General features: G+C 42.4%; 2 protein-coding genes across 7 annotated transcripts; one reads left to right on the top strand and one right to left on the bottom strand.

Moving 5' to 3' along the window:
* Window positions 1–13,786: 13,786 nt before the first annotated feature.
* LOC140186804 (proline and serine-rich protein 2) lies at window positions 13,787–67,020 on the top strand. The gene is made up of 4 exons (XM_072241389.1): window positions 13,787–14,281; window positions 52,492–52,695; window positions 60,388–60,625; window positions 61,957–67,020. Exons 2-4 carry the CDS (start codon window positions 52,573–52,575, stop codon window positions 62,916–62,918), a joined length of 1,323 nt encoding a protein of 440 aa, XP_072097490.1. The 5' UTR covers window positions 13,787–14,281; window positions 52,492–52,572; the 3' UTR covers window positions 62,919–67,020.
* A 33,347-nt stretch (window positions 67,021–100,367) lies between these two features.
* upf2 (UPF2 regulator of nonsense mediated mRNA decay) lies at window positions 100,368–226,248 on the bottom strand. 6 transcript variants are annotated; one of them, XM_072241573.1, is made up of 24 exons: window positions 226,120–226,248; window positions 219,180–219,237; window positions 217,935–218,002; window positions 214,273–214,650; window positions 209,862–210,641; window positions 200,549–200,709; window positions 198,969–199,166; window positions 196,388–196,558; window positions 195,182–195,285; window positions 192,520–192,605; window positions 189,296–189,404; window positions 188,949–189,062; window positions 186,773–186,889; window positions 182,372–182,557; window positions 181,079–181,282; window positions 178,257–178,532; window positions 175,555–175,738; window positions 161,393–161,556; window positions 158,670–158,768; window positions 157,810–157,908; window positions 147,252–147,422; window positions 123,166–123,307; window positions 120,934–121,054; window positions 100,368–101,679 (listed from the first exon to the last, which is right to left on the bottom strand). In XM_072241573.1, exons 4-24 carry the CDS (start codon window positions 214,617–214,619, stop codon window positions 101,670–101,672), a joined length of 3,843 nt encoding a protein of 1,280 aa, XP_072097674.1. In that variant the 5' UTR covers window positions 214,620–214,650; window positions 217,935–218,002; window positions 219,180–219,237; window positions 226,120–226,248; the 3' UTR covers window positions 100,368–101,669. The 6 variants fall into 6 exon arrangements, with proteins under 6 accessions (XP_072097674.1, XP_072097679.1, XP_072097678.1 ...); XM_072241578.1 differs by having other exon boundaries at window positions 214,273–214,646; XM_072241577.1 differs by having other exon boundaries at window positions 226,129–226,248.
* Window positions 226,249–226,462: the final 214 nt, after the last annotated feature.

Genomic DNA, 226,462 nt, shown 5'->3' with positions numbered 1-226,462 from the left:
ACGTCAACTGTACCTCTTCCAATAGATGCTGCCTGGCCTGCTGCGTTCACCGGCAACTTTTATGTGTGTTGCTTGAATTTCCAGCATCTGCAGATTTCCTCGTGCCCACCACTTCTTGTAGTCTTTTCTAATACAAAACCTATAGAGAGTGGTAAACAGCACTCAGTCCATCACAGGCTCGTCGCTTCCTTCCATCCAGTACATCTTCCTGGTGCATTGTGTGTGGAAGGCTGGCAGTACCTTCAGGGATAGCTGTCACCCTGGCCATCTCCTTTACTGTCTTCTGCCTTTTAGAAGACAAAGGAGCATGAAAATCTGAATAACCATACTCAAGAACAGCTTCTTCCCCTTTGCTAAATCAGACTCCTGAACCAATCACCTCTCTCACATCCCCATGCCCATGGTGCCTCCACATTCTCCAACCCTTATTCTATTCTTTCTGCTATTGTCAGTTTAACATTTCTCTTTGCACAATTTCAGATCATCATCATCATCAGGGTGCTGTGCCCAGTTTGAGCTTTGACTGCCATGGCCCACACACTCCTGTTTCGGGTCAAGTGGATCAATTCATTGGTATTCATTTCCAGTTCTCTGGCTGCTGTCTCCATCATCATTTGTCTTTGTCTTCCTCTTGCTTTCTTCCCTTCAATCTTTCCCATAATTACCGTGCATTCTAACTCCTCTTTCCTAATCACATGTCCAATGAAGTCACGTTGCCTTTTCATGATCTCATACGTTATTTCTCTTTTTGTGCTTGCTCTGCTCATGACATCCTCATTAGTTATTCATTTTGTCCATGATATTCTTTGCATCCTCCTCAAAAACCCACATCTCTGCTGCTTCAATTCATTTCCTCATGTTACAAGATATTGTCCAACATTCTGAGCCATATAACATAACTGGATAAACGTAACATTTCAGTGCTCTGAGGCGGGTTGTCATGCCTAGTTTAGTGTTGGTCAGTATCCTCTTCATTCTCGTAAAGGTGTCAATCATACCACGATCTTCTCAGCACTGCATCCACACCTGTATTTATCATTACCATTTACACAGTTTACTCTGTGAGCTTCACATAAGCGATGAATTTTATTGCTCCCTGGTGTACATGACAATTAACTGATCTGATCTGTTTTCATTTCCCACAACACTTTAACCTTGCCTGGATGACTGGAAGATGTTATTTGACTGTGTGAAATCAAAAAATATTAATAGTGAATTGGATCAGGTGCCAACAGGTAGAAGGTGCAAGAGTCTCAGGACTTGCACCACCAGGTTCAAGAACAGTTTCTACCCCTCAACCATCAGGCTATTGAATTAAAAGGGATAACACACTCACTTTCCCCATCACACTCCCACCACTCTCGGAGTGAAGAAGTTTCCCTTCATATTCCCCTTAAACATTTCACCTTTCACTCTTGACTTATGACCTCTCACCTCTCACCCAACCTCAGTGGAAAAAGCCTGCTTGCATTTGTCCTGTCCATACCCCTACGTTCAGCAATCCCCCGATTTTAATCCTAGCCTAATCATGGGACAATTTACAATGACCAATTAACTGACCAACTTTGGAATGAGGGAGGAACTCAGAGCACCTGGAGGAAACCCACACGGTCACAGGGAGAACATACAAACTCCTTACGGCTAGTGGCAGGAATTGAACCTGGGTGGCCGGTACTGTAAAACATCCTTGCTAACCGCTATGCTACCATGGGAATAAAGTTCTAACCTATTCAATCTTTTCTTATAACTCAGGCCCTCCAGTCCCGGCAACATCCTTGTAAAATTTCTCTGTACCCCTTCAATCTTATTTACATCTTTTCTGCAGGAATAGGTGACCAAAACTGCACACAATACTCCAAATGTCATATACAACTTGAACATAACATCCCAGCAGGCGATATCTATTGAGCGTAACGTTGTCTTAGTTTGTAAATGTAATGTTGAATTTCTTCAGGCTGATTTTGATGTTATCTTTGAAGTGGTTCCTTTGCCTAACTGGGAAATACCAGTTGCTTCAAGTCCTTTGTCTGCAGGATCTCACACAACAGGGTTTCTGAACTTGTTGGCTGCTATTTGATCAGGTTTTATTGCCTGCGCCCTGACATTGGACCAACCTCAAAACAAGTCACCTTTCTGAGTTCTCTGTAGAGACTGAAGGACAAGAATAGCCACTGATTAGCAGCAACAATCATGTATGCCATTACATAGAGCATCAGGCAGCACAGCACAGGCACAAGGCCTTTGGCCTATGAAATCTGCAATGATCATGATGACAAATCAAACTTTCTTCTGCTTGCACACAAACCATACAACTTCATTCCCTGCATATTTGTGCCGTTATCTAACAGCCTCTTAAACATCACTAATGTATTTGCTTCCACCACCACCAGCCTGTGTCAGGCACCCATGACTAGCTCTATAAAAACAAACCTGCCCCACACAGCTCCTTTAAACTTTCCCCCATCAACTTAAATGCCTGACCTCTAGTATTTGATATTTCTAGGCTGGCTACCCTATCGGTGCCTCTCATAGTTTTGCTCACTTCCATCAGGTCTCCTTCCCCTTCGTCTCCCGATACTCCAAGCATATTGTCAAATGTACAAATTCATGTATGCAAGGGCACCGTGGTAAAGGTACTGCACCAGCAGCTGGAAGATGCGGTTCAATTCCCACCTCTGCCTGTAAAGAGTTCGTACATTCTCCCTGTGATCGCATAGGTTTCCTCTGAGTGCTCCGGTTTCCTCCCCCATTCCAAAGACTAGCATACGGGTTAGGGTTAGTAAGTTGGGGCATGCTATGTTGGGGCCGGATACGTGGCGATACTTGTGGGCTGCCCAGCACAATCCTCCCTGATTCGATTTGACACAATCAACACTGTGCGTTTCAATGGACATGAGGCAAATCTTTTCTTTATCTTTAAGATGCAATGAAAGTCATACTTGCAGCAGCACCACGGGCACGTGGCATCAGATAAATATTCACAAGATAAATATGTATTATACATAAATTATGCACCATTTTTACAAGAAAGAATACAATTTGTACAAGAAAAGTCCATTGTAGGGGTAAGCAATCTCAGTGGAGATAGTTTTGCTAAAATGTAACACTATGACGCAGTGCGCGTGGCCTCTCCGGTGATGAATATCTGTAATCTGTTAAGTAGGAGGCCGTGCACAATTCTGATTTGATGGAGGCAGACGTGACAGCATGGAGGAACATCTGGTGAAACTTCTGAAATGCCTGTTTCGCTGCCGCCGCTACTGTGTAATCCAAAATCTCCGGAGGGGAAGGCCCCAAGTCCTCAGCTTTGCCTATTGCTCGGCAGCCGGGGCTGGGGTCAAAGCGCTCAGCGGAGGTGGTGCTCGGTGCTCGGTGTCAGAGGGCTGGTCGGAGGCTCGAAGTTCTCGGATGGACTCAGAGCCAGACTGTGATCGGGTGCTTCCAGGATGCTGCATCAGCAAGTTTGCGGCACTGGAAGTTCATGGCAGGGAGAGTTTCTCCCTTCTACCATCTGCGTGAGATGTTGGGGCTATCGGGACTTTAAGACTTTTTTTAACCATGCCCATGGTCTGCTGTCATCAAATTACGGTATTGCTTTGCACTGTTGTAACTATATGTTATAATTATGTGGTTTTTGTCAGTTTTAGTCTTGGTCTGTCTTGTGTTTCTGTGATATCATACTGGAGGAACATTGTATCATTTTTTAATACATGCATTTCTAAATGACAATAAACGAGGACTGAGTGTCCTCATAATCTAATCTAATCTAATGTAGTGATTAGGGTTGTGCCGGTTGGTTCAAGAACTGAAAGGTTGAAGGGAAGTTGCTGGTGTGGGACCTCAAGGTTCTGACCTCTTACTCGACGGGACCTGCAAGGTATGGTGGAGATCTTTGATGATGGATGTTGCCTCTTTGAGCCAGCACCTCCTCTCGATACTACTGATGGTGAAATATAAGGCAGAATTCTTTACTCTCTGCAGCTTCTGACAATCTTGCACACTTGAATTGCTATACCAGACCAGTCCAGTACATCTGTAGAAGAGTGTTCGCTGACGAGCTGAACCTCCTTAATTTCCTATACCCCTCCATATCGATGTGCCTCTCTGAAAGCCTCTTAAACATCACAGTCATATCTGCATCCACTATTACCCCTGGCAGCCATTCCAGGCATCCAACATTGCAAGTGTAAAAAATAACTTGCCCTCAATGTCTCCTTTAAACTTTTCCTCTCTCATCTTAAATGCATGTCCTCTAATATTCGACATTTTGATCCCAGGTAGGTTCCGTCTGCCTTATCTAAGCCTATCATGATTTTATAAACTTCTATCACGTTTCCCTGAGTCTTCCAACACTTGGGAAACAAGCCAAATTTGTCCAACCTCTCCTTATAACTCAAACCCACTAATCCATGAAGCATCCTGGCAAACCTCTTCTGTACCCCTTCCAAAGCTTCCCCACCCTTCCTGTAGTGGTTGGCCAGAATTCCACCATTGAGGACACAGAGGGATTTATTCATAACAGCAATTCAGAATAAATATGATGTCACAGAATCAAAACACTAACTAGACTGTGGAAGCACCATCATTACACAGACAACACTATTCAGGAAGGCAGCATCTCCTCATCAGTAATGACCATCAGCCTTTCCAGCAACATCACCCGAAATATGATAATTAAAATAAGATGCTTAATATTTTTTTCATCAAAAGAATATTAAGGCTGCAAACAGGTAAATAATTGCACATTAAATCTAAGAGTAGTTACATATTTACTAAGGAGCACAAGAAACTGCAGAGGCTGGTATCTGGAGCAACAAACATTCAGCTGGAGGAACTCAAAGGCTCAAGCAGCATCTGTGGAGGGAAGAGAACTGTCGACATCTCAGGTTGAAAGCCTGCATTCGGACTCTTTCCTTTGCTCCCACAGATGCTGCTCAACCTGCTGAGTTCCTTTCAATTAGGTTTTACGTTTTGGAGTTACAAAGTGTAACATTGAGCACCACACACAAAATTCGGGAGGAGCTCAGGAGGTCAGGCAGAATCTATAGAGGGAGTAGTGTTCTCATGCAGTGTGTTGAAACTCTGACTAAACACCAAGTTAAACTGGAGCCAATGAAGACAGAGTCGTAGTAAGGTTAATCATTTACTGTGCACTCTTCCACATTAACATCGTATGGTGAAAACTGTTGATAAAAAAAAATACAAACATATACAGCAAACATGAGGAATTCTGCAGATGCTGGAAATTCAAGCAACACACATCAAGGTTGCTGGTGAATGCAGCAGGCCAGGCAGCATCTCTAGGAAGAGGTACAGTCGATGTTTCGGGCCGAGACCCTTCATCAGGACTAACTGAAGGAAGAGTTAGTAAGAGATTTGAAAGTGGGAGGGGGAGGGGGGAGATCCGAAATGATGGGAGAAGACAGGAGGGGGACGGATGGAGCCAAGAGCTGGACAGGTGATTGACAAACGGGATATGAGAGGATCATGGGACAGGAGGCCCAGGGAGAAGGAAAAGGGGGAGGGGGGAAAACCCAGAGGATAGGCAAGGGGTATAGTCAGAGGGACAGAGAGAGAAAGAATTTGTGTATATAAATAAATAACGGATGGGGTACGAGGGGGAGGTGGGGCATTAACAGAAGTTAGAGAAGTCAATGTTCATGCCATCAGGTTGGGTGCTACCCAGACGGAATATAAGGTGTTGTTCCTCCAACCTGAGTGTGGCTTCATCTTTACAGTAGAGGAGGCCGTGGATAGACATATCAGAATGGGAATGGGATGTGGAATTAAAATGTGTGGCCACTGGGAGATCCTGCTTTCTCTAGTGGACAGAGCGTAGGTGTTCAGCAAAACGATCTCCCAGTCTGCGTCGGGTCTCGCCAATATATAGAAGGCCACATCAGGAGCACCGGACGCAGTATATCACCCCAGCCGACTCACAGGTGAAGTGTCGCCTCACCTGGAAGGACTGTCTGGGGCCCTGAATGGTGGTAAGGGAGGAAGTGTAAGGGCATGTGTAGCACTTGTTCCGCTTACAAGGATTAGTGCCAGGAGGGAGATCAGTGGGGAGGGATTGGGGGGACGAATGAACAAGGGAGTCACGTAGGGAGCGATCCCTGTGGAAAGCAGAGAGACGGGGGGAGGGAAAGATGTGCTTAGTGGTGGGATCCCGTTGGAGGTGGCGGAAGTTACGGAGAATAATATGTTGGACCCAAAGGCTGGTGGGGTGGTAGGTGAGGACCATGGGAATAAAGTTCTAACATATTCAATCTTTTCTTATAACTCGGGCCCTCCAGTCCCAGCAACATCCTTGTAAAATTTCTCTGTACTCTTTCAACCTTATTTACATCTTTCCCGTATGTAGGTGACCAAAACTGCACACAATACTCCAAATATAGCCTCACTAATGTCTTATACAACTTCAACATAACATCCCATCTCCTGTACTCAATAAGAAACAAGAGAAAATCTGCAGATGCTGGATATCCAAGCAACACCACAAAACGATGGAGGAAACTCAGCAGGCCAGGCAGCACCTATGGAAAAGAGTAGAGTCGATGATTCGGGCTGAAACCCTTTGGTAGGTTTTGGCCCAGGACGTTGACTGTTTACTCCCCTCCACAGATGTTGCCTGGCCTGCTGGTCACCAGGATCCAACAACACTCTTATACAGGACCTTATAAAATATACTATTAGTAATTTCAAATCACTGTCTGAAACACATTTAAGCCCCTGAGGGGCCCACTGATTCTGGAAATCTGTCGTTTTACCCATGGGTGCTGCGTGTTCCCTCTCCAGGTACACCCAGGGATGGACAAAGAGGGGCTACATTTCACCCGCTGGACAAGCTGACATGTTAAAATTGTCAGGCTGCGTCTAATGATTTTTTCTTTTGACCTCAGGCTAACAACTTCAAAGTAAATTTATTCTCTAAGTATGTATATGTTACCATATACAGAGGATTCCAGTTAATTTGACCATTGGTTAACCCAGGCAGCCACTGATTTGGGACAATTCTTGAAGAACAAGAACACATCAAGAAAATACCCTGGATTCCTTTCGTTTATTTGGGACACCGTGCCGCTTTATTGGGGGAGGAGACTGTTACCGAACATTTTCTAACTAGTGTCTGGTGAGCGCATGTCGTGTGGCCATTAGATACTTCATCGTGCTTAGAGTGAACAGTTTTTAAATAGCATCACTTGCGTGTTGGTGTTCAAAAAACAGTGATTTTTGTGACTGATAGTTGGCGAGTAATAAACAGTAAGACAATTCAAAACTGTTTTACTCACTGTGGTTTTAATCGTTCAGGCTTGGAGTTGCCAGAAATGGTTGGGACTGAAAATGAAACTACTTCACTACTTCAACAAGTTAAAAACTATGAAGAATTTGAAGATACCAATAATCATCTCGAATGTTGCAAACAAAGTAATGATTTGGAAGATGCAATTGCTGAAAGCATTGTTTGAAGGCAGTCCATTATCTGCACTAGGTACCTGTGCTGAATTTGTTAACTTACAGTCAATCAACAGAACACAGCAGTGTACGCCGGATGAATTCCTCCCTCGATAACCAGTGTATTAGGAACTCATACATCGTTTTATAGTGCTGTAGTTTTGGTGGTGTTCTAATTCACGCTGTATTTCATTTATATACATAATTAGTTACTCAGTTAAACGGTAGTTCATATCTTTTATATGTTTTAACTATTTCCACGAAACTTCGGCTAAAAGGGGCAGCTGCTTGATTGAGCCAAAATGTACTGGTCCTGAAGTGTCCCAATTAACTAGAATTCACTGCAATACCCTGAGGATTATTTTCTTGCAGACATTCATTGTAGAACAAAGAAATACAATGGACTCAATGAAAAACTACACACAAACAAAGACTGACAAACAGACAATGTGCAAAAGATTGCAAACTGTGCAAATACTTAAAAAAAGCAACATACAAAATGCTGGAGGAAATTAGCAGACCAGGCAGCATCTATGGAAAAGAGTACAGTCAATGCTTCAGCGCAAAACCTCGATTGTACTCTTTTCCTAGATGCTGCCTGGCCTGCTGTGTTCCTCCAGCAGTTTGTGTGTGTTGCTCTGATTTCCAGCACCTTCAGATTTTCTCTTGTTGGTGAACACACACACAAAAACAATTGTCTCCATCTTCCAGATCAAACCAGTTCCATTTCTGAGATGGACTACAACACTCTTACAGCATTGTTTTATGTTCAGATACCAGCAGGAACACAAGTCTTTCCAGCTGACAACAGGATTAAACTGGTTTGTTTGTTTCAGGGCACCTGTCCAAAAGTCAAGACTGGCTGCCTTTGTGCATCAGAGTACCTTGATCTTATCTGCTCAGCTATGGGTGATTGGAAGTGTGAGTGAGGCTGATTCAGAAAATGCAACTGGAGGGTGGGTATGATAATAATGGTTATCAGTCAATGGTTCAGGCTCTCCAGTGACCTCAGCAGCATGGTACTGAGGGGAGACTGCACTACCAAATTACATAGAACACAGAACACTACAACATGGTACGGGCCCTTCAGCCCATGACGACCCTTTAGCAGACATCCCACTTCTCCTGGAAGTTCCGGGAGTCTCTCGCATATTGATAGTGGCTCCCTGATGCCTGCAAATTATATACAATATCACGGAAATCGATTTTTTGAGAGCAAGCGAGAGAAAAGCAAGAGAGAGAGCGAGAGCGAGAGTGAAGGCAAGATAGAGCGTGCAAGTGAGTGAGAGAGGGAGGGAGAGAGAGCGAGTGAGTGAGAGAGAGAGAGAGCGAGTGAGACAGAAAGCAAGCGAGAGCGCTTGAGAGCGCACGAGTGACGAGAGAGAGAGCGAGTGAGAGTCTGCCATTGCAGAGTGTTCCAAAGAAAATATAAAACGTACATCACCCCAGACTACACTAAAGTGTACCCCTGCCTAATAGGGGTCAAAATAATGACAGTGTTGCTCGATGTGCTGTTTGCAACAGTGATTTTTCTATTGCCCATGGTGGGTTAAGACTGTAAAAGACATGTTGAGGTGAGTTTAACAGGTGTCATTCAGTCACTAGCATAGCTAACGTTATTCAAACTAGCTGGCCAGCTGCTAAGGAGCTACTCTATTGCAGACATCCCACCTCTCCCGGAAGTCTCCCGCAAATTGATGGTGCTACTTCCCTGAAATGAGTTTTTGCAAGGTGGGATGTCTGCTTTAACCTACACTAAGATCAATCTAACTCATCCCCAAATGCCTTCTCGGGTAGTTCTGGAAGAGAGCCATAGGGCACTACAACACAGAAACAGGCTCTTCAACCCATCTAGTCTATGCTGACCTGACTTTTGGCCTAGTCCCATCTACCTGCACCTGCATCATACCCCTCCCATGCAAACTTCACGGAAATGTCACAACTGAACCTGCATCTTCCACTTCCACTGGCAGCTCAATTCCACACTCACATCACCATCTGAGCAAAGAAGTTCCCCCTTAGGTTCCCCTTAAGTATTTCACCTTCCACCTTTAACTTATGCATCCAGTTACTGAAAACTTGGTGAACAATTATACATGTACAGGTGATTATATGAAAGTTACAGACATACAGTATAATCAGGATAGGAAAGTTAAACTATAAGAATAGTAACAAGTTTATACTCTAATTAAACAACTTTTTCTCTCACCCAACCTGAGGGCAGGGAAGTGCATGAAAACAAAAATACCCATGGCAATCATGCTGAAAGTAACAGTCATTATATTACCCTTTATACAGTTTTGGTCACCTACCTACTGGAAAGACATCCATAGGATTAAAAGAGTGCAGAAAAAATTTATAAAGATGTTGCTGGGACTTGAGAATCTGAGTTATACAGAAAGGTTGAATAGATCTGGGCTTTATTTCCTGGAGTATAGGAGAATGAGAGGGGATTTGATAGAGGTATATAAGACTATGAAAGGGTATGTATTAGAGAGTAAATACAAGCAGGCCTTTTCAAGCGAGGTTGGGTGAGACTGGAACCAGAGGTCATAGGTTAAGGGTGATAGTTGAAATATACCAGGAGAACTTGGGGGGATCTTCTTCACGCGGGGGTGGGTGGAAGTGTGAAATTAGCTGCCAGGGGAAGTGGTGGATGTGGATTTGGTTGCAACAGTTAAGAGAAGTTTGCATAAGTACATGGATGTGAGGGGGTTGTGATCCAGCTGCTAGGAACTAGGCAGAATCACAGTTCAGCACTAGATGGGCCCAATGGACTGATCTGTGCTGTGGTGCTCTACGATTCTATTTATGGAAGCTGTTCTCAGGTTGAGCTTATTGCCATCTGTACAGGTGCGTTGTATAGGCGGGAGGAGAGAGCAGCGCGCCTGCGCCTGCGCAGCCCTCCGGTGAAAAATGATATCGTATCTGTTAAATAGGGGCCGTGGACAATTCTGATTTGATGGAGAATGGACGTGAAAGCACAGAGGAACATCTGGAGAAATTTCTGAAATGCTCGTTCACTGCTGTCATTACTGCCTGGTTGGGAATCTTTCGGAGGAAGGGCCTCAAAATCCCCGGCTTTGCCTGTTGTTGGCGACCGAAGTTGAGGTCGAATCGTTCGGACAGAGATGGCGCTCAGTACTCGGTGATGGAGAGCTGATCAGAGCTCGAAGTTTTCGGATGACTCAGAGTCGGACTGTGGTCAGCATGGCAGGGAGAGCTTTTCTTCCTTCTCCTGTCTGCGTGAGATGTGGGAGATTTGAGAGACTTTGAACTTTTACTGTGCTCATGGACTTCTTCATCAAGTTATGGTATTGTTGCACTGTTGTAACTATATGTTATAATTATGTGGTTTTGGTAGTTTTTTCAGTCTTGGTCTGTCCTGTATTTTGTGATATCACACCAGAGGAAATATTGTATCATTTCTTAATGCATGCGTTACCAAATGACAATAAAAGAGGACTGCGTGTCTTCATAATCTAAAAGGTGCAATGAAAAACTTAACTTACAGCTGCATCACAGGCACACAGAGCACCAGAGACACGTCATTCACAAGAAAACATAAATTAAACACAATTATACAAGCAAGAACAAAATTAAAACCAAAACAAGGCAAAGTCCATTGCAAAATATTGATACTAGTTTATTGTTGCCACCTTTACTGAGATACAGCGAAAAGCTTGCCTTGCGTACTTTCCATACAGATCAGATCATCTCACAGTGCATTTAGATAGAATAAGGGAAAAGAATAACAATGCCCAATAAAGTGTAAAAGCTACCTAAGAAGTACAGTGCAGGTAAACGATAAAGTGCAAATCATAACAGGGAAGATTCCAAGGCCAAGAGCACATCTTATTGTACAAAACGCCCATTGAAGAACCTTATAACAGTGGGATAGAAGCTGTCCTTGAGCCTGGCTTTACACCTTTTCAGGTTTTTGTATCTTCTGCTGAGTGGATAGGTGAGATGAGATAATGTCTGGGTGGGTGAGGTATTTACTTAATAATGCTGGCTGCTTTACTGAGGTAGTGAGAAGTATAGATAGGGTCCATGGAAAGAAGGCTGGTTTCTATGATGTGCAGTTTCTTGTGTATCTGGGCAGAGTAGTTGGCATACCAAGGGCAATGCACTTAGGTAGGTGTTTTCAGCAATAAGACAGCATGGCTTGTACAATGGGGATATTTGATTATAGATGCAACCTTCTTTTTGAAGGCATCTGCAGGAGCTCATTAGCACAAGAGATTCTGCAGATGCTGGAAATCGAAAGCATACAAAGTGCTGGAGGAAATCTGCAGGTCAGGCAGTACCTGTGAAGAGCCAGTGTTTTGGGCCAAGACCTTTCATCAGGACTGGAAAGGAAGGGGAAGAAGCCAGAATAAGACGGTAAGGGTAGGAGGGGAAGGAGTCCAAGCTGGCAGGTGATAAGTGAAACCAGGTGAGGAAGACTGTGAGTGGGTCAGGAGGAGGGATGAAGTGAGAAGTTTGGAGGTGATAGGAGGGGAAGGAATCTGATAGGAGAGGAGAGTGGACCATGGGGGAAAGGGGAAGAAGAGCTGCTGAGTTTGCTCAATGCCCAGGTCAAATCTCTAATCCACAAACACAAGAGATTCTGCAGATGCTAGAAATCTAGAGTTGCACACACACAAAATGCTGGAGGAACTCAGCAGGTCGGGCAGCACCTATGGAAAGGAATAAAGAATTGACGTTTCAATTCTCTCACCCAAACACTTATGAACCCTTCACTCCATCAGCAACAAGGAGGATTTCCTGGGTGCCGACAATTTTAATTCCACTACCCATCCCCATTCCGGCATATCAGCCCATGGCCTCGTCTGTTACATAGTCATAGTCACACTTTATTGATCCCGGGGGAAATTGGTTTTCTTTACAGTTGCACCATAAATAATAAATAGTAATAAAACCATAAATAGTTAAATAGTAATATGTAAATTATGCCAGTAAATTATTAAATAAGTCCAGGACCAGCCTATTGGCTCAGGGTGTCTGACCCCCCCAAGGGAGGAGTTGTAAAGTTTGATGGCCACAGACAGGAATGACTTCCTATGACGCTCTGTGTTGCATCTCGGTGGAATGAGTCTCTGGCTGAATGTACTCCTGTGCCCACTCAGTACATTATGTAGTGGATGGGAGACATTGTCCAAGATGGCATGCAACTTAGACAGCATCCTCTTTTCAGACACCACCGTGAGGGAGTCCAGTTCCATCCCCACAACATCACTGGCCTTACGAATGGGTTTGTTGATTCTGTTGGGTGCCTGCTGCCCCAGCACACAACAGCAAACATGATCACACTGGCCACCACAGACTCATAGAACATCCTCAGCATCGTCCGGCAGATGTTAAAGGACCTCAGTCTCCTCAGGAAATAGAGACGGCTCTGACCCTTCTTGTAGACAGCCTCAGTGTTCTTTGACCAGTCCAGTTTATTGTCAATTCGTATCCCCAGGTATTTGTAATCCTCCACCATGTCCACACTGACCCCCTGGATGGAAACAGGGGTCACCGGTGCCTTAGCTCTCCTCAGGTCTACCACCAGCTCCTTAGTCTTTTTCACATTAAGCTGCAGATAATTCTGCTCACACCATGTGACAAAGTTTCCTACCGTAGCCCTGTACTCAGCCTCATCTCCCTTGCTGATGCATCCAACTATGGCAGAGTCATCAGAAAACTTCTGAAGATGACAAGACTCTGAAGTCACTACAATGATTTTACTATGATGAAGTCACTCTCAGTTTGGGAGGAGCAACATCTCACATTCCATCCGGGTAGCCTCCAACCTGACAGCATGAACATTGATTTCTCTAACTTGCAGTAACTTCTCTCCCCTCCCCCTCCTCTAGTTTCCCATTCTGGCTCCCATTTTACCCTTTTTCTCACTTCTCTCCGGTACCCTTCCGCCTTCCTTTTCTCCCATGGGCCACTCCCCTCACCTGTCAGATTCCTTCTTTTTCAGCCCTTTACCTCGTCCACCTGTCACCTCCCAGCTTCTTACTTCATTACCCCCCCCCATCACGTACCTTCTCCTTTGCCTAGTCTTACCTATCTCCTGCCAGCTCCTTACCCCCATCTTCTTATTTTGACTTCTACCCCCCTTCCTCATGAAGCTCTCATGAAGGATCTCGGCCCGAAGCGCCGACTGTTTATTTCCCTCCATAGATGCTGCCTGACCTCCAGTATTTTTTGTTTGTTACTCACACAGTCGGAGCCCCCAAGGTTCCTAAACCCAGAGCGGGAGCGTCCAACACAAGGTGGCGCTGTTTCAGCCTCCAAGCGTACCAGCTCCCTATTAAAACGGGGAAGTTTTCTTTTATTTTCAAAGATATTGAAAGGAGTCATGTACTCTGGATGAGAAAAAAACAATTACGCCAACGGGTGGACTTGCATTGATCTACGCATATCCTGCCCAAGCCAGCACAAACGCAGCCAAAGATGATATCATCTCTAATTTATGTTTAAGGGGTGCATTTTGCCTAGAGCATTTGCAGGAGGCACCGCCCTGAACACACACCGTGGAGATCCGTGGAGAGACTGCGGGCTCAGTCGTGCGTTTGTATGTGTTTGTGTTTACAAACATTTCTCCTTTGAGCGCGTCCTGTGGGACAGCAGAACAAACAGAGACCTAAAGCGGTGACCGAACGGTGTGTGGAAATGAGAGGTCGTCCCACCGGGCGAATTGATCAGTAACTCGCCAAGGGAGGGCACTGAGCCCAAAGCACGGCTCACAGAACGGCTTCTGGCTACACCTCAGAGAGAACCAGCTCGCTTCTGGTGCGGAGAGGGAATTGTCGCCAGTTTGCTTCAGGTACACCGGTGGGAATTCTGTAGGGTGCGGGGAGGGTTATTTTTATCCTGGACAGAAAACTTCTAACCTTGCATGCGTTGTTATATGTGAAATGTGGAATTAAGTTAGCATTTTAGATTTTCTCTAGAATTTACTGTACACATGTTCCCCGGTGTAGTACGGAGCCAAGGTGTGTGTTGATTCGATTGGTCTTTAAACTTAGTACTTGGACACTATGCTGGAGGTGTTGGAGAGGAATATAGAGTCGATGTTTCGGGAGGAGACCATTTACAGTATCAGGAAGTCAGCAGGTCGAACAGCATCTATGGTGGGACTCTGATGAAAGGGTTTCGGCCCGAAACGTCGACTATTCTTTCCTTTCTAGATGCGGTCTTACCTGCTGAGTTCCTCTAGCATTTTATTTGGTGTTCTTGTTTCCAAGATCTATGGAATCTCTTTGTGCCCCCGCCTAGGCACAACCGTTTTGTACTGTGTTAATCGCGGGTCAGCACGGGTTATTATGGAAACTCATTAAAAGATTAACGCTCCTAAACCTCCGCGCCAAACGCAGTTCAGACGACGGGAACACCACCAGCGGATGTCTTTAAAGGCGGCAGCAGTTCAGGTGTGTTGGTGTGTCCCGGGAGAGGATGCGGCACGGCGGCTGGATTTAGCCTGCGATTGCTGTTGTGTGCTGACGAATCGTCTGGGGGAACTGTGCTGGTCTACTGTACTTGAATTTTCGCTGAAAGTTCTCGGGGGAGAGTAAGATGCTGATGTGGATCACTCCCCCCACCCCACCCCACCCCACCCCACCGGCCATTAGTTCTGTATCTCTCAATGAGCGTCTCAGAGTTGTCAATATTTTTTTGCTTCGATTTCAGATTCCCAGTATCTGCAGAATTGTGTAGTATATTAGTCAACAGGGTACAGTATTAAGGTAAAGATTTAATGTCATCATCGAAATCGCCGTCAGGGCTACACGTCATCTCCGAAGCTTTCCTGTAGCTATCTAGTTTCTTAAAACTCACTCAGGTGTAATACCCTAACCGACCCAGCACAACATCCGTTAAATGCTCTTTCCCGTTCTCCTCGTTCTGTTGATAATTATTCGGTCTCTTTATATGTCACGTTTATTTAAGTTTGATGGTTGCGCGTGTAATACTAATTGTAGATTGCTCTTGGCTGTCTGCACTATGCCTCGTAAATTGTTGGTTGCTATTGTGTTGTCTGTTATGGTATTGTCCTGTGTTTCATGGTTGGCAGCGAACCACAATCAATTTCACATTCTGGCGATAAAATGATTGTGATATGATTTGGCTTTCTTTGTCACATGTACATCGAAACGTGCAGTGAAATGCGTCGTTTCTGTTTGTTAACAACCAACTCGGTCTGGGGATGTGCTGCTGCCATGCTTCCACTGCCAACGGAGCACGGCCAGAACTCGCCAACCCTACGTGCGCGGCTTTGGAACGGGTGGAAACGGGAACACCCGGAGCAAACCCACATGGTCACAGGGAGAATGGTACAAGCTCCTTACAGACAGCGCGGGAATTGAACCTGGATCCCCAGCGCTATAAAGCATTACTAGCTATCCCAGTTAGAACACAGCAAAGAGTATAGCACGGGAACAGGCGCTTCGGCCCACAGTGTCTGTATCATGCTTCAGCCCTGTGACTTTTCCACCCATCACCTCCCAGCTTCTCACTATATTCCCCCCACCCCTTCCCTCCCCCCTCAATTGGTCTCACCTATCTCCTCAGTCTGATGTTTGGCCTGAATGACAACTGAATCTCTTGACCTTGTCTGCATTGAGTTGGTAAGATGCTTGCATGACCGAACAGGTGTACAGGTGTGACCAATCAAGTGGCCACTCGATAAGCTGAAAATGCCAAAAACACACCAAAAGAACAATGGAACAGAAGTTGGTCATTTGCCACGTCTGTCCACTCCACCATTCCACGCACGCCTGCTCTTACCCCATCCTCGTGCCACCCTACCAGGGATAGGGTTCCTCTTGTCCTCGCCTACCACCCCACCAGCCTCCGCATCCAGCAGATAATTCTCCGAAACTTCCGCCATCTCCAGCGGGATCCCACCACCAAGCACATCCTTCCCTCCTTCCCCCCCGCCCCACTTTCTGCTTTCCGCAGGGATCACTCCCTACACGTCTCCCTTGCCCATTCGTCCCTCCCAACTGATCTCCCTCCTGGTACTTATCCTTGAAAGCGGAATAAGTGCTACACTTGCCCCTACCCACCTTCCTCACTACTGTTCAGGGCCCCAAACAGGCCTTCTAGGTGAGGCAACACTTCACCTGTGAGTCTGTTGGGGTCATATCCTGTGTTCGGTGCTCCCAGTGTGGCCCCCTGTATATCAGTAGTACCCAGCATAGTCTGGGAAACCGCTTTCACCTATCACCTGGTTTCACCTATCACCTGGTGTTTCTCCTTCCCCCTCCCACCACCTTCTAAATCTACTCCTCAGCTTTTTTTCCTCCAGTCCCGCCAAAGGATCTTGGCCCGGAACGTCAACTCTACTCCTTTCCATAGATGCTGCCTGGTCTGCCGAGCTCCTCCAGCATTTTGTGTGTGTGGCTCCGATTTCCAGCACCTGCAGATTTTCTATTGTTTGTGGTTGGGTCATGGTTGATTTCCTTTCCCTCTCAACCCCTATATCGCTGTGTCACTTTCACCTGTGCCAACTAACCATGCTGGTTTCATCGCCATACCTTATGAGGTCACTTATCGCTATGACATTATACATTTATGGCATTGAGTAATGGTGATTCATATTGGTGTGTCATTCTCTTATTGACTGCACTGACCTGATTTGTTAACTCTATTTAAGGTGTGTTCTGTCAACAGGTCTTGTCAGGTTCCGAGCATGCTATTAATACTGGATTACTGTAAATGATTTAATGTAAATCCACCCATCTAGGGTTCTGTGTTGAGCCCTCTGTAACAAAACTATGCCTCACTAGTGAGGCATGATACAAGCATTTTACTGCCTGGGGTGCAGTGCACAATCTGTGTTGGGTATCTCATTATCAGTGGGTGTGGAGGTGGGCCTTTGCTTTGCTGGCCTAAGGAGGAGGGATATTTGAGCTTCACTGGTTTAGTACTCCAGCCTTTGAGACAGGAGGTTGTAGGTTCCATTCTCTCTCCAAATTCTGCAGCCTCTCTCAAGGTTGTGGCTCAGATTTAGTTTTCTTTCAGGCTTGTAGGGATGGTTTTTGGACACAGAGAGGGGAGCTAGGGGTCAGGTTAGGGTTATGGACAGTGATGTGGGGAGTAGGAGTCTAGGCTTCTGCTCCGTGATTGAAGGCCAGCAACAACGTGGATGAAGGACGTCCGTGGATGGATGTCAGGGCAACAAGTGCTGTGGATGAAGATTAGCAAGGTTGAGAGTTAGTCCCCCCAGGTCAATGATTTTCCCCCGTGGTAAATCCAGGCAGGAGACGTGTGGGCCGGTGACCACCCCTAGGAGTGCAAGTCAGCGAGTCCGGAGGTCGAGGCCTGGAGTTTGGGGTCCTGTCACTGGTGAGTCTGGTGCTTCAGGCCTGGATTTCAGGGTTACATCATCGACAGGTCCTGGGGTTGATACTGCAGGGCGAAGCCTGAAAGTGAATCAGGAGTCCTGGAAGTGAGACCAGGTGGCTGAATCCATGGGTCTGTGGGCCCACTGGGAAAGTCAGAGGCCTGATGTCTGTGAGTCCACTGTAGGAGTGAGGGCTGTTTGTGTCCATGGGTGGATGGGAGGGAGGAAGGGGGCTTGTTCTGCTGATCATTCTGGCCATACTATGTATCGTGACATTTGCAGGCTGCTCCCAGCACAACCTTGGGCTGTATTGGTTGCTAACGCAAATGGCACATTTCACTGCATGTTTTGATATCCGTGTAATAAACAAATAAGTCTAAGTCTGATTCTGCAGGATGTACAGTGTAGAAAGTGGAGGAACTGTGGGTCAGGCAGTACTACTTGGAGTGAAATGGATCATTAACATTTTGAGTTGAGAGCCCTCATCTGGACCGAGCTAGTAGAGGGGAAATGACCGGCTCCAGCCCTTCCTCCTTAATTCTGCTTTACCCGACCTGTCTCCCGCTCCTCTCGCCACTACCGTCGGGTGCAGGTGTGGGAGTCCTGGGTTACGTGCCACCAGTTGTTAACTTTCAGCCAGCGGGACCAGCTTCACTCGCCTCAGCGCTGGGCTGACTCCGTGGCCCGTCGGCTCACTTCTGGGGACTTCGTAATTCCTCTTCCACGTATTACTTGTCTTCATTTTTCGCTATACATGCACGATTTGACCTCTTTTGCAGATTGAATGTGTGAGGGTCTATGTGTATGGCTTTTGGTGGATTCTACTGTGCTCCTTTGTTTTGTGGTTGGCTGCAAGAAGATGAATCCCAAGGTTGTTTATGCTGTACATAGTGCAATAATAAATTTACTTTGAACTTTGAATTTTATCTTTCAGTCTTGATGAAGGGTGTGAATCTGAAGTATTGACCTGTCCATTTCCTTCTACTGATGCCTCTTGACCTGCAGAACTTTAGACTTTTTTTTTGCACCATTTTCTAGCTGTTGTAGTCTGCTGTGTCTTTGTGTTTTATTTAGAGATATTGCCCAGATAGAGTGGACATGGATAGGGTGTTTTCAGTAGTGGGGGAGTCAAGAACCAGAGGGCACAGCCTCAAAATATGAGAACATTGCTTTAGAACAGAAATAAGGAGGAATTTCTTTAAGCAATGCACACAAAATGCTGGTGGAAGGCAGCAGGCCAGGCAGCATCTGTAGGAAGAGGTACAGTCAACAACGAAGGGTCTCGGCCCAAAATGTCGACTGTACTTCTTCCTGTAGATGCTGCCTGGCCTGCTGCGTTCCACCAGCATTTTGTGTGTGTTGATTGAATTTCCAGCATCTGCAGACTTTTCTCGTGTTTGAAGAATTTCTTTGGCTAGCGTGTGGTGTATCTGTGGAATTAATTGCCACAGATGGCTGTGGAGGCCCAGGTCATTGGGTGCATTTAAAGTGGAGATTGATGGGTTCTTGATTAGTAAGGGAGTCAAAGGTTATGGGGAGAAGACAAGAGAATGGGGTTGGGAGGGATAATAAATCAGCTATGGTATAATAGTGGAACAGACTTGCTGAGCCAAATGGCCTAATTCTGCTCCAATTTCTTCTATTCTGCTACAGCAGAGTAACCGGCCCTAACGAGCCCACATCTCTTCTATTCTGCTACAGCAGAGTAACCGGCCCTAACGAGCCCACATCTCCCAGTTACACCCTTGTGACCAATTAACCTACTAACCCGTACATCTTTGGAATGTGGGAGGAAACTGGAAACCCACATGGTCACCGGGGCGGTGGTGGGAAATGTACAAACTCTTTACAGGCATCAGTGGGAATTGAACCCTAATCGCGGGTGCTGTAGTAGTGTTATGTTAACTGCTGCGTTGCCGTGCCACCCAGAGTGGCATGCAGAAGCCTGATGCTTCATGCTCTCGAGCTTTTATCTTTTCTGCCCAAATGGGTGGTGAGAGAGGAGAGGGGAATGGAGTGCGAGGGGTTCTTGTTTATGTTGGCTGTTTTCTGGGGGCAGCTGAAAGCAAGGGAGTCAGTGTCAGGGAGGCTGCTTTGTGTGACGGACTGGGCTGTGTCCGCCGCTCTCTGCAGTGTCTGGCTGGCCGAGCTCCTCCAGCAGCTGAATTTCTGCTGAGGTTCCAGTGTCTGCCGTCTCCTCTATCCCTGGCAGTACGTGTTACAAACAGTGAACTTGGTGTGGCTTATTTTGTCCCACAATTGCACTGTTGGCTTCTCTCCCGTATTCAGTGGGATCTCAATTCTGTGAAGCAGATATACTCGTTCTGGAACGAATTTGGATCCTGTCATTTCATTTATGCTGTCTGGTGTAGTGGTGGGCTATTATGAGTGTGCATGAATTCTGCACCTGGGGAGTGTCAACATAGCCTGAGAGGAGCAAAAGGTTGGTCCACTGATGGTTTAAATTAGGACCGCATTGCGCAAATAACTATTTTGGTTTTTAACATGTCTGTTATGCTGTTGGCATAACATAGTAGTGTGTGTATACTAGTGCTAGTAATATACGGTGATATTGCTGTTAGTGTAACGCTTTACAATGCCAGCAACTGGGGTTCAATTCTTGTTGCTGTCTGTAAGGAGTTTTTACTTTCTCCCTGTGACCACGCGGGTTCCCTCAGCGTGCTCCCGTTTCCTCCCAATGCTTTGGGTTAGTAAGCTGCATGTGGGAGGAAATTGTGGGCATGCTGTGTTGGCACCTTAAATGTGGCGATACCTACAGGCACACCTTTGGACTGTGTTGGTAGTTGACGCAAATGATGCATTTCACTGTATGTTCTGATGTAAGTGTGACACGTAAAAATGACCTTTAAAACAAGGATACTAACTTCCACATGCATCTGCTTTCAAGATCTTGAAGTTCTGCTCCATTGATGTTGTAAACATTTTTGCGCCACATAGATCTTAGGTTTAAAGTGCTCTGCTTTTTTGTCATTTGTACTAGATTAGATTAGATTCAACTTTATTGTCATTGTGCCGAGTACAGATACAAAGCCAATGAAATGTAGTTGGCATCTGACCAAAAATGCAAAGAATAGTGTTATTTACGAAATAACTGCGAATAAAAAGCAAGTGCTACAGCACACAAATATAAAAGTACTGAGACAGTATAATATGGGTGCAATACTGCTTAGTGCTGTGATGGGACTAGAACAGCTTATTAGATATTTTTGATCAATAATCAGTCATCAAATGCAGGCTTTAATTACAAAAAGTTTTCTGATGACTCTGCCGTAGTTGGATGCATCAGCAAGGGAGATGAGGCTGAGTACAGGGCTACGGTAGGAAACTTTGTCACATGGTGTGAGCAGAATTATCTGCAGCTTAATGTGAAAAAGACTAAGGAGCTGGTGGTAGACCTGAGGAGAGCTAAGGTACCGGCGACCCCTGTTTCCATCCAGGAGGTCAGTGTGGACATGGTGGAGGATTACAAATACCTGGGGATACGAATTGGCAATAAACTGGACTGGTCAAAGAACACTGAGGCTGTCTACAAGAAGGGTCGGGTCAGAGCCGTCTCTATTTCCTGAGGAGACTGAGGTCCTTTAACATATGCCGGACGATGCTGACGATGTTCTACGAGTCTGTGGTGGCCAGTGCTATCATGTTTGCTGTTGTGTGCTGGGGCGGCAGGCTGAGGGTAGCAGACACCAACAGAATCAACAAACTCATTTGTAAGGCCAGTGATGCTGTGGGGATGGAACTGGACTCTCTCACGGTGGTGTCTGAAAAGAGGATGCTGTCTAAGTTGCATGCCATCTTGGTCAATGTCTCCCATCCACTACATAATGTACTGGGTGGGCACAGGAGTACATTCAGCCAGAGACTCATTCCACCGAGATGCAACACAGAGCATCATAGGAAGTCATTCCTGCCTGTGGCCATCATACTTTACAACTCCTCCCTTGGAGGGTCAGACACCCTGAGCCAATAGGCTGGTTCCTGGCATAATTTACATATTACTATTTAATTATTTATGGCTTTCTTACTATTTAATTATTTATGGTGCAATTGTAATGAAAACCAATTTCCCCCGGGATCAATAAAGTATGACTATGACTAAAAGAATGTACCTCAGTGGCACAGGCTATAAGCCTTTCTGTGGAAATGGGTAGTCTGCTGTCAAACAATGAAATGTGAAAATGTCTGGCATGCAATCCACCCATTTCTAGAAATGCTAGTTGGAACTGGAGGCTGACCTGGTGTGTTATTATGGGACTGGTGTGCATTCGGAGTATTCGGTTTGCAGAAAATTATCATATAGGAAGTTAAAAAGGGATCTTTGTAAATGCAGGTGCTGGAATTTGGGGCAAAAATCAAACTACTAGGGAGGAACTCGATGGATCAGGCAGCATCTGTGGGGGGAAATGGACGAGCTGAGACTCCACTTTGGGACTGAAAGAGTACAGGGAAGGTGACCGGTGTAAAAAGTCTCTCTATCACTCCCCTTTGCCTTTTTTTTATATACTGTCTGTCTGTCACCTCTCCTTCAGTCAAGATGAAGGTTCTCAACTCAAAACGTTGACTGTTTATTTCTCTCCACAGGTAACCTCACAATCTACCTTACTGTAGTTTTGCAACTTGTTTGCCTGCACTGCCCATTCTCAGCTAACTTTACTCTGCATTCTACTATTGTTTAACCTTGTAAAGATTGAGAGGCATAGAGTGGACGGGTAGTGAGTGCCCTTTTCCCAGGGGTGGCAATGAGCAATGCCTTAAGACATCTGTTTGAAGTGACCAGGGGAAGATTTCAGAGACTTTTTATTATACAGAGTGATAAGTCTCTGGAACATATTACCAGGGATGGCGGTAGAGGCCGATAGAATTGGGGGGTTTAAGAGACTCTTAATGGGTACGTAAATGGAGGGCAATAGGCCGTGTAGGAGGGAAGGGTTAGATTGATCGTGGACTGGGCTTATACAGGTTGGCATGATATTGTGGGCCGAAGGGCCTGTGCTGTTTCTTCCACGGTCAATGCACTGATGTAGTAGATTGAACTGTATGAATAGAATGCAAGGGAGTAGTACAGTGAGAAAGCTGTCTGTGACAATAATGAACCAAGCTCCCTGTGGAAGTGGTCGCTACGGGTGCGATTGCAACATTGAAGAGAAGCTAGGGTACATGGATGGGAGTGGCGTGGAAGTCTATGGCCCAGGTGCAGGTCACTGGAACTAGGCAGAATAGCATTTTGGCAATGATATGATAGCTGAAGGATCTGTTTCTGTGCTGTACGACTCTAAATTAGAAGAACAAAATTTTCCAAGGAGAAGTGTAGAATTGGTTAGAGCTTTAGTATGTCACCAGCTCTCTGCAGCCTCTCGTGATCCTGCGCATTGGAACCTCCACACCAGGCCGTGATGTAACCTCTCGGAATGCTCTCCAAATGAGTAGGACTGTTGAAATGAATGCCTTGTTTTAATTTGACTGGTATTTTCCATCTTGCGCCAGCAACGTGTGTTGGAGAAATGGAGTGTACAACACGGAAAAGAGCTCTTGGGTTCATCTGGTTCATGCCAGCCAAGATTCTCATCCAAACTTGTCCCATTTCTCTGCTTTAGGCCCATAAACCTCTAAACCTTTCCTATTAATGTACCTGACCATGCACTCTGTTATTGCTTTTCGTTTGTGCTATCTTAAGAGTACATTGGAGATTGTGGTGTATCACCAAAGACTCTACCAGGTTTCTATAGATGTACCACGGGAAGCATTCTGACAAGGTGGCATCATTGCCTGGTACAGAGGCTCCAATGCACAGGATTGCGAGAGGCTGCAGCCAGTTCCGTCATGGGCAAAAGCCTCCCCACTATCAAGGGCATCTTCAAAGGGCAATGTCTCAGGAAGGTGGGGTTCATCATTAAGGATCCTCACCATCCAGGACATGCTCTCTTCTCGCTACTGCCAGCAGGAAAGAGATACAGGAGTATGAAGACTTGCACTCAATGATTCAGGAACAGCTTCTTACTCTCAAACATCAGATTTCTCAATGATTCATGAACCCATAAACGCTACCACATTGTTGAATGTTTTGTACTATTTATTTATTTTGTAATCTATAATAATTTTATGCATTTGCCCTGTACTGCTGTCACAAAACAGCAAATTTCATGTCATATAATTCAGTGTAAATAAACTTGATTCTAAATGTTGCATAAAAGATTAAGTTCTTTTTAACAGGAAGTCACATAATACTATTTTCAAACAACAAAGGGGAATCTGATTAGAATCTACAGATTGTATACTTTCTGCCAAGTCCGTAGACTTTCTTATTAAAGGTTTAACCTGAAAGCACTTCTGATGGGAACTTGTGAAATGAACAAGCTCCTAAATATCCCGGAGGGAGGGAGGCTGGTGATTCATTTGGAAAAGGAAGGTCAGATTCTACTGCGAATGTCTGTAAGCAAATGGATAATAAATGGTGACATATATGTACTTTTATAATAAATTTACTTTGAACTTTGAGATTTGCATTTCTAAAGCACCTTTCTCAGTGGAGATCCACAAAGATGGAAATTTTCAACAAACCTGATTCTGGCCAGTCTTGATCCCAATCCAGAAACAGTATGTAGCCTTTATTTCAAGAGGAATTGGATACAAGACAAAAGTTTATTAAATTGATTTATTATAGTCACATGTAAGGTGAAAAAGCTTTGTTTCACATGCTATCCAAATAAAATAAATAGTGCAAATGAGAAATAGAGGGTAGTGTTCCTCAACGATTCAGCAATCTGATGGTGGAGCACACAGCCAAGGTCCTGCACCACTTCCTGATGGTAGTTAAAAGAAGAGGGCATGTCCTGGATGGTGAAAGTCCTGAATGATGGTTGCTGCCACCTCTTCAAGGTGTCCTTAATACCCCTTCTGCTGCTTGTCCTTGCCTTCTGTGGGCTCCTAAGGTATTTAGTACCATCCCAAATGCACCGTCTGCATTTTGAACAGTCAGAGGTTAGAGATTTCCAAGAGTCAAAATCTCCAAGGAAGCTTTGAACACGTCCTTGACTATTATTTTCCTTGTCAGCCTGAGGAGTGTGCACAGGAGGTTCACCAGGATGCAGCCAGGGTTAGAGGGTGAACGTTATCAGGAGAGGTTGGACAAACTTGGGTTATTTTCTGTGGAGCAGTGAAGGTTGGGGTGGGTCCTGATAGAAGCTAATAAAATCGTAACAAGTGCAGACAGTCAAGTCCTATTCCACAGGACAGAAATGTAAAATATTAGAGGGCATAGTTTTTGGGTGGGGACTGAGCTCGAGTCCTCCGTCGGTCAGAGTTGTCCATGGATATTGCATCCTAGCTGTCTAGATATGCAGTCCTGGGCACCATGATATGGAGAACAAGCTGTTTCCCATGTAGCAGGCTCCCTCTCTCCACGCATCTGATAAATCCAAAGGAACGGCTGAGACCGTCACAGTTTGGCACCAGCAGCATCGCAGGAGTAGCCAGTCAGCATTTAACGCAATGTAGGACTGCCTTTAGCTCCAGATTCTTCCATCGGGGTTTACTCCCAAAGCCTTCCCCATGAGTGGGTATAGCTGCAATGCAGCGGAGATTCGAGATCAGAGTTTTCCTTCTCCTGGCTGAGCTGCCGTCTGCCCAAAGCGACTGGTTTTAAGGTGCCAGTAACCTGCCGATGTCCCTTCTGTTTCTCCTGGGTAAGATGGTGAATGTTTAAAGGGGCTGAGGATGGCAAGTTTACTTTTGCACAGAGAGTGGTAGGGTTCCAGGGGTAATTGTGGAAGGAAATGCGCTAGTGGAATTTAGAGTGCTGTAAGACAGGGTATGCAGGAATGTGGGCCATTTGCAGGTAGAAGGAGTTAGTTTAATTTGGAATCCTAATCGGCACAGACAGAATGGGCCTATGGATCTGTCCCTGTTCTGTACTGATCTCTGGTCTATGCAGAGCTCAGAACGAAGTTTCTGTTTTGGAAAAATGGCGTCAGGCATGAAAGGGCATGACCTGTCAAGTGTGGGTCTACTAAAAATAGCTGGAATCCAATCCAATCCCAGAAAGGACACCGATGCCAGTTTAAACATAAAACAGTACAGCACAATACAGGCCCTTTGGCCCATGATGTTATGCTGTCCCTTTAACAAATCCAAAATCAATCTAACTGTTCCCTCCTGTATAACCCTCCATTTTTCTTTCATCCATGTGCCTATTTAAGAGTCTCTTAATGTCCCTAATGTATCTATGTCCCTAACGCAGCAGTGTTTTCCATGCACCCATCACTTTTTTTTAAAAAAACCTACAACTGTCCCCTTTCTTCCCCCCCCCCCCATACTTCCTCCAATCATTTAAAAATTATGCACCTTTGTATACACCTTTCCTGCCCTGGGAAAAATTCTCTGATGTCCACTCAATTTATACCCCTTTATCATTTTCTTCACCTCTATCAAATTACAGCTCATCATCGTTCGCTCTAAAGAGAAGAGGCCTAGGTTGCTCAACCTATCCTCATAGGAGACGCTCTCTAATCCAGCAGTGATTTGGAAAGTCTCTACACAAAAAGCATGAAGCAGCATGTCCCTGCGACCTTCAGAACAAAACTTTTACCCACTAAATCCTCTGGTATTGATCACTGTCACCCTTGGGAACGTCTCTGCCCATCCATTCTAGATATGCCTCTTATCATCTTATACACCAAGTTGTCTTCACTCCAAAGAGAATAGCACTTGCTTGTCCTTCAGCAGGTCTAGAGAATTATACGGTGACTGTAACGCAATAGTAAACCCACACCATCCTCAACACTGTAAGCAGAAAGACTGCACTTATTTCATTTGAAGAAGTTTACATGCAAAGTGATCCAGTGCTGCACCGTTTAGAAATGAAAGCAGATCAGATTTCAAGTGCAGGCACGCAAGTGAACATAGCACAGTCTTTGATGGTGCTATTATCGACTAGACGTTAGTTGTGGTTCAGACATTATTGTCTCCAAGTCTGAAGTTGTAGGTTCAAATCGCCACCTACAGACTCAATTCAGGTTGATGTTCCAAAGCTGCAGAGGAATGGATCAAGGCAAATCAAGTCAAGTTCATTGTAAACACAAGAGATTCTGCAGATGCTGGAAATCAATAGTAACACACACAAAATGCAGGAGGAACTCAGCAGGTCAGGCAGCATCTATGGAAAAGAATCAAGGAGGTCTCAGCCCAAAACATCAACTCTTTATTCCTGTCCATAGTTGCTGCCCGACTTGTTGAGGTCTCCCAGCATTTTGTGTGTGTTGCTCAAGTTCATTACTATGTGCATAAGGTAGGGTACAGGTACAACAAAAAAAAACTTGCAGAGTTATTTCGGGTGTGCAGGCACAGAAAACAACACACAGGACATGTTAGACGCAAACTTTACAGGGCAGTGAAGAAACAAAATACAGGTTCTGATTTTCAGATGAGAATTTTAAATAGTAGCTCTAAGTCACCATAACTAAGAAGAAAAACAGAGCTATCTCTGTTGTCCTGAGCAGAATTCCAACCTTTTAATCACCAGTATTAGTGACACCTATTCACTACCATATTGCTTTCTATGGCAGCTGGCTGTACTGAGTTTAGCTGCTATGCTTCCTACAGTGAACTTCCTTCAAAAGTCTTCATTTGTGGGTAGTCTTTCATTGATTCTCTTGTATTTCTTTGTCCTACTCTGAATGTTTGTCAGAAAATGAATCTTGTATGGTACTTTAATAATAAATTTACTTTGACATTTGAACTTAGCACAAATTTAAAATTTGTAATTATTTCATTGGCTGTGAAGTGAGCTGGGACGTCCTGAAGTTGTGAAAAATGCTTTTCATGAACAAACTTCTATTTTAAAGTGCCTGAGGAAAAAGAAGTTGTTAGTGTGACGTTGAAGTGGGAATGTGTTCTTTCCCCCAATTAATTTTCACACAAAAATTCAAATTGAGTTTATTATCATCAGCATAAGTCCAAAACTTACTAGCAACAGCATCGCAGGCACATAGCATCAGAAAAAGACAAGTCACAAAAAAACAAGTATTGTACAAGAATGAACACAATTAGAAAAAAACCTCGCATGCAAAACATCCTGATTACTCAGACGGTGAGATAATGACACTGGGAAGTTGATGAACAATGGAAGGAGCAACTTTTGATTTCATTCATCGCCAGAAAGGGATCATAAACCAATCTTTAATGTAAATAAATTGAACAATTTGGAAACTGAAGCTAAATGCTTAGAACATACTAAGTCAATAATGAGTGGAATTTCTTTGTGATTAAATCACGTTGAATCATTCCCAGTGGAAATGGAAGAATGTTAACTTGCATTCTAGTATTCAAAGGCTTGAGACAAATCACAGGAGATGAAGAGCAAGGTGTAGAAGTGTGCTGCTTGGTGAGATTTAGTTACGGAGTCACAGAACAATACAGGCCCTTTGGCCCAATGAATCCATGCTGACCACTGTGCCCACTCAGCTAGTCCGAACTTCCTGCATTACCCACTGAGAATATTGAAGATGGGGTTCTATTGTAGTAAAGAGTAATTGTGGTAAAAGATCAACCTTGATCTTACTGACTGGTTCAAAAGATCAAAGAGCTGAATTGTCTATCGCTGTTTCCATTCCTTGTGCTCAAACTCACCTTCGGAAACAAAACAACATTTTCGGGGGAATGGAATTGTGTTGGTTTATTATTGTCACGTACCAAATTACAGTGAAAAGCTTATCTTTCATAGTGTTCATACCGATCAAATCATTACACAATGTACTGAGGTAGAACAAACTTAAAAACAATAACATTAAAGTGTAACAGCTACAGAGAAAGTGCAGCACTGGTAAGCAGTAAAGTGCAAAATCATAACCAAGCAGATTGTGAGGTCAAGCGTCCATCTTGTCATGTGAGAGGTCTGTGTAAGAATAGGACAGAAACTATTCTTTAGCCGGGTGGTACCTGCTTTCAGGCTGTTGTATCTTTTGCCAGATGGGAGGGGAAGGAAGGGGAAAATGTCCAGGGTGGGCGGGGTCTTTGATTATGCTGGTTGCTTTACAGAGGCAGCAAGAAATTTCGACTGGGAGGCTGATTTCCATGATGTGCTGAGCTATGTCCCCAACCCTCTTGACATTATGGGCAGAGCAGTTGCCATACCAAGCCATTATGCATCCAGGTAGGATGCTTTCTATGGTGTATCAATTAAACATTGATAAGGATCGATGCTGACTGCCAAATCAAAGTATAACATTTGATTTATCACTGTTACGTAGGATACTCGTAAAATGGAATAAAATAAAAATAATGCAGAGATAAGTGTCACTGTGGTGGCAGCTGCTGGCTTCTCTAGTAAGTATGAGAAAACCACTCCAGTTAGTTTAAGCATAAATTGTGGTAGGGTGGATTGAACAGAATACAGTGAATGACGAAGTTTCCCTGATGTCAGTAGGGTGACACTTTAGATAGTCATTGGTTTAACAAAGTTTGGTGATGTGCTTTTGAATGTTCAACTGAGGGGTGTATGATTACACCCAAAACCTCCAATTTATTTCAACAAGGGAGGAAACCTGTACTGCACAGCTAAAGAGCAAAGTAGGTTAGGAAGGTGTCTTTTTAAAAAAATGAGTATACAGTCGGCTCTCCGTATCTGCGGGTTCCATATCCGCGGATGCAACCAACCATGGATTAAAAATATTCGAAAAAAAAATTCCAGGAAGTTCCAAAATGCAAAACTTGAATTTGCCACATGCCGAGCACTACGCTTAATCCACGCGAATGAAGTGATGTGTAGGCATACCCTGATGTAGCCTCCCGCCATTTCACAGATCCTCAGTCTCTCTCCAGCTCCCGGCCATCCCCAATCACTCTGCTTCGCCAATGATAACATGGAAATGCTGTTCCTACCTCCTAACACTACATCACCGCTGCAGCCACTTGGTCAACATCATCAAGAGCATTAAGGCCACTTAAAGGCCTCACCTTTTGCAGGATTTGTACCTCCCTTGATGCTAACCCTGACTGCAGTATCAAGGATTTATGGAAGAGCTTCACAATTGCAGATGCAATTGTGCTTACTGCAGGGGCTGTAGATGCCCTAAAGCCCAATGTTGGAAGTCATTATCGAGTGAGGTAGTCAATCATTTCAGGGACTTCACCACTATCGATGCAGAAGTCAGGAATATCTTGAATGTTGCAAGGGAAGTTGGTGGGGAAGGCTTCTCTGACATGATCGAGGATGACGTCGGGAACACATAGAACAGCACAGAGAAACCCTTACCAACCAGGAACTCAAAGATCTGCTGAAATCCTCTACAGAAGATGATGAAGATTTAGAGGAGGCAGAGCCATCAATTTGGACACTTGAAAAATTTGCAGCAGTTTTTCAATAGGCGCAAGTGTTAAAGGATATGATCCTCGAGTACGATTCTTCGATGGAATGAAGCCTCCGTGTCACCCGAGGGATAACAACATGCCTATAACCACTGCAAGATTTGTTTGATGATGCAAAGAAAAAGAAGAAACCGCTTCCTATAACAATGTTTCTAGCTAAAGCATCTGCAATTGTGAAGCCTCGACCTTCAACACTTGAAGATCCTCGGCCCTCAACCTCCACAGATCCTGACGTTAATATTATTGAGCCTCCTCCAAAACATCATTATTCCCTAAACAATACAGTATAACAACTATTTACATAGCATTTACATTGTATTAAGTATTATAAGTAATCTAGAGATGATTTAAAGTATACGGGAGGATGTGCGTGGGTTATATGCAAATACTACACCATTTTATATAAGGGACCTGGGTATCCGTGGGGGGTCCTGGAACTAATCCCTGTGGATACTGAAGGACAACTGTATTATAATGTCCTTCTGGATGTATCCAAAAGTGGAAGAGTCGGGGACCAGGGGCACAGCCTGAGAGTACGAGGATGTCCCTTTAGAATAGATGAGGAATTTATTTAGCCAGAAGGAGGTGAATCTGTGGAATTCATTGCCACAGATGGCTGTGACCAAGCTAAGTCGCTGGGTATATTTAAAGTGGAACTTGATAAGTTCTTGATTAGTAAGGGCGTCAGAGTGTACAAGGAGAAGGCAGAAGAATGGGGTTGAGGGGGATAATAAATCAGCCATTATAAAATGGCGGAGGAGACTCGATAGACTGAATGGCCTAATTCTGCTCCTCTGTGTTATGTCTTATTACCTTAATAATGGGGCATCACAGAGCTCAAAAATGCAAAGGGGTTTGAATGCGCCCATGTGTAACGTACAAGAGGCAGATATTCAGGTAAGCAAATAACTCAAAGATGTAATACAGTGAAATTGTTTATTGCAAGGGAAGTGAGTAAAAAGTAGGGAGATTATGCTTCAGTTATACAAGACATTAGTGAGGCCACATCTGGAATGTTGAGTGTAACATTGGAATCCTTATTTTAGGGGGGAATGTTAATAGTTTGGAAACAGTTCAGAGAAGGTTTGTTAGTCGAATACCTCAAATAGCTGATCTGAGCCGGATTAAGTGATTTCTTTGTAATTTTGAAACTAGATAAAAGGATGCTAATAACTCCAATGTTTAGGCAATGCAATAACTAAAGCTATAAATCTACATACTTTTACAAACAGGCTGCCGACATGTAAGTAATCTTTCCCACATTCTGCAGCGTGGGTTGAAAACTATTAACCAGTTTCTTCCAGAGCTAAGCACACAAACTGATGGAGGAACTCAGCAGGGCAGGCAGCATCCATGGAAAGGAATAAAGAGTCGACGTTTCAGGCCGAGACCCTTCACCGGGACCGGAAAGGAAGGGGAAGGAAGCCAGAATGGGGTTGGGGGAGGGAAGGTGATGGGTGAAACCGTGAGGCAGAAGGTAGATGAGTGGAGGTGGGGTGAAGTGAGAAGTTGGGGAGGCGATAGGCGAAAAAGGCAAAGGGCTGAAGAAGGAATTTAATTGGAGAGATGAGTGGATCAGTTTGTTCCAGGTGTTCAGTATAAAAAGTGAACTTAATACCTCTTCAAAGCCAGAAATACCAGCTTGTGCAGGTTGGTGTGTGGTTTACATAGGTGGTGAAGGCTGTTTGTCTTTTTCAGGTAGTCTTAACTCTTCATTGATTAAAGTGGATTTAGTTTAGTTGTCTGTGTCGAAAGATGTTTGTATAGGATGCGCTTAAAAGTGTGTTAGCATTGAAATGGCACGATGTAGTGGAAAGCAACATTTGATCCTAAGGTAAATCATGGCCTTAAACAAAAGATTCAGCAGATGCTGGAGATCATAACCAAGGTACAAAATAACACTGGAAGGTATCAGCAAGCCAGGCAGCAGCAAGGGAGAGGAATAAACAGTCAGTGTTTTGGGCCGAGAGACCCTTCATCAGAACTGGAAAGTGAAGGGGCAGAAGTCAGGATAAGAAGGGAGTGGGGTAGGGGAAGGAGGACTAGCTGGTAAGTGGTAGTTGAGACCAGGTGAGGGGCAAGTGGGTGGGTGGGGGACGGGGATGAAGAGAGAAGAATTTTCTTGGGGATTGGCCTACCTCAGAAGGGCTTCACAGTGGAGCAACAAATCATAGACACGAGAGATTCTGCAGATGCTGGAAATCTTAAGCAACACACACAAGATGCTGGAGGAGCTCAGCAGGCCAGGCAGAATCTATGGAGGGTGAAAACAATCGACGAAAGAAATCTTGTACTCCTTTTCCTCCCCTCGCCCTCTTGTTCTGGCTTCTGCCCTCTTCCTTTTCAGTCCTGATGATGGATCTCAGCCTGAAACGTCGGCTCGTTATTCCATTTCATAGATACTGCCTAACTTGCTGTGTGTGTGTGTGTGTGTGTGTGTGTGAGACCATGTGAAATTTGTTATTTTGTGGCCATAGTGCAATGCAAAAGCATATTTTTAAATACATTACTAAATAAATAAATACTGCATCAAGTGGAAATAACAAGATAGGGTTCATGGTTCATGACACGTCACCAATTTCTATAAAAAGCCTTTCATTTGTGCTTAGATCTTTTTTGAAATGTTTACAGTGCCTGAAGCTCAAACGACCTTTGAGGAATCCAGGTAGATTGGGCATACATATTTTAAAAATGATTGAGACCAGTTTGAAATCAAGTATGCAACAGGTTTTCAATATTGTATACTTCACTGTTACAGACACCAATCATCTTCAGAGTTGGTTAGTGTTTTTTGGTCTGAGATATGGATTTTGAGGCAATGCTACAAGCTAGATTTGTAAGCTGCTCGCCAACAGTGAACCTTCCGTCGGATGTTGACAGGCTGAGTAAGGTCAGCACATTTCCTTCACAGTCGTGTTTAGCCTAATACTTCACAGTGCCAATAATCAGGGTTCAATTCCCCCTACGGTCTTTCAGGAGTTTGTACGTTCTCCCCGTAACTGCGTGGGTTTCCTCCAGGTGCTCTGGTTTCCTCCCACATTCCAAAGACTTACGAGTTGGGGTTAGTGAGTTGTGGGTATGTCATGTTGGCGCCGAAAGTGGGAGGAAATCTGACAGCACAATCAAAGTCCTCACCCACCCTGGACATTCTCTTCTCTCTCCAATCAGGCAGAGATACAAAAGCCTGAAATCACGTACCACCAGGCTCAAGGACAGCTTCCGAAGAGTCTTAAACAGACCTTTTACACAATAACATGGACTCTTCACCTTCCAATCTATCTCGCCATGACCCGTCTACCTTATCGTCTGCCTGCACTGCACTTTCTCTTGCACTTTATTCTGCATTCTGTTATTGTTTTCCCTTGCACTCCCTCAATGTATTGACGTGATGAAATGATCAGTGTGGATGGCATGCAAAATAAAGATTTTCACCGTGCCTCGGTTCATGTGACAATGATAAACCAATAATACTAAAGGCTGTGGTAGGAGAATTTGGGTGTTTTGTTTCTTGTTCATGTTTTTGCAGGCTGATGTCTCCCTGATTACAGATAGGTTTGTCGTAGGTTCGTAGAGATAGACAACACAGAAACAGGCCCTTCGGATGACTCAACCATCCCGACTGGGATGTCTACCCAAGCTAGTCCCATATGCCTGCAGTTCCCATATCCCTCTGAACTTTTCCTATCCACGGACAGTGCGAAGAGAAGACGGAGTTGTAAGAAAGGATTCCGAGGTGATTGATGGTCTGAGGAGAAACGTGAGATGGCAAGCAGGTAGAGGAGGGGAGCGGGGATGAAGCTGAGGGACGGTGGCAGGTGAGTGACCCATGAAGGCAGGAAAAAGGTAGATGGAGTGAGGTGGAGGGCAGTGGAGCGAGGTGTGGAGGTGGAGACAGCTGCCGGAGGGAGATGTGCAGGAGCACAATGAGCTGCCAGTGCTGGATTCTGATCAGTGAAGGAGGTGAGAATGGGAAACCTTAGGGGAGAGGGGAATGGCAGATGGAACCAGAGCCAGAAGGGAATTGGTGGTAGGGGTTAGCTGGGGAGTGAAGTGTGTGCGTGTGTGTATGTGTATAGAACTGGTTGGGGGAGGAGTTAGTGGGATGAAGATAGCGGAGCTGAAGGCATAGTTACATGTTTATGGTTACAAAAACTAGCTTTTTAAATTACTGTTGGTATTAGTTGATTGTTGTCATGTGCTGAGATACAGTGAAAAGCTTATCTTGACTACCGTTCACACAGATCAGATCATTAGACAGTGCAAGGAGGCAATAAGCTAAAACAATAACAATGCAGAATAAACTGTAGCAGCTGCACATCGTGTGGATAGCTAGAAGCTTTCTCCCAGGGCTAAAATGGCTAACAAGAGGGGATATAGTTCTAATATGCTTCGAAGTAGGTACAAGGGGGATGTCAGAGGTAAGTTTTTCACACAGAGTGGTGGGTGCATGGAATGCACTGCAATGACGGTGGTAGAGGTGGATACAATAGGGTCTTTTAAGAGACTCTTAGATAGGTACGTGGAGCTTAGAAAAATCGAGGGCCATGCGGTAGGGAAATTCTAGACAGTTTCTAGAGTAGGTTACATGGTCGGCACAACATTGTGGGCCGAAGGGCCTGTAATGTGCTGTAGGTTTCTATGTTCTATGTACGGATAAAGTGCAGTGTAGGTAAATAAAACAGTTTTATGTTTGACAGTCCTGACAAAGGGTCTTAGCTTGAAATATCAACTGTTTATTCCCCTCCATTGCTGCTGCCTGACCTGCTGTGAGGTCCTCTAGCATTTTGTGCATGTTACTGTAGATTTCCAGCATTTGCAAAATCTTTTCTGTTATAAAAGTTATATTCAGTTAATTAATGTAACACTTTCCAGGCACTGTGGTGGAGTTTGAATTGCTGTTAATTCGGGTCTGGGTTGCTCTAAACTTTCTACTCTTTTATAGCACACGTTAACGAGGACTTTTATTTAATTATTTCCAGGTGCAGCACAACAACAGGCCCAGTGAGCCTGCTTCACCCGATTACACCCATGTACCCATTTACTCTGCTAATCCGCAGAGGTCAGAGAGAGAGAAAGTACACATTCCTTACAGACAGTGGCGGGAAATAAACCCAGGTTGATGGTGTTGTAATTAGGACGTGATAACCACCACGCTACTGATATCGACTCTGAAACAGATGCTGACAATTGCGCGCCCATTTAGAATTCAGAATCGGGTTTAATATCACTGACGTGTCATGAAATTGGTTGTTTTGTAATAGAAGTACAGTGCAATACACAAAAAATCTGTGAATTACAATAAGAAATATGTGTTACATATTAAATAAGTAATACAAAAGGAAAGCAAAAATGGCGAGGTAGTGTTCATGGGTTCATTGTCTGTTCAGAAATCTGATGGCAGAGGGGAAGAAGCTGTTTCTAAACTGTAGACTCTGTATTCAGGCTCCTGTGCCTTCTCTCTGATGATAGTAATGAGAAGAGAGCGTGGCCTGGGTGATGAGAGCCCTTAATGATGGGTGCCACTATTTTGAGGCACCACCTTTGGAAGATGTCCTCGCTGCTGGGGAGGCCAGTGCCCATGATGGAGCTGAATGAGTTTGTAACCCTCTGTGGTTTTTTCCGATCCTGTGCAGTGGCCTCTCTGTTTGCACCTCTATTGCGTAAATACTGTTTAGATTGAGGGTGCTGCCAAGATACCTTGAACTTGTTTTTCTGGTGGAAGAGAGTGTTTGTAATGATAAGATTGTATTCAGCACGTATGGCGTGAACTATTGTTCCATTTGAGTTGATGTTGCCAATGTCTTCCCTTCCTATAGTACTCTTCCAAAGGTCCCAGCCTAACCTGGCATTGACGTCCCCTAAGAGAATTATCTTGTGCTCCTTGGGGATGCTTGAACAGTGTTATGTCTTGGTAAGCATAAAAGGCCTCTTTTTCATACTCGTGTGAGTTCAGAGTTTGTGTATAAGCATTTACGCTGGTTTCCATCTTGTTGGCAAGCACCAAAAGGATCATCAAACAGAAGCATTTCATTGACTATCAGACCTACAGACACATGTGTTGTGAATGTCACAAGTGCTATGATTGGCACAGATGACTGCTGGACAGATCATCGCCTCATCAGCTCCATTCCGTCCATCAGACTCATGGAAAGAAGAGGAGGGTTCATAAGAAACAGACCAGGCCAAGACCAAAACTCCAGAGCCTACTTGACACTGCCACCCAACTGCACCCTCAGGCTTTGGGGAAAACTTCAACATAGAACATAGAATAGTACAGTACAGTACAGGCCCTTCGGCCCACAATGTTGTGCCGACCCTCAAACCCTGCCTCCCATATAAGCCGCCACCTTAGATTCCTCCATATACCTGTCTAGTAGTCTCTTAAACTTCACTAGTGTATCTGCCTCCACCACTGACTCAGGGAGTGTGTTCCACGCACCAACCACTCTCTGAGTAAAAAACCTTCCTCTAATATCCCCCTTGAACTTCCCACCCCTTAGCTTAAAGCCATGTCCTCTTGTATTGAGCAGTGGTGCCCTGGGGAAGAGGTGCTGGCTATCCGCTCTATCTATTCTTCTTATTATCTTGTACACCTCTATCATGTCTCCTCTCATCCTCCTTCTCTCCAAAGAGTAAAGCCCTAGCTCCCTTAATCTCTGATCATAATGCATACTCTCTAAACCAGCCAGCATCCTAGTAAATCTCCTCTGTACCCTTTCCAATGCTTCCACATCCCTCCTATAGTGAGGCGACCAGAACTGGACAGAGTACTCCAAGTGTGGCCTAACCAGAGTTTTATAGAGCTGCATCATTACATCGCGACTCTTAAACTCTATCCCTCAACTTATGAAAGCTAACATCCCATAAGCTTTCTTAATTACCCTATCCACCTGTGAGGCAACTTTCAGGGATCTGTGGACATGTACCTCGAGATCCCTCAGCTCCTCCACACTACCAAGTATCCTGCCATTTACTTTGTACTCTGCCTTGGAGTTTGTCCTTCCAAAGTGTACCACCTCACACTTCGGGTTGAACTCCATCTGCCACTTCTCAGCCCACTTCTGCATCCTATCAATGTCTCTCTGCAATCTTTGACAATCCTCTACACTATCTACAACACCACCAACCTTTGTGTCGTCTGCAAACTTGCCAACCCACCCTTCTACCCCCACATCCAGGTCGTTAATAAAAATCACGGAAAGTAGAGGTCCCAGAACAGATCCTTGTGGGACACCACTAGCCACAATCCTCCAATCTGAATGTACTCCCTCCACCACCACCCTCTGCCTTCTGCAGGCAAGCCAATTCTGAATCCACCTGGCCAAACTTCCCTGGATCCCATGCCTTCTAACTTTCTGAATAAGCCTACCGTGTGGAACCTTGCCAAATGCCTTACTAAAGTCCATATAGATCACATCCACTGCACTACCCTCATCTATATGCCTGGTCACCTCCTCAAAGAACTCTGTCAGGCTTGTTAGACACGATCTGCCCTTCACAAAGCCATGCTGACTGTCCCTGATCAGACTATGATTCTCTAAATGCCTATAGATCCTATCTCTAAGAATCTTTTCCAACAGCTTTCCCACCACAGATGTAAGGCTCACTTGTCTATAATTACCTGGACTATCCCTACTACCTTTTTTGAACAAGGGAACAACATTCGCCTCCCTCCAATTCTCCAGTACCATTCCTGTGGACAACGAGGACATAAAGATCCTAGCCAGGGGCTCAGCAATCTCTTCTCTCGCCTCGTGGAGCAGCCTGGGGAATATTCCGTCAGGCCCTGGGGACTTATCTGTCCTAATGTATTTTAACAACTCCAACACCTCCTCTCCCTTAATATCAGCATGTTCCAGAACATCAACCTCACTCATATTGTCCTCACCATCATCAAGTTCCCTGTCATTGGTGAATACTGAAGAGAAGTATTCATTAAGGACCTCACTCACTTCCACAGCCTCCAGGCACATCTTCCCACCTTTTATCTCTAATCGGTCCTACCTTCACTCCTGTCATCCTTTTTTTCTTCACATAATTGAAGAATGCCTTGGGGTTTTCCTTTACCCTACTCGCCAAGGCCTTCTCATGCCCCCTTCTTGCTCTTCTCAGCCCCTTCTTAAGCTCCTTTCTTGCTTCCCTATATTCCTCAATAGACCCAGCTGATCCTTGCTTCCTAAACCTCAATGGGAATATCCAGAAGATGCCAAAGAACACTGGGGTCTGCTTAAACCCACCATCCTTGATACCTGTAAAAATATCCTTGTGTACAAGTCCAGAGAACATTGGTATTGGTTTGATAATAAAGACATGGAAATAGAACAACTTCTCTCCAAGTAAAGGAAAGCTTTTTGTGTCTGTTGGAATGACGTTGGCAGCAAGGCCAAAAGAAAAGCTTACTCCAAGGCCAAGGCAAATGTCCATGACAGGGTGAGGAAGCTAAAGAACTTTTGGTGGACTGAGAAGGCCCTAGAAATCCAAAGACTGGCAGACTCTGGTGACACGAGAGGCTTCTTCAGTGCCACTAAAGCAGTCTGTTGTCCCAAGTTACTGCGGATTAAACCCCTGCAGCCAAAGGGTGGGAAGGACTTGCTAAAGGATCAGAAGGATATCAATGATCGACAGAGACAGCACTTTCAAGAACTTCTTAACCACGACAGCACTGCTGAACCAGAGGTTACTGACCGAATCCTCCAGAGATCTGTGAGATGGGTGAACTTCCCAGTATGGAAGAGGTCAATAATATCATCAGGAGCCTGAAAAGCAACAAAGGTCCTGATGGGATCCCGGCAGAGATCCTTAAGGACAGAGGATGAGCATTCCTGCACCACATATTTGCTTTGCTCCTGAGGGTTTGCAAAAAAAGAGCAACTGCCCTCCGAGCTCAGGGGTACTCTAATAGTGACCGTATTCAAGAAGGGAGACAAGGCAGGTTGTGGCAATTACAGGGGCATCTCCCTTCTGCTAACAAAGGGCAAAGAGGTTGCAACTATCTTTGTCAACTAACTCCTGCTGTCTGAAGAAGTACTCCCTGAATCACAGTGTGATTTCAATCCATCTGGACATGATCTTCACACGCCAATTACTGGAAGAATGCTGTGAGCAAAGGCAACCCTTGTACTTGTTTTTATAGATTTCAGAAAGGCAATTGATGGAGGTTTGTCAAGCTCTCCGGAGTATACTGTCAAGACATGGCTGCCCTGCCAAGGACCTGCATTTACAAATACTGAGACTACTGATGATGGCGGTGCAGGCTCGAAGGGCCGAATGGCCTACTCCTGCACCTATTTTCCATGTTTCTATGGCATGTGAGCCACAGAACCCAGCAACAGTGATGCTGAATCAGCACCCTTCACTCTGAAGACAGGAGTCAGAGCTGTGCCATTGTGCCCACCCTATTTGCCATCTTTATTGCTGCCATCCTTCACCTCATTGGTCAAAACCTGGCACACCTGACTGGTCTATAGAGCAGTCATCCTTCCTGCAGTACTGTATGGAGCCGCATCATGGGTTGTCTATGGTAGACACCTGAAAGCCCTGGACCAGCACCACAGAATCTTGCAAAGGATTTTGAGGATCATCTGGAAGGACAGACTCACTAACACCAGTGTACTGGTGGAGGCCAACATGAACAGCATTTCCACCATGATAAAGTAATACCAACTCCAATAGATGGGTCATGTCTTCCGCATGTCCACCTCGTGTCTCCCCAAAGAGATCCTTTACTCCCAGTTGAAGGATGGTCAACGACACTTCAAATATAACATCAAAATCAGCCTGAAGAAGTTCAACATTATATCTTTAAAAACTGGGAAATCTTTGCTCTCAGTAGATACACCCGGAGGAAATCTGTTCAAGAGGGAGGTACAGGACATGAGAGTGACCTCTGTTATGTTGCAGAGAACAAGCGGCAGCTGTGAAAGGAGGAATTGAACAACCAAAAGACCCAAACACTCGCCACAGCCACCACTTACTTCTGTCCATACTGCAACGGAATATGTGGATCCCAGTTCGTCCTCTGCAGTCACCTGAGGACCCACCAATAGACAACCCCTTCGGAGAACACCTTATTTGACTTGAGTGATCAAATAGTCCACCAACTATGAATGGATTGTGCACAAAATTCAAAAGTGGTGGAGACCTGTAGTCTTATAGTAAAATGGAAAGGTTGTCAAATATAGCAAGAAGATCCTGAATGTTAGGAACAGAGAGACAATGGGCTGTACAATTGCAGATCTTTTAAAACTAGAGAACAGGTTGATCAGGTTGTTAAAAGGGCGTGCAGGATGCTTTCCATGTCTGCATTGTGATGAAGTATTTGTAGTGATCTTGCTGATCTATACAGGTTTCAGGTTTAAGCCCAGTGTGACATCCCGGTGATTAACCAATTTCTTTTTAATGCTAACCTGTGGCATATCTTTTAATGATTGGTGTATTTGTACTCTGAGATCTCTTTGTTCTCCTCAGCCAGCGCCTTCCCAGTAATGCATAACCACCCTGTTCATCCAACCAGACATACCACCTCCCCTTTTATCTGTGTAAAGCTTCATCTGACAATCATTTACCTCTTTGGCACATTAATTAAAGATTGCCTTTATTTATTACATGTACAGCAAAACATCAAAGCATACAGTAAAATGTGTCATTTGCAATGTGCTTGGGGACACTCACAAGTGTCGTCACACTTCTGACGCCAACATAGTGTGCCCACAACTCATTAACCCTCACTGCACGTCTTTGAAATGTGGGAGCAAGCCAGAGCACCCGGAGGAGATGCACACGGTTATGGGGATAATGTACAAACTCTTTACGGGTGGTGGCAGGAATCGGTCCCTGATCAGTGCTCACTGGCATTGTAAATGATTGTGCTAATCACTGTACTACCATGCTGGTACCTACTCCACAAGCAGTATAACCTCCCCTCCTGCACCGCCCATAACCCCCTCTATTTTTCTTTCATCTATATGCCTACCCAAGAGTTTCTTAAATGTCTCTTTTACGTCAGCCTCCAACACCTGCCCTGGCTGTGCATTCCAGGTACCCACCACTTTCTGTGTTTATATATGCAGAAATTACAAGTCTTTTTGGCCCACCAACTATAATGCCCATCTATGCCAATCCCATTTGCCCACTTTGCACCCTTCCTAAATGTGCATCTGTTGAGACTCCTTTTAAACATTGTAAATTATCTCCCTCCACTATCTCCTCTGGCACCTTGTTCCAGATATTCAGCACCCTCTGCAGAGCAAAGAAGTTTTACCCCTCAAATCTTTAACATTTTCTGAGTTGGAGTCAGATTAGGTTTATTGTCATTGAAACCTGGGTGTGATGAAATTCCTTGTTTGCACGAAGTTCACAGAGTAAATTCCATTCTCACCCGAAACCTGTGCTGTGTAGTTAGGTGACAGAATTATACAGCTTTCAGACAGGCTCCTCAGCCCAATTGGTGAATGATGACTAAAGTTACCATCTACCCGAGTTCCACCTGCCCTCATGTGGTCCAATTCCCTCTACACCTTTCCTATTCATGTTCCTGCCCAAGTGCTTTTAAAATGCAATTATTGTTCTGACATTAACTGTTTCCTCTGGCAGCTCTCTCTAGATACTGAACATCATATGGGGGAAAAGTTGCCCCTCTGGTCTTTGATTTCCCAGTCCTGGGGGAGAAAGTGTGTATTCACCCTATCTATGCCCCTCATGATTTCATACGTCTACGTGGTCACCTCTCAGTCCCCTAGTCTCAAACTGTTCACCCTCTCTCCATAGGTCAGTCCCTCAAGTCCTGACAACATCCTCATAAATCCCCTGTGAACTGTTTCCAGCTTAAATGGCATCTTTCTCATACAGAGCGACCAAAACTGAGGATTCTCTGATTGTTTCGGGCTGGTGATATCTATCCTATCCTGCTGCTTCTAATTGTATAAAGCTGTATAGGAGGAGAATGAGGTTGAGGGTGACGGTAAATCAGCCATGACGGAATGGTGGAGTAGACTCAATAGGCCGAATGGCCTCATTCTGCTCCTATGTGTTATGGTCTTGTAGTCTAAGGTCATACCTCAGCCTCTTATGTTCCAGTGAATAAACCCAGCCAATGCACACAGAGATTCTGCAGATGCTTGAAATCTAGAGCAACGTGCACAAAATGTTGGAGGAACTCGGCAGGCCAGAGCAGCATGTCAAAGTTCAGCTTGTTGAACATTCAGCAATGCTGTTCTGTACACAAGTGTCGTAACACATGGTTATTTGAGTTACTGTTGCCTTCCTCTCAGCTTGAACCAGTCTGACCATTATCCTCTGACCTCTCTCATTGACAAAGTGTTTTTACCCACAGAACTGCCGCTCGCTGAATGGTTATTTTTTTTTTTTCCGCACCATTCTCTGTAAACTCTAGCAGCTGTTGTGCATGAGAATCTCAGGAGAACAGCAGTGTCTGTGATAATCAAACCACCCCGTCTAGCACTAGCAATCGTTCCATGGTCAAACTCACTTAGACCACATTTCTTCCTCGTTCTGATGTTTGGTCTGAACAACTGAACCTCTTGACCATGTCTGCATGCTTTTATGCATCGAGTTACTGCCGCATGATTGGCTGATTAGATATTTGCATTAATGAGCAGGCGTACCTAATAAAGTGGCCACTGAGTGTATACCAAGGTGCAGTGAAAAACTTGTCTTGCATGCCGTTCATTTCATGACACAGTTCATTGTGTTAGTACAAGGGAACGCAATGACAGAATGCAGAATAAAGTGTTACAGTTACAGAGAAAGTCCTGGCAGACAATAGTGCAAGGTATTAAGCCAAGACAAGGTAGATTGTGAGATCAGAAGTCCATCTTATCGTAGTAGGAAGCTGTTCAATAGTCTTAAGACATTGAAATGGAGATCTGGTGATACATGCTTTCAGGCTTTTGTATCTTGTGCCTGATGTGTGGGGAGAGAAGAGAGAATGTCCCAGGTTGGTAGGGTCTTTTCCGAGGTAGGCTGCTCTCCTGAGGCAGTGAGAAGTGTAGACAGAGGCTTTGGAGGGGAGGCCGGTTTCTGTGATAAGCTGAGCCGTGTTCACAGCTGGACAGTTTCTTGCTGTACCAAGCCATGATGCATCCAGATAGGATGTGTTTAATGGTGCATCAATTAAAAATTGGTGAAGGTCAAAGGTATCCATTTGATTGCAAAGTGAATCATGTAATAGCTGTGGCTAACCCTGCTCCGAACCGGAACGCCCGGAGGAAACCCGTGCAGTCATGGGGAGAACATACAAGCTCCTTACAGTCAGCGATGGGAATCGAACACCGATCGGTGATCGCTGTAAGGTGATTGTGCCAACTGCTAAACAAAAGCTGATGAAGCCAAGGTGATAGAAGCTGGTAAGGTTGCAGGGTGTGCTTGGAGTGCCCTAACCCGGTGCATGTGACAATAATAAAGCAATCCCACACATCATGAGATTTTGTTGTTGATTTTCCTGTCCGTTGTCTATCATTTACCTGGGGCTGTTATTTGAGGTGGGACAAAGCAGTGAATAAAGGCTCAAACAACCAATATAATTGAAGAGAATTGAGTGGGAGTATCTGAACCCTCACATCCACTGCATGCCCTTCACATTCGGGTAAAGTGTAAACTTTGTCGAGTAAGACTACTTATTTTGTTATCATGCGATGAAATGTAAAACCACCAATCATCAGCCAGGCACCTGCGGGGCTAAAATGTTTAAATATTATAATTATAGCTCAGAGCGACAAAACCATAATTATTTCAACAGCTTGAGATCCTAGTTAGACTTGATATAACACAACAATCCAATGGGGCTTATGCTCATGCAAGTCATAATCCCCACCACACATTTGGCTCATAAGATATAGGAGCAGAATTAGGCCCTTTGGCCCATTGAGCTTTCTCTGCCATTTCATCATGGCTGATCCATTTTCCCTCTCAGCCCCAATTTCCTGCCTTCTCCCTGTATCCCTTCATGCTCTGACTAATCAAGAACTTATCAACCTCTGCCTTAAAAATACCCAATAACTTGACCTCATTGCCTGTAGCAACGAACTCCATAGATTCACCACTCTCTGGCTAAAGAAATTCCTTCTCATACCTGTTCTAAGTGGACATCCCTCTGTGCCTTCTGGTCCTAGATTTCCCCCCACCATCGAAAACATCCTCTCCACATCCACTCTCCTGAGATCTTTCAATATTGGACAGGTTTCAATGAGATCTCCCCCTTATTCTTCTGAATTCCAGTGAGTACAAGCCCAGAGGTTAGTTAACAATTGCTTTGCTACAAAATACTTTTTTAACTGTCTTCAGAATGCAAACCTCCCTGGCAATGCGCTGTCACAGGTTCCCCTCCAGAAGGTGGAGGTGAGCTGCCTTCTTGAAGCGCAGCGGCTCAGGCAGTGACAATGCTATCAGCGTGTATTTGTCACGTTGGAATTCAGTCCTGAGGTCAGTGGGTTTTTTTTTATTCTGTCTACACCTTGCCATCTGGTACGGAGGCTCCAATAACCAGGATTGGAAAAAGGTTGTAGACTTGTCCAGCTCCACCATGGACATGATCCTACCTACCATCCAGGACATCTTCAAAAGGTGCCTGAAGAAAGCAGCATCTATTGTTAGGGACCCTCACCAACCAGGAATGACCTCTCCTCATTACTACCACCAGTGGGAAAGGTCCAGCAGCTTGAAAACACACACACAATGTTTTAGGAACAACTTCTTCCCCTCCATCATCAGATTTCTGAACACCACCTCACAACTTGCTCTCTTTTTGCACTTTTTAAAATATTTTTTAATTGTAGCTTATTGTCATTTCTTATGTGCTGTACTGCTACTGCAAAACAACAAATTTCATGATGCATGTCAGTGATAATGAACCTAATTCTGATTAAAGCAGCCGGTGTAATCAGAAACCCCTCCCAACCCAGACGTTCTCTTCTCTCCCTCTCCCATCAGGCAGAAGATACAAGTCCGAAAGCATTTACCATCAGGCTTAAGGACAGCTTCTATCTCACATTGAATGATCTCCCAGTGCACTGAAGATGGAATCTTGACCTCACAGTCTTATTGCCTTGCACCTTATTGTCTACCTGCATGGCCCTTTCTCTGTCATTGTTAACACTTTATTCTGCATTGTTACTGTTTTGACTTGTTCCGGCTCAATACCCTGTGTAATGATTTGATCTTTGTTTTCCTCTCCCCACCACCTTTTGTTTCTCTCCCATGCTAGTTGCCCTCTCAACTCCTCTCCCCCCCCCACCCTCATGACCTACGCCAGTGGAACCAGAACACGCGCATGCTTATGACTCAGCCACACTTTATATTACTTGTGCAGAAGGTGACCAACGTAGCCTCTGTCACCACACAGTTCTGAAGCCATGACAGAAAATTGCTATTTTTATGCAGAATTGGCTTATCAGTTATGGGTATTGACCATTTGGCAAATTATGTATGTTTGAATTCCTAGCTTGCAAGATCAATTACTTTGAAGCAATTGGCCCTTAGTTGGTGTGTGTTCCTTGACAGCCTAAATCGTCTCTTGACGCCTGGTGCGCAAAGGGAAGCTATGCTCTTCATAGACCTTTCTTGCCTTGGTTGTCTGCACTCTTACAGCCCATTACATAGCTAGCATTTAGGGCAGCAATGAATGCCCTCCATCTCTGTCTGTCCATACCGTCACACCCAGATAAAGAAGGATTCTTAGAAACATAGAAACATAGAAAATAGGTGCAGGAGTAGGCCATTCGGCCCTTCGAGCCTGCACCGCCATTCAGTATGATCATGGTTGATCATCCAACTCAGAACCCTGCACCAGCCTTCCCTCCATACCCCCTGATCCCTTTAACCACAAGGGCCATATCTAACTCCCTCTTAAATATAGCCAATGAACTGGCCTCAACTGTTTCCTGTGGCAGAGAATTCCACAGATTCACCACTCTCTGTGTGAAGAAGTTTTCCTAATCTCGGTCCTAAAAGGCTTCCCCTTTATCCTCAAATTGTGACCCCTCGTTCTGGATTTCCCCAACATCGGGAACAATCTTCCTGCATCTAGCCTGTCCAATCCCATAGGATTTTATACGTTTCAATAAGATCCCCCCTCAATCTTCTAAATTCCAACGAGTACAAGCCTTCATTGCTATTTCCATAACAACTTTCTTTTGGCCAGTCAGGATTGTTAGCCCTGAGCCGAACCCCTGAACCTGGAGGACAGGGGGGCCATTTTTAGTCTGGCATCTGCCCTTTGACCTGTTTGGCATGGGTGACCCTACCAAGAGGCAAAGTACAAGGCCCTGACTCTGACTCTCCAGGTCACTGAAGCATGCAAGCCTCCAAACCCTACGACAGGGTTGTGGTCCTCTTAGAGGGTCTGCAATCTATCTGTAGTCTATCCTTGCCTGGATATTCAGGTAAGTATATCCTCACCGTAATGCTTTCACACCTACCTATTGCCTCCCTCTGATTCCCCTCCTCTTTCCCTTTCTCCCTTGGTCCACTGTCATGTTGTATTGGATTCCTCCTCCTGCCTTTTACTTCTTCCACCTATCACCTCCCAGCTTCTTGTTTCATTCCCACCTCCCCCCTCATCTGGTTTCACCCATCACCTGCCAGCTTGTACTCCTTCCCCTCCCTCCACCTTATTCTGACTTCTGTCCCCTTCCTTTCCGGTCTCTGCCTGAAAGATTGGCTGTTTATTCCCCTCCATAGGTGCTATCTGACTTAACCAGGTTCCTCCAACATTTTGTGTGTGATTATAATGGATTTTTAAAAAAGGAGGGAGAGAGAAACCGGGGAATTATAGACCGGTTAGCCTAACATCGGTGGTGGGGAAAATGCTAGAGTCAGTTATCAAAGATGTAATAACAGCACATTTGGAAAGCGGTGAAATCATCGGACAAAGTCAGCATGGATTTGTGAAAGGAAAATCATGTCTGACGAATCTCATAGACATTTTTGAGGATGTAACTAGTAGAGTGGATAGGGGAGAACCAGTGGATGTGGTATATTTGGATTTTCAAAAGGCTTTTGACAAGGTCCCAAACAGGAGATTAGTATGCAAACTTAAAGCACACAGTATTGGGGGTATGGTATTGATGTGGATAGAGAATTGGTTGGCAGACAGGAAGCAATGAGTGGGAATAAACGGGACCTTTTCAGAATGGCAGGCAGTGACTAGTGGGGTACCGCAAGGCTCAGTGCTGGGACCCCAGTTGTTTACAATATATATTAATGACTTAGATGAGGGAATTAAATGCAGCATCTCCAAGTTTGCGGATGACACGAAGCTGGGCGGCATTTCGAGAGGACTAGAATATAAAAGCAAGGATGTGATGTTGAGGATTTATAAAGCACTAGCGATGCCTCACTTGGAGTATTGTGACCAGTTTTGGGCTCCTTGTCTTAGAAAGTTTGTGCTGAAACAGGGGAGGGTTCAAAGGAGGTTCACGAAAATGATTCCAGGATTAAATAGCTTGTCATATGAAGATCATCCGATGCCTCTGGGCCTATATTCATGAGAATTCAGAAGAATGAGGGGTGATCTTATTGAATCCTATCTAATGGTGAAAGGCCTTGACAGAGTGGATGTGGAGAGGATGTTTCCTAAGGTGGGGGAGTCTTAAGACCAGAGGATACAGCCTCAGAATAGAGGGGCATCCTTTCTAGAGTGGAAATGAGGAGGAATTTCTGTAGCCCGAGAGTGGTGAATATGTGGAATTCTTTGCCACAGGCAGCTGAGGAGACCAAGTCTTTATGTATACTTAAGACAGAGGTTGATAGATTCTTGATTGGTCAGGGCATGAAGAGATATGGGGAAAAGGCAGGAGACTGGGGCCGAGAAGAAAGTTGGATAAGCCATGATGAAATGGTGGAGAAAACTCGATGGGCCGAATGGCCAAATTCTGCTCCTATTTCTTATGGTCTTGTATTTAAATTGCACCCAACAAGCGATGGTCTGTTTCCCATGACCACTCAGAGTTCAAGGTAAATTTATTATCAGAGTACGTAAATGTCACTGTCTACTACCTTGTGATTCGTTTCCTTACAGGCATTCTCAGTAGAGCTAAGAAATTCAATAGAATCAATGAAAACTACACACGAAGGCTGACAAGCAGCCGGTGTGCAAAAGATGACAAACTGTGCGATTACAAAAAAAATAAGTAATAAATAATATGGTGAACATGAGTGGTGGAGTCTTTAAAAGTGAATCCATCTGTTGTAGAATCAGTTCGGTGGGATCAGAGTTCAACAGGAAACGCGGCGAGGCAGTTTGAATTTAGAATGTGGCTTGCATTTGCAGAATCCCTTGTGTTTTTATTACTTAGGCAAATACAGAGTGTCTCTTTAACACAGTCTCTGTTTTCCAATGACCTCCCACAATGGAAGCATGCAGTTCCCTTGAACGTGGCCCAAAATTTAGGCGTGTTGCGATATGGCTCTTAAATCAGGCCAAATTGGCAGATATACAACAGCTAATGTGGGGGGACCCAGCATTCACTTAAAGTAAAATTGGTATATTATTGCTACATAGAGGGAGATGCAGTGGAAATAGATTAAGATTAGCTTTATTTGTCACATACATTGAAACTCCATTTGCCATTTCTTTGCCCCTATATGCAATTGATTTATGTCAGTGACATGATAATTAACTGTTAAATTCTTCAGAAGGTCGGGTAAACTACAAACAATGAATAGGATTAACGTTCATTGTTTTGTCTACCAAGACCCAAAAATCAATGGGTTGGTCACAGCATCAAAATCAACTCAAGTACTGGAATTGTGTGTAGCTGAATAAACTAGAGAGAGTTGTGCTCACACCTAAGTCCATCACACGAACCAGCCTTCTCTCCATTAACTCTGACTACACTTCCCACTGCTTCGCTAAAGTGGATGTTTCCAAAAGTGAGGGAGCTCAGGATCAGAGTGTACAGCTTCAGAATAGAAGGATGTCCCTCTATAACAGAGGTGAGGAATTTCTTTAGTGAGAGAGTGGAATTAATTGTCACGAATGACTGTGGAGGCCAAGTAATTGGATATATTTAAAGTGGAGGTTGACATGTTTTTGGCTGGTGAGGGTGTCAAAGTTAGGGGAGAAGACAGGAGAATGGAGTTGAGAGGGCTAAGAATTCAGCTATGATGGGACGGTAGAGCAGATTCAAAGGGCCAAATGGCATAGTCTTAATCTACCCATCGACTCATCTTTAGGATTTAGCAGGGAACCAGAGCCCCCTTGACCTGGTTGGGATTGAACGGGGGTTGCTGGCACTGTGAGTGAGCAGCTCAGCCAGCCACGCCACTGTAACGCTAATAGCTTGTGGAGGAAAGTGGCAGTAAATTACTGTCTGTTCGAGGGTGTCCCCGATGTACGGGGCACACAGAAGCACACCAGTAACTCAAAGGTGTGGATTATCACAGTGTGAGCGGTGATGAATAAATAATACAGGACGATAATGGGATGAATACTTCATGTTATATAGGCTGTGTATTTGTTTTCACTCCTTGGCAAGCTCGTGCTTCACATCAAATCCTTGTCTCATTATCAGTCTTCTGTCGTTTCCATTGAATATTATAGAGATGGATTATTTCTATCCCCATTCCCATTCTGACATTCTGGTCCACGGCTTCTCTTCTGCCACAATGAGGCCAAAATTCACTCTGGATAGTGAAAGGAATGGGGATGTCAGAGGTTTATTTACACAGTGGTGAGCGCATGGGGTGTGCCGCTAGTGGTGGTGGTAGAAACGGATACATCAGGGACATTTAAGAGCCTTTATCACACGGATGAAAGGAACAAGGAGGACTATGTGGGAGGAAAAAGTTAGATTTTTCCTAGAGTAGGTTAATAGCCTCTACTGTGCTATACTATGTGCTATCGAACTGTTCTATGTTCTAAGTTCAAATTCTTGTATCTATCTCTACAAAACTGACGGGTCAATCTCCTGGTAGTTACTTTTTGTTTCCAATCACGGGATGTGGATGTTGCTGGCATATCAACATTTATTGCCCACCCCTTGTTGCCCATAAATGGAGTGGCAATTAAGTCTCAGCCATATTGATGTCTCTGGGGCCACAGAGGGCTGATCAAGTGAGGACAGTAACATACCTTTGCCACTGGGCAGTACTGAGCCGAGTAGGTTTTTATAATAGTCTGGCAGTTTCATTGCAACTGTTCTTGAGAATAACCATTTTAAAATTCCAAATAGATTTAAATTTAAATTCTCCAGAAACCTTGGCTGTATTCAATCTCCTGTGTGGATCAGTCAGCAGTCCCAAACTCTTGATGCTCGTTCAGAACTTAAACCACTTTGGTACTGCACCCCAGACTGCAGAGCTTCCAGATCTGAAAGTAATTATTTAAAATACCCAAGCTAAGTACCTCCCAGCTTCTTGCTTCATCCCCTCCCCACCCACCTGGCTTCACTTATCACCTTCTAGCTTGTACTTCTTCCCTCCTCTCTCCTCCTCATTCTGACATCTTTTCCTTTCCTTTCCAGTCCTGATGAAGGGCCTCAGCCCTTTATTTGTTCCCTTGGATACTGCCTGGACTGCTGAGTTCCTTTGCGTGTGAATTTCCAGCCTCGGCAGGATCTCTTGTCTTGTATAGTTTCTACTGTGTATTACAGAGAAGGATTATGTCTGTGTTCAGTGATCTTCATTCAATCTTTACAATGCAACTCGATCCTTGTTTAGGTAACCCAGTGAATGCGTGCTTGTGTGAAGGCCGCTGATGTTGTACAGGGGAGCGAGGCTTGCTAAGTCTGAGTCACGGGGGTATGGGTTCAATGTCTCGCGCAGAGATTTAAATCAAAAATCTCAGGGGTGCTGCGGTAGCATTGTGGTTAGCTCACCACTATTTCAGCTTGGGCCGGAGGAGTTCAATTACCCCACCCCCTGTAAAGAACTTGTACAGTCTCCCCGTGTGACTGGCTGCGTTTCCTTGAGGTGCTCCAGTTGAAACACGTACCGGCTAGTAGGTTAGTTGGTTATTGTAAATTGTCCTGTGCTTGCACAGAGTTAAATAGATGGGTTGCTGGATGGCCTCTTTTGTGCTATATCGCTAAATAAATAATTGTAAAAATCCAAGCTAATAGCGCAGTAGTCATAAGACAAAGGAGTAGAATCAGGCCATTGCATCATGGCTCATTTATTATCTCTCTCAACCCCATTCTCCTGCCTTCTCCCAGTAACTTTTGATGCCCTGACTAATCAAGAACCTATCAACCTCCACTATCAATGTACACTCAATGACTTGGCCTCCACGGCCACCTGTGGCAATGAGTTCCACAGATTCACCACTCTCTGGTTAAAGACATTCCTCCTCATCTCTGTTCTAAAGGGATGTGCTTGAATTCTGGATCTATCTCTCCCACTGCTGGAAACACCCTCTCCACATCCACTCTTCTCTCGGTCTTTCAATGTAAGCTAGTGTTCAGTGAATTCCCCATCATTCTCGTAAATGCTCCTCGCGTGTTAACCATTTCATTCCCAGGATCATTCTCGTGAAACTCCCCTGGACCGTCTCCAATGTACGATCGGCCTTTCTTAGATAAAGGACCCAAAATGTTTAGAATACTCCAAATGTGTAATTGTGTCTTAACAGTGGCTCTAGCAACATAAGCTTCATTATTTAACCCATTAAGCTTGCTTTGCCATGCAAGGGGTTTCTGGCTAATTTGAGATCATATTTCTGCCTTGATCTTAAAATATCAATCTCTGTTATTGAGCTAAAAGATGTTCCAGTGTTATTTACTGTCTGCAAAGATTCCAAATATAAAAGCTGCAGAGAAAGTGGAGTGCAGGTAAACAATAGCACCCAAAATTCAACCAAGATTTGAAGTCAAGAGCCTATCTTACTGTACAAGATATCAGTTCAAGAGTCTGCTAACAGCTGGATAGAAGCTCTTCTCGAACCAAGGTGTACATGCTTTCAGGCGTTTGTATCTTCTGCCCAGTGGGAGAGGGGAGAAGAGAGAATGTCTGGGGTGGTCAGGGTCTTTGATCGTGCTGACTGCTTTACTGAGGCAGCGAGACTTGCATACGAAGTCCATGGAGAGGAGACTGGTTTCCATGATATGCTGAGCTGTCTCCACAGTCTGTGCTGTTTCCTGGGGTTACGTGCAGAGTGGTTTCCATACCAAGCCATTGTGCATCAATGAAAATTGGTGTGCATTGGGGTTCTTTTGGTCCTCGGAGATTATAGTGCACTGTTACATCAGTTGAATACTGTCCTCATGAGGGAGGAGACCAGCTGAGACACATGCCTTATAAAATATCCCACCCTACAAGCTGAAGATTTTAACTTTCCCCTATTGTTTGATACCCAGGGGCCATCCACTTGGACTGAATGATTGGTTCCAGTTTGAAAACGCTATCTCGCATTCACCCGCTGCTGAAGTTGTTCTGAGATGCCAGTGGAGTCACTGTACGCAGAGATGGACTTCAATGTTTCTCCCATCACTAAGCTGAATGGCATTGAAAGGACGGCAAATGGAGACAGCAGCTTCAGCTCCTCAAGGAACTCCAATTCGGTTAGTGACTAATTTGCTGTTGTTTCCATGCTAAAGATAATCCTATGTTTGGATTTTAAATTGTTCAACTGTCTTTTATTTTGTTCGCAGAAAGAGCTTTTGCTCCCGGGAATATACTGTACATTTCTGTGTCAGCTTTTATAATCTTGTTCATTGCTGCTTCGAGGAAATATGGCAGCTCAGTTTTGCACAGAAGGCTCCCGCACCATTATTACGAAATCTGCAGTTTTGCTAATGGTTGAAAGAAAAATACTGGGCAGGACACAGGAGAAACAAGTCCCCCTCCTCAAAATAACTTGTTGACACGTATCCTGGGCCCTACATATTGATGCAGTCATAATTAAGGGATGCCAATGGCTCTATTTCATTAAGAGTTGAGGGAGATGTGGTATGTTACCAAAGTTATGGCAAATTTCAAAAGATGTACCATGGAGCAGTGGTCCCCAACCTCCGATTGCGTCGCCTCTGATCTGGGCCGACATTTACGTGCCGGACAGCACCTAATTAATTAGCTTGTTTATTTTGGCTTTTTTCTTAAAGATGTGCTGGGTGCGTTCCGGCTACTGCTGCACCGCTGCATTCTTCACGGCAATGTATCGGTCCGCGGCCCGGAGGTTGGGGACCACTGCCGTGGAGAGCATTCTAACTGGTTGCATCACTGCCCGGTATGGAAGATCCAGTGCACAGGATCGAAACAGGCTGCAGAGAGGGTTGTAAACTTAGTCAGCTCCACCATGAGTGCTAGCTCCCTCCCAACCCCCCCCAACCCCTCCATCGAGGACATCCTTGACAAGCGATGCCTCAAGAAGGCAGGATCCATCATTAAGGACTGCCACCATCTAGGGCAGGCCCTCTCTCATTACTCTCAGCAAGGAGGGGGTACAGGAGGCTGAAGACACACCCACCATTTTAGGATCAGTTTCTTCCCTCCACCATCACATTTCTGAACAGTCCATAAACATTACCTCACTGTATTGCTGTCATTTTGTACTTCTTACTTATTTAATATATTGCTTATTGTAACTTTAGTATATTTTCTGCCTATGCCCTGTACTGCTGCCACAAAACAACAAATTTCATGACATAATCAGTGATAGTAAACCTGGGCCTGATGTGCTTCTATCATGTCATAAGGGGTTAAAAGATAAAATATGAAGGTAAACTCGCAAAAATTACATCAAAAGTTTTTTTTTCAGATAGACAGTAAAAAGAGGCGAGAGTAGATATTAGACTGTTGGAAAGTGAGTTTGGAGAGATAGTAACGGGGACAAGAAAACAGCAGACAAGCTGAATAAGTATTTTGTATCAGTCTCCCTTGTGGAAGACGCTAACAGTATGCAGGAGCCTGAGAGAGTCGAGGGGCAGAAGCGACTGCAGTTGCCATTACTGGGGAGATGGTGCTTGGGCAAATGAAAGGTTGAAAGTCACCTGGACTACACCCCAGGGTGGTTCTAAAAGAGGTAGCTGAAGAGATTACTAGATTCTGGCATAGTTCCAGAGAGACTGGAAATGGCAAATGTCACTGCACTCTTCAAAAAGGGAGGGAGGCAGAAGAAAGGAAATTTCTGGCCAGTTAGCCTGACCTCGGTGGCCGGGAAGAGGTTGGAGGCAATAGTTAAGGATGTGGTTTTGGGGTACTTGGAGGCACATGATAAAATAGGCTGAAGCTAGCATAATATCCTTAAGGGAAAAGTCTTGCCTGACAAATCTGTTGGATTTCTTTGAAGAAATAGCAAGCAGAATAGACAAAGGAGAATTGATGGATGTTGTGTTCTTAGATTTTCAGAAGCCCTCTGACAAGCTGCCAGGCTTGAGACTGAAAAACAAGATACGAGCCTGTGTTCTTACAGAAAAGATTCTAGAATGGATAGGGCATTGGTTGATTGGCGGGAGGCAAAGAGTGGGAATAAAGAGATCCTTTTCGGATTGGCTGCCGGTGACAAGTGGCATTTCACGGGGTCTGTGTTGGGACTGCTTCTTTTTACATTTTATGTCGGTGCTTTAGGTGATGAAACTGATGGCTTTGTGACCAAGTTTGCAGACGATATGAAGATTGGTGGAGGGGCAGGTAGTGTTGAGGAAACAAGAAGACTACAGTACGACTTGGACAAACTGGGAGAATGGTCAAAGAGGTGACAGATGGAATACAGTGTCAGGGAGTGTGTGGTCATACATTCTGGTAGAAGGAATAAAAGCACATACCTTTTTCTTAGTGAGGAGTACATTCAAAATTCTGACTTGCAAAGGAATTTCGGAGTTCTCATGCTGGATTCTGAAAAGGTTAATTTGCAGGTTGATTTGGTGAAATGACTGCAATGTTAGCATTCATTTCAAGAGGACTAGAATATAAAAGCAAGGATGTAATGCTCAGTCTGTAAAGGCCTCACTTGGAGTGTTGTGAGTAGTTTTGGGCCCCTGATTTAAGAAAGGATGTGCTGACATTGGAGAGGGTTCAGAGGAGGTTCACGAGACTGATTCCAAGAATGAAAGGGCTATCGTATGAGTAGCGATTGAAGGCTGTGGGCCTGTACTCTCTGGAATTTAGAAGAATAAATGGGGAGAAACTCAGCAGGCCAGGGAACATCTGTGGAAAAGAGTAAACAGTTGCTGTTTCAGGCCAAGGCCCTTCATCAGGACTGGAAAAGAAGGTGAGAAGTTAGAGTAAGAAAGTGGGAGAGGAGGAGGGGAAGAAGTACATGGTAGTAGGTGATAGATGAAACCAGGGAGAGGGGAGGGGGGTGAAGAGCTGGGAAGTTGATTGGTGAAGGAGATAAAGGGCTGGAGAAGAGGGAATCTGTAGGAGAGGATGGAAGACCATGAGGGAAGGGGGAAGAGGAGCCCCAGAGGAGCTAATGGGCATGTAAGTAGATAAAGTGAAAGAGGGAAACAGGAATAGGGAATGATGAAGGGGGGAGGGCAGTTATTGGAAGTTCAAGAAATTGATGTTTATGCTGTCAGGTTGGAGGCTACCCAGGCGGAATACAAGGTGTTGCTTTTCCAACCTGAGTGTGGCCGCATCATGGCAATAGAGGAGGCCATAGATTGACATATGGGAATGGGAAGTACAATTAAAATGGGTAGCCACCGGGAGATCCCACCTTTTGTGCTGGATGTAGCGAAGGTGCTCAGCGAAGCGATCTCCCAATCTACTTTGGGTCTCACCAATATACAGGAGACCACACCGGGAGCACCGGACACAGTAGATGGCCCCAACAGGCTCACAGGTGAAAAGTCACCTCACCTGGAAGGACTGTTTGGGGCCCTGAATGGTAGTGAGGGAGGAGGTGTAGGGGCAAGTGTAGCACTTGTCCCATTAGCAAGGGCAAACACCACAAGGGAGATCAGTAGTGAGGGACAAATGGACAAGGGAGTCAAATAGGGAGCATCCCTGCGGAAATGGGGATAGGAAGGATCTTGGTGGTGGGATCCTATTGGAGTTGGCGGATGTTATGGAGAATTATGTGCTGGATGCAGAGGCTAGTGGGTGGTAGGTGAGGAGAAGAGGAACCCTATGCTTGTTATGGCAGCGGGATGATGGGGTAGGGTATGGGGATAGGATAGGGGCCTCACTTGCTCAACTCCCTTGTCCATTCGTCCCTTATATTCCAAATATAATTCCCCATCCTTCACCATGGGTTCCTGGAACAGGCTGACAAAGGTAGTGGTGGGAGCAGATACGATAGTGGTATTTAAGAGGCCGATAGACCTGGCACCCCTGTCAGGCTCTGTGTTTAAAAGAAATGTGCCCTGCATGACTATGCAGGAAATGGAGGCATATAGATCATGTGCACACAAAAAAGATTTATTTTAATTTGTCATTGTGTTTAACACCGTTATGGTTGTCAGAAGAGCCCGTTTCAGTGCTGTATTGTTCTACGTTCCGTGTTCGATGTTCCTGCAGGGGGACTCGAACACACAGCTGTGAATTTGCAGATGAGAAAAGGGCATGTGAGAGTCCTCACTGATGGATGCCACCTTTTTTTGAAGCGCCACTTCTTGTTGTCTTCACTGGTGAGGAAGGTTGTGCCTGGTTTTGTCCTTAATAACTTGCCTCAGGAACTGAAGGCTCCATGCCCACAACCAGACCTGAGCATATTTTGAAGAAACAAATCCCATTTAAACAATCCCCATCACAATCATTAGGAGATCCTCAATTTGCCTCACAATCAGTGACTTATCAGTGACTTGTCTAGATTACATCCAACTATTTATCAGAGATGAACAGAGAATGATTTTACTTTTAAAGATAAAGGAAGCTCTGTAACTTTTTTTGTCTCCAGAAGAGTTTTCTAACGTGGAGAAGGAATATTGTAAAAGAGAGACAGTGGTCAGTCAGTAATTGCTTCTTTGGTATGTAGAATAGTTCAGGTGTTTAACTATTGCAGTCAATGAGCTGGAAGTTTATACTGGCGATTAGGTAGCATTTTCTGTGAATGTAGATTGTTCATTTATGCATGAGAGTGCAGAGGGTTGTAAAGTCAGCCAGCTCCATCCCAGGTACAACCTTCCTCACCAGTGAAGACATCTTCAAGAGCTGGTGCTTCAAAAAGGTGGCATCCATCAGTGTGGACTTTCACATGCCCTTTCCTCGTTACTGCCATCAGGCAGAATAGATAGATAGATAGATATACTTTATTGATCCCGAGGGAAATTGGGTTTCGTTACAGCCACACCAACTAAGAATAGAGCATAAATATAGCAATACAAAAACCACAAACAATCAAACAATAAAATGCAAACTATGCCAGATGGAAAATAAGTCCAGGACCAGTCTATTGGCTCAGGGTGTCTGACCCTCCACGGGAGGAGCTGCAAGTTCGATGCCACAAGCAGGAACGACCTCCCGTGACGCCCAGTGTTGTATCTTGGTGGAATGTGGCCGAAAGCCAACAGTAAAAAGTTCAATATCCGGTCTACAAACACGTTCCTCAATCATAATATGACCAGGATTGCACCATCCGTTGTTAACCAGAAGAGTAAGCACCCAACTCCTTTATGTTTACTGCTCTCAGTGCACTTCTGGTCAGCCGGAAGTACAGGACTCCTCCAACTCCATCATCAGATTTATGAGCAGTCCAGGAACTCATGAACACCATTTCGTCATTCCTTGTTTTTAAATTGCACTATTTACTTATCTTCGTAATTTACAGCAATTTTGCATTGTACTACTGCTGTAAAAGAACAAATATCACGTTGTTAAGACAGTGGTAATAAATCTGACTGATTTGCCTGTGTAGAATTTGCATGTTTCCAGTGACTCTGCGAGCTTCCTTCACAAGGGGCTCTGGTATTTTCCCCAAGATGAGGATTAATTGGCCACTGTAAATAGCTCCTTGGAGTGAGTGCATTGCAAAGGAATCAAGGGAATGTAGATGGGCAGGTGAGACAGGAAAAGCAGAGTTACAGGGAAATAGATTAAAAATAAAGATTGGCTGCTTTTGTCACATGCACGTTGAAACACACTGAAATGCGTCATTGGCATCAATGACCAACACAGGCCGAGGAAGAGCTGGTGGCATCTTGGGGACAAGCATCACCATGCTTCCAGTGCCAATGTAACACGCCGAGAACTTCTAATCCTACCCTGGTTGTCTTTGGGATGTCGGAAGAAACTCACATGGTCGTGGGGAGTATGTACAAACTTTTTGCAGAGAGCAGCTGGAAATGAACCACGGTCCCTGGTGCAGTAAGGCTAACTACTATGCTACCATGTGACTGAAGGGATTCTTTCCCTGACAGCTAACATAGATCTAATGGGCAGAATGCTCCCTTTTCATCTCCCTTCAATTGTTTGGTAATCAAAGTCACAATGTCATGGAGTCATAGAAAAGTACAGCACAGAAACAGGCCCTTCGGCCCATCTAGTCTGTGCTGAGCCACTGAAACTGCCTACTCCCATCAACCAGCACCAGGCACACAGCCCTCCATACCCCTACCATCCAAGTACCTATCCACATTTCTGTTAAACGTTGAAATGAAGCTTGCATACACCACTGGCGCTGGCCGCTAGTTCCACGCTCTCATGACCCTCTGAGTGAAGAGGTTTCCCCTCATGTTCCCCTTAAACTTTTCGCCTTTCACCCTTGACCTCTGACTGTAGTCTGACTCAACCTCGGTGGAAAAAGCCTGCTTGCATTTACTCTTTCTATGTCCCTCATAGTTTTGTATACCTCTGTTTAAATCTGCTTTCAATCTTCTATGTTCCAAGGCATGAAGTCCGAATATATTTAATCTTTCTACATAACTCGGGTCCTCCAGAACCTGGCAACATCCTTGTAGATTTTTCCCTACACACGTTGCTCGCCTGGCTGAGATCCTCAAGCAGATTGTTTGTTCCTGCAGATTCCAGCGACTCCAGTCTCTTGGGTCTACCCTCCTGTTCTTTAAGCACCAAGGGATCTTTGATGTCCACCTCAGGTGGATTCAACTTTTTGCTCTTTCAAGGAGTGAGTCAGAATCAGGTTAGTTATCACTGGTACACTCAGTGGCTACTTTGAGGTCCACCTATACACCTGCTCGTAAGTGCAAATATCTAATCAGTCAGTTGTGTGACAGCATCTCAATCCATAAAAGCATGCAGATATGGTCAAGGGGTTCATTTTGTCATTCAGACCAAACACCAGAATGAGGAAGAAATGTGATCTAAGTGATGTTGACTGTGGAATAATTGTTGGTGCCAGATGGGGTGGTTTGAGTATCTTGGAAAATGCTGATCTCCTGGGATTTTCACACTCAACCATCTCCAGAGTTTACAGAGAATAGTGCATAAAACAAAAAAAAATTATCTAGTGAGTAGCTGTTCTGTGGGCAAAAGTGCCTTGTTAGTGAGGGAGGTCAGAAGAAAATGGCCAGACTGCTTCAAGCTAACAGGAAGGTGACAGTCATTCAAGTAACCACACGTTGCAACAGTGGTGTGCAGAAGAGCATCTCTGAATGCGCAACATGTCGAACCCTGAAGTGGATGGGCTACAGCAGCAGAAGACCATGAACATACTCATAAGAGGTATCTAATAAAGTGGCCACTGAGTGCATGCCGTGAATTTTTTTTGTTTTCCAGCAGCACTACACAGCAATACATAAAATATACCATAAGTTACAGTAAGACATATAGATTAAAAAATAGCAAACAATGAAATAAGTAGTGCAAAAAAGAGAGCAAAAAATAGAAAAGTTACGTTCATGGGTTCATTGTCTGTTTAGAGATCCGATGGTAGAGGGGAAGAAGCTGTTTCTAAAGCATTAAGTGTGTATTCATGTTTCTGTACCTTCTTTCTAATGGTAGTGATAGGAGGATGCCGTGTCCTGAATGGTGTGGGTCCTTAAAGATGGATGGCACCTTTTTGAGGCATTGCCTTTCAAAGTTGTTCTCGATGGTGGGGAGGTGGAGCTAGCTGAGTCTACAACTTTCTGCAGCTTTTTCTGATACTGTGCAGTGACCCCAAACCATGATGAAATCAGTTAAGATGTTTTCCTAGTTACCTGCTAGAGTCTTTGGTGACACACCAAATCTCCTCAAACTCCTGATGAAGAATAGCCGCTGGTGTGCCGCCTTCATAATTGCATCAATATGTTGGGCCCAAGATCAACCTTCAGGGGTGTGGACGGCCAGGGATGAACTGGTGTGTGTTTCCACTGTATTCTGAGTTCTGATGTTTTGCCTTTTGAAACCTATTCATTCATTTGTTTCTGTAGGACGACGAATTCATGAACTACCTGTCTCGCGAGGAGCAAGAGTGTATTTTGTTCTTTGAGAATACACTTGACTCTCTGAATGATGATTTTGAGGACTACTGCTCAAACTCCAGCCTAAGAGTCAAGGATCCTTCCACACTACAAAGCTATAATTCGGAAAACGAGGAAATCATTGATTTAGTGACCACCAAATCTCAGCCGGTGGAATTCATCCCTAAATATGATACCGTGTTTTCAGGTACGTTATTTACTGAACAATATTTTGTTCCATGGATTTGAATGTGTTTAAATTGAGGCTTGATCATCGACATAGATGCTGTTTGTAAAGGAGGAGCTCGGGGGTCAAAGCCCACAGATCCCTGAAAGTAGTTGTACAGGTTGATAGAGTGGAAAAGGAAGAGTGGAACATGCTTGTCTTTATTACTCAAGGAATTGAGCTTGAGAGCGAAAAGTTATGTTACAGTTTTATAAAATTCTGGTTAGGGTGCATCTGAAGAATTGCATTCAGCTCTAGCCACCAGATTATAGGATGGATGTGGAGGCTTTGGAGAGGGTGCAGAAGAGCATCACCAGGATGCTGTCTGATTTGGAGAACGTGGGTGATGAGGAGAGGTTGAACAAACTTGAGTTGTTTTCTCTGAAGCAGTGGAGGCTGAGAGGAGTATATAACATTACAATGCAAACAGGCCCTTCGGCACATGTTGTTGTGCCAACCTTTTAAACCACTCTAAAATCAATTTAATACTTCCCTCTCGCATAGCCCTTCATTTTTCTATCATCATTCTACACACCCAACATTCACTGCCAAAAAAACCACTGATATCCCTCCCATCCCTACGCCCCATATACTTTCCTCCCATCACCTTAAAATGATGTATGTACCCTCATTTTAGCCTTTCCCACCCTGGGAAAAAGTCTCTGGCTGTCCACATAGGTCATTAGCCCAGGCAGCATTGGAAACTGGCCCTTTGGCCCACAGCGTCTGCACTGATCCTGGAGCATGTATTTACACCAATCCCATTTTATCCTCCCCACCTCCTTATCAACTGCCCCCCCGCCCCCCCCCCCCCCAGATTCCTCCACTCTTCCACGCGCCAGGGATCATTCACAGGGACCACTTCACCCACCGGCTCTCATGTCTTTGGAATGGGGGAGGAAACCCCTGCACTCACAGGGTGAGTATGCAGACTCCACACACACACAGACTGCACCCAAGTTGCTGGAGTTGTGAGCGGCAAAATTTCAAGCTGCTACACTACGGTGAAACTTGTTTAGAGAAATGGCGTGGACCAGGCCCTTCTGGCCAAACGAGCTGCCCTGCCCAGCAACCCACCTACTTCCCCCTAGCCTAATCACAGGACAATTTACAATGGCCGATTAAACTGCTACCTCTAACGTCCTTTGACTCTGGGAGAAAACCGGGACACGTGGAAGAGATCCGTGCAGTCACGGGAAGGACGTACAAACTTCCAATGCCCGAGCTGTGATAGTATCTCACTAACCACTATGCTACCACGCCATTATCCACCTTCTAGTATTTGAAAAGTTGCTTTCTTTTCTTTGTTCCAGTTGATGAAGGTGGAAAGAGACTCCAGGAAGAGGAAGTCCAGGTGAACCAAGAGAAACCTGTGGTGAAGGAGCCGAACAGCCGTTCTCCCTCGCAGTTAACAAAGCAAAGCAGCTTTGAGAGGACTTCTCCCGAACCTGCGCTAGAACCTGTACAAGCGTACTGCAGTCATTCAAAGCCACTGGGGTCGGTGCCAACTCCGATGGTCATCGCGCAGAAGATCGCCGAGAAGAGCGTAGGAAACGGGATCCCTTGGCCCACACCTCAGACCGAGAGGAAGCCGTTGACCCAGGAGAAGGAGCAAGCGAATACAACCTCGCTCACTGAAGGTCGGGCACCCCCATACAAAAACGTCAAAGCCCAGAGGTTCCCGTCCAACATTAGCATCTCCGTGCCGAACAAGGAGTACAACAGCACCATCTCCAAGGCGGCGGTCAAAGTACAACAACGCAAAGCTCAAGTGCTGGCGAACCTTGGCGGCACCAGCCTCCTCGCTGCAGAGTCAGAGCCAAGTCATCTTCCGGGATTAGTCAACAGCCCCAGAAGGAGCAGGCCTCTGAATCATTCTGCGTCCAATGAATCGGCAGGGATGGCAGCACCAAAGCTGGGGTCAGTCAACAAATCGCTGGACAAAGCCGATTCAGGGCTGTTGAATGGCTACAGACCAAAGGTCAGGGGCTCTGGCTCGAGCCAGTCCGTGATGGCCCCCGCCGTGTCCAAAGACAGTCACGCGGCCGGCCCCACCCGGAAATCTGCTTCCCTGCAACCCGGAACCACAGACTCTGCCCCCCGGACTGACTCACCGAACTCTCCAGCGGTGCGCAGAGCAGGCTCTTTCCAGCAGCCATCAGGATTCCGGACACCAGGAATTACTGTCCAGTTCTCAGGCCGCAGTTCGAATGACGAATCCTGTAGAGAAGCACTGCGCAGGCTGGGTATTTTGAGGATTAGCAAGGATCAGTGACACCCTGACTGATCTTTTCCAGGAATATTTATAACACTTTCTAAAAAAAAAAAATTCGGGAATAAGGATGCAGGCTGTTTCTACGCTGCCTCTGGATTGAACCAAAAAGATTTCCATAGAAAATTGTTGGTGTGTGAACTTACATTCGATTGCCTGGGAATGTGAGATGGGGAAGGCACTGTTTAGCCCGATATACGTGTCCAAAAAAAAGGTACCCACTTGGTCAACTTGTCCATCAGATATTCTCAAGAATCCCAGCAAACCTAGGCCAGTCTTGGCATGGGCTCATGGTAAACAAATGAAGCCAGTGAAATGTACGAAACCTCACTTTTCTCCAGAGCGCTGGATGCTGAGGAGAGATCTAACTGAGGTTTATAAGATTATGTGAAACATGGAGTAGACAATATCTTTTTCCAAGGACTGTAATGTCTTGTACTAAAGGGCATGCATTTAAGGTGAGAAAGGAGATGTGAGTGGCAAGGTTTTGACACTGAGTGGTAGCTACTTGGAATTCACTGCCTGGGGTCATGGTAGAGGCAGAAACATCAGAGTATTTTAAAAGACGTGTGAGGGAAATGGAAGGATATAGACAATGTGTAGGCAGAAGGGATTGGTTAAGTTAGCCAGTAACTTACTAATTTAATTGATTTGGCACAACCTTGTGGGCTGAAGGGCCTGTTTCTGTGCTGTACTGATCTCTGCTCTCGGTTCTCACCCAAACTATGCAATGTTCATTCCTTTAGTTTGGAGTATGCAGCATGCCCAACAAAGCTTCAAGATGGGTAATGTTGGGATTCCTGGGTTACTGTCTCTGTGTAAGGTTCTCTCTGAGAAAAGCTTTCTCAGACTTCTTCACAAAGTTCCCTGTGAGGATAGGTTGAGCGAGTGAGGGGTTTTCTGTTAGAGTGGAGGATGAGAGGGGACTTCCATGCCTCCGTCAAGATAATGAGAGGCAGAGACTGAGCAAACAGCCAGAGACATTTTTTCCAGGACAGAAATGGCTAATGCAAGAGGAATAGGAGGGCTGTCAGGGGTGAGCTTGTTTACACAGAGTGGTGGGTGCACAGGACACCCTACCAGGTGTGGTGGTAGAGCCAGATACATCAAGAGCATTTAAAAGACTCTTAGATAGGCACTTGGATGACAGAAAAATGGAGGGCTACAAAGGAGGGAAAGGCTAAATTGTTTTTAGAGTAGGTTATAAGGTCAACACAACATTGTCAGCAAAAGGGCCTGTAAGGTGCTGCAGTATTCTATGTTCTATGTACTAACTCTTTTTAAAGACAGTAACACTTGGAGTTCACTTGCCCAAGTTATCATCACAGCTATCGTCTTGATGTACCTCACTGAGTTCAGAATCCAGAATGATATCTGGTCATATACTATCCTTGCCTCCATCCTTGGCTTGCATATGATAGCTATAGTCTACAGACTGTTGATAAATCTGTTTATGCCAAATTTTATTTTATTTAGAGCTACAGCACATTAACAGGTTCTTCCAGCCCAGTGAGCCCTCAACACCCAATTACACGCCCATGACCAATTAACCTGCTAACCCGCACATCTTTGGCATGTGGGAGAAAATTGGAGCACCCAGAGGAGAGCCATGTGGTCATGAGGAGAACGTGCAAACTCGTTACAGACAGCGGTGGGAATTGAACCCGCGTTGGTGGTGTGCTGTGATAGCATTACAGTAAGTACACACCATGATGCCAGCCTAATAGTTCACCAGCTGCCATGTCAAAGGGTATGTGGGCATCTGATCCTGGGAGTTTGGACTTGCATACTACATGCACAAACTTTGAACGCCGACATTGGGACACCATGCTCTTGCACCCAAAAAGGCCAAGTCGACAATAGTTTTTGGGTGTGTCTGCAGGTGAAGAGTATGGCAGACAAGTCACTACCACTTCAACTGGACATGCTTTATCAATTCAAGCAAATAGAGTGATTAATAAGCTGCTCATTTTACACAAGATATTGATGGGTGCCTTTGTCAAGTCTTCAGAAATGTTTATTTTAATATTGCCCTTAATGAGACATTAATGGACACTTTGCCTCATATTAAGTAATCCATTAAGGGTTATAATTACACGTCGGAGGAGGATATGATTCTCAAAGTGGTAATATGAGACCTTAAGTTTATGAACAAGACTTTTCAATAATCTTAAGGGAAGGTCCATTTTGTTGATGAAAATGCAGTGCTTGCCAACAATTTCTCTAATGTTTTAAAACCAGTTGAAACTGGCCCAGAGTGAGGTCTTGGTCCTGAGTCTGTAATTCTAATGAGTTCAGTTGCAGATAAAGTATATTTAATTAAGTATTTTTATATAACTTGCAAATTAACATTGTAAAGGACTCCACATCTCTGTTACTGTGCTCCTTCCTTGTAAATCCTTTGCTATCAAACTCATTTTCGGAAGTCCTGTTTTTCTGTCTGGTGAACTGAACTGAACTTCCATTCTTCAGATGCAGATTTATTTGTTACATACAGTGAAATGCGTCATTTGCATTAACAGCACAAGGGTATGCTGAGAGGCAGCCCGCAAGTATCACCACACATCCTAACACCAACATAGCATGCCACAATACTCCACAGAACAACACAAGCAACAAGACAGCAACGGCAAAACAAGCCCCTTTCCCAGCCTCCCACCCATGTTTTATTTCCAAATAATTTCTCATCTTTTTCCAGACCAATATTCTCCATACTAATGTCCTTGGAAATTCGGGTGTATCTTTTGCCTACATGGCTGATTATTATCATTCTAGACCCATTCCTGCCTTCTCCCTGTAACCTTTGACTCCCTTGCTAATCAGGAACATACAGCTTCTGCTTTAAATATACCAAATGACTTGGTCTGTGGCTAAAGAAATTCCTCCTCATCTCTGATCTAAAGGGATGCTCTTCTATTCTGAGGCTTTGCCATCTGGTACTGGACTTGTCCCGATGGGGAAACATGCTCTCCATGTCCACTCCATCCAGGCCTTTCAATATTCCATCGGTTTCGATGAGATTTCCTCTCCCCCCTCCTCCCCGCCCCCCCCTATTTTTTTTAAACTCCAGTGAATACAGGACCTGAGCCATCAAGCAGTCCTTTTACATGAACCCTTTCATCATTCCCAGGATCATGCTAGTGAACCGTACTCCAACTGTGGTCAGGAGAGGACTTTCAGCTAATTTGCAACATATCCTTAGGGTCTTGGGATGAAATTAGTAGAACACTGTGATCTGGTTGAGTGGCATAATGTGAAATGCTTATTCAGATTTAGTTCACGATATCAAATATAACTATATGTATGAGCTGGTGCTGAATATATTACCTTATGCTGAATATATTACCTTAATGCAATATCTGTGCTTGTGTACTCTGTATACTTAACTGATGATTTTGAAATGTGATCTTAAATTGTATTTACACAGAATGTTCACATTAAATAATTCAAAAATATACTTTATTAACTTTGTTACTTGTCATCTGTTGATAAATGTAATCTTGTAATTTAATGTGTCCCTTGTGTGCAAGGTATCGACAACACACAAAATGCTGGAGGAACTCAGCAAGTCAGGCAACATCTATGGAGGGGAATAAACAGCTGACTTTTTGGGCCGTCAGGGCTCCTGGTTTTGTGTGTTTGCTCTGTATTTCCAGTAGTTAGACATTTTGTTAATTCAGTATTTTACTAAGCTCCTCACATTTGTGAATGGCTTTCACCTGCCTTTTCCCCCTTTTCCTACCCACCTTCTTACCCTAGCTTCTGCTCCTTTCTTTTCCAGTCCCAATGAAGGCTCTCAGCAGGAAATGTTGACTGTTTATTCATCTCCGCAGATGCTGCCTGACCTGCTGAGTTCTTCCAGCATTTTGTGTGTGTTTCTCTGGATTTCCAGCACCTATAGAATCTCTTGTTTTTCAAACTGTCGACAATTTTTGTTTTACACAAAACTGTGAAAGGTTTCTCAAATGGTCAGCACATCATGAGGGGCTGAGGGGACTGCACTATTCTGTTATACGTTCTATACTGGTGGAAGGTGTTATGTAATGTATTTGTTGTTGTAAATGTTACAATTAATAATAAAATAATTCTTGGCATAGTGGGAAATGTTAAGGTAAAATGTCTTGAAATTATTTTATCCTATAAAATAATTCATAAACTTAGGAGGTCCTAAAGAGATTTGAAAACTTTTGATCATTGTTCTGACGTCGGGCATGCAGTAGTCATCTTAGGCACTGCAAATTCCCATGAATAGCAAGATGATAATAATCTGATGATTGGTCCTGATTCATTTTATCTTATTTTCAAAGGTTCACAGTTTCTTTTATAATCAAAGTATGTATGCGGTATACAACTCTGAGATTCGTCTTCTCCAGATAGCCGCAAAACATAGAAAACCATGGAAGTCAGTTCAGAAAGAAACAGCAAACCCAGCTCCCCCCTACAAAGAAAAAGAATGGCAACGTGATCATCAGTCCTCAGCTCCCCCCCCCCACCCTCACAAAATGCTACACGAACAGTGACCCCAAATACCCCTACCCCTGGCTCAAAAGAATTTAGAGATATAGCCCTTCTGGCCCAACAAAGCCGCTCTACCCAATAACCCATCTATTTAACACTTGCCTAATTACAAGACAATTTACAATGATCAATTAACCTATTAACCAGTACATGTTTGGACTGTGGCTGGAAAGCAGTGCACTCGGAGGAAACCCACGCAGTCACAGGGAGAATGTACAATCTCCTTATTGACGCCTCCGGAATTGAACTCTGATCTCCAACACCCAAAGCTGTAAGAGTGTCGTGCTGATGAAGGGTGTCAGCCTGAAATGTCAACTGTTTATTTCCCTCCATAGATGCTGCCTGACCTGCTGAGTTCCTCCAGCACTTTGTGCGTTGCTCTGGATTTCCAGCATCTGCAAAAGCTCTCGCGTTTACGATAATTGCTTTAATAATGTTGATTGGCAAGTTTGGCCAGGACGTGGGGAAACTGCTTCTCCAAAGAGTGCTACAGGATATTTTCTGTCTAATAAGGTCTTGATTTAACACCTAATCTACAGAGGGATTTTAGGATGCAAGTCTCTTCACGAGAATGAGTCCAGGCTTATTGCATGTGGAGCGATTGATAGCTCTGGACCTGTACTCGCTGGAGTTTAGAAGAATAATGGGGAAGCTCATTGAAACCTATCAAATATTGAAAGGCCTAGATAGAGTGGATATGGAGAGGATGTTTCCTATAGTTGGTGAGTCTGGGACCACAAGGCTCAGCCTCAGAATAGAGGGGCATCCATTGAGAATGGAGATGAGGAGGAATTTCTTTAGCCAGAGGGTGGTGAATCTGTGGAACTGATTACCAAGTCATTGGGTGTATTTAAAGCAGACGTTGATAGGCTCTCAATTAGTCAGGGTGTGAAGAAGGAAATTGGGACTGAGAGGAAAATGGATCAGCCATGATAAAATGGCCTAATTGAGCTCCTATACCTTATGGTCTAAGTTCATGGATCACTGGAAGTGGCCACACAGGTGGATAGGGTAGTAAAGAAGAGGTATAGCGTGCTTGGAATGGTTTTCTCCGGAGCATCAGAACTGAGGGGAGATCTGATCGAACTTTATAAGGGGCTTGGGAGGTTACAGCCTTTTACTCAAAGTAGAAATATCAAATATCGTGAGGCATGAAATTAAACTGAGGGGAGGAAATGTAAATGAGACGTACAGGATAAGTTTTTTTAAATAAAGATTATGGTAGATGGGGTTTCAACAGAGGTTGGGTAAGGGTGAAAGGTGAAATACTTCAGGGGAACATGAGGGGGATTTCTTCACTTGCGAGTGTGGTACGAGCTGCCAGTGGAAGTGTTGGATGCAATTTAACACGTGAAATTTGAATAGGTACATGGCTGGGAGAGGTGTGGTGAAGGATGCAAGTTGATGGGTCTCAGTAGATTAGTAGTTCAGCATGGACTAGACAGGCTGAACACCCCGTTTCTCTGCTGTAGTGTTCTTTGACACTGTGGCTGGAACATGCTGCCAGGGAAGGTGGTGAAGGCAGAATCGATGGCAACATTTAAGAAGCATTGAAACAAATACTGTACATGAGTGGGCAGGGAGTGGAGGGAAAGGTATGGAAAATGTGCAGGCAGGTGGAATTAGTTTGGCCCGGTGGTTGGCACACACATCGTGGGCCGAAGGGCCTGATACTCTGCTCCTAGGTTCTCGGTTGGGATAGGTTTGAGGTGACAGGAGAAAGACTTGATAAGAACTTGTGAGGCAGCTTTGTTATACAATGGCAGGTGTGTGAATGAGCTGCCAGAGGAAATGTTTGGGGTAGGTACAATAACAACTTTTAAAGGACAGTTGGGCAGGTAGATGGATCACAAAGCTTGAGTTCAAGAGTCATAAGGAAATGTTCCAACTCTTTTTCTAACAAAAAAGAAACTGTGGTTAGACCACACAGAGTATTGTGTTAGTTCTGGTTGCCTCATTATAGGAAGGATGTGGAAGCCTCAGAGAGAGTTCAGAGGAGACTTACCAGGATGTTGAATAGATTAAAGAGGATGTCTTATGAAGACGGGGTGAGAGAGCCACAGCTTTTCTCTTTGGAGCGAAGGAGGATGACAGGTGATTTGATAGAGCTGTACAAGATGATAGAGGCATTGTATGAGTAGATAGCCAGAAACCTTTTTCCAGGATGGAAATTGCTAATATGAGGGGGGGCATCATTTTAAGGTGATTGGAGGAAAGAAAAGGAGGGGGATTTTAGAGGCACAGTTTTCTTTTTACAGAGTGGTGGATGCATAGAATGCACCGACAGAGGTGGTGTTAGAGAAAGATACATTAGGGGCATTAAAAAAAAACTCTTAGGTAGGCACCTGGATGATAGAAAAAAGTGGAGGGCTATAGGAGCGAGAAGTGTTAGATGTATGGTAGAGTAGGTTAACAGGTCAGCACAACATCGTGGACTGAAGGACCTGTACTGTGCGGTAATGTTTTCTGTTGTGAAGGTTATGAGCTAAATACTGACGAGTGAGACCAGCTTGGATAGGGCATCTTGGTCAGCATGGACCACTTGTACAGTTTTGTGAATCTATAAAGAGGCCATATGGCCTATGCTGGCTACCAGTGCAGCAATATGGCCTTCTCCGAGGATCATCACCTCGTGGTGGAGAGCCTGGTGAGTTCCCGTGATCCTGAGAGGGATGCTGTCTGAAGTTTAGCCATGGGTGCTTGGCTCCTGGTAGGGTCAGCCACGGTGGTGAGCTGAAGGAGGAGGTTCTAGACGAAGAGAGATCGAACTCAGACCCCAGCAATGGAGCTGGCAGAAGATGATGACACCTCACAATGGCAGTGGAGGTGTGTGAAGGCTGCTGCAGTGAGGGGTCTCGAGTCGTCTTGCACTCCATGACACTGGACGCAGCCCCTATCTGCCTCCCCACATTAAACCAAGTGACACACAGGCTTTGTCCATGAAAGGTATCCACCCTAACACCCTAACATCCTGGATTTAGTCCTGTGGTGATCAGCAGGTGCAAAGGGGCAGGACTGGAAGCCCTCAGTCTAGGATATGTAGATACAGGCACCTAAAGACACAACAATAGACAGTCACTGAGGAGAACATCATACATGACTCGAGTGACCGCACTACCAATATGGCCCACAGACTCTCTGATTTAATGGGCTAGTTGCTGTGACTGAGTGAAGAAATTTCCGGAAGTGCTTTCTTTTATTATACAGCTGCCCTTAGCCTGGCAGAGATCACGAAGCAAACTCTAGGACCTTTGTCGTCTTTAAGAAGTAACATCTGTGAGCCACGTAAGATAATTTATTATTCCAGTCCTTGATAAATTATTCCTGGTTATGTGCTATTTCCATGGTCTCGCAGGCCTAACAGATGCCACCATCACCATCACATGGACAGGAATATCTTAAGAGGGACACGGGTCAAACATGGGCAAAAGGGTCTAGTTTAGTGGGACTCTTGGCCAGTATGGATGAGTTGGGCTGAAAGGCCTGCTGCCATACGCCATGATCTAAACCCGAGTCCAGCACGCTGACGTGATCATGAAGAAAGCACACCAGTAGCTACACCTCATTAGGAGTTTGAGGAGATTCGATATGTTATCAAAGACTCGGACAAGTTTCTTCAGATGTACAGTGGAAGGCACTCTGAGTGGTTGTATCATCGCCTGGGATGGAGCCACCAATATGCTGCATTGCAGAGGGCTTGTAGACTCAATCATCTCCATCATGGACACATCTCTCCCCTCCACTGAGGACATCCTTGAGGGGCAAAGCCTCGAGGAGTCGGCATCCATCATTAAGGACTTTCACCACCCAGGACATGCCCTCTTCCCTTTACTACCATCAAGGAAGAGGTACAGGAGCCTGAAGATCCACACCCAACATTTTAGGAACAGCTTCCCATCTGTATCAGGTTTCTGACATTGCAAGAACACTACCTCTCTATTCCTCTTTCACACTATTTATTTATTTACTTATTATTCCAGCTTACAGTAATTTTTATGTCTTCCACTGTTACTGCTGCCACAAAACAAATTTCACGACATATACCAGTGACAATAACCCTGATTCTGACTTTATGAATCTATGACATTACATACAGGGGGACCCACTTTCATGTCCTAGAGATAAGGGGTATCCCTCAACCCATTCCCTTAAAACTACCGATCTGCATCGCTGTATGAAACAGGTAGGATGTGGTAGCTTTAGAGATGGTACAGAGGAGATTTACCAGGATGCTGCCTGGACTAGAGAGCATGTCTTATGGCGATAGCTTGGAAGAACTAGGGTTTTACTCTTTGAAGAGAAGGCAGATGAGCTGTGTATAAGATGATAAGAGGCATAGACCAAGTGGACAACCAGGGACTTTACTCCAGGGCAGAAAAGCCTAACACCAGGGGCATAGTTTTAAGGCAATTGGAGGAAAGTATAGGGGGGAATGTCAGAAGTAGGTTATTTTGCACAGAGTGCCTGGAACGCACTGCCAGTGGTGTTAGCGGCAGATACATTACAGCATTTGAGAGTCTCTAAGATAGGCACATGGATGAAAGAAAAATGGAGGGCTATGTGGGAAGGAAGGGTTATATTGACCTTGGAGTAGGTTAAAGGTCAGCACAACAACGTGGGCCAAAGGGCCTGTACTGTTCTATGTTCTACTCTGTGACTGCATGCATGGGCTCTTCTATGCTCTAAACCGCCATGATACCAGACAGAATCAGTAACATCCGAGGCAGCCGTCATAGAACTTTGCAAGATCCTGACCTTTGTGCATAGCAAAGTAACTCTCAAAGCAAAAAGGCTAATCCTTTGTTTGGTTAACAGGATAACCTCTTACAGTTATAACGACTTCTATAATCTCTTAGCTAGAACATGAAACCAATATCCAGAATAATTCTCATTTGCAATTGAACGCGAGATGAATTTTCTTCAATAATTTTGACAGGTTGACCTGTTTTTGACTCTACACCAGATGGCTTATTTTACAATGTATTAATTTACCATTTTATTCTTCATTCTCTTGGTAGGTTGCTGTTACATGACAGGGTGAAGAGGGTTATTGTTAGCTCAATCACAAGAGGTGTATTATATCAAGAAAGCACTAGCACACCAAAGCTTCTATAGAAGCCTTTATAAATAAACCCTGCAGCCATTGCAAGAACAAATACCCATTTTTTCTGCTACAGTCAAATATGTTTCTGATTCCCAGTTGGTTTATTCCTTCCCTTGTTTGTCAAGTCCCGCTCGAGGCAGTTACTATAATCTGTCATTCTATACAAGAAAGAAAGCAAAATACCGCAGCTGCTGGAAATCTGAAACAAAGCAATAAACAGTGGAAGTACGCAGCAAGTCAGACAGCATCTGTGGAGTGGGGGAACAAAATTAATGCTTCACATTGGCCATTCATTCTGCTTTCCTCGCTGATTTGCTGAGTGTTATGAAATTATGTGAATATAGTAGATATTAATTCAAGTCAGAACCAGTCTTCAGATCTTAATGTAAAGTGCAAGCAAGCAGTAATCAGTTTGAAGTTAAAAGACTGCTTTGCAAACAAACAGCATTGTCTGCAGAGCAAAGGCTGCTCAGGAGATCTGGTTGGCAAAATGAAATGACCACAAGGTCCGTGTTCATCAGCCAAACGTAAAAGAATGGGATCATGTAAACAGGCCTACATCACGGGCTCAATTATTTGCACCATTGTAGCCAAGTTGAGGAAAGCTTGCAGACCAGACTGATGTTGTCACATCAAACACGGTAAAAAGGTAGGCATAACATTGTGAGCCGAAGGGCCTGTACTGTGCTGTAATGTAATGTACGTTGTGACTGTTTCTGGCTTAGATGTCCACTAGAGTTTATCACTCTTTTCCGTGTTTCCCCTTCACCGGTCATTATCTCTCCTACCTTTCACCTGTTCCCTCCTTCCTCTATGTCACAGAAACTTGTTCATCTCCAAATTTACGGTGTATTGATGGAAGATCACTGGCCAAAGTCCTTACTTCTGTTTCTCTCCCCATAGACACTGTCTGATCTGCTGTGTAGTCAGCAATTTTTTTCACATTTCCAATAAGTGTCATGTTTTGCTTCTCACTGAGGCTGAATTTGTGTGAATGTCACTGATGTATTCAAGATCAAGATCTATTAAAACGGAAACACATTATTAACAATTTTTTAACATGTAAAACACATTAATATAACATAAAGTATGATAAGATGGGCTCTTGACCTCACAACCTACCTCGCTGTGATCTTGCACCTTATTGTCTGCCTGCACTGCACCTTCTCTGTATTCTGCATTGTTATTGGTTTACCTTGTTCTCCATCAATGCACTGTGTAATGATTTTTAAAGTTCAAAAGTTCAAAGTAAAATTTATTATCAGAGTACATACATGTCACCGCATACAACCTTGAGATTGTTTTTCCTACGGGCATACTCAGCAAACCTATAGAACAGTAACTGTAAATAGGATCAATAAACAACAAACTGTACAAATATAAATAAATAGCAATAAATAATGAGAGCATGAAAGCGAGACCATTGGTTATGGGAACACCAGAAGCAGATTGAGTGTAGTTATCCCCTTTCGTTCAAGAGTCTGATGGTTGAGGGGTGTTAGCTGTTCCTGAACCTGGTGGGTGCGAGTCCTGGGGCTCTTGTACCTTCTCCCTGGTGGCAGCAGTGAGAAAAGAGCAAGGCCTGGGTGGGGAGGATCTTTGATGATGGATGCTGCTTTCCTACAGCAGCATTTCATGTAGATGTGCTCAATGATTGGGAGAGCTTTTCCTGTGACATTCTGGGCCAAAACCACTACCTTTTGTAGGGTTTTCCACTCAGAGGGATTGTTGTTCCCATACCAGGCTGTAATGCAGACAGTCACACACTTTCCACCACATATCTATAGAAGTTTGCCAAGGTTTTGATAACAGGCTGAATCTGCAGACTCCTGAGATAGTAGAGGTACTGTCGTGCTTTCTTCACAATTATACTTATACAATGGGTCCAGGACAGGTCCTCTGAGATAGCGACATCCAGGAATTTAAAGTTACTGACCCTCTTCACCTCTGATCCTCCAATGATTACTGGCTCATGGACCTCTGGTTTCCCTCTCCTGAAGTCTACAATCAGTTCCTCGGTCATATTGACATTGAGTGAGAGGTTGTTGTTATTACACCACTCAGCCAAGTTTTCAGTCTCCCTCCTGTATACTGATTCATCACCTCCTTTGACACGGCCCACAACTCTGGTGTTGTCAGCAAACTTGTATATGGTGTTGGAACTGTGCTTAGCCACACAGTCATTGGTGTAAAGCGAGTCAAGTAGGGGGTTAAGCACACATCCCTACAGTACTCCTGTGCTGATGGAAATTGTGGAGGAGATATTTTTGCCAATCCAAACGGACTAGGGTTGACAAGTGAGAAAATCCAGGATCCAATTACACAAGGGGGTATTGAGACCCAGGTCTTGGAGTTTACTGATTTGTCTGTATGAACCGTATGCAGGACAAACTTTCCACTGTATCTCAGTACATGTGACAATAATAAACTAATTCCACTTCCAATATTACAATTAAAGTATTGTTAGTGTTATAGGCACCAAATTAACCTTTGCTGTGATATTTCAGCTTGAGGAGATCACTGGTTTTGCATGCAATAGGGTTGGTTAGGATTGATTCGAATGGCCACTAAAGGACTCTCGAAACTATTCTGGGTTCTGTCAGAGAAAGAGACTAAACATCCAGGGGTCCTGTGTAAACTGTACAAGGAATGCACCATCTCCCCACCCTCCCATCGTTTCAGGAGTTCAAGATGGTCCGTGTAACTGCACTGCATTTCCCCTACGACTGTAACTTTTACTCTGCATTCTGTCTCCGTTTTCCCTTGTACAGCCTTGTTGCATTAGGATGTAGAGTAGATATTTTTCTTGTAGTTTAACTTTCCTAAACCTATATATATATAGAAACATAGAAAACTTACAGCATAATACAGGCCTTTCGGCCCACAAAGCTATGCTGAACATGTCCTTACCTTAGAAATTACCTAGGGTTACCCGTAGCCCCCTATTTTCCTAAGCTCCATGTACCTATCCAGGAGTCTCTCAAAAGACCCCATCGTATCTGCCTCCACAGCCGTCACCAGCAGTCCATTCCACACACTCCTGATATACGAACCCTAATTGCCTTTTCATCCCCGGTGAATGAGCGTCCAAAATAAAGGCGAGTTGTTTTATTTCATTGCCCTTACTTCTGAAACCCGAAGTTTCAGGTGGACAGTTTAAAGCAGATGAACGTATCCTGTTGTTGATCCTGAGTATCCCTGGGCACAGATCAAAGCAACAGGATCCCATTCCTGCCAATTATAACAGATCTCCACACGGTATCCGCTTACCCACAGCAACAATGAAATCTCAGTTGGCGAGGTGAAGGCTTCAGAGAAAGGAAAGAAATGGCCAGTGTTTCCAACTAGTTAACTCTTCCTCTATATGTGCTAAACATGCATTGATACAGTTTAAAGTTGTACACAGGGCTTATATGTCTAAGGATAAACTAGCTTGTTATTACTCTCATACAAACCCTGTATGTGATAGATGTCATTCTGAAATAGCCTCATTAACTCATATGTTTTGGTCTTGCCCTTTATTGAAGAAATATTGGGACGATATTTTTGATATTATTTCCACTGTCTTGAATATTGATTTACAACCTCATCCTGTTACTGCCATCTTTGGTTTACCAATGATAGAAAAACATCATTTGACCTCTTCAGCTGGTCGGATCATTGCTTTTGTTACTCTAATGGCTAGAAGATCTATACTATTAAATTGGAAAGAGATTAATCTTCCAACTACATTTCAATGGTTTTCTCAAACTATATCTTGTTTAAACCTAGAAAAAATTAGAAGTGTCATTTATGACCCATCTATTAAATTTGATGAGACTTGGAGACCATTTATTCAATATTTCCACATGATGTAATTTGACCCTTGCCAAACCTATTTTGTGATTTCAATATATGGGGAGAGGAGCAGGAGTGGTGACACTATTGGTTCTATCTCAGGTATCATAATAGCCCTTCCTTTTTCTTTTTCTTTTCCTTTTTCTGTTTTTTTTACGATATTTTTGTATTTTATGTATACCCTTTATATATTTTATTGTTAATGTGTGAGATTTTGGGAGGTTTACTAACTACGTGTTACTTGGCTGTATACTTTTATAATATAATAATTATTATTAATTAATACAATCCCAATTGCTCTGTACTTATTTTTTGTAATGTGTATGATGTTGAAACTAATAAAAAGATTGAAAAAGAAAAGAAAGGAAATCCAAAGCAACACACACAAAATGCTGGAGGAACTCAGCAGGCCAGGCGGCACCCATGGAAAAGAGTAAACAGTCGACGTTTAGGGCCGAGACCCTTCGTCGGGACTGGGAAGGAAGAGAAGTCAGAAAGTGGAGGGAGGGGAGGAAGAAATACAAGGTGACAGGTGAAACCGGGAGAGGGGGAGGGATGAATTAAAAAACAGGGAAGTTGATTGGCGAAAGAGATAAAGGGCTGGGGAAAAGGGTGGCAGAGATAGCAGAGGGGGAGCAGTGAGAGAAGGTTTCGCTGAACAGTAGCAGAGATCGCAGAGATGGAGCAGCGAGAGAGAGTTTCACTGAATGCAGCAGAGATTACAGAAGGGGAGCAGTGAGACAGGGTTTCACTCTACCTATCTCTTCTATCTATATATAGCTTTCTTTCTCAGTCTCTCCCTCTCTCTCTTTCTCTCATAGGATCACAGACAGCACAGGAGACTAATACAGTACAGCTTCAATCCAACGCATCCATGTGAACCAAGATCCTTATCTAAGTTAGTCCCATTTGTCTGCATTTGACAGATTCCTCAAAGCCTTTCCTATCCATGTACCTGTACAAGCGCTTTTTAAATGTTATCAGCGTACCTGTCTCAACCATTTCCTCTGGCAGCTCACTCTATATATAGAACACCCACTGCTTGAAGTTACCTCTCCGATCTCTTTTAAATCTTTCCCCTCTCACCCTAAACCAATGCCCCCTAGTTTTGGACTCCCCTACTCTGAGGAAATGACTGTTATCTATGCATGTCACCATTTTTAATATTTTTATAAGGTTGTCTCTGATTCTCCTAGTTTCCAAAAAGTTAAAGGGAAGTAACTGTTATGGAAGCAGGTGGTGTGGGACTTTAGGCTTCTACATTTCCTGCCTGATAGTAGCTGTGAGAAGATGGCAAGGCCCAGATGGTGGGGATCTTTGATGAAAGAACGTTGCCTTCCTGAGATCGCATCTCCTGGAGGGATATGCCCCTGATGTATTGCAAAGTAATATGGAGAGGTATTAAAGAGGAGATGAGGCAAAATAAACTTCTGTTCTGCACAGAATGGCACAGTACCATAGTGTAGCAGTTAGCACAACGCTTTACAGTGCCGGCAATCAGAAGGTCAGGGTCCAATTCCTGCTGCTGTCTGTAAGGAGTTTGTACCGTCTCCCCAGACCACATGGCTTTCCTCCCAGTGCTCTGGTTTCCTCCCACCGTCCAAACCCCTATGGGTTAGGTAAATTGTGGGTATGCTATGATGGAACCGTGGCAAACACTTCTGAACTGCCCTCAACACACCCTCAGGCTGTGTCGGTCATCGAAGCCAACAGATGCATTTCATTGTATGTTTCAATGTTTTGATGTCTACCTGAAAAATAAAGGCTCAAAGGTTCATTTTGCTGTCAAAGTATGTATGTACAATACAACTCTGATATTTGTCTTCTCCAGATAGCCATGAAATACACAAAAAGGAAAAAGAAACAAAACTTGCAGACCCCAGAAACCCCCATCCCTCCCCGCAGAAGATAGACAGCAAAAAAAAGCAACAAAGTCCCAACTTTCCCCCACAGAAAAAACAGTGACAATGACAATTCCCGGCCCCCTCAATCGCAAAAATAATACAGCAATAACAAACCCTTGCCCCCTCACTTGCAGACAAAAACGACGACAATACAATCCCCGACCCCCTCAAATGCAGAAAAAAGACAGCAACCATAGCAACACATACCCAACCCCTCCCAACAGAAAAACACAGCGACAATACCAAAAATGAACAGTGACAGTAGCATCAAACCCCACCCCCCCCCCCAATCTTTAAAAAAAATCTTCTTACACTGTCTGCCAGGGTGATGCTGACACTCCAGTTCTGTAGGCATCAAGGTGGGACCTGATAGCATGAAGTCACAGGTTGCACAGAAAGAGAACCACTGAGACATATTTCAGAGTCTTGCTTGACTTGAAGGATCAATGGGACTTGAAATTAGGTTTGTCTTGTCACATGCACCAAGATGCTGCCTGCATGTCATCCAGGCAGATTGTTCCATATGGAAAGTAGTAAACAGTCAACAAAAAACAGAATGCGGAATATGGGCACTTGGACCAGGACAGAGATAGTGAAGTTCAGAAGGATACAGGCCGAATGCTGGCAAATGACACTCATGTAGATGGAATCTTAGTCAGCATAGACCAGTTGGGCCAAGGGGCCCATTGCATTGCTGTATGACTCTAAGACTCTGTAAGTGTTACAGTAAAAGAGAGAGTGCAGTGCAGGGAGACAAGTAAAGTGTAAGAGCCATGACAACGTGGATTGAGTGACCAAGAGCTCATTTTAATCGTATAATCGTTGCTTGTATTGTCATACAAGTGGAGGGTTAAATAGTTGTTCTAAAACTAATTTATCATGCCTAAACATGGGAGACTACAACAGGATGAGGGAGAAACTGAAGACACAGACTATATGGTGGGACAGTTGAGAAACAGTGGAGGACATTCAAAGCCATTTTTCATGGTGCTCAACAAAGATATATCCCAGTTAATAGCAAAGGCTGTAAGGGTGGGGAGAGTCAAACTTGGATAACTAAGGAAATGAAAGAAGGCATCAAACTAAAAGCTCATGTATACAAAGTCATCAAGAGTGGTGGGAAACTGGAAGAATGGGAAAACAATAAATAGTTACAAAGAAACACAAAGCAAACAATAAGGAAAGGGGAGACAGATTATGAAATAAACTAGCACAAAATATAAGACCGTAGAAGGTTTTATAATTGCATGAAGTGGAACGGAGGTGGTTAAAGTGAACATAAGTCCCTTGGAAGATGAGAAGGGAGAATTAATATTGGGTAATGTGGAAATGACTGAGGCCTTGAATGACTATTTTGTGTCAGTCTTCTCAGTAGAGGACACGTGAGAAAGATGTTATGGATGCAATGGGAGGTGAGGACCTCAATACAATTGCTGTCACTAAAGAGTTATTGGGGAGCAAACTGCTGGTCTAAAATGTAGGCAAGTCCCCTGGTACTGAAAGGAAGGGTGGATGTTGTAGCAGACACGTTTGTGATAATTTACCAAAATTCTCTGGACTTTGGGCAGGTCCCGGCAGACAGGGAATGTCACACCACTGTTTAAAAAAGGATGTTGGCAGCAGTTGGGTAACTACAGGCCAATTAGCTTAATGCCTGTAGATATGAAACTGCCTGAAGTTATCATTAAGGAATAAATAGCAAGATTTCTGAATAGAAGTGGTCCCAGCAGGCAGACACAGCACGGATTCATGAAGGGCAGGTCCTGTTTGACAAACTTACCAGAGTTCTTTGAGGAAATAATGAGTGCAATGGATAGAGTGGGACATGTATACTAGGATTTCCATTATGCTTTCGATAAGCTGCCACATAAAAGACATCCATAAGGTAAGATGCATGGAGTCGGGGCTAATGTATTAGCATGGATAGAAGGCGGAGAGTTGGGATAAATGGGTGTTTCTCTAGTTGGCAGTCAGAAGTGAGTGGAGTGCAGCAGGGATCTTAACATCCAAGGATACACATTGTAACGAAGGGACAGGCAGGTAAGCAGACAGGGTGGGATAGCCCCGTTGATAAAAAACTGAAATCAAATACTTAGAAAGAGGTGTCATAGATAGGGTGATGTAGAATCCTTGTAGGTAGAATTAAGAAACCGCAAGAGTAAAAAGACCCTGATGCGAGTTTCTGTATATATTCACTTCTAGTTGGATGGTGATGTGCTCGGATTCAGCGGCTTCTACAGGGTCAACCAAAGGTGCTATTGTCTTTTTAAATCATATTTTTGATAATCACAAAACCCCGCTAGACATGAAAAACTTTAAGTACTGCAGGTCTACCCCATCAGCGAGTTGCTCGTTGGCAGAGAAACTGAAGGAGTTGGGCTTGTGCGGACCATGCTGCTGCTTGAAACAGAGAGGCAGCAGAGTGTGAAGGAAGTGCACGTCACTTTTCTTGTGACTGCAAGACCTTGTTGGACATTGGTGGTGTGGAATGTTGCAAGTCCAATTCATTGGTCTATTGGCAAACTGCGGGGGAGCTGCTTGGCTTTGCTCATAGCAAGGACTCTGCCTCATGCTGTAGTTTCACCCGTTTGCCGTCACCCATGGGGAGGCACTCCACTGCACTGCTTGAGCTGCCTCCCGGAGTTTGTTCAGCGGAAGACAAGCTGAATTGTGTTTGACTGCAGACTGCTGCAACCTTCATGGACGCAGGGACTTGGACTAATATTTTTAAGAGTCATTGAGTCATAGAAAAGTACAGCACAGAAACAGGCCCCTTGGCTCAACTAGTCCACTCCAAAATCTTTTAAATTGCCCACTTGCATTGACCTGCACCAGGATCATAGCCAACGTTCCTCTAATTTGTAATGACCAGCGTGTCCAAAAATCTCGTGCTGGGCGATATTTTGCCCAGTGACATCAATATGTGCGCACTGAAGAATTTCATCAATAAAAACAGTATAAATAAGCAAGTTCTAAAATCTGCAGACAAATCATTGCAAACTTCACATTGTCAGCACTGTCCGCATCAGAAACTGGAAAAGGAAATGTGGTTGTGTACAATCGTGAAATATACTTAACATGCCAACGAGGTAGAGGGCGACATCCTTTTGTGCACAGTTTAATTTTCTTTGTGTGGTAGTAGCAAAAGATGTGTGTGCGTGCACACCCACGTACCTTAGTGGGAACATTGACCATAGCCCTTCATATCCCTACCATCTATGTACCTATCCAGACTTTGCTTAAAGGTTGAAATTGAGCTTGCATGGACCAGTTGTGCTGGTAGCTTGCTCCACACTCTCACAACCCTCTGAGAGAAGAAGTTTCCTCTCATGTTCGCTTAAACATTTCACCTATCACCCTTAACCCATGACCTCTTATTGTAGTTCTACCCAACCTCAGAGAAAAAAGCCAGTTTGCATTTATCCCTCATAATTTTGTATATCTCTATCAAATCTCTAATCTTCTATATTCTAAGGAATAAAGTCCTATTCAATCTTTCCTTACAACTTAGGTCCTTCAGACCCAGCAACATTCTTAAAAATTTTCTCTGTACTCTTTCAACCTTATTTACAGCTTTCCTATAGGAAGGTGACCAAAACTGCACACAATACTGTACTTCAAATTAGGCCTCACCAATGTCTTATACAAATTCTACATAACATGCCATCTCCTGTACTCAGTATTTAGATTTATGAAGACTAATGTGCCAAAAGCTTTCTTTACGAGACCATCTACCTGTGATGCCACTTTCAATTAACTATGTAAGTACCTGTATTCCCAGATCCCTTTGTTCTGCCACACACCTCAGTGCCCAACCGTTCACTGTGTGAGACCTACCCTGACTGGTCCTACTGAAGTGCAAAGCCTCACACTTGTCTGCATTAAATTCCATTTGACATTTTTCAGCCCATTTTTTCAGCTGATGCAGATCCCTCAGCAAGCCATGATAGCCTTCCTCACTGTCCACTACACCCCCAATCCACAAATTTGCTGATCCAGTTAACCACATTATCAGCCAGATCATTGATATTGATGATAAACAACAACAGACCCAGGACAGTTCCCTGAGACACTCCACTAGTCACGTGCCTCCAGTCAGAGAGGCAACCATCTACTACCACTCTTCCGCTTCTCCCACAAAGTCATTGTCTAATCCAATTTACTACCTCAGCTTGAATGCCGACTGACTGAACCTTCTTGACCAACCTCCCATGCGGGACCTTGTCAAATGCCTTGCTAAAGTCCATGTAGGCAACATCCACTGCCTTGCCTTCATCTACTTTCCTGGTAACTTCCAAGAAAATTGGTTAGATATGACTACCACACATGAAGCCATACTGACTATCCTTAATCAGTCCATGTCTATCCAATGTCAGCTGGTGGTGTAGTGGCATCTGCACCAGACTTTGAGGTACCATCTGGTACCATCAGATCCTTTCTGGTACCATCAAAATTGGTCTGTCTCCAATTTAGAACCTCAACCCGCTGAGCAGACCTAGCTTTTTGCATATTTAATTAGCAACTAATGGCATTGTGATCACTAGATGAAAAGTGTTCCCCTACACAAAATTCAGACACCTGCCCGGTCTTATTCCCTAACAGCAGATCAAATATCACACACTCATGTTGGGACTTCTATGTAATGATTAAGGAAATTTTCCTGAACACATTTGACAATCTCTATCCCATCTAGTTCTTTTACAGTATTGGAGTTCCAGTCAATATGTGTGACTGTACTTGATCCCAAGAGATGGAATTTGTAGAATGCCAAGGAGATGGGTTTTAGAGCAGCTTGCGGAAGGCAATTCTGGATTGGGTGTTGTGTAATGAACCAGAGTAGGGAGCTTAAGGTGAAGGAACCTTTAGGAAGCAGCGATCATAACATGAAAGAATTCACCCTGCAGTTTGAGAGGGAGAAGATTAAGTCAAATGTATCAACATTACAGTAGAAAGAAGGGAATTACAAAGCAAAAGAGAAGCTGACCAAAGCAGATTAGTGGGCGATTCAAGCAGGGATGATGGCAGCAATGGTTGGAGTTTCTGGGGGCAATTCTGAAGGTGCAGGGTAGTTACATCCCAAAGATGAAGAAGCATTCTAAAGGGAGAATGAAGCCACCGTGGCTGACAAGGGAAGTCAAACACAGTATAAAAGGAAAAGGGAGGCATATAAAATAGCAAAAATTAGTGAGAATTTAGAGGATTGGGAAGCTTTTAAAAACCAACAGAAGGCAACCAAAAAAAAACATAAGGAGAGAAAAGATGAAATCTGAAAGTATAAGTTAGCCAATAATATGAAAGAGGATACCACAAAAGTTTTTTCAGATATATAAAGAGTAAAAGAAAAACAAGAATGGATACCGGACCACTGGAAAATGACATGGGAGAGGTAGTAATGGGGGACAAAGATACGGTGGACAAACTTTAATAAGTATATTGCATCACTCTTCCCTGTGGAAGATGTAACTGTATGCCAAAAATTTGAGGGTTTTAGGGTGCAGAAGTGAGTGTAGTCACTCAGGGAAAGGTACTTGGGAAGCTGAAAAGTCTGAAAGTAGATGAACCAGAGAGACTACACCCCAGAGTTCTGAAAGAAGTGGCTGAAGAGATTGTGGAGGTATTAGTAATGATCTTCCAAGAATCACTAGGTTCTACAATGGTTCCAGAGATATGGAAAATTGCAAACGTCACTCCACTCTTCAAGAAGTGAGGGAGGCAGAAGTAAGGAAATTATAGGCCAGTTAGCCTGACTTTAGTTGTGGAGACATTGGATTCCATTAAGGATGAGGTTTCAGGGTACTTGGAGGCACTTGATAAAATCAGCCAAAGTTAGTATGGTTTTCTTAAGGGGAAATCTTGCCTGACAAACCTGTTGGAATTCTTTGAGAAAATAACAGGCAGGATAGACAAAGGAGAGTCAGTGGATGTTGTCTATTCGGGTTTTCAGAAGGCCTTTGACAAGGTGCCGCACATGAGACTGCTAAACAAGATAAGAGCCCATCGAATTACAGATATGATACCAGCATGGATAGAAGATTGACCGACTGGCAGGAAGCAAGATGTGGGAATAAAGATCGGCTGGCATTGACTAGCGGGGTTCCGCACGAGTCGGTGTTGGGATCGCTTCTTTTTACACTACATGTCCACAATTTGGATGACAGAATTGATGGCTTTGTGACCAAGTTTGGAGACAATATGAAGATAGTGTTGAGGAAGCAGGGAGTATATAGAAGGACTTATGCAGATTGGGAGAATGGGTAAATAAGTGGCAGATGGAATATAGTGTAGGGAAGTGTATGGTCATGCACTTTGGTATAAGGAATAAAGGCATAAACTATTTTCAAAACAGGGAGAAAATTCAAAAATCAGAGGTGCAAAAGGACATGGGAGTCCTTGTGCAGGTTTCCCTAAGGGTTAACTTGCAGGCTCGGTTGGTGGTAAAGAAGGCAAACGTAATATTTGCATTCATTTTGAGAGGCCTAGAATATAACAGCAAGGACGTAATGCTGATGTTACATAAGGCAACAACACGGAGTATTGGGAGCAGCTCTGGGTCCTTTACCTAAGAAAAGACGTGCTGGCATTAGAGAAGGTCCAGAGGGGGGGTCACGAGAATGGCGAAATGAAAGGGTTAATGTATGAGGAGTGTTTGATGGCTCTGGGCCTCTGGGCGGTGGAGTTTAAAAGAATGAGGGGGGGGGACCTCATTGAAATCAATCGAATATTGAATGGCCTAGATAGAGTGGATGTGGAGAGAGTATTTTCTATAGTGGATGAGTCTATGACCAAAGGTTACAGCCTCAGAAAAGAGGGATGTCTGATGAGGAATAATCTCTTTAGCCAAAGGGCATTTATTGCCACAGATAGCTATGGAGGCCAAGTCATTGGGTATATTTGAAATGGAGGTTGGCAGATCCTTGATTAGTCAGGGCCTCGAAGGTTATGGGGAGAAGGCAGGAGAATGAGGTTGACAGAGATAATAGATCAGCCATGATGGAATGATACAGCAGACTCGATGGCCCAATTTGCCTAATTTTGCTCCTGTATCTTATGTGTTGGTGCAGGGTCTTAACTGTTAATGATGTACATTAATAATTTGGAAGTGGAACTGAGTATAGTGAACAGCACTGAGCCTCTTGACCATGTCTGCATGCTTTTATGCATTAAGTTGCTGCCACATGAATGACTGATTAGATATTTGCATTAGTGAAGTCGCTAGTGCGGTAATATCATTGTGCTAACACTACACTACTGCGCCACCCCAACCGTAACAGAGTCACGTACAGGCCAGAGTAGTTAAGGAAGAAGGGGGTTACTCCCTGAAGTTCATTGGCACAATGTATGGAATTGTCTGGTGATTTCATGTTTACCATTAGTGAAACGAACCTTTCTCCGATTCCAGATTTACTCACAAAGTAAACATAATTTACTCACATTTACTCTTCAGTATAATTTTCCCTGCTGCTATGATGGGATTTGAACTCACTTCTTCTGGATCAACGGCCCAGAACACTGGCTGCTGGTCCGGTAAATTAACCATCATATCACATTCTTTGGCACTCTACCAAGCGGAGGAGAATTAATGAATTACCATCTGCCCAAGATAATAATCACAGCTCAGTTATTAACCTTTTCCATCTTGATCACTTGTTGGAAACTTTTGGCTGAATGAGATTAATTGGTATTAATATCACTTTATTGTTCTCAAATGTACCAAGATACAGTGAGAAGCTTGTCTTGCTTATTGTTTATACAGATCAAATCATTACCACAGTGCATTGAGCTATAATAAGGTAACAGAATAACTTACAGAATGAAGTGTAAAGGCAATTAAGAAAGTGCAGTGCAGGCAAACGACAAAGTGCAAGATCATGACAAGGCAGTTTGTGGGGTCAAGAGTGATTCTCGTCAGGCAAGAGGTCCATTCAAAAGTCCGATAACATTGGGTGGGAGCTGTCCTTGAGCCTGGTGGTACGTTGTTTCAGGCTTTTGAAATCTTCGGCCTGATAGGAGAGAGGGGAAGAGAGAATGTCTTTGATTATGCTGGCTGCTTTACTGAGGCAGTCAGAAATGTAATCCATGGAGGGGATGCTGGTTTCCATGATGTGCTGAGCTGTGTCCACAACTCCCTGCAGTTTCTTACGGTCACATGCAGAGTAGTTGCTGTACCAAACAGTAACGCATTGAGACTGAAAATCCTTTATCGTAATCAAACTTTATCTTCTTGTCTTTTCCCGAGGCACTTTGGAAAGCATAACCAAACATAATTGGCTTTCCAATTTGCAAATGATGCAAAGGTTAGTGTTAGTGGTATAGCAGACAGTGTAAAAGGTTGTTGTATGTTGCAATTGGACATTGGCAGTATGCAGGGCTGGGCAGAGAGGTGGCAGATGGAGTTCATTCTGGGGAAGTGTGAAGTGATTCAAAGACTCAAAGCACATTTATTATCAAAGACTGTATAAATTATACACCTTGAAATTTGTCTGCTTACAGGCAGCCACAAAGCAAGAAACCCGGAAAACCCAATTAGACCAAAAACCACTGTGCAGAGAAAAAGAGAAAATAACATAAATCATGCAAACAACAGAAGCAAGCCAACAGCATTCCAAACTAGATGGAGTCCCAGATCCATTCCAGGAGTAGCCAGGGTAGGCCCAAACCTTGGTCCCAGCTCATAATACCAGCAGGGCAAAAACACAGAGCAGCCTCGTCATAGCCTCGATGCCATGGAGAAATGAATGAACATTCATGGGAGAGTGAGCGAAATTAGGCCAACCCTCGCCTTTGTTCCTGACACTCGGGCTTCCAGACTATCTGTGCCAGGGTTTAAATTGTCCAAGCACCAGGTGGTGCCTCGCTCTAGGACCCGGACCCGAGTGCCACAATACGCTTGGGCCGCTCAGCCCAACACCATTCTCCACCTTACCAAATCGGCTCACTTTGGAAGGTCAAAACTGGAAGCAAAGGTTGCATAACTCTTAGCATCGTGGAAGAACAGCGGGTTCCATATCCCTCAGAGTTGTTGAGTAAGTTGATGGGGTGGTTAGGAAGGCATATAATGTGTTGACCTTCATTAGCTGTGGGATTGAACTCAAGAGCTGTGAGGTAATGTTGCAGCTCTATAAAACCCAGGTAAGCCCTTAATGGATCTTTGAGCTCAGTTCTAGTTTCTTCATTATAGGAAAAATGCTGAAGCCTTAGAAGAGGTGCATTAGAGATTTAATAGGATGCTACCTAGATTGGAGAACATGTCTCATGAAGAAAAGTTGAGCAAGCTAGGGCTATTAACTTTGGAGTAAAGGAGATGAGAGGTCTGTGATGGCCACTGCTATCATGTTTGCTGTTGTGTGCTGGGGCAGCAGGCTGAGGGTAGCAGACACCAACAGAATCAACAAACTCATTCGTAAGGCCAGTGATGTTGTGGGGATGGAACTGGACTCTCTCACGGTGGTGTCTGAAAAGAGGATGCTGTCCAAGTTGTCCAAGACATTTTGGACAATGTCTCCCATCCACTACATAATGTACTGGGTGGGCACAGGAGTACATTCAGCCAGAGACTCATTCCACCAAGATGCAGCACTGAGCGTCATAGGAAGTCATTCCTGCCTGTGGCCATCAAACTTTACAACCCCTCCCTTGGAGGGTCAGACACCCTGAGCCAATAGGCTGGTCCTGGACTTATTTCCTGGCATAATTTACATATTACTATTTAACTATTTATGGTTTTATTACTATTTATTATTTATGGTGCAACTGTAACGAAAACCAATTTCCCCCAGGATCAATAAAGTATGACTGTGACTATGACTATGTGTATACGATAATAAGGCAAATAGATAGGGTGGACAGCCTGACCCATTTTCCCAGGAGGAATTCTTTAGCCAGAGAGTTGTGAGTCTATGGAATTCATTGCAACAGAAAGAAGAAGAGGCCAAGCAGTCAGGTGTATTTAACGCAGAGGTTGATAGATTCCCGATTGGTAAGGCTATAGAGAGGAGGCAGGAGAATGGGGCTGAGAGGGAAAATAACTCAGCCACGATAAAACAGTTGAGCAGACTCAATGGGCAGAATGGCCTAATTCTAATTCTATGTCTTATGGTCTAATTTTGCGCTGACAATCAGAACATCTAACAGATGTCAGAATCTAAATCACACACAAGGTGTATTTGCATAACTTGGCCAGCTTCCTACAGACAGGCAATTTTGCGCAGCTAAGATTAAAGCCCCTGCAGTGGTTAAACAATTCAGAGGAGCTTACAAGATATCATCTCGTACAACATGAATGCAACTCTCTCTTCACCTAAGTCCTGCTATTACTTGTGATAAGATTCCTAGCCAAGAAAAGCAATATCTTTGATCGTTTCCAGGTCTAATTTCCATTGTATAATAGATTAAATTTTTACTTAATGCCAGACAATGATTTCATTGATATTTGTGGAAAAACAATTTCAAAGTTTGGATCAGACCATAAGACATAGGAGCAGAATTAGTCCATTCAGCCCACCTCTCTGCCATTCCATCATGACTGATATATTACCCCCTCAACCCCATTCTCCTGCCTTCTCCCTATAATCTTTGACACCCTTACTAATCAAGAACCTTTCAACCTCCACTTTAAATATACCCAATGACTTGGCCTCCGCAGCCATCTGTGACAATGAATTCCACAGATTCACTATTCTCTGGCTAAAGAAATTCCTCCTCATCTCTGTTGTAAATAGATGTTCTTCTGTTCTGAAGTCTGAAGTGGTGCCCTCTGGTCTACACTCCCCCACTATAGGAAACATCCTCACTCTGTATACAGTATGCCTTTCAACATTCAATAAGTTTCAATTGGATTCCCCTCTCATTCTTCTAAATTCCTGCGAGCAGAGGCCCAGAGCCATCAAACACTTCTCATACCCTTTCATTCCCGGAATCATTCTTGTGAACCTCCTCTGGACCCTCTCCAATACCAGCACATCTTTTCTTAGATAAGGGGCCAAAAATTACTCACAATACTCCAGGTGCAGTCTGACCAATGCCTTATAAAGCCTCAGCATCACGTCCTTGATCTTATATTCTAGTCTTCTTGAAATGAATGCTAACATTGCATTTCCCTTCCTTACTGCCAATTCAACCTTCAAGTTAACCTTTAGGAAATCCTGCGTAAGGTCCCTCAAATCCCTTTGCAACTCAAGATTTTTGAAGGTCTTTCCCTCTTTAGAAAATTGTCTACATCTTTATTTCTTCTACCAAAGTGCATGACCATACACTTCCCTACACCATATTCCATCTGCCACTTCTTTGCCCATTCTCCCAATCTGTCCAAGCCCTTCTGCAGACTCCCTGCTTCCTCAACATTACCTGCCCCTCCACTTTGTATCATCTGCAAACTTGGCCACAAAGTCTTTGTTTGGATTGCAGAAGGAATAAGCAGATTTTAAGCAGGGCAAGTGTTTTTTACACAGTGTGCTGGGTGCCTGGAATGTGCTGCCTGAGACGGTGGTGAACGGCAAATACAATTGAAGTGCTCAAGACGATCTTAGATATGAATGTGCAGAAAATCAAAGAATATGTACGTTGTGTAGGCAGAAGAGATTAGATTAGTTAGGCATTTGATTACTAATTTAATTAATTTGGCACATGCTGTGGGTTGAAAACACAAGAGGTTCTGCAGATGCTGGAGATCAAACAGTCACCACTTTGTGCCAAGACCCTTCATTGAGACTGAACAGAGGGCAGAAGCCAGAAGGCTCGATTCCTTTGCTGTATGCTCAGATTGTTTAAAAGGAAAGGGGATTTTGCATCTGTACAGCCCACAGTATAAAAAGGACAAATCCAATGTAGAGACTGGTCTAGCAAACACTGATTAATCGATAGTCCGTCAAAAGGAAGCATTTCTCTCAGAATAACCACATAATCCAAAAAATTTAATTGATATTTCTCTCAATTAATTTGTTTGCTAAGGCTGCCTTTTATTGGGCTTGTGCTTTTTATGTACAATGAAATTCTACATCTCCACATTACTCTTATAAAGATGGCTGTGAAAAGCTATCTCAGGCCTGATGTTTAACTGGAGAATAAAGTGCTGTTTGGAACAGGAAAGTAAACGAAAGGTCTGACATCTCAAGATACAAACCTGGACCACTGATCGATGCCACATTTTCATTCAAGGCACTCCATCATCAAGTTATATAGACCAGGAAAAAGACCTTTCGGCCCAAGTGCTCAGTGCTGACCAAGATGCTCCATCTAAGTTAGTCCCACGTGCCTGTCAAATTTTGAAATGGATTCAGTGGAACTTCAATTAATTTTTAAAAAATTGCTATGGTACCTTTTGGAAACTGATGTCAGTCCTCAAATCATAACAAGCCAAGAAGCTAGTGGTGAATCTTCCTCCTCAGCTAGTAGTAGTAGTAGTGGGATCACTCAGCTGGTGGAATCAGGTGGCTGTAGAGGCCTAGCTGGGATGCCTGTGCATGACGTTGTTTAACACGGGGGGGGGGCTGATGGACGGGAAGCAACTACATGGTCCTTGACAGATCGGGGTCAAGGTCTAGTGGCATAGAATGCAAGATGCCTGGGGACTCTTTGCTGCTGCAGCTTTCTTCCACCTTCACCACTGAGGTCTTGGTTTGGATCGCTCTTTGTCTGGAATCTTCCCTTTGACCTTACCACCATGGATGACTCTACCAGGAGCTAAGCGCCAAATGGCTAAACTCCAGATGCATCACTCTTGGGATCTCAGGAACTCACAAGTCTCTCCACCACCACAAGGTAATAATCCTTTGCGATTTTCCTTAACCAATAAGATTAAAGGACTATAAAAGGAGAACGCGTCATAAGAAACGGAGCAAAGCTGAGGTAAAATCAAATGACAGAAAGGGTTGGTGGGGTGGTTGGCGTGGAAGGTAAGAAACTACTCTAAAAACTTTATATAGCTCTAAGAATAATTTGTTACTTGCACGAATAACTCCAGTTTTTATGGGGGACTGCAGATTGAAGGTTAGCTTTATTTGTCACATGTACATTAAAACATACAGTGAAGTGCTTGGTTTGCATTGAGGATATGCTGAGGGCAGCATCTGCTACACTCCAAACCCTCCGCCTTCCCCGTCCCCCACCCCGCATACAATTCACTTACAGTGGATCGCTCCCTTCTCTTTCTGTCCAATTAAAGGGTCTCAGCTGAAATTGTTAACAGTCCATTTCCCTTCCATGATGCTGCCTGACCTGCTGAGTTCCTCCAGTGTCCTGTGTGTCCATTACTCACCAGAGTCAGAATGCTTTTCTTGGAACTACAGGTTCCCCGCTAAGCAAGCAGCTTCAATGTTAATGCTCGGTAGTGAATTCACTGAAGCTCAGTGTAGCCCAGGTAAAGGCTCACTGGGAGAGGATCGCAGTCTAGACTCCTTCCACCTCTGTAAGCTGAGGGGCTGAGTCCAAATGGGGAAGTAAAACAAGGGTACATCATCACAGGGGCAAAGGTAATACAAACAAAAAAATGACAACCCACATCAAAGTTGCTGGTGAACGCAGCAGGCCAGGCAGTATCTCTAGGAGGAGGTACAGTCGACGTTTCGCTAGTCCTGACGAAGGGTCTCAGCCTGAAACGTCGACTGTACCCCTGCCTAGAGATGCTGACTGGCCTGCTGCGTTCACCAGCAACTTTGATGTGTGTTCCTTGAATTTCCAGCATCTGCAGAATTCCTCGCTTACATAATAAAATGCCAACACTATGCATAGAACCAGAAACGTTGAATGTATAGAGCAAACAACGCTAAGAATATTATGTTCTTCTTTTGTATTTGTCCTATATTCACTGGAGTTTAGAAGAATGAGGGGGGATCTCACTGAAACCTGTTGAATATTGATAGGCAAGTTTCAATAGTGGGAAAGTCTAGGACCAGATGACATTCAGAATAGAAAGATGCTCACATAGGAGAATTGAAGGCTGACTGGGAAAAGTTAAATTGGAGCAAGGGCAGAGAAGAATAGAATATAAAAGCAAGGACGAGCAGCTGGTGATTTATAAGGCACTGATCAGATCACATTTGGAATACTGCACGCAATTTTGCAGTCCATATCTAAGGAAACAACTGATTGCCCTGGAGACGGTCCAGCGGAGGTTTATCCCTGGAATTAAAGGTTTATCGTATGAGGAGTGTTTGTCTTTGGGCCCGTACTTAATGGAGTTCCAAATGATAAGGAGGTAACTCCATTGATACCTACTGGATATTGAAAAGTCTGGATAGCGTGGACATGGAGAGAATGTTTCCATTCGTTAAATTGATAATCCAAGGGAACAGCCTCAGAATAAAGGGACGTCCATTTAGAACAGATATGCGGGGGAGTTTCTTCAGCCAGAGGGTGGTGAATCAGTGGAAATCATTGCCACAGACAGCTGTGAAGGCCAAGTCTTTGGGTGTACTTAAGGCAGAGATTGTTAAGGGGTTAATGGCTACAGGGAGAAGGCAGCAGAATGAAGTTGAAGAAAATAAATCAGCCATGACTGAATTAAGATGATCCGATAGCCTGTATGATCTAATTCTGTTCCTATATACATCTTATGTCAACAGGAAGAAAGCAACTGGGGCTGGATCAGAGGACAAAGGTCAAACACAGGTTCACATGCAGAAGCACGCAGTAAAATATTTTTGGCAAGAGTGAAATTTTAATTCAAATAATAACACGTACATTTTTCATGACCCTTTCAAAAGCATTTTATTTATTTTTACATTTAAAGTGTTGCATTTACTCTAATGCTGGCAATGCAATGGCTAACAGGCAGTTACCGGAGCTGATTTTAATTAAAAACAGGTTGATTGAGAAGGTAATTATTTCCCAGGATAGCTCCCCTGGCCCTATTCAGAACAGTTATGTGGGATCATTTCATCCATCCAAGAGTTCAAACTAAACTTATTATCAAAATACTTGTGTTGCCATCTTCTTCAAGGATTGCAACCTTGTCATGGTGGAGAGGCTTGCGAGTTCCTGAGAGCCCGAGAATGATGCTGGCTGGAGTTTAGCCATCCAGTGCTTAGGGTCACCCATATATAGCCCCGAGACACCAGGCAAGGTCATTCGATTCCAATCAATTCATTATTGAACATTACAGATTTCTCTCTGGTGCTTCCCACTCCCTCCCCTTTCCCCAACCATGATTCCCCTCTCCCTGCCCCCTTCCCACTCTCAGCCCACAATGGAGACCCATATCAGAATCAGGTTTATCATCACTCACATGTCATGAAATTGTTTTTTTTGTGGCAGCAGTAGAGTACAATACATAAAACTACTACAGTGCTGGGCAAAAGTCTTAGGCACCCTAGCTATTTATATGTGCCTAAGCCTTTTGCACAGAACTGTGTAATCAAATTGGCACCACCGTAGCGTAGTGGTTAACGTGACACTATTGCAGCTTGGGCCTTTGGAGTTCAGAGTTCGAATCTGGCCTTTTCTGGAAGGAATCTGTACATCCTGCCTCTAGGATGCATGCATTTTCTCTAGGTCCTTCAGTTTCCTCTCACAATCCAAAGACATAGTGGGTAGGTGAATCAGTCATTGTAAATTGATTGTCCTGTGATTGAGTCAGGGTTAAATCGGGGTTGTAAGGGGGTTGCTGGGTGGTGTGGCTCGAAGGGCCTATTCCACTCTGCACCTCTAAGTATAAATAACAAGGTCAATGAAAGCAGAGGAAGGTTGCAGCAGGGAAGGATCCCCACTTGTCTTGCTTTCCACGCCACTGGACCCTGCTCCAATCTGTCAAGGACCATGTGGCAACTGCCTGTGCATCAGCCTCCCCACGTTAAACAAATCAAACACAGGCATTCTCCATTAAGGGAATCCATCCCAACACCCCAGAAACCCCTGAGGAGAACACCATACTTGACTCGAGTGATCGTACTACCAACTATAATGCTGTTTATATCGTAAATACATGCTTGTATTTATACACATTTTATTGTATAATCTCTATCAACTTTTCCCTTATTTTATATATAATGATTTTTATAATTGTTGAATGTTGGTGTTTTTTGTTGCACAGTATGCTGTGTCCTGACCAACACACCACAGCAAATTTGTAATACAGTAAATGGAAAATGTGAATAAAGTTCATCCTTGATCTTCCTGAGATTAATTTTCTTGCTGACATTTACAGGAAAAGTAAAGAAATACAATCAAATTTACAAAACAAAATCATAGTGTCTATAAAAAGTATTCACCTTGAAAGTTTTCATGCGTTGTTTTACAACACTGAATCACCGTGGATTTAGTTTGGCTTTTCTGACACAAATCAACAGAACCCTGCAGTCCAAGTAACTTTCCCATGACTCTAATGGGAACCTTGTGAATTTTCTGTTAAAAGTTCATTAAGGTATTTTGAAACATTGATTTTGAATGTTTTTATTCCCTGCAATATTTAGGATATCACCATCAGTCACGCTATTGTGTATGCAGTGACTGGCATTAAACACTTTTTATAATACTGTTTACTTTGTAAATATATGTTGATATTTATGCACATTTTATTCCATATCCACACTAACTTTTAGATAATTTTTTTATTTATAATTGTTGAATGTATTTTTTTGTTGCATGTTGCATCAGCGAATTCCCAATACATGTACTATACATGGCAAATAAAGTTAATCCTTGATCACTTACCTGCATCTGATCCAGTCTTCTAGTGCCTTGGTGATTCAAGTGACTGGCTGGATGCTGCTTAGATGTGTGTGTGTGTGTATGTGTGTGTACTCCCCCTCCGATTCCTCCTTCCGCATCCCAAACCAGCGCTGGTAGATGATCTGATGCAGTAAATGAACCCTTGTGTAGGTGGATGTTATATGGCTCAAAAGGCAATTGGAGGACAGCTGAGAGGGTAGGTGACACAGTGACAGACAGCAATGAGGGGAATGACCTGCTGAGAGAAGGCATGAACCTGATTCGCCAAGTGGCCGCCGCCTTTGTCGAAGTAGGTCCTTCAGCCCAAATGGTCCAGCCTGACCAAGTTGCGCTATTTGAGCCAGTCTCACTTGCCAGCATTTGACCCATTTATCCAGAGGGTGGTGAATCGGTGGAATTCTGCCCGAAAGTCTTTTTTTTTAAGTTATTAGTTTCTCTGGCAGCTCATTCGGGATAATATCATTTTCAGTGTATTTTAAAAAAATTGCCCCTCGAATTCCTATTAAATCTTTTCCCTGTCACCTTAAACCCATTTCCTCTGGTTCTTGATTCCACAGCCCTGGGAAAGAAACTTTGCACACTGGCTCTTAATAATTTTATTCACCTCTACAAGATCACTAATTAGTCTCCTACACTCCACAGGATAAATTCCTAGCCTGTCCAACCACTCAGTCCCTCAAGTACAGGCAACATCTTGTAAATCTTTTCTGCAGACTTTCCAGTTTAGTAGCACATTTCTTATAGCAGGGTGACCAGAAATGAACACAATACACCAAATGCAGCCTCACCAGTGCCCTGCGCCACCTTAATACTCAAAGCCCTAATTGATAAAGGCATGGCAAAAGCTTTCATCGCCGGCCTGTCTACCCGTGACTTTATTTTCAGTGAACCATGTACTTATATACCAGGGTCCCTCTGTTCCCCAGCACTCAAGGCCCTTCCATTTACTCTGAAAGTCCTACCTTGATTTGACTTTACAAAATGCAACACCTCACCGTTATTCAAATTAAAATCCATTTGCTATTCCTTGGCCCTCTCACACAGCTAAACAAAGTTTCCCTTGATTTTCGAGAACATTCTTCACTGCCCACCATAGCACCTGTTTTCATGTCACCTGCAAACTTACCATGCATGCAATAAGTAGCACCCTGAACCGGCCACGAGCATCGTGAACAAGTTTCCAGTGCGGAATTTAAACCGGGAACATGGGACTGTGGCAAGCAGTGTCAAACTTAAACACGGCCAGATGCACAAACTCAGCAGTAACCTGCTGCAATTGTCATTCAGGATTTAAAAATGATGACTGTCAACGTTTTTAAAACAAGTTGCAGAATGCTGGAGGGAGGGCACATCAAGCCTAACCCCGAATAAACTACAGCTCAAATATTTTATACATGCTTTGTGCTTTTGAACTTCAGTAATTTAAAATATGCAGCCAAAAATTTTTACAAAATGGGAAAGGGAGTGAGTCAATTTTATTCAGTTAAAGACTAGATTAATGTAGGACCTTTCATAACTTCAAACTAATTCACAGCCAATTACATCTGAAGAGCATTTGCAGCTTCCATGATGAAATGAATGACTATGAAGAATTACCAGACTTATCCACCCAAATACTTTCCTATTGGATAGTCAAAGCAGATTTTTTTCCTCTTCCATCCCTGCCAGTTCATATTCCTGTACTATGGGCTGCAATGAGCCTTTACCACAACCTAACAGCAGCCTCAGGTGCCAGGAAGGTGTTTCGAGCAGTATGACAGCTCAAAGAAACCAGTACCTACCCGGCACCCAAACACAGCACCTCTCAGCAGATGGTGGGCAACAGCAGGATATTGACCAGTGAAATTTGGGGGGGGGGGGGGGTGAAATCCCTGCAGAGGGAACAGTAGATCTCAAGTGATTGGTCACACTTGTGGTTCAGTGTCTTATCTGCATCCACACATCTTCGTGCATCCGTTTAAAACTGTTTTTGGAGACACAAGAGGCTGTAGATGCTGGAATCTGGAGCAACAAACAATCTGTTGGAGGAACTGTTAACGTTTCAGGTTGAAACCCTGCATCATGACTGAAAGTGGAGAGGAGGTATGGCTATCACAAAAAGGGGAAGGGGAGGGGTTAGACAGGAAGCAAGAGTGATTGGTTAATCAAGGAGGGGTGTAAGATGATGGGCAGGTAGGGGAGCGGAGAGGGGTTGGAGTTGGAAGACAGTGGCAGGTGAGTGATAGATGAAAGCACAAGAGAAATGAGAGGTAGATAGAATGAGGTGAGGAGGAGAAGGAGCAAGGTGTGGAGCTGGATACAGCTACTGGAAAGAGATGAGCAGGAACACAAAGAGCTACCAGTGCTTCACACTGATAAGGGCAGGGGAAAAACATGTGGGTGTGGAGTGAGTGGATAGAACCAGGAGGTGGAGTGAGTTCCACACAGACCACAGAAATTTATCAGCTAGCAGGTCGAGAATCACTGGCTGAGTAAATGAGAGTATTAAATTATTTACAAGCCACAGACACCATTCAGGCAGAAGTATATCATATGTAGATAAGACAAATACCTTTCCACTCTAAATCAGCGTGACATACCAAGTTCCTGGCCCAAGAACCATAAAAACCATAAGACATAGGAGGAGAATTAGGCCATTCAGCCCATCGAGTCTGTTCTGAAATATTCCATTTATTATCCCTCTCAACCCTGTTCTCCTACCTTCTCCCGATAACCTTTGATGTCTTTACTAATCAAGAACCTATTGACCTCCACTTTAAACAAAAATAATGACTTAGCTTCCTCAGTCATCTGTGGCAATTAATTCCACAGGTTAATCATCCTTTGGCTAAAGAAATGCCTCCTCATCTACGTTTGTATAAAGGGATGTCCTTGTATTCTGGAGTCTCCATCATGATGGGAAACATCCTCTCCACATTCCTTCTATCTAGGCCTTTCATTATTTGACAGCTTTCAATGAGATCCACCCTACCCCACCCCCCATTCTTCTAAATTCCAGTGAGTACAGGCCCAGTGCCACCCAAAGCTCCTCATATATTAACCTGATCCCTTCGGATGACATATCCTGCAACAACCGTTCCTTATTCAAATCAGTTGGTATTTCCAACTAACAAGTTGAAATCCACTTTATGAAATCATTAAACAGGATGATCTTTCTTCTGTCACTAGGCATAGAAACAGACTCATGAATCTGCACCACCGATCAATTTCCACCAACCCCTTAACAATTCTATTTTATTCTGCCCACACTCCCTCAGCCCCAGATCCCACCACTCATTTATATACTAGGGACAATTTACAGTGACCAGCGAACCGACCAGTACATTTTTTGGATGTGGGAGGAATCCGGGATTGCAGAGAGAATGTGTACAGGATTCCAGAGGGCAGGAGCGAACCTGGGTCATGAGAACTGAAGAAACAGGTTTCGTAGCTATACCACTCTGCCACCATTTTGTACCAGCTCGGCCTGTTCACCACACAGCTCCGTGTGCCTCACATTCATCACAGTGTGTGAGTTCAAAACTCAAACGCACAGATATCAAATCTCCAAGTCCCAACCGAGAAATTTACTTTGCTTGTGAAGTGCTGGTTACCTCAGTGATAAAAGCTGGGCTTGTGTGACGCAAAACTAGAATTTCACAAACTTTATCTAGCATATTCAGCTATTGGAAACTCAAGTCAAGGCCAGCAGTACTGTTGATGGCTGGTTCATTTAATGGACCTTTGATAATAACTGCAGACAGATTTGATTTTAGATAGGAACATAGGAAGAAGCATCGTAGAAGAAAGGTGTAACCGCAGTACTCCTGTAACACTCCTCTGATTTTCGAGGATCGCAGGTCCTACACCATTGCCAGCTTGCACTTTAGGTTGTGTATAATGGGAGTCAAAATGCTTGCACTTTGTATCCATGAACCCATAAACACTACCTCACTTTTCATCTTTTGCACTATTTATTTACCACTGTAACTTGCAGTAATTTTTTCCCCTGCCTTTCACTATACTGCTACCACTAAACAACAAATTCCACGACTAATGTCAGTGATAATAAATGTGATGCTGAATGTAACAACTCAACTTCACCTGTCTGACTCTCTCTTGGTTACTTGGTTTGGACAGACTTCAACATAATTGAAGGTTTTCCATACGCAGAATTTAGGTGAGCCAAGGACTGACAAAGGAGACCTTCATCCCCATTGTGTGGGCAGAATTTGGTTCCATAAGTGAAATATTAGTGTGCAACTGATAGCATGGGCAGCCAGCATTTCTTTCCCAGGGGCATTCATGGATAATACCAGAGGGCATAATTTTAAGGTGCTTGGAGTGAAGTATAGGGTTTTTTTAAGCCTCTAATATATCTCCCTGTACCACCACCCCAGGCAGTGTGTACAGGCAGATAAATTAAGAGGCACTTAAGAGACTCTTGGACAGCTACATAGTTCCCGTAATATCTACTTAATTTCATATGATCTTAAACATTTGTCTGCCTTCCACTACAGGCTGATTTAAGAAACTATTCTCTTAAAGGGAATCATTTGGTGATTGGAGGAAAGTACTGGGGAGATGTTAGAAGTAGTTTTATTTTAATATACAGAGTGGTGGTGGCTGATATATTAGAAACTCTTTGAAAGGCACATTGATGTTGGGCCACGTGGGAGGGAAGGATTGGATTGATGTCAGAGTAGGTTAAAAGGCTGGCACAACATCGTGGGGTGAAGGGCCTGTACTGCGTTGCACTATTCTATGTATGTGACTCCAGATCCACCATGGGGTTCTTTCTTAACTGGCCTGGAATAGGCTGTTTTCCAAGAATAAGCATCCTCAGAAAAACAAAGGACCATGTGGGAGGGAAGGGTTAGCTTGATCTTGGAGTAGGATAAAAGGTCAGCACAAAATCATGGGCTGAAGGGCCTGTACTGTTCTATGTTCAATCTCACTGATAAATTCTCTGGTAATTTATTTCACACCCATGGGGTTTAGAATGTGTGTGGTTCCACAGGCTCCTGAGACTCTCTGAAGCCCATGTTTCAAGGAGAAAGATCTGTACTGACCTTAGTCTTGAACAAATCCTTCATCGTAGTTTTCCATGGTCGGGGCTTTACATTAGTGCTAACCTTCACTCTGCTGTAAACTGTCAAGCAGTGAAGACCTGGCGTCAGCATTAAACAGATGACTTGCGTGCATTCCAAGTGTGAGCTATTTTACTTAGAGGGGGATACAAATCAGATCCACCCAGACTATGAAGCCTTTATTGATAATTGAGGACAATTCAGGATGAAGGTCAGACTAAAATTTTCTCCAGGATTTGAGACCTTAACGGTAACTTTTCAGTCTCCTGCTTTGTTAATAATGATTTTTCATTCTCCTGGTTGTGTTCTTAAATATTTAGAGTGCACATGCGCACAAAGAGTCTGAGCAGAAACTCAATGAGGTCAACAACTTTGTTTTTTTACTGCAAGAATGGCAACAGCCAAAAAGGTGTAGCAACTTATGAATTAGACCATGCAGTCTTGTCAAGCCAAAACATACACTTCTACACTTAGCTTCTGCAAAGAATTGTACAAGCAGGTACCTCGAACAGAAGAAACAAACAATGATGTGCTTTAGATGGAAATGACAGAATTATCGCAAGTAATTTGCTAAAAGAATGACATTTATGTATGATGCACATATCCACACCTTCAATAACACATTTAAGCAAATGGTTTTCGCTGACAATGCTGCACGTGCTAACAACCAAAATCACAATTTTGGTGCAAGAAATTCCAGAACCCAGTAAGCCTTCATTTACTTCATCTGTGTTGCCAGAAAACTGGCAAAAGAGACAAAAAAAAAGTTTTAATTGAATGACTGAATGCAAAACCAGAAGTAGTCATTTCCCTTGCCCTCTAACAACAGTTTTCCGCTGCCAAGTGCTCTGGCTTATAGCAACTGTTAAGATGCACTTGGCGTTCTGCAAGTCTGGGATTTTAATTTTTTAAAAAAACCTTTAAAACTCAAACCTAAGCGGGCACAAAAATGACTTAATGTTTAGAAGTTGGAAAGAGCCCAGAAGGAGAGAGAATCTGGGCACTTCAGCTCAGTTATTGTTACCTCATAATCCAGAGGTACAGCCAAGCTCACACTAAAACTTCCAAACAATTTAATTCTCCTGGTATGTGTTACCTTAATCCCACCCTCCCACTTCAGAAAAAGATTGCTGCTGGCCTTTATTTTATCGATTTGCACTCTATTCAACACCAAGAATAAACTCCTCTCTTTCCTTGGCCAGTTTTAAATCAGATTTCAATGTCTTGAAGAATGTTAACAATCACACAAAAATTAGATTCGTAAGATTTGGATGAACAAAGTCAAAACATTTTTGACTTGAGAAATTAGTCCCATTCTTAATTAAATGGATTGTTTTTGCTGTTTTTACTACTTACTGACATAGGCCACCTCACAATCTCCACTCTCATTCTAAAAAAAAAGGTGCCAAAGGTGTATAAGAATTAACACTGAGGAGTGCTCCCGTAGACGCATTATCAATTCTTGTTTTGTTTAGCCTGCCAGCCACTCTGCGCTATAGTCGGAGGCGGCAATGTCTGCTCAAGGCCTGGCTCGTACCAGGCACGTGTTGATCTCTAGACAGCCATGGTGAGGTGTGTCCACTGCTCTCGATGGGAGGACTCAGATACCTTTGATATCAGAGACAATGAGGGCAAGTCAAAGTGCCACCTGTCACTAACATCAACGTCGCCTGTAAATGATAAAAAAGATCAATAAACTACTGATTTGACAAAATTCAAAAAATGTATTCCCTGAAACAATTACAAATAATTAATTGGCTTGCTCTTCCAACATCCACTTTCCCCCTCCCAGCACCTGCCTCTCTTAAATAAAGGCATTTAAGGACATTGCATAGATATCAAGCTGTTATTTCTTACTGTCCGTACTCCTGCCTCAGTGAAGCAGCCAGCATATTCAATGACCCCACCCACCTCAGACATTTACTTTTCTTCCCCCTCCCAATAGTCAGAAGATACAAAAGCCTGAAAGCATGTACAACCAGGCTCAAGGACAGCTTCATCCCACTTTTATCAGACTGTTGAATGGGGCCCTAGTATGATAAAATGTACTCTTGACCTCAATCTACCTCTCCGTGACCTTGCACGATTGTCAACCTGTGCTGCATTTCCTCTGTAACTGTAACACTTTATTCTGTATTCTGTTACTGCTTTACCCTGTACTACCTCAGCACACTGCTGAACTGCATAAACAGTATGCAAGACAAGTTTTATTTTACCGTAGCTTGGTACATGTGCCAATAATAATCATATTTACTACACAAATCTGCACACTAAGCAACAGTGAACTACATAAGTCTGCATCCATCGACACATTTTAATAACTGTGAGATTCTGCAAACAGTGGGAACAACATTCCTCTCTTTCACAAATGGAACCTGTCCTGGAAAAGTCAAAGGGGATGATGAATCACTCATCCCTCCAATTATTTTGGAGTTATAATCGCATGGAGACGGGCCTTTCTGCCATCTGGCTCTGTGCTAACTATCAACCATCCATTTGCACCAACTCTACAATCAATTTTTAAAAAATTCTCACAACAAAACCTGCTCCCCTCCCCACATATTCACCTACATACTGAGACTGTTAATTTGTCAACCTGCACGCCTTTAAGATGTGGGAGAAAGCAGGAGCATACAGCAGATACATGCATTTACAGAGAGAACGTGCAAACTCCACTAAGACAGCACCTGAGGCCATCTGCTGAACACTGAAAGGCCTCAATTGAGTGGAGATGCAGAGGATGCTTTCAATAGTGGGAGAGGATATAGCTCTGAAATAGAAAGATGTCTCTTTAGAACAGAGATGAGGAGAAATTTCTATAGCCAGAGAGTGGTGAATCTGTGGAATTCATTGCCACAGATGGTGGTGGTGGTCAAGTTCATTGGGTATATTTGAAGCTAAGACTGAGAGGTCCCTGATTGGTGAGGGTGTTAAAGGTGACAGGGAGAAGGCAGGAGGATAGGGTTGAGAGGGAAAATGAATCAGCCATGATCGAATATTGGAATACACTCGATGGGATGAATGACCCGATTCTGCTCCTACGTATCAAGGTCAGGACTGAACCCGCGTATCTGGTGCTGTGAAGCAGAGACTCAAACTACTCTGCCAAAGTGCGGTTTGTTTTATGGAGAATGTTTGACATTTATGCAGACTACAGAACTAACCAATCCACTCCCTTAAAACAATCAAGCACACATTATTGTGAGAACACTCAAAAAGACAGACTATCCACCACACAGCATAGTGAAGGCCGTTCTTTGCCTCACCCAGCATCTACGCCTACAATAAGTGTCACTGCCAGGAGAAAGAATTTTCTACTGGGAAATTAATCCCAACAATTACCCTGAAAATCAGCACCGGATTCCTGCCCTCAAGGAGCCAGGGGTCAGTTGTTTTTTAAGCAGGTCTTGAACTCCACAGATGGGGCATTCAGAGGAGAATAATCAAGAAGAAAATATCTATTATAGCTTCACTGTCTAGAAAATATTTCGCATGAAAAAGAAAGACATTAAGTTTTTCTTACAAATAAATCCTGACTACTTTTACTTATCACATACCTGCCTCAGCCTCCCAACTCTACCTCCCCCTGGCTCCTTCTGTCCCCCTCTTTCTTCACCTTTCTTAGTCCAATTGTCACCTACAGGCACCTACCTTATGCCTCGTCCTCTCCACTCTTAGCCCTCAAACACTGACAATCCCTCACCACACCCTGCCTCTACAAATGCTGCTCAAGTTGCCAAGTTCCTTCAGCAAATCGTATTTCACTCTAAGATTTAATTGGTGAAGCATTTAAAGGTTACAGGGAGAAGACAGGAGAACAGGAATCAGAAAAACTAACAGTGGAATGGTCAGAAGAGTCTAATTCTGCTCCTGTATTTTATGATCTCTGGACTTCAGCATCTGCAGCCTCTTGTTGGCATTATTTGAGAAGTCAGAATCCTCCAGAACACTTTTTAAATAAAAACAATCTTACTCCAGACCAGATTAAAAAGAAATGGGCAATGCTCAAGTCAAACAGAGCTTCTAGAAGTACGAGTTAATATATGAGAATCTGTTGAAAGATGCACACCCTGATAGACAACATAGCCTTAGATGTGAGCAGTGGTAGTTAGTTATAGCATCCAATATACATTCTCCCCACACTATAGTGCAGCTTAAATCTTCTAATAAATGTTTGTAGTTCAATTGTAATATTTCATTTAACTTTTTTAAAAAAAGATAATGCATTTGTTTGTGTGACCCTTTAAAGCTTTCTCTTGTAGCGATTAATCTAGTGATGTGTTTTGTTGCACATCTTGAACACATGCTTGGGCTGAATGAATATATAAAGGCAAAAGTATTACTGGGCACTGGCCACACAGACAGAATCGAAAGGATTTATGAACAATCTGGGCAATCATGGCCCTAAAGCCAATCCACAATGCAGCTTCTCTCTAACATCCTGAAACTCTGCAATAAATTTCTATTCATCAGCAACAGCTGCAAAGCTCCATTATCACTTTTCATTCAGGTTTATGATACCATGGGGCACCACGGTAGCGTAGTAGTTACTGCAGCTCAGACTTAATTTCCAACGTCCTCTGTAAGAAAGTTAGTACATTTTCCATGAGCGCAAAGGTTTCCTCCCCCAGTCCAAAGACATACCGGTTAGTAAGTGAATTGGACATTGTAAATTGTCCTGTGATTAGGCTAGGGTTAAGTTGCTGGGTTACTGGGCAGTGTGGCTTGTTGGGCCGGAAGGGCCTGTTCCGTGCTATATCTTCAAATAAAGATAAACAAAATTCCACTTCCTAATGTTGCATGCGATCCTCTTGGCAATGGGAGACTCCTACTGCAAGGATAACTATAACTATAAATCCTTATTAACGGATGAACCACGAGTTTGTTCCCATGTCTCAACCACTGCAGAATGCGACCAAAGTGCATGCCACAACTGACAGGTTGAGTGAGCTAGTGCTTTCCTCTTTGGAGCAAAGGATGATGAGAGGTGGCTGATAGAAGTGTACAACATGATAAATGGCATAGAGTGGACAGCCAGTGACATTTTCCAAGGCAGAAGTGGCTAATACAAGAGAGCATAATTTTAAAGTGCTAGGAGGAAAGTTTAGGGAGATATCAGAGGTGGTTTGTTTGTTTTTTTTATATACACGGAGTGGTGGGTGTGTGGAAGAGGCAGATAAATTAAGGACCCTTAAGAGACTAAGATAGGCACAAGGATGAAAGAAAATTGCAGGGCTATGTAGAAGGGAAGGGTTAGATGGATCTTGGAGCAGGTTAAAAGGTCAACACAACATTGTTGTCCAAGGGCCTACACTGTCCTGTTTTATGTTTATGTTAACTGTAATATTGGGAATCTCTGACTTTTGGTGCACAGTAGGACACTTCGGTCCACAGAGTCAGCGCTGTTCACTTGATTACTAATCGTATACAAAGTCCAGTTTTTGTTCTCCCCGTATTCCAATAATCACTCCGTCTGATTGCCTCCTCCCAGATCCTAGATTCAACCCACACACTGGGGACTACTAGTGTGGTCCAATCATGGTCTGATCAGGGACAGTCAGCATGGCTTTGTGAAGGGCAGATCATGTCTAACAAGCCTGATAGAGTTCTTTGAGGAGGTGACCAGGCATATAGATGAGGGTAGTGCAGTGGATGTGATCTATATGGATTTTAGTAAGGCATTTGACAAGGTTCCACACGGTAGGCTTATTCAGAAAGTTAGAAGGCATGGGATCCAGGGGAGTTTGGCCAGGTGGATTCAGAATTGGCTTGCCTGCAGAAGGCAGAGGGTGGTGGTAGAGGGAGTACATTCAGATTGGAGGATTATGACTAGTGGTGTCCCACAAGGATCTGTTCTGGGACCTCTACTTTTTGTGATTTTTATTAACGACCTGGATGTGGGGCAGGAAGGGTGGGCTGGCAAGTTTGCAGACTACACAAAGGTTGGTGGTGGTGTAGATAGTGTAGAGGATTGTCAAAGATTGCAGAGAGACATTGATAGGATGCAGAAGTGGGCTGAGAAGTGGCAGATGGAGTTCAACCCAGAGAAGTGTGAGGTGGTACACTTTGGAAGGACAAACTTCAAGGCAGAGTACAAAGTAAATGGCAGGATACTTGGTAGTGTGGAGGAGCAGAGGGATCTCGAGGTACATGTCCACAGATCCCTGAAAGTTGCCTCACAGGTGGATAGGGTAGTTAAGAAAGCTTATGGGGTGTTAGCTTTCATAAGTCGAGGGATAGAGTTTAAGAGTCGCGATGTAATGATGCAGCTCTATAAAACTCTGGTTAGGCCACACTTGGAGTATTGTGTCCAGTTCTGGTCACCTCACTATAGGAAGGATGTGGAAGCATTGGAAAGGGTACAGAGGAGATTTACCAGGATGCTGCCTGGTTTAGAGAGTATGGATTATGATCAGAGATTAAGGGAGCTAGGGCTTTACTCTTTGGCGAGAAGGAGGATGAGAGGAGACATGATAGAGGTGTACAAGATAATAAGAGGACTAGATAGAGTGGATAGCCAGCGCCTCTTCCCCAGGGCACCACCACTCAATACAAGAGGACATGGCTTTAAGGTAAGGGGTGGGAAGTTCAAGGGAGATATTAGAGGAAAGTTTTTTACTCAGAGAGTGGTTGGTGCGTGGAATGCACTGCCTGAGTCAGTGGTGGAGGCAGATACACTAGTGAAGTTTAAGAGACTACTAGACAGGTATATGGAGGAATCTAAGGTGGGGGCTTATATGGGAGGCAGGGTTTGAGGGTCGGCACAACATTGTGGGCCGAAGGGCCTGTACTGTGCTGTACTATTCTATGTTCTATGTACTTAGCGCAGCCAATTCACCTACCCACTCAAGCCTTGGGAAGCAGGAGGAAGCTGATGCACCCGGGAGAAACCCACATGGTCACAGGGAAAGCGTGCAAACTTCACCCAGGCAGTGCAGGAGGTTAGGATTGAACCAAGTGAGTTCACAGCTTTGCTTTGCCAGCTGCCATGGTAACCAAGTGAAGGGACGGGATTGACAAGAAAGCAAAAGTCATAGACTTTCTCCCCGAGCGAGTGACTCAGCAAGTCAGAATCCTCCAGATCAACACACACAAGATGCTGGAGGAATTCGGCAGGCCAGACAGCATCTATGGAAATGAATAAACAGTCCATGTTTCAGTGTGAGAAAGGAGAGAAAGGAGAACAAGCTAGAAGGTGATAGGTTACTTCTAGTAAGATGGTGGTGCACTCCGACACAGCAGTTTCTACGGAACCAACAAAAGGTAGTATCATCTTTTTTATGATTGCAATGCCCTGCTAGATACTAAGAACTTAAAGTTCTGCAGGTCTACCCATCAGCGAGTTGTTCATTGGTGGAGAAACTGAAGGAGCTGGACCTTATTGTGGATTGTGCTGCTGCTTGCGTCAGAGTCAGTGCGCGAAGCAGGTGTGCAGTCTAACAGCGAGTGATCACCTTGGTCACCTTTCTTGAGATCGCAAGATTCTGGCGTACATTGTTGACATGGAACGCTACAAGTCTGATTCACTGGTTTACTGGTGAAATGTGAGGGTAGACAGCAGGGAAGTGGCGTGGCCTTTGCTGAAGCAAGGACTAGGCCTCAAGCCATGGTGTAGCCTGTCTGCAGCCGCCCAGGAGAGAGGCGGAGTCGGAACACTCCACGGGAGTGCCGGAGGTGGTGTGGTGTGGTGTGGCGTGGCATATGGGCTGGAGCTAGGGCTGTCTCCCTGTGTTCGCTTGGCAGAAGGCAGGATGCATTAAGTTTGACTACACACTGCTGCAACATGCAATGACTCAGGAACCTGGACCTACATTTTTTGTGTGACTGTATTTTACTGCTGTCTTACAGTATGTATGCTCTTTTTTTTTGCCTGGTGCTGTGTAGACTGTTAGTACTGTGCTTTAAACGTTGGCCCCAGAGTAATGCTGTTTCATTTGATTGCATTCATGGGTATAGAGGATACAGAGGGAATGACAATTAAACCTGAACTTGAAGCCAGGTAAATAGGAGATGTGGGAATGAAGTAAGAAGCTGGGAGGTGATAGGTGGAAAAGGTAAAGGGCTGGAGAAAAAGGAATCTGGTAGGAGAGGAAAGTGGACCACGAGAGAAAGAGAAGCAGGAGGCACCAGAGGGAGATGAAAGGTGGTAAGAGGCCAGAATAGGAAACTGAAGAGGAAAGAGTAGGGGAAAAATGGAGAAACTGCTGTTCATGCCATCAGATTGGAGGCTACCTAGACAGAATACGAGGAGGTGCTGCTCCTCCAACCAGAGAATGGCCTCATCATGTTTTTTTTTTAATTTTATTTTTATTTGGATAAGGAATTCACAAATATCATGTACTTTTTTCACACATATAACCTTTTCCATTTTTTTATATGTATAAAACTACAATTATTTATACATTCTTAAGTACACATTGAGATGATATAAAAGGAAAATAAACATTTAAATAGATAATTATGTACTGTGGTAGATCTAACCTATTAGGCTAAGTAATGGAATTAGTTGTTAAGAAAAATGGTAATAATAGTTTCCATATAACCCTTCTGGACCATTTCCACTGGTCCAAAATGTTGTATATAAGCCTATGTATCAACCATTGTAGGTGTTTATATCCTAATTTGTTCATGCTTGCTCCTGCCCGCAGACATAATTATCCAATCCCTATGTACTTATTTACTTAATTTTTTCATTTTTTTATCCCTTTCCCAAATCTTTCCCTTTACTTGTGTTAATTCTCTATTTTCCAAAAGAAAACAAAAAAAAAACAAACATTTAGACTAGGGGTGCTTATGTTAGCAATATTACTGTGTTGATGAGAAGAGCAGTATAAATCATTAGGAGAGTCATCTAAAGTCTGCTCGCATTGGAGTTATATATTCAATCCATTTATTCCAGATTTGATAAAATTTTTCTTTTTGAGTTCTCAGGGAGTAAGTCAACTTTTCCATTTTAAATATTTCCAAGATAATTTCGTACCAATCTTCTAATGTAGGTGGTATTGGATTTAGCCATTTTCTAGTGATTGATTTCTTACTTGCCGCTAAGAGGGCCTGCAGCAACTTTATATCTTCCTTCTGTTCAAGCCTCATCATGTTTTTAAGTACAAACCATCAATCTTTGTCTGAATATATTGCTTGTCGCCAGAACCCAGACTAAAAGAAAGGGCAATACCCAAGTCAATCAGAGCTTATAGAGGGGTGAGCTAATGTATGAGAATCCATTGAAAGATTCTCATCCTGTTAAACAACATAGCCGCAGATTTGGCCAGCAGTTTGTCAGTTATAGCACCCAATATACATTCTCCTCATCCTATAGTGCAGTTCAATAGTAATATTTCATTTCACATTTTTAAAAAAGATAATGAACTTTATTTTTTTTCAATTTGGACACCCATGTGCAATCCATTAATTTGTTTTCTTGCATCTTGAACACTTGTTTGGGCTGAATGACATTGTAAAGGCAAAATTAGGACTGAACCCTGACTGCAAAGATTGTCTCCCCAGTATTGACCAATCTAGACCATCTTGTCCCCAAGCTAAACACAGAATGCTGCACCATTGTCAATATTATTTTTTTTAAGCAGAAATTAAATGATCATGTAACCTTCAATTCCATCACCTGCTCCTGAAGCAAGGTCAAGCAAATGCAGAAAATTAAGTCCAGAAAATTCAAAATAGTAAAAATAATTTCTAATCAAATTTAGAACATTTAAAGATTTCTCAAGTTACATTGGCATGACCTAGGCAATATCACTTCAATATCAAAGACTGGGCAACTAAACAAAAACTTACCTAGTGCCACTTCTCTAGATCCAGAGACCAAACCAATTTTGATAATAACAACTAAAAATTCTAATTTAATAAAAACTTTGAAAATAGTAATTAAAACGGAGTTTATGTCGAAGTAAAAGTTCCAAACTTTTATTTGATTCACTTTGCTTGGATTTTTTAAATAATTATTTTCAGATCTGTTAGTTCTGCAGTCTGGGGTACAGTACTGAAGTGGTTTAAGTTCTGAACTAGAATCAAGAGCTCAAGGTTGCTGACTGATCCACACAGGAGATTGAATACAGCCACGGTTTCTCAAGAATTTAATTTAAATATATTTGGAATTTTAAAATGGTTATTCTCAAGAATACATTGAAACCACCAGATTATCATAAAAACCCACTCAGCTCAGAAATGCCCAGTCTTTACAGTCCTTGCATGGTCAGCCAGAGACACCAGTATGACTGATACTTAATTCCCACTCCACTTATAGGCAACAAGGGTGGATAATAAACGTTATTGTTACCAGCAATATCTACATCCCATGATTGGAAACAAAAATAATAGCAAGAGATTGATCCATCGGTTTTGTACAGACAAAGACAATCGTCTGAACTTAGAACATAAAACTGTTCTACAGCAGATAATACAGCACAGTGGAGGCTCCACAGCCCATAATATTGTGTCAACCCTTTAACCTACTCTCATATCAATTTAACTCTTCCCTCCCAAATAGCTGTCCATTTTACTTCCGTCCATGTGCCTATCTAACAGTCTCTCAAATGTCCCTGATATATCTGCCTCTACCATCACCCTCGGCAGCATGTTCCATGCACCCACCACTGAGTAAAAAACCTACTTCTGGCATCCCCATGCAGCGTGCATTTTGGCTGTTTCAACCCTTTTGTTATTTGGTTGGCAGACATAGACCCTGAGGGGGAATAAGGGGAGATCTCTGCACAACACTGAGCTATCACACCATACTTATTTCATAAAGCCTCCAGAATCATAATGGATGAGGTGAGTGGAAATGATGGCTATTATACTGAAACAGAGTAAGAGTCTGTGCTGGGATCTCAAGTAACGTTCTTCCTGAAACTGAAGCTAAAATATATTGTGTGATCAAAGAATAGTTAGCACAAGCAGCATCTACACTAAGTGACCACTTTATTAGGTACATGTGTACATCACTCATTAATGCAAATATCTAATCAGCCAATCACGTGGCTACAACCCAATACAGAAAAGCACGCAGACGTGGTCGAGAGTTGTCGTTCAGACAAAACATCAGAACGGAGAAGAAATGTGATCTCAGTGATTTTGACCATGGGATGATTGTTGGTGTCAGATGGGATGACTTGGGTACCTCAGAAACTGTTGATCTCCTGGGATCTTCACACACAACAGTCTCTACAGTTTACAAAGACAGGTGAGAAAAACAAAACAAATTCCAGTGGGTGGCAATTCAGTGGGTGAAAATGCTTTGTTAATGAGAGAGGTCAGAGGAGAACAGCCAGACTTGTTCAAGCTGACAGGAAGGTGACAATAACTCAAATAACCACGTGTTACAACAGTGGGGTACTGAAGAGCATCTCTGAATGCACAGCATGTGAAACCTTGAAGTAGATGGGCTACAGCAGTAGAAAACCACACCATGCTCCACTCCTGTGTCTAATGAAGTGGCCACTGAGTGTATATGTCAAAATATTCCAATGCTACCTGGGAACACCTACATTGTGATGGTAGACATATATCTTGTTATTCTTTACCTTGCTCATTGAGATTTGCACAACTGTAAAGATTTGCTGAGTGATTATGGGCAATATACAGCATCAATGAGACGGTGTTAATTTGTTAAAATAACTGAACTAGGTTTAGTAAAAAGCTGTGTAAAAATGATTTATTGAAGAAACAAACCTCAGCTGACTTTAAAATAGCAATTCACAAAATAATCATGGTTTAAGTGTGCAAATATTAAAATATAACCTTTGTAAGAAGGGAAAAATTCCAACAAGCAGCACAAATCTAATCAAAATTTTATTTGTAACTATTGAATCTTTTATCTCATGCTTTTCACTGGATTGTTAAAGTTGGTAATTTTTACGTTTCTCATTCTGAAACACAGACATGGTATTTCTTGCCATTTTGGCACCATTTACAGCATCCAGAAAGCAAACAAAAATTACTGTCTTTGCAAAATTTACTACAATAGACTAGCTAGATTCCCATTTTATCATACAGATCAGATGCAACTCAAAAAAGTATTCAATTTAAGAAAAAAATGATGGCAGTGGAATCCATCGTGAGTTTTTTTTCCAAAAATTGGACATTTTGCAAGCTTTTCTTTTGAATTTTAAACACAGTAAACTCAGCCCTGCTTCTACATATTTCCAAATGTATTAAGATCTGAGCAGCAACTTGATACATGCACAATTTGAAAAGAAACTACACAAAGTCCATTTCAGCAGCCAATACAAGCCAACCTTTTAATCTAGTTAGGTTTAAACAGGAACATGAAAAAAAACAGATTCTTCACCACTTTATAACAGCAGCTTCCTTCTATTATACTAACCAGTGAACTTGACAGAAAAATTGTGCAAAAGGAGTAAAATAAATACAGACATTGTCTGCATGATTGTATTCACTTACTTAACTCTTTAGCATTTCCTAAATTACAAAGATTTACATTTTCAGCACACAGCAAGAAACTGCTTTCAGATGCTGACCACGAATAGATTTACTTATCAGGTAGAGCTTAAAAAGAAAGTGAAATTGAAGACTTTTCCATGGAAGACAGGCAAGGGTGGTGGGAAATAACATCTCTTGCTTTTATTAAAATTTAAATCCATATATTAAGAAGAGGTGTTATGAAATTTCAAACCAGATACACAGTGACTTGTATTGTCTAGTATTTCTAGAATCAAAACACTGAAGTGCTAATACATGCATCGGTGGTTCAGATTGGAAGTTGAATTAATTAAAACACTGTAAACTTCATGGTAAGGCTTTATACTATAGTCAGAGTCTGATGCAAGACAACACAATCACTGCCTGTGCTAGCACTCACTCATTGCATGAAAAAAATTAATCTACCCCAGGGCAATTTTAATGAACAAACTAATGAAAATAATTGGAGACAATATTCTTCATTAAAAACCTTGTGTCAAAGTATTTTATTACATGAACTGAACTGAACAGGAAGGGTCTGGATTTAGGAACATTTCTAATATACAGTAAATATATTTATAAATTAAATCCCAAATCTCTCAGTGAGCATTTAGAATGGAAAATCACCTTTCAATTCATGACTGCTTAATTTTAAAACCTAGATGGTTGTCATTTTTAAGGGGGAATATGAAATCATTTAATACAACTGAAACAGCTCGTGTGAACCAAATTTAATCCATAATCTGAATTAAGGTTGAAAGGACACTTTTAAAATGGCAATAAATAAAATGCCATAGATTAAAAATACAGCAAAGTCAATTGGTATAGATCAGGTTGCACAGGTCTGAGTTGAGATAATTTGACTAAGCTTATATGACAGTAACCACCAAATCCTGAACCAGTTTGGGAAAGAGTTGAACCCCACCAACCTCGCAATTAAAACATAATTAGAAACCACAGGATATACACAGTACATCCACCAGCTAATGCCAAGGGAAAGCTCTGGTTAATGGTTCAGATATGAACCTATGATAACATCATTTCTACACAGTAAATTTGTTTAATTATGACAGCAAATCTTCTGAACATGTTCTCCTTGATACGAAGATGCAGTTAAAAAATATTCTTGTCATCCAACTGCTTATGGTTTGGGAATCATGGTTTGGATTTAATGATTTGGAACCTGGCTCACTCATTAATCAAGGGGGTTCATAGTGCAAGTACTTAGCATGGGCAAATGTGGGGTCCACAGTGTGGACCAACTTGGTGGCCTGAGATGGGGTTGGGGTCCAAAATGCATGACCAGCCAGAATCTGCAATTCAAACACAAGAGATTCTGCAGTTGCTGGAAATCTTGAGAAACACACAAAACGCTGGAGGAAATTAGCAGGTCAGACAGCATCAATGGAAAGGGTATAAACAGTCAAAGTTTTGGGTCAGACCTTTCATCAGGATTGGAAACGAGAAGGGGAAAGAAGCAAGAATTAAGAATGTGGGGGACGGGAGACGTACAAGTTAGCAGATGATAGGTGAAATCAGGTGAGGGAGCGGGGATGAAGGGAGAAGCTGGGAGCTGGTAGATGAAAGCAGTAAAGGGCTGAAGGAGGAATCTGATAGGAGAGGACAGTGGACTATGGCAGAAAAGGAAAGAGGAGAGGCACCGGAGAGAGGTGATGACAGGTGAGACGAGAAGGGAACCAAAATAGGAATGAAAAAAAGAGAGGGGGGAGGGAGAAATTATTTTAAGTTAGAGACATTGATGTTCATGCCATCAAGTTGGAAAAGACTGGTTGTGTATTTCTCCACTTCATTTTACCTCAGCAAGTTTACTGTAAAACTTATTATGATCGGTGTGAAACATGTTATAAAGTGAAATAAAGGTGTATGGGTATTAATAAGATTAACAGCCAGTAGTGTGGGAAATCTGTTAGTCTGCCACTAGCAAAGTCTCAAGGACATGTGAGTCATAGGTGGCTTATCTCGCCACTTAAGCTCACTTAGATTCTGCGATACGTGACTGGTGAATGCTGCCTGGATGGAGAACTGATCTCATTACGACCAAAAATTCTGAGAAGGGTTTACAGGGTAAATTCTGAGAAAGCATTGCTTCTGGATGGAGAAATTAGTAATGGGAGAAGCAATCTTAGGATAAGTAAGCCAGTTACAACTCTCATACTGTGGCATCATAAAACTACGAGGAAATAAATAAGAGTACAAGTTAGTCAGCATCTCCAAGCTTCACTGTCATTCAAGAGATTGCACTTAATGCTGTGTATCAAACCCACCTTTCTGTCAGATCCCCATAGCCTTCAATCCCCTAGCATCTAAAAATTTACCAATGTTAGAATTCTAACCAGAAGTTCATGTATATGAAGTCCTGGAAGACACAAGAGACTGCAGGTGCTGGAATCTGGAGTGACACACAAAGTACTGGAGGAACTCAGTGGGTCAGGCAGTATCTGTGAAGGGAAATGGGCAGTCGATGTTTTGGGTTGAGACCCTCATTTGGACTGAAACATTCCATTTTCTTCACAGATATTGCCTGACTGAGAACACAGAACAGTAGCGGTAAGAAGCATTGATTTATGAAATGTGCTGCATTTGACTTGTTCAGTTTAAGGGACATGGAACAGTACAGGGTATCTGGCCCATGATGTTGTGCTGAGCCTTTAACCTATTCCAAGATCAATCCACCCTTTCATTCCTATATAGCCCACCATTATCCTTTCATTCATGTGCCCAAGAGTCTCTTAAATATCCCAAATACCCTGCTGAGTTCTTCCTCAACAAACCTTAAATCCCTTTTCTCTGTTACATGATTTGTCTCTATTCAGAATATTTCTAACACCCCCTCTCAAAATAAAACATTCTTCTGCATCTCCCACTCCACAATGTATTCTACTTCAAATTCTCAAATTTCAGCATTATTCTTTTCTTAAAACCAACGTTCTGGAGTAGATTGTCATAAAAACTTAACTCATTTCATCAACTTAAGTAATTCAAGTTGCTTTACTGTTACATCCCACTGAATTTTATTTTAGTAGATATTTGGGGGATCATAGCTAAAATAAAATTTTAGCGACAATCCCCCTAATATCTACTTAATTTCACAATTCTCTTACAAAAGATCTTAAACATACATGTACAGTACAACAGATGCACAATGCTGGAGGAACTCCGCAGGTCAGGCAGCATCTATGGAAAGGTATAAGCAGTCGATATTTCGGGATAGGACCCTTCATCACGACCGGAAAGGAAGGGAGAACAAGCCACGATAAGAGGGTGGAGAGAATGGAAGGAGCACAAGCCAGAAGGTGATAGACGAGACCAGGTGGGTGGGGGAGGTGGGGGTGAAGGTAGAAGCTGGCAGATGACAGGCTGAAGGGTAAAGGGCTGAAGAAGGAATCTAATAGGAGGACAGACTACATGCTGATTCTCTTAAAAGAAATTGGTGGTTGGAGAAAAGCATTGGCGGCATGTCAGAGGTAGTTTTTGTTTTATAGAGTGGTAGGTGCATGGAACACAATGCTAGGGATGGTAGTAGAGGCAGATAATTAGAGACATTTAGGAATCTTGTAGATAGGAACATAGATGAAAGAAAAATGGACAGCTGTGTAGGAGAGAAGTTTAGATTTATCTTATAGTAGGTTAAAAGGATTGGCCAAATGGTATGTACTGTGTAGTAATATTGTATACTCTTAAAAGACTGAACTAGTCAAATGCAATTCAAATTTCATAAATCAATGCTTCTTACACATACTTACTAACTGAACCTAAGACTAAGTGACTGTGTAGGCAGCTGCAAAATAAGGTATTTATAAAATTTTATTTTTATTTAGAGATACAGCATGGCAAATGGTACTTCGATACAAATGCCTCTTCTACCCAATTATGTGCATGTGACCAGTTAACCTACTGATGGCCAGTGTTATCGGGATTGGTAGAAAAGTCTCTGTGGATGTACAAATTGAACATGAGTTTGTACGTAGTGAGGGATGGAGAGACTTATGAATGTAGTATGTACATAACTGAAATACTGCAGGAAAAAGGAAGCTTCATATCCCAAGGACACGGCCTAGAAGATGAGCGTGTCTTTGGGGTCCTGAGGTTTCGCAGCCCGGTGGACGGGCTGATTCTAAACTGGTGCCACCAACTTAAGTGTTGCGGGAGAAAATGGAACACCAGGAGCAGTGGCTCAGCTGTTGGAGGTTCTGTACTCAGTGAATCGTGCTCCCTCTCTCTCTCTCCCTCTCTTGTTGGTGGGGAGAGATTCTTGCTGATCCTCCAGGAGGTGAACTTTGGGGGAAAAGCAGCATGACAGACATTGAACACTGTAAATCAGCTAGTTGTGAAAGGAGACATCTCCTTGTCCCCTTAGGGAGAGAGGGTGCCTGTGGCATGTCAAATTGTCGGGTGAACGATCAGTGTTTGTTGTACTGCATGCCGGTCATAGTTTTTATTGAGGGCTTTGGGATTGCATGCTTGGTTGGTGCTGTTGCTTTTTGCAGACGTGAGTGGGGGTGGGGGAGGGTCAATGCTTTGTTGCTGCTTGTGCATGAGAGGGGGAGTAGGGGGCTTTAGGGTTCCAACGTTTTAACTGTAAATTATTCTTTGGGGCACTCTTCTGTTTTCGTGGATATCTGCAAAGAACAAGAATTTCAGGGTGTACATTGCATACATTCCTCTGATATTAATTGGAACTACTGAACTTCTTCCTCACATTTTAAGAAAAACAGATATTATGATGTTGTCTTTACATGCGACATGGGCTTAGCTTCTTTTAAGAACAGAAAGCATTTGCTTTGAAATTTTAAAGTTCTTAATTTGTTCACTTGCGTTGTTCTGCATTATGAAAGCATTGAACTATTTTCACACCTGAAGTGACTTAACATAACTCTTGCAATTGTGTTTAGTCTGGAATGTAATTCCAAATTATGACTTTGAAAAATTTTATGAAACATGAGAAGTAAAATGCTGCCTGATCAAACCAGGAGGGGAGGCGGATGGTGGTGTGGAAAGAGTGCAGAAGTAGTGCTAGATCAAATGCTGAAGTTTCTTGTTTACGACAGTGACATTTAATTTAAAAAGCAAGAAATGTGTGGAATTTCACCATAGAATATGGAATTTTGTATTTTTTGCTATTTACTAAAAATCCTGGTGGCAATTAAATTACTGGTCTAGTAGGAACATGGGCTGGGGAGGCAGCTGTCCTACACGTGGCAATTAATTCTTTTACAATTTTCATCTTGTTCTGTACCAGAGAAGCTCTTTTTCTAATTAAGCAAAGAGCAACCAATACACAAAGCCTTATCCTTTTCCCTATTCTTCGAAAATTAAAGATGGAACATTTTCTATGGTCGAATACGTTGACATAATACTTCTCCCATAATGTCCATACTATCATGCCTTTAGCTGAAACTCAATCTAAAAATGGGCCTCAACACAAATGAAATTTAAAACAGCTAATAAAAATACAATCAATTTTAATTTTTGACTGACATTTGAATTGATTTTAATGTGTCTACTAAGCAAGTGGTGCTGCTGGAGCTGACAGTCCCATGGGAAGATAGCTTGGAGGAGGCCTTTGAAAGGAAGCTCTCCAAGTATGCAGGACTGGTCAGCAACTGTCAGCAGGCTGGATGGAGAGTGAGGTGTCTCCCAGTGGAGGATGGTTGTAGGGGATTTGTAGCCCGTTCTTTAGTCAGAGCCTTCAGCATTTTGGGCATCGAGGAAGAGAGGAAGAGGAGAGCCATCCGCAGTACCACTGATGCGGCAGAGAGGGCCTCAAGATGGCTGTGGCTCAAAAGAGGGGAGCCATGGAGTCATAAGTAGCTAGCCATCTGGACACAAGCTGGGGTCTGATCAGCCCCGGCTGGGTCACCTGGAGGAGGTTGTATGACATTGAAAGACCCGAAAGACCCGATGATTCCAGGAACATCACTGAAGATGTGTCCAGAAGCATCAATAGATGTATGTACACAGCAGAATGTGGTCATTACTATCATAGATGTTCAAGTGCTTGCATTTGTTTAAAAACTATAGTCTGTATTCTGCGCTAATCTCATGAACAGAAATCTTTGCCATGAAATGACTTTTACCTTCCTGATATATGCAACTACAAGTTTGTATTGTTTCATCAGCTTCTAGGGCATTTTGCAGATCCTTGAACAGATACGCTCATGCCACACACAAAATGCTGGAGGAACTTGTGGGTCAGGCAGTATCTATTGGGGGAAATGACAGTTAACATTTTGGCTTGAGATCCTTCACCTGGAATACTCATACCAGGTGTTGATCAGGCTGCACATTATTCCTTTAACACTACAATGATAATTTGAAAGCCTCTGTAACCCTTCTATGATATGTCGCAAATTCAGGCCAAAAGATTTGGTAAGTAACTCTCTCCGTGGGTTGATTGCAGAAAAGAGTAGTGCAGTCACTTTCTAATACCCATCATCTTGTTGAGACTACCAGCACAATCTTACAAACCACACTGATAAAGAGTATTTGACCTGAGATGTTAACTGTTTCTCTTTCTACAGAAATGACTGCCTTATTCCAGCATCTCCCGTTTTGATTTCAGATTTCCAGCATCTGCATTCTTTCTTTTATTTTAAACTACACGCAGCACAACACTTCTTTAAACCATCACATAGTCTAATCAAAATACATCTTTGTGCCAGAAGTATTGTCCCTCATGTTGGAGTCCTATTCCCAATGCCCAACACTCTCCAGTATGTGGCCAAACTTTCCTTTATGAAGTAAAAGCGTGTACAGCTACATAGCTGACAGCCTCCTGGCACTTACTGCCCAGTTCACATTGCGTTAGGCTCTGAAAACAGACACTATTGTTGTTAACTTTGTAAAATGCCTGGCATATCATAAACTCAGTCATGGGCACGAGCCTCCCCACCATCGAGAATATCTTCAAAATGGCGATGCCTTAAAAGAGGTGACATACATTAAGGGCCACCATCACCCAGATCATGCCCTTGTCTCATTACTACTGAGAGAGAAGAGGTGCAGGAGCATGGAGACACACACTCAACGTTTTAGCAACAGCTTCTTTCCCTCCGCCATCAGTTTTCTGAATGGGAAATGAACTAACCATGAGCACTACCTATTTTTGCTCTCCTACTGCAATACATATTTAAAAGTAATTTTTAAAAATGTGTATTTCTTATTGTAATTTATAATATATTTTATGTATCGCACTGTACTACTGTCACAAAACAACACATTTCACGACACTGCATTGATAATAAACCTGATTCAGATTCATAGTTCACATTTTTGCCTATCACGTTCTTTAACCTCCAAGCCATTGCTATGACTTGTCAGCATTTGTTTTTGTTACTTTCTTTCATAATTATGTTTTCCTAGACAGAAATACGAAGGAATAACTCTGTTTCATTCTGACTTGCTTTCCAGCATTCTGTTTCTGAAGCTATCTCAGGGATTAACAAGGTCAGCAACTCCCTGTGGACCTGGCAAATCAAGTTCCCAACTGTCAATCACTCTGTCCTAGCGGCCCTATTTGGCCACAAGAACACAGCCATGCCGACACTCCAGAGGAAATCAAGCAGACTCCTCTTGGAGCAGACTTTGAAAACAGACCCCTCAACTTAGCCATGCCATTTGATTCTTGATGGTTAAATAATACAAAAGAATTGCCTACTTTACATGTCTTAACTGTGCAATTGCCTCTGCATTTTGATACAGAAATATTATAATAATGATCTAATTCATCAGCAATTTAAATTACTATCTTCAATGATGAAATAAGATTTAAAGTCTAAAATAAGTGAAACCGATTTATAACAGAGCAATTCACAACTATAATTTGACAAATCTAGTTCCATATTCACTGCTGTTAGTGTAAATACATGAGAGATAGATTTTGCCTTCAACGAGAAGAATATGTGGAATTTTAGATAGTTTACACACACACCATTAGTGAGCTGAGTTACAAGTATCAGGGATTAATTGGCCTTTACAGTAATCAGACTGGACAGGCCAACACTCCTTTAGACAACTTTGCTTCTACTTTTAAGAAAGGGATCCTTTATTGAGCTGTGTATGATGAAAGTATGCAGAATATCATGCTCTATAACCTGCTGGTGCAAATATATCCAACAAAACAAATCTTGCCCTAATTAAAAATGCCCCAAAGCTGTAGACACAAACCAATGATTTGCCAAAAGGCAGAGGTATTTGTATGATAAAGTAAAAAGCCTGGTCAACAAAGTGGGTTTCAAGAAGGATCTTAAAGCTGCCACAAAACAACAAAGTTCACGTCATACACAGTAGTGCTGATAAATTTGTTTCTGATTCTAAAGGGAGAGGGTGATTTGGGATTGGGGAAGAAACTCTGGAGTGCAATGCTTGGCTGTCTGAAGGCATGGCAGCCATTAGTGGAGTGAAGGGACACAGAGGTGCACAGATGCCAGAGTTGTAGAGTTCTCGGAGGGTTGCAAAACCCTTACCTCCCCCCGGTCTTGAAGATCAGATCGGCATTCGGTGCTCCTTTGGGGTGCTGGTATCGAGGCCGCCGCTCCCGATTGGTGTTTGCAGGGGCTGGTCGCTGTGCCAGGGACTGCAACATCTCTGCAATGATAGTTTAACATAACTGGATGATAAGCTACATAATTAATATTTTAAAAGACAAGAGATTCTGAAGATGCTGGAAATCTTGAGCAACACACAAGTGCTGGAGGAGCTCAGCAGGTCAGTCAGCATCTATGGAGTAGAATATAGTCAATATTTCTGGCTGAAACTCTTCAGAATTAAATCAGAATCAGTTTCTTAATTTCTTTAACATCAAACAACACATTCTCAAAATCACATATTTCTACTTTTATTATATTTCAATACTTACTTGTGGTCCATGCATTAATACATTACTTTTTAGTTAATTCTTTATTCCCTCTTCAATTCTTGTGAGACAGAGACAGAGGCGGAGTTAAGATGGCACTAAACGGCAACTCCTTTGCTTGCATCTTTGGAAACAGCTCTATTTCCATCTTCAATAGCTTTATTTTTCCCTTTCAGGGTACTTTTGAAGACCCTGACCTGGAGTTACATGCTGTCTTCGGTTCCTTGCGGGAATGGGACCTGTTCTCAGGGTTTCAAGGACTGGCTGATGTTCGGCACGCCAAGGGGGTAGGCCTGAGAGGCGGCCTAGTGTTTGGAAGCCTAAGATCTCGGGGCTCTGGAGACGGGCAGATCTAGGGTGGGTGTCACGGCAGGAAACTCGTGCGTCGTTGGGGAGGCTGGAAATTCTTTTGCTGTGGGCCCGAAGACCCAAGATCCTTGCCGTCTTCTGGCACAGAGCTTGTAAAAAGTGACAAAATGGACTTTTTAAACATTGTAAACTAGCGGGTTATTGTTATGTCTCCCACTCGCTGTGAAAATGGAGGACACCTCCCTCTACCTTATTAGAGAGAGAGAACCTGTGGGTTGCTGAATGCCGGATGAAATGCGGTAGTCTTTGGGGTAACTGCAAGGTCTGTGTCTTTGCTATCGCTTAGCTCACGCTTGTGCTCGGTAGCTGGTGCGCTTTTTGTTTTGCCGGTGGGGGGGAGGGGGGATGGTTGCTCACTGCCGCTTATGCGAGAGAGAGGGAACTTCAGGGTTCTCACGTTTAACTGTTGTTCATTCTTTGGGGCACCTCTGTTTTCGTGGATGTTTTGTGAAGAAAAAGCATTTCAGGATGTATATTGTGTACAATTCTCTGATATTAAATTGAGCCTTTGAACATATATCACCAGGTGGAAGGACAGGTTCAACACCATTGTTATCAAACTTTCAAATGGACTTATATGATAAAGATGAATGCTTAATCTCTTGTAATTTATTTGTCCAACCTGCACTGCATTTTCTCTAACTGTTGCACTCCATTCTGCATACTTTTTATCCCTTTTGAATGAACTCAATGTACATATGTATGAAATCACCTGTCTAGATGGCATGCAAACAAAAGCCTTTTACTTTATCTCAAGGATCAACAAATTTCCAATCACTTCATGCATGTTAGGTCTGGTATCAAACTTGATTTAGCTCCTTGATAAGGTAGTCACCAGCTTTTGGTAGGTACCTTATTCTCGTGACCACTTGCATCATTCCGAGCAGCTTTTCTCTAATGGAAAAAACAGGGTGATCTCTCCATAAATTGAGAAAGCTTCACCCATTTGACCAGTACTAAAACTGACAAGGTCAACCCTCATCCCATTAACTTGTATTTTCTAATGATGAGGGAAGTCATTATTTGGCCCACTGAGTCTATGCTAAAGATCAAGATTTAAAGATTAGCTTTATTTGTCACATACACATTGAAACATATAGTGAAATGCATTGCTTGAGCCAACGACACCAGTCCAACGATGTGCTGGGGCAGCCTGCAATTGCTGCCACACTTCAGAATAGAGATGAGGAGCAATTTCTTTAGACAGAGGGTGGGGAATCTGTGGAATTCATTGCCACAGACAGCCATGGAGGCTAACTCATTGGCTATATTTAAAGCAGAGGTTGACAGGTTCTTGATTAGTAAGGACATCAAAGGTTATCAAGAGAAGGCAGGAGAACGGGGTTGAGAGGGATGATAAATAAGTCATGATAAAATAACAGAGCAGACTCAATGGGCCGAATGGCCCTTTCCAGCTGTTATGAGTTATGGTCTTACTGCAATGACTGCATGATTTGGTTCTTCTATTGCTTACCCTGGTAGTCTTCCTGTTCCTGACGCTCATTAATATCAAGGGTCAACTTCTTCATGCGCATTCGTTCCTCCTGCTCTGCCTGCTGCTGACTCCAGTGATTGGCAGCAAGTTGCGAATTCATCGGCACATTCAGTATCTTAAACTACATGAAAAGAAAACAAATCATGAGAAGTACATTTGGTGCTGTTAATGAGGTAGCAAAGCTGTAGCTCATTTAAAAATAATTTAACACATTCTTGAAGAGTGAAATGAACCAGCTCCTGACGTCCTTCAAATAATCGTTTTTTGATGATTGAAGGCAGGAGAATAGGGTTGAGAGGAATAGCAAACCTGCCTAGATGGAATCATTGGAGGAGACTCGATGGGCTAAATAGCCTAATTCTGCTCTCATGTCTTATGGTCTAACTTGCTTTGTTCTCTGCCAGGGTTTTCAAAGTAAATTCTAATAAATCTATTTCCCTTAAGGCCTGAGAACAAAGCAATAAAAATACCCACATTTAATAATTAGTCAACTTAAAAAAAAAAAGCAACAGAAAGCTGGCTAGTAAACAACAGAGAGGTTTACGTTGGTGGACCAGTTGAGTTACAGAAATCCATGGGAGGCTGCCATTGAAAAATTGACATGGCTCAGTGCAATGTTTAATTAATTTTATTAGGCTGTGTGGAAACTGATGAAGAATCAAAGTCTTTTGTGATGTACACCTACCTAATCTAAATTCTCCCTGCACAATTCCACTTAATTGAATGTAACACCCACAAAATGCTGGTTCAGGCAGTATCTGTGGAGTGGAATAAAGAGTCGAAGTTTCAAGCCGAGACCCTTCATCAGGACTGGAAAGGAAGAGGTAAGAAGCCAGTGTAAGAAGGTGGGGGAAAGAGGAAGGAATACAAGCTAGCAGGTGATAGATAAAGCCTGGTGGCTGGGGAAGGGGAGGCTATAGAAGAAAAAAACCTTGTAGAGGAGGAGAGTGGACCACGGGACAGATGATTTCCAGGAAACCACGAGGATGCAGCATATTAACCTTGAAATAAGCCAATTGTCAAATCTCCTCTTATCAACCAATTGTATTTGGCTAGCTGGAAAATTCAAAAGTTATCACAAAAGGAGGATGTAAATGTATGGTCAGATCTAATGCAGCGGCTTGACTAATACGCATGATTTACACACACAGTCAGCAGCATACACTCAGCTCAAATAAGGAAACGTGTCTTCCCATTAGAGTGAGTGGCAGTTCAGCCAACAATAATCTTCTTTCATAACAAATTAAGGGGATACCACCAGCAAAGACAGCTTAAAAATTAATGAATTTTCAGTAGTATGATCTGACCATTGTTTACATTGAAGAAGGTTATTACACCTGTATTACACAGAGAGAAGTGTACATTTGGAACAGAAGCTTTATGCGGTATGGGTAGGTGAAAGATCAGGGCTGGGATAATGACATTTTTCAAGTCACTGATTATAAATGGTGCAGGAAAAGCATGAAAACTTTTGTATTTGTTCATTGGTGTGAGCGTCGATTTCCATCCCTGCACTAGCTGTTTGTGATTTTGTCAACAGAATAGCTTCCTAAACAGATTGATGCATCTTGAACTAGATTAAAAGCAGCTTCACAGAACAGACATCCAGAGCAAACCAAACTCAGCTGTTTTTTTTTTGTTTTTCCTAATGGTCATGTGGTTTCATAAGATAAAATAATTTTTCAGATTGATGTAAGTCACAACCCAGAACAAAGGCGCTCTCTGCAGCAGGCCTTAGTAGTGGGGAAACAAACATCGTGAAAGATGTAACACTTGGAAAAGATAAAGATAAGCTTTATTTGTCACATAAAGATTCAAGACACATGATTATTCACTGTCATTTCCTGTACACGTGTAAAGGAGTGAAGTGATGATGGCACTAAATGGCGACTCTCTCACTTGCATCTTCGGAAAAAGCTCTATTTCCATCTTTAATATCTTTACTTTTTCCTTTCAGGGTTCTTTTGAAGACCCTGCCCTGAAGTTACACGCCGACTATGGTTCTTTGCGGGAATGGGACCCACTCTCGGGGTTTCATAACTGGCCGTTGTTCGGCACACCAAGGGCTCGGCCTAAGAGTTCGGCTCGGCTTTGGAGGCCTAAGATCTCGGGGCTCTGGAGATGGGCAGTTCGAAGGTCGGTGTCACGGCAGGAGGCCTGTGTGTCGTCGGGTGAGTTGGAATGTTTACGGCTGTGTGCCCAGAGACTCGAGATCTTTGGGCACAGAGCTCGAAAAAAGTGACGTAACATCATAACCCAGCTAGTTGTTTGTTATGTCGCCCCGCTCGCTGTGAAACAGAGACGCCTCTTTTAGGGGGGGAGAGAGACCCTGTAGTATGTCGAATGCAGTCTTTGGGGTAACTGCAAGTGTGCGTCTTCACTGTTGCTTTGCTAACACTTGAGTGCTCGGTGGCGGGTGCCGATGCTTTTTTTTGCCAGTGGGGGGAGGGGGAATCATTGCTTGCTGCTGCTTACACGCTGGAGGGAGGGGACCTGGGGGAGACTTTGGGGTTCTAACATTTAACTGTCTTTCATTCTTTGAGGCACTCTTCTGTTTTTGTGGATGGTTGGGAAAAAAACAGCATTTCAGGATGTATGTTGTATACATTTCTCTGACATTAAATGTAGCTTTGAAACCTTTGAATAATTGTTATCCTGGATCTGATGCAGCATAAAAAAGATTTTAAAAAATAAATATAAATAGATAATTTCTAGGTATATAGCCATCTTATGTCCATAAAGTGACACAGGGCATAAGACTGCCTGTACATAACTGACAGGAAATGATAAAAGTAGTGGTGACTGGGGGTGGTGAAGGGGTGGGTTGTGGGCGGAGGTGTTGGTCAGCCTTACTGCTTGGGGAAAGTAACTATTTTTGAGTCTGGTGGTCCTGGCAGGATGCTATGTATCCTGATGGGAGTGGGACAAATAGTTCACGAGCAGCATGGCTGGGATCCTTCGTGATGTTATTAGCCGTTTTCTGGCATCTTTCCGGATACAAGTCCTTGATGGTGGGTAGGCTGGTGTCAGTGATACATTGGGCAGCTTTGAAAACTCATCCTAGAGGCTTCCCGTCTGCCTCGGTGTAGTTTCCATACCAAGCAGTGACGCAGCTGGTCAGGATGCTCCATGCTGTTCATCCATAGAATGACATGAGCATGAATGTGTAAAGTCCAGCTCTCCTCAGAAAGTAGAGGCACTCGTGAGCTTTTTTGACTGTGTAGGATGTGTTTTGGGACCATGAGAAGTTGTGTGTGATGCACAGTTCCAGGAGATTGAAGCTAATTGCGGTTTCCACTGCTGTACCACCATTGTAAAGGGAGAGGGGTGTGAGTGGTGCGAGTTCCCCTGAAGTCTATCACCATCTCCTTTGTCTTGTTGACCAGATGTTATCTGCCTGGCACCAGGCCTCAAGCTCTTCTACCTCCTCTCTGTAGGTAGTCTCGTTGTTGTTGGTGATGAGTCTACCTCACGTCAGTGAACTTGACGAAGAGATTAAGACCATAAGACATAGGAGCAGAGTTAGGCCATTCAGCTCATCAAGTCTGCTCCAACATTTCATCATGCCTGAACCATTTCCACTTCAATCATATTCTCCTGCCCTCTCCCCATAAATTTTCACACCCTGACTTATCAAGAACCTATCAACCTCCACCTTAAATAAACCCAATGATCTGGCCTCTAGTTACCTGTAACAACAAATTCCACAGATTCCTCACCCTCTGGCTAAAGAAATTCCTCCTCTGCTCTATCCCCTCTGCTTATCTGCCTATCCTTTCAATACAATGTGTATCCTTCGACATTAAGCTCTCAACTATAATCTTCTTTCAGCCACAACTCAATGATACCCATAACGTCATACCTGCCAATCTCTTACTGCACTACAAGATAATCTTATTCCATATATTACATGCATTCAAGTATAACACCTTCAGTCCTGTATTCGTCACCCTTTCTGATTTTGTCCCCCTTTTATACTGCAACTCATCCCACTGACTCCAATTTTACCCGATCATCTGCCTGTCTCACTACACACCGCCTCTACTTGTAAACCAGCAACCCTACCCTCAGGTCCTATCACTCTGCTTCACATTCCCCAGCCAAATTAGTTAAAACCTTCCCCAAACAGCTAGAAAACCTGCCCGCAAGCACATTGATCACCTTTGAGTTCAGGTGTAACCTGTCCCTTTTGCACGGGTCACACTTTCCCAGAAGAGATCCCAATGATACAGAAATCTGAAACCCTGCCCTTGCACCAGTTTCTCAGCTATGCATTCATCTGCCAAATCATCCTATTCTTATCCTACCCTCACTGGCACAGGGAGCAATCCAGAGATTGCTACCCTGGAGGTTCTCCTTTTCAGCTTTCTACCTAGCTCCCTGAATTCTCTCTTCAGGATCTCCTCACTTTTCCTACCTACAGTTGCAAGAAAAAGCTTGCGAACCCTTTGAAAATTACCTGGTTTCCCGCATTAATTACTCTTAAAATGTAGGATGATGTTCATCCAAGTCACAATAATAGACAAACAATCTGCCTAAACTAACACACAACAATTGTACTTTCCACGTCTTTAATCATTGTTTAATCATTCACAGTCTAGGTTCAAAAAGTATGTGGACCTCTGGCATTGTGCCTTCTACAAAAGCTATTTGGCATCAGGTGCTCTAATCAATGAGATGAGATTGGAGGTGTGGGTTGTAGAGGTGCCCTGCCCTATAAAAAAGACACACAAAGTTAGGTTACTGACAGAGCCTGCTCTTCTCAAGAAAGATCAATTTATGTGCATCATGCCTCGGTCAAAACAACTTTCAGAGGACCTCAGAAGAAGAATTGTAGAGATGCATGAAGCTGGAAAAGGCTACAAAAGCATTTCTAAAGACCTGAGCGTTCATCAGTCCACAGTAAGAGAAATTGTCTACAAATGGAGGAAATTCAGTACTGTTGCTACTCTCCCTAGGAGTGGGCGTCCTGCAAAGATCAAATCAAGAGCACAATGTGCAATACTGAAGGAGGTGAAAAAGGACCCATCGGTAACAACAAAAGACCTGCAGAAATCTCCTGAACTTGCAAAAGTCTCTGTTCATGTGTCCACCTTAAAAAAAAACGCTGAACAAGAATAATGCTCATGGAAGGACACCACAGAGGAAACCACTGCTCTCCAAAAAAAAAAAAACAACAAAATTGCCGCACATTTCCAGTTTGCAAAAGACCCCCTGGATGTTCCACATCGCTTCTGGGACAATATTCTGTGGACAGATGAGAAAAAAGTTGAACTTTGTGGCCAAAATGCACATCAGTATGATTGGAGGAAAAAGGGCACTGCACACTAACACCAAAATCTCATCCCAACCGTGAAGCATGGTGGAAGGAGCATCATGGTCTGGGGTTATCATGACATATGCCGGTGATAATAAACCTGATTCTAATTCTGCTTTGCTGCCTCAGGCCTGGACAGCTTACAATCATTGAGGAAACAATGAACTCAAAATTGTATCAAGACATCTTACAGAAGAATGTCAAAAGTAGTGGTCCATCATCTGAAGCTCAATAGAAGTTGGATGATACAACACGACAATGATCCGAAACACAAGAGTAAATCAACAACAGAATGGTTTAAAAAGAAGAAAATTCATGTTTTGAAATGGCCAAGTCAGAGTCCAGACATTAATCCAATTCAGATGCTGTGGCACGACCTGAAGGGGGCTGTTCATGCAAGGTATCCCAGAATATTGATGAATTGAAACAGTTTTGTACGGAGGAATCATCTAAAGTTCCTCCTTGTCATTGTGCAATTCTGATCAGCAGCAACAGGAAACGTTTGGTTGCAGTTATTGTTGCTAAAGGAGGTTCTACCAGTTATTAAATACAAGGGTTTACGTACTTTTTCTAGCCTACACTATGAATGATTAAACAACGTGTTCAATAAAGACATGAAAGGTACAATTGTTCGTGTGTTATTAGTTTAGCCAGATTGTGTTTGTCTAAAAATGTCAAGATCAGACCACATTGTATGAATAATTAATGCAGAAAGCCAGATAATTGCAAAGGTTTCACAAACTTTTTCTTGCAACTATATTTTATTAGTGCCAATACATACCAAGATTTCTGGCTGCTCACCCTCCCCCTTCAGAATGTCATACGTCCCTGACCCTGGCATCTGGGAGACAATGTACCACCTGGGCGTCTCTATCGCATCCACCGAAACTCATATCTAATCCTCTAAATTGGTATCTCCAATCACTACTGCAGTCCTCTTCTTCCCCCCTTCCCTTCTGAGCCACAGTGCCAGAGACTCAGTCGCTGTGGTCCCCCCCCCCATCCCTGGTAGGTCATTCCCCTCAACAGTATTCAAAACTGTATACTTATTACTCAGGGGAATGGTCATGGGGGTACTCTGTACTGACTGCCCATTTCCTTTCCTTCTCCTGACAGCCATACATTTATCTGTCTTCTGCAACTTAGGAGTATCTACCGCCCTGTAGCTCCTATCTACCACCTTCTCAGTGTCCCATATAAGTCATTGAGCTACAGCTCCAGTTCCTTAACACATTCCCTGGGAAGCTGCACGTTGGTGCACTTGGTGCAGATGTGGCTATCTGTACACCTGCTTGTTACGCAAATAACTACACATTACTACAGTGGTGTGCAGAAAGGCATCTCTGAACACACAACACGTGGGATGATTGGGCTAAAGGCCTCCTGGAATTCCAAAATCTCACACAAAGAACACAAAACAGCTGTTGGAGCTATTCTCAATACTCTAACTATGCATGAACAGATGAAGAATAAAGCAGTTCACTGGATATTTACCTCATCCAAGTCTAATGAGCAAAGCCTCTCCACTCTAACTCTGGTCCACTCACGCAATGGCTGTTCCACTTGCCCCTGTCTCATTTTTATTCGCCCTTGCTAATGAATCATGACCGTGCCACAGAAAAAAAAAGCTATCGTACAAAAGCTCTCTTTTTAAATCTCTTGCTCCCGGACCTGCGTGAGGCCTCCTCTGCCAATTTGACTGCAACTGTGCCAATGATTGCTTGGATGTTAGGCCATGCAGCCACGTGTGAGTAGAGTGTAAGCGATGGGCTCGGCACGCAGCCTGTTGGGGGGGGGGGCACCTGAGTTGAGGATGATGGGAAGGGAAGATCAGTTGTGCATCCTGACCATCTGAGATCTGTTGGTTAGGAAGTCCGACACCCAGTTGCACAGCAGTGTACTTACACCAACGAGTAAGTTTGTTCTGCAAGATCTGTGGGACAATGGTTTTGAATACCAAACCGAACTCAAGAAACAGCATTCTGACACGTGTCCTTGCTTTTGAAGTGTGTCGTGGCCAGGTGCACGACATGCAATGGCATCTATACACTCAAGTGTACGTACGCTTAGTGAAAACTTTGTGAGGTATGCCTGTACACCTGCTTGTTACTGCAGGTAACTATGCATTACTACAGTGGTGTGCAGAAGAACGTCTCTGAATGCACAACACGTCGGATCTTGAAGTAGATGGGCAACAGCAGCAGAAGACCACACTGAGTTCCAATCCTGTACCGAACAAAATGGCCAGTGAGTGTACATTGAAACCCACAGTGAGATGAGTTTGCCTCAACACCAACAAAGTCCAAGGATGTGCTGGGGACAGCCTACAAGTGTGGCCATGCTTTCGACACCAACATACTTTCTAATCCTAACTGTACCTCTTTGGAATGTGGGAGGAAACTGGAGCACCCAGAAGAAACCCACGTAGCCTTGGGAGAACATACAAACCTCTTCCAGACAGTGGTGGGACAGAACCCTGATGGCTGGCGCTGTAAAGCATTACAGTAACTGTGACATCCTCAAAAGAAAGCCTCCTCAAAGAAAAAACATTTTCCTTTCAGAAATACATCCAAAATCTTTCCTCTCTTTTCAATGCGGATGGAATTACCTGTTTATTTTAAGATGTGATTGATTACGTTCAGATCAGATTCACATTTACTCATCACATGTTAATGGAAATATACAGTGAAATGTGTCATTTGCATTAACAACCAACATAATGTAAGTATGTGCTGGGGGCAGTCCACAGGTGTCACCACACATTCTGGCATCAATATAGCATGTCCACAATGTTTAAAATAAGGCAGCCAACTAGCTCTCCAACATTACAAGTACCCAAAATAACTCAAAGTTGAAGCATCAGAAATACAGAAGAGTGTGGATGCTTATTTTAATAAACCTCTCTCATTCTAGGAATGCCAGGTCACTTTGCCTTCTATCGGGACAAGGAATTCCACGGCAACTGGCTGCAGAGATATTAGTAGATACACACACACACACACACACACGCAATCTCTTTCAGAAATGCTGGTATTCAACATACACATTTGTAAAATTATAGATACATGGATAGTTTGGCTCATATTCAAAGAGGAAAAACAAAACCAGGGTTGTGATAAAGCAAAAGCAATATGTCCCTTTCTCCACCCTCTTTTACCAAGGTCAAGTTCATTCACATACCTTAGATAACTGTGTATTGCATGAATAGTGAGATTAAGAATTAGCAGGTTAGTTATTAACGTCTGAAATGTCTGATCTACACAGGTAGACGCACTGTATGACAAATCTTCTCTACTTCAGAGATTTTATTAGAGACAGCAAGTTAACTTATGACCTGCTAGCTTGTACTCCCCCTTCCCCTGCCCAACCACCTTATTCTGGCTTCTGCCCCTTTCCTTTCCAGTCCTGATGAAGGGTCTTGGCCCGAAATATTAATTCTTCATTTCCCTCCAGAGATGCTGCCTGATGTTTTGAGTTCTTCCAGCTTTTTGTATTACCAAGAGACATAGGAGCAGAATTACACCATGCAATCTGTCAAGTCTGCTCTGTCACTCCATCATGGCCGATGTATTATCCCTTCCAACCTCATTCTCCTGTCTTCTCCCCATAACCTTTGACACATGTTATAGTCAAGAACCTATCAACCTCTGCATTAAATATACCCAATTGTATTGAAGACGCTATCTTTTAGATGAAATCAGAAACTAAAACTCCCAAGCTTGCTGGAGGTGTAGATGATCTGTGAGACTGCTAAAAGAGAGGTGGGGAGATTTTCTCCATGGACACCAAATGTCCTTGAACTAACACCAATAAAGGATAATTTGGTTAAACATTCAAGTTGCAATATTTCCATGTTCAAATTGATTGCCACATTCACTGACATAAATAAGGACACTTCAGATGGTAACACATTGCTGTTTGAACCTTGCTAAACTGCTGCATGAATGCCAATTATCCTTTCTAAACATTGTATTGCAGACAGGAACCAGTGAACTATTCCAAGAAGATAAACACAGTTGACACAGTGTTATCTTTTGGCATGTTTAACAATTTTTCTCTGGTTTGAATTTCCTGCTTAACTACAAGGCACACAACAAGGCTGCCAAAGTCTGAAAACGGTAGGTGGAGGGTCACTACACCCCAGTCAAAAAATCATTTTGTTCGCGTGCTGCTTCTCCAGCATTTTCTGCATCTTGCTCATGATCTCCAGCATCTGCAGATTCTCATGCTTATGATTTGCTGCTGCACTGCTAAGTCTCTTAGAAGTTTAAAATTTTCTCTTCAATGGGAGTTCAGTGAGACCCTCTCTCACTGCTCCTCCTCTGTGATCTCTGCTGCTCTCTGACTGTTCAAGCACGTGCTCATCCATTTTCATACTTTAGCCCTTTACCTCTTTCACCTATCCCTCGCAAACATGAGGAAATCTGCAGATGCTGGAATTTCAAGCAACACACATAAAAGTTGCTGGTGAACGCAGCAGGCCAGGCAGCATCTCTAGGAAGAGGTACAGTCGACGTTTCAGGCCGAGACCCTTCGTCAGGACTAACTGAAAGAAGAGTTAGTAAGAGATTTGAAAGTGGGAGGGGGACGGGGAGATCCGAAATGATAGGAGAAGACAGGAGGGGGAGGATGGAGCCAAGAGCTGGACAGGTGATTGGCAAAGGGGATATGAGAGGATCATGGGACAGGAGGCCTAGGGAGAAAGAAAGGGGGAGGGGGGAAAACCAGAGGATGGGCAAGGGGTATAGTGAAGAGGACAGCGGGAGAAAAAGGAGAGAGAGAAAAAGAATGTGTGTATATAAATAAATAATGGATGGGTACGAGGAGGAGCTGAGGCATTAGCGGAAGTTTGAGGAGTCAGTGTTCATGCCATCAGGTTGGAGGCTACCCAGACGGAATATAAGGTGTTGTTCCTCCAACCTGAGTGTGGCTTCATCTTTACAGTAGAGGAGGCCGTAGATAGACATGTCAGAATGGGAATGGGATGTGGAATTAAAATGTGTGGCCACTGGGAGATCCTGCTTTCTCTGGCGGACAAAGCGTAGGTGTTCAGCAAAGCCGTCTCCCAGTCTGCGTCGGGTCTCACCAATGTATAGAAAGCCACATCGGGAGCACCGGACGCAGTATATCACCCCAGCCAACTCACAGGTGAAGTGTCGCCTCATCTGGAAGGACTGTCTGGGCCCTGAATGGTAGTGAGGGAGGAAGTGTAAGGGCATGTGTAGCACTTGTTCCACTTACAAGGATAAGTGCCAGGAGGGAGATCAGTGAGAAGGGATGGGGGGGGGGATCGAATGGACAAGAGAGTTGTGTAGGGAGCGATCCCTGTGGAAAGCAGAGAGTGGGGGGGAGGAAAAGATGTGCTTAGTGGTGGGATCCTGTTGGAGGTGGCGGAAGTTACAGAGAATTACATGTTGGACCTGGAGGCTGGTGGGGTGGTAGGTGAGGACAAGGGGAACCCTATTCCTAGTGGGGTGGCGGGAGGATGGAGTGAGAGCAGATGTGCGAGAAATGGGGGAGATGCGTTTGAGAGCAGAGTTGATGGTGGAGGAAGGGAAGCCACTCTCTTTAAAAAGGGAGGACATCTACTTCGTCCTGGAATGAAAAGCCTCATCCTGAGAGCAGATGCGGCGGAGACGGAGGAATTGCAAGAAAGGGATGGCGTTTTTGCGAGAGACAGGGTGAGAAGAGGAATAGTCCAGGTAGCTGTGAGAGTCAGTAGGCTTATAGTAGACATAAGTAGATAAGCCGTCTCCAGAGATAGAGACAGAAAGATCTACAAAGGGGGGGAAGGTGTCGGAAATGGACCAGGTAAACTTGAGGGCAGGGTGAAAGTCAGAGGCAAAGTATTTACACCAACGCGTAAGAGTTTGTTCCCCAAGATCTGTGGGACAACAGTGTTGAATACCAAACTGAATTCAAGAAACAGCATTCTGACACGTGTCCTTGGTTTTGAAGTGTGTCATGGCCAGGTGCACAACATGCAATGGTGTCTATACACTCAAGTGTAAGTACACTTAGTGAAAACTTTGAGTGTCTCATCTGTCACCTGCCAGCTTGCATCCTCTCATCTCACCTTCTTCCTCTGGCTTCTGCATCCTTCCTCTCCAGTGCTGGTGAAGAGGATTGGCCTCAAACATCAATAATATTTATTCTCTTTCAGAGATGCTGCCTAACCTGCTGAGTTCCTCCAATATTTTGTGTTGTGTTACTCAATATGTCCAGCATCTATAGAATCCCTTCTCTTTATAATTATCCTCAGTTCAAGTTTATCGTCACAGGTATGCATACACAGGAAACAAATGCCATGACGAATAACTTTCGGCAGCAGCAGAGCACATGACAAGCATCCTGTGTAGTGACTCTGATCTTCAAACACCAGTCTGACTAACAGGCTTTGCAAAGATTACAACAAACTAATGTGTTAAAGTACAGGAAGAAGCAAGATTCATAAGGTGAAATTATTGGAGCATTGCCATAAACTTTTGCATGACAGGTTGAACATCTCTGCATTTTAAAAAGACAAATAGCAATGTACTGAGTAGGAGCAGAGTGCAATCACTCGAGTTGACTACGATGCTCTCTTAAGTGGCTGTCTATTGGATCTTCAGGTGGCTCAACACTTGTTAACCATGACAGGACTAAATCCAGGATGGTATGGTGAATTTCTTTTAATGGAGAATTCCTATGCATGACTTGTTTAATATGAGGAGGCTGGTGCGTGGGCAGCCACCTCATTGTCTCTGAACAGATCAGAGTCAGGGTTCAGTGGCATGGAGTGTAAAACAACTGGGGACCCTTCACTGCTGTTGTGATGTGTCATCATTTTTTGCCAGCTCCACTGCTGAGGTCTGTGTTGGATTGCTCTTCGACTGGAACCTTCCCTTGACCTTAGTGCCATGGTGACCCTACCAGGAGCTAAGTGCCAGATGGCTGAACTTCACACAGCACTGCTCTCGGGATCTCAGAAACTCACAAGCCTCTTCACCATAAGCTGATGATCCTCGGGGAAGTTTACTCAGTGACCCCACTCATGAGCCCACTTTTGCGTACTGAACTGAACCAGTCTAACAAAGTTATAGTCACTTTAGCAGTGGAGTCCAGTTCACTACAAATGGATTTCAGATTAATCTCATTAACCTAAGGTGCATTGAAAACAGTAAAAAATGGAAAAAGAAAAAATGCTACTTTACATTAAGACATGCTCTGTGCAGTGAGAAGGATAAGCTATGCAAATAAAGATGTTTGACAGAAGGATTATCTAATCATCTCCTCTCTGGACAGCTATATAGTTACTACTATATTCACCTTCCACAGGTGACAGCTGAGTGTCTGGTGGGGCCCAAGAAGTGAGTGAGCTGCCTGAGAATGGAAACGACAAGCCCCTTCACCAAAGGTGCTACTCCTCCCTGGACACCCCATACACCAGTCTCACCTGTTGCTTAAGTAGCTGTTTGCATGCAACAGTGGCCACGCCCCGGTATATCGATTCAGCAGGCAGGCTAAACCAGATGAAGGAGATCAGCGGGCCTCATACCCCGATGAGATAAGAATATGCCTGTCCAAGCATGTGAAATCATCTCCAGTGCACTGGGTGAATGACAGCAACAATGAAGGTTTGTGGTGAGTGAAGAGCATGACAAGGTACAGAAGCAGTCACCTACCACAACCAAGCAAGACCACAGTTTGTGATGACTACTCGTACCACTGGACCCAGACCTCTGAGGTCAAGAGAGTGGAACTGCCCCAGTGCAACAGCTTAAAAGACTCTCCCACACAGGTCTCCTATCATTGTTGGATATGACGGGCAACTAAAATATTCAGCTTCATATTCAATGGCAAATATTATCTCAGTAACTTAACAGCCTCCATGATTTTGCAAGATGAAATTACTGTTTGCAGCCTTATCATTTGAGGCAAGCTGTGCTTATACAATTCCTTTAATGTGTGAAAAATGCCTATCATGTTGCTCCACTGCTGGTCAATAGAACCAAATAGAAATTGGTGGGGGTTATGGTAGATTAATAAGAAGTGAAACTGCAGTTTGTGTTAAAATTTAACAAAGACTTTGAAGATGAGCTAAGAGGCAAGATGACACCAAGTAATTAGGGTGTGTCAGGAAGGTGGCTCTAAAATCAAATAACAATTTATAGTACAGTACCAGCAATCATGATTGCGTTTTAACTCCTGCTGCTTGCTGTAAGGAGTATGCATGTTTTCCCCATAATCATGTTGGTTTCCTTCCGCATTGCAAAGACCATAGCACCACAAAACACAGGAGCAGAGTCAGGCCATTCAGCCCATTGAGTCTGCTCCACCATTCCACCATGGCTGATCCCAGATCCCACTCAATCCCATATAACTGCCTTCTCATCCTATCCTTTGATGCCCTGACTGATCATGAAATGATTAACTTCCGTCTTAATTATACCCACAGACTTGGCCTCCACTACAGTCTGTGGCAGAGCATTAAACAGATTCATTGCTCTCTGGCTAAAAAAAAATCCTTCTTTCCTCTGTTCTAAAAGGTCTCCCCTCAATTTTGAGGCTGAGCCCTCTAGTTCTGGATACCCCCGCCATAAGAAATATCCTCAACACATCCACCCTATCTAGTCCTTTCAACATTCAGTAGGTTTCATGAGATCCCTCCATATACTTCTAAGTTCCAGTGAGTACAGGCCCAAAGCTGCCAAACATTCCTCATATGTTAACCCCTTCATTCCCAGAATAATCCTTGTGAACCTTCTCTGGACTCACTCCAATGACAACATATCCTTTCTGAGATATGTGGCTCAAAACTGTTGACAATACTCCAAGTGCAACCTGACAAGTGTCTTATTAAGACTCGGCATTATATCCTTACTTTTATATTCTATTTCCCTTGAAATAAATGCCAACATTGCATTTGCCATCTTTACCAAAGACTCAATCTGTAAATTAACCTTCTGGGAGTCTTGCACGAGGACGCCCAAGTGATGTTTGAACCTTCTCCCTAATTATATACCAGTCCACACTATTGTTCCTTTCCCAACACTGTACTCCATCTGCCACTTTGTTGCCTATTCTTCCAATTTGTTCAAGTCCTGCTGCAATTGCATTCCTTCCTCAGCACTACCTACTCCTCCACCTATCTTCGTATCATCTGCAAACTTTGCCACAAAGCCATCAATCCCACAACGCAAACACAAGGAAATCTGCTGATGCTGGAAATTCAAGCAACACACACAAAGTGCTGGTGGAACGCAGCAGGCCAGGCAGCATCTACAGGAAGAAGTTGAGTTGACGTTTCGGACCGAGACCCTTCATCAGGACTCCTGATGAAGGGTCTCGGCCTGAAACGTCGACTGTACTTCTTCCTATAGATGCTGCCTGGCCTGCTCAATTTCACGATGTATAGGTAAGGTAAGGGTTAATGAGTTGTGGGCATGCTATGTTGACACTGGAAGCGTGGTGATACTTGTGGGCTGCCCCCAGCACATCCTCAGACTGTGTTGGTCATTGACACAAATGACACATTGCACTGTATATTTCGATGTACAGACGTTTCTACATGTGACAAACAAAGCTAACTTTAATCTTACACTGCTTTAAAAATAAAAGTTTGAGTCTTGCTTATCTTGCTGTAGCCAGAAAATAAGCACTGCTCTTCCATGTAAGCCTAACACAGCATTTGTTTCTCTCTCTGATCTACCCCAAGTCCTGACTTTGTATATTTAAAATCAGCTTTAATATCACAGGTTGATGTTGTGAAACTGCTTTGTGGCAGCAGTACACTGTCATACATAATAATAAAACCCATTAATTACAATAAGTAATATATATTTAAAAATTAAATTAAATAGTGCAAAAAGAGAGCAAAAAATAGAGAGTAATTGTAGATGGGTTCATTGTATGTTCACAAATCCGGGTAGGAGCCATTTGTGAAACACTGAGTATGTGTCTTCAAGCTCCTGTACATCCTCCTTGATGGCAGCAACGAGAAGAGGGTATGTCCTGGGTGACGGAGGTCCTTAATGATAGATGCCACCTTTTGAAGGTGTCCTAGAATCTAGGGAAACTAGTGCCCATGATAGAGTTGGCTGAGTTTACAACTTTCTGCAGCTTTTTCCGATCCTTCATACCAGTCAGTGATGCAACCAGTTAGAATGCTCTCCACAGTACATCTGTAGAAATTTTCCAGGATCTTTGATGATGTACCAAATCTCCTCAAACTCCCAATGAAATATAGCCATTGTCGTACCTTCGCTGTAATTACATCAATAAGTTGGGCCTAGGACAGATCTTCAGGGATGTTTTCTTTTTGACGTGTGCCTGCGTGCACGTGAGTCTGTGCGTGTGCATCTGCGTGTGCGTCTGTGATGATGTCTTTTTTTCATGGCTTTTACAAGGCGTGGAGCAAGAGAGAGACCGTGTGGCGCGCCACTCCTCACACAGACATTTTCGCAGTATTTTTCCCCTGTATTTTACGACGTCGAGTTTCGATCTCGACACTCAACACGGCACAGATGGAAAGCGTACGCAGGAGCGGACCCGACTGGTTTCTAACCCGGGAACCTCCGCTCCCGGGTCCGGCACCGATATCATTGCGCCACCAGCCGGCCCTCTTCAGAGATGTTGAAACCCAGGAACTGGAAACTGCTCGTTTCCACTGTTGACCTCTTGATGAGGACTGGTGTGTGTTCCCTCGACTTCCCTTGCTTCCTTTGACTTTTGATTTGAAAATGCAGCACCTGTTTGCACTTGCACACTGACATGACCCAGGTTTACTGCTCAACCATTTTACCGGCTCCTCCACTCTTCCAAGACTGAAATTTCCTCCAACTCAACACAAGACCAAAACCACAAACAATCTGCTGGAGGAACTCACATTCTGCAAAGTGAGTTGTTTGTATTAACAACCAACACATCTAGTGATGTGCTGAATGCAGCTCGCAAGTGTTGCCACATATTTTTAGAGCCAACATAGCAATGCTTAACAGAACATAACAAAACAGAAAAACAACAGCAAAACAAACCCCTTTCCTCCCTCCCACCCACATGGATAGTCCTCCAGCTAGAAGGCTTCAACTCACCAGGTCAGATACAAACCTGGGGGGAAATAGACAGTTGACGTTCTGGGTCAAGACCCTTAATCTGGGCTACAAGACAGATTAGTACTATCGAAAGGTGAGGAGTAGGGTAGGAGCAAGAACTGGGGCCAGACCTCGACTCCTCCATCTTTTTCTACTGGCCTTCTCCCCTCTACATTCAGTGCACATGACAGCTCTCAACTTGAAACATTGACTATTTCCCTCCATAGATACTGCCTGACTTGGAGTTCCTCCAGCATCTGCAGTCTATTGTGTCTTCATAAGACGAGCACAATCATTTTTGGTCATCATGACAATCCTCTCCTGGCAACCTTGTAAAACTGAGCCACATCCTATCCATCCTTGCCGCTGCATTTAATCCCACGATTTGGATTTCAAACGTACAGTATCACCAGAACTGCATATTTCCAACATCACTGCTCCCACTGCTGACAAAAATCCTATCAATACCTCAAGTATAAAAAACAAAGTTTCCTGTGCTCCTTCTACATCCATCGAATCCATCTGGCCACTGCCATGAAGGATGATGGCTCAACTTGATTTGCCATATACTGTAGGTTTACAAGGAATTTGCTGTGGTGTGTTGGCGTAATGTGCAAAATAAAACAATATTCAACAATTATAAAGAATTATATAAAATTAATGTTAGGGTACAGATATGGAATAATAAATACCAGCATGCAAATAGCATTATTAAAAATGATTTAAAGTGTTTACAGTGTAGTGCATGACTGAGGTAGTTGACAGAGGGGGTGAGAGGCCTCCTGCTCCTCCATTTCTCAATGGACATATACTAAACTGCTGTAGTAGTATCTTGATCACGTTCCATCATTCGGCTCATCGAGATATTGAAATGTTTCAACGTTATCCAAATTCATGCCAATTCACATTCCTGTGTTTGCATCAGATTAAGCAATGCCTTCATTTTAAGGTGCTCAACCGTGTATTCAGATCTCGCCCATGTCCTCATCCCTCTTTGCCCCTGATTATCAATGGCCATAAAACCCTCTGGGATACGCTTCCCTTTGCTTTTTATGTGAACCTGATGATTTAGACTCAGGTGTAGGCAGTATAGGTAGGTAGAGATGATACAAAATGTGTTCATGGTTGACAGCAAGGAGAAAAGCTATTTTTCCTGAATCTAAGAGTCTAGGGACAAGGACTGAAGGACTGGAGGCCCAGAGGCAGTCTGCGAGTTAGCGATTGGGAGAGTGGATGGATGGTAAGGTTTGAAAAGGGGCTTGTTTTGCTGTCCTGCCTGCTGAAGGGTCCAGTCCAAAAAGTCAACCTTTAATTAACTTCCATGGATGCTGCCTGACCTGCTGAGTTGCTCCAGCGTTTTGTGTGTATTGCTCTGGATTTCCAGCAGGATCACTTGTGCTTTTGTTTTGCTGTTTCTGCTGAGCATTGTGGATGTGCTATGCTGGCGACACTTGTGGGCGGTTCCCAGCACATCCTTGGGTGAAGCAACACACATCAAAGTTGCTGGTGAACACAGCAGGCCAGGCAGCATCTCTAGGAAGAGGTACAGTCGACGTTTCGCCAGTCCTGACGAAGGGTCTCGGCCTGAAACGTTGACTGTACCTTTTCCTAGAGATGCTGCCTGGCCTGCTGCGTTCACCAGCAACTTTGATGTGTGTTGCTTGAATTTCCAGCATCTGCAGAATTCCTGTTGTTTACATCATTGGGTGTGTTGGTTGCTAACGTAAATGAGACATTTCACTCTGTTTTTAAGTACATATAATAAATAAATCTGAATCTGAAATTCAGGAGAAAGGAGGTGGCCTGAAAACAAATGGAGCAGAAAAATTTGGAATGGAATTTAAACAAGAAGAGTGGGGCAATGTACAGGCTCAACAAGGAAATGCACAATAAACAGAAAGTCAATGAAGTCTAGTGGAAGAGAGCTCCTTGAAGGTAGCAGGAAAGCTGGATAAGGTGGCTGAGAAAGGTATTTAAGATTTGCTTTAATGGCCAAGGGATTTACTATTGGAGGCAGAAACTTGCACAACTTTTAGAGAGTACCCAGGTGGGTACTGGAGGTAGGACTAGCTGGGCAGTCCTTTATCAGCAGAATAGCACATCAAATGGCCTCTATGTGTCATAAGTTTTCTGACTCCACAAGCCACGCCAATTCTGGCCTGTTTCTTGTATCCAAATTTAAATCAAACTATTACAATCTCAAGTGTCTTCAACTGCAAAAGATCTGCTTGAGATTTTTCTACCCACACCTTCCCCCCCCCCCCCAGAAATATAAATTTTTTTCTTGATTTTACTTCTGAGTTTTCAGTTCCCTCCCCTGATGTTCCTTTAAATGGCTTGGCTTTGACTTTGTTTGGTAATGTGTCTAGAAATGTTTGTGTCAAAGAGCAAGACAGCAAGGACACAAGCCCTTTAACCCAAATAGTCCATACCAACCACAGTGTTCATCAAGCTGGTCCCAGTTTCCTGTGTTCAGTCCACATTTCTCCAAGCCTTGCTCCACTATGTACCTATCTAAGTGCTTCTTAAGTCATACTAATGTACCTGCCTCAAATACTAACTCTGGCAACTAGCTCCATACACTCACCACCTTCTGCATGAAAAGGATGCTCCTTGGGTCTCTTGCAAATCTCGTTCCTCTCATAATAAGATGATGTCCCTTCAGTTTAGACTTCCCTACCCTGGGGAAAAGACTGTTACCATCATCATTATCTATGCCTCTCACAGTTATAAATATTTCTATAAGATTGTCCCCCCACCCCCCATCATTCTCCTATGTTCCAAGGAAAAAAGATCTAGCCTAGCCAACATTAAACGATCTCAAAGTATTGTTGCTGTTGTATACAGGGACAACAGCTCTAAAACTGTACAAGGTGAACTGTTTGTATGTTCTATTATCTTGAGTGCTATTTAAGTTTCCACAGTGAAACCAAAGAATTGGCTCTACCTCATTAGTCTACTCCATATTTTCCTGCAGTCGGCTATAAGTACCTTCTGAAGAGCTTTCTCTAATGCTCTCAAAAGAACCCTTGTGTTTTTTTTTGTTTGTGTTAAAACAAATTATAAGTAGTCTATGGCCTCAAAACTTTGGAATCTGTCAAACCAGAAGAATCTGTATTTAAAAGGAACTTACTCAGAGGTGCCAAAAGAAGCCGCCCTTTGAGAAAACACCAAAAAGGTCCTTCAGAACAAAGCATGGCTTCATTGCTCAGATCCCACAAACCCAACTATTAAAGCACAATCTTAACAGGCTTCAGCACACAAAACACAAATTTTGGACAAACCTTAACTAGATTGTCAACTGATAAGAACAGACATACAAACGGTCTGAAGTATTTTCCAGGATACCATCAATTTTGCTTTTAAAATCTGTTCTCAATTCCAAATTTGTCAGTCTTTATATACACTGTTTTTCATAAATTCTATTGTATTTCTTTATTTTCCTGTAAACGCCTGCAAGAAAATTCAAGTTCAAAGTATATTTATTGCAAAGTACGTATGTCAGCATACACAACCCTGAGATTCATCATCTTGGGGGCATTCACAGTAAGCACAAGATACATAATAGAATCAATAAAAGACCACACCCAACAGGACGGACAAACAACCAATATGTAAAACACAACAAACTGTGCAAATACAAAAACAAAGGGGAAAAAATAAGCAAGCAAATAATATCAGGAACACGAGATGAACAGTGCTTGAAAATGGGTCCATATGTTGTAGGAACAGTTCAGTGATGGGGTGAATGAAGTTAGCCCCTCTAGGCATATGGTTGAGGAGTAACAACTGCTCCTGAACCAGGTGGTATGTTTCTGTATCTCCTTCCTGACAGTAGTGAGAAGAGAGCAGGCCTGGATGGTAGGGGCGGGGGTCCTCGATGATGAATGCTGCTTTGCTGAATCTTAAAGTCATATCCAGTAATATGTATGTACTTTGATAATAAATTTTGCTTTAAACTTTGATTTTACTAAGTGCTGATGAAGGGTCTTGGCCCAAATGTCGACTGTTTATTCCTCTCCAGAGAAGATACCTGTCCTGTAGAGTTCCTGCAGTATTTTGTATTTGTTTCTCTGGATTTCCAGCATCTGCAGAACCTCACGTTTATTTTGACTTAATCTCTGTGCAGTCTATAAGACATTTAGTGGGGCTGCAAATTATGCTGCAGGTAATTATGGAAGGTAGTCATTGTAAATCATGCTGAAAGTGGAAACACATTGTGCAAACGGGTAAATTTTTAACCTATGGTAAACACTACATTCCTATCTATGTCACCATTCTGCAATAACCATCAAAAAAATTTAACATTTGAACAGCTCTTTCAGACACACAAGGTCAGGGAATTGGGACTCCACCACAATGCTTTTTTGAAGCCTTTCAAAAACACAAGAGATTCTGCAGGTGCTGAAAATCTTGAGCTACACATACAGAATACTGGATGAGCTCAGCAGGTCAGGTAGCATCTATGGAGGGGAAATAAACAGTTGACCATTCATAAGGATTGGAAAGGAACAAGGCAGAAGCCAGAATCAAAAATCAGGCTTATTATCACGTCACAAAACTTGTTGCTTTGTGACAACATGAGAATGTGATGCATAAAATACACTATAAATTACATTAAAAAATATACAGTGCAAAAAAAGAGCGAAAATTGTGAGGTAGTGTTCATGGACCATTCACAGAAGGTCAAATACAGGCGGAGCTTATAAGGGTTAATAGCACCTAACGGTGCCTCCTTTGCTTGCATCTTCGAAAACAGTTCTATTTCCATCCTTAATATTCATATTTTTCCCTTTCAGGGTTCTTTTGCAGACCCTGACCTGGAGTTACACGCTGATTACGGTTCTTTGCAGGAATGGGAGCCATTCTCAGGGTTTCACAACTGACTTTTGTTGTTCGGCATGCCAAAGGTTCGGCCTAAGAGTCCATCCCAGATTCAGAAGCCTATGACCTCGGGGCTCTGGAAACGGGACAGATTAAGGGTCAGTGTCACGACAGGAGACCCGTGTGTCGTCGGGGGAGTCGGGATATCTGTGACGTGGCAGACTTTTAACATCGTAAATCAGCAAGTTGTTTGTTATGTCTCCCCACTTGCTGGGAAAATGGAGACACCTCTTTCTCCCTTATTAGGGAGAGAGAGAACCCGTGGTACGTTGAATACCGGGTGAAACATGAAGTCTTTGGGGTCACTGCAAGTCTGTGTCTTTGCTGTTGCTTTGCTCAAGCTTGAGTGCTCGATGGCGGTGCTGATGCCTTTTTTTGCTGGTGGGGAGAGGGGGAGATTGTTGCTTGCTGCTGTTTACGCTTGGGAGGGGGGAGCTGGGGGGGTACTTTGGGGATCTAACATTTAACTGTTGTTCATTCTTTGGGGCACTCCTCTGTTTTCAAGGATGGTTGCAAAGAAAAAGCATTTCAGGATGTATGTTGCATACATTTCTCTGACATTAAATTGTACCTTTGAAATCTGATGGCAAAATAAGTTAGGGGTAGGGAAGAAGTACAAGATGGCAGATGATGGGTGAAACGTTTTGTGTGTATTACTCAGCCTTACAAAAAAATGGTTTTATATCATCTACTTTGTGAAGAAGATTCACAAATACAAGAAGCTTAGGAAAATGCTGCATAAAGAAGATGTCTAACTATTGTAATAAGTGAAACATAATGAAATACGATTGTGTATACAACCAAAGCAGTAGAATAAAAGTGAGGGAAGGTCACGGTGTCTATGTACAGTTCACAGGACAGGTTATAACTTCCAGTAACTGAGGCACATAAGTGGCACAACATGGTAGTAGCGTAGAAGAGATTCCAGGGCAATTTGCGCTCTTACGGGTCTCATTTATCAGCAAGAGCAGACTATCTTAGATTCTGTAACCTGGATGGGAGACTTACATTTATATAGCACTGTTAAAGGAGAAAAATATCCTAAAACAGGGAATCAGGCTCTTTGGCCCAACCATCCCATGTGGGCCAAAATGCCTATCTTAGTTAGACCCATATTGGGTATATTTAAAGTGAAGGTTGATAGGTTTTTGATCAGCCAGGGTCTCAAAAGATTATGGGGAGAAGGCAGGAGAATGGGGCTGAGAGGGAAAATAAAACAGCCGGGATTGCTTGGCAGTGCAGACTTGAGGGCAGAATGGCCTTATTCTGCTCCTGTGGTCTTATGGTCTTGTATCCCTCGACACCATTACAATCTATGTACCTTTTAAATGTTAATATGCCTCAACTGTTTCCTCTACATTAAACATATCATGCAGGAGGTGTCAAGATTTTTGAGGGGTGATTCATATGGGGATAAAGCACTGGCAATAATACTGAACAAGAAATCTGAAAAAAAAATGTTTAAACTGTGCTAGCGCAGCAGTAGATTCAGAGTTTGAACTGGAAGAAAGTCAGATGGGGTGAGTGACATTGTGTAGGGTTCTGATTATCCTGTTGTAAGAAAACCATCATTAAACTAAAAAGGTGCAGAAGAGATTGACAAAGATGCTGCCTGGACTAGGTTATAGGGAGAAGTTGGCCACACTGGACCTTTATTCCCTGCAGTGTAGGAGAATGAGGGATAACCCCAGAAGTTTACAAAATCATGAGGGGTATGGATAAGGTGGATAGTCATAGTATTTTCCGCTGGGTTGGGGAGTCCCAAACTGAAGGGCAAAGATACAAGGGGGGAAATTTTTAAAAGAGACAGGAGAGGTAACCTTTTTCTATTTACACACAGAGCGTAGTGGGTACTGGAATGAGCAGAAAGGGGAAGTGGTTAAGGTGGGTAAATTTGGATAAACACAGAGGGTTATGGGCTGAACATGACAACTGGGACCAGCAGGGAGGGATGCTGTGGTCAGCATGGACTAGTGGGCCAAAGGATCTGCTTCCATGTTGCATTATGCTATAACTCCAATGGAAGCCCTTCACCTCCTAGATAGACTATCAAAAGCATGGATTCTGTTCAGCATAAACTGAATCCAGCAAAAAAGGAACCTGTTGCAAGATCTATGGTTGGTCAAAACATGTTCCTTCCAAGCTTTTGATTTTTACATTTCTTTTGAAGTATTAATTTTGATTTATTTCCATGCTGTTAGGTCCTCTGTACCACCAATCTCAGGGATAGCTTCCATTCTGTTGTAATAAGACAAACGAACAGTCCCCAGTATGTCAAGATGGACTCTCCACTTCACAATCTACCTCATTATGGCCCTTGTACTTTATTGGCTACCTGCGCACTCTCTCTGCAACTCTAACAGTATATTCAGCATTCTGTTATTGTTTTCCTTTGTACAATGATGTGATGAACTGATTTGCATCAATGGCATGTAAAACTATGTTTTTCTCTGTGCATGTGACAATAATAAATCAATTTACATATCCATTTAAAAAGTGATGCTTATACTTTAAAATTAATTGGACACACCAGGTCTATTTATTTTTCCACAGATTAAATGAAAACATGCAAAATAAACTGCTGGCAATGCCAAGAACACAGCAGCAAAATTAAAGATAAAGAAAAACAAAGGATAATGCAATCAGTATTACTGGAGTGCAGTGAATTAGGTAAATTGGGTTCCCTAGGATTATAAAGGACAGCGAAACACCAAGCCTGGTTCAGTTCAGTGTGCAACATAACACCACACCCAAACACACTGCTACACAAGCATTATTAACATATACCGTACCTGTTGTTTGTTGCCCCTTCTGGTAAGCATTACAAACTGCATGGTTTCCGAGTTTTCAGAGTCCCCTTCTCCCCCTCCCTGGGGAGGGGGTCCTTTTTTCAATTGGCTCTTCAGCTGGAGTGGAATCGCCACATCTAATTGGTGAACTTTGACTGACTCACCAGTTCGTTGCTGCACCAAGAAACAGAATAATTTTAGTGCAAGTAGTTCTAACATTTCATGTTTAATTTTATACTTCTTTTGTCAAGGCACCTGTCAGCAGTAGGCTATTTTATATCAGTTTATACTCAGTATTACTTAACTGGTATTGCTGTACCTATTACAGAGAGTCTCCTCATTCTAATCAGCAGAGCTTAAGATATTCCACTTTGGAATCAGTATGAGAGTTAGTACCAATGGCATACAATGTTTTGCATGTACAGTGCAATAAATAAAATACACTATAAATTACAATAAGTGCATGTGTGCACGCACGTACTATATATTTAATTTTTTTAAATTAGCACAAAAAGAGAGCAAAAATAGTGAGATAATATTCATAGGTTCATTGACCCCAGTCAGAAATCTGATGGCAGAGGGGAAGAAGCTGTTCCTAAAACGTTGAGTGTGTGTCTTCAGGCTCCTCTACCTTTATCATCTTTATTTAACAATAAAGATGAGAACCCTAACACAGAAACAATCTTTAACAACTAAATAAATAGTTAAGAAAAGGCAATGCAAATTTGAAGGAATTTAAAAGAAAAAGTAAAATAACTCAGTGGAAATGATACATAAAATTGTCATGACGACAAACGGGTCACTATTCTGAAGCAGCAAGTACATTCTTGTAGAAACCATTCCACAAGAGGGTTTACTTGACTCAGTAACAAAACTACAAAATTCCTCAGAAGCAACAGTCATGGACAGAACCAATTCCAGATTTACATTATTATCTGCAAGCATGGAAGGAGAAGGAGATAATTTTGCACTAATGCCGAAGTTACAATATTATGCAGTCTATGAACAAATGCAGACCCTTGTTTATTTGTTCGCAGATTAAGAATGTTTATTCCTTTAACAGTAAACACCCTGTTCCGCCAGTTAGAGCGAACCCAGTGGTGGGTCTGGAGTCACATACTTAGAACAGTACAGTACAGTCACTTTGACCTACGATGTTGTCCCAACCCATTAACCTACTCCAAGATAAATCTAAACCTTCCCTTCCACATAGCCCACTATTGTTCTATCATCCATGGGCTAACTTAACAATTTCTTAAATGCCCCCAATGTATCTGCCTCTACCATCACCCTTGGCATTCAGACCCCATCAGATTAAAGAGGCAGGTTTGCTTCCCAGAAGGACATGAGAAACTTTGATTTTTTTAATATAATAATCTGATAGTTTCACAGTTACCATTGATACAAGCATTTTAACTCCGAATCTAATTACTTCAAATTCCATAGCTTCCAAGGTTTGATCTAAACATGCTGCTGGATCAACATGACCAGGCTTCTAGATGCTGGTCTGGCAACTTTAGTTTGATTCATTTCATGGGAGGTGGATGTGAAGGCAAAACCAGCATTTACTGCCAATATCTAATTCACCTGGAGATGGAGGCAATAACCCATCTAGTCTGTGCCAAACTATTATTCTGCCAAGCCTCACTGACATGCACCTGGACCTATCCCTCCATACCCCTCCCATCCATGCATTTATCCAAATTTCACTTCAATGTTAAAATCAAATCCGCACTGGCAGGTCATTCCACATTCTCACTACCATATGACTAAAGAAGATCCCCCTCATGTCTCCCATAAACATAGTCCTATGTTCCTCAGAATGATGATTGACCACAGACTTGACTAAAATTGAATTAAAACATTGTAATGAAAACATTGAATAATTTTCAACAAACTCAATGGATCCTCTTTTGGAATCGTCAAGCTCCTTTCCATTCCAAGTCCACTGCCTTGTACAACAGAACAAGTTGAAATGCCAGACTGAGCAAGGACACCAAATTTCTTCCTTCTGGGGCACAAGTGAACATGGATCTTTTTAAGTTTTGAAGTGCTTACACATGCAAAGAGAAATGTATACTACAATACATATTTGATAATTACTCAGAAGGCACCGTTTTGTTTTACTTGAAAACCACATCATTCTTGTCCTACTTTTGATTATTCTAACTGACCTAGAGAAAAGGTCATCTGCATCATCAATAAAACCAGCAATTTCTGCCTCTAACATTGATTTCTTCAGACCACCTGTGTGGAAACTCCCAATCGCATTTTTATTATCCCAATCTTTGACAATTTCAATTACTGGTCGGACTTCAGTTCTCCACTACTCAAGTTACCCCAAACCACTGCCTACATATAACATTAAGTACTACTCATCAATCAGCCTTGATCTACGCCAGATCCCAACTGATCAGGAAATCATTTTTAAAATTTCAGCGGGTCAAGCCTCACGTGGAGGGACAGAGGTGATCGAAGCTTTGGGTTATGCCCCTGCACTAGGTCCTGTCCCTCCAGCAGCTTGTGTGTTGCTCCAGATTCCAGGACCTGCAGGCTCATACTTCATAAAAATTGGTGTTGTTTCAATTCTCTCCATGGTTCTGCCACTCCCCATCTCTGTAATCAACTCCAACTCTCTCTGCACTGCTTCAGCCACAGTTTCCTGTACTGTACCCCCCACCCTTCACCACCCTGGCAGCTGAAGCTGCAGCAATTAGTCGCAAAGTTCCAGCTCCCTTCCGCAATCCTATCTTTTGTCAGGAGGTTCCTTAAAATCTGTTTCTCTGATCAAATCCTTGGTCCTCTTTACCAATACTTCCTTCTGCGCATCAGTGCCAAATATTCTTGTTAACAATTCTGTAAAGGCTTTCATACTTTTTACTATTCAGAATCAGATTTATCATCACTGATATATGTTGTGAAATTTGTTGTTTTGCAGCTGCAGTACAGTGCAATACATGAAAATACTATAAATTACAATAAATACACTGCATATAAAATACATCTTAAATTAAAATTAAGAATTGGATTTTAACCTGCAGGTAGACTGGGAAAATCAGGCTGGTACTGGACCCCAGGAAAGGGAGTTTGTGGAACGCCTCAGAGATGGATTCTCAGAGCAGCTTGTATTAGAGCCTACCAGGGAGAAGGCAATTCTGGATTTAGTGTTGTGTAATGAGCCAGATTTGATAAGGGAACTTGAGGTAAAGGAGCCATTAGGAGGTAGTGACCATAATATGATAAGTTTTAATCTACAATTTGAGAGGAAGAAGGGAAGATCAAAAGTGTCAGTATTACAGTGAACAAAGGGGACTATGAACACATGAGGGAGGAGCTGGCAAAAGTTGACTGGAAAGATACCCTAGCAGGGATGACAGTGGACCAACAATGGCAGGTATTTCTGGGAATAATACAGAAGGAGCAGGATCAGTTCATTCCAAAGAGGAAGCAAGGTTCTAAGGGGAGTAAGGGCCGACCGTGGATGACATGGGAAGTCAAGGACAGTATAAAAATAAAAGAGAGGAAGTATAACATAGCAAGGATGAGTGGGAAGCCAGAGGATTGGGAGACTTTTAAGGAGCAACAGAAGATAACTAAAAAGGCAATATGGGGGGAAAAGATGAGGTACGAAGGTAAGCTAGCCAAAAATATATAGGAGGATAGTAAAAGCCTCTTTAGGTATGTGAAGAGGAAAAAATTAAGACCAAAGTTGGGCCCTTGAAGACAGAAACGGGTGAAATTATTATGGGGAACAAGGAAATGGCAGACGAGCTGAACAGGTACTTTGGATCTGTCTTCACGAGGGAAGACACAAATAATCTCCCAGATGTAATAGTGGCCAGAGGACCTAGGGTAACAGAGGAACTGAAGGAAATACGCATCAGGCACGAAATGGTGTTGGGTAAACTGATGGGACTGAAGGTTGATAAATCCCCAGGGCCTGATGGTCTGCATCCCAGGGTACTTAAGGAGGTGGCTCTAGAAATCGTGGCTGCATTGGTAATCATTTTCCAATGTTCTATAGATTCAGGATCAGTTCCTGCGGATTGGAGGGTAGCTGATGTTATCCCACTTTTTAAGAAAGGAGGGAGAGAGAAATCAGGCAATTATAGACCAGTTAGTCTGACATCAGTGGTGGGGAAGATGCTGGAATCAATTATAAAAGATGTAATAGTGGCATATTTGGATAGCAGTGGCAGGATAGGTCCCAGTCAACATGGATTTACGAAGGGGAAATCATGCTTGACTAATCTTCTGGAATTTTTTGATGATGTAACTATGAAAATGGACAAGGGAAAGCCAGTGGATGTAGTGTACCTGGACTTTCAGAAAGCCTTTGATAAGGTCCTACATAGGAGATTAGTGGGCAAAATTAGGGCAAATGGTATTTGGGGGTAGGGTACTGACATGGATAGAAAATTGGTTGGCAGACAGGAAACAAAGAGTAGGGATTAATGGGTCTTTTTCAGAATGGCAGGCAGTGACTAGTGGGGTACCGCAAGGCTTAGTGCTGGGACTGCAGCTATTTACAATATACATTAATGATTTAGATGAAGGGAATAAAAGTAACATTAGCAAATTTGCAGATGACACAAAGCTGGGTGGCAGTGTGAAATGTGAGGAGGATGTTATGAGAATGCAGGGTGACTTGGACAGGTTGGGTGAGTGGGCAGATGCATGGCAGATGCAGTTTAATGTGGATAAATGTGAGGTTATCCACTTTGGTGGCAAGAACAGGAAGGCAGATTACTATCTGAATCGTGTCAAGTTAGGAAAAGGGGAAGTACAACGAGATCTAGGTGTCCTTGCTCATCAGTCACTGAAAGTAAGCATGCAGGTACAGCAGGCAGTGAAGAAAGCTAATGGCATGCTGGCCTTCATAACAAGGGGAATTGAATATAGGAGCAAAGAGGTCCTTCTGTAGTTGTACAGGGCCCTGGTGAGACCACACCTGGAATATTGTATATAGTTTTGGTCTCCAAATTTGAGGAAGGACACTCTGGCTATTGAGTGAGTGCAGCGTAGGTTCACGAGGTTAATTCCCGGGATGGCAGGACTGTCATATGTTGAAAGATTGGAGCGACTGGGGTTGTATACACTGGAATTTAGAAGGATGAGAGGGGATCTGATTGAAATATATAAGATTCTTAAGGGATTGGACACGCTAGAGGCAGGAAACATGTTCCCGATGTTTGGGGAGTCCAGAACCAAAGGCCACAGTTTAAGAATAAGGGGTAGACAATTTAGAACGGAGTTGATGAAAAACTTTCACACAGAGGGTTGTGATTCTGTGGAATGCTCTGCCTCAGAAGGCAGTGGAGGCCAATTCTCTGAATTCTTTCAAAAAAGAGTTAGATAGAGCTCTTAAAGATAGCGGAGCGAAGGGATATGGGGAGAAGGCAGGAAAAGGGTACTGATTGTGGATCAGCCATGATCATAGTGAATGGTGGTGCTGGCTCAAAGGGCTGAATGGCCTACTCCTGCACCTATTGTCTATAAATCAAGCAATTAGTGCAAAATGAGAGTAAAACTAGTGAGACAGTGTTCATGGGTTCATTGTCCGTTCAGAAAACTGACAGCAGAGAAGAGGTTGCTCATATAATGTTAAGTGTGTATCTTCAGACCTCTCCTTCCTTTCTGATGGAAGTCATGAGAAGAGCTAGTAATGTCCTGGGTGGTGGGGATCTATAGTGATGGATGTACAAGGTCCATCTGGGATATTCCTGTTGTAAGGTGTCAACCTTGATAAGTAGGTTAATTCATGACAGTTTTTTTCCCCATTAGTCACGGTACCTTGAATCCCAGGGATTTCCCAGTTGTACCTGCCTGAATCTGACAATGGAACAGATGACATAGAATTCTGCACCTTACATGTACTTACTGTCAATGTTATGAAATGAACTTTAACACTGATCTACAGGGTAGTCCAGTATCTACTCAATTAGGAATATAATTGACATTGCCTGTTCTTAAGGTTGTTATATCCTTACATCAAGATTTTAATTAATCTTGTGAAGAAAATTGTCTTGAAGGGGAATTTTATATTTTGTAAAGAAAAACACCTTGTTAACTTTCCAGCAAATATTGAAGATTCTCTCTCTCCCTCTCCCCTCTCTCATGTTCAGGCAGGTAACTTGCTTCTGATAACTTGTGTTCTTTCACTGAACACTGAACATTAGCAATCTAATCAATTATTTCTGATCTGGCCATGGGTCACCTTGTTAGCTTTTCTAAAAGGGTAGACATTTCCTCCTTTAATGAACCTTGAGTATTGTTTTTTATGTTAAGCATGCTAAAAAGCACAAATAACTGTCGTCATTCAGTACAAATCAATTCAACTGTAAAATCTTTCACAAGTCATCTCATCATGCTTGATTAGTTACAACCAATGTCCCTCTCATTTTTAGTAGTCAGTGTGCGCAAAAATCTTATGTTGTGCAAATTTTTTTCCTGGGACAAAAGTATGTGCGTACTGAATGCACACATAGGACAGTTTATGAGGGTTTACAAAATATTTGACATAAAACTGCACAGAATAACAACAAAATAACATACATACTTAAGTCACTCAGTTATTTTTTCTCTCTCCTGTCTTTGGCATTTACCCATTCCTTGTAAACTCTATCTAGACTAATAGAACTTCCATCTAATTGATAGCTTTTGATTCTCACTAACATATCCAAATGACATTCACCTAAACGGTTTCTCAGCTTGTTTTTGAGTTGATTCATTAGGCTAAAACTTCGCTCACAGTCCGCACTAGACGCAAGAAAGGTTCCCCCAATGTCCATCCACTGTGCAAGGTTGCAAAACTGTTCATTTTGAAGGACAAATGCCACCATTTGAGCAAAGTTTGAAATCGGTTTGGATTTAATTTTTTCTTGCACGGAAAATCTGAAATCATTAAACTGTCTAACTATTACAATAGTTTCAGCTAGAAAATCATGATATTTTAGCCATAAGACATTAACTTGTTCATCGCCAAATGTGAAGTCACAATCTGCAATGGCGGAGAAATCAAAAGCTGACCATTCTTGTACCTCAACTTTGTCTGGGTTTGATAGTTTTCGCTGTCGCTCATCTGCACTCAACCATAACATGCATAGCACTCTTGTAACAGGTAATGACGGGTTCTGTTGCCTGAGCTTTTGTACACTGTCCAAATGCAATTTATTTGCCAAATGATGCTCCAAAAAGTCAAGTTTCCAAATATCATCCCACTTCTTTCCACTAGCAAATTCTCCAGCAACTTTTGCATCATGACAATACAAACAGATAACTCCAGTTTCCGAATCATACATAAATATTTCTCATAGCTGAACGTTCATGACCTCATGAGCTTTCGGTGTCAGTTTCTACTATTTTGTTAAGCCATTCAACTTTAAACAAATTTGCAGTTCTTTTGCGCTTCACGCCCTTCGCTTCTTTTGAATTCGATATAGTGAATCAATATTTTTTTCCAATAAAAATTTAGTAAGCCATCTACAGGATTTGAAATAGATCTTTGTAAACTTTACGATATGAACACTGTCCACAAAACATGGCTGCTGCCGTGCTGTGGTTGTACAAACCTTTCATAAGTCGAGGGATAGAGTTTAAGAGTCGCGATATAATGATCCAGCTCTATAAAACTCTGGTTAGGCCACACTTGGAGTACTGTGTCCAGTTCCGGTCACCTCACTATAGGAAGGATATGGAAGCATTGGAAAGGGTACAGAGGAGATTTACCAGGATGCTGCCTGGTTTAGAGAGTATGGATTATGACCAGCGATTAAGGGAGCTAGGGCTTTGCTCTTTGGAGAGAAGAAGGATGAGAAGAGACATGATAAAGGTGTACAAGATATTAAGAGAAATAGGTAGAGTGGATAGCCAGCACCTCTTCCCCAGGGCATCACTACTCAATACAAGAGGACATGGCTTTAAGGTAAGGGGTGGGAAGTTCAAGGGGGATATTAGAGGAAGGTTTTTTACTCAGAGAGTGGTTGGTGTGTGGAATACACTACCTGAGTCAGTGGTGGAGGCAGATACACTAGTGAAGTTTAAGAGACTATTAGACAGGTATATGGAGGAATTTAAGTTGGGAGGTTATATGGGAGGCAGGGTTTGAGGGTCGGCACAACATTGTGGGCCGAAGGGCCTGTAATGTGCTGTACTATTCTATGTTCTATATTCCATGGAACAGGAAAGGTGAAGTTGAGGTAAATTAGTGACATGCATTGTGGAATTTGAAAAACCGACTAACTAGTTAACAGAAACAGTTAGCTAAAAGATTATTTTCAATAAGTATAATTATTAATTACCACATTATTTTAGGTAACTAACTTTTAGTGCGCACATTAATTTCCTTTGTGCGCTGGTTGAAAAACGTGTGCACACGCACGCGCACAGCTTAGAGGGAACTATGGTTACAACTACAGGCATTTAATTCCTTTGAGGGTTTGGAGTTAAACTAAGTTAACTCCAATGAGGAGTTAAATGAGGAGGACATTTCTAATCTCAGTTTCTAGGTTTTCTTAAAATGTTAAAATGTTTTATTGTGTACAGCAGGGAAAACATAAGTGTTAAAGATCACATTATAAGAACATTCATTCAGAAACTTGCTCACAATTTGGAATGCTGCTAAAAATAGCAGAATTCTACTTCATGGACATTATATAAACAAAATACGTACCTCATAAAATATAACAATAACAACTTAGCAAGACAAATCTGAATTTATCTGCCAATGACTACACACTACACTTAATTTTATTGCATAAACATGCTGGCAGGACACAGCAATTTCAGACAAGAATGCATTTTTTTGCCTGTTAATGGGCTCTATGGCTTAGCGATTAGTGCAATGCCATTGCAGCTTGGGGCATCAGAATACAGAGTTCAATCCTGACATTCTCTGTAAGGAGTTTGTACATCCTCCTCATGGAATGTGAGTTTTCCCTGGGTGCTCCGGTTTCCTCTCATTGTCCAAGACATACTGTGTAGGTTAATTTATCATTGTAAGTTGTCTTGTGATTAGATTATCAGCATTTTGTATGTGTTACTCAGTGTTCCTCCAGCAACTTTTGTCTTGAACTAGACTCCAGCATCTGCAGTCTCTTGCATCTCCAAGGGTGATGGTAAATGTTTTACAACAGCTTATGGAAATTAATTTTGACTTCATTGTCTCTTTTGACTAAACCAAACTAGATTTCTCCTTCATAGATAGAAATTTCAATTACTGGTTCAATATGGTACTTTCAAAACTAAGTACAAGCCTGCTCTTTCAAATAGCTTAAATAAGGGACTGCGTTCATAAATCACCTTCTGTGATTCCAGAACGCTTGAAAGTGTTTGACGCCGTGCAGTTTTCTTAATCATGGATACTTTTGTACTGTTGGCAATGCAGCTGTCCATGCAAACACAGCAAACTCCCAAGATCAGCAAAATTCAAAGTAAATTTATTATCAAAGTACACATACATCATTATATACAACCCTGAAATTCATTTTCTTGGGGGCATTTGCAGTAAGTACAAAACACAAAGCAAAATAATAATAATAAATATCGGAAACACAAGATGAAAAGTCTTTGGCAAATCCATAGGTTGTGGGAACAGTTGAGGTGAGTGAAGTTATCCCCTCTGGTTCACAAGCCTGATGGTTGAGGGGTAATAACTGTTCCTGAATATGGTGGTGTGGGACTTGAGCCCATGTACCTCCTTACTGATGTCAGCAGGGAGAAGAGATCATGGCCTGGATTGTGTGAGTATCTGAAGATGGATGCTGCAAAATGATGCTGTGACAATAGTGCATTTTACTGATCTAAATTTCATCCTAATTATTTGCCTGGACAAGGGAGTGAACCTCCCTACTCATGCAAATATTTCCTTAAGAATTTTATGCCTATCCAAATCCACCAAATTTAAAACTTCCATGCCAAAGTCAGCAACAGATTTGATACGGTGCAGCATTTCTTTCATTAGGAATTACTGGATAACTTTAAGAACCTTGTAACCCTGGGACCAATAATAGTTTCTCCATTCATGGATCCTGTTCAGTTAATTGAACATGGGCTATGAATTAAATTATATCCAATCTTTACCAGTTGAGCTCAGAGCACAAAGAGATTCTGCAGATGCTAGAAATCTTGAGGAACATATATACTAAATGCTGGAGGAACTCAGCAGGTCATGTGGCATCTATGGAGGGAAATAAAAAGTCGATGTTCTGGGCCAAGGCACTTCATCGGGATTATTTCAGTATTTACATTTTATTTAGAGATACAGCATGGTAATGGGTGCTTCTAGTATGACCAATTAACTCATGTGTCTTTGTAATGTGGGAAGAAACCAGAGCACCCAGATGGTCATAGGGAGAACATATTAACTCCTTACAGAGAGTGATGGAATTGAACATGGGTCCCTGATGCTGTAATAGTATTATGCTACCATGCCTCCTTTATTTAATGTAATCAGCTTAAGAAAGTGAGTTAAACCTTCCTTAAATTTTTCAGTACAGAGCCTCAGAAAGTGAGATTTGGTTAAACTTAGAAAACGCTGTGTGAAAGTTGTATTTAGAAATACCTGCAGATTCTCAAGCATCATTTTATCCAAAGCCTGTATGAATTCTTCATCTTCTGCACAAGGAAGGTGCTTCAGGCCTCCACCCTTGATCATTACCTCCTGGGTAGCAAGAATAAAAATAAAAGGAGACTTTGTCAGCCAAGAACAAATACATTCTTTTAGGGAAAAACACTTAGCAGAATCAGACTTATTACTCCAAAATAAAAGATGAAAAATGCAATTAGAATGACGAACAAACACAGTAAGTATAAATAACATAACATAGCTTTTATATAAAGTACATTGATTCACTGCATATCCATAAAGTGACACTAAGCATAGAACTATCTATGCATAAGGTGACAGACAGGAAATGATATGGTGATTGGGAATGTGGACGGGTGGGTGAGTGGGTGGAGGTGTTGATCAGTCTTACTGCTTGGGGCAAGTAACTGCTTTTGAGTCTGGTAGTGCTGGTGTGGATGCTACGTAGTCTCCTCCTTATATCTGTTTGTCTCACTCTCATCAAGGAGGAGACAACGTAGCATCCACACCAGCACTACCAGACTCAAAAGCAGTTACTTGCCCCAAGCAGTAAGACTGATCAACACCTCCACCCACTCACCCACCCCTCCACATTCCCAATCACCATATCAGTCTTACTTTTTAGAAAATATACTTCTTGATCGCAGTGCAACATTTCACATATCTGAATAAAGAAGGGACAGTAGCTCAGACAGACACACAAGAGACTGCAGGTACTGGAATCTGGAACAACACGATCTGCTGGAGGAACTCAGTGGGCAAGCAGCATCTCTGGAGGGTGGGGGGAGGGGAAGAAATGTTAACATATTACAGATGCTCCACCTAGTCCCACTTACATTGTTATCCTCATCAGTCTCATTCTCTTTATTAGAGTCAGTCAGGTAGTCTGTATTTTCCTCCTCCTCTTCATCATCTTCCTCATTCTCAGAAGCATCCTAAAATAGAGAAAAAATATTTAGACCCAAAAGAAAATCTTTTGTTAAAGCAAAAATTAATTACAATTAGCTGCTGTAAGCAATGAGAAGTGAGATTCTTTTGTGAGTACATGAAAAGGATTTAAAACAAAATTACACCTAGCATTTAAAGTGATATAGAACATAGAACAGCACAGCGCAGCTCAGGCTGTTTGGCCTATGAGTTGTGCCACGCTTTTAACCTACTTCAAGAACATATTTCCCTCCCACACAGCCTTCATTTTTCTATCACCCATGTGCCTATTTATGAGTCTCTTGGATGTCCCTCATATATCTGCCTCTACCATAACCTCTGGCAGCATATTCCCTGCACCCACTACTCTGTAAAAAAAAACCTACCTCTGATATCCCCGCCCATACTGATCTTCAGTCACCTTAAAATTATGTCCTTGTGTATTAGCTATTGCTAACGTCAACAAAGGTGCTGAATGTCCACTATCTACCCCTCTTTCGTTTTGTCTATCTCTATCAAGTCAACTCTCATCCTCCAAGAGAGATACTGCAGATGCTGGAAATCCAATCCTGATTAAGGGTCTCAGCACGAAACATTTACCCTTTAGACCTCTCCATAGATGCTGCTTGACCAGCTGAGTTCCTGCAGCACTTTGTGTGCACCATTCATCCCACTTTGCTCCAAAGAGGAAAGTCCTAGCTCATACATCCTTTGCTCATTAAGACATGCTTTCTAATGCTCTCTCAGTCAGCGTCCTGCTAAATCTCCTCTACACCCTTTCTAAAGCTTCCTCTAGTTTAACCAGAGTTTTATAGAGCTGCAACATTACCTCATGGCTCTTGAACTCAATCCATTAACTAATGAAGGCCAACACAACATACACCTTCTTAATCACCCGATCAACTTGAGTGGCAAATTTGAGCAATCTATGGACATGAACCCCAAGATCCAAGACATTATTTGATTATGATAAACAAACAGGCAGATACCAAAAAGAATATTTTTTAAATAAATCAGATTTCTCTGCTTTTGAACTGTACAAGGGAAATGAATAAACCACGTACAAACCACTCAATAATAATAGACCCCTAATTTAATCTCAGGAATATTACTATAGGAAATTTTTCCTTCTGATATTGCTTGCTTCAAAGGGGAGGGAACGTCAACTCAGAGCACGAGAGGCCTACGTTGGGCATTTTCATGGCTTACAGGGCGCAGATTGGAAGTCTGTGTGGGGCGCCACTCCTCGCACAGACACTAGAGCAATGTGTGATTAAGTGCCTTGCTCAAGGACACAAACATGCTGCAACAGCTGAGGCTCGAACTAGCGACCTTAAAATCACTAGATGAATGCCTTAACCACTTGGCCATGTGCCCAACACAAAGCTCATATCTAATTGTGGATCATACATGTCAAGTTTAGCCAGAGGGTGCTGAATCTGTGAAATTCATTGCCACAGGTGGCCATGGAGGCCGTCATTGGGTGTATTTAACGAGAAGGTTGATAGGTTCTTGAATTATTAAGGATGTCAAGGGTTACAGGGAGACGGAAGGAGAATGGGGTGAGAGGGATAATAAATCAGCTGTGATGTAATGAATGGCAAAGTAGACTCCATGAGCCTAATTGCTTAATTCTCCTCCTGTCTTATGGCCTTAACAGGATATTTCTATGGTTGTTGTTCAAGAGTCATTCATTCCAGAGGTATTTTACCTCCTCCAATTATTTCATTAATAGTGAAACTTATTCTTATACAGGCATTATCTGATGTTATTACAAACGATACTAATCATTGAACTAACTACAGTAGTTGACATTATGAGCAATAAGTTTTTGAAAGTATCTTGAAGTCATGGAAACAAATACAAGCACTTTCTTTGACACCAATAATGCTTTTTCATATATTTAAATTCTTATCACATGGGCAAATATCTACTTGTGCATAGACAAGCTATGTTGCAATTTTCTTTGAAGTGACATTTCCAAAGACCCAGAGACACGACTTGAAATCACTGAATGCTGTGGCTCACTTGGTTGTGTCACTGCTTTGCTGGGCTTTTAGGGACCAGACCAAAATCACTTCCGTGCACAGCAAAGCCTGCTGACAATTGCAGCGGATTCTATTCTGCATTTGGCAAAGCGATGAGGCACGTCAGTCTGATTTTGATGTGCTTGATCAAGTTCCACCTGCTGGCTTTAATGCTTTTTAAACCCGTAACACCTAGAACAAATTCCCTGGGCTAGCACATCCAATCACAGAGAACTGCACTGGAATAACGGCCCAAGAAGGCAACATCAGGGAACTAGGTGTACAAATCTGGTGACATAAAAGGGCAAGGGTTTCTTGTTGCTCCTAGTTTCGGCCAGTTGTACATGAATTACTAAGGGAAAAATTCAAAGCCTAAAGCAGCAAAAGATTTGCAACCTTCCAATGTTCTGCTTTACTAAAATAAAAATTAGTATTTAGGGGAAATGCAAATAACATTTACATTTGAATTATTTCTGTCTTTCTATGTTAACATCACAATAAAACTATGTTGACAGGTACTACTTGATTTCAAAATTCACACTGCAGTAATCACCGAAATCATTCATTCATCGAGGACAAACATTTAATATGACTGGCGATCATACCTCCTCTTCATGTTCGTTCATTTCACTTTCATTTCCAGACTGTTCCTCCGTTTCTGCTCCACCCTCTTCCTCCTCATCATCCTCATCATCATCCTGATTTTCTTCTCCTTCACCCAGACCAGACAGCTTATCGGACTTGGAATCTTTCCCATCAATAACAAGCCCTATAGAAATATACCATAGTCAATCCAACTAAAACTCTTCCACATAAAGTAACTGCTATCTCATACACCCAATATGGAATTACACGAAGCTTCTTAAAACAGGCACAATAATAACTGGTACAATCACCTCCTGGGGTACAGATTTATTTTGGGAAACTTCATACTTGTTCATTTTATTAAACGGATTTCTGTTCTAATCCCTCCTAGTGAAGCTCACAAGTAAAGGACACCAAGTGTATAAATAGGGAGGTTCAGCCAAATGAAATACATTCTGTTCAGAGCAAGCTATACTCATGTATAGAACTCCAGGTCAAGTAATCTTATTGTGGCATTGTATTTCCCCTGAACTTTTACACAAATTTCAGAATCAGAATGAATATCACTAGCTTATATCATGACACAAGTTGTTCTATGGCAGCAATACATAATTTAAAAATCTATAAATTAAGAAATATACATATACATGTATAAATTTAAATTAATAGTGAAAAAGAGCAAAAAATGAAAAAATACTGAGGTAGTGTACATTGCTTCAATGTCCATTCAGAACTCTGCTAGCAGTGAGAAAGAAGCTGTTCCTAAAATGTTAAGTGTGTGTCTTCAGGCTCCTGTACCTCCTCCTTGATGGTTACAATGAGAAGAGGGCATATATCTTAAGTGCTTTTGAAGCTAAAACATAGGTGCAGAATTATGCCACTTGGCCCAATGAGTCTGTCCCGCCATTTCAACATGGCTGATTTATTATCCCTCTCAATCCCGTTCTCCTGTCTTGTCCCTATAACCTCTAATGCCATGACTATTCAGTAACATATCAATGACTTGACCTCGACAGCTGCCTGTGGCAATGAATGCCACAGATTCACCACCCTCTGGCTAAAAAATTCCTCATTTCGATTTTAATCGGACATCTCTCTATTCTGAGATTGTGCCCTCTGGTCCGCGACTCACACTCTATAGGAAATACCCTATCCGTTCTATCAAGTCCTTTCAATATTCAATAGGTTTCAATGAAAACTCCTCCCCCACCCCAAATCTTCTAAACTCCAGCGAGCACAGTACCAGGACCATCAAACACTCCTCCTACGTTAACTCCTTCATTCAAGGAATCATTCTTGTGAAATGATTTACTCAGAGAAGATTTACTGGAATGTTACCTGGGTTTCAGCACCTAAGTTACAGAGAAAGGTTGAACAAGTTGGGTCTTTATTCTTTGGAGAGTAGAAGGTTGAAGGGGGGACTTGATAGAGGTATTTAAAATTATGAGGGGGATAGATAGAGTTGACGTGGATAGGCTTTTTCTGTTGAGAGTAAGGGAGATTCAAACAAGAGGACATGAGTTGAGAATGAGGTGGCAAAAGTTTAGGGGTAACATGAGGGGCAACTTCTTTACTCAGAGTGGTAGCTGTGTGGAATGAGCTTCCAGTAGAAGTGGTAGAGGCAGGTTCGATAGTGTCATTTAAAGTAAAATTGTATAGCTATATGGACAGGAAAGGAATGGAGGGTTATGGGCTGAGGGCAGGCCGGTGGGACTAGATGAGAGTAAGCGTTCGGCACGGTCTAGAAGGGCCAAGATGGCCTGTTTCCGTGCGTAATTGGTATATGGTTAACCCCAATGGCAGCACATCTTTCCTTAGAGAAAGGGCCCAAAACTGCTCACAATACTCCAAGTGCAGTCTGATCAATGCCTTATAAAGCCTCAGCATTTCATCCTTGCTCTTATATTCTAGCCCTCTCAAAATAAATGCTACCATTGCATTTGACTTCCTTACTGGAAAGGAAGTGTTGTGCTGGGCCTAGCACTATCTGTGACTATATGTACTGTGCTTTGCATCCTGGTCTCAAAGAAACGATGTTTCATTTCACTCTATACATGTGTAGGGATAAATACAATATATTTGAACTAATGTTGTGCTTAATTTACATTCACCTAAACAGACAAAAGCAGCAATTCAGTCTCATTTTGAGAGACAGCGTAACTAAAGCAACATTTCCTTGTGTTAGTGCCATCTTAATTTCAGGTTGAGGTGAAGCGAGATTCTGCCAGCATACAGAGGCAGTGTCAAGCAATATTGCAAGGTTACAAATTACAGCCTTCATCAAAACTCTGATAAAGGTAGATCACAGATAAGATCAAATCTGAACAATCAAAACAATCCACAGTCTCCAAATCTCTGTTGTATAATACAACTTACTGTTGACTTTAACATCTTGACACAGGATAAAATGATTCAGAGAAATAACAACAAAAAATGCTGGAGGAACTCAGCAAGTCAGGCAGCATTTATGGAGGGGAAAAAGACAGTCAATGTTTCAGACTGAGACCCTTCATCAGGGAATTAGAGAAATAGTTACTATTTAATAAATCTGACTTTCCATATGACCATTCCAAACTATGAAATAAAATGAAACACCTCAATCTTTGCTGAAGCTTCAAGATTCAAGATTGATTAATGTCATTCTAGTACACAAGTGTAAAGGAGAACAAAACAATTGTTAATCAGGAACTGATGCAACACAAAAAAAGATAAGGACACCATAATAATAAAAAAACACAATAAATATAAACATGTAAGATAGCTTATGAACATAGATTGATTCCATGTCCATAAAGTGTTGCTAGGCACGAGTATTTGTATACAAGGTGACTCTGATAGGAAATAACAATGAGTTAGTGATGGTGGGGTGGGTTAGTGTGTGAGATGTCGATCATGCTTTCTGCTTGGGGAAAGTTCTGGTTCAGATGGCAGTACCGAACATGTGCAACTCTCTGGTAGTCAAGAAGCTAAGAAATCTGACTAAAAATATCACTAAAAATACCGTCTCTGAGGTAAATTATGTTAAAATATTATTGCAAACAGTGAAAGGGCGAGCAATGGCAAGGTAAGTTTGGGGGATGAGCCAAGATGGTGTGAATCATTGCAAATGAAATTCTGATGCCATACAGCTAGCCCAGGAGTGAGGTTAGGTCACTCTGGGCACTGAAAGGAGAAGTTGGGACCCGGGCAGGGGAGATTTGGTGCCTGCACAGCTGGCCTGGGTGAGAGGTTGGATCATTCTGAGTGCTAAACTGAGCTTGAGAGCGGCTTTGGGCTGGGCAATGAAATCTGGGCCTGGAGCGAGTCACCGCAGCTGGGCCCTAGTGTGAGGCATGATGCGCTGTTTAGACAATTTAAACGCCGATCCAGATCGGAGATGAAAGCCAATTTCACTCGCCCTCCGCGATCTTCACTGCTCGCTCCAGTGTGCTGGTGCCTTTTGCTGTTCCATCATTTGGTCAATTTAAACAGTGGCCCAGGTGCACTGAAAAAGCAAGGTGTCAGTGGTCAAGAAAGCTGATTTCGTTCGTTCTCTGCAATGTTCGCCTCTATGACGCTGAGATTATGAAGACTGCCCCAGCTGCTGTGCTCCATGCCCACTAATATGGTGAACTGACAAGCGAGGCTTTGGGCCTACTCTGGGGTAAAATTTGAGGACTCAATTTTGGTTGGAATGCTGTTGTTTGCTTCAATTGTTTGAATGACTTGTATTTTTTTCTTTCTCTTGCCATCAAGTGTTGGTCCTTTTTTTAATCTTTACTTAGGTTCTTTCAGGTTTCTTGCTTTATGGCTACCTGTGAGCAAGCAAATCTCAAGGTTGTATAATTTATACATTCTTTGCTAATGAATATAATTGAATGTTAACTGGTTTTAAGTCTGGTGGTCCTGTTGTGGATGCTACATAGCCTCCTCCTTGATGGGAGGAGGACAAACAGTCCATGAGCAGGGTAGGTGGAATCATTCATGTTACTGGTCCTCTTCCAGTATCTTTCTGCATACATGTTCTTGATGATGGGTAGGCTGGTGCCAATGATTTGTTGGGCAGTTTTGACTACTAGTTGTAGAGCCTTCCTGTCTGCTGCAATGCAGTCTCTATACAATGCAGCATGTTAGGCTACTCTACTGTGCATCGGTAGAAAGATGCAGTTATTGGTGTGCATAATCCAACTCTCGTCTTCTCAGAAAGTAGAGGCACTGGTGAACTTTCTTTACTATATGGGATGCATTCTGAGACCATACTAGAGACCTCAAAGTTCAAAGCTAGTTTATTATCAAAGTACATATATGTCACTATATAAAACTCTTAGATTCATTTTCTTGAGGGCATGCTCATTAAATCCATAATAGAATAATAACTATAATAGAATCAATAAAATTATAAGGGTGTACCTTATGAGAATAGGTTGTGTGTACTTGGCCTTTTCCCCTTGGAGCGACGGAGGATGAGAGGTGACCTGATAGAGATGTATAAGATGATGAGGGGCATTAATCATGTGGATAGCTAGAGACTTTTTCCCAGGGCTGAAATGGCTAACATGAGAGGGCATAGTTTTAAGATGTTTGGAAATAGGTATTGAGGGGATGTCAGGGGTAAGTTTTTCCACACAAGAGAGTGCTGGGTGTGTGGACTGCACTGTCGGCGGCAGTGGTGGAAGTGAATACAATAGGGTCTTTTAAGAGCCTCTTAGATAGAAACATAGAGCTTAGAAAAACAGAGGGCATGCGCTAGGGAAATTCTAGGCAGTCTCTAGAGTAGGTTACATGGTCAGCACAACATTGTGGGCTGAAGGGCCTGTAATGTACTGTAAATTTCTATGCACTATGTTCTATGTACTGCACCAACTAGGGATTCAAGCAGTGTGCAAAAGACAACAATCTGCAAATACAAACAGAAAGAAATAATAATAAAAAATAAGCACGCAATAAATATCCAGAACATGATATGAAGAGCGCTTGAAAGTGAGCCCATAGGTTGTAGAAAGAGTTCAGTGACGAGGCAAGTTAAGTTGAGTGAAGTTGTTCCCCTTAGTTCAAAAGCCTGATGGTTGAAGGGTAATAACTATTCCTGAACCTGGTGATGCGAGTCCTGAAGTTCCTGTACCTTCTTCCAGATGGCAGCATTGTGAAGAGAACATGACCTGGGTGGCAGGGTTCCCTGATGATGAATGCTGTTTTCCTTTGACAACGTTCTGTGTAGATGTACTCAATGGAGTGGAGGGCTGGGCCATATCCACTACTTTTTGTAAGATTTTCCATTCAAGGACATTGGTGTTTCCATACCAGGCTGTGATGTAGCCGGTCAATATACCCTCCACTACACATCTATAGAAGTTTATCAAGGTTTTAGAAGTCATGACGAACCTTCAAACTCCAAAGGAAGCAGAGGCACTGCTGCGCTGTCTTCGTAATCGCACTTACGTGCTGGGCACAAGACAAGACAGGACAGGACAGAGAAATTCAAAGATGCTGACCCTCTCCACCTCTGATCCTCTGATGAGGACTGGCTCATAGACCTCTGGTTTCCTCCTCATGAAGTCAATAATCCTTGGTCTTGCTGATATTGAGTGAGAGGTTGTTGTGGCACCACTCAGCCAAATTTTCAATCTCCCTTCTATATGCTGATTCGTCACCACCTTTGATTCGGCTCACGACAGTAGTGTCATCAGCAAAACTGAATATGGCATTGGAGCTGTGCTTAGCCACACAGGCCAAAGTGTAAAACAAGTAGAGCAGGGAGCTAAGCACATAGCCTTGCGGTGCACCTGTGCTGATAGAGATCGTGGAGGAGATGTTGTTACCAATCCAAACTGACTGGGGTCTGCAAGTGAGGAAATCAAGAATCCAATTGCACAAGAAGGTTATGAGGCCTCAGCCTTGAAGCTCATTGATTAATTTTAAGCAGATGATGATCGACAAAGAGCATCTTGATATATGCATCTTTGCTGTCCAAATGTTCCAGGGTTGGGTGAAGAGTCAATGAGATGGCATCTACTGTGGACCTGTTGAGCAACAGTCTCTATTCCAGAGCAGACTGTGTGAAAGGCAACGAACAACAAACAGGTACATGCGTGGGATGGGTCAGCGGTGATGCTTTCTGATTGGTTGCCTGATATATATGACCTTAATGGGAACCAAACGATTATACAGTAACTCGAGTCGAGCTGCAAAGGTCACAGAACCAGTGACTCAGGTTAAATGCTGACTATGAGCACCACCTGTCTGGGCTTTACACGTTCTACCTGTGACTGTGCTCCCTCCCTCACACAGCTTGGGTTTAATTGGCCACTGTGAAATTCATCTAGTGTGGAGATGAAGAGTAGCACCAGAGGGATAATTAAAAATAACACACACAAAATGATGGAGAAACTCAGCAGGTCAGGCAGCACCTATGGAGAGGATAAACCGGTGACATTTTGGGCCAAGGCTCTTCATCAAGACTGGAAAGGAATGGAGAAGAAGCCATAAAGTGGTGGTGGTGGTGGTGGTGAGAGGGGAAGGAATACAAGCTGGACTGGGTTAGCACATGGGCAAAGAATTAGAAAGTAGCAGAGATCACAGAGGGGTAGCAATGAGACAGAGTTTCACTGAGCTACCTAAGGAAAGATTTAAATCTCTCCAGGGTAGATATATACCTTGAAGAGACTTTGCAGAGGACCAGTAATTCATAAACACAAGACGTTCTGCAGATGATTGAGAATGTGGGGGGAATAAGAAGTTATTAATAAAGGATTAGTATAAATGAGGGACTAATGGCTGTCATGGACTCAGAGGACAGAAGTGCCTCTCCCCAAGAAGCTGTCTCTCCCCAAGACAATACAAAGTCATTGATAAGCTTACAGCTGCTCTCTAATTCCACAGCAAATGAAGCCTACACCTACCACACATCCAACAGAACAGAACAGAATTCAGATATACTTTTTAAAACTTAAAGAAAATTATTCTCATTTAAACATTTATTAAAAATGAGAGCTTGCATTGTTCTTGTGTACCGAAAAGGCCGGAAGATTAACATAAATATGAAAGGATAATTAGTTTAGTGCAATTATTCCATGCTCAGTGCCTCCTTCAACACAATTTTTTTTTAAAACACATTATCTGAGATATCTCATTAAACAGGTGACTTATGAGGGTATAATTTTGACCAGAGTTAAATTATACACTTTGGCTTAGCCAACTGTCAAAAATACAAATATTTCTATGTCCCCTACTCAGAAGCATTCAAAAGATATTTTTTTAAGTCAAATAAAAGTATAAATCAGCATACAGACTTTGTCAATTGTATAAAGACAATTATACAATTAAATTTAATTAGTTTAAAGAATGTCAATTGCCTAATACATGGTTTCTTCCTCATACCGTTCCACTGTCATGGATGCAGATCCAGTTTCAGTTCCAGACCTAATCTAGCTCAGGTTCAGCAGCCAGATTCCCCAAAGACAGAGCTGTAAAACTTCAGGTACAGGCTCTGCTGCAAAGTTCAAAAATAAATCCATTCATGGGGATTCTCTGCCAAAGAATAGCCAGCAGGTTTGGGATGTCGGCACTTTGCACTGGAGTACTAAACTTTATTGTACTTGCACAGAGACAAATAGTCATAGTCATACTTTATTGATCCTGAGGGAAACCGGGTTTCGTTACAGTTGTACCAACCAAGAATAGAGTATAGATATAGCAATATAAAAACCATAAATGATTAAATAATATGTAAATTATGTCAGGAAATAAGTCCAGGACAAGAACAATGGACAAGAACCAAACCACCACTAATATTAATGAAGCAGAGTTTTGGGCATGAGTTTATTTACTTACTTATTTTATTTACACAGTATGTCTTCTTTTGAACACTGGTTATTTGTCAGTGTATAGTTTTTCATTGATTCTATTTCTCTGTTCTACTGTGATTGCATGCAAAATATATCAATGTAGTACATGGTGACAAATACGTACTTTGACAATAACTTCTGAATTTTTAAACTTTGAACGCGCTGCCAGGGTGGTAGTAGAGGGAGGTTCATTAGGGACATTTAAGAAACTCTTAGATAGGCATATAGATTATTTAAAAAATGAAGTACTAAGTGGGAGTGAAGGGTTAGATTGATCTTAGAGTAGTGCAGCGCAATCACTCGAGTTGAGTAAGATGTTCTCCTATGTGGTTATCTATTGGTGGCCAATCTAGGATTCACATATTCTGGTGCAGTGTGGGCGCATGTAAATGGTGGCCATTGTTCACGGCTGGGTTCTTTGGTTGTTCAATTCCTCCTTTCACAGCTGCCACTTGTTCTCTGCAACACAAGAGGTCACTCTCATGTAGTGTACCTTCCTCTTGTATAGATTTCCTCCGGGTGTACCTACTGAGTGCTATGGCTTTCCAGTTTTTAAACGTAATGTTGAATTTTTGCAGACTGATATTGATATTATCTTTGAAGCGTTTCCTTTGCCCACCAGGGGCTCACTGACCTTCCTTCAGCTGGGAGTAAAGAATCTGTTTGGGGAGACGTGAATTAGGCACCAAAGTGACATGACTTATCAGTCAGAGTTGGGGTTGCTTTATTGTGGTGGAGATGCTGTTCATGTTGGCCTCCTCCAACATGCTGCAGTTAGTGAGTCTGTCCTTCCAGCTGATCCTCAAAATCCTTTGTAAGATTCTGGTCCAGATCTTTCAGGTGTCTATTGTAAATGGTCCACGATTCGGCTCCATACAGTACTGCAGGAAGGACGACTGCTCTATAGACCAAAAGTTATGTTTGGACTTGTAGGGTGTGGTCTTCAAAGACTCTGTTCCTTAATCTTGCATAGGCACCACGAGCACCCCTCAGGCGGTAGTTGATCTCTGAGTCGATGTCTCTGAGAGAATGTTGCCAAGGTAGGGAAAGTGGTCTACATTTTCAAGAGCAATATTGTCAACTTTATGGAGGACTAGATAAATGGCTGGTTGGGCGGTAGCTGATATAGGACCAGTGTCTTCTTTTTTTTTTATATACTCAAAACAAGACTCAGAACCCTATATGCCTTGCCTCAAAATACATTGAAGGTCTTCTTCAGAGAGTGCTGCAATGGCATTGTGATTCGCATACTAAAGCTCCTTGACATTGATGGTGCTGACCTTGAACGCGTTGAGGGTGAAAAGCCTGTTGTCCATTCTACACACGATTGGGATTCCCTGTGGCAGGTTTTGACCAATAAGGTGAAGGATGGCAGCAATAAAGATGGCAAATAGGGTGGGCACAATGACACAGCTCTGACTTCTGTCTTCACAGTGAAGGGTGCTGATTCAGCATCACTATTGCTGAATACTGTGGCTGACATGCCATCATCAGTAGTCTCAGTATTTGTAAATACAGGTACTTGTCAGGGCAGCCATGTCTTGACAGTATACTCCAGAGAGCCTGACAGACCTCTATCAAATGCCTTTCTCAAATCTAGAAAACCAAGTACAAGGGTTGCCTTTGTTCACACAGCATTTTTCCTGTAACTGGCGTGTTGTGAAGATCATGTCTGGATGGACGGAAACCATAATGTGATTCAGGGAATAATTCTTCAGATAGCGAAGATAAGTTAGTTGTTAAGGATATGTGCAAGTACTTTGCCTATTGTTGACTAGAGGGAGAGGTGCCTCTGTAAGTGCCACAACCCGCCTTGTCTCCCTTCTTGAATATAGTCACTATTAGAGCACCCGAGTTCTGAGGACAGTTGCTTCTTTTTGCATACCTTCAGGAGCAAGGCAAGTAAGTGGCGCAGGAGTGCTGGTCCACCATTTTTGAGAATCTCTGCTGGGATCCCATCAGGACCAGTGGCTACGTTGCTTTTCAGGCTCCTGATGGCATCATGGACCTCTTTCATACTGGAAGGTTCCTCCCTGACTTCTGTCACAGGTCTCTGAAGATTTTGATTGGTAACCTGTCCAGCAGTGCTGTCACAGTAAAGATGTTCTTGAAAGTGCCCCACCATTGATCACTGATACCTTTCCAATCCTTTAGCAAGTTCTTCCCATCCTTTGAGCACAGAGGGTTTAATCCGCAGTAACTTAGACCACAGACTGCTTTGGTGGCACTGAGGAAGCTTCCCGTGTCACCAGAGTCTGTCAGTCTCTGGATCTCCAGGGATTTCTCAGTCCACCAAGAATTCTGAGGAAAGACATCCTTGCCACAGAGGGAGTACAAAGAAGGTTCACCAGATTGATTCCTGGGATGGCAGGACTTTCATATGATGAAAGATTGGATCAACTAGGCTTATACTTGTTGGAATTTAGAAGATTGAGGGGGGATCTTATTTAAACATATAAAATCCTAAAGGGATTGGACAGGCTAGATGCAGGAAGATTGTTCCTGATGTTGGGGGAGTCCAGAACAAGGGGTCACAGTTTGGGGATAAAGGGGAAGCCTTTTAGGACCGAGATTAGGAAAAACTTCTTCACACAGAGACTGGTGAATCTGTGGACTTCTCTGCTACAGGAAACAGTTGAGGCCAGTTATTGGCTATATTTAAGGGGGAGTTAGATATGGCCCTTGTGGCTAAAGGGATCAGGGGGTATGGAGGGAAGGCTGGTACAGGGTTCTGAGTTGGATGATCAGCCATGATCATACTGAATGGCGGTGCAGGCTTGAAGGGCCGAATGGCCTACTCCTGCACCTATTTTCTATGTTTCTATGTTTCTATCTTATTTATTTAGAGACACATTTCAGAATAGGCCCCTCTGGCACTTCAAACCAAGCTGCCTAGCAACCCACTGGTCTAACCTTAACTTAATCATGGGACTATTTACAAAGACCAATTAACCTACTAACTTTGGATTGCGGAAGGACACCAAAGCACCTGGAGAAAACCCATGCATTCCCCGGGAAGGATATACAGACTTACAGAGAATACCAGGATTGAACTCTTGACATCCTGAGCTGTATTATCACAACACTAACAGCTAGGTTACCATGGGACCCATTAACTCCTTCACCCTTGTCTGGATATTTGTCTTGGCTTTGGAGTAAACTTCTCTTTTGGCCTTGTTTTCTGTCATTCTGCCAGGCACAAAAGACTTTCACTTCCATGGAGATAAGTTGTTCTATCTCCATGTCGTTGTCAACAGTCCAATCCTGATGTCTTCTGGACTTGTACCCATGGATGTGTTTGCAGGCATTGAGAATGATGGATTTAAGTTGACCAAAGTGTTCTTTGGCATCCTCCAGATATTCCCGTTGGGAAGTTTTCCCTAAACGAGGCCTGAAGGTGTTGTTGGGTGGCAATGTTAAGCAGGCTCTCGAGTTTTAGTCTTCACCTAGTCTGCTTCTTATGAACCCTCCTCTTTTTCATGAGTCTGTTGGACATGGTAGAGTGGATCAGGCGATGATCTGTCAAGCAGAAATCTGTGCCAATCATGGCAGTCCTTAGGAAAGACAATCCGAAGCTACTGTTTAGATCAGGCATGCTGCCAAGATGCCTTGAATAACGTTAGAGTAGATTAAAAGGTTAGCACAACATCATGAGTAGAAGGGCCTGTACTGTGCTATTCTATGTTCCATGTAAACAATACAAGCAATCACTGCTTGTGGTTTCTGTTACGACAGTTCCAAACTCATTGAATTTAGCAGGTAATTGTCCCTTTGATGTATTAGAATATAAAAAGTACATTGGATAAACTAGTGTAACAAAATCAGCAAAACCTATTATATAAATTGTGTTACACAAAAAAAAGCACATTTGAAATGAAAAGTGTAAAAAAAAATTCCAAGTAAACTATCTTAACTATGAAATTAGAAAGTATTTGACATTTACTGCTTGCAATATTATTCCAATTCACTGTTACTAAATTATAAATTGTTTACAGGGTCAGTGTCTAAGTTTCACTATTGCAAATGTTACTTGATTTAAGCTTGTGGTTTTCCACAAACCAAATACCAAGACCAAATACAATTATTTTAATACACATTCTGAAAATCTGCTCATACAGTTTATAAATGTTTGGCTGGTGTAACTATTTTTTTCTAGTTCTGAAAGCATCTGGAACAAGGACATTTTTATATTATGTATTAGTACTGATAACTACCGATGCAGAGATAAACAGCTGGATTTTTTTTAAAAAGGCAAGTAGATATTCTTTAAGTAATTCTTAAGCAAAGAACAATAAAAGACAGAAGATCTGTGCAAATATTCAGCAATTAAATGTTCAGTAAAATATTTGAGAAATAAATATTCCAAGTAGTTAACATATCTCTTTCAACAATATAAATGCAACAATGTCCTGGCACAGTCTGTGATGTGGTTGCCAGCTAATTGTAATAAAAGACCTTTGAGAAATTCCTTCCCCACCCTCACTGACTCTATGAGATAAAGGACAACAAGCCTTTCAAGGGCGATTCTCCCACCCCCATTAACAATGACTCAAATGCGCATTGACCAACAAGAGCATTGCTAAATCATTCATCATATTTCCCACAACCAACTCTAAATATATACATGCAAGTGGTGGCACAGTAGTTAGTGTAATGCCTTATAGTGCCAGCTATCAGCAATCAGAGTTCAATTCCTGACGTTGTCTGTGAGGAATATGTACTGTCTCCCCATGACTGCCTGAGTTTCCTCCCACACTCCAATGACATAGGAATTAGGGTTTTAGTAAAGTACATTGGTGTCAGAAGCATGTGACACTTGCGGTGGCTCCCTGGACTGTTTTGTCATAGACACAAAAGTCACATTTCACTGCATGTTTCAATGAACATGTGACAAATAAAGCTAATCTTTAATAGAAAATATTTAGACACTAGGGTGCAGATGCCAGAATTTGGCACAACACTAGCAGCAATAGAAGAGCTCAGAGGGTTGGGGGCAATAGACAGTCAATGCTTTGGGTCGAGACCCTTCTTGTGGACTGAGGATATTTAGTATGCTTACCAGGCAAAATCTAAATTATGTTGGTTATGCTCTGGTTTGTAAATAATTACTTTATTTATTTAGAGATACAGCATGGTAACAGGCCCATCCAACCAAAATGAACCTGTACTACCTAATTACACTCATGTGACCAATTAATTTCCTATCTGTATGCCTTCGTTCAAGATTCAAGGTTGTTTCATGTCATTTACAGTACACAAGTGAAAAGGAGAACAAAATAATTGTTACTATGGATCTGATGCAGCACAAAGAAACAATTAGAACAATTAAAACACATACACACAATAAACATAACTGCGTAAGACAGGTTATACACACATTGATTGTCTGTACATAAAGTGACACCAGGTACAGGAGTATCTGTACACGAGATGACTCTGACAGGTAATCATAAAGTAGTAGTGGTGGGGAGGTGTGGTGGGCTGAGTTGGAGGCTGGAGGTGTTGTTCAGTTTTACTACTTCAGGAAAGCAATTGTTTTGAGTCTTTGTAGCCTCCGCCCTGGTGGGATTGGGACAAACAATCCATGAACAGATTGGGTGGGGATCCTTCTTCATGTTGTTGGCCTTTTCCGGCACCTTTCTGTATGCATGTCTTTGACGGCAAGTAGGCTGATGCTAGTGACGTGTTGGGCAGTTTTGACTACCTGTTGTAGTGCCTTCCTGTCTGCTGCAGTGCAGTTTCCGTACCATGCAGTGATACAGATTGTTAGAATGCTCTCTACTGCACATCTGTAGGTCATGAGTATGGAACGTGGGAGGAAACTGGAGCACCTGGATGAAACCCACGTGGTGCTGGGAAGAACGTACAGACTCCTTATCAACATCAGCAGAACTGAAACCAGGTCACTTGCTCTACCCTAACTGCTATGCAATCACACCACACCTTTATTGAGAGATGAATATTCCAGCATTCAAGGTCTGCTTCATAGACAGAGGTGCTGTCTGCCAGATGAGACATTAAACTGAGGTCCCGTATTTTTTTTACTGAAGATTAAAAAAAAACACGACTGCCCCAAAGAACAACAGAAAAGTTGTCTCTGGTGTCCTGGGCAATATTTAACTGGTGGAGGAAAGAGTAAGCAAACAAAGCAACAGTCTTTAGTACTTATTGAGCATTTCAAAATACAATTCACGCCAATGAGATACTTCATCAATATGATCACAGTCTTGATTGTTTTTTTGGTTTGAGTTGATAATCTCAATTTAACACCAAGAGTGAAATTGGTCAAAGAACAATAATTTAAAAAATGTTGAGGTCTTACTGGAAAACCATCCCAACATAAAATGAGCTTTGCTTACCTAGTTTAATCAGGAATTCACGTTCGAGTTCCTGTACTTGCTTGATTGCCTCTTCAAGAGAAGCACAGAACTTCATCTTTGGCCGAAGCAGTTCAAGGATGTCACTGATCATGTAGTCCACATCAATAGGGAAAGGGTGATCTTTCGTCCACACATCCAAACTCTTCTTCCACCAGATATAACGCTACAGTGGGTAAATATGAGAGATACCATCATACAGGTGATTAACTTAAGGCTAGATCTGACAGTAGCTGTGTATACAATGTAAGCCCCCGGAGATTACTATACCCAATATACTCGGAAATATTTAAATAAATGATAAAGCTAATATTACTGTAATAAGTTAGATCAAAATGAATGTGATGGGAAAAGCTGGGTAAGATGCAGCATTATGTAAAGAAAGAAATAAAAATGTTTTATTGTCATAAAAGACCACCATGCAGAATCTTGCCAGCAATAATATGTTGATTCCTATTTATGCACTTAAGACATTCAATTACAGTCAACTTGATAAATCCTTTAAAAAAATGAACAATGATAATGTGCATCCTTGTCTTCTTGGCAGTTTGAGCAGCTTAACCCAGTAGGTAGAAAGATTTAATGTTAAATATGATTGTGGAGACTTCCTTCTAATTTTATTTGAACTGGAGCTAACTTTTCAAAGATTCTTCAGTCTGTTGACAGTCACTAAAGAGAGTCAGCCCCACACACTACTACAATGACTCAGCACCTCAGAGAATTAAAAGAGGTTTTTGTTTAACACAAAAGATTCTGCAGAAACTGAAAATCTTAAGCGACATACACAAAATGCTGCAGGAACGCAGCAGATTTTTAAATTTAAAATTACATGTTTCCATGCAAAGCCATATTACCCTTTAATGTGTCCCTCTTAAACCTCAGAGCAAATGAATTATAGGAATGCTTTTTATATTTATTTTTGAGATTTTAAAGATTCTGTTCTTTACACTTGTGTTTTAAGCTACATTGTATTCACTATAACAATCATTTTGTTCTCTTTTATACTTGTGTACTGAAGAATGACAATAAATCATGAATCTTGAATCTTATTTCCCAAAAAACTAAATTTTTGTTAGCTGTTAAAAAATAAGGGAGATAAAACAGCTCTTATAATTCATACCATCATTTTTAAATGCTTAAAATTTTAACCCAACATCTAACAGATTAATGCTATAAAGACACACACAACCCTTTAAAGATGACAGCATCGCTGACAGTTTCAGTGCAGTGATTTTCCCCCTCATGTCTCCAAGCATCGCAGAGACACAAAATAATTGTACAACACACTAAGGACCTAGACAAACTCAGTGGCTTTACTCCAGCTCTGCTACATGCTGCTTCAGATTTCCAGCATCTGCAGTCTCGTGGCTCCATTAAAATTACTGTTAAAATTCCTTCTGCTTTACAAATGACTACAATTCATGTTATCTGTATTATTTATTTACTTTTTTTGTATTTGTAGTTTGTCTTCTTTTGCACATTGGTTATTCGTCAGTCTTTGTGTGTAACTTTTCATTGATTCTACTCTATTTCTCTGTCCTACTGTGAATGCTGACAGGAAAATGAATCTCAAGGTAGTATACGATGACATATATTTACTTTGATAATAAATTTACTTTAAACCCTGAAGGAAGTGGTGTGCCACTTGGCTCGAATAAGCTGAGTCATTATGTACCAGTCCTGGATGAAACCATTGTCTATTGCCTTTCATTAACTGGGAATGTATCACTAACTCAAAAACACATGCTCAGTGTTTTCATTTCAGAGGATCAACACACAAGTGCCATTACAAAACGGCATGGCAGTGCCTCCTCTTACTTAGAAGTTTGCATAGATTTGGCACATCGTCTAAAACTTTGACAAACTTCTATAAATGCACAGTGCAGAGTATACTGACTGATTGCATCTCAGCCCGATATGAAAAAAACCAATGCCCTTGAACAGAGAACCCTACATGAAGTAGTGGATGCAGCCCAGTCCATCACAGGAAAAGGCCCCATCACCGTTAAGCACATCTACAAAGAGGGCTGACATAAGAAAGCAGCATTCATTAAGGACCTCCACCAACCAGACCACGCTCTCTTTTCACTGCTGCAACAGGAAAGAGGGACAGAAGCCTCAGATCCCACACCACCAGGCTGAGGAACAGTTATTCTCCTTCAACCATCAGGTTCCTGAACCATCACAGATAACTTCATTCACCCCAACAATGAATTGATTCCACAACTTAAAGACTCACTTAAGGACTTTACAACTTATTGTTTCAACATTATTTATTATTACTTTTTTGTATTTGCACAGGTTGCTTTCTTTTGCACATTGGTTTTTGTCTGTCTTTGTTTGTGTGTATTTTTTTTATTGATTCTGCTGTGTTTCTTCATATCTACTGTGAATGTCCGCAAGAAAATGAATCTGAGGGTGGTATATGGAGATATATATGTACTTCAATAATAAATTTACTTAATTTTGAATATAAATTTCAGTGCCTTGGAAAGGAGTTACCAAGTCTTGGTATTCATCATGCATGATTTAGATACTTATTCTATCAGATTAGGACATTAATTTTGGTTTCTTCCAATACTAAAAGAAGAAAGGTAGTGTTTTAATCACTTTGTATTTTGATATTTTACAGTCAAAGTAAATTAAATTTTAAAAAGAACAAGAATCCTGTAATCGACAGTCACCTGAAAATATACAAGGAAACAGTCCAGCTTTCGCTTGCTCGAGCCCCTGTCGAAGTATTGCCCGCAGGTGTCCAGCAAGGTGCAGACTAGTCGGATTCGGAATAAATGCTCTGGGGGGTCCAGTGGGGTGGCGCTGCCATCTGTACTTATACCAAATGTAATGAAGGAATACAGAATTCGGAAAATGACTGCAGATTCCACCATTCTATAATTGTACAACTCTCCAAGGAACTTAACACTGCTGATTCGCCTTTGGTTGAACTTGGGCTGGTTGACCTTAAACAGAAAGAGTACCCCATTTTGAGCCGACGCATGCAAAATTCACATGGAAACATTTTCAAATTCAGTTTTGTCTACTGTTCTATGGTACCAGAAGAACACACACAAAGTACTGGAGGAACTCAGCAGGTCAGGCAGCATTGGATCAAAGCCAGATTGGAGGACTAGGTCAAAGCCCAAAGGCCAACCAAATACGCTGGAAAAGTTGGGGCCCAGTGTCTGTGAGGCCATGAGTCCACTGGAGACTGGAGGCTGAAGGAGACTGCCTATCCGGGGTTAAGGGACTCTTTGTGCGTGGCTGGGTAGGTGGGAAAGAGAGAAGTATCGGGCTTGTTTCACTGTTCTTCTGGGCATTGTTGGCATGCTACGTTGACACTAGAATTGCGGGATGACCCCAGCACACCCATGGATATGTTAATTATTCACACAAATGGCACATTTCACTGTATGTTTGGAGGTATATGTGATAAATAAATCTGAATCTATGGAGAAGGATAAAATTCTGGCACTTCAGGCTCAGACCCTTCATCAGGACTGGAAAGGAAGGGGACATACGCCAGAATAAGGTGGAGAAGTGGGAGCAGTACAAGTGATAGGTAAGACCAAGAGAGGGAGGAGGTCAGTGAATGGGGCAGGGGGGTTGAAGTAGGACACTGGGAAAGGATAGGTGGAAGAGGTGAAGGGCTGGAAGAGGAGAGGACAGTGGACAATCGGAGAAAGGGAAGTAGGGACACCAGAAGGAGGTGACGGGCAGATGAGGAGAGAGGATTGAGAGGGGAATGGAAAAAAGACAAGGAGGAGCAGGAAGAATAGTGCTGGATTGGAGCAGGATGGAGCAAGGATTTGATTAAGGCAAGAAAGCAGAAGCTGAAGTTGCTTTTGCTTTTATAAGGCTACACCATAATCCCTGTCTCTTAAATATCACATGTCAACCATTTTTCCAATATAGGAAAACTGACAGTGACTTGGGCAGCAGCCAAAGAACAAGAGGACGATGATGGTATTTCTCTTCCATTGTGGTGTCAGGCTACTGTCAGCCCCAGTTTCTGCTGAAACAATTACACACATCATTAGAAACTTTACCGAGCGGACCACTTGCGTGACGACGCAAACCAAGTGCCGCAAGCAAAGTGAAAAGAAGAACTGATGAACTATGTGCCTCATAGTGCTTGTTCATTTTCCTTAAGTACCTCATCAGCAGTTGTTTCCACTTGTAAAGTCCGAGGCCCCACTCTCTCACACCTAGATGTTCTGCCAAAGGGCTGGATGTGATGCATTTATTAGTGGCCCCTCTTACAGTTCACCCTGTAACAAATTTGCAAAGCTTCTCTTTTACATTTAATTGAAATTTCACCTCATAAAATATGGAAGCCTATATTAAAATCTGAGAACTTCTACCCCACTTCTCACAAAAGCAGATCTCCCACCCTTGAAGTCAACAAATGGTTGCCAATGTTTTGAATAATGAGGACCTGAATGAAGACCTGAGTTATAGGGAAAGACTGGATATGTTAGGAATTTATTCCATGGAGCATAGGAAAATGAAGGGAGATTTGATAGTATGTAAAATTATGAGTGATATAGATAGGGTATATGCAAGCAGGCTTTATCCATCGAGGTTGGATGAGACTAAAACTAGAGGTCATGGGTTATGGGTGAAATTGAACTGTTTAAGCAGAACATGAGGGGAATCTTCTGCACTCAGATTGAGAGTGGCAAGAGCTGCCAGTGGAAGTGGTAGATGCAGGTTTCATTGTAGCATTTAAGAGACATTTGGATAAGCACGTAGCTGGGAGGGATATGGAGGGCTATGGTCCAGGTGCAGGTATATGGAATGAGGCAAAATAATAGTTCAGCATGGAGAAGATGGGCTGAAGGGCCTGCTTCCATGCTATAGTTTTCTATGAATATATGGCAACAAGGTTGGGGAGGGCACTGGGAAAAATGGCCAGCATTTCCAATGTTCAAACATCCTCTCAACAATCAACAGACAGAAACACTACTTGCAGGAATTTGTGAGGAATAGTGGTATCGCTAGAAATGAGCCTCAGTATTGATTGGCATCCTTCAGGGAGAAAAGAGAAGATAACATATGCATTCCTTAAAAACACAAATGATCTCATTTCATTGCTACAAAATGCTATTACTTCTTACAACATGCAGATCAATATCAGTTTCTAAAGATTAAAGATTAGCTTTATTTATCACAAGTACATCAAAACATATAGTGAAGTGTGTCATTTGCATCTGTATCTGAGGCAACCTCCATGTCACTAAACTTCCGTCGCCAACGCAGCTTGCCCACAACTTACTAACAATAACCTATACGTCTTTGGAATGTGAGAGGAAACTGGAACACCTAGAGAGAATCCAGGTGGTCACAGAGAAAATGTACAAACTCCTTTCAGACGATGGCAGGAATTGAACCTGGATTGCTAGTGCCGCAAAGCTTTACACCAACAGCTACGCTACTGTGATGACCCTATGAAAAGCCTAGATTAATGAAGAAGGATATTGCTCAATAATTATACAAAATTTCATACCTCCATTCCAAGACGAATATCTTCCAGTACTCCATCAACAACATGTATTCCAACATCTTCCTGGTATGGCACCAATCCAGCCAACAGATTTGCGACACAGTGAATGCTGTTATACTTCACATTCCAGATGTTGATCATGCAGTTAATAACATATTCCTTCACCTCCAGATCATGCCATGCCAATTTTCTCATCTGTCTCAACACCTATGATATAAAGATTCTGTTTGGCCCATATTTAATATAGATATCCCAGTCCACACTTCATTTGTATCAGTTAATGACAACATATAACAAGAATAATTGTCTTCTTGCAGATTTTACGTTCCCCACTCCCCTTGCCCAGTTAAATTCTTGTGAAGAGCATTTTCTTGTTATCTTTTTTATTTTGCTTTTAATTAGATTTTACCTGGAGCAATTAGATGTAATATAAGGGTAACACATTCCTCGCTAATGGCAATTAGTTTATTTTCACATATACAGTGGAAAACTTCGGAAGGTCAGAATTATAATTAGGTTTAAAATCAATGGCATACAGTAAGTTGTAAAATTTTTCTTCAAAGGTGAAGGTGTCGTGAAGGTGTGCAGCTCATGAGGTTATCATAATGAATAAAGTGTCAAGCACAGAGAGTTTTTATTTGTGGTTACATAAGCACACTACATTAAATAATTATTTAATGTAGTGTGCAAAAATACCAAGGATAAACTATGGTACCTTAATTAATATATTCATGACCACATAAGCTGAAACAATATAGTGCACAAAAAATCCTAAAGATAAACTATGCTGCTTTTAATGAGCAGATCCAATAGTGACTTGATTCCTCCACCACACAGCTCACTAGCTATTTTAAAGCAGGATTTTCACAATGTTAAAGTAGCTATTGGTGGATGTAATAAGGCTGATAAAGGGATGAATGTTTTTCTGGAAAAGATTTCTCCCCTTCAAAATAGTACCACTTTTTAAAAAAGTGATCTGATAGGCGGCTCTTGGTTTAATATCTTATTGAAAGGGTTGAACCTCTGATAAGTATTTCCTTCAAACAGAGCACTCGAATGTCTTGACTGAGGCACACAATCTTCCAATTCAAAGTGGAAATGCTGTCAACTGACTCAAAACTTAAACCTGTAAACTCAATTTCCAACAGGAGCTCTGTTGGTAAAGATTAACTGCTTTTATTTGAATTGAAAAGGTCGAGGTAAAAGACAACGGAATGTTAATCTTATTATTTTATTTTTTAGAAACCACTTTTAGGAAAAGTACAGTGAATAATTCATTTATTAACTAGTAATTACCTTTTCTGTTGTGACCTTGGACAAGTCTTTGTAGAGAAGTTTACGGATATATTCCTGAAGGGGAGGGCGCTTCTTTCGCACCATTTTCTCAACTGGAGGAGGATTACAGTAGTAATATGCATTTTCCACCATGGTAACGTAACGAGCATCCAAGTGCATTGCCTGTTTCTTACGCATCATTTGCTCCTATAGAGATGACATTGAACTATTCAGTATTATTAGGGGATAAAAAAAGATCAGAAAACAGTTTGAAGAGCAAATAATTACTATAACCATAAGTACAGCAACATAAATAATTAGCCAAGCATATAAAAGAACACTGAACCCCACTGAAAGTTGAAAGGTCTAGATAGAGTGGATGTGGAGATGATATTTTCAAAAGTGGGAGGGCCTAGGACCAAAGGGCTCAGCCTCAGAGTCAAAGGACATCCCTTTAGAACAAAGCTGAGGAGGAATATCTTTTGCCAGAGTGTGGAGAATCTGCAGAATTTATTGCCACAGATTGCTGCAGAGGCCAAGTCATTGGGTATATTTAAAGCAGAGATTGGTAAGTTTTTGATTTGTAAATGCATTAAATGCTACATGGAAAAGATAAGACAATGGATTTGAGAGGGAAAAGTAAATCAGACACAATCAAACGATATACTCAATGGGCCAAATGACCCAAGTCTGCTCCTTGGTGTTATGAAGATGATAATCAGCATGAAGATGACCCTGAGTAAGGAACTCAAAAAGACTGTATCCCGTCCAAGTTTATCAAGGGTCAGTTGTACCACTTCGTAAGTTTTGATTAGCAAGGTCATCAAAGGTTACAGGAAGAAGGTAGGAGAATGGGGTTGAGGAGGGTATATCAGTCATGATTAAATGGCGGAGCAAACTCTGTGGGCCAAATGACCTAATTCTACTCCTGTATCTTACGCTCTTATGAAGAATGCACTACATTTATAGTCAGCCAGTACCATCTTGCACAAGGTAGCAATTGCAAACTTGAACATCTAAAACATTCAACAAAATTCTGCAAGTCGGAATCGGCTAAGTACACATGATAAAGATCATGCCCCATGTATTCTATTTGCTTATTGAGTCTCATTTAGTAATATGGAATAAATTGCTGTAATAAATATCATACTGTACAATTCCTGAAATGAATTAACTGCATATTTTTAAATAACACATTGCTGATATATACTCAGGGCCACTTTACTAGATTATCTCCTGTATCCGATAAAGTGGCCACCGAGTGGTCTTCTGCCGCTGCAGCCCATCTTCAAGGTTCGATGTGTTGTGCATTCACAGATGCTCTTCAGCACACCACTGTTGTAAAGCATAGTTATCTGAGTTACCGCTGCCTTCTTGTCAGTTTGAAACAGTCTGGCAATTCTCCTCTGAACTTCCTCATTAACAAGGCATTTTGCCCACAGAACTGCCACTCACTGGATTTATTTTTTGTTTCTTCTAGCATTCTCTTTAAATCCCAGGAGATCAGCAGCTTCTGAGATACTCAGACTACCACATGCGGCACCAACAATCATCCATGGTCAAAGTCACTTAGATCACCTTTCTTCCCCATTCTGATGTTTCATCTGAACAACAAATAACCTCTTGACCATGACAGCATGCTTTTATGCACTGAGTTGTTGCTACATGATTGGCTGATTAGATATTTGCATTATCGAGGTGTACAGGTGTACCTAAAGTGGCCACTACATGTACATCAAGCATCTCAAAGCTGCAGAATACAAAAACACCCGATTAGATAATGTTAAAGCAGCATGATTGAAATTACTAGTAGATAAAGCAGAAAAGTGCTCAGAAGGATTGAAAACGAAAATAGGGCAGAAGCTGGTAATCTGAAATAAAAACAGAAAATGCTGGAAAGACTCAAGCTCAAGTGTAAATCAAGCTTTCCTCTGCAGGTGTGGGTCTGCTACATGTCACACCAGAGATGCAAACAGGTTAGTGTCATACTACATAAACATAAGAGATTCTGCAGATGCTGGAAATCTTGAGTAACACAAAAAACCTGGAGGAACTTAACAGGTCAGTCAGCATCTATGGATGGTAAAAAGTTGACATTTCAGGCCAAGACCCTTCATCAGGACTGGTATCTGTGTACTCTACCTAGTGCCACACTAGTTACATTACAGAAATACATTGCCAACGATTTAGGAGGATGTCCTGTGTTGTACTGGCATACAACGAAGAGAAATTACTATTGGCCAGATGCTTTTGTTTACAAATGTACATTACTTGAATTCACATTCTTTTTACTACCATGACCTAGTTATGTATAGATTGATCTTTCTGAAATAAGCACTATCTCAATGCATGTGACAACAATTAACCAATGCCCTACAGTGATATAGCTTAGCGATTGTTTCATTCAAAGTAATATTAATGATCAAAACTGAATTAATACAGCTGAAGACCGACGTTCAATATTTTAAGAATAGCTTCTTCCTCTCCTCCACCATTTTTCTGAATTGATGAACCTATAAACACTACCTCACTATTTCTCTTTTGCACCATTTACTGTAACTAACAGTAATTTACATATCACACTACACTACTGCGACAACAAATTTCATGACAAATATCAGTGACAATAAACCTGATTCGCATCTTTTAATGTACAAAGATACCTTTTTAACAAGGTGTGGGCAGATCTCCCAAATGCTCCCATCCATTTGTATATGTTAGCTTGAGGAGCATCACACTGAGTTAGCACAGAAAAGGAATGTGTGGTTCAAAAGATAGTATGCCTGCTGTCCTTTTGAAGAAGATCAGATGATGCATGATTTCTTAAACTGATTTCCTGATTATCTTATTGCTCTTGTGTTTATGACAATAAAGTTGACCTTGACTTTGATACTGACTCTTCACTGCCACAGTCCAGGCAGAGCAAAATCACCTATTATGTACAAACTGGATATTTTGTATACTCAGTTTTAGGACTACAATACCAGATGTATGTTAATAAATGCAGCAATGACATTTAAAGACATGGAAACCATTTTTTCCCTTGAGCACATAGCCAACATTCAAGGTAGCCATCCTAAATGTCACAAAAATCAGAATATTACTATGCAAGTTGCTACCACTGCCAGAAAAGGCAACACATCACAAGGCATGCCAGAAATCACAGTACTCCATTATACTCACAATTACCACACCCAAACCACGGAAATAGGTTCCGGCTTTGAATATTTACTTTTCAGAATTCTAGACCATTTTTTGAAAGTTCTATTCAATAAAAACGTTGGTTTCAGCTGCACCAGTACCTGAGATTAATATGTGTGTTCACATCCTAACAGATGAAAGGCCAATCAGATCATTTTTCATCTCAATGCTTGCTCATTGAGACCACCAACCAATATCATGAAGTCACATTTTATTCTGAAGCAACAGCTCACGTTTGAAACAATCTAACTTCCTAATCAATAATTCAAATGACTGCCCAAAATTAATAAATAATGAATGGTTGAAACTGGGTTGAGCAAGGCAAAGAAAAAATTCAAAATAAAAAATATATAGAACCCAATCTGACTGTTCCTTCTTACATAGCACTACATGTTTCTATCAACCATATGCTTATCAAAGAGACACTTAAATGTCACTAATGTATCTTCCCCAACCCCTTGCAGGATGTTCCATGCACCCACCATTCTTTATGTAAAAATTTACCTCCGACACCCTCCCCCCGCAATATTTTTCCTCCAGTTACCTTAAAATTATACCCTCTTATTTTAGCCATTTCTGTGCTAAGAAAAAGTCTCTGGCTATCCATTCGATCTGTGCCTCTAATAACCTATTGTTATAATCTCTAATAACCTGCACCTCTATTGTATTGCCTCTCAATCTCATTCACTTCAAAGAAAAGAACCCTAGCTCACTTAACCTATCCTCATAAGACATGATGACTTTCCATGGCAGCCTCCTTCACTGTCCCGTCTACCTTTAATGCCACATTCAGAGAACCATGTATTTGTATTCCTAGGTCCCCTTAACCAAGGTCCAGATCTAAACTATACTTTGAACCCCCCATATTGACTATCAGACCTCAGGAATCACAATGGAAAGCTCTCGCAATTTTAGAATAATATAATTTTAATTACGACTATTAACAAGAGAGTACACTCAAATAATATTTCCCTCATTATCAAATTTCCAGTTTGCCTAAATCTTGCCTGGGGTTCCAGCATGAAGCATAAATAACCTATGACAAACACAGAAAATGGAAAGAGATCACTGTTTGTTGCTCTTCCAGAAAAACCAGTTACCAAGCATTTGGCTCAAGATGGCCAAGGATGACTCAACCACATATAGTTGCAAAATAGCTCATGGCTAGATCTAAAGGAGAAGGACTGGGTACACACAATAAAAAATCTTTACATATCTTACCAAAAGAACACTGGTCCGCAAATGGGATTCGGGTGATCGGAACAGAAAACGACCGGCAGTTTCCAGAAGCGTGCAGGCCATTTCAATATGGTGATGAGAAAAGTCAGCCAAAAGCATCTGAACATAAAAAAAATGAAAGTAGTTTCTCATTACATAATAAAGCATTTTTATTGATCTAAAGTATATGGCAGGATAATGAAAAGATTTTTTAAGTAGGACATTTGAGAGGAAAATAAGTTGTCTTTCTACAGTAGTAGTCGTCAACCTTTTTAAGCCCAAAATCCCCTACCTCAGCCTTAGTGAAAGGCAAGATCGACCTACCAAATCATTTAGTCACACGCATGCACAACAGGCAGAAAAGACCAGCAGTAAAACCCCACAACCCGGAAACAACCTCTCTTTACAAACAGCTTTCTGTAGTGGGAGTATTGCTATATTACCATTATATTAATTAGTATTACTTATTTTATAATGCTCACATTACAACACCTATAATCCTATGTTTCATTATTTAATTTTATTTCAACACGAAAAATAAATGAATAAAAATTAACTGTTGCACTCACTGTGATGACTGGGGCTGAATACTTTCTGCTAGTTCCCTGAAATTCGGCTCATAATTACAGACACAGCCAGCCTGAGACAGTCTGTGAGGTGCCTGTCAGTAAGACAGCTCCTGTACTTAGATTTCATAATTTTCATCTGTTGCAGCACAGCACCCTCGCAAACCCCCTGACAGACTGAATATTTGAATGGACAGTTTCCTTTGTTAGACTGAATATTGAATCTGCCACGCTTTTCAGGTGTTTTGTATTGGTAAGCTGTTACTGAGACACTAGTATAAGTTTCTGAGGTACGCAAGATAATGACACTACTGTTTTTTGTTTCCAGTTATTTACATTTGGGGAATGTTGGAATTTAAAGGGGGAGAAGTGTTGTAATGCGAACATTATAAAGATAAGTTAATACAAATTAGGCTAATGGTAATAGAGCAATACTCCTGCTACGGAAAGCTGTCTGTAAAGAGTGGTTGCCTCGGGGTTGCAGGGTTTTACTTCCGATCTTTTCTACCGCGGTGCATGGCGGGGGGGGGGTGCTAAACACACATGCGCACTGGGCAGAAAGAACGGAACTAAAACTCTGCAACCTGGAGACAATCTCTCTTTACAAACAGCTTTCAGTAGCTGGAGTATTGCTATATTACCATTATCCTAATTAGTAATACTTATTTTTATAATGCTCACATTACGACAGTATTTGTGTATTTATTTTTCATTTTTTTTCAGGATCTACTGGGAAAATCTCAAAGATCGACCAGTTGGCGACCACTATTCTAGAGTCTGTTTTGCCAATAACTGCGCTGTTGCTCATAATTAAATTAGAAAAGAAAAAGGAAAATAAAAGAGAAATGGAGAGCTATGTTGGAGTGAAGGGTTAGATTGACATTGGAATAGGTTAAAAAGTTGGCCTGTATTGTGCTGTAATGTTCTATGTTCTTAAAAAAAAAACTTAATTTGTCAAATGCAGCGCAAGTTTCATAAGTCAATGCTTCTTATCCCTGCAAACTAACATCATTGGCCAAAGGGCCTGTATTGTTATATGTTTGAGGAAATTTGCTATGTCACCAAAGACTCCAGCAAATTGATACAGATGTACCACGGAGAGCATTCTAAATAGTTGCATCGCTGTTTGGTATGGAGGGGCCACTGCACTGTACTGGGAAAAGCTGCACAGCACTGCAAACTCAGCCAGCTACATCCTGGGCACTAGCCTCCCTAGTATAGAGGACATCTTCTGCAGTATTTTCTACGTATTGCACTGTACTGCTGCTGCAAAACAAATTGCATGACATATTGTCAGGGATTTTTTTATGTTCTATGTACACTGTGGTTATGGAATGACACAAGAAATTCTATATGCTTTTCAAAATGTGTAACAGAAGCCTTTATTTTTGCTCTTTACAAGCTTTGACTGCAAAGATAACACTTTATATTATTTGAATTTCTCCAAGGAGAGTGTAACTTTATCACAGATTTTATGAGACATGCAGACATAAATTATGTAGACATATTCAAAAGCTATTATATAATCCTGCAACATTTCTGCCGAATTGAAGAATGCTTGTAGGTCTCAGGCCATTTATCATATGCATGGATAAAAGATGTTGCTGACTGACCTTTAAACAATGAAGGGTATCATTCTTAGAGAACATTTTAAACTTTGTTAGTTCCCCAATGAACCGCACTGTCTTGTTCTTAGTTTCAATATTGATCTGATCCTTCTTCCGGACCTGAACATAAAAGCAAAACAGAATGTTCAAAAAAATTTGGATATAATCATCCAAGTTAATTAAATGGTTACTCTGCCACATTCAATCTTGTATTCAAAGTTATATTTTTTTAAAAATCACATCCGATTAAAGTAAATTCATACTGACATTAGAAAGTGATTTAGAAGTAGTTTCTTAGACAATTTATTTTAAAACAAATGATATCAGTGTTGCTATAAAAAATGTACACATACATGGAATCGGAAATCCCCTTTTAACATGGCACAGAGATCTTCTGCCACATCCCCCATGCACGGATGTAGAGTACCAACCAGACGGGCATAAAATGGAAGCAGATCCAATCTGAAGGGAGAAAATGTGTTCAAGAATCAACTCACACAAAGCACTTAGAACATTATCTGGAGACTTATCTTTAAGGCATTCTAAACACATTTCTGGAGTAAAAATAATTTTGAAAACATGCATTGAAGTGTGATGATATGAATAAGAACTTGCATGCAGATTTAAACCATACAACCTAATCACTCCATTAACACCACAACTGCAAAGTAAGAATGTTAATTGCACATATCGAAATAACAATTACTGAGTTACCAAACAAGGCAACACCCATCGCAAACAAAGCTACCCCAGCTTGGCCTTTAAATAAAACTAAATAAACTTTTCATTCTGGGGAATTTAAGGAGTGACTCATCAATAAAGGGGACCAAAATAGATTTAAACAAAAACCTATTCCAATTAAGTCTCCTTAGATTCCATCCAGTTTTTTTCCTTTTAGCCTTATTGTCTGTGCCCTTTCTGGGAGTTGTGCTGTTTTAGGATATTGACAGTGATGCTGTAAAACATTCAAAACATTGAAAAAAAATCAAAAGCTGACTTATTATCACTGACATATGTTGTGAAATTTGGTGTTTTGCAGCAAATTTCACAATATACACTCAGTGGCCACTTTAATAGTTACCCCCAATGAACCCAGTGTGGTCTTCAGCTGCTGTAGCCAATCTACTTCAAGGGTTGACATGTTGTGCATTCAGAGATGCTCTTCAGCACACCACTACTGTAACATGTGAGTTACTGTCACCTTCCTATCAGCTTGAACCAGTCTGGACATTTTCTTCTGACTTCTTATTAACAAGGCATTTTAGCTCACAAACTGCTGCTCACCAGATGTTTTTTTGTTCTCCACACCGGTTTCTGTGAACTGTAGACAGCTGTGCATGAAAACTCCAGGAAATCAGCAGTTTCTGAGATATACCTTGACTGGCACCAAGAATCATTCCACAGAAAGTGATGTTTGGTCTGACCAACAACTAAACCTCTTGACTATGTCTGCATGCTTTTATGCATTGTGCTTCTGCCATGTGATTGGCTGATTAGATACTTGCATTGGTGTACAGGTGTACATAATAAAGTGGCCAGAGTGTACATCAGTGACAATAAACAGCATTGTAAGACCACGCCAGAGTTATTTTTGATATCACTGTTGATGTCAGCCATGTCCAGAGATAGTTTGAATAATAGATTTACAGCACTTAATAATCTTTTCTATAGACATAATTTGCTCTCTCTGTATAAAGGTTGTTATAACATTTCACAACATTATGATAGCATATGGCAAAGATAACACGAGGAATGTCCATGGAACATTAGTAAGCACTGAGCAGAACACCTGTCAGAAACATTGACTCTACAGCTGCTGCTAAGCGCTGGTGAAACAAAAATTTATATGCAGAATTTTAGATAAAATCTTGCTTTTATTTCCCATCCAGCCCATTCCAATCAGTCTGCATGTCTTTCAAAACCACTGAAGTCGACCTCCATGGGCCAATTTTATAATTCCCCATCAATGGTAGTTTTTTTTTGGCAAATTCACAATACATAATGGCTTGATTCATGTACGTTAGCCAGCACCACAGTCTGAATGAAAGAGATGCACAAACAGCCCCAAACAGCTTCTGAACTGCACAGAAGAGTCTACTTAATACGGCTAATTGTGGGTAGCACAACTTATTCAATGTAGGCAGCTTACTGGGATAAATTACTTACAATAATGAGCATCATTGTGTTTTCAAACATAGCCTACAGAGGGTTTTGGGAATTAAAAAAAATTATTTCCCCTCTGTGCTGGTAAAATGTTATTCATATTAATGAGCAGAGTTTGACGATTATGAACAGAGTTTTGGCAGTTTCACACTGGAGTGTTACATTACAGGTACAGGCCTTTTGGCCCAACCAGTTCATGCCAACAACACTGTCCATACAGCTAGTTCCAATTTCCTGCATTCAAAGCATAGCCCTCCAACCGCCACCCTTGTATCTAAAGCGGCCAACCAAATACTTTTTAAATCTCATTCCGCTCTTTAAGAAGGGGAAGAAGCAAAAGACAGGTAATGATTGGCCAGTTAGTCTGACCGCAGTGGTTGGGAAGATGTTGGAGTCAAATGTTAAGGATGTGGTTTCAGGGTACTTGGAGGCACATGATAAAATACGCCAAGGTCAGCATGGTTTTCTTAAGGGAAAATCTTGCCTGTCAAATCCGATGAACATCTTTGAAGAAATAACAAGCAGAATAGACAAAAGAGGATCAGTAGATGTTGTGTACTTGGATTTTCAGAAGGCCTTTAACACGTGAGGCTGCTTTACAAGTTAAGAGCCCATGGTGAAACAGGAAAGATTCTAGCATGGATAGAGCATTGGTTGATTTGCAGGAGGCAAATAGTGGGTATAAAAGGAGCCTTTTCTGGTTGGCTGCTGGTGACTAGTGGTGTTCCACAGGGGTCTGTGTTGGCACTGCTACTTTTTATATTAAATGTCAGTGATTTGGATAAAGGAATTGATGGCTTTGTGGCTCCACAACAATGAATTCCACAGATTCACCACCCTCTGGCTAAAGAAATTCCTCCTTATCTCTGTTTCTAAAGGGACAAAGTGGTCCATTACATCATTGGGGCATTTTTGATGAGTGAGAGGGGTCACCTATTTCTGAGGTGTGAACAAGGGTGGGAACCAGAGCTCTGGACCATCCATTATTCTTCACTCATTGAATGATCCATGCACAAGTTTCCTTTGACATCCACAATTAATGGATCTCCTAATTCAATAACCCTTTATAACTTTTTAATTATCTCTATATCAACTAAAACAACTCAACTACTATGTTGTTGATTTATTCGCTTACGTGGATGCCATTTCAGAAAAGTTTGGATAGGTACATAGATAGGAGTAATTAGGCCAATGGTCCAGGAGAAGATAGATGGGCAGAAAGTCAGGTCAGCACAAATTAGACGGGCTGAAGGGCCCGTTTCTGTGCCATGGTGTTCTGTGATTCAGGTGCAATTCCTGACATTGCAGGTGCACCAATGAACTACATCAGAGAAGGAAAAGAGCAGCCAAGCCTCTTACCATTACTGCCAGCATCCCAGGATCAGAAATACCGCTTCAACATTAATGTACTCACCTCTGTCTGGGTACAGTGAACAGTGCTCGGACCAATTTCCTCCGATTCGCTTTTGTGTTCATGTTCATGCAGAAATCCATTGCGGCCTACAGAAAAGAATTAGAAGCTGTTGGTTATTCTAGAGCTTTGAATTCAGCTGCAAATGTGGTTAAATTTGACTTTACTTGGACTGAACAAGAAAGATTAAGATTTGCTTTATTTGTCATGTACATCAAATTATACAGTGAAATGCTGCATATTTTGATGTACATGTGACAAATACACTCTCAACAACCAATACAGTACGAGGATGTGCTGAGGGAGCCTGCAAGTATTACCATATTTCTAGCACCAACATAGCATGCCCACAACTTACTCACCCTAACGTGTACATCTCAGGAATGTGAGAAGGAATGGGAGCACCCAGAAGAAACCACATGGTTATAGAGAGAAAGTAAAAACTCTTTACAGGCAATGGCAGAAATTAAACCCTGATTAGTGATCGTTGGCATTGTAAAGTGATTTGCTAACCATTATATTACCATGCCACCCCCAAGTATTCCAAAAGTACATGAGATTCCAAAATCCTCACTCTTGGGGAAACATTCTCTCAGTATCAAACCCTCATCACAATCTCCTTATTTTGAAGTCTTGGACATAGTTCTCATAACTTTCAGTCCATTTTGAAATTGGAACTAGATGGGTGAATAGTTTAGCTCATGGGGGAGCTGCGGAGCAGACTCAATGGGCCGAATGGCCTACTTCCGCTCCTTTGTCTTGTGATATTGGTGAACAAAAAGTTGTAAAGAACGTGTCTTGGACTTCTGAGTGTGATCTGCCGATGGTACTGATAGTGAAAGAGAAACATTAACCCGCAAGTCTGTAAGATCATTTCCAAGACAGCAGTTCTTCAGCACCAATGTCAAAAATCAAGTTGTGCAAATATGCAGAAACAAATGTGTGTTAAGAGCATAAACATTAACAGAGACTCACAGAATTTTAGATATTAAGGAACCAAGTGGTAGTGTAGTAAAAAAAAGGTGAAGTGATATAAAGACTTGTGAATATTGCCCATAATAATTTATATTGATTATATATTTTTTTAAATATTATATTCATTTTTGTGAATTGAGTGCGGGAAAGCAGTATCTGATAGAAAACAAATCTCAATTAAACACCCTGCTAGTTTAAGAACCAAATGATTACAGTAATTGCAGTTTAGTGCCAACAGCAATTTGAAGTAGTTAAAATAACACAAACTCTTACGAATAGAGGCAATAAAGAACTGAGCAATGTTTGGGAAGTCCTTGAAGGAATATATAAAGAGTTGCTTTACAGCGGGACTTGAAAGTTCAAGTGCAGGATGAGGTGATAGTAAGGGAGAAAAATGCAATGTTAGCATTCATTTTGTGAAGACTAGAATATAAAAGGATGTAATGCTGACATTTTATAAGGCATTAGTCAGAGCGCACCAATTGTGACTAGTTTTGGGCCGCTTATCTAAGAAGGGATGTGCTGGCATTGAAGAGGGTCCAGAGGAGGTTCACGGGAATGAAAGGGTTAACACATGAGGAGCGTTTGATGTCTCTGGGTCTGTACTTGCTGGAGTTTAGAAGAATGAGGCGGGATCTCATTGAAACCTATCAAACATTGAAAGGTGTAGATAGGGTGGATGTGGAAAGGATGATTCCAATACTGGGAGAGTGTAGGACCATATGGCACAGCCTCAGAGTACAAGGATGCTCAAAGTTCAACATTAATTTTGTTATCGAAGTACGAATATGTCACCAAATACAATACAGAGATTTTCTTGCAGCCATTCACAGTAGAATGAAGAATAGAATCATCCACTTAGAACAGAGATAAAGTGGAATTTCTTCAGCCATAGGGTTATGAATCTGTGGAATTCATGGCCACAGATGGTTGTTGAGGCCAAGTCGTTGGCATATTTAAAGCAGAGATTAAAAGGCTCTTGATTGGTATGGACAAAGGTTACGGGGTGAAAGCAGGATAATGGGATTGAGTGGGAAAATAAATCAGCCATGATCAAATGGCAGAGCAGACTCAATGAGCTGAACGGCTTAATTCTCCTCCCGTATCCTATGATCTTATGGACATGACCGCCAGGAATAAAGATGACCCTGAGTTACGGACTCAGCAGAATTCACCAAGATCAAACCTCACGCAGGTTTATCAAGGATGGGAATACCAGTGAGTTTCGGAAGTTGAGAAAATAAAGGGCTATGCTAGTAATTTATTGAGCTGTGAAACTGAAGAGCTAAATGATTGTTTGAAACCACATGGTTAATCCTTGACGTGTTTGAATTCATTATGATTAATAAAGTATCATTGCTAGGCAACGTCTGGTGTATATTTTCCACATGCTCTATTGATTTGGCAACAACTTTAAGCTAACAGAAGCATATTGTAAACACAAGAGGTTCTGCAGATGCTGGATATCCAGAGCAACACACACAAGATGCTGGAAGAACCAACACGTCACGCAGCATCCGTGGAAGAGAATAAACAGTCAACAGTCCAAGCCCAGACCCCTCATGTCGTGTGCTTCAATCGGTGACCATTTGAGCAAACTGTGCTCCAGTGATCTCATTCAGCATCGGGTATCTTGGTTAGGCGTATAACATTCATACACTTCTCTAACGCAAACGGGCTCAGTACTTACCTTGTCAATCAGGTCACGGTTGACACAGTTGGGGAGCTGTTGCAGGAAAGCATCCACAATCAATTTCAGATGCGACCCTGTGCTGGCTTCCTCTTCATCTTGCTCTGCAAAGGAATCAAAAAGGATTTATGAGTGGCATGGTAGCACAGCAGTAAGCATTAACTCCATTACAGTGCAAGCAACCTGATTTCAGTTCCAGCTGCTGCCTATAAGGAGTCTGCACGTTCTCCTTGTGACCACGTGGGCTAGTTTCTGTGATGTAGTACTCTGTGGCTCTCTAACAGTTACCAAGACCATACATTGGAGATTCTTTCCCAATCTTCCTCTTTCTGCTTGAGGTTCTTATTAATTTTTGATCATCTACCCCAATGTTCCCTTACATAGACTGATGCTAAATTTTGTTTCATAACATTCCTATTAAAATGCCTTGGGTCATTTAACTACCTTGAACTGCATGGGTACAAGTTATAGTTGTCATCTAAAGGAGAGGCCGCAGGTGTTCCTGCATTCTTTAAAACCAGATAGACAAGTCCAGCTAATCCAATTATATCCAGCCAAGGCTAGTCAGACATTGATGTGCATTGTTTATCACAACTTGGTTAGCAGAGTGCCTCAATGAACCATTAATTATGGGCATGTATTCATACTGAGACAGAGAGGAATTAGTCTAAGGAAGATTGGGGCAGCATGCTAAGTGTCATGGTTAGCTAGCTATAAGATCTCTTCTGCACAGGTTCCTTTGTGCATTTCACATCATCTTAATCCAACAGCACAACAGAAGAACTGCACAAATCTAACTGCCATCATCAACTACTATGGAGAACCAATTATCATCATAGTAGAGCACAGTGCCACAGTTGGCAGAGCAACCAGCTCCAGCAACGCAGGTTCAATCCCTAATGCCTGCATTTAGATTGTCCTTACTTCAGAGAAGCAAGAAGAATCAGGTGCTCTGAAAGAAAACACCAAGCGAAATGTCGTATTAACATGGATGGGATTTGTAGGGTATTATCAGTGAAAGGCCAACAACTGGCACTTTCTGTGATCAAGGCAGGCAGTTCAAAAGTGCTAAGCTTGTGGAACCCAATGGCAATATCTAGTTTAAAAAGATTCTTTAATTCTACAATGATATATTTTTTTAAAAAATCAAATACAAACATGCGCAGTGGTAGAAGAACAAGCTGGATGTGTTAAGTGGAATGTTACCGTGTTCCTCAAGAAGCTTTTGGCTGAGGTCTTCTGTTTCATCAGTTACTTCTTCCTCCCCTATGATGTCATCATTAATATCCAAATTCTCCAGTTCCAGCTCCAGCTCTTCCGTACCAATCAACTCTTTGGCATCTTTTCCGTCCCTGGACTCTTTCCCGTCTTTGGAATCTGTGGCAAAAAGTTTGTATATAAATATCTAGGGGAATTTTGGTGAACTTAGATAAAACATTTGCAGTGTTATCTCCAAACAGGTCATTCAAAATAGCCATTCTATTTTGAAATTATCTGTTGCATCAGAATTAAGCTTATTGCCATTGACAAACAGTATGTGGTGAAACTTTCGGCACAGCATTGTGGGCCGAAGGGCCTGTATTGTGCTGTAGGTTTTCTATGTTCTACAAAATCTGTTGCTTTGTGGCAGCAATACATGCAGGCAGAACAACAGACAGACAGTTCAGAGATTTTATGGAAGAGGGGTAGAAGCTGTTTCTAAACAGTGTGAGTCAAATAGTCAAACACAGACTTTATGAGAAGCTGTTGCTATTTAATAGTTAACTTATCCTCCTCTCTCCTCCCTGACAACAGACGATATTTTACATAGCAGCAATTATTTCTCCCTTTCGGTAAAATGTGGCAGTATAAACTAGTTACATCAGGTATCAAGAGCTTCGCAACTTCACCCATCCTTCTCAAGTGGGTGGCTAAACTTATGTATAGGTACTCCTGCACTTAGCAGGAGTTTATGCACATACAATCAGTTTATGTTTGTAAGTTAATCTTATGTCTATACAACCACACTCAGAAAGGTCTGTTTTACAGGATTGCTTTCATATTTAGTGTTTTCTTCTTGCTTGTTTATGCCTGTTGTGTTTTTTTTAGGCTGTTTTGGATCCAGATTAACAATTATTTCATTCTCCTCTACAGGCAGTAGTGATAGGGGACTCAATAGTAAGGGGGTCAGACAGGCGATTCTGTGGACGCAGGAAAGAAACTCGGATGGTAGTTTGCCTCCCAGGTACCAGGTTCCGGGATGTTTCAGATCGCGTCCAAGATATCCTGCAGTGGGAGGGAGAACAGCCAGAGGTCGTGGTACATATTGGTACTAATGACATAAGTAGGAAAAGGGAAGAAGTCCTGAAAACAGACTACAGGGAGTTAGGAAGGAAGTTGAGAAGCAGGACCGCAAAGGTAGTGATAGAATATAGGAATAGAATGAGGTGGAGGATAAATGTGTGGCTGAGGGATTGGAACAGGGAGCAGGAATTCACATTTCTGGATCATTAGGACCTTTTTTGGGGCAGGTGTGACCTGTACAAAAAGGACGGGTTGCACTTAAATCCCAGGGGAACCAATATTCTGGCGGGGAGGTCTGCTAAGGCTACTGGGGAGAGTTTAAACTAGAATTGTTAGGGGGTGGGAACCAAACTGAGGAGACTGGGGAAGAGGCGGTTGGCTCACAAATAGAGAAAGCTTGGAGACGATGCGTGAGGGAGGATAGGCAGGTGATAGAGAAGGGATGTGCTCACACCGACGGTTTGAGATATGTCTATTTTAACACAAGGAGTATTGTGAACAAAGCGGATGGGCTTAGAGTGTGGATCAGTACTCGGAGCTATGATGTGGTGGCCATCACAGAGACTTGGATGGCTCAGGGACAGGAAAGTTTACTTCAAGTGCCAGGTTTTAGATGTTTCCGAAAGGACAGGGAGAGAGGCAAAAGAGGTGGAGGGCGTAGCACTGTTGATCAGAGATAGTGTCATGGCTGCAGAAAAGGTGGACATCATGGAGGGATTGTCTATGTGGGTGCAGGTTAGGAATAGGAAGGGGTCAATAACTCTACTGGGTGTTTTTTATATGATGAGAGGCATTGATCATGTGGATAGTCAGAGGCTTTTTCCCAGGGTTGAAATGGTTGCCACAAGAGGACACAGGTTTAAGGTGCTGGGGGAGTAGGTACAGAGGAGGTGCTGGGGGAGTAGGTACAGAGGAGGTGTCAGGGGTAGGTTCCCCGCGCCCTCCCCCCCCGCAAAGAGTGGTGAGTGTGTGGAATGGGCTGCCAGCAACAGTGGTGGAGGCGGATACGATAGGGTCTCTTAAGACTTTTGGATAGGTACATGGAGCTTAGAAAAATAGAGGGCTATGGGTAAGCCCAGTAACTTCTAAGGTAGGGACATGTTTGGCATAACTTTGTGGGCCGAAGAGCCTGTATTGTGCTGTAGGTTTTCTATGTTTCATGTACTGGAACAATCTTGATTCTTGAACTCAAAACAAAAATGAACTGCAAGGTGTTAAAGACAATGATATTACCTACAGACTTTGCAGAACAGATATACAAGTAGACATTTTGCCCTCACAATCTACCTTGTTATGATCTTGCACTCTATTGTTTACCTGCATTGCACTTTTTCAGTAGCTATTACACTTTATTCTGCATTGTTGTTGCTTTACCTTATTCTAGTTCACTGCACTGTGTGATGACCTGATCTGTATGAGCAGTTTGCAAGACAAGCTTTTCACTGTATCTTGGTACATATAACAATAATAAGCAAATACCAATAGCATCCAAATATGTGTTTACCTTTTGAATCTTCTTTGTTTCCATCTTTATTCTGTGAATTCTTGTCATTATCTTTGAATAATATGGCAGGCACAAATGCTTTCAGGTCAATTAGGTTTTCATAAAAATTGCGTGCATCTTCGTCCTCCCAAATCCCTCCATCGAGGTCATACTCTCCAGGCTTCCCAGGTGTGAAGATGTCAATGCCAGTGCCGTGTTCTGCAAAGTAAAAGCATAAACAGCTATGAGTGAACGTTAAGACACGAAACAATAATTATTCTCAAATTGGACATGTTTATGCAAATGCCAAATAAAATTTTAACAGCATACATTGTACCTGTGATGAACTCTCCAAAAAAATTAAAGTCAATGATTTAAGTGACTGCTTTGATTATCGTTTGAATAGATATTTAAAAACTCCATCCAATCTTTCAGTGACATCTAGTAGAAGTTTGTAAATTTCTATCAAATGCATTCAGAATCTTTTTAGGTTGGCTATTCAAAACCCACATTGCTGCAGGGGGCATGGTTTTGATGACACTGATTTATGGTACAAATGAGAAATTTTCACCAAGGTCGTGGTGTGAAATGTAGCAGTGTCATGACAGCTTACACTTGATCCTCTATATACTGCTGAGCTGAACGCACAACCCAGAGATTCACTTTCAACAACTCTGAAACTCAACTTCTCTATATTATTTATTAATTATTGATCTGCTATTATGTTTTTATTAATATTTACATGGTTTGCTGTCTTTTGAACATCGGCTGTTTGTCAGTGTATGCCTGTGTGCAGTTTTTCATTGATTCTATTGTGTTTCTTGGTATTTACTGCGAAAGCCAACAGAAAATTTGATCTCAGGGTAGTATATGGTGACACACATGTAGTTTGATAACAAATAAGGGGGGAGGAGAAGATGGCGACGCAGTGCGCGCGGCTGCTCTGTATGATATCGTATTTGTGAACTAGGATGTCGTGCACAATCCTGATTTGATGGAGGCAGCCGTGAGAAGCACGGAGGAACATCTAGAGAAACTTCTGAAATGCCTGCTTCACTGCTGCTGCTGCTACTGTGCAATCCAGAATATCTGGAGGGGAAGGCCCCAAATCCTCGGCTTTGCCTGTTGCTAGGGCCAGGGTCGAAGCGCTCGGCAGAGATGATGCTCGGTGCTTGGTGTCGGAGAGCTGGTCGGAGGCTCGAAGTTTTTGGATGGACTCGGAGTCGGACTGTGGTCGGGTGCTTCCAGGATGCTGCATCGGCAAGTTTGCGGTGCTGGAAGCTCATGGCAGGGAGAGTTTTCTTCCTTCAACCGTCTGCGTGAGATGATGGGACTTCCGAGACTTTGAGACTTTTTACCGTGCCCATGGTCTGTTCTTTATCAAATTACGGTATTGCTTTGCACTGTTATAATTATGTGGTTTTTGTCAGTTTTTTTAGTCTGGGTTTGTCTTGTGTTTCTAATATATCATACTGGAGGAACATTGTTTCATTTCTTAATGCATGCATTACTAAATGACAATAAAAGAGGACTGCGTGTCCTCATAATCTAATCTAATTTACATTGAACTTTTTGAACAAGCACGAGAGCACCATTCTTACCTTCCTGTGCAGATTTATCTTGGGGAAGCTCAGGCATGTTCTCATCCAGTAAATCAGCCAGACTCTGGGTGTTTGCTAACAGCTTCTGGTAGGAGGTGGCAAATTCCTCGTACTGCTTGTGGCGGTCTTCACTCAGCTCTCCTTTTGAATGCAAGATGCGCCTAGTATTAAGAACAAAGAAATTGTTACACACAACTCTTAAATAAATCAGACAATATCTTTCCCCTCCGGAAGGCTAATCGTATTGTCATGAATGCCTGTGACTTTGACCATCTGCCCTTTGACTTAAACCTTGAAGATATAGGATCTTGAAAACCCAAACAAGCAGACCCAATTGTCATTAGTTCAAACGTTCCACCCGACAATGGTGCGCACACAAAACATATCACACACAACACAAGACATATCTCACACAACACAAAAACCAAGATCTTACCATAAGTAAGGTAATAAAATATAATTCAAAAAACATGCAGTGTGCAGCGCAGGTACACAGTAAACAGATTGCTGTCCTAGTGCAGTGACCTCAGTGGTGGCAGGGTATTGATTAGTCTCAGAGCCCAAGGGAAGAAGCTGGTACTCAGTCTGGCAGTCCTAGTCCTGATGCTGCTATACCTCCTTCCTGATGGTAGTGGGTCAAAGAGATGCAGGATGGGAGGAAGGGATCCTCGACAATGCTTTGGGCTCTTCGTATTCAACATGCCTGATGAATGTCACAAATAAGGGGGTGGCTGGGGGAAGACCCTGGAGATTCTCTCAGCAGTCTTTACTATCCTTTTAGACTTCAAATGCAAATATTATTAAGGCATGAAGATGAAAGGCCTTGACCTGAAACACAAACTGTTCATTTCCCTACATAGCTGCTGCCTGGCATTTTGTGTGTTGCTCAAGTTTCCAGCGTCTACAGAAGCTCTTGCCTTTATATTACTAGAGCATCAATCTGTTACTAGTGATTAATAAATCACCAGGAAACAAGAGAAAATGGGAACATTACAAATACTCACACAACACTAAGATTTTGCTGACGCCCAAGCCAGATTTATGGGTGGCACAGTAGTGTAGTGGTTTAATGTAACACTACTTCAGCACCAATGATCCAGGTTTTAATTTCCATCCGTCTGCAATAAATTTGTACATTTTACCGTGACCATGTAGATTTTCTCCAGGTACTCCGGTTTCCTCCCACAGTCCACAGACATTAGGTTTATTGGTCGCACAGCTGTAATTGGACTCACTGGGCCAGAAGGGCCAGTTACTGTGCTGCATCTCTATTTAAATAAAGTTCACTTGGTGCCTTTGTCCAAATGCTGTACAGATTTTTTGGGATTTACTACAGATATACAAGCTCAATTCATCCTTCACAGGGATAGAAGAGATCATGCAAAATGTGAAATCCAATTCATTTACACCTTTACTACAATAAATGCAGTCACAGAATAGGCTTGCTAGTCTTCTCCAAATCGAGTATACACAGACTTGAATCTGAACAAACTGCCAATCAAACTTCAGGACAAATTGAAAATGGTTATTAAAACAATGACATAAGCACAACATTGTCTTTGAACAACAATTCAGTAAATTACTTAACATTATTGTAATGGGAACTAAAGTAACAATTGTGATATTATTTCTCAGTGGCATGTAATGCAGGCTTTGGGCACAATGTGGCAGCAGAGAGTCAGTTCAGATCTGATCATTTCTTTGGGTTTTCAAAGCTACTTCAGACATTAAGAGATATAGATTTGAGTTACTCCTCACAAAACAAATGCAATAATGCATTATTCTTCAAAAATGTTCACTGCTCTGCATGGTATTCCCCTGAATTAACCCATTGATTCAAAGATTCTACACTCACTGGTCTACTCTCCCTCACTCCCCCGTAGGATATGCTTTGAAAGAAGAACCCAAAACAAGTACAAATAAAAAAATACAAAGAATCCCTTACTCACTCTTCCTTCAGTTAGTCCTGACGAAGGGTCTCGGCCTGAAACGTCGACTGCACCTCTTCCTACAGATGCTGCCTGGCCTGCTGTGTTCACCAGCAACTTTGATGTGTGTTACAAGTACAAATACATTACCAGTGATTTTTTTTTTTGACATAGTAGCAGAATTAGGCCACTCAAGTACACGTCACCATTCCATCATGGCTGACTTATTATCACTCTCAACTTCATTCTCCTGCCTACTCCCCTTAACCTTCCTAAGCCAGAACCTATCTACCACTACTGTTAATATACCCAATGACTTGGTCTCCACAGACTTCTGTAACAACAAATTCCACAGATTCACCACTCCCTGGCTAAAGAAATTCCACATCATCTGTTCTAAAGGGACACTCTTATATTCGGAGGCTGACTAACACTACAACCTACCTTAGTGATACACCAATCCAAAAGCAAGATCAACACCCTGATAGGAAGCACCAGGATTTCAAAATGTGAGGAAACACCATTTTAAAGGAGATAAAATTCCTAAGCTGAAGAAATCGGTACTAGATATCCAGGTAATTAATCTGGGCAAGGTAATAACCATAAGTTAACAGTATAAAGAATATGCTATTATACAGTACAGTACTAAGGTCTCACACACTTGCATATAGAGCTAGCACAGTACTGGAGTAATTTTATGCATGGCACTGTACTACTGCCACATAAAAAACTGAATTTGACATATGTGAGTGATGATAAACTACATTCTGATACGGTTCCCTATTGTGGACTGAGAGCAGGAAGGACGGCACACCCTTTCCACGACCTACTAAATAAGCAGCGGAGCACCCTTTCGAACAGACTCATTCAGCTCTGTTGTCAGAAGGATCCTTACAGAAAATCTTTCCTACTGTGACGGGGTCCTGAATTACCCCTATGAACTGTGCTTTTGAAAAGAGAGGGAGAGTTATTCAACACCAGACACCGTGTTATTAAGAGAGAGGCGAAGACTGCTTTGAGATGGTGTTATGGTTTCTCTGCAGCATGTTTACACTTTTGCAAGAACACTGGCAGCTTCTAAGTTCTTACAGAGAGAGAAGCAGGGAGCTACTTGATGGACAGCTGGTGTTCAGCACGGTGAGATAAACAGAAGGTCAGCTGATAGACTGACAGACACATGGTTTTGGACACTGAATGTGCTTTGTTGTGCCCACAGAAAAGGTTGGTTCTGGAGGATCAATCAGTGGCTTTCGTAGTGTGAAAAGGGTGTGACTGGTGGGGAGTTATTCGTGTGACCGACCTTCGCCTGGGTTGATAATTCCACCACAGAAGAACGGTCCCCTTTGTTGTGGTTACAGTCAGTGACTCCTAAAGGATTTCGGAGGACAATGGGAAGATCAACGGCATCATCTCACCAGAAGACTCAAACCTCTCTCTCTCCCCCCCCCCCATCACTACTCATCTCAATACCACGAACTGAACTGAACTTTACTAAGACTGTATCCATTTACCCCAAGGCTTGAAGAAGCTTGGTTTGACCTGTTTGATATATCTGCATTTTATATTACTGTACTGCGTAGTTACTAATAAATATCATTAGTTAATAGAAATACCGTACTCCAAAGTGCTTTCCATTTCTGCTGGTTCTTTAACCCGTCATGGGGTACGTGACACTACCAAATGCAATAAGCATATACAGCAGTTCATCTCTGTGCAACAGGAGAACATACAACATAGTACAATAATTTTGTACATTATTATTGCACATTGGTATATTATTATTGTATATATTATCATTTTGTACTTCATTGCTAGTTAAGTTTGCACACTAAGTGTGTTTTTAAATGTTGCTGCTGTAACATAAGAATTTCCCACTCAGGATCAACAACATATTTATTATTATTATTATTATTATTATTAACTGGTATCTCAGGGCTGGGTGCGTCTGCATCTGCACCACCACCCCCACCCTCCCTGCCAGATCTCCTGTCACCTGAACCACATCCCTCCCACAGCACTCCACACTCACCATTCCCAACATCATTTGCTCTTGCCAGATTTACAAACTTGCTCTCTGCTCCACATTGACAAATACAGTACTGCGCAAAAGTCTTAGGCACCCTAGCTATAAATATGTCTAAGATTTTTACACGGTACTGTAAACTTACAGGAAAAAAAGAGGAAGTAGGCTGACAGAATAGCAAAACTCAGAAGCAAAACCCTTTACAAAACAGTCGTACATTATTAATTTTACCTATCAATCTGAAATATCTCCTTCTGCAAGCTGATACTTTTGGCTTATCTCTAACACTTTTCGTTAATCTATTGTGTCTGGGAATTTATTATGACATACTTCGTCTTTGTTAAGCAACGATCCAATTCTTGGATGAACAACAATAGCTTAGAGTCTGTTCCAAGGAGGCATTCAATAGTAAGGATATTAATATAAACAAAATGAGAGAGACAGCAAAAATTGGAAAGAAAACTTGAAGGATAATGATGTGAAAATAAATGCCGACTGCCAGAGGAATTGGAAAGACAAGGTGTTAGAAAGGAAAGTCCTAAGGGTGAGAAAAGATATTTTACAGATCATTTTAAACTATCAGTATTATTGTGTTAATGTTACAGGTGTCCCCTGCTTTTCAAACGTTCGCTTTACGAAATCCCACTGTTACGAAAGACCTACATTAGTACCCTGTTTTTGCTAACAGAAGGTTTTTTCACTGTTACGAAAAAAGCGCGCGAAAATGGCAGCGTGTGAAAAAAAAGCAGCGTGCGCCCCAAGCAGCCAAGCTCCTCCCCCGGAACTGCATTCTAGCCGCCATTGCTTAAACAAGTGCTTTATCTCGATTTATTTTGGGCATCCATTAGCAAGATGAGTTCGAAGGTATCGAAAAAGTCTAAAAGAGCTCGTTACACTTTGTGTAAAACTAGACATAATTAAGCATTTCGATCGTGGTGAACAAAGTAAGGACATTGTCCATGCGTTGAACTTGCCTGCATCCACCATTCACGCTATTTATATGCAGAGAGAAAAAATCTTGAAAGCTGCCGATGTTACTGTTGGTTCTGCTCGTAGCGAAGTGGTCTCTCTCAGTCGGCATCCAGTAATGGATAAAATGGAAAGTCTATTGCTTGAGTGGATTGATGGGTGTACAAAACGTGGTGTTCCCTTCAGTTATCTTATACTTAAGGAGAAATCAGTCAGTCTTTTTAATAAGCTGAAACAGAAAGCACTGGCCAATGGTGATGAAATTATTGCGAAAGTGGAATTTAAAGGTAGTCACGGGTGGTTTGATTGGTTTCTGAGGCGAGGGCAGCTTCATAGTTTAATGTTTACCAAAGAGAGTGCTTTGGCTGATACTGAAGCTGCTGAGAAGTTCCCAGCAGAACTGAAGAAAATAATTACAGAAGGTGGTTATTCGTATAAGCAAGTGTTTAACTGTGATGAAACTGCACTTTATTGGAAAAAATTGCCGAGTAAGACATTTATTTCAAAAGAAGAAAAGCAGGCTAAGGGACACAAGGCATCGAAGGACAGGTTTACCCTAATGCCTATTATTAACGCCACTAAGCCTCTACTAGTGTACTATTCAGAAAATCCGAGGGCACTTAAAAGCGTTGATAAGAAAACACTTCCCGTTGTGTTCCATTCACATCCAAGCAGTTGGAACATCCAAGTGCTTTTTTCTGAGTACATGAGCAGATACGTTAGTCCTTTGTTGAAAAATACTGTAGAGAAAATAACCCCAATAATAGGGGTCTTGTGATTGTCGATAATTGTGCTGCTCATCCACCTGACATTACCGAGTATGGCGGTAACATTCGTGTTGTGTTCTTACCACCGAATAGGACATTGTTGTTGCAGCCATGTGACCAAGGCCTAATAGCCACAATTAAGGCTTACTATATGCAAAATGTGATGCGTTTTATTGTAAGTGCTATTGACAGACCGGGCAACTTAGAAGCATCTTTGCGCGAGATCTAGAAAGACTACAATATAAAACTGGCAACTGCCAACACTGGAGATGCTCTTGATAGGCTAACAGTCTCAATGAGAAATGGCGTTTGGAGGAAACTATGTCCCGAAGCAGTGAACAACTTTAAAGGCTTCGAACCATCAACAATAAATACGACAATAGTGAGCTTGGCTAAGGAGGCTGGGTTTGTGGAAGTTGACAAAGATGATGTTGAAGAGGTTTTGGCATCCCATGACCAAGAATTAACAGATGAAGAGCTGATGCAATTGCAAGAGGAAAGGATAACAATCCAAACCAAACGCAGTAGCGAAAATGAAGTCATCCAGGGACTGAACGTGAAGCAGTTGCGTGAGATTTTCGCTGCGATTGACAGCACTGCAATGATTGCAGAAAAGTATGACTTTAATTTTGAAAGGGCACGTAGGTTTAGGGCAGGTTTGCAGGATGTTTTGAGTGCTTACAAAGAACTGTATGATCTAAAAATGCGCGAGGCTCAGCAGTCAAGTATACTGTCGTTTTTCAAGCCTTGCACATCAGCCACAGCAGACAACGAACCTCGACCTTCGATGTCGAGGCAGGCAGTCATAGGAGAAGATGACCTGGCTGCCCTATTGGAAATAAGACTATGGTGAGATGACACCCCAGTCTCCTCTACCTCCCACCACCCCAATTTCCGACGACTCAGCCTAACACACCATCCTGATTCCCATAAATGAAACTACACTGTACATTATTTCTACTTTATATAAGTTGTGTATTTTTGTGTATTTTTGTGTTATTTAGTATGATTTGTTATTTGGTATGATTTGGCAGCCTCATAGCTTAAAGGTTACTGGAGAGAGTGCTTCTGCCGAGAGCGCATGCGTGAGACTTTCGCTGCGCTAGACAGTACTTCAATGATTGCAAAAAGTATTTCTACTTTATATAGGCTGTGTATTTATCATATCATTCCTGCTTTTACTATATGTTACCGTTATTTTAGGTTTTATGTGTTATTTGGCATGATTTGGTAGGTTATTTTTTGGGTCTGGAAATGCTCACAAAATTTTTTCCATATTAATAAATGGTAATTGCTTCTTCACTTTACAACATTTCCGCTTACGAGCCGTTTCATTGGAAGGCTCTACCTTCGGATGGCGGTGGAAACCTGTATTTTATGTGTTGTATGTGATATATGTACTCCTTTGCACCGTAGTCCCTGTGGAACATTGTTTCATTTAACTGTATATATGTGTACAGTTGAATCACAATAAACTTGAGCTTGAAATTTAGCCTTACTGCATAAATTCTGTTCATCATGGAATTGGCATGTTTAGGAGGACAGATCTTTCCAGGCACATTCTGCACATGGTAAAATGTCACCAACACACTGTCCGTTGTTTATGCAGTTCTAACAGAAATCCGATTGAAAAGACAGGGCTAATTACCATAGGTGTTCATAACCAATCCATTCTTGAGTCAATCAGCAAAACTCTAATCAGTACATTTTAACAACATTATGCTACTGTCCACTACAATGGACCGTTTTCTTTTCGCATTGCATTTTCTTGTGGAAAAAGTGTGTCTAATTTATGCTTAATTCATATTTTTCTTATGACTGCTGCTTATCTGTTGCAATGTGCCTTTGATGTTACAAGTACGTTTTTCATTGCACCTATGTACACATGGACTTGTGAAGATGACTTTGATTTTGAACAACACCCATAGCATCTCAGCATCAGCATGCAAACATCGGCTAGAATTTGCTTCACATACTGCAAGTGCTCCAGTCTTATCCATTAATCAAAATCCTAGCAATTCCTGGGAATTGGGAATTCCTGGGAGCCTAGGAACCAAGGTTACAGAGCATATGCAGACAAAGATGCAAATTTAGAATTCTAGGGCAACTCTTACTATTGTAGAGCTGTTTCACTAATTCTCCAGAATTACTGGCCTTTAACATGTGGATTTAACTGGTTATTAACACCTGAAATATGTATAATGACTGGTACTATACTTAAGTAAGCAAATAACAGTGCACATAGCTTCCATTGGATCAATACTTGTACACAACTCGTCAATTTCTGTATTAAAATGGAATTTCTTTGATCATACTTCAGAACAATGTGGTGACAGGGGACAGGCTGTTCTTGTGCACAAGCAAATAAAGTGGGATTGAGAAACGAGTGCAAGTTGTCAGAGTCCAGTTAATCAGCAATGACACAGGCAGGAGGGATCTGTTTCATTCAGCATCACAGTCGGCATTGACACAAAGGTTGCACTGTACTGTTCTTTGTTCAAACAGATTTCTCTTTCATGGGTGAACTGTTTTTCTGACACTATGGTCTTGATCAAGAGATCCCCCACACAAAAAGAAACATGAAATCAGCAACTACAATCTCCAGTGCCCCCAGAAGCATACATCATCTCAAGAATGCAACATCCATCATCGAAGATCCCTACCGTCCGGTGGCCATGCTACCTTCTCACGGATACTAAAGGGCAGGGGTACAGAAGCCTCAAGTCCAACATCACCACGTTCAAGACCAAGTACTACCCTACACCAATTTGGTTCTTGAACGAACTTGCATAACCCTAAACGATACCTCAGTACAGCAACACTATGACCACTTTTCACTAAAACAGATTTTTGTTCTTTCTTGTAAAGCTTGTGTATAATTTGTATAAATTTACATTTTTCTTGTGAATGCTGCTTATCTGATGCTATATGCCTATGATGCTGTTGCAAGTCAAATTTTTCATTATACCCATGCGTGCGCACACACACACAAAAAATCAGCAAGCCGGGCAGCATCTACGGAAGAGAATAAACAGTCAACATTTAGGCCCGTGTGTGGGCACGTGGCCAAGTGGTTAAGGTGTTCAACTAGCGATCTGAAGGTTGAGAGTTCGAGCCCCAGCTGAGGTAGCGTGTTCTGTCCTTGAGCAAGGCACTTAACCACACAGTGCTGTGCGACAGCACCGGTGCCAAGCTATATCGGCCCTTGCCCTTCCCTTGGACAACATCGGTGTCGTGGAGAGGGGAGACTTGCAGCATGGGCAACTGCCAATCTTCCATACAACCTTGCCCAGGCCTGCACCCTGGAGAGTGAAGACTTTCCAGGCGCAGATCCATGGTCTCGCAAGACTAATGGATGCCTTACTTAGATTTAGGGCCGAATCCCTTCATCATGATCTCAGCCTGAAATGTTTAATGCTTATTCCCCTCCATAGATTCTGCCTGACCTGCTGAGTTTTTCCAGCATTTTGTGAGTTGCTCAAGATTTTCAGCATCTGCACACTCTCTGGTGTCAAAGATTACATACTTGTGCACGTGACAATAAACAAATTTAACTTCTTATCATTTTTCTAAATTCCAACAACACAAGTTTCCGAAAGTAATGACACAAAAATGCAGAAAATCACCTGTTCTGCCTCTCCAGGTTCTGCAACTCCCGGTGGTCCTTTTTTAGGTGTTTAGTAAGTGAGGTGAAATACTCCCTCAGCAGGTTCATGAAGGGCTGCTGCTTCTCAGTGCTAATGATCTCACTGGGAGGGAAGCTGAGGTTGTACTTCTCTGAGGCAAGCTTCATCTTTCTGGTCACCAGGTTGGCAACATCGTCTCCACAGTGTCGGCAGAAGCTGATGATCACAGACACGTGCGAGTGGGTGTCACGATCCGAATAAATGATATTCTTTAGCTGCTCGTAAATGAGCGACAAGCCTTCTTTGTCAGTGAAAATCCCACAAATGGTCAGTTCCGCAATGAAGCGCATATCTGTTCTCAACTTGCTGATGTTTGGAGTCTTCTCCTCCTTCCGCGCCTCAAAGTGCTTCCGCCAGCCTTGCAGAAGCAGCGGGGAGAAGTCAGCGTATCGCTGGTGGAACAGGCAGCAAAGGTGAACGGCACAGTTCACATCGGAAAGTTTCAGCTTGGCTTCCACAACAGAGGCAACAGCTTCAGCTATGTACTTGCTCAGGTTGAGGACGTTGAAATCACTGGAGAGGGAGTCCCTCTGCTGCTCCGTGATGGTTCGGAGCTTCTTGACAAAGGCAGTGTTCTTCTTCAGGCTGGAATCCAAGCGAGTGAAGAAACTCTCCTCTGGCCGGCTCTCATGTGCATTCTGGTTCTTACTGCGGAGGTCTAGTCGGGTTTGATGACGCTCCCAGGCCTCTTGGTGCAACTGATAAGCTTCTTCTTTTTCTCTGCAGATTAAGAGGAAATACAATAAAAGGTTTAGAATATAACAGAATGCAGAATTTCAAAAACAGATAGTTCACTTATTCTAATGCGCCTAAATTCGAGGTGGAAAAACAACTGAGTAGCACAGTAGCTTAGCAGTTACAGCAGCACGTCACAATCCAGTCCATCACAGGCAAAGCCATCCCATCAGTGAGCACATCTGCAAGGAGCGCAGCCACAAGAAAGCAGCATTATTCATCAGAGACCCCCACCAACCAGACCATGCTCACTTCTTACTACTACCACGGGCAGGAGGTACAGGAGTCTGAGGTCCCACTCTACCAGTTTCAGGAACAGTTATCACCCTACAATCATCAGGCTCCAGAACTAGCTGGATAACTTCACAACATACGGACTCACTTCAAGAACTCTACAGCTCATGTTCTCAGTATTATTTATTACATTTTTTATTTATTATTTTGCACATTTATTGTTTGTTACTCTTTTCTAAGTATAGTTTTATTGTATTTTCCTGTAAACGCCTGTAAGAAAATGCATCTCACAGCAGTATATGGTGACATAAACATATTTTCAAATTTACTTTGATTTAGGTCCAATTCCTACCCGTCTGTAAGTTTGTATGTTCTCCCTGCGACCACATGTGTTTCCTCCAGGTACTCTAGTTTTCTCCCACATTCCAAAGATGCACAGGTTAGGGTTAGTAAGCTACAGACCTGCTATGTTGATGCTGGAAGCACGGCGACACTTGCAGACTGTCCCCAGACCATTCTTGGACTGTCTTGTCATTGAAGCAAATAGTGTATTGCATTGTATGTTTTCAATACAGCTACTCTTTAATCTTTAACCGTAAATTAAATGTGATGCCAGCAAACCCAAGGAATGGAAGCAGTATAGAATCTAGAAGGCGTCATGGTAACATTGTGGTTAGCACAACACTTTACAGTACTAGCAACCCAGGTTCATTTCCCACCGTTGCCTGTAAGGAGCTTGTATTTTCTCCCCGTGACTATGTGGGTTTCCTCCAGGTGCTCCGATTTCCTCCCACAGACTAAAGATGTACCGGTTAGTAGGTTAATTGGTCCTTGCAAATTGTCCCATAACTATGATAGGTTTAGGCTGTGTGGCATGGCTCAAAGGGCCAGAAGGGCCAGAAGGGTCTATTCTACAGAGTTAGTAGATTGGTAGATAGGGCCAAGTGATTCAGGAGAAAACAGTACAGGAGTAAACTTGGAGAACATAAAACATGGCTTAAAATTTTCTAAAGGCACTTGGAGAAAACATATTAAAAACTTAATTTCCTTGCAGTCAGAGTCAGGGGAATTTATTGGTTATTAGACAGGAAATAAAGTTAGAGAAATGCAAGAATTGAAAGCCAATAAATCTTTTTTGGGTGTAGCAATCTATAGTCCAAATTAAGGAAATGATCCTAATAATAATATTAGATGCATGACCAGGGTGTTTTTTTTTTAAATACTCTGTAGACTTTGAACAATTCCATGGATTAAAAAACTATGCAGCCATTGTTTAAACGAGATTGAAAAGGAGGGAGCAGGGAATTCTAGATCAGTTATCCAGACATCTGTAGTAGGAAAATACAAAAGTCCATTATTGGAAATGTAACAGTAGAGCAGTAGAAAACAATGACAGAATCAGACAAAATCTAATTCACCAAGGCTCGTGAGACAAGACCTACTCATGACCTCATCAGGTAGAAGAACAAGGGCAGCAAAAGCAGTGGAACACCGCCTTGTAAATCTGTCACCTTTCCTTCACTGTCGCTGGAACACTCTCCTTAACAACACTGTGGGTGTACAGCAACACCTCAACTGCAGTGGCTCAAGAAAGCAGCTCACCACCACTCTTCTCAAGGACAACTCGGGAAGGGGGGGAGAAATCAAATACTGACTCGACCTGCAAATCCCACAACCCTTGAATGATTATAAAAATGTCAGCATGATTTTTTATAAAATGCAAGTAATGATTTTACAAGAATTTTGTTTTGAAGCTGCAACTAGCCAACTAGATTAGGTAAAACCTGTGGACCAGAGGTATTTGAACTCTCAGGTAAGGTGCCACTTTACAGATTAGAATTAAAACTGTTGGTTAGGGGCAAGATATGAATATAGAACTGACTGAAAGTCAGGAAACAGCGCAGGATTTCCTAGACACAGAAAGCAACCAATGGGGTACTGCAGGGTTTAGTGCTAGGACCCTATACGGGAATTAAGGGCAATATGTTCAAGTTTGAAGAGGCACAAATCTTGGGAATGGGACAGGGTGGGGGGGGTTACATCTGAGGAGGATGCAGAAAAGCTCAAATGTGATTTGAACAAGTTTGGTGAGTGGCAGATTCACCACTGTCTGCAAGAGTTTGTACGTTCCCCATGTGACCATGCGAGTTTCCTCCGGGTGCTTTGGTTTCCTCACATTCCAAAGACGAGCAGGTTATGGGCATGCCATGTTGATACTGGAAGCTTGACGACGCTTGTGGGCTTGCCGCCAGCATATCCTCAGACTGTATTAGTCGTTAACACAACCAACACATTTCACTATGTACCTGTGACAAGGCTAATCTTTAATCTTTATCCTTTAAAGTTGAAGCTTTGGGGTGATGAATGTTTATTAAAATGAGGAAAAGCCAATAAATCAAACAAGTTTCAGAGAAAGAGACAGACTGATGAGAGCAAAGGGTTTATCATGATAGGTGGAAAAAGAGACTGAAGAACAGAGAAAATGGAGGCTTCCTAATCACAGCTCATCTGTCTGAAGGAAGTGTAAATCAAAGGGTGAAGAGAGAAAAAGCAATGCTGGAACTGTAGAAATGAAACACTGCAGACAAAGAGAATGCAAGAAATAGTCAGTAGATCTTCCAAGAGACAAGCTTTGTAAAAAGTATTGTAGCAGCTGTGATTCTCTGGTTGCAATCTTGCCTCTGAGCCAGCACACTTCAGATTCAGGTTGCAATGGAGATAAACAAATGGAAAAGCATGGGCTAATGTTCTAGTACAGTACTGCGAGAATGGTACATTGTTGTGGTGATCCTGTATCTACTCGAGTGATCAAATGGTACCAGTCAAACAGAAGGGAATTCCCTCCTGCACCTTCAACCAATATCGCAAAAGCAGTTATATGGTCATTATACTGATAGCTTGGTGCATAAACTGGTTGCATACTGTCTATATTACTATATGCAACTACCGACAGCAAGAGAATGCACAACTAAGTATTTTTAAAAAATTATTGTTCTGGGGTTTTGTGTGACTGTGTATGCATGTGTGTGCTTGTGTGTCCACACTATATGTGAGCTCATGTTAATTCAGATTACTCGCAACCCAGAGCAGGATGCATTAAATGGGCATATTTAAAGTGGAGGTCGACACATTCTTGATTAGTAAGGGCATCAAAGGTCACAGGGAGAAGGCAAGAGATTGGGGTTGAGAAGGATAGTAAATCAGCCATAACCTAATGGCAGAGAAGGTCCAAATTGCCGAATTCTGCTCGTTTATCTTACGGTCTTATCAGGAAACTTCATGGACACAACAAAAATGCTAAAATGCATAAAGTAAAATAATTAGTTATTTAAGATGAAGTATATTGGTATTTACCTTTGAAATGTCAGGTAAGCAATCCTACCTCTGTTTCGTTGCTTCTTCTTCTCGCTGCCTCTTCTCCTCCTCCTCCTGCTTCTTCCTTTCCTCCTCTTCGACTTTCTTCTTTTCTTCTTCTTCCCTCTTCTTCTGTTCTTCCTCTGCTTTTAACTTCTCTTCTTCTTTCTTCTTGCGTTTTTCATCTTCCTTTTTGCGTTTCTCATCTTCCTGCCTCTTCTTTTTCTCCTCAGTGGTCTTCATTCCTTCCCTCCTGCTGGTTTTCAGATCATCTCGCAGTTTTTCCCGACTCGAGATCGGTCTCCTCTCACTACCTTCCTTTTCTTTACCACCTCTGCTTTCAGTGCTAAAAATTAACGTCTCTTTCTCATCCATGTTCACAGGATTCTTGTGCTCTCCTGACTTCCTGGAAACAAATTCCCCAAAATAAAATGAAATTGTGTCATATAAACCAAACATGTTGAAACAATCAGCACATTGAGTAAAACTGTAGGGTAATTTTCATTTTATTCTGCATTCTGTTGTTGTTTTTCCTCATCAATGCATCTATGTTGACAGCATGCAAAACAAAGCTTTAGTATACAAAGAGAATTAAATAATTGTTACTCTGTGTCTGAAGCAGCACCAAAAAACACAGTAAGATAAAGAAAATAACAAAATAAAAAATATATATGTAAATAGAATACACAAGATAGCTTATATAGACAGATCGATTCTATGTCCATAAAGGAATGCTAGGCACGGGAGTGTCTGTGCATTAGGTAACTGACAGGAAATGATAAAATAGAGGTGGCTGGGTTGTGGAGGGTGGATTTAGTGTGTGGAGGTATTGATGAGTCTCACTTCTTGGGGAATGCAACTGTTTTTGAGTCTGATGGTCCTAATGTGAATGCTATTTAACCTCCTCCCTAATGGGAGTGGGACAAACAGTCAATGGACAGAATGGATGGGATCCTTCATGATTTACTGACCCTTCTCCAGCACCTTTCTGCATATATGCCCTTGACGGTGGTGCCAGTAATGCATTAGCAGTTTTACCTATTGTAGAGCCCTCTTGTCTGTCACTGTGCAGTTTCTGTACCATGCAGTGATGCAGCTTGTTAGGGTGCTACTGTACATCTGCTAAATGATGTACTCTCACACGTGTGACAATAATAATGTATTTTATGCAGAAAAGCAAAGAAAGAATGTCGGTGTGATAGGAATAAACACAAGACAATGCAAATTAAAATAAGGCAAAGTGGTGAATCTTTTTAAGACGAGATTAATTTGGAAGGCAAGGAAGTTCTCATTTATGAAAGAAGCTGTGGATTATAGTCCCAGCTGAACTCCTAGGCTGGATGTTGACAAGATGGAGATCCACATTAGCGCATCAGCTGGAGAGTGAACAATGATTTGCCCTTGTGCAGTTGCATACAGATTGGATTCCTGTCACTGCATTAGGTATAAAGGAGGGACTGGCTGGGTTTATCAGATATAACAATAATCGTTAACCGTCTAATCCAAGATCAAGCTCACTAATTTTATGCATTGCACTGTATAGCTGCCGTAACAATTAACAAATTTCATAACATACTTGAGTGATGATAAACCTGAATCTGATATGGGTCTCTATATCTATTAACAAAAAGACCTTTGCACAGTACTGCACATCCCTTTAGAACAAAGATGAAGGTTTGATCTAATACCACCAGATTCAGAAACAGTTACTATCCTACAACCCTCAGGCTCCTTATCCAGTCTTCACTCACCTCAACTCTGATCTGTTTCTGCAACCCACAGAATTATACAACTCACATTCAAGGACTCTACAACTCATGTTCTCAATAGTTTTTTATTTGCATAATTCATCTTCTTTTGCATATTGGTTGTTTTTCAGTCTTTGATTATGCATTTTTTAAATTCTATTGTATTTCCTTATTTCCATGTAAATATCTACAAAAAAACTGGACGGCATTATAGCTCAGTAGCTGGCCAGTGGTGTACTGGCATCAGCATCAGACTTCGAGGCGAGTGGTCTCAGGTTCAAATCTGGCCAGCTCCTTACATGCTTTCCATCCATGCAAGTTGAGTGTCGAACAGGCAACTCAGCCTCGTAAAAAGCAGACAAAATGCTAAATAAATGGCAGGGTTGCTGCCCAATGCACTACAAGGCTTGGAGAAGACTAACAACAATGGTAGCACCGTGGTTGGAATAACCTCATTACACTGCCAATGATAGGGAATTAATTCCCACCATTATCTGTAAAGAGGCTGTACATTCTCCCCATGACCGCGTGGGTTTCCTCCTGGTGCTCCAGTTTCCTCCCATATTTCAAAGATGCAAGGGTTAGTAAGGTAATTGGCCATAGGAGTGTAATTCAACCACAAATATTAACATTGTGTGACAGAAGCTGCAGTTGTGACCTTGCAATGTCAGTGGCAAATGGGGTGAATCATTACATTTATTGAGCAGGTAACTGCCGTTGGTGAAAAGCAGCATACAAAACAATCTAACGGAAATTATATGGGAGAATGGCTTTAGTTTGATTTAATAAAATAAATTTAACATTGAATAATACAGAACAGTACTGGTCCTTCAGCCTACAGTGTTGTACCAACCTATAAAAACCTAATCAAAGATCAATCCAGCCATTCCTTCTTACTCAGTCCATAATCTTCCATTCTTCATACATCCATCCATGTGCGTATCTAAGTCTTTTAAAAGTCCCTAATTTATCTGCCCTTACCATCACCTAGCAAGGCATTCACTGCACCCACCACACTCTGGTAAAAAAAACCTACCTCAGACATCTGCTCTAAACTTGCCACCACACAACTTAAGCAAATGTTCTCTGGTATTAGCGATTGCTGCTCCAGGAGAACGGCCCTGGCTGTCCACTCTATCAATGCCTCTCATCATTTCTCATCCTCCTTCTCTCCAAGGGGAAAAGCCCTAACCTGCTCAACCTATCCTCATACGACATGCTCTCTAATCCAGGCAGCATACTGATAAATCTTCTCTGCACCCTCTCTAAGGCTCTGACATTCTTCCTATAATGAGGCGACCAGAATTGAACACAATATCCCAAGTGTGGTCCAACCAGGGTTTTCGTGCTCCTTCAACTCAATCCCCTTACTAATGAAGGCCAAAACACCGTATGCTTTCGTTAACAACAGGAATTCTGCAGATGCTGGAAATTCAAGCAACACACATAAAAGTTGCTGCCTGGCCTGCTGCGTTCACCAGCAACTTTTATGTGATATGCCTTCGTTACCACCCTACCAATTTGTGCGGCAACTTTGAGGGACTTAGAATTCAAGTAGCTGAAAATTAATAAAGAATAACAGAATGATGTTAAGTTCAGTGACTGCAACACTTAACTGCAGTTCCATGGACAAATTTAATAGTTACCAAGTAACCTATTTTCTTGGCATAGCCTGTCTTTTCATGTCCTCTGATCATAATAAAAAACCCAAAGCCATGATGGAATGGCGGAACATACTCGAAAGGCCTAATGGCTTAATTCTGCCCCTTATGTCATTCAGTCTTGTGGTCAAAAACACCAGCTTCAACAGTGCAAGACTTCAGAATGATTCCATAAAAGGAAACTGGTTAAAAATTAAACGTTTTGTGCAGGTCAATGCCACTGTTGCTGGCTATTTGCCCAGTCCAATTACCGTACGGTTTAAATCTGGAGGATGACTCACCAGAAGGCAGAAAGCTTCAAATGCTCAGTGTTACATTCCAGTGAAGTTGCCGCACATCAGCTGCATACCTGTTGTAAAAATTCATTAACAACAGTTGGATAGTTCTGACTAGGGACCATGTTCATATTTACTACAGATCATCATTATCGTACAGGACATGAATAATATCACACAGACACATTATGAAATTGTTAAAATGCCCTTGAAGACCAACTTAAACAGAAATCATTTCTACGTACAGTGCAAACATTTTTAGATCTACATGAATGAAATAATCAAGGACTGTAGGTTTCATTCAAGTATTGATTTTTTTGCACAAATGCTAATTAATCAGTTGTTAAGTGTTTAAGAATCAAGAACTGGTTCAACTAAAGATTATCAATTCGGAGTGTAAAGAAATAGGACCAGAGGAATTTCTTTAGCCAGAGGATGGTCACTCTGTGGAATTCATTGTTACAGACAGCTGTAGAGGCCAAGTCATTGGGTAAATTTAAAGCGGAAGTTGGCAGGTTCTTAATTAGCAATTGCATCAAGGGTTATGGGGAGAAGGCAGAAGAACAGTGTTGAGAGGGATAATAAATCAGCCAGTATCACATGGCAGACCATTCTTGATGGGCCAATTTTGCTACCTCTCATGATCTTATGCCACCTTCTTGTAGTTATCATTGGACAGGAAGGACAGTAGCCTAATGTCCCACACCATCAGGTTCAAGAACAGCCACTTCCCGTCAACCATTCAGTTCTTGAACCAACCAGAACAACCCTAATCACTACCTTAGTATAGCAGCACCACGACCACTTTGAGCACTTTGCTCTAAAACGACCTTCATTTTTGTTCTAATTGTGTTTTTTCTTGTAAAAAAATGTGCATTTTTTTGTAAATGCTGACTATATGACGCTATGTGTCTGTGATCTTGCTGGAAGTAAGTTTTTCATTCTGCTTGCATACATATATAGTCGTGCATATGGCAATAAGTTCAAATTTGACTTTAGAAATGGAGTATTAGGAGTCTTGATGAGGTAGTCATTGGGGACAAAATAGAACAGGTGACAGACAGCTCATGGTGAGAGCCAGCACAGGCAGAGGCAAATGGCCTCCAAGACTCCAAACTTAAAAGAATTCAAGTCTTTTTCCTACCCAACTGGAAAGCTGAAGGTGAGATTCACATGTCAGATGAATACACTTTGAAATCAAGGGATAATTACAATTTTCCCATTCCATCCAACATAGCATCAAGCTCTTACCTTACAAAGTGTGAACTGGAAGACACAAAATTAACCTCGGGAATAACTGAGTCAGATTCTGTAAGAGCAGAATTAAAGGGAATATTAAATATATTTAATTTACAACGACTTATGCTCCAAAAAATAAACTCTGAAAAGTTAGAAATACTTAAGTTATTACCTATCAGTTATATCACTGCATAGAAATATAATTTACTATTAGTAATGACTTTCAATTCAAGATGCCTTTACAACACAAGGACAACATTGATACTTCATGGCAATGGCCTGTTTCCAAGTCACCCAAGGAGCAATATTTGTTTTTCATTATTTCTAAAGTTTAAATATTGTGAAAAGATTTCTCTTAGGCCTAGGCTGGGGTGAGGCTTCTGAAGTTGGAGAAGACGATAGCAGAAAAACCACAAGAGATTTTGCAGATGCTGGGAATCTGGAGCAACACACACACACAATGCTGGAGGAACTCTGCAACTATGCATCTATGGAAATGAATTAATAGTTGACAGTTCAAGCTAAGACCCTTCATCAGGACTGGAAAGGAAGGGGTTGAAGCCAAAACAAGAAGGTGGGGGGGGGGGGAGTGAGGGAGTAGTACGAACTGGCAGGTGATAGGACAGACCAGCTGACAGGAAAGTTGGATGGGTGAGGGAAGTGGGATGCAGTAAGAAGCTCAGATGATAGGTGAAAGAGGTAAAGAGTAATCTGATATAAGAGGATAGTGCACCATGGGAGAAAGAGAAGAGCTCAAGGGAGGTGATGTCTATGGGTGAGGAGAAGAGAAGGAGTGAGAGGGAACAAGAATGCAGAAGGGAAAAAGAGAGAAGGGGGAGGAGGTGAAATTATCAGAAGCTCAGAGTCGTAGATAATTCGGATCTTCACTCTGATATTTCACCCGAGTGCCATTTCCTGTCCTAACGTTAAATCTTCATTCCCTTAATATCCACAAATCTGGATATCTCTGCCTTAAATGCACTCAGCAACTGAGTCTCCATAGCCTGGTTGGGAGAGAATTCTAAACACCTCAATCCTCTGTTATCTGTTCTGAATGGATAGTCCTTTCTACCAAAGTGAATAACTTCACATTTGTCTCTCTGCTTTTTCCTCACCCATGTTCTACACCTGTCAAGTGTTACATTTGAAATTCTGACAATAAACGCACCCACCCACAGTACAATCAACCCTTAACCATTAACAAGCAATACACTCTCACCCACACCCCTGCCATCTCTGTAACGTGTGCCTCTGCTGATCGAACAAATGTACTTCTGTGGGCTTTCCCTTGAAACCAAGAAGTAACAATGAATTTGGTGAACCTGTAACGTACTGTTTTCCATGGCGAATGCGTCCTTCCTTGGCTAAGACCACCAAACATAAACGGTATTTCAGATGAGGTCTCACTATGACCAGACACAATTTCAGATGCCTTCACTCTCTTTCTCAAATCCTCTCACAATTTAAGTGAGCTATCATTTGCTTTCTTGGCTGCATACTGTCATCACTCACTAACTTTCACAAGGACTTGTAGTTCCCTCTGAACATCAACAGTTTCAATAAGGACAAAAGACATAGATATAGAGTTAGGCTATTCAGCCTATCCAGTCTGTTGCACCATTCAATCATGTTTGATTTATTTCCCTCTTTAGATTGATAGATACTTTATTGATCCAAAAGGAAATTACAGTGTTGCAGTAACATTACAAGCAAACAGATATAAATATTAGAAGAGAAGTAGAAAGTATTAAAAAGTTACCTCAAACAGTCTGACAGGAGATCATCACTTCCCCAGCTATAGGTTGACTCATTATAGAGCCTAATACCGAGGGCAAGAATGATCTCATATAGCGCTCTTTGGAGCAGCACAATTGCCTTAGTCTATTGCTGGAAGTGCTCCTCTGTTCAGCCAAGACTGCATGCAGAGGGTGTGAAACATTTTCCAGAATTGCCAGGATTTTCCATAGGATCCTTTGTTCTACCACAGCCTCCAGTGCATCCGGTTTGACTCCCATAACAGAGCCAGCCTTTCTGATCAGTTTATTGAGATGGTTGGCTTCATGTGTTGATGCCATTGCCCAGCACACCACCCATCTGAAGACTGTACTGCCGACAATAGACTGGTAGAACATGTGAAGGAGAGGCCTGCATAATCCAAAGGACCTCAAGAAGTAGAGGCAACTCTGGCCCTTCTTGTACATAGCCCGTGTGTTGGTGCTCCACTCAAGTCTGTCATCCAGGTGCACCCCCAGGTACTTGTAGGTCTTCACCACATCCACATCCTCACCATCAATAGTAACAGCGAGCAGTGCTGGTTTAGTCTTCCTAAAGTCCATCACCATCTCCTTTGTCTTACTGATGATGAGCTGCAGATGATTTCTAATTAGAAACCTATCTAACTTCTGCTTTAAATCTACCCAATGATTTGGCCTCCACAGCCATCTGTGGCAATGAATTCACAAAATCAACACCCTTTGGCTAAAGAAATTCCTCCTCATCTCTGTTCTAAAGGGATATTATTTCATTCTGAGTCTGTGCCCTCTGGCCCTAGACTCTCCCACTATTGGAAACATCTATCCCATTTCCACTCTACCTAGCCCTTTCAATATTTGGTGAGATTCAATAAGATCTCGCCACCCCTCCACCCCCTCCTCATTCTTCTAAACTCCAGTGAATACAGGCTCAGAGCTATCAAATGCTTGTCAAATGCTAACCCTTCATTCCTGGGATCATTCTCGTAAACCTCCTCTGGACCCCCTCCAATGCCAGCACCTCCTTTCTTAGATAAGGGGCCCAGAACTGCTCACAATACTCCAAATGCTGTCTGACCAATGCCTTATAAAGACTCTTCATTGTATCCTTGCTTTTATATCCTAGTCACATGGAAACGAATGCTAACTTTGCAACTCCCTGAATACCATCTCAAGCTGCAAGTTCACCTTTAGGGAATCCCATACTAGGGCTCTTTGTAGTCCCTTTGCATCTCTGATTACTAAATTCATTTCCTCATTTAGAAAAATTCTACCAAAGTCCATAAATCACACCATTTCAAAAATATTCAGCTTTTCCTTTTTGTGCAAACTCAGTTTTCCACAAAATATTGTTTGCCATGTCCTTGCCCTGTCTTTATTCTCCTGAAGCTCCTGTGTTTCAAAGTTTTCTTGCAATTTCAAACTTGGATACACTTGATCTAATTATTCAAACAACAGACATTGCTCACAGAAACAGTTAGAATGTCTATATCGGTATCCAATAATCAGAACCTGCTGAATATGATTAGTTAAAACATAGAACAGTATGCCTCTGATCTATGAATATTTATTTCTCTATCTAAACAGCCTCTTAAACACTACTAACCTATCTCTTCCACCACCATTCCAGGTACCATCTTCCCTATGCACCTACCACACTGTGTTTAAAAAAAAACTGGCCCTAGTAAAAAAAAAGTTCCTGACTGCCTATGCCTCTCAAATTTTATAATCTTCTATCAGGTCTCCCCTCAGCCTCCGATATTCCAGAGAAAACAACACACACTTGTTCAACCTCCTCTTAAAGCACGTTTTCACCATGGTAGTGTAGCAGTCTGCACAACACTATAACATCTTGGGGCATTCCGGAGTTCAATTCTGGCATCATCTGTAAGGAGTTCGTACGTTTTCCCTGTGAACTGCGCGGGTTTCCTCTACGTGCTCATTTCCTCCCACAGTCCCAAGGTGTACCGGTTCGGAGGTTAATTGGTCATTGTAAATTGGCTAGTGCTAAGTAGGTGAGTTGCTAGCAGTGCACTCATTAGGTAGGAAGGGGCTGTTTCATGTGGTATATCAAAATAAATAAATACCCTCTAATCCAGGCGGCATCCTGCTAAACCTCTTGCACACTCTTTCCAAAGCCTCCATATTCCTCCTGTGATGAGACAACCAAAATTTCTAATCCAGGCGGCATCCTGCTAAACCTCTTGCACACTCTTTCCAAAGCCTCCATATTCCTCCTGTGATGAGACAACCAAAATTTCTAATCCAGGCGGCATCCTGCTAAACCTCTTGCACACTCTTTCCAAAGCCTCCATATTCCTCCTGTGATGAGACAACCAAAATTTCACCCAATATTCAAACAGCAGTCTCACTGAAGTTTTATATGGCTGCAACATAACTTCTGACTTTTATATTCAACAGACCCAACCAATGAATGCAAGTATGCCATATGCTTTCTTTCCTGCCCTATCTACCTACATGGCCTCTTTCAGTGAGCTACAGACTTTTGACCATAAGTTCCTCATACCCCTAGCCTGCACAATACCTCCTTATTCCTATTCTGTCCACTAATCAATCCTGCGAACATGCCATCACATGCGCTCTCACCTCATTTGGTGAGCTGCCTGGCACCTTATGGAGAGAGCCATTGAGGGCTGAGAAATGGCTGGAAAGGGGCGTTAATCCTGATAAACGAGAGGTGATGCACTTCAGAGGTACAGCATGCACCTGAATGGAAGGGTCCTGGAGAGTAGTGGCAAATAGAGAAACTTTGATTAACAAGTCCAAAGACCCTCAGCTGCACACTGATGATGGCTTCCAGATTGGAGCCAAAGAGTCTGCAAACATTTTGCCAAGCTCAGCAATCAATCAAGCCTTCAATTTTTAAAATGGCAGTGAAGGTCAACAATGTGGTTATGAGGGCATATGGGAGCCGATCTTCATTAGTTGGGGCAGGAGAGGGGTTCTTCTCCAATTTCCTGCTATCCACAGTGGCGTACCGATTAGCACAATGCTTTACAGTTCCAGTGAGAACCCACAAGGATTCAATCCCACCACTGTACACTCTCACCATAACCATGAGGGTTTCCTCCCACCTTCCTAAGACGTACCAGCTAGGATTACTGAGCTGTGAGCGCACTGTGTTGGTGTCAGAAGAGTAGCAACACTTGTGGGCTGCCCCCCAGCACAAAACTTCAACTGTGTTGGTCGTCGATGCAAACGATGCATTTCACTGTACATGTGACAAACAACGTAATAAATAGGTAATAAAAAATTAGAATGCTTAGACTAATTTTAGATCTGAACTAGCACATCTTAATTACCATAAGATGTGCCAGTGGTGGACAGAGTATAAAGGGGATTCACCAGAACGTTGCCCAGGATAGGGCTGTTCAGTTATGAGGAGAGACTGGGCTTGTTTTCCCTGGAGCAGAGACAGTGGAACAACATAACTGAGGTATATTAAATTATAAATATAGATTAGGTAGACATTAAGAAACTTTTCCCTCAATCAGGGAGGTTACAGATTTAAGTTAAAGGGGCGAGAGGGTAGGGGATCCTTCCTCTCCCCCTCCAAGAGTACTTGGAATAGAGTCACTCAAGACTTAAATTGTCTCTGGACAAGCACTTGAATCACACAGGGTGATGTTAGTGTAGAACAAGCTGCCAATGGAAGTGATGGATGCAGGTTTGATTTCAACATTTAAATTTGGATAATACAAAGGTGGGAGGGGTATGGAGGGCTATGGTCTGCATGGCTAGGCAGAATAATAGTTGGATACAGACAAGATGGGCTGAAAGGCCTGTTTTCTGTGCTGTGGTGCTCTATGACTCTAAGGCCACATTCAAGGTGCGTGAAGGAGAGATTAATGCGCAAGGACATAGTGGGCTGAATGGCCACCTACAGTACAATCGACTGTCAACCATCATTGCAGCATCAGCAAGCAATACTCTCCCCCACACCCCTGCAGTCGATGTAATGTGTGCTTCTGTTGATCTGACAAATAGACTACTGCGGGGTTTCCCTTGAAAACCGGGAGTTAACAATAAAACAACACCCAAGAACAGACCTTTTTACAGTAACACAGATTAATTTAGAAACACGGAAATACAAAGTAGCAGAGGAAGGAAAGAGAAAGGTCTACAGCAGGGTGGACGAATAGATGAAGACAGTGAAAATGTCAGTGTAACAGGACGAGGGGAGAAATGTGTCTACAGGAAGTACAGATGACAACATTAAAACACATTCAGGGCATTATTGCAGCTATTTATCTCGGTTAAAAAGCCCACCATCCTGTATCAGGATTGTCCCCATCAGTCACCGGACCATCCCCGTTATATGGCTCTCCTCCACCCTCCACCCCTTACCAAGGCCCTTCCATTACCCCCTTCCCCTACCGTCACCTGTATCTCCCCTCCATCTCCTCACTGGGCCCCAGGTCAACCCTCCCCATCTAATCGAACCCGTTACCTCTCCCTTCACCGACCCCTCCGTAATTACTGGATTCTCTCCCACCCCCACCCCCACGTTACCTACCCCAATAACCACCATTCGCCATTCTTTGCTCAGCAGAGATCATCCCCCCCCCCGCCCAGGACAGAACTGCTGACCAACATTCATCCTCCCACATCCCAGTACGAAACCCCCATTCTATTCCCGATCGCAGTATCAAACCCTCTTCGCCCCCCGCTCCCCCAATTACCAGTCACTCTGCCCGGTACCGATCCCGAGTACTCCTCTCCCATTACCGATCACCCAGTGCCGAACCACTCCCCCCTCCAGTCACCATCCCCATCCCCATAATACTGACACCCTTCCTCCCATTACTTTCCCCAGCGGGTACTAACCGCTGACCGACGAACTGGCTTCCGGTACCCGGACTCCCGCTACCCCCGCCACCCCCACACCTTCCGCGGTACCGACTCCCTCCCTCATTACCCTCGGTTCCGACTACCGATCCTCCCCCCGGTAACGACCGACAAGCAGCAACTGATACTCGAACCCCTCCCCGCATTCCGTCCTGACGGCCCCCGCCCCGGTACCGACCGCTGACCGCTGACCGACGACCCGCTCCCGGTAAACACCGCAGCACCAACCGCCAAGGCCCCCCTCCGCCCGGCTGCCCCGCCACGCCTGTCAAACACGGCCCTCCACCAATGCTTCCGTAAATTAACCCGTTCAATAGAGCAGATGCCCGCACCCGTTTTACCGCCAGCCTTGGAGAACTGGAAGGATAGGACAGCAACGAATTCCCTCACCGATCCTACCGGCACCGCGGCGGACAGACCAGTAACGATAGCGGTACCGCCGAGCCGCAACCGGAAGTGACAAAGACAACTTCCGCCATTGAAATGACGCCGCAAGTCCTTGTTGCCAGGGGAGGGGCGGTAGGGCGTGGCCACCGTTGTGTGGTTAGGGGGCAGGTCTGTTCTGGCCAACCCGTATTGCCATAGGGGAATTGACAGCGACGGAAACCAATCAATATGCGAGAGGTGGGGCTTCAACGGGACAGCTCTCCGACCCGAAGTCGTCGATGCTGGACG

The sequence above is a fragment of the Mobula birostris genome, chromosome 23, assembly GCF_030028105.1.
Source record: "Mobula birostris isolate sMobBir1 chromosome 23, sMobBir1.hap1, whole genome shotgun sequence".
In the NCBI taxonomy this organism is placed as follows: Eukaryota; Metazoa; Chordata; class Chondrichthyes; order Myliobatiformes; family Myliobatidae; genus Mobula; species Mobula birostris.
Note: the sequence above shows the minus strand (reverse complement) of the source record. Positions and strands in the feature narration are given on the sequence as shown.

Bases quoted from the DNA above. Each gene is read 5' to 3' on its own strand.
- LOC140186804 (XM_072241389.1), top strand. From the start codon at position 52,573: ATGCCAGTGGAGTCACTGTACGCAGAGATGGACTTCAATGTTTCTCCC. The intron at 52,696-60,387 runs GTTAGTGACTAA...TTGTTTCTGTAG, and splicing joins CCTCAAGGAACTCCAATTCG to GACGACGAATTCATGAACTA. The intron at 60,626-61,956 runs GTACGTTATTTA...TCTTTGTTCCAG, and splicing joins ATATGATACCGTGTTTTCAG to TTGATGAAGGTGGAAAGAGA.
- upf2 (XM_072241573.1), bottom strand. From the start codon at position 214,619: ATGGATGAGAAAGAGACGTTAATTTTTAGCACTGAAAGCAGAGGTGGT. The intron at 200,710-209,861 runs GTGATTTTCTGC...TCTTAATACTAG, and splicing joins AACCTGGAGAGGCAGAACAG to GCGCATCTTGCATTCAAAAG. The intron at 182,558-186,772 runs GTAAGATATGTA...TCATCTCTATAG, and splicing joins TGCGGACCAGTGTTCTTTTG to GAGCAAATGATGCGTAAGAA.